The 214,949-nt window shown below is 44.1% G+C and overlaps 3 protein-coding genes across 8 annotated transcripts; 1 reads left to right on the top strand and 2 right to left on the bottom strand.

Annotated features, from left to right (window-relative positions):
- Nucleotides 1-5,175: 5,175 nt before the first annotated feature.
- Nucleotides 5,176-6,434, bottom strand: LOC103188263 (myeloid-associated differentiation marker homolog). The gene has a single exon (XM_007908193.2). It carries the CDS (start codon nucleotides 6,265-6,267, stop codon nucleotides 5,395-5,397), a length of 873 nt encoding a protein of 290 aa, XP_007906384.1. The 5' UTR covers nucleotides 6,268-6,434; the 3' UTR covers nucleotides 5,176-5,394.
- A 20,691-nt stretch (nucleotides 6,435-27,125) lies between these two features.
- Nucleotides 27,126-190,738, top strand: septin-9 (neuronal-specific septin-3). Of its 6 annotated transcripts, none has more exons than XM_007908194.2 (10): nucleotides 27,126-27,149; nucleotides 124,947-125,129; nucleotides 156,345-156,473; nucleotides 163,622-163,703; nucleotides 164,884-165,021; nucleotides 172,045-172,162; nucleotides 176,815-176,910; nucleotides 179,089-179,185; nucleotides 186,903-186,954; nucleotides 188,732-190,738. In XM_007908194.2, the coding sequence occupies exons 1-10, from the start codon at nucleotides 27,131-27,133 to the stop codon at nucleotides 188,880-188,882; spliced, it is 1,065 nt and encodes a 354-aa protein (XP_007906385.2). In that variant the 5' UTR covers nucleotides 27,126-27,130; the 3' UTR covers nucleotides 188,883-190,738. The 6 variants fall into 6 exon arrangements, with proteins under 6 accessions (XP_007906385.2, XP_007906386.1, XP_007906387.1 ...); XM_007908195.2 differs by lacking the exon at nucleotides 27,126-27,149 and adding an exon at nucleotides 74,095-74,212; XM_007908196.2 differs by lacking the exon at nucleotides 27,126-27,149 and adding an exon at nucleotides 79,118-79,385.
- Nucleotides 190,739-195,428: 4,690 nt separating this feature from the next.
- Nucleotides 195,429-211,550, bottom strand: LOC103188266 (putative protein MSS51 homolog, mitochondrial). The gene is given in 8 exon segments (XM_007908201.2): nucleotides 195,429-195,846; nucleotides 196,226-196,319; nucleotides 204,621-204,740; nucleotides 204,743-205,183; nucleotides 205,999-206,123; nucleotides 207,463-207,618; nucleotides 208,519-208,721; nucleotides 211,260-211,550. Coding segments are annotated over 7 exon segments (1,311 nt in total). The 5' UTR covers nucleotides 208,701-208,721; nucleotides 211,260-211,550; the 3' UTR covers nucleotides 195,429-195,653.
- Between the last annotated feature and the right edge of the window lie 3,399 nt (nucleotides 211,551-214,949).

The following is a 214,949-nucleotide window of genomic DNA, read 5'->3' as shown; positions in this document are numbered from 1 at the left end:
CCTCCTACCCTCACCCTCACTGCCCTCTACCTCCCCTGATCCCAACCCCCAGTTCGGGTCCAAATCCTTGTCTGTCCAGTACCTTGCGAAGTCCTCCCAACGTGAAAGGCGCTACACAAATGTAAGTTGTTGTAAGTTGTAAGTTGTGGTGATGTTGAGGGGACGAGAGGCAGAGTGCAGTGTGCTGGATCACAACTGCATGTTGAATTGTCATGTTTCATGTAATCAAAGGTAAATAGAAAGATTTAGGAAAACACTTTGGTTTGCAGACAGACAGCATCTTGTTTTAAAAGGGTGAACCGTGTGACTCAGTGGCTGAAGTTGGGTTTAAGTAGAGTCTAAAAAGTACTTTAAATTCCCAAAGACTAAACTCCCAGCCGCTCTACAACAAGTCAAAACTTCAGCGTCTTCAGAGTTGCTTTATTTCCACTTCTCTTCCTCTTTCCTTCTCCATTTCTCTCTCCTCCCCACCCCTCCTACAGAATGTAAAGTATCCGTGTGGTATTGAAGGAGAGTGTGGAGCAGCACTGTACCATTGGTGGGAAGGCTTTCAGCCTCTCTGCCCCCACCCTCTGGAACTCCATCCCACAGTCCCTCTGCCTCGCCCCCTCCCTCGCCTCCTTCAAGACCCATCGCAAGACTCTCCTCTTTGTCCATGCCTTGGGTCACCCTCCGACCCCTACCTTCCTCACCCTCCACCCGTCCTGATCCCAACCACCAGCTTGGGTGCAGATCCCTGACTGTTCAGCACCTTGGGATGTCCTCCTGACGTGAAAGGCTCTGTACAGGGAAGGTAGTTCAGCAGGGACGTGATTTCACACGTTATCAACATTGTACGGCAGCTGTTAAAGTCATACTACCATTTACATATGAAGGTTTTCTTTATACTTTTTTCCCACTGAAATTCTATTCTGGCAATTTGTACAGGATTTATTCATAAAATCACACAAGATCAAGTTGGATGAAGAAACCTTTCAGCTACTTAATCGCATCCTTCCAGGATCCCAACCCTACCGTCCATCCATCACAGCTTCGAGCTGTTTCTTAATTATAACGAGACGTCTCAAAGACGTGATAAGGCGTAATTATCAAATGCAAGGATTATTGTAACACTGTGAGGGTAACTTGCGAGAAGGAAATGTAACTAACTCCAGTAATGTTGAGAAGTATTTTATTTGAATTAAATACATGTATGTGTCTTGCGAAGATGTGAATTTGCTGTTTTATTCCTGTACACACACGCTGGCCAAAAAACTGCATCTCAATCCAACTAGAGCAAGACAAAGCAGAGTCTGGCTATTGACTTCAAGAATGTCTTCATGTCCTCAGTCTATGTTTAAGAATTACATTTTTAACAATAATTTGGAATAATAATATGATCCTTAACAATAACTAAACAACTCCCCCACCAAAAAAAAACAATTCGCCCCAACCCAAATAAAAAGAAACTGTGGAAAACAATCAATTGGCATTTATTCAGGATGTGTTTACTGATCTGTCTTCACTGAGCTGCAGTGCATTGGACAGATAATTTGGTGCCATGTGTTATTGTAAGCAGAACTGGCCATTGGGTAAAGCAAGTCCTCAGGAACCTCAGACATTCACCTCAACCTTGAAGAGCATCCAGGTCCCGGGTGACGGACCTCACCAAGGACATTTATCTGAACATTTATCGAGTCACCAGCATGGAAAGTGCATGGACTGTGACACTAGCTCACCCCCAGGTTCATATCACCCTCTTTTAACTCTACTGCAAATCTCAAAAAAAGACTGTACAAGTCAGAAATGTTTTGGTGTCTTATTCCCGGTGGACTGCTTCATTCACATTACTTGTTTTGTACTATTTTGGAGATTGGTGGATCATTATACAGCCTGACTCATCATTGGTGGGACTGTGAAAATATTCCATGTTGAACACTCGGATTTTAACCCTTTAAGGAAACCCTGTCACGTGCTTGAAATAAAACGTTACAAACACTTTCCACTGGAAGGAAGGTGATCGGTTTTCGAGACCAAAATCACTCACTTTGTCATGATTCCACTGTTTGAGTCATTTGTTAAAAGTAAATATGTTTTGCCCTTGAGTGCTCTAGAGCTCTTGATCTCAAATAAGGGTTACAGGCAACAGGCCCTCACGGAAGAGGACAAGGTATGGCTCTTCAGTCTTGAAAGTAGACGACTCACCCAAGGCACCATTGCGCAGACTGGAGCCTCGTCGACAAAATCCTGGGAGTCGATTGCCTGTCTTGGGCCAGACAGAAATAGCATGTGTAGAAAATAAATCAAAATCTGTCTTAGAATACCACGAGGTGCCATTGCTTTTTTCAAAGAAAATTGTAAATGAAAGTGCTCCTTCTGGCTTCAAACACAACTGGTTTGGGTTTGTGCAACTCTGTGCAAGTTCTGTGCAGCCAGTTTACGATCGACCCATTTTGTGTTTCTCTAACTGCTGTTTATTGGAGATGATTTCGCTTTAACCTGTGCCGTTTCTGTCTGAAAAAAAGCAAACTGTGCGAGTGAAACATTGTTGTTTGTGTAGCATTTGCTTTCAGTGGCTGAGAGACAGAATAGCCCATTGAAATGGCCGCGCGAGGCTGAGTTGACCAATTTTTGTACATAAGGAGGAAGATATAACGTAATCAAATCTGAATTGCCTTCACGACAATGTCAATCGCAGTACCTGTAAATAGTACAGAAGATGTATAATTTTAGCGGAATGCATTGATAATGGATTAAAAGGAGAATGTCTTAGCTTTATACTTAGTAAATGTTGTTCACAGTGGTAATTAATATATTACTGATGTACTAATAGTTCTGAGGTTCTTAAGTATTATCGGATTTAAGTTATAGTTTTGATTTCATGAAATGTAACAGGAGAGTAAGGGTTTGCTTATATACAGTAAAACCATGATGTAGTTACTCTTTTCAATAATAAAAGAAATGTGTAAACCCATGTCTTTCTGACTTCTTGTTTACCTGTAAGAAATTGTCAGCAATTTGCATTTTTTTTATATTGTAGGTTTTTTGTATGAAAAAAATGCACATTTTCTCTATTTCAGGAACCATATAGTAGCAAATGCCAGACTCCTTCAATGGGAGTTCAGCAACGTGTAGTCCCATCATTACAACTCACATTCATAAGGCGCGTTTCACAGCAGATGGACATTTCAGAGTGCTTGACAAAGGTAAGGGTTACCGATCGCCCTTTAATACGTGTTGATTACCTTCCTGACTTTGTTGTAGTGGAACGAGAGGATTGAAGAAGGAGGAGAAAATGAAATCTTCTGGGGAGCACAGTCTAGGCTGACACTCCAGTGCAGGGCTGAGGGTAGCTCTGTGTTATAAGAGGTGCCGACCTTAATTTAAACATTAAATCAACATCCTGTCTGCCTGTTCAGGTGGTTAGAGACCCCGAGGCTCTATGATGAAAGAGAAGGGAGTTTCTACAGGTGTCCTGGCCAACAATCCCCCAGATAAAATCATCATAGGCACAGGTAGCTCATGATTGACGGTGTGTAGGATGGGCAACAGGGAAGGGTGTTGACTCAGTTGAATAAGACCATCGTAAAACATGAATAAACTGGGCTTTTTGCTGTCCTCTATTGTGTGTTGTGTATATAGTAGGTGTGGTCAGTTTGACATTGTTTAATAGAGATCAGATGGTATCTTTATAAAAAATGTTGATATGGTTCTAATTTCACTCAGACATTTGGGAGTCCATATACTGTTGCTACTACAAGAAAGTAATGGTTATTGTGGCTCCTTAATGCCATGATATGACTTCAGAGTTGTCACTGGAAAAAGTCCGATGTAAGTGTTTCATGCAGTGAACAGAAACCTGGCTCAGTCATAGGAACATAGGAACAGGAATATGCCATTCAGCAACAACAATAACTTGGATTTATATGGCGCCCTTCACGCCAGGCGGCCTCTCAGAGCGCTTCAGTCCCTGAGAGGGGCCATTCAGCCCCTCGAGCCTGTTGCACCATTCTATCAGATCATAGAATCGTAGAATTATACAGCACAGAAGGAGGCCATTCGGCCCATCGTGTCAGTGCCAGCTCTTTGAAAAGAGCTATTCAATCCTACTCCCCCGCCCGCTCCCCATAGCCCTGCAAACTTGAGGTACAGATCATAGCTAACCTGTACCTCAACTCAAATATCCCTTGATACCCTTAACTAACAAAAATCTATCCACTTCTGTCTTGAAAATGTGAATGTCTAGTATCTCTCTTGCCTCCAGGTCAGAAGATTGTGAGTTCAAGCTCCCCATCGGGTTTTGAACTCATAGTCGAGGCTTATACTTCAGTGCAGTTCGGGTGAGCGGTGCTTTACCAGAGGTCCCGCTTTTCGGGTGAGACATTAAACTGAGATCCAATCTGCCTGTTCTTCAGGTGGATGTTAAAGATTCCATGGCACTGCTTGAAAACAGAATGGAGTTTCTCCCGGTGTTATGGCCGACAATCCCTCATATACTTGGTCATTCAATTCAATTGGTTATTTGAGGGGGATTGCTGCCTGCAAATGGGCAGCCACATTTTGTCAACAAAACACACAGTCACTACACTTTACAGTGTCCTGTGAAGTGCTTTGAGACGTCGCAAAGACGTGATAAAGCGCTATATCAAATGCAAGGATTATTATTATATACACAGTCGCTACACTTTACAGTATATCCCGTGAAGCGCTTTGAAACGTCTTCCCGACATGGAAAGGTGCTATATCAAATACAAGGATTATTATAATGGAATGAAAGATTGGTTTGGGTGAAGAATGCTCTCAGCCCTTTGATCTAATGCTTTCAGAATGGAAGGGAGGGAGGGAGGAGTGGGTGGAAACACGTGTGGAGAATGAGCGCCAGGAAGGACAACTGTATTTGCACCAAATGGCCTGTTTCCATGCTGTAAATTCTATGTAAATCAATGAACACCTACCCTGGAATCCTCTCATCACAGTATCAAGCTGCTTCTTGAATGAGTCCCAGTGTCCTGACCTCAACCTTCTGGTAACCCTGTTTCAGTTGTTAATAACCCTCTGGATAACAAAATATTTTCTGGTGTCCAATCTGAAATTGACCCTTCTAATCTCAGACACCTTGTACCCTGGAGTTTATCATTTTACTGTTTGCAGGATTATTCTCAGCAGTAGGGTTAACACAAACGAGACTGACGGGTATTCAGCAAAAAAACACTGTTTTAATTTCATAGTTGTTATCCACTTCCATCACAACATTTCTTGTACGTACATTTCTTTTAAGCATCTACAGAAAACTGACTTCAAAATCAGAGTTGAATTTGCCAAATTGTGGACCTCTTAGAGTCTATCTAGATCAATCGTGTTTAACGACTCTTACAGTAACATTCCTGAAACAAAGGGAAATGCTTTCCGAGTCAGTTAAGAAGCAACAGTTACAAACACTAGCCGTGCAGAATAAAACAGATCTACAATGTAGACAGCGAGATTAACAAAGGTTAAGACAGTTGCTATCAACATATTATCCCACTCACAGTGCCCCTTCGGACATTTCGGTGGCCTGCTTGTATTATCCCTGAAGTAGAATATCGGCCACATTATCGCAGCGGTGAGGTACATCAACACAGCCAGAATGTTGTAGGCGGTTAAGAACCTTTCAAACGGAAACGGTAGCCTTGAAATAAGCTTCGCAATGGTGCCTATTATAATCAGTAAGGCAATGATGAAACATACACAGTACACTGCCATGCACCACTGACGACCTGCCATGTTGCTGTATGTCCCTTCGATGGATACAAAAATAATACAGGCAACAAAAGCCTCCAACACCTTCAGGAGCCCAGGTACTGTTGTCAGGAATCCACTGAGCTCCTCTTGCCTCACCCTTGTTAGTGAAACTTCAGCAGCGTAAGCAACAAAGCACAGGCAAGCCATTGCAGTGGCCGCTAATTTGTGGTCCTTATTTGACGGATTCTCGCTGACGAGGAAGATGGAGGGGTAGATGATGAAGCTGGTTAAGTTCATCAGAGTGGCCATCATGGCGAAAGAGGTGGTGAAATCTGCCCAGGAGATTGGAATCCTTCTGTGAACCTCCGTCAGTTCCAGGATAACGATAAGTATCGTAAGAGCGAACGAGAAACACCATGTGAACATGCACCAGCCTCCATAAGCCCCTTTGTATTCCTGCACGTTGGCTATCAGACTGAACGCCGTACAGGACAGGAAGATTTCCAGGAATCGCACGATTCCTACAGGAGTGGTCATTGATTGTAAGTCGAGGGAAATCCCAGGCATTTTACTGCAGAAATGTCGAGCTCCGTGAGATGGGAATTCTGTAACTCTCCTCAAAATTCTAAATGACCCTCTCCGTTACGGTCTCTCACAGCCAGTTGCTTTCACTCCAGTTGATGAACAGTATCCTTACAGCATGAATCACACTCTTACATGTTACTTCATATATCATTAAATTACTGATAAGGTCCTGCTTAACACATTGGGTGTTTTAGCCCATCATGGTGCTAAAGTACAGTCCTTTATTAACTTTGAGGTCGATCTTTGATCTTTCACTTCCTTATCATCTAAAAAATGGTTAATTTTTAACGTTTTGCAGAACGAGTCTTTTATGGCCTGAATTCTCGAATGTTATCAATAGGAAGGTTAGCTTCGTCCCTCTGCGGTTTGTGCTCAGTGAATATTTATTGCTGGGAGCGTCCACGCTGCTCTCTTTCTCTCTCTCTCTCTCTCTTTCTCTGTCTTTAGCCCAGAGTTTGTTACAGATATTCTTGCAGATGTGTAGCTTTGTGTATGTGAGCAGAGAAGTTAAATGGAATATTTTAATTTACCACCTACAGAGTTTAACAAATCTTTTCGATTGCAATTTGCGTGCTTGTTACTTGTTACTGTGTATTTTACAAACAATAACGACAGCAACTTGCATTTATACAGCACCCTTCACGCAGAGTAGCGTCCCGGAGCGCTTACAATATATCGCCGAATACTAAGGTGAGCCCAGCGGAGGCTCCCAGGCTGGAGCAGAGGGAGGCTGCGGGATGGTCCAAGCAGAGAAGACGGGGAGGACGATAGGAGAGAAGGACTGAGTGGGAATAACGAAGGGTGGGGAGTAGGAGCAGGGGCCTTTTGGGAGGGGGTGGCTCGGCTCGGCCAAACACACCCGCCAAGACTGAGTAGAGCGATCAGCGGGGGCATCGTCAGCTCTCAGGCTTGGCGGGGGCTAGGGGAGAAGGCACAGAGGGGAGAGAGGGGGGATGGCACTCATAGCTATGTTCGGATCAAAGTGAGCAACAATATCCCACTGCCACGAAGTGAACAACCAATTTGATCTGAGGGATTGTTGGCCGGGACATCAGGAGGGAAAAACTCTTTCCTCTTTGCCAAACGTCCAGCTGAACAACCACTGACAAGACTTTGGTTTCAATATGACTCAAGAGGCGAGAGTGATATCAACTGAATCAGATTGATAATGTATACCATCCCGATGACAGTATGAATTGCTCTTTATCCACCTTAGTTATACGAAATAAATCCCGGAATGAATGTAAAAAGACAGATGCAACTCTTAATCAATAACTGTAAATTACTCTTAAGTTTATCTTTACTGTTTTCTCAGATTACAGCAGTTACATATTTCTGCTTTACTCAGTCACATCTTTCTCATCTATTATCTTTGCTCACTGCTAGGGTTGTAATTCTCTGGTAATTTGTCATTTTAATAGCCTTGGTGTACTTTGAATTGCGTGTATTTTTGCATTACCGTCCTGTGTGCCTTTACTCATCATTATTCTGGTTCAAAATAAGTCTTATTATCTAATAAAGCTTACTTTGAACCAGAATATATCACTATATCAAATGCAATGCCGAAAAGATAAGCCTTACATTTGATATAGTGACTTATTAAGTCCTTGAGACGTCTCAGGTAATTAAGAGTTAGATCTGAAGATCAGCCGTGTTCTTATCGAACGGCAGGGCAGGCTCGAGGGGCCGAATGGTCTACTCCTGCTCCTAATTCTTATGTTCTTACGTTCTTAAAGCGCTTCACAGAATATATTGTAAAGTGAGTTGACTGTATTTTGTGGGTGAAGCATGACAGCCAATTGCGCACAGCAGCGTCCCACAAACAGTTGCGGATTGAGTGACCACGTTTTTTGGGGCAGGGATTATTATTTATAACGACAAATTGATCCCATCTCATGTGGTGTAGGTTTTTTAAACCATCTTGTATTATTCAGGGTGATTGTGTGGGAGATTGACAAGCTGATATGTTCCTCGTGACACAGCACACAGGGCTGGAGTCCTGTAGCTCAGTGGTTAGAGCACTCGCTTTGCAAGTGAGAGACCTGAGTTCAATTCCAGGCAGAGGGTGAAACCTTGGGCAAGTTTCCTTACTCCACACAGAGCCTAATAATAATCCCTCCAAAACCAAAAACAATAATAAATTGGTCATTTTCAATCTACGACTGTATATTTGTGGGCGAACGCGGCAGCCAATTGCGCACAGCAATGTCCCACAAACAGTCGTAGATTGAAAATGACCAATTTATTATTGTTTTTAGTTTTGGAGGGATTATTATTAGGCTCTGTGTGGAGTAAGGAAACTTGCCCAAGGTTTCGGCCTCTGCCTGGAATTGAACTCAGGTCTCTCACTTGCAAAGCGAGTGCTCTAACCACTGAGCTACAGGACTCCACAATAATCTTTGCATTTGATATAGCGCCTTATCATGTCTTGCAGATGTCTCAAAGCGCTTCACAGAATATATAGTAAAGTGAATTGACTGTGTATTTTGTGGGTGAAAGGCGGCAGCCAATTGCGCACAGCAGCGTCCCACAAACTGTCATGGATTGAGTGACCAATTTTGTTTTGAGGGATTATTACCCCTGAAAGCGATCCACTAATCAACTAAAAACCGGTTTCATTCTCACTCATAGGGGTAAGGACGCTTGCCTAAAGGTTTTGGACCATGTGAGAATCAAACCCGGTTCTCTCTCTTGCGAGGAGATCACTCTAACCAATACGCTGCGGGGTTCCACTGCCGGGTTAATGTATTCTATGGTGTACTGATGTGGTAGAGACACCAGATGGTGCTGTGTTGTTCTCCATCACATGGTGTACTTGGTAGTTATGTTGTGAGCGTTTCTGTATTGGAAGCCAAACCTTTTGGGGGCAGCCATGTGTCTGACACATGCTGAAACCGATCGCCGTGCCTACGAGGGGCCTACAAGTTCCTAATATGCCACCTACACATTGGAATTTCCCTGGGTCTGGAATGAAGTGACCACTCTTTCCCAACAACGACAACAAAGTTACATTATACAGTGCCTTTCACATCAGGAGGACGTCCCAAGGCGCTGGACAGTCAGTGCTCGGACCCGAGCTGGGGGTTGGGATCAGGGAGGGTGGAGGGCGGGGGGGGAAGGATCGATGGCACGGTCGAAAACGATAGTCTTGAGATGGGTTTTGAAGGCGGCAAGGGAGGGGGTGAGGGTGAGGCAGAGAGACTGTGGGATGGAGTTCCAGAGGGTGCGGACAGAGTGGCTGAAGGCTCTCCCACCAATAATGGGGCGGGCGAGGTGGGGGACGTGAAGCAAGCCGGAGCCCCTGAGCTCACCATAGAATACGTTAACACTCTGTTTACCAAGTTCCAGAGAATATTAGGCACAAGTTGGTAAGGGCCAGGATTGGGGACCCCTGGAGTGTGTATTTGTCTAGCTAGATGTTAAGAAACTTAATCAACTTAACTTTTGGTTCATTTTCTACTTACAAATACGACCTATGCAAAGTTTTTTGGTAAGCTGGGTTGATTTTCTAATAATCTCTTTAAATCCGGGAAAGGGTAAGAGGGAAGTTGCTTACTGTTAATCTGCATTGCAGTCAAACACCGAAAATAAGTGCAGATGTCCATGGAATTTTTAAGGAGCTGTGAACTATTTCATCCCTCTGCCCACACCAAATTGCGAACTGTACTTATAAAACAATTACTTTAGGTTTTTTTTAACAGACATAAAATGTAAGGTTCAGCAATCCAAACGTTAGTCGCTGCATAAGGTGCTATTGGCAGCAAAGTAATTTTCCAAATACTTGTAGTCTTTAAGCTGACTTAAATGTGAATTATTTCAGATCTTAACAAATCCACTGCAATGCACATATATGATAATGCAGTGCTGGAGGTGTGCTGCATTGTTCAGATACCTACAATACTAAATAATAATGATAATAATAATCCTTGCATTTGATATAGCGCCTTATCACATTATTGAGATGTCTCAAAACACTTCACAGGACATATTGTAAAATGAATTGACTGTGCATTTTGTGGGCGAAATACTTGAGATGTAATGCTCAAAACTTTGCTTTCTTTGAGGGAAGCTTTTTATAATTCAGAGTTCTTCAACAAAAAGAAAGCTAGAATAACTTCAAGCCCATTGGCGAATGTCATTTTCACTGTCTTTTGACTCAGGAGCCACTTAAACCATAGAAATGGTCAATAGAATAGGAGGCCTTTCTGCTCAATTTTTTTGTGCATGTCCAAGAAGCTGTCTATCCTAATCCAAATTCCCTGCCCTTTCCTTGCAGGATAACCCTTTAATACCCTTCCATGGACGTGCTTCTACAATTATATTCCAAATGCCCCCATAATTTCCATGGTTCTACTTTCTGTGGCTCTAAATCGACTTTGGTCTAAAATTGGCCCTGATTCAATAATGAATAAAAACACATCAACAACTAGTTCAGTTGGTTAGCTTTGCCTGAATATGGAAATGCTCTAACGAAGTGCTATAGACAGCAAGGTTGAATTGACTCGGTGTTTATTGAAACAATCATTAAAAGCTTATATTCTGAAGAGTGACTAGGATGGTTATTGGTCAGGACTTACTGGTTCAGAATGTATCCTATAGTATTGTGTACAAAGGGGAAGAGAAGCAGCTGTGAAACACAAGTTTACAGATGTGACAAGCTCCTTTTTATTACTGTATTTACAGCGTTTTTATAGCTTGTCCTCTGGCACTTCGCCTTGGGATGGCAGCATTGAGAATGACGAGGCCTTCTCTCTAATGGCAATGACTGGTTACTTGTTTGTAGTTTGTGGCTGAAAAGTTCAGAGCTCCCACTCTGTCTTTTGTAAAGTAGTTTGAGACATCCGCCAAGGTGCTGTGTAAATTGTTGCAATAGAAATGTCATCTTGCAATTTTTCGTACAACCGGGCTTTCAGCCCCACCCACCTCCCAGCTCCCATTCAGTTGTGTGAAGCACTTTCAGACAGCCTCTAGACATGAAAGGTGCTATTTAAATTTTATATTCTTGTTTGACTTGTATCGTAATTTTGCGGTCATTACACTTTCCCACACAAAGGGTGAGATAATTGTGACACTTGTATTGTCTTGTACAATAAAAGTTAATAGTTAATATTGATTATTATATAATTTATTAATTTTATTTCTTATAGTTACACTTTTGTTCCAAAGAAAAGTCAGAAATCATTTCATTATAAAAAGTAAGTTACCCCCTTACGGACACACTCTTATCAAACAGAATCTTATGTTTACAGTATTTTGATGCAACTGTAAAAAGCTACTACTAATAATTGAAACAGCGCCTCATCACATGGTTGAGACGTCTCAAAGCGCTTCATAGAATATATTGTAAAGTGAATTGACTGTATATTTTGTTGGTGATACCCAGCAGCCAATTGCAACAGCAGTGTCCTACACACAGTTGCACATTGAGAGATCACATTTTTTTAAGAGATTATTATATATTAATGTTATATCTTAGACATTATAAACATTATAATTCTAAACATTATATCTTCCAATTTAAGATCGTGAAGAATTGTGGAATTTTTTTACTGGAATAAAAATGGAAATTCTATGTGAGTAAGAGATACAATTAATTCAGGGAGATTGAAGATCTCATGTGATTATTTTCCTGCCCCATTTCAATAATGGTTTCACTTGACTGTGCGCAGAGGTGACAGAAGTTGGAATAAAACACAAGTTGGACTATTCAGTGCAGGATCTACACAGTTTGTAAATGTAATGTACCAGGCTAAACCTTGTCCAACATCACTCTGATGTATTACTTTGATGTATTGTGGAGTCCTGTAGCTCAGTGGTTAGAACTCTCGCCTCGCAAGCGAGAGACCTGGGTTCGATTCCCAGCATGGCAAAACCTTGGGCAAGTTTCCTTACTCCACACGCCTAATAATAATCCCTCAAGAAAAAAATACTAAATTGGTCACTTCAATCCATGGCTGTCTGTGGGACATTGCTGTGCGCAATTGGCTGCCGCGTTTCGCCCACAAATATACAGTCAATTCACTTTACAGTATATTCTGTGAAGCGCTTTGAGATGTCTAGAAGATGTGAAAAGTGCTATATCAAATGCAAGGATTATTCTATTGTATCAGCAGCAGAATAAATATTGAACTTAACAATTAACGCAGATTTATGGTTGCAGGATCCTTGGTAAACAATCTATGCTTTGTATTTCAGAACCTTCAGAGAGGCCAGCCAGCTCCTCGCTAACTTTAAAAACATTCACGTGATTCTGAACATTCTCCTTTAATCCCAATCGTAAACATACGTATCTCACTGGGCCATTGTAATGCCTGTTAGCCACACAGTTTACCAGCGTAAACCCTGGGCCTGAATTTCCACCACTTAGCTTGTGACACAGTTCTTTTTTGCCTTAGGATTTCAGAGCGAGCAGAATTGTGGAATGTTCCTAAATCCAGTCTTACTTTGGGAGATGGCATTCCGATGTTCTTCGAAAGAAACTGGCTTCTCAATTTACGGATTTGCCAAAATTCCACGGCATTTTACGTTTTAGGACAAAATGGTTTCACAGGGTACAGCTAACTGAGCATCCCCCAACCCCACGCCATGGCCTTTTAGTGGTAAGTAAAGTGGAGTTTGGGCTTGACAGGGTTGAAACTTATTTTAAATCTTTCGTCTCAGGAGACTGAATTGGATTCTACTTCAGGTTCACGGAATAAAAGAGACGTTTTGCTGTTAACCCATTTGCCTAAAAATACAACCATTATACTTTATATTCTGTGAAGTGCTTTGAGATGTCTCGATGACTCATGCGATAATAATAATAATCCTTGCATTTGATATAGCGCCTTATCACATCTTCGAGATAATAATAATAATAATAATAATCCTTGCATTTGATATAGCGCTTTTCACGTCGGGAGGACGTCCCAAAGCGCTTCACAGAACACACTGTAAAGTGAATTGACTGTATATTTGTGGGCGAACGCGGCAGCCAATTGCGCACAGCAATGTCCCACAAACAGTCGTGGATTGAAAATGACCAATTTATTATTGTTTTGGGTTTTGGAGGGATTATTATTAGGCTCTGTGTGGAGTAAGGAAACTTGCCCAAGGTTTCGCCCTCTGCCTGGAATTGAACTCAGGTCTCTCACTTGCAAAGCGAGTGCTCTAACCACTGAGCTACAGGACTCCACAATGTCTCAAAGCGCTTCACAGAATATACTGTGAAGTGAATTGACCGTATATTTGTGGGCGAACGCGGCAGCCAATTGTGCACAGCAATGTCCCACAAACAGTCGTGGATTGAAGTGACCAAATTATTATTATTTTTGAAAAGGTGAGAATGCTATATCAAACGCAAGGATTATTGTAACCCACTGCACTGAGCACAATACACAGAATGAGTCTCAAACAGAGAAGGTAAATCATTTGGGGGGGCAAAAAGGATAGCAGGTTGAGTGAATTGTGAGTGAAGTGAACAGAAAGGGGGCACTGCAGGTTTCAGTAACCTCACCCACGGTGCCTTTCCCTGTCAAAATAAAAGCATTCTGAGCAATGAGTCTGTAACCCAATGTGACTCTAATTAATCTAATGCTCCCGGTGCATGTGGTGGGAAAGATTAAGAAAACTTCGGGAAGATTAACAAAAAGCAGAACTCAATTTTGGAGTTCAATTTAACCCTCCTTGCAGCTCCTTCATCCCCGCAAGCTCCTACGTATCTGCACAGTTTGTCGTTTTGACAAAGAGAAATTGACTGGTATTTTCTTTGACAGTGTGAGTTAAGTAAAATTTACACGAGTGAGCTGAAATGGCAGCGTGCACTTTATGAAAAGACTGAGCACCTAAATGCCAACAGTTTTCCCCCCACACCCACCCACCACCGCAGCCCCAGGATACAGTTTCCCTGTGAAAGGGTAACTTGATCACACAAGGCTCAAGCTAGACAACATACCAAAGCAAAAGCCTTCAGACTGACCTCTGTAGTGTTCACTATGTAAAACAAAGTGCAGGTAATCTGTAGTGTTAGCTCTTGGTAATGACATCAAATACTGTGGCCCACCATTCTTTTCCAAGTAAAAATATTACCAGTTAGTCCATCTGTGTGAAAAGATGATTAAACGCTGTCATTGTTTTCTTTTGCATGGTGATGGGGAGATTCAGAGAATTATTTTACACACACACACACACACACTCACCGGTGCAAACTATTTGCCACGTTTGCCCATTTCAGAACACTAGCTCTTTCTTATAAATTTATATTTTGTAAAGTGCTTTGAGACACAAGCCTTGCAGGGTGGCCACTGCTGGTTCACGAGTTTAGTTCCCTGGCCTGAAGAGATGTAACTGAGATAAGGAGCTGGGTCATCTGGGGTTGGTCATCCCATGCTTGAGAGTATCCAGTCCAGACTACGTTCCACGTATGTACGCCAACCTAATACTAATAATCCTTGGATTTGATATAGCGTATTATCACATCGTTGAGACATCTCAAAGCTCTTCACAGAATATATTGTAAAGTGGACTGACTGAGTATTTTGTGGGCAAAACCTATACATCAAAGTAATCCTGTGTCTGGAATGGAGTGTGTACCCTCTGCAGGACACAGCCTGTTTACCTAATTCTGGAGAGAATGAGGCAATGGCTGGTGAGAGCAAGGCTAGGGGACCTCCAGGGTGTGCATTGGAGTAACTGCTGGAGTTCTGATGGCCAGATATGGTTCTGATTCTGTTCTTTATAAATGTCTTAAAACAGATTCACTCTGCTCTTGGCTGAAGCGCCTTTTAAAGATTAGAAAGCAGCTGAATAGTTACCAAAATAAATCAAAGATAAGATAGAGTGTCAGTTATCCTGAGGAGACACACAAGCTCCCATATTTCTCCTATAATTTATAAATAAATATATTTATTTTAACAGGAAATGTAGCAGAAAAGGCTATAGTTTGCATCCTAATAATAATCCCACCAAAAAACAAAACAATAATAAATTGGTTATTTTCAATCCACGACTGTTTGTGGGACATTGCTGTGCGCAATTGGCTGCTGCGTTTCGCCCACAAATATACAGTCAATTCACTTTACAGTATATTCTGTGAAACACTTTGAGACGTCTAGAAGACGTGAAAAACGCTATATCAAATGCAAGGATTACTATTATTATATTATTATTATAACCCTCTATTCCCTTCTCCCTCCCAAATGCATCCATTTTCCTCTTAAACATATTGATACGTTTTGCTTCAACCACAGCTTCCAGCAGTGAGTGAGTTCCACACTCTCACCATCCTCTGTGTGGAGAAGTTCTTCCTGTTAGATCGGTTACTGGCTAGTTTAGATTTATGCACTCTAGTTTTGGACTCACCAACAAGTGGAAACAGCCCATTAATGTCCACCTTATCAAATACTTTCTTAGGCTTACATACAATCCACCTGGTTCTTCACATTCCGACTGCTCAGAGGATAGGAGTGGGGTCTGTTACCTACTCATTGGGAGTGGGCTGCTCTACTCTGGAGCTATTTCAGATCTTTTAGCATAACGGTCTCCACTACTTCTGGCTACCTCACATAGTGAAATATTGCACTCGCACCTTAGCTCCTTGTGTGGTCAGTCTTTTGCAAGGAACGAAAGATGATGCCTTTCATTTCAGCTTTTGCCCTCTTATCCGGCAAAGATGTTGTCGCTGGTGGAAGAGCTTTGCCAGACTATTTGCTTCCAATCTGTGAGTGGGCGTGCTCCTCCCTCTTCACTCGTGAGGTTTTACTCTTCGGGACTTGGAATCGTAGTCTGAGGTGACACTCCAATGCAGTGTGTGTGTGGGGGGGGGGAGTTGTTGCATTGTCGGAAATGCCGTCCTTTGGATAAGATGCTAAACTGAAGTCCAGTCTGCCTGTTCAAGTGGACGTTAAAGATCCTGTGTTGCTATTTGAAAAGAGAAGTGAGTTTCTCTCTCCCAGGGCCCTGGTCAACAATCCCCCCCCAAATAAAAATTGGTCACTCACTCTATGGCTGTTCGTGGGACATTGCTGCATGCAATTGGCTGCCGCAGTTCACCCCCGAAATACAGTCACTCCACTTTACAATGTATCCTGTGTCACGCTCTCGAGACGTCTCGATGGCTTGCTAAGGCGCTGTGTCAAATGCAAGAATTATTCATTATTATTCATTCTTATTCGGGTGTCGAGGGCTTTCAGATCAGAGCCTCCCTGAGGAAAAGTAAGCACTGGAGGGTAGGTGATCCACGATTGCAAGGCAACCAATCTGCTAATGGGGCAGGACTCTAACCCATCTGTGTGGGGAGGGACAAACGGTTCGCTTTGCATGTTGTTTTACAGACACACACACACTCAGGGGCTGTGAGTTGCATTGCAGCTAAAAGCATTTGGCATATGTGGAAGCTTGAGGGCACCCGGACAGACACTTGCACTGTGTTTGCCAGAGTGGGAGAGAGCGAGTGAGAGAGAGAGAGAAGGGAAAAAAGTCTCAGAGGGAACAAAGGAGCTGCTGCTTCTCAGCTGTTTGCAAACTTCAGATTCGCACTCACCCAAGCAGTTTATGCGCCGTTTCTTCCTTTTCTTTGGAATTTGCTGCAAACGTCCCTTTTTTTTTGCCTTGGATCCCAGAAACGAGCAGGATGTCAGAGCTCTCTGTCAGTGATCACTTAGAGGGCATTTTGTCAGATTTTGAAGGTCTGTATTGTGAAGTTGAACCCTATATGATTTTGTTATATAAAAAGAAACAAGTTTAAACTTTTAATCTTGCCATGCGTTTCCCTGAGATGGTGTTTTTTTTCAAAAAACTTTAGTTTTACAATGCCAGAAATGTAACTTATCAGCAGTATTTCAAGATTGAGGGACGTGTGTGTGTGTGTGGGTGGTGGGGGCTGATAAATGTCAGTAATTCATTCTATGCTTTATGTTGAATTGCAATTGCATATTTAGGTGTTAATAACCTGGAGCCAATAAGCAAATGCTGTGATATAATGTGATTGCCATTCTCACTATTCAATCTGACTTTATTTCCAAAGAAACACATAGTACAGTATGTGTGGCACATGGTTCAGCCGTCCCAGATTGAGAGATGTGAGTGAGAGATGTCGAACAGGTAGAAAGGTGTAATTTGAAGTTAACCTAAACACTCCCTGTTACTTTAGCAGACAAACTGTTTATAAGATGTTTCTCTCAACTCTACTCTCTTTCTTCCATTCCACCCCCTTACTCACACCCACCCCCCAATTTACTACCCACCAAGCTTGGGACTTTTTCTTACTACATTTACCAAGCAGTAATGACATTAAATACAGTCAAACAGTGCTTGGACCTAACCCCCTTGTGGTTTGGCCTGAATTCTCTCATTCGCTGGTAACCCTTGGCTGGCAGCACTGTGGATTACTGTTCTCTGATGCCTTTGATCCTGGAAGTTCTGGGGGAAAATTATGGGCTTTTAAAAGGGGAAGGAGCAACCCTATAGCCATGACCACAGAGATCCAAACAAGGCAGAGAGAGAGAGAGAGAGAGAGTAGGATTACTCTCCTTTGCTTCAGATTTATTTTATTGATGGGAGGATTTTCAAGAATCTGAAAAGCAAACCCCCCCACATTGTGTAGCTGGTGGGAAGTGTGGCTAATCCTGGCTGAATCTATTGTGTTCCCTGGTGGATCACTCTGAGACAAGTGTCTTGATAGATTACTCGTTTAGACCTGATAATAATGCCTATAATAATATTGATTATTGTTTATATTTAATATTTATGTTTCAGCAAATGCTGGATAAACATAAAAAATCCAATTCTCACTAACCAATCTCACTGATTTCCCAAGCAAATAGTATTGCAAGTTATATTTAATGTCTATTATTCCGCAAAGTGCTTTTGAGACATCTCAGTCATGTGATAACGTGCTGTATCAAATGCAAGGATTATTGTTATTATTCTTGTTAATAATAAAAAAACCTTACATTTGAAACGCCTTCATTCACTTTGGGAGGATGTCTCAAAGCGCTTCACGGGATACACAGGTACTGTAAAGTGGAGTGACTTTTGCATGATGGTAAGCGAATGCCTACAAAGCGCCGTGGGCAGAAATATCTATCGCACGCCCTTTCTCAAGCAGTGTAATTCATCAGTGTTTTGATGTTTTTTTAAAGGGGAAATGTAAGATCATTTTTTGTACATCTCGCAGCTTGCTGACTCTTCAGCAAACGTGGTCCATATCTGACCTTTGACCGCTGCACAACACTGTGTGAAGCTATGCTTTACAGCAATATCAATGTCAAGCTGTGCGGGTTTAGCTGCATTTATCCCAACGCACACTCTGGTGTCCCCAACCCTTGGCTCTTGCCACCTATACTCTCCAGGATTAGGTAAGCAGGATAGATCCCTCCAGGGAGAGAGAGCGCATTCCATTCCAGCAATCTATCTCTGGGATTTCCATGTGTAGGTGGGATGCTTGGAATTCTCAGTTTGGTTTGGATCTTAAGCGCAGTGATGGGCTTCCGCATGCAAAAAAATAAAGCCGGTGCGACAAGCTGTGTAGATTTCCTGTTTGTTGACACTCATATTCAGCACAGGGATGCAATCTACCTGTATGCAATTTAAATCGACCTCCAGGCATGTTTCCCAACTTCCATTGGAGTTCAGCCTGGTTTGCCTGGGCAGTAGAGAGATTTCCTGGGGGAGGGGCAACCAAACAAACCTCAGATTTGCGCACCAGGGATGTGTCAGATATAGTCACTCACACACGTTGTACCTTTATCAGAGCCCCACATATCCTTTGTGCACATCGGGATATCGATCTATGTTCATTACACAATAAGTAAAAACTCATGAAGTCTCACAGTGTATTGGTTGGAGCACTTGCCTCGTAAACGAGAGGACCTGGGCTCGACTCTCAGGCTGGGTGAAACATTTGGCAAGTTTCCTTACTCCACACACTTTTGTTTACCTAGCAGCAAGTAGGACCCTGTTGTCAGTTGATTGCAGGATCGCTTTTCTAGGGGTAATAACCCCTTCAAAAAAAGATAATAATTTTGTCACTCAATCCACGACTGTTTGTGCAATTGGCTGGCGCTTTTTGCCCACGTAATATACAGTCAATTTACTTTTCAGTTTATACGGTGAAGCGCTTTGAGATCTCTCAACGACGTGATAAGGCGCTGTATCAAATGCAAGGATTATTATTATTAATGGCTGGTTACCAGGAAGGATGCTTGAAGCCAGAGACTCTGGGACTCAGTTTCCAGCTCAACCCTGTGATGGTCGGGCGGGTGTTCTGGAAGGATGAGATCAGAGTGGCCGAAGAGTCTTCTCCATCCATATATCTCTTATGATAACAAGACTGATAATGGCAGTGCTGACTGTCTGAGTAGCCAATTAGGACAATATACATGCACACAGACTCTGTTATGTTTAGCAGACCACACTTGAATTTCTCGTAGAAACAGGAGGAGGTTACTTCATCTCTTTGAGCTTATTTATAGATATGGCAGATTGTTTAATCCGGCCCTTTCTCCACATCGCTCAAAACCCTGACTTCTCAGCTAGAGGAACTATCTATCGATTTTGAACATCCTAATTGCTTTTACAGGACTTGAGTTTGCTTCCCTTTGCCAGCTCTTAGCAACCACAACAACAAGAATTTTAACAAATGTAATTTGTACTTCATCTGGAGGATGTGTCAAAGTGATTCACAGAGCAGGAGTATGTGCTGGGGAGGGAAAAATGTACAAGATGGTAAGATTGGTTTGAATGAAGAAGACCCTTTCGCCCATTTGATCTCATCCTTCCCAGGGCTATGGGGTAAGGGTGGGTAAATCCGACTGCATGGATTGTTCTTGTGCCGCAGCTTTCTATGGTTCTCGAATACCTATTTTGCCTATAAAATATACAGTCAATTCACATTACAGTCTATCCTGTGAAGCGCTTTGAGACGTTGCGAAGATGTGATAAGGCGCTACATCAAATACAAGGATTATTATTATATTATTATTGCCTGTCCTTTCATCACAGCATCGAACTGACCCAAAGCGTGGTCTCAAGCTGTGGTCTTACCGTGAGCTCTCCCGTGGCCTCAGGCCTTTGCCCACTGAGTTTCTGCACTGAGTTTTCATAATGAATGTCGTGCCTGCGCTCTGGCCGGGCGGACATTTTACCTAATATTCTGTTCTCTGGCGCCATTTCATATCCTCCAGAGAGTAAGGCTTTCACTCTACTGTATGGGGGGGGGGGGGGGGGGGGGGGGGGGGCTGTGTGCAGTATTGTATGGGGGCGCTGTGTGCAGTATTGTATGGGGGGTGGGCTGTGTGCAGTATTGTATGGGGGGGTGGGCTGTGTGCAGTAATGTATGGGGGTGGGCTGTGTGCAGTATTGTATGGGGGGTGGGCTGTGTGCAGTAATGTATGGGGGTGGGCTGTGTGCAGTATTGTATGGGGGGGTGGGCTGTGTGCAGTATTGTATGGGGGGGTGGGCTGTGTGCAGTATTGTATGGGGAGTGGGCTGTGTGCAGTATTGTATGGGGGGGTTGGCTGTGTGCAGTATTGTATGGGGGGGCTGTGTGCAGTATTGTATGGGTGGGTGGGCTGTGTGCAGTATTGTATGGGGGGGTTGGCTGGGGGGAGTATTGTATGGGGGGGCTGTGTGCAGTATTGTATGGGGGGGCTGTGTGCAGTATTGTCCGGGGGTGGGGGGGGCGGGCGATGGGCTGTGTGCCGTATTGTATGGGGGTTGGGGAGGGGGCTGTAGCTTCCAGATGTGGTGTGGTTTGAACTCCAGTCAGGCCTGAGAATGGTGGCTGTTATGAGAGCCACTCGTTCTTGTCAGACCATCGCTTACGTCAGTCAGGTGAACGTCTAATTAGGAGCTTCACAGGGCTTCTGAGTAACAATCAGACCTCCTGACGGGCGCAGGTGGAGGGTGGCAGACAGCGAGCAGCTCTTACTGATCTGTTTGCTTCTCATTTCTCTCCTGGGAGAGGGGGCGAGAAAAGCTATTATTCAACCTACTTCTGAGCGATGCTCCGGGAAAAATAAAAGTGGGAATGTGATATCGATTTGATGAAGAATTAACCCTTGATCCTGAATTAATCCTGAATTCGCCATGCAGAGGAAATGATGGTGTCTGTAACGACGACAACAACAACTTTCATTTACACAGCGCCTCTCACGCAGGGTAGTGTCCCAGACTGCTTAGCAGTGGCGGAGCATGACTCTGAGTCAGAAGGAGGGGGCAGTTGACCGTACGCAGGGTTGAAGAGGAAGTTCTTCAGGCTTGACCTGCAGATGGGGAAGGAGGGGACAAGGAAGAGTGTTCCGGAGTATCGGAGTGTGCAGTGGGCATTATAACTTGTCTTTACAGCGACTTTTTTATTCTTGTGTATTGTTGAGGGCGACTTGATGGCTATGTAGCACATTATAGAGATGTCTCAAAGAGCTTCGCGGATATATCTTACTGTGAAGTGGAGTGACTGTGATGTTTGTAACTCTAGGGGCATGTAAGCTGCTTTTGAAGAAAACATGGTTGAGGCTGTTTGCTAACATACTGATATTGTTGACTGGAGTTAGCTGGAGACATCAATTAACTAAAAAAGAATTACTTAGAAACAGCCTAGCTGTTCCTATTTTACTGCAAATGTAATACTGAACTAAAGCCAGATTTAAGCATCTTTACCAATGGAGTCAGTGTCAAACCTATATATATCTGATCAAACCTATAAGTGGTGAGTGGGGTGCAGGAGGGGAAGAGAATGAGAGGCACAACCTCTGTCTTGGAGGTGAGAGTGCCACCAACTGAGACATGCTCACACCTAGAATGAGGTTTATTGGTCACTTAAACTTGTGAAAACACTATCATTAGTGAGGTTTGTTTTCTTTCTCCTCTGGATGTTGCTGCCCTTTCACAGTCCACTGACTGTACATTTCCACACGTGTAAATAAATAATCCCTGGTCTCTGAACTCACCGTGCTGTTCCAAAGCAACAAAACATCAGGCAGTAAAATACACATAGTTCCTCCTTCTGGTAAAAAAAAATGCTCATTCCATCCTTCAAGAGGCAAAAGGAATGATTAAGTTTTTAAAACAATATTAATTGTGTTTAATGTATAACAATTGTGGTATAACCTGAAGTGCTTCAGAGTTTAGTATGTAGGTTTTAGTTAATAATTCTTGTATTTGATATAATACTTTATTGTGTCAGAAGGACATCTCAAAGCTCTCCAGGGGATATTACTGTAAAGTGCAGTGACTGTGTTTTGTAGGGTGCAGCCAATTTACACACAGTAATGCTCCACCAAAGCCATGAAATTAATCACCAATTTTATCTGGGGGACTGTTGTCCAGGATACCAGGAGAAACACCCTTCCGTGTAGTGCCACAGGATCTTCAAATTCCACCTCAATAAGCCAATGATTTCTCGGTTTTACATCTCATTCGAAGAATGCACCTCGGACAATCCATCACACCCCCAGCTCTGTACTGGAGTGTCAGCATAGACTGTGTAAATTTAAAGTCCTGACAAAGTCCTGAAAACTTTCTGACGCCATTTGAGCTTTTCACACTTCCAGTGAACTGAGCTAGTTTTTTAGCTGGAAAGTTGGGCTTGGCTGGAAGTCTATTCACAGTTGGCACCAATACCTTTCTTTCCATGACCAGCAAGCAAAAGATGTGCTTGTAATTTCAACCCCACCCTTTCTGCATTGGAACAATTTCTGTTGCGAGTCGTGCCAGCAGCCAGCCAGACTGTTAAGATCCTTACTTATTCACCTTCCAAATACGGCGAGGAGTTTGGAATGTTGATCATGTTCAGGACTGGAGTGGGACGCTGGCATTGAGGAGCTGGCACTACAGCTGCTTTGCTCCCAGGCAATGAAATGGAATATCAGCTTAAAAGGTAGACGTATACTGAAAAACTCTCTGTAGCCTGCAATTCTCCAAACAAACAGCGGCCAAAGATAAATGATACCACAGTAATTTTAAAAAGTGGACTCGCTACGTATATTTATGATGCTAAGTGTGTGCTATGAACTCATAATAAATAATATTCCTTGCATTTGATATAGTGCCTTATCGCATTATTGAGACATCTCAAAGCGCTTCACAGAATGCACTGTGAAATTAATTGACTGTCTATTTTGCCTAAGGTTTCGCTCTTCCCGGAATCAAACCCAGGTCCTCTGGTTTGTGAGGCGAGTGCTCCAACCACTACATTACAGACTCAACATCTTGCTCCACTTAACTTGTGATTATGTTTCCAGCGCCTTGGGACTTCCTCCCGATGTGAAAGGCGCTATACAAATGTAATTTTGTTGTTGTTGTTATTGTTGTTGATCCCACTCCATAGTAAGTGTTGCTCAGACTCCAGTGAAGTGCTTATTCATGCTTTGTTTCCTATCTGTCTTATGCTGGATTTACTGTAAGACTTGTCCATATAAAAAAGCAGATGAAAATCAGCTCTGTTTGAAGGTTTTTTTTTGTGGTGTGACCTTGTTGACCACTGAAAGTTCATTGCAACTTCCTGAGATAAATTTATTGAATTTGGAGGAAAGGGAGTGCGGCTGTATGCGTAACTTGGGAATGTGGAATTGTACGCAATGCATTCCTGATAGACATTTAAAGGGGCAGCTGGATAAAATGCCCTAGTGTGGGTTTAATGGTGCTGGCATTGGCCCAACTAACTAAAGGAAAGTTTCTTTGAGACTTAACACCCAAATAAAACTGAGATTATTTTGATGTACATGCCAAAATCACCAACAACCAATTACATTTGTATCGTGCCTTTCATGTCAGGAGGACTTCCCAAAGTGCTGGACAGTCAGGGATCTAGGCTGATAATCTGGAAATGCATTGTCAGAGGTGCCTTCCTTTCACTGTTAGATTGCACTGAAGTCTTGTCTGCGTCTGCTTATATGGACTTCAAAGATCCCATGATACCATTCAAAAAAAGAGAAGGCAGTTTCCCTGAGATAAAAATGGTCATTCACTTCATGGTTATTTTTGGGGACACTGCTATTTGCCACCTTTACCTACAAAAATGCAGTCACCACAAGTAAATTTCACAGTAAATCCATCCTCTGAAGTGCTTTGGGACATCCTCCCACAGTGAAGGTGGTGAATCAAACACATGGATTCTTAGTGTCCTGCTGACTACAATACCTTGCGTTCAGACACATTGATGGATTTTAGTTGCTCAGACAGCATTCATTATACATTAATACTGAGCTTTCTGCTAATAATAATCAGCCATCTTGGACAATTGTGGAGCTGCCCTTACGCCACACCGGAAGGTGCATTCTGCCTGAGACAGATCATGTGAGTGACACCCGCTTAAGATATTGTGACATCGTACATCGTCATCTTGGAGACATCATCCACATGATTCTTTCTGCCTGCAATATAAAGGCAACTCTACCCGAGACACAGCGAGTTTGATATTTCTCTACTGAGGCTTCTGCTGAGCTGTGCACCAAGCGCTCTGTGTTTTGATCCTCTTCAAAGTCGTGACGCTTGTAAATTTCATTCTGATATTTTATTTCCTGTTCATGGTAGTTTTTGTTTGCCATAAAATTATAGTCATAATCCCATTTGTTTGCCATAAAGTAGTAGTAATCCTTACATTTGGTATAGCGCCTTTCATGTCAAGAGGATGTCTAAAAGAGCTTCACAGGATATATCGTAATGTGCAGTAACTGTATTTTGTTGGCTATCCTTCAATATCTCAATTTATGAATGAAAATTAAAAATTTGTTAATACTCCTCTCCCTATCCCTTTTCATTTCTATTTGAAGTTTGAATGTATTTTATTCCCCCCCACAAATGTTATTATTCTTTCTATAAACTTCTTGACCAAGACAGTAGAAAAGGACATAGGTTTAGAGTTGCAAAGGGGAAATTTCAGGGCAGACACCAGGAAGTATCTCATATACCCAGAGGGTAATTGACAACTGGAACAGGGTTATTTTGCATTGTGCATTAATTTGTTTGTTTTGAATTGCTGGTAGTTACACTTGTTCATCTTGACATGTAGTTTATAATGATTGATATAGTGCCTTTCATGAGATCTCTCAAAGCGCTTCATAGAATATATTGTAAAGTTTTGTATATTTGTATATCACTGTATGTTTTGTGGGTGAAACGCGGCAGCCAATTGTACACAGCAGTATTCCACAAACAGTCATGGATTGAGTGACCAATTTTTTTTCTGGAATAGTTATTACCCCTGGAAAACGATCTGCCATTTGACTAAAAACCGGGTTCCTACTTACTGCGAGGTAAACAGGGGCCTATGGAGTAAGGAAACTTGCCCATGGTTTCACCCCGCCCGGGAATCGAACTCGGGTCTTCTTCACTTGTGAGGTGAGCGCTCTAACCACTACGCTACAGAACCCCACAAACTAACATTGAAACTAACATGAGCAACACCAAGATACAAATTCGCACACAAATCCTTTTTTTTTATATAGTGTTTTTTTTAAGTGATCTTCTTGTATTTATGTTGTATGATTACTTTGTGTCAACAGCTTTAAAGCGATCGTTTGAAATTGATGATGTGGATGAAGCTCCACCGTTCTCAACGACGTCTCCAATGAACTTGCCGTTTAGTCCAAGTCCAACCTCAGTGATGTCATCAAGGGTTTCCGACAGCCTTACCAGCATGTCCCCTCCTCCTTACCATACAAGGATCAGTAGAAATTCAAGTGTCAGTCCAGCTCCGAGCTCAGTTCAGAACAAAAAGATTGGCTCAAGCCTGTCCTTCAACCAAGGTTCGAAGCCGTTCCCCAGAGCCAATGGAAATACAGCAGCCACCGTTACTCGCGTTTCCTCGTTCCAAACCAAAATAAACCCAAACGGCTTTTCTCAGTCGTTCGGTTCTGACGTTGATAATGACAGCCTGCGTGGCTCCACATCAAGTCTTCCCTACCAACCTTCGTCGAGACTTAGCTCCCTGTCCAGCCCACCTCCTAGTCCGCTGGATTCTAACGTTAAAGCTAATCTCCTGTCATCCCCAATTCTGAAGAAGTATTCATCCCATGGCAATATGTTCCATTCAGAAGTAGATCGGTGTGTGACCCCAGGGACAGAGAGCGCAGTCAATCACGGCTCCATGCCATCCCTTGACCTGCACATAGCTGAAGATCTTGTGCCTGAGAGAAAGTCCTCTCCTAATCTGCTGAATAGGTCAGCTGCCCCTCAGAATTCTGTGGCAAGGTCTCAGTTGACACAAAATGTTATATCGGCTCAAGCTCCAAATTTACGAGTAATGCAAAGGGAGCCACGCTTGCCCTCTGAAACCTTCTCTGCTCTGCGTCTGAATTCTGTGCAAAATCGAGACCCCAGGTCTCTGCCTTGTAATTCATTTCTCACCAATATTGTTGACCCAATGCCCAAAGCTCCAGAGACTCACAGCTCAGTGACCGAGCCAGCTTTCAAGCCACCGACAAGATCACCGATAAACCAATATGTACCAGCAACCCCCAGTCCTGGCCCAGTCCCCATGGCGAGATCGATGCAGATTACATCGAGGCCTTTGGTACCCAGCAACATCCATCAGCCTGGAGAATATCTCCCCTCCGCTGTAAGCGAAGCATCCAGCCCCGAATCTGTGTATCACACATCCCAGTTTAGGCTGGTTGCTCATCCGCAGGTGGTCCAAGTCATGGCCCCTGCCCGGGCTTCTGTATCAGGTTTTCAAGTGAAAGAAATGGAGAGTTCCACTCTGTGCATGGATTCACAAATGAATGAAGACATGGGATCCCCGGTTAAGAAAATTCCTCCCTTCCCGAGATCAAGTGGTGTAAGGATAAGCTATCTCGATGTCAAACCCAAGCCGACAGAGAATCTGCACAATGGCAGAAAGGAGATTCAGTACAACTCGGAAGTGGAGATGCCACACAAGTTTCAAGGTAGGAATGCTTTGTGAAGCTGACTCACTCTATGGCTTTGAAGAGAGTTGGAGGTTAAAATTGGACGGTGAGCAGGAAAGAATGCAATGCTTTTGTTTAAAATAGCAAGCGCTTCATCAACTTATTAAACTGTATAATGGGCAATTGTAGTTTTCAAATACGTGGAAGCATTTTTTTTCTGTTAAAAAACTAAAAGCCAAAGAAGAACATAAAAGGGCCGTAACATATTGATTTTGAAAGTAGTATCTTAATGTGATTTTTTTAACTATAATGTTCAGTCATGACTTCGAAAGTAATTGACTTGCCTGTTGGTGCATTTCACATCAATCCAAATCATGCTTCTCATGATCTGATTTTTTTTCCCTCTTTTGACTCTGTCTATAAATACCATTCCATAGGAACAAAGGAATTGCTAGACGAGAAAAGACCAAGGTCTATTTAGTTTGGCTTCTACCAACCTGGTAACAGTTGCATTCTACAGTAATGGAGATGTTGATCGCGATTAATTCTATGGATCAGTCTATAGCATAGTGGAAAGCTTTGGGAATCTTAGATCTACGGTTGCCTGGTTCTTCCAAACATAACTACACTTACTATATGTCATGTATCCAATTACTCACATACTGTATCCCAAACTATTATTTTGTAAAAGAAATCTATCTAATTTGTATTTGAATGAATCAACACTTTCAGGACAGTAGTGGGAATGGTCAGTGGGACAATCTCATTCGGCACTAAATTTCTAAGTATCTTTATGTAGTTTATGTGAACAAGCACTTTCTGTTAGAAGTCTGGTTTACGTGGCTCATATTGTTTCCTCTGTTTTACAATGAATGACTGTCTCTTCTGCTGTCTTGTTTTGAGGAGGCGTGTGTGTGTTAGTGCTTTCATCTTAAAAATTTGGTGTTTGTCTATTTTGTCAAACTTGACTCGACTGTACAGTAGTTCTGCTGACCTCGTGTGATACCTCGGGACAAGTACACTTCCTAATGGGTCTCAGTCTTGAACATTTGAATTGATCTGGTATGCACAGCACAGCCTTTTAGGGGAGAGAGTTCCAGGTTTCCACGACTCTTTATGTGAAAAAGTGCCTCCTGATTTCACTCCTGAAAGGGCCTAGCTCTAATTTTAAGATTACGCCCCCTGTCCTGGATTCCTCCACCAGTTGATCAGTAAATCTGGCTGATTATAACCTCCTTAACCCTGAGATGCCAAATTGAGCCTCGCCTGACACCAGCAAACGCCACACGAACCAGGATTTGATCCAGCAAGATCATAATTCATAATCTATAGCTCCATCCACTACTACACATCACCCAGCTGCCCCATAACCGCATAGGTTCAAGCTTCCTGTATTCGGTGACTGAATCACAAAATGTTTTCAGGTCCTTTCTACCAGGTAAATGGCGTTATCTTTCTGATTACAGGCTTGTGATATTTACCTTGTACATAAAGGAATCCAATTCCCCTGAGCATGATTCCACATGAGGTGTGCATGCCTCAGCACGGGAATGCAGAGTTGATGATGATTTAAGATCAGGAGCTAATGTAGATTAGCAGTGTGTAACAGCCCATATCAGCCTTGGTCTGTTATTTCTGGGTTTGGGCCAAAGAACCCTCAGCTTTTAAATTAATTTACTACCAAAAGCAGGCTTGAATTTACTGTGGTTGTATTAAAATAGAAAGAAAACAGCTTTATTTGAAATGAATACTTCCTTAAAAGGAGTCCTGTGGTAATCTTTATTTTAATACATTCCAGTCTGTCCTTTATTAGTAGATTACACTTGCTGTTCAGTGAATCCAAAAAAAAAAGAACATTAAAGCATTTTATGGCAAAGAAGATTAACTAAGAGAAATACCTCTAACAAGGTCTGCTTTTCGTTTGCCTTTGTAGATGTGTCAGTTTGGTTCAGTTCGTCACTTCTTGATCAGAGTTTCCAAGTTTGATCCTCACACTAGGACTTGAGCTCATAATAATAATGATAATAATTTGATATAGTGCCTTATCGCGTCGTTGAGACATCTCAAAGCGCTTCACAAAATATACGGTAAAGTGAATTGACTGTGTATTTTATGGCAGTCAATTGTGCACAAAAGTGTCCCACAAACAGTTGTGGATTGAGTGACCATGAGTCCCACAATCTTGGCCTCGACCACCTTCCCCGGCGAGCCTTTCCACTTGTTAATTACCCTCTAGATAAAGACAGACTTCCTGGAGTCTGCTCCAAAATTACCCCTATAAAACTATGTCCTCTTGTTCTTCTGTCTCAGTATCTTATGGTATAGATTGTTGGTTGGGTGATAGGGTTTTGCACTACAAATACATATTCATTCAATCATAGAATTATACAGCACAGAAAGAGGCCATTCGGCCAATCGTGTATATGCCGGCTCTTTGAAAAGAGCTACCCAAATCAATCCCACTCCCCCGCTCTCTCCCCATAACCCTGCAAACTTGTCCTCCCCAAATAATTGTCTACTCCTCTCTTAAAAGTTGTAATCGAATCGGCTTCCACCAGCCTTTCAGGCAATGCATTCCAGATCTGAACAACTCACTGTGTGAAAAAGTTTCTTCTCCCCTCCCCTCTGTTTCTTTTAACAACTATTTTAAATCAATGTCCTCGGGTTACCAACCCACCCGCCAGTGGGAATAGTTTCTCCTTGTTCACCCTATTGAATCCCCTCATAATTTTGAAAACTTCTAAGTCTCCTCTTAACCTTCTCTGCTCCAAGGAGAATAATCCCGGCTTCTCCAGCCTCTCCTGATAACTGAAGCCCCTCATTCCTGGTACCATTCTGGTCAATCTCCTTTGCACCCTCTCCAATGCCTTGACATCCTTCCTAAAGTGTGGGGCCCAGAACTGAACCCAGTCTCTCGCTGAGGCCTAACCAGTGTTTATATAAAGGTTCATCAGAACTTCCTGACTTGTGTATTCTATGCCCCTATTTATAAAGCCTGGTATCCCGGATGCTTTTTTAACAGCTTTATCTCCCTGTCCGGCCACCTTCAAAGATTTACGTATATGACCCCCAGGTCTCTCTGTCCCTTCACCCCCTTTAACACTGTACCATCAGCGTATATTGTCTCTCCTCATTCTTCCTCACAAAATGCATCACTTCATGTTTCTCCACATTAAACTTCATCTGCCCCGTGTCTGCCCATGTTACCAGTCTGTCTGTGTCCTCTTGCAGTCTGTTACTATCCTCCTCACTGTTTACTACTTTTCCAGCTTAGTATCATCTGCAAACTTGGAAATTGTCCTCCCTATACCCAAGTCCAGGTCATTTATATACATCAAAAACAGCAGTGGTCCCAATACTGATCCCTGGGGGACACCACTGCACACTGCCCTCCAGTCAGAAAAACAACCGTTCACCACCACTCTCTGCTCTCTGTCTCCCAGTCAGTTCTGTATCCGCTGCCACTGTCCCTTTAATACCGTGGGCTTCGATTTTGTTTACAAGTCTCTTATCAAACACCTTTTGAAAATCCATATAAACTACATCAACTGCACTACCTTCATCCACCCACTCCGTTACTTCATCAAAAACTTTTATCAGGTTTGTTAGACATGGTTTGTCTTTAACAAATCCGTGTTGGCTGTCCTTTATTAAGTAAAAATTTAGTTCCTGGGTCTATCCTTCTGTCCCTTTTTGTAGAGGGATGTTTGTTTTCAACCCTCCAGTCCTTTGGCACCCTCCCGGTGTCCAAGGAGGATTGAAAGGTTGTGACCAAAACCTCCATTATTTCCACCCTTACTTCCCTCAGTAACTTAGGATGCATCCCATCCGAACTGGGTGACTTATCTACTTTGTACACCTTCAACCTTTTTAGTACCTCCTCTCGGTTCATTCCTATCTTGTCCAATTTCTCTCCCCTCTCCTCCAATACTGTGGCATTGGTTGCATCCTCTTTGTATGTTAAGACAGATGCAAAGTACTCATTCAGTACGTCAGCCTCTGCCTCCACAAGAAGATTTCCTCTTTGGTCCCTAATTGGACTCACCCTACCTTTGACTAACCTTGTATTCTATATATGCTTATAAAATACCTTAGGGTTCCCTTTTATGTTACCCATTATAGGGTTCAGTAGTGGAGATATGGTTTCCTCTTCTCCACACCCCCACCCCGCCAACATCAGGCCTCTCTGTTAGATGAGAGTGTTTGGTCCTGCCAGAGATAGGGTAACCTGGGAGACGCCTGGGATTAAAACTGGGACATTCCTGACTTTTTATGGCCCATTGCCACGTAATTTCTTTTTATATAGACGCTGTCATCACTCCAGACAGCATGACTTTCATCCTTGATAACAATAATCAAAGACTGAATCGGCAGAGCTGCCTCATCTTGTTAATCCCTTCAGAAGCTTTTGTTCGTCACAATGAAATGACTGTCCTCTTGATTAAGATCTTCTGAACTGCTCAGATACTAACAGCTCTGGAACACATGTTGTTTTGTTCCCTTGCCCACCCTCTGCAGTCGCTCCGCACAGTCATTTGCATTATTTGGTTGATGAGAGGCTCTGAGTAGTGAACGATCCTCGTCTGCTCGGTTGCCTGTCTCTACCCATCTCAGATGCACTCCGAGATGCGAACGTGTGAAGGGCGGCCACTCTATCCATGCAACGTGTTGTAGTTGTATCCTACGTGGAGTCTTATAGCTCAGTGGTTAGAACACGCGCCTCATAAGCGAGAGGTCCCGGGTTCGATTCCTGGGCAGGGCAAAACCTTATGCAACTTTCCTTACTCCACACGTTTACCCAGCAGTAAGTAGTAATCCGGTTGTTACTCAATTGGTGGATCGCTTTCCGGGGGTAAATTTCCCTTCCAAATTATTTTTTAAAAAATAATCATTTGGCTGCAGCATTTCGCCTACAAAATATTCACTTTACAGTGATAAGGCGCTATATCAAATGCAAGGATTATATGGGATTATTACTTGGTATCAAGACAAATCCGTAGACTTGTATTTCTTGACCTCTCTGTGTTGAGATGATTTCCATCTTCACAATAAGGGGAATCGTCAGTCTGATCTCTACTTCTGATCACTACCCTTCGTTGTATGTGCATGTATATGTGTGGCCCACATGAGTTCAATATGGTGCTTTGTTCCGGTAGTTATGGTAAAGGGTTAGTTTGTATCAGAAGACATCTTTGATGTAAAAACATGCTTTTGCAATTAGTCCCAGCAAACCGCTTTCACCACAGAGCCAATATCATGATTCTTCTTAAAACAATTTTGGGGAATTTTCCTCTTACTCTTAGGAAGATTGTGCCTGTAATGTACACATCCCAGTGAGGGGGAAATTGGAATACCTTTGGGACTTCTGTAGCATTATTCTACCTGGATGTAGCGGACAGGGGCCAGCCTCAGAGTTTATAATGGTAATAATAATCCTTGCATTTGATGTAGCGCCTTATCACGTCGGTGAGACGTCTCAAAGCATTTCACATTGTAAAGTGGATTGACTGTTTATTTGTGGGCGAAATTAAAGTTTAGACATTTCTGACGTTTAATTGATAACATAATATGCCTTTGCGGTGGTTGTCTTTAAACCGTGTCCAGAATAGATAGACACACTCACATCATAACCGCAGGCTGTGTGTTTAGTTTTGAAGGAAGGAAGTTATGTTTATATGGGTTTTATTAGTTGCAGTTGTTTATAGACTCTGTCATTCAGTTCAAGATGAAATTCAATCAAAAAAAAATCACTTCAAACTTCAAATGTGTTTGTGTTTTTATAAAAACAACCTTATTTTAACTAAGATTTCTCGTTTATAATACTCGTTCGTGTTAAAGAGGATAAGTATCAAAAACAATTGCATCACTTAAATCCAGAATTCTTCCTCAGTATTCCACTGAACGGACCACCTTTCCTGTTTCCCTTCAATACCTGAGGGACCCCAAACCTCAGCTCTCACCAACTTGTGCCTAATGCTGTCCGGAATTAGGTGAGCAGGGTACATCACTCCAGGGAGAGAGTGCGCATTCCATTCCAGACACAGGGATATTTCCAAAAGTGGCCAAGTTTTCAGTCTTCCTACACCTTTAACCTCTGGAACTTCCTTTCCTCTACCATTCCATCACACTCCCTCACTTTCCGTCTTTAATGAAAGCCCTCTTCTTTGAATGCGCCTCTGGCCACCTCCCCCTCCTCCATTCCTATCTCTCCCTTATTCAGCGCCAACCCTGTCCTAAGGCGCTCCAAGACGATATCTTTTCATGATGAATGCTGTATAAATGTAACTTGTTCAGGTTACAGTGAGATGTTCCTTTCCAACATTCTAGAGCCTCAGCTTATCTCATTGCTCATCAAGGCTTAGCTCGTTCCTCAACACTGGGAGCCACCCTTGTTGCTGTCTTCTGCCCCAGGTCCTGGGTAGGCCCCTTATGTCTCTGAGAACTGGAGCTGTGCGCAATATTCTCTGATGCAACCAGAACTCTGGAGCATCACTACAGGAGATGTAAACTCATCTGTTTTGGCAATCTTGCCCATTATTGTATATTGCTGCCTCAATATTTTGATACGGTGAGCAGCAAGTCAATTGACACTCCTTAGTCTCTTTCACCTCCTTCCCCACCCTTGGAATGTTATCCTACCCACATAGTACAAGTGACTTTTTATTTTACTCCTGAAATGCAGCACAACATTTTTAAGCAATGTGGGAATTTGTTTGCCAGCCATCGGACAAGGTACATATCCTGTCAAGATCTGTTACTGTCCTCAGCCAATGTAACTGTCTTCTACTCAGTCTGCGATTCCAGGTCACATCCTCGTTAAGCTTCCAGTTGCCCTTTTATTCCTTATCTTTTCTGCTGATGTACATCTCTCTCTGTAACCCTCTGATGGAGTCTGGTTATTATAATGTTTTGTGAGTCCATCCCTCCCCTTTCAGCTGTTAGCAGCACGTTTCTGGTTTCCTCTGTTCCTGCTTCAGAATTGACTTGTGGATGTACAGGTTAATAACAGTCATCCTTGCATTTGGTATTGTGCCTTTCATGTCAGGAGGACGTCTCAAAATGCCTCACAGGGTATTTTGGAGGCAAACGTGATAGCCAATTTGCACACACCAAAGTCCCAACAAAGAGCCATGAAGTGAATGACCAATTTTATTGGATTGTTGGCCATGAAACCGGGAGAAACTCCTTTCTCTCACTTCTGTGATAAGAGTCAGTATTTGTTTTCAGATTCCTCGAAAATGTTAAAGTGACCTTTTGGGTTCAAATTTATTTTACAGCCCGCGGACCAAATAGAATAGCATGCTAATTAAAATGTATACGCCTCCTCTACAGTGACCTTATTAAACGCTTGAATATCTCGCTGCCTTGTGAATGGCATTTTGGGGTCAGTAGAGTTAATACTCGTTCCCCAGTCATTTACGTAGATATTCTCAGCACTGAAGGCAGCCATTCAGCCCATCGTGTCTGTGCTACTGCTTCCCAAATCACCCTTTATTAACCAGCTAAAACCGCATAGCTTGTCACTGAGAGCATTGTCTGGTAACTTGGCCATTACGTATCCAGCTAATGGGTAGGGTGGTCCTAGCCGGAAGAGCAGTGGGAAAGCTTGCAAGGCAGGCTCTCAATAGCGAGCAAAGTGGTTTTAATCGAGTAGGTGCCAGCAGTTACTATCGATGCACAGTAGGGTCTCCGAGCTTTGGCTTTTTCCAACTTTCACCTAATAATACCAAGAATTAGGAATGTGGGGTATATCCCTCTGGGGAGCATTCCATTCCAGGCCCAGGAAAGTTTTCCATAAGTAAGTGACATACATACATGGAACTCTCAGGCTGGTTTGGATACTTAAAGCAATGTTGATAAGTTGCTACTGGGTCAATCCCATTTTGCGGCTTTTTTCCCCAGTACGCTGTTGTAGTAATAATCATAATACTACTACTACCACTGACCCTTGCATTTGATATAGCACCTTATCACGTCATTGAGACATCTCAAAGTGTTTCGCAGGATATATTGTAAAGTGGAGTGACTGTATTTTGTGGGCAAAATGTGGCAGCTACTTGCACACAGAAATGTCCCACAAACAGCTGTGGAGTAATGACTTATATATCAACAAATGCTTGTCTTTTTTGATGTGAAGAATTGATAACTATGTGATCTGTTGAGTGTTAAAGTCTGTTTTGACTTCTGAGAAGATGCTCTGAGGTCAAGGCAGGCGTGGGAGGCTCAGTGTCAGTGAAACTTCTTACTGTAGCTCACAAGAGCAACTTGTGTTGAGCTGCTGCAAGCTGGTTTTACAGCAATACACTGGGTAGTTATTCATTAATAATAATAATCTTTGCATTTGATATTAGCACCTTATCACATTATTGAGACTACTTAATGCCCTTCAGAGAATATATTGTAAAGTGGATTGAATATGTATTTTGTGGATGAAACGCTGCAGCCAATTGTACAGAGAGTCTCACAGTCATGGAATGAATCACCAACTTTTTTTTATTTTAAAATAAAATAAATTTGAGGGGGCAATGCAATAACCCCCAGAAAGCGATCCGCCAATCGACTAACAACCGTTTTATAAAAAATAAGCCATTTGCAGGTAAAAAATAAACTATTTCACAAATAAGTTGTACAAAAAGTTAATATGACATACATCTAAAGTGTAATTTGTACTGATTTGAGTTTTTTTGGCTTATTTGCAAGATTCTAACAATCACTTATTGATGATTTTGAAAGCCTTCAAGTAATGATGCTTTTAAACTCCCAAGTGCAATCCATGGGCCAGTGTTATATCACTCAAAAGTTCTCATTAATAATAATAATGCATGCATTTAATTTAGCACTTTTCACATCAGAAGGACACCTCAAAGCACTTTGCAGGATTTACTATAACCCTTTCAGCGCCTTGGGACGTCCTCCCGACGTGAAAGGCGCTATACAAATGTGATCTTGTTGTTGCTGTTGTAGTGACTGTGTATTTTGTAGGCAAACGCAACAACCAATTTGAATGTCCCACAAACAGCCACAGAGGGATTCACCCGTATTTTATTTGGGAGGTTATTGGCAGATCTCTGATATAATGTGAGTTATTGTAGTTGTTGTCAAACTCTCATCTGAAAGACAGCCTCTCTAAACCACACAGTGCTTCCCCGGCACTATATTGGTGAATCAGCCTATAATAATAATAATAATCCTTGCATTTGATATAGCACTTTTCACGTCTTCTTGACGTCCCAAAGCGCTTCACAGAACACACTGTAAAGTGAATTGACTGTATATTTGTGGGCGAACGCAGCAGCCAATTGCGCACAGCAATGTCCCACAAACAGTCGTAGATTGAAAATGACCAATTTATTATTGTTTTTGGTTTTGGAGGGATTATTATTAGGTGTGTGGAGTAAGGAAACTTGCCCAAGGTTTCGCCCTCTGCCTGGAATTGAACTCAGGTCTCTCACTTGCAAAGCGAGTGCTCTAACCACTGGGCTACAGGACTCCAAAGCCTAGAGACAATATGAGCTCCAAATCCCAATATGGACCTTCAACGCACTGACTGAGAAATGAGAGGTGCTTCTGCTTGAGCCAGAAATGTTCCTCCCACAGTGTAAAGTTATTCTGTGGTTTGGAAGTTCAACTGGTTTCTGAGGAAGCAACAAGTGGGCCAGCAAGTTAAACACTGTGGTCACTGCAGGGTTAATGGCTGCCTTGTGCCCTGGCTGGGGAGGGGAGCCAGGGGCGGATCGGGACAAGCCAACAATGCTTGTCTGGACCATCCCCGGAATTCCGTCCCGCAAAGTAATTGGGGCAGGGGGGAGGTGGGGGGGAGGTGGGGTCGGGGAAGTAGCCTCAGGGTAGCGGAGAACCTTGTTGCTTTGAACTCGTTTTTCCCGTGTCCGTAAGCTAAATGCCACATTTGTTCAGCCTCCTAATATTACAGCTGCTCCCCTCACTCGGCACAGTGCAGCCAGTCTTTGTCAGCGTGTCTGGGGGTTTAGCTGTAAGGTTTTTGAGGACGCACATCTCTCAGTTTAGTCTGTTTTAACGAAACAGATTGTTGTGTTTGGCTTCAGTTTATCTGCGTTGGCTGTGTATGGTGTGTAAAATCATTCATAAATCAGCAATTTGTTGCTCTCGGTGTCAAATGTACATGTAGAATTTGCATAATCCGCACTGTAGAAGCACTTGGCGGCAGCAATCGCCTTTCCAGGAACAGTTGTGTTTGGTAAGATTGCACAGTGTTTGGTGAGATTATGGACTGTGCTCGTGCACCCAGGACTTTGAAGGTCGGTGACTTACGGGTTTTGAAATCCACCATGAAGTGAATTACGTAGTTTACTGAAAATCTCACAGTACTTTGAAACTTTACTTTGTATAGTCAGTAGGACAAAAGGGCAGGATGTTGGGATTAAAACAATAATAATAATAATCCTTGCATTTGATACAGCGTTTTATCAAATCATTGAGACGTCTCAAAGCTCTTCATTAGAATATATTGAATATACTTTTGTGATATGCATAAAATATTTTATATACATATATATCTATATAATATATAAAAAATCTACCAAAATTGAATAAACTGAACAGGCTCAATGGACTGAATGAACTCCTCCTGCTCCTGTTTTCACACCTTCTTATCTGAAGTAAATGATGAGAAAATGGACCTGTTTTTATTGTGTGTGGTTTTATTATTAATTCCAAGTAATAGATATTCAGGGAAGGAGGCGAGGGGGAAACACAAAGAAGTCTTTTGTAGATAAGGTTTTGATAGTTTCTCAAAGAAGCCTTTGTTGTTTGTTTTATAGTCTGATGAAAATGATCTTGCTGTCGGCCTGACGTTCAGCTCAGTAGATACCGGTTTACTTCAAACAGCTGCTCTTACTTCATAAATCTCTGCATTTCAGAGGTTCTGGGTCGAGGAGGCCTGGAGGATTACTGTGTCAGCCTGGCTCAGTCGGTCATACACTTGCCTCTGTGTCAGAAGGTTGTGCATTGGAAGTCTAATGTTGAACCCATAGCGGAATATGAGTCCAACATGGGACTTTAACTCGGAGTCCATCAACATGGACCTCGGAGCCCCTAGAGTAGGGTTAACACACTTGCCTTGCAAACGAGAGGACCTGGGTTTAATTCTTGGATGGGGTGAGATCTTAAGCAAGTTTCCTTACTCCTTCGAATGAGCCCCTAAACTTATTCTGTTTATTTGCTATGCGCAAATTGGTTCTCACATTTGCCTGCAAAATAAACAGCCACTACACTTCATAGTAAATCTCGTGAAGCACTTTGAGACATCCTCTCGATTATTATTATAATCATTATTACTGAGCTGTACAAGAATAAAGCAGAGTTTCCATTTCTGGACATCATATGTGACCATATTTTGACATTGAAACTTAACCGTTCTGTTCCCCCTTCTCACCCCTCAATAAAGGTAGGAGAGGATTCTTTGAAACTGGAATGATCAACAGTAGACTATTTTTGTGACTTCAAAGGGATTTGTCTTTTGTAATAAACATGAGTGTATAACAGGGAAGAGCTTCAAGATAAGGCTGAGCAGCTGCCGGGGGTGAAGAAGTAATGTGCGTCTGTCATTTAGACGCAGAAATTTAAGACCACGTTTTTGTTTTCGTATAAAAAATACCCTGAAGCATCTCACAATCCCTTCGCCGTGCTCCCTCCCTCCCTTGCCTCCTTCAAGGCCCATCTCAAGACCCACTTCTTCAACCAAGCCTTTGGTCACCCTCCGAGGTGAGGGATTTTGATAGAGTTGATAGGGAGAAATTATTTTCACTGGTCAGTGAGTCAGTAACTAGATGGCATCAATTTCAGATAGTTAATAAGTGAGCAAACAGGGAGGTTAGGAGAATTTTTTTTCACGCACAGAGTTGTTAGTATATGGAATACGCAGAGACGGTCTTTGGTTTAACAAAAAAAAACTTGCACTTATATAGCGCCTTCCATGCAGGGTAGGGTCTCGGAGCGTGTAACAGTGGCAGAGCCTGACTTCGAGCCAGGCCGGGGGGTGGGAGGGGTGGGGGATGACCGTGAGCACAGTCGAAAAGGAAGGTTTTCAGGTGAGACTTGAAAAGGGGCAGAGAGGGGGCAAGGCAGAGGGATTGCGGGAGAGTGTTCCCAGAGTCCTGGGGCATATTGGCTGAATGGATTTCTGTCACTTCAGGTTAACACCTCAATTGAAAGCCAGGAGCTCTGCCAATGCAATGCTTCCCCCCAGTGCTGCACTGGAGCCCATATGAAGACCTCTCTCCTTTTCTTGCTCCATCCTAAAAGAATACAGAAAGCACATTTTAAGTGAAACTTTTAAGTTCTCCGTAGAACCATAGAAATTTACTGCACCCATGAAGGCCATTCGGCCCATCACGTACGTGCTGGTTCTTTGAACATCCAGAAGAATCTATTTAATCCCACGTTCCTGATTCCTCCCCCCCACTCCCCAGATATCTATCTGTCTTGGCTGCCCCTATCTTACATGTCCAATTTGCTTTTTGCTATCAGTGTGAAATTAAGTGTGAACTGTGAAATCGAGCACTGACTCGACATAAATTGCAAAGAGCTAAAGTGTGTTGGGTTCAGAAATCAAACACTGGGTCAGTGAAGATTGTGACACCAGATATCGATCTTGTTTAATATGGTGTTTGCTCGAGATGTGGGGTTAGTTGCAGCCTGCACTTAATAAGCCTGCACCTTATGCTTGAATAAGGTTAAACGAAGTGCAAGCTCCACCACATGAATGGCTTTCTGTCACTTCAGGTCTGATAGCTAGCCATGAGCACAAGATAAGTAAATATTGTAAAATCATACTGTAAAATCACACTCTTATTTGGACACATTTATGGTGCCTTGTTACATAGCTCAATGGGTTTCAGTTTTTTCTGTAACGTTTAGTGTCTTTGCGTAGTGTTTGCAGGTGAATGGGGCAACCAATTTGCACACAGCAATGCCCCACAAACAGCCATGCAGCGAATGACCAATTTTATTTGGGGAGTTTGATAGCCGAGACACAAGGAGAGAGAAACTCTCTTTCCAATGTCATTAGAAACTTGAGGAGGTTGAGTGTCTTTGAGAGAGATTCAAGTCCAAAGCTCACTTTATTCATTTTTTCCCAGCTTCCTCCACTTACTCACGTCCCCTGTAAGATGTTGAGTCTTGCTGACAGTGTCTTTTTTTTGGTCAGCCGGGGGTCTGACACACGTGGAAACCCATCACCGTGCTTAAGAGTATCCAAACTAAACCTAGAATTCCATACTTCCCACCTACACGTGAAAATCCCAGAGATAAGATTGTTGGAATGGAATGCGCTCCCTCTCCCTGGAGGGACACATCCTGCTGACCTATACCACATCCTATAAATGTGTTACTCTCAACCGTTGTGGGTATAATCTCCAAGACTCGTTATTTCTCTTTTGCGTTCAACGCACCCACTTTCCTGCAGTACAGTACCCAGGGTTTGGGCTTAAACATTTAAGATGAGGCAGGATTTGCAATAAAACCCAGCCCTAATTTGGAAGCTGGTTTCATTTCATTTCTCAATCCACGACTGTTTGTGGGGCATTGCTATGCGCAATTAGCTGCTGCGAGTAGCCTACAAAATATACAGTTAATTCACTTTACAGTATATTCTGTGAAGCGCCTTGAAACGTCTCGAAGGCGCTAAAATCAAATGCAAGAATTATTATTATTATTATTACAGGAGTGATGATAAAACACCTTTAAAGAAAAAGGAGATTCATAGTCTGTGGGTACAATATGTGTATTATCTGTGGTTGCTGGTGAAAGATTAGCTGATAGCTCTCAGCAGTTGACTGATTGGTTTGTTTTTTGCCCAACCCAGACACAGAATTACATAATATAATAATCGTTTCATTTGATATAGTGCCTTATCACGTCTTCAAGACATATCAAAGCGCTTCACAGAATATACTGTGAAGTGAATTGACTGTATATTTTGTGGACAAACCGTGGTGGTTAACAATCATGGATTGAGGGACCAAATTATTATTAATTATTTATTTTTTGGAAGGGTTTATTACATAGAGTGATAAGACACATTCGGCCCAATTAGTCTCCAGTTTTATACTCCACACAAGCCCTATCCCTTCCTATTCACCTCTCCTATGTCCCTCTATTCCCTTTTCACTCACGTATGAATCACGTTTACTCTTAAATACGTTGATGCTCTTTGCTTCATCCACAACTTCCTGCAGTGAGCGCCACAATCTCCCCAGCCTCTGAGTGAAGGAGTTCCTCTTGAACTCCCTGTTAGATATCCTCCTGGCTAGCTTATATTTACACCCCTTTGTTTGGACTAGCCGACAAGCCCATCAATGTCCACTTCATTGAATCCTTTCACAGCCAATTGTTGTGCTCTGCTGGATTCCATTGCTAGCAAATGGCAAAGTGATAAAGCAATGTGCAAATGAGCACTACAGCTGTGAAGCCCTGACACCAAACCTCACTCTGGCCACTGATGTGACCACTTCAAAGTCAGAGGCTGTGGGAATGTTGACCATCTATCAGCCTCCATGCACTCAATAATAATAATAATTCTTGCATTTGATGTTATCAAGCCTTTGAAACAACAACATTACATTTGTAAAGCACCTTTCACATCAGGAGGATGTCCCAAGGTGCTAGACAGACAGAGTTACAGACCCGAGCAGGGGATCGGGATCAGGGAGGGTGGAGGGTTGGTGGGGAAGGAGGGTGATTGAAAGCACGGTCGAAGAGGAGGGTCTTGAGCCAGTCTTGAAGATGGCGAGGGAGGGGCGAGGCGGAGGGACTGCGGGATGGAGTTCCAGAGGGGGGGGCAGAGTGGCAGAAAGGGCGCCCACCAATAGTGGGGCAAGCGAGGCGGGGGACGTGAAGCAGGCCGGAGCCCGCTGAGCGGAGGGAGCGAGCAGGATTTAGGAGGTCACAGAGGTAGGGAGAAGTGAGGCCATGGAGGGCTTTGAAGGTGAGGACCAGGATCTTGAACTGTATCCTCTATGTGATAGGAAGCCAGTGGAGTCGGGCGAGGATGGGGGTGATAGGGTCATGGAGTCTGGTGTGGGAGAGGTCACGGGAGGCAGAGTTCTGGATGATCTGCAGCCTATGGTGGGAGAAGTTGGGGAGGCCAACAAGCAAGGAGTTTGTATAGTCAAGTCTGGATGTTATGAATGTCTCAAAGCACTTCACAGAATATATATTATAAAGTGAATTGACTATTTTGTGGGCGAAATGCAGCAGCCAATTGCGTACAGCAGTGTCCCAGAAACAGTCATGGAATAAGTGACGAAACACAAGCTGCAGATTGAAGGTCGTCATTCAGCAGAAGTGTAACTTCTCTGAAACATCCTTTTAAAAGTTATAACAGTGTTAACTACCTGCCTGTGACATCTCTCTCTCTCTCTCTGTGTCTCCTTTTCTCTCTCTCTCTCTCTCTCTCTCGCTCTTTCCCCTCCCCTCCTCTTCTCCCTCTCTATCTCTTTCTCTCTGTGCTAGTGAAGCCACCACACCTCAGTGTCGCATATGACCCGAAGGTAAAATGTTCTGAGATGTTGCTGGTCTCCCTCCTAGTATCTGGTTATAAGAACAAAGACTGAGTTCCTTTGTATCAGTTTGAGATGAGCAGGTTTAAGCATGGCACCTGCAGCACTCCCCCAGTACTGCAGTGTCAGCCTAGACTATGTGCTCAAAGTCTCGACATGGGACTTGAACTTAAACCTACTGACTCGGACGCGAGAATGCTACCCACAGAGCCAGGCTGTCAAGCCTTTAAAAACAACAACAACAAATTGCATTTATATAGCACCTTTCACATTGGGACGTGCCAAGGCGCTGGACAGTTAAGGGTTTAGACCCGAGATGGGTGGAGGGCAAGGTGTTGGAGATGGGAGGGTGACAGAAGACATGGTCAAAGAGGAACGTCTTCAGAGAGAGAGAGAGAGAGGGCGAGGTGGAGGCACTCCAGAATGGAATTCAAGAGAGGCAGAAAAGCTGAAGGCCTGACCGCCAATGATGGGGTAGGCAGGGCGGGGGACATGGAGCAGGGCAGTGCCCGCAGCACAGAGGGAGCGGGCAGAGTCGGTGAGGTTAATTTGACTGTTGTTAACCCCAGTCATGCCATGTTTACAATTTGTCACTGTTACACAACATGGCACGTCGGAACTTATAGGCTCGCAGTTTCTGTGTTCCCTCTGCTATGAAGTCACTGTGAATGGAGTGGCCACAGCCTCAGGATACTATCGAAGCACTTCAGTGTGACCTGGCTCTCACCCAACAGCAACACGGCCACTGAGCATCCCTTTCTATCAGGATTACTGTTACAACAACAACACATCAGCAGGCGGGTAAAGCTGACCTGTCTCAGGATGGTCTAAACCCGGCTCACATTCCCTGTTCGTTGGTGAACAATTCTCTGCTCGGGGAATCCTGCCTCACAGTGATAGGAGGAGCCGACGTTGAAGGATCAGAAACACCGTCATTGTGAACCCTCAGCCCCACAAGCCTGTTATCCCCGTGGTAACGTTGCTTGTCGGCCTTCCCAACTCCTCCCTCCAAAGGCTGCAGATCATCCAGAACTCTGTAGCCCGTGTCCTCACCCGCACCAAACTCCGTGACCCCATCTCCCCCATTCTCGCCCGACTCCATTGGCTCCCTATCCTTCAGAGGATCCAGTCCAAGATCCTGGTCCTCACCTACAAAGCCCTCAATGGCCTCGCACCACCCTACCTCAGTGACCTCCTAACTCCCAACCAACCCGCCCTCAACTAAGCCTCGACCCACCCGCCCCACCATTGGGGGGAGAGCCTTCAGCCACTCTGTCCCCAACCTCTGGAATTCCATCCCCCAATCACTCCGCCTGGCCCCCCTCCTCAGCCTCCTTCAAGTCCCGCCTTAAGACCCTCCTCTTCAACCATGCCATCGGCCACCCCCCATCCCCTCCCTTCTCCCTCCCTGACCCCAGCTTGGGTCTGAAATGCTGTACACTGTCCAGCGCCTTGGGACGTCCTCCCGACGTGAAAGGCGCTATACAAATGTAATCTTGCTGTTGTTGTTGTTGACGCTTCCTGCTTAAACCCCAAAAAGACTGAAGCATCTGTCTGTCTCCTGTGTGTCAGGGCTAGGTGGTGAGGTGAGGTGCCCAGCGCCCACAGAGGCTGGCGAGCCAACTGAAGACCAACTTCGGAAGAGAGTTACAGAGGGTTTGGGAACGTGTTGACTGTGACCACCCCCACCCCCCATCCCCTCCCCCAAAACACGCACACCTCCCTCTAGTCAGGATGGTGTGGAAAAACAGTGAAGGAGGGAAAAGGCTGGAAGAAAACGTCCATTTGCATTTATAATACATAAACGTAAAGTGTGGCTGGCATATGCTACAATATTGGATTTCATCGCTCCATTGAATTTATTTTTTAACAAAGTAGCACAACAGGAACTTTCCTAATGCACAGAGTGGAGGCACTAAATGTGGTTTAAACAAACGTAAACATCAAAAAACTTTGCCCTTCAACCCCTTGCACCTCTCTCTCTCGCTCCCGCCCTCTCTCTCTCTTTCTCTCTGATCTCCTGCCCTCCTCTCAGCTAACTCAGGCTTACTGTACATCAGTGGCTGATCCTTGAGCTGTAACCTCAAGGAGGATAATATCTCGGCGTGCTATACCATGCTAATAATAATAATCCTTGCATTTGATATAGCGCCTCATCACGTCTTCGAGACGTCTCAAAGCGCTTTACAGAATATATTGTAAAGTGAATTGACTGTATTTTGTGGGCGAAACAAGATTGGACTTCGCCCCTAACCTGTGGTACTGTCTCTCTCTCTCTCTATTCCTCTCTCTCTCTTCCCCCACTCCATCTGCCCTTGAAACCTGCCTGAAAACCTACCTCTTCCACCGCACTTTTGGTCACCTCCCCCTTACACCCTCCCCCCACCCGTCCTTTGTTCCTTGTTTGCAGTCCGACCCTAGCAGTATAAAATGCTGTGCGATGGCCTATGTGAAGGTGCTGTGTAAACGCTAGTTGTTGTTGTTGTAAAACAAATGGTTGGTTTTTTTTATGCTGACTAGTCCTGAATCTGTGACTATTTTATGGATGGTTTCCATTGGCTTCTCAGTCCACTTCTGTGTAGACACATTTGTCTCTCTCTCATCTCTGGATCACACAAAATCTTTTATATATAAAGAATAATTCCACACGTCACTGCCAAGTTGGCTTATAATATGCTGTGAAAAATAATGTTCCTCACATTATGGATTTCCCTGCTGCTTAAAAGCAGATATTTAATGTTCTCATAAATGTTAATCGCTTGCAGGTGAAAACTAAATCTAATTAAAATTCCGCAGCCATCTCTAATTTACAGCCAGTGTTACGATGCAGCATTAGGCTGAAATGCTATAATGCCTCCGATCTTGAATTTTGTTTCTCTCGTTGCGTATCAAACTTTATCTGCTGACAAAACACACAGTCACTACACTTTACAGTAAAGCCTGTGAAACACTCTCCAGGTGTGAATAGCGCTGTATCAAATGCAGGGATTATTATTATCTTAACCTATTTTGTTGCCCTGCACAAATGTGAAAATCATTATCAGAGAGTAAATTCTGATCTTTCTTGTTTTCTTGTGTAACCTATCATTTTTTTTCTCTGCCACCTCTCCCTCATGCTGCAGTACTGTCTCTCACTTATCTCTGGCACTCCCCAATATCTCCAGTTTTCTAACTGATAGCTTTCTGTCTGCCACGTTTATAATTTTATCTTGTTCTTTTATTTGAATTTGTTTTTACAGTGAAATGCTTATCTTAGCCCGATTTCCATTCAGACTTTTCACCTGCACAGAGAGTGTTGTTTACACTTCTGCCTGTGCAAACGTGTTAGCTGGTCCTTTACTCCGACTTCCAGGGTCGGTGTAGTTTGCTTCTGATGGAGGATCTACAATGTTTTTTTGGGCACTTGACCCACACAGCAACCCATCACTGTGCCTTAAGAGTATTCAAACCAGACAGACCTCCGCATGTGCATGCCACCTACACATGGAAATTTCCCTCATGGCTGTTTGTGGGACATTGCTGTGTGCAAAATTGGCTTCCGCATTCGAGTTGACAGTGAATTGACAATGACTTATGTAAAAAGTAATGCATACACATGTGGAGTATAAACATGGACACGGACTGGTTTGGCTGAATGGATTATTTCAGTGCTGTGACACTCTGTGTAATACTATATAATAATAGTGCTTACATACGATACAACGCATTTCACATCTGGAGGACGTCTCAAAGGGCTTCACAGGACTTTACTGTAAAGTGTACCTTGTAGGTGAACGGCTGATGTACAGTATGTAAGGGGCAGGCTGACACACCTGGGAGAAGCAGTGAGCGGGAGAGAGTTAAACTGATGAGAGAACAACCTGAAGCCAACATTATTTCACCCAGCAGCAACCAGCCTAGGAATTGCAATGCATTTTTTCTCCAAAACCTGGTGCTTGGGCACAAACGAGCTGCTGCCGTGCTCTCTACAGATGCTGAGCTTCAGGGCATTTCATTTCAGACTCACTTCCATCTGCCAGGGAATGAAACCAGCGCTTCGTTAGGTGTTTTAGTGCATTTGGGGGAGGGAGCGCAACCAACAGCTGCTCTCTATATCAACAGAGGCAATCGGGAGAAATTATTTCCACTGGTCGGTGAGTCAGGGACTCGAGGGCATTGAATGAAGATAATAATAAGCCTAGTATTTGATATCGCGCCTTATCACGTCATTGAGACATCTCAAAGCACTTCACAGAATTTATTGTAAATGTGTTTAATGTAATCAGGTAGTCACTGGGTATTTGTAAGTAAAAGAGAATTAACAAAGGGGGAGATAAGGAGGATTTTTTTACACACAAGTTGTTAGGATGTGGAATGTACTGCTCAGAGCAGTACATTCCACATCCTAACAACTTCTGTGTCAATCCATATTGAACTAGATAGATATCTGAAGAGAAGTCATTTTAAGGGCTATGGGGGGCGGAGGCAGATAACTGGCACTGAACGGATCGCTTCTTCAAAGAGCAGCACAGACACAAGGAGCTAATTGGCTGGGAGCGTTGTATTGTCAGATGCCTTGTTTTTGATCTTCCAACAATTCTCTAGATTCTGCAACGGTTCCCATTGATTGGAAAATCACAAACGTAACACCACTATTTAAGAAGGGTGGGAGAGAGAAGATGGGGACTTGTAGACCAGTTAGTCTGACATCGGTGATAGGGAAAATTCTAGAACCTTAATTAGGGATGTCGTAGTGGGATACTTAAAAAATCATAACATAATTAGGCAGAGTCAGCATGGCTTTACGAAAGGGAAATCATGCTTAACAAACCTTTTAAAGTTTTTTGAGGATGTAACCAGCAGGTTAGATAGGGGGAAACCAGTATATGTAGTATATTTAGATTTTCATAAGGCATCCGACAAGGTGCCACATAAAAGGCTGCTACACAAGATTAGGGCCCATGGAATGAAAGGCAATATATTAGCATGGATCGAAGAGTGGCTAACAGGAAGAAAACAATAAGGATAAACTCAGTAGGGATAAATGCAAGATGTAACTAGTGGAGTGCCACCAGGATCAGTGCTTGGGCCTCAACTATTTACAGTCTATATCAATGATCTAGACGAGGACATGGAACTTAAAATATCTAAATTCGCGGATGACACTAAGCTAGGTAGGAGAGTAAGCTCTGAGGATGAGTTCACAAAAAGATTGCAAAGGGATATAGATAGGCTAGATGAGTGGGCAAGAAGATGGCAGATGGAATATAATGTGGGGAGTGTGAAGTTATTCACCCAGGTAGTAAAAACAGAAAAGCAGATTATTTTCTGGAGGGGGAGAGACTAGATAGGGTTAGTATTCTGAGGGATTTGGGTGTCCTTGTACACCAGTCACAAAAAGTTAGTATGCAGGTACAGCAAACAACTAGGAAGGCTAATGGCATGTTGGTGTTTATTGCAAAAGGGTTAGAATACAAGAATAGGGAAGTCTTGCTGCAACTGTATAAGGCCTTGGTGAGACCGCACCTAGAATATTGTGTGCAGTTTTGGTCTCCTTATTAAAGACAGGACATACTCACCTTAAAGGAGGTGCAGTGTAGATTCACCAGGTTAATTCCTGGGATGAGGGAGTTGACCTATGAGGAGAGGTTGAGTAAACTAGGCCTATATTTGCTAGAATTTAGAAGAATTAGGGGTGATCTTATAGAAACATATAAGATTCTTATGGGGCTTGACAGGGTGGACAGTGTGAGACTGTTTCCCCTGGTTGGAGAATCTAAAATAGGGGTCACAGCCTTAAGATTAAGGGTCAGCCTTTTCAAACAGAGTTGAGGAAACACTTCTTCACTCAGAGGGTAGTGAATTTATGGAATTCTCTACCCCAGAAGGCTGTAGATGATCAGTCCTTGAACATGTTCAAGACTGAGATTGATAGGTTTCTAAAGGATAGAGGGATATGGGGATAAGGCGGGCAGATGGAGTTAAGTTGGAAGATCAGCCATGATCTTATTAAATGGTGGGACAGGCTTGAGGGGCTCCTAATTCCTATGTTCCTATGTTAGAGATGCTGTCCTTCGGGTGAGATATTAAACCGAGATCCTGACTGTTTTTCCAACAATCACCCAGATAAAACCCATGGCTATTAGTGGGATATTGCTGTGTGAAAATTGGCTGCAATGTTTGTAAATGCCTTGAAGCCCTTTGAGATGTCTCAATGATGTGATAATCAAATGCCAGGTTAATTATTATTATCATCGATCACAACAATGTGTTTTAAAAAGAAGGTAAAGGAAATTACTGGAGTGACTTGCATGTGTGCAATGTGTGTATATCACTGTGCAAAATGTGCAATTTTAAAACCAATTATATTTTAACCAGACACTGAGGAATCTACTGCTGGCTTCCCACAGAATACGAGCTTGTTAGCAAACAGCAGAGCCCAAGTATATCTCTGATCGTTCTTCAAACGGACCAGCTATTTACATTGGGTGACTATCAAATCCACTTGCATCATAATCCAATGACTGTTTTGGCTCAGCTTCCACATATCCCACACATACCACACTCTCCATATCCTCTGAAGACTTGTTTGAAGTGCCTTAGGTGCAAAATGTGTATAATTAGCAACCTTCCCACGCATACCACACTTGCTCAGGAGATGTGCCGCGGCCAGCAGTTAATGAGAAGCAGTATGTGCAGTTAACTTCAGACTCTTAAGATCAGTTGCAATGACAGCTAATGTGTTCCACATAGTTTAATTCATCTGAATCTGCCATTACCATAAATTAGACACTTATATCACAATCAACGCAATGCTGTATTTGTTTCTTTGGAACATTTTGGGAGTGAAACACGCCCACTTTTTGTATTCTGTAATAACTGAGTGGCTCTGACTTTTATTTAGCCATCATTGTGGCCAGTGCTATGTACACCTGGAGCTTCAAATCACAGATAGTAGCTCTCATCCATCCCCTGCCGCTGGCTCATTGACTCTGAATCACTTCCCACTGGGTTCAGCACCAGGTGTCTTTCTTTTTAATAAAGTTGATGCCTACATAGTCCTGGAGTCCTGTAGCTCAGTGGTTAGAGCACTCACTTTGCAAGTGAGAGACCTGAGTTCAATTCCAGGCAGAGGGCGAAACCTTGGGCAAGTTTCCTTACTCCACACAGAGCCTAATAATAATCCCTCCAAAACCAAAAACAATAATAAATTGGTCATTTTCAATCTACGACTGTTTGTGGGACATTGCTGTGCGCAATTGGCTGCTGCGTTTGCCCACAAATATACAGTCAATTCACTTTACAGTGTGTTCTGTGAAGCGCTTTGGGACGTCCTCCCGACGTGAAAAACGCTATATCAAATGCAAGGATTATTATTATTATTATTATTGCATAAGACTTCACTGTAAAATATGCATTTTTTAAAATGTATGTCTCGACCAAATCTAAATCCCCCGATAAAATGGGTAATTCACTTCATGGCTATTTGCATAACATGGCTCTGCGAAAATTGGCTGCCACGGTTGCCTACAAATACGTAGTCACTACACTTTACAGTGTAGCACTTTGCAATGTCCCCTTGACATGATAAAGTGCTATAATGTATTAAATGTAGTTATTATTGTAATAAATCCATATTTGAGAATCTTCAGTCGGACATTAGGATTGCCAGCTAGAAATTACAGTTCAGTATAAATAATTTTCAGGACATTATTATAATAATAATATAATAATATTGCTTTCATTTGATACAGTGCCTTATCAAATCCAGAAGGTCTCTAAGCTTTTCTGTAAAGTTTAGTAACTGCTGTGTAGACAAATATGGTAGGCAGATTTTACACACAGTAACGTCCCATAAGCAGCTGAACGAGCAATCCTTTTTTATATAGTGAGATTGTTAATCAGGACACGGGACAAACCCCCTTCTTTATACCGATGGTTTCCAATCATGATGGTTGACGTCCACCTGAACAGCCAGATGAGACCGTGGTTTTAATGTCTGGCAGGGGCAGATGTTTTCGGATGTTCCAACACTGCTGAATAGCGTCTTGGCAATGCGTCTGTGAGCTCGCACAGGCGGACACTTGGACAAAGCCCTATTGGGGACCTGCGGAAATGGACACAGGCATCTGTCAGCACCTTCAGCAAGGACGGGTGGACAGAAAATAACAGTAGGGAAAATAGACACAATATGTCAGGATTTTATTTTAATTTTACACTCAACTCAATATTGAAGATAAGAAAGCAGAAACCTGGCGTCCAAAGCTTTCAGGTCACAGTGTAAGGTGTTTTACAACAACAAAACTTGCATTTATATACAGTAGCGCCCTTCACATAGGATAGCATCTTGGATTACTGTACAGTGACGGGGTCAGATGCTGAGCAAGAGAGGCGGGTGAGAGGAGAGAAGGGGAAGGTAACCATGGATCAAAGGAGTAGGTTTTAAGACAGGATTTAAAGACAAATAGAGAGGGGGGTGCAAGAGGGAAGGAAAGAACAAGGGAGTTTCAGAGATTAATGGCATTGACGCTGAAGGCGCAGTCACCGATAGGGTAGAGAGGGTGGGGGACATGCAGAAGGACAAAGTTAAGGAGGTGAGCAGAGGACTGGGCTCATAATAATCCTTGCTTTTAGTGTTGCACCTTATCATGTCGTCGACACGACTCAAAGCGCTTCACAGGATACACTGTAAAGTGTTTATTTTGTAGGTGAAGGAGAAGTTCAGAGAGATGGGGAAGTGCTGAGGAGGTGAAGGGATTTAAAAGTGAGACTTTGAAATCAATACCTGGGAGATGGTGGAGCCTGGGGAGGGCTGGAGTGATGTGATGGGTGTGTGAAGTTTTAGCACTTTGAAAATGTAAGAGTACTGTGGTGGCACAGATGGTGAATGAAAGTCTTGTAATTACAGGCAAATTCCAATTATAAACTCCTGACTTTACGTGTCTTAAGTTTACTTGTTGTCTTCTAGTCTGTGTTTAAAACTACTGTAATGTTGCTGCAATTTAACTCTTGTCTTTCTTACTTTCATTTCTCTTATCTTTTTGTCTCTTCCTTCCCTTCTCTCTGTTTCCCCCACCCGGCCTTTTCTGTCTAATCCAGCGAGCGTTCTCTGTTTGCCTCTTGTAAGTTTCTGCCTTTCCTTAAACAGCCAGAGAAGAAAAGCAAAATGTGGATCTCATCTATCCTGGTGGGGGAAGGAAGGTGAGGGGAGAGGTGGACAGGGCTGGGTAGAGAATATATGTCAGTGTTTGACTGTCTTTTGAGCTATTTCAAACCCCTTGAAGGGTTCAAAATGGCAATAGTCCTCAGTTTACAGCCAGTAACCAGTTTTGCTGCAGTCTTGCACATATCTTCAAGCAATGTTATCCTCAAGAGATTTCTTTGTGTTCTCTGAAGGCTTTAATTAAAATGCCTCGGGCTCTGTGTGCATTTCATTAGCAGCTTTTACCAACGGCTGCCTGAGAGATCAGATCGCACGGCAGCAACTGTGAGCGCAAGGGTTCACTGGCAGCTTCCTGGCCTTTGAGTGCTCGTGTCCTGCTTGCGAGCAAAATATCCCTGCAAAAAAATCACCGCCCCACAAAATATGACTCCCTTTCCTGAAGAAGGAACATTCTATGGCTAATTTACTAGGGACAGCAATCTTGAGGTCAGACGCGTAATAACTTTCAATCGGTAACCTTGTCAAGAGGGAGCAACTCGTAACACAATCATTCACCACCACAACAACAAGAACAAATGACATTTATACAGCGTCTTTCACGTCGGGAGGACATCCCGTCCCAAGACACTGGACAGTCAAGGATTTGCACCTGAGCTGGGGGTTGGGATCAGGAGGGGTGGAGGGCAGGCAGGATGGGGGTAGGAGGGTGATCGAGAGCTCGGTTGAAGAGGAGGCTCTTGAGACGGGCCTTGAAGGAGATAAGCGAGGGGAAAAGGTGAAGGGACTGTGGGATGAAGTTCCAAAGGGTGGGGGCAGAGAGGCTGAAGGCCTGACCACTGATGGTGGAGTGGGCCGAGAGGGGGACAAGGAGCGAGCCAGAGCCCGCTGAGTGGAGAGGAGTTCATGTGGCATAGCAGCATTTCAATTGCAAATAGGTTGCAATATTCTTTTCGCACGACTCGAAAAGAGAAGGGAGTTTCTCCCAGTGTCCAGGCCAGGAAATCCCTGACGTGGGTGAAGTGGGGCCGGAACCCACAACCTTCTGATTCAGAGGAAAGATCCGACTGAGCCAGACTGACCCATGGTTAAAAAACAATCCATTTTATTGATGGTTTCGCTGATTCTCACTAGTGTAGTGATGATTTCTGTGCTTTGCGCCTCTGTATATTGTGGAGACTCTGGCCAAATGCACAAGGAGAATCTTTTTGAATCTTCGCATCTTTTAGATCTTCTCCTTCGACCATGCTTATGGGCGTCAGACTTTGCTGCTGTTAAGGCTCTGAGATGCTGCACCACATAAAGGCGCTATATAAATGCAGGTTGTTATTGCTGTTGCTGAGGTTTTTTTGCACCATGATCAATATCCTATGTACAGCTCCAGTGATGGAGGTAACACCAATGCAAATTAAATGGTTCATATTCCTTCCTTTGCTGCCTCCATAAACACCAAAATTCTGTCTTTTCTTTTTCTTTTTTTTATCGCCGTCTCTCTGGCCCACACCCACAGCTCTTTATTCGTCATCTCATCCATCACAAAAAATTCCGTGTTGAATGTGTTTTTGCCAAATAAGCACAGACGGTTGGAAATTTTCCTTGGACAGATATCAGTTGTACTTTGGGCACAAAGTGATCATTAATTCTGCTTGATTATTGTTCAGCATGCATTGCCAATCCACCTGGCCAGTCTTCATGTGTGCGTTAACACCATCCAGACAAAACCCTTTTTGGGGCCTAGCTTTGTGGAGCCCAATTTTATACGGATCATTTTTTGTTTGTTTTTGAGATTTAATTTTCCACTTGAACAGCGCTAGGCTGCTTTTAGATTTTTTTTGGGGGTGGAGGGGTCAGCCAGGTGTCTGACACATGTGGAAACCCATCACCATGCTTAAGAGAATGCAAACGAAACTGAGAATCCCAACTACACATGGAAATCCCAGCGATAGATTGTTGGGATGGAATGCGTTCTCTCTCCCTGGAGGGACACAGCCTGCTTACCTAATTCTGGAAAGTATTAGGTGCAGGTTTGCAGAAACCAAGGTGTGGGGATCCCATTGGAGTACTGCTGGAGTCTAACCAGTTAAAACATGCCATTGATATTGCTGGCCGGCAAGCTTTGCTGCTGCTTGTCCAGCTAGGACCACCCTACCCGTTAGGGCTTTGGCTGGCATACTTAACAGTGATATGATTCCCTTCCCCTAGTGACTGGTCTGCCCTTCCAAGTTCTGCTGATAAGCCGTGTTGTGCTGTCATTAACAGTGTCCTGCAGCGTTTAGGTAAAAGTAAATCTTGAGGTGCCGTGAATTTTGTCTGGGAAGATATTCCACAGGGAACGTATCTCACAGGTGACATTGTTACAAACAGAGTGTGTGTGTGTGTGTGCACAGCATCTTAACATGCCGACGAGACATCTCAAAGCATTCCATGTAAAATATAGTGACTGTATTTTGTAAGCAAACAAGGCACCCAATTTGCACAGACCAATGTACCACAAACAGACACACAATACAAAATTACATTTGTAAAGCGTCTTTCATGTCAGAAGGACGTTCCAACCAGCTTTTTGTTTAAAAGCTTGAATAAGGCCAAGGGATCTTTAATATCCACCTGAACAGTCAGATTTATCCTGTCATCCAAAGGACAATTAGCACAATTGGACTAATACTTACAGAATTTACAAAAATAATCAAAACAAATCTGAATTGTTATCAGTCAGCCAGAGGGATTATCTTTGTAGCAGCTGCGTATCTCAGAAACAATGTGTGAATTTCTGATGTCGAACATGAGAGATAAGAGACAGGATCAGGAGTGAACCAATTAGCACTTGGAACCCTCTTCATCATTTTAATGGATGAAATAATAATAATAATAACAATAAACAATCATTGCAATTGATATAGCGGCTTTCACATAGAGAGGACATCTCATAGAGCAGTCGTCTCTAACCGGTTGGTTGCTGTTCGCTATGATCTTGCACATGCTCAATAACAACAAGAGGCAGGAGCGACATTTACCGCAGTTTAAACATTAAAGTTTATACTTTTATTTTGAGATGCATGAAATACTAACGTGCATCTGGCTTCGTTTACAATTGGACTCAATAACGATGCAGTTCTACTGCTCCTTCTTGACTTTTTGAGGGTGCGAGAGTGTGCCACCTAGTGGTAATAGATCGATTGGAGACCCCTATCGTAGAGCATCACAGGAAGTGTAGTGACTGCGTATTTTGTCGGCAATCGAGGAATTTAATACCATTTGCTGCCCTTTCATCACATCCCTTGATACCCTTAGAACAGCTCAGAATTAAACAATGTTAGGAACCTTGCGTGTCAGCTCCAGACTGGTTAATGGTCAGTATTGATAAATAATTCTTCCAATTGATACGATTGATGTCAAAATGTACTTTACAGGTAATTGCTGTGAAGTGCAGTGACAATTTATAGGCAAATACAGCAGCCAAGTATCAAACCACAGAGTCCCATTAACAGCTATGAAGTGAATGACCATTTGGGAAATTGTTGGCCAGGAGTCCGACCAAGAGAAACTCCCTTCTCTTTTCGATTAGTGCCATGGGATCATTAATGTGCAGTCGGGACCTCGGTTTAATATAACCTCAAAAGGACGTCACCTCTGACAATGTGCGCCTCCCCCTGGTACTGCACTGGAATGTCAGCCTAGACTGAAAGCGCGGGGCTCGACTTGAGGGGGCTTAAACCCACAACCCTGTAAACTAGAGACCAGAGTTACTCTCGTGAGCAGTAAAACAAGACATAACCACCAGCCTAGAGCCATAACAATGTCCCAGAAGTCATTGAGAACAAATGATTTTGCACGGATTCCTTGGAGCTTTTCGGAGATTGAGTTACTTTGCTTGGAAACGCTTTGTGTGTGTGTGTGTGTGTGTGTGTGTGAGCACGTCAGGCAATGAGAGCTTCGTTGAATGTAACCAGGTATTTCAGGCATTTCATAGAACAACATGCTGTGACATGTACAAAGTTTATTTTTGAATTCGATCAGTTTAAAAGGAATAGTTCTTAAATTGAGTTAAGTTGAACTTGTAACTTGAACTTTATTTTTCTACCCAGCATTGACCCTCTTCCCACTCTCCCCTCCCCACCCACACACGCTCCTCCCCCCCCCCAAACCACCACCTTCCCACTCTAGCTCCTCGCGTTCACGCTGGCTTTGGTTGGGAAAGTGGGATATACTTTAGTTTAAGGAATTATCCGTGAGTATCATGATTGTCACATGGCCAAGGGACCAAGGCAGGAAACATTCCTCAGGAAAGGAGCTTTAGCGAAGGACCAGCAGTGCAGCTTTGTGATTGACCATTTGAAAATGTGGTTCGAAAGGTTTTCAAGACGTTATACAATAATTAATGATAAAGTAATAATAATCTGTACATTTCATACAGCACCTTTCACATTGGGAAGACATCTCAAACCTTCTTGCAGGATATCCTTTAAAGTGTAGTGACTTTTTGTAGGCAAATGCAGTAGCCAATTTGCACACAATAAAACAACAACAAATTACATTTCTTTAGAGCCTTTCACATTGAGGGGACATCCCAAGGCGCTGGACAGTCAGGGATTTGGACCCGAGCACGGGGTTTGGATCAGGAGGGATGGAGGGCAGAAAAGGTAGCGGTAGGAGGGAGGCCGAAGAGTGGTCGAAGAGGAAGGTCTTGAGACGTGCCTTGAAGGAGGCAAGGGAGGGAAAAAGGTGAAAGGATTGTGGAATGGAGTTCCAAAGGACGGCGATAGAGAGGCTGAAGGCCTGACCGCCGATGGTGGGGCGGGCTGGGCGGGGGATGTGGAGCAGACTGGAGCCTACTGAGCAGAGAGCTCGGACAGGTTGATATGGGGTTAGCAGATCACAGAGATAGGCAGGAGCAAGGCCGTGGAGGTCTTTAAAGGCGAGGATGAGGATTTTGAACCCTATCCTCTGGGGGGCTGGGGAGCCAGCGGAGGGTGGGGTAATAGGGTCACGGAGCCTGGTGCGGGGAGGACCCGAGCTGCAGAGTTCTGGATGATCTGCAGCTTGTGGAGGGAAGAGCTGGGAATGCCAACAAGCAGGGAGTTAAGCAGTGATTAAACAGTCGATTAAACAGCGAAGCTTTATGTGGGGATTTGGAATGGTATTGTTTAGAATCGTTCAGCATTCATCCCTTTCTGCCTCTGGCTGGGACCGGCTGTGAGCCCATCAGTCAGTCACCCAGACCGGCCGTGTCTCAGTGCTGTGACGGAGCCCTGGTTTATTGCTCTGCAGCCCATCCTGCCAGTCTCCATGTCTAACATAATCTCGTTGCCTTCGCTTCAGCCCATCCACCCTCTGCATTTTGGTCATTTTTATATTGTCTCCTGTAACACTGTGTGAGCCCGGCTCAGATCATTGTTGACATTCGTACCTCTGGCCCAGAAGGTTTAGAGTTTAAGCTTGAGTTTGTGGTCCTGTTTTCAGATAATGCAGTGCAATATTGTTAAGTATGAATGTGATTATTATTAATAATATTTTGAGTAATAATAAGGTCACTTAATCCGTGACTGTTTGTGGGACGCTGCTGTGCACAATTGGCTGCGTTTTACCCACCAAACATAGTCAATTCACTTTGCAGTATATTCTGTGAAGCACTTTGAGACGTCTAGAAGATGTGATAAGGTTAGACATCAAGTGCAAGGATTATCATTATATAATATTGGGGGGGGGGGAGAAAACATTAAATGGCAGTACTGGTCAGATGGACTATTTGAAAGAAGAATTGGGGTTTCCTGGTATCCTGATCGACCATCCCTCAGATGAACGTGTCATTCATCGTGTGTGCTTCCCCGGCACTGGATTGGAGTGTCAGCCACACTGAATTTGTTGTGGAGTTTGAACCCCCAACCTTCTGACTCGGAGGTAAAAGTGTTCTCAACCTCGCTGGCCTGACACCCAAATACCGAGGATCTGTTTCAAAACATTTTGGCTGAAGTCGCTAAAGCTGTGTAACGTTACCTTTCATTTGTCTGACCGTACGTGTCTTCAACTAACCTTGAGGCAGCAAAGAAGCTCTCATATCATAACATTACTGAGAGTCTGGGGAGTTAGCGACTGTACATACAGTGTAGAGCCATTTCCTTTGTATGATGGAAAAGGCTTTAATTGCGTCAGCATGTAGGTGACAGACATCTGATTCAGTTGGTAGCATTCTAGCCTTTGGAACTCAACGGTGTGTGTTCAACCCACCGTCCCCCCACCCACCCCCATCCCCAACCATGTCAGAATTTTGAGCTCATAGTCTAGGCTTGCGCTTCATTGCAGTGCTGGGGGCACGTTGCATTATTGGAGGTGCCGTCCTTCCGGTGGATGTTAAAGATCCCATAAAGCTGCTCGAAAAGAGAAGAGAGTCTCTACCAGTGTCCTGACCAACAATCCTCCAAATAAAAGTGGTCAGCCATGAAGTGGATGTTTGCAGGCCACCGATGTGTGCAAATTGACAGCTGCATTTGCCCAAAAATGAACTTTGAGAGAAACTTTGTGAAGCGGTTTGAGACTTTATAGACTCCTATATGAAATGCAAAGATTATTTATTACAATTTGCTGCTGATAATAGATATTAATATTGTAGAAAAGTAATCCAAAGCAGTGGCATCATTTTAGGATTAATTTATACTAAAATGCTGAAGGAATCATTATTGGTGGGATCACAGAAATCTATTGGTTCCCTAGTTAATAATAATTATAATAATAATAGTAATTGTTGCATTTGATATAGCGCCGGATCACATCTTCGAGATGTCACAAAGCGCTTCACAGAATATACTGTATATTTTGTGGGCGAATGATTCTTATAATAAATGCAAAGACAAGACCTGAAAGATGCTAGAATGAGGGTCGTGCAACTCTATTATAGATACTCCGAATATTACTAGTAATAATCTTTGCATTTGATATCGTGCCTTTCATGTCTGAAGAACATCTCAAAGCGCTTCACAGGATGCATTTTGAGATGTCCTCCAGACATGAAAGTGTTGCAACTGTGTGTTTTGAAGGCCAACACCTACAGCTTAGTTCATGCACCATAGAAATGGACAAAAATTGGGATGAATGGTACAAAGCCATTCATCCCAAATTTTGTGTCAACAACAGCTTGAATTTATGAAGCTCTCTTTATGCAGGTGTGTCAGGGTTTGCTCCTGCAAGAAGTCATGTCATAATCCAGATTCCTTCTCTAGAATTCCCTCTCAATAGCCTTCCTTTGCATTTTATTAGTCCAATTCTCTTTTAAATACCCCCAATTTTCCTATAAAATATAGAGTCACTATATTACTGGTTAGGGCTTTGAGACATCCTCCTGACATGAAAGGCACTGCATCAAATGCAATAATTTTTATTTATTTTTAATGCAATTCAAGATAGTTTTTTCAGCAATTTAGTATCACATAGTGTATTTGTTTGGAGTGTACTGCACTCAGTGATGTGAGCGACCCAACTGACCACAGCTCAATCTTTTTATAAATAGCAATTTGACGTCAATGAGAACTTCATTTGATTTAACAAGGACACCAGTATAAATAGCTTTCAGCCAGAACTAAACCTAATTGCTTTAATGAAGCTCAGGCTCCTCAAAAGCTTTTGTTAATTAAATCGAAAAGAACAATTCTAGAAAATAATTCAAAGGTTTCTTTATACTTTCTGTTTTTGTTTTATTCTGTATTTTGGGGGAAAAAATCACTTTTAGAGACGTTAATGTAGTTTTATTGATTGATTGAAGTTGGTGGAATAATGTAAAGGTTTATTTCTTGGCCATTCAATAATGAGAATATATTGTGCCATACAATACAATTTATATTTATATACCATTTTTCATGACCAGAAGATGTCCCGAAGCACTTGACAATGTGCTGTGAATGAATGCAAGTTAGATATGGGGTCGCAGCGGGCTGAGGAGGAGTAGGATGATTGAAAGTGTTTCAAATACCTCTTCACAGAATATACTGTAAAGTGAATTAAATGTGTATTTTGTGGGCGAAATGTGGCAGCCAATTGCGCACAGCAGAGTCCAGCAAACATTCGTGAATTGATTGACACAATTTTTTTNGAGAGTTGTTACCCCCGGAAAGCGATCCGTCGATCGACTAACAATCGGGTTCCTACTTACTGTTAGGTAAACAGAGGAGTGCGGAGTAAGGAAACTTGCCTCAGGTTTCGTCCCGCCCAGGAATCGAATCCGGGTCATCTCACTCGCATGTTTTGAGAGCAACTCTATCCCATTGTGAAGGATGCAATACAAATTGAAGTTGTTGCTGTTGTTGTTGGTGGTGGTGGTGAGATACAATAAGAGAGGTGCAATAAATTCAAATACATTGTGGAATTAGTGTTTTTCGTTACCAGTTAACAAATGTGGTTACTGATAATAGGATTATTCCTCCTGGCCAGCCACAGAGGATTACAAATAATAAACCAATTCTGTGTAAAACAGTAGATACAAATTATTAACGCATCAAAACAGTTATTAAAATAGCCAGAATTCAGTCTGGAAATGATAGGCTACAGATGATTGAAGTGTAGTCAGGCACTATTAAAGGGATCAGGATAAAATCAGCTGGTGTACAGCTTGAGAGGAACCTTTTACTTCCAGTAAACTTCCAAAGAAAGATAAACAGCTACTTGCCCAATAGAGATATTACATGTTCGCCATCAAAACACACAGTATCTATACCTAACAGCTTACCCCATGAAGCACTTTGAGACTTACCCCTGATGTGAAAGATGCCATATTAAGTGTATTATTACTATTATTTTTATGAAAATAAGGGAGTATGGCGAAAGAACGGTGCATTGGGATTGAAAGGTCTGCTAAGATCTGTCAAATGGTGGAACAGACTTGATGGGCTGAATGGCCTACTCCTGCACCTGTTTTCCTCTGTTCCTGAATAACAATAATGCCCCTGTGACATTGGTAGGCGGGTTCTCCAACTTACACTGAATGTTCCCCGAGACAAATTGGAGTCCCAATGTCACAGTCGTTCGATTATGAAATGCACAGTCACTACATTTTACTGTTAAGCACTTTGAGTCGCTGTTCTGACCTGGAAGGCGCTAAGTCAGATTCAGCGATTGTTTTTTTTACATGAGTGCTGTTCGATTCCATAAAAGTGATCCAAGGCAGTTTGGGATGTAGGTAGGACATAGGAACAGCAAATGTGACGGGATGCAGGACACAGAGACTTAAAGAGTGTTTTGGGGGAAGAACTGAGCAGGGCTTTGTACATCCAGTAACCTCCACACAAGGAGCAGCAAGGAAGCGAGATTGTACATACTGCTGAAATGCAGAGATGAAAGGTTGAACTTTGGGTTACCTCACACGCTCAGTTCACATTCTTCAGCTCAAACGTAATATAATATCAGATAATACGCCCATCAAGTTCTTAGGGCATCTGCAAGCCAACGCTTTCAGGCGGAAATGAATGAAAACGAAGGTGAAGAGAGCTGAGAAAACCAGCTCCCAGTGTTGGCAGGCGGTGAGGGGCCACTAACAGACAGTGACTGAAACACGTTGCCTGAAGGTGCTGAGAATCAGGTATCCAAAGCCTGCAGCGGAGAAGCTGAGCAGACGGGCTGAACACCAGGTGGTGAATGGCAGATCATGGATGGACTCGGCACATCCCACACTGGCTACACTCAGCAACCTCCCTAGTTACAGTCACTGCAAGAGTGAAGACAGGGAGGCAGATGTTGAAAGCTTGTTAATTTGGGAAACATGATTTGGTTCCTTCCCCCTCCCGCCCCTCTCCCCCCATGCAATATAGCAGCTGTACATTCCTGCAGTGTGGATCTCTCCTATTTCTGATATAACCATAACATCAACACCAAGTCCTGGAGGGTCTAAAAACAAACTGCAAACTCTGCGGACACAATCATAATAATAATAATTATTATTATTTGCAATTGATATAGCGCCTTATCACGTCATTGAGACGTCTCAAAGCGCTTCACAGAATGTACATGTAAAGTGGATTAACTGTGTATTTTGTGGCAGCTGATTGTACTCAGCAGTGCCCCACAAACAGTCGTGGATTGAGTGACCGTATTCTTTTTGATTCCCCCCGGAAAGCGATCCACCAATCGATTAACAAATGGATTCCTATTTATTGCAAGGAAAACAGGCCTGTGGAGTAAGGAAAGTTGGCTAAGGTTTCGCCTTGCCCGGGAATCGAACCTGGGTCACTTGCAAGGCGAGCGCGCTAACCACTAAACTACGGACATCCACTCGATCACTGATGTGTGGGTGTGTGGGGGGGGGGGGGGGGGGGGGTTGAGTTCATGTGACTGCTGCACTTGGCATGGCTTTCCTTGATGAGCATTCTTTTCTTTTGCAGAAAACGAGAGAGAGATTAGTTCCTCGCAATAGATGATTGCTCTCAGGTTTGAAAGTAACAGTTTTTGCTTTGAAGTGTAATGCCAGCCTGTTCCTGCTCCCCTCGGCCTGAACCTGCCTTGTCACGATGTGTTCCTTTCGCTGCAATCGTTTTCGTGGGTATCGGGTTTTGGGGGGTTAGATGTTGGTTAGATTGTGGAGTCCTGCAGTGTGCTGTTGTTGCTGCGTTGTTTTAAAATCTCTGCCTTTGTTTAAAAATTGATTAAAAGCAGCTGATGTGATCGCCGACACCGCACCCCCACCCCAACCCCCCAAAAGGTGCAATCTCAGCCTCCCCACAGCTGGTGCATTTATTGATAATGTTATTGCTGAATCCGTGCGCAATTGGCCTCTGCGTTTTGCCCACTAAATTCCCTTTACAGTCAATTCCCTTTACAGTGTATTCTGTGAAGCGCTTTGAGACGTCTCGACAATGTGTTAAAATGATATATCAAATGCAAGGATTATTATTACTATATGTAGGGCTTGTGTGATAGCCTTGTCTGTCATATAATAATAATAATAATAATAATCCTTGCATTTGATATAGCGCTTTTCATGTCGGGAGGACGTCCCAAAGCGCTTCACAGAATAGACTGTAAAGTGAATTGACTGTATATTTGTGGGCGAACGCGGCAGCCAATTCCCTTAGATGGCGCTGTTTAAAGCCGCCCTGTGGCCAGAGTAACAGAAAACTTTTTGACATTAGAAGGCAGCTATTAATGTGTGAATGTGATAACATCTAACGGAAGATTTTTATTTCAAAGAAAGAGCTAAAAACATCTTTGTATGTGGTCCTTGCAGCCTTGTGGTTTGAGGAGAAGTGGTGATAGGCTAAACCGTTTGAACTGTCTTCAATCTTTCAGTGTAGCTCATTTCGGCACGACAATCTGTTATACTGCCTGTTATGAGTTCATTCCCGTAAATTAGGACAGAGGCAAAGAGCTAAACATTGATTATACATGGTAATGTAATAATAATATTCTTTGTATTTGATACAGTGCCTTGTAAAGTCGTTGAGACATCTGAAAACCCTTCATAGGATATACCGTAAGGTGGAGTTTAGTACTTTGTGGGTGAACATGGCGGCCAATTTGCACCCAGAAATGTCCCACAAACAGCCATGGAGTGAACGGCCAATTATATTTGGGGGATTATTGGCCAGGACACCAGGAGAGACAAACTCCCTTCTATATTTTTAATTAGGTTTTCAGGAGGTTTCTGCTGTTTGAAATTTAGGTTTTAGAAGTTTTGTTTCTGCAATTGCTATAAATCACTGACAATTTTCCAGCACATCATCAACCTCAAATAAATCACTGGTAGAAGGCTGGCGACAGGGTACATCAAGACGTGTCTGAACAACAAGTGTTCACATGGCTGCCAAGACCTTACCGTGGCTTTGATTTTAAAGTAAACAACTTTGCAAATTATCGAGGTTAACAGCATCCAATGTGTATTCTGCCTGTTCAGGTGAACGTTAATGATTCCACAGCATTACTTGAAAAGGGAAGGGAATTCTTCCAGTGTCCTGGCCAGTAATCCCCCAGATAAAATTGGTTGTTTGTGGGACACTGCTGTTGTGCGTTTCACCCACAAAATATATAGTCGATTGACTTTACAGTATATCCGGTGAAGTGCTTTGAGACGGTTCAATGATGTGATAAGGCGCTGTATCAAATGCAAGGATTATTATTGTTATAAGGAGCCCCATTAAACTCTTGCTGATCTCGGTGGTCAATCCTCACCAAAGGCCTATAATAAGACAATTATTGCAACAGAAACACATCAGCAGCATGTTCAAATATCCATTCAGTGCAGCTTCATTTCCCAATCCATTGCCAAGCAAAATAGGTAACGAAATGGTGCCGTTAGAACACCATTTCAATCGCAAGAGAAAATAAACTGTCCTGTTTATTTACAGAGATCAGCGGGAACCTTTTAAGCATTGCTTTGTTCCGAGTGCTCCTTGCTGCAAGTTATTGCTTTCGCACACTGAGTGGATTCAGGTATAACAATGCATTGTGAGGTTGTGTCATTGCACAGCTGTTTAATCCGATCCAATCCTTGCCTGAATCCTTATTGGAAAGCTCAGTCTGGCTTGGTTTCTGAATACATTTCCCCCCCCTCCGCCCCCGGCTAACCCCGCACAGTGAGTAACAGTGGGTTGAAATAAAAAAAACAATTTCTCAAAATAAAAGTGCACAGTGTGATAAAAGAGCTATTGCCACAATAATATTAATAATAATAATGCTTACATTTGATATAGTGCCCTATTATGTTGTCGAGATGTCTCAAAGTGCTTCACAGGATACACTATAAAGCGTTTTTTGTGGGCAAAAGGCAATAACCAATTGCGCAGAGCAATGTCCCACAATTTTATTTTATTATCTTATTTTATTTTTATTTGGGGGATTGCTGGCCAAGTCAGCGGGAGAGAGAAACTTGCTTCTCTTTTCGAATAGTGCCGTGGGATGTTTAATGTCCACTTGTACAGGCAGACGATACCTCGGTTTAACACCTCATGCAAAGGATGGAACGCCTTAGAGGTCAATGGTTTCAATATATTATAATATAATTGGGGCGGGGTGACTATTTGATGGGTAGGCGATTGTGGCGTATGGTGAAAGGGTAGAGAAATGGGATAAAATAGCAGGTCAGCCATGATTTAATAAGATGGTGGAACAGGCTCCATGGGCTGACTGGCTGAGTTTGTGTGTCAGCCTGGCTCAGCTCATTGCACACTCGCCTTTGAGTAAGAAAGTTGTGTTGTTAAACCCCCACCCCACGGCGGGACTTTTAGCTCACGGTCTAGGCTGACGCACTGCTCCAATGGCGTGGGATGTTGCTGTGCGCAAAATTCTTGTTGAGAAGTTTCAGAATACCCTGCACAGTGGATTGACTGTGTATTTTGTGAACAAAATGTAATAACCTCAGACACTATCCTACCCTAATATCAACCTCTTGTGAAGGATGTTTCAGTATATTGGCTGCGGAGAATGATACTGACACCCAGAAGATTTATAAACCAGCTGTTTGTTTAATGCTTGTAATGTTGATATTCTACCTAGGGCAATGAACCCAGTGTTAGGAAAAGCTCAGCCTTGTGGAATTTCTTTTACGATCACTAATTGTTCTCGCGCTGCGCAACCTCGGTGCTAATAACCTGACACGGGCAGCGAGAGTGCTCACCGTAAAAAGAAAAGGCGTTGTGTGTAAAAATACACACACTCACGCGCACTCACATACAACCCCATCAGTGCAGAAAAAAGGACTGTCAGGTATCATTACAGAGTAATAACATGTCTGTGCAGATGTAGCCATTTCTGTTCTGGATCATGTTCATGGGTGAATCACCCCATGGAAACATCATTCCTCACATTGTGTCACTGGGCAATCGGAATTCATAATTACAGAGCAACTGTTTGCACTCCAAGTTCTGAACAGCCACAGGTGTGTTTTTTTGCACAGTCCATAGCAGCTGCTGCATATTCGAATTTAATGTTCTTGTTCGGCAATTTGTTTGTGTGCAGTTTACAGTTAGGTTATTCTCTCTCTCCCTTCCTCCCTCCACCCCTCTCTCTCTCTCTCCTCCCTCCATCCCTCTCTCCTCCCTCTCTCTTTTCTCTCCCCCTCTCTCTCCTCCCCCTCTCTCTCCTCCCCTCTCTCTCTTCCCTCTTTCTCTCCTGCCTCCCTCCTCTCTCCCACTCTTTCTCTCTCTTCTCTTTGTCAGCCAGACAAGTTTGGATTAACTATCACAACACGAATCAACAGAACTCCCTCCACACCTTTGCCAAAAGTTCCATAAAGATTTCTTGTTGACGTGCACATCTCTCATTTAATTTCTGCTGCTCCCAGTTCCCAGCTTTCTGCACCCTGGGCACACCGAATTAGAGCTGGATTCTTGTGCAAACCAGCAACCTTGTCTGTTGGGAGATGTTTGTTCACTGGATAATGGATAATTATAATAATAATAATAATAATAATAACAATCCTTGCATTTGATGTAGCGCCTTATCACGTTGTTGAGACGTCTCAAAGCGCTTCACAGGACATACTGTCAAATGGATTGAATGTGTATTTTGTGGGCGAAACGTGGCAGCCAATTGTGCACAGCAGCGTCCCACAAAAAGTTGTGGATTGTCTCTGTGGGGTTGTTGGTCAGGACACCGGGAGACACTCCCTTCTGGTTTCCAATAGTCTTATGGATCTTTCATGGCAATGAGCTCTGACATTACGTCACATTGGAGGGTTAGCCAAGCCTATTTGTGTTATAGTCCTCGACATGGGTCCCATGCCCTTGACTTACAGACTACAGTGCTACCAACTGAGCCAGGCTGATAATTAATAGACTAAGTGATGATATATTAATTGTTGCATTTGATACATAACGCCTAATCATGTTGAAATATCTCAAAGTGCTTCACAAAAGTTTTTCTATAAGTGTAACGATTACATTTGGAGATGAAAGCCGCTACAAATTTGCAAATAGCAATGTCCCACACATGAAGAGAGTGACTTTTTTTTTGTAACCGTGTTTTTTGGCCAGGAACAAATAGTGTTAAAAACTTTTCCAATTAGAACAAGAGTCGGGAGTCTTTTTTGAAGGGAGCAAGTAATATTCTGGGATTTGCAAAGGCAATGGTGTTTTTTTTTGCTTTGGGCTCATAATTCTTTCATTCATAACGCTTAATGTATTGTAGTTGCTTGTTGTAGCAGATTAATTGTATTATGTCATCTTGGCTCAGTGGGTTGCACTCTCGCCTCTAGGTCAGTAGGTTGTGCGTTCAAGCCCCATGTCAGGACTTTCAGCCCACAGTGCAGTCTGACACTCTAACTCCGCTATGTTATACGTGCAGTCCTTCAGGTGAGACATGAAACCAAAGGCTTGGCTGCTTGTTTAGGTAGCTGTTAAAGATGGCCTCGGGCAATTTGAAAGGGAGAAAGTATTAACTCTGAGCTCCCTGAGCAACAGTCTTCAGGACTAATTAGAATTCACCTTGGTCAGATCTCGCAGGTACAAATCGCCGCCACGATTGCCTACAAAACCAGTCACGGCACTTCCCGGTAATTATCTGTGAAGCATTTTGAAATGTTTTAACATGGAGTGCCCCTATAAAAACACAAGCTCTTTCTCACCATATCTGTCCACTGAAACACTGTGTTCTGCATTTAAAACCTGAGCAACTGCTTTGGTTTTAGTTAATGAGCATAGTTAAAGTTATGATTTAATTAAAAAGATAAATGTGACTTCATATCTACAGGGTGATGTTCACTAGCAGGTAAACATTCATAGAGGAAGTCACTTGTGCGTGATATGTTGTGTCGGAGTCAGGCTTGGTCAGTTGGTCACATTCTCTCCTCTGAACTTTGAGCTCACACTGTCCAGCCTGATATCAATAAGATATTTGGGGGTCCTCAAATGAGATGTTAAAGCGAGGTGCCATCTGCCTGTTCAGGTGGACTTTAAAGACCCCGAAAGAGAAGGAGTTTCTCTCAGTGTCCTGGGCAACAATCCCATAGATATAAATTTGGTTGTTCACTTCAGGGCTGTTTGTGGAACATTAGTGTGCACAAATTGGCTGTTGCGTGCTGTGTTTACCTACCAAATACACACATTTAACAGTAAAACCCTGTGAAGCCCTTGGAGATAGACATCTCAACAACGTGATTAGGCGCTATATGGAATGCAAGAATATTATCCTTATTGTGTTCCAGATTGGAATGACTTTATTTCAAGCGAAAGACTATTCAGCTTTTCTGAGCTGCTTTCATTCTAAATACAGACACTTAGCTGGAGGCGTTCTCTAAAGGGACAAAGGATGACCCGCGGACTGTACAATGTGCTCCTTCTGAGTCGTCATAACTGTTGTTCAGTGTGTGATGGCCCTCTGTCTGGCCCTTGTCGTCTGAGGTTAAGTTCCTCGTCAGATACCAGGGGTACAAGCCACTGTTTGTAACTGCTGACTTGTCTGAGGCCAGAAATGAAGCATTGAGAGCTGAATGACCTAATTTGCCAGCTTTATATTCTCTTTGTGTACCTCTGTTCCACGACTATTTTCAAGCACAGCATTCGGTCTTGAGGCAAGATGTCTCAGAGAGGACCTGATAGAGGTGTATAACATTTCAAATAGGATTGAAAATAGGCCTTTCTTCATCCAGACTAATGGTGTGATCTTATGAATCTGCATTGCTCTAGAGTACGGAGATGGTATTTTCTTTTTGGTTTGACCTGACAAAAAAAAATTCACTGATTAACGAGGATTACTAATCTTGTGGCTGACACCAGTCATTCCGAGAGTTTTATAACTGGTGAATTAGCATGCAGCTTGACTTCTGGCACAACATCAGCATCAAAAGGACATTGATGCTATTGAAGAGGGTTCAGCAGAGAATGGCGGGTGTGATTGAGTTTTTAAAATGCTAAATTTTGATGGTAATCTTGACAGATTTGCGTTACCTAAAGGCAGAAGAGAAGTAGAGCAAACATTCCAATCTGTAAATTACGGTATCAACTACTCCTACGCTGACAAAATACTGAACTCGCGTAACCTTCAGCGCTCTTGCCTCGCAAGCGAGAGGACCTGGGTTCAATTCCTGGGCGCGACGAAAACTTGGGTAACTTTCCTTACTCCACACCCTTCTGTTTACCTAACACAATCAGTACCATGTTTTCGCCCACTTTACAGAATATTCTGTGAAGCTCTTTGAGATGCCTCAACGACACGATGAGGCACCATATCAAATGCAAGGATTACTATTATTATCATTATAACCTCCAGTGGTCATTGATATCATGTCTGCCTGTTCAGGTGGAGATTAGAGATCTTGGGTTGAATATTATGTGAAAATTATAATTCGCTATATGAATATTATAATATAATAATAATCCTTGCATTTGATATAGCGCTTTTCATGCCTTCTAGACGTCTCAAACACTTCACAGAATATACTGTAAAGTGAATTGACTGTATTTTTTTTGTAGGCGAAACACGGCAGCCAATTGCACACAGCAACGTCCCACAAAGAGTCATGGATTGAAATGATCAATTTATTATTGTTTTGTTTTGGAGGGATTATTATTAGGCTCTGTGTGGAGTAAGGAAACTTGCCCAAGGTTTCGCCCTCTGCCTGGAATTGAACTCAGGTCTCTCGCTTGCAAAGCGAGTGCTCTAACCACTGAGCTACAGGACTCCACCGAAAAAAGAAGAGATTCTTCCCGGTGTCGTGACTGACCATTCCCCCAGATAAAATTCACAGTAATAATCCTGCGAAGCGCCTTGAGACATCTCGATGTTGAGATGTCGCAACGTACTTCACAGGATATACTGTAAAGTGGATTGACTGTATTTTGTGCGTGAAACGTTCTACTGTTCTACTGTCTTGGTGCATCCAAAATTATTGTTCTGGGTTTACTTTCTCAATCCAATTTAAAATCTCGTAAACCTCACTAAGGTCCCCTCTGGGATGCTCCTTTCGAGACTGAAGAGCCCTAGCCTATTACCATAGAAATTTAAAGCAAGGCAAGGATTATGGAAAGGCCATTTTGCCCATCGTGTCTGTAGCTTGTCTAACGGTGCCTCATAGCTCATTCCTCTAACATTGGGGATCATCCTCATTGCTCTCATCTGCACTGCCTCCAGCGGCAGACTGTTTCTCCGAAGATGGGCTGGAACCCATAACCTTCTAACTTGGAGGTGAGAGCAAGGCTGACTGACTAATGCCTGACTCGTTAATACATTATTCTGAACATGCAATGGGAATCACTGCCCTTCTGTAAAGAGCGTAAAACCTTATTGTAACTTATAATAATCACAATCCTTACATTTTTTCACATCTTCGAGACGTCTCAAAGCGCTTCAGAGAATATACTGTAAAGTGAATTAACTGTATGTTTTGTGGGTGAAACGTGGCAGTCAATTGCGCGCAGTGGAGTCCCACAAACAGTCGTGGATTGAGTGATCAATTTATTATTATTATTATTTTTTCTGAAGGAATTATTACTCCCAGAAAAGCGATCCACCAATCGACTAACAACTGGGTTCCTACTTACTGCTAGGTAAACAGAGGCGGGTGGAGTAAGGAAACTTGCCCAACATTTTGCACTACCAGGAATCGAACCCAGGTCTCTCATTTGCCAGGCGAGTGCTGTAACCACTGAGTCACAAGTCTGGACACCCAGTACCCAAGGGATGAATGAGCTCCATATGTGACTGAACACGTCAGAGAGTACATGTTTACACACCCAGGAGGATGAACTTGTCAATTCTTGGAAGCTTTTCTCATGAAATGGGATTGGAAAACTAGCACAGGGAGAGAGAGAGAGAGAGAGAGAGAGAGGATGTGGTGAGAGACATAAGGGTGAAAAGTGAGCTGCTTTCACATGAAGAGCCAGGAAAAGGTGGCAGGCAGGTAAAGCTTAAGTTTGTTTCACTTAATACACGTAGATAGTGTCTTACAACAATAATACTAATAATAATAATTCTTGCATTTGACAAAGCGCTTATTGCATTGTCGAGACGTCTCAAAGTTCTTCACAGGGTATACTGTAAAGTGGTGTGCCTGTATATTTTGTGGGCAAAATACTGATATCTGGGGCAATAACTATAAAAAGGTAATTAGTACAAGTAGGTGTGTGCAATGTTGGCAGTGCCAAAATAATTGTGTTTATTACTGTAATAGTACATACAGCAGTGAATGGTTTCCGAAAATAAGCTTTGTTAAATCACGATGGTATAAATATGATTTTGTGTAATTAATTATTGACAGTTAAATAGGGTTCTAGGAAGGTTGGGGGTGTTGTGGAAGGAGGAGAACAGATGGGCTGAATCAGATCCTCTCTCGTGATCATAGAATCATAGAATTATACAGCACAGAAGGAAGCCATTCAGCCCATCATGCCCATGCTGGCTCTTAGCAATCTAAATCCATCACACTCCCCCGCACTCTTTCCCCAAAGCTCTGCAAATCTGTGATTGTGATCTGTGATCAGCGCCTTGGGACGTCCTCCTGACGTGAAAGGCGCTCTATAAATGGAATCTTGTTGTTGTTATCTTGTTGTATTGTGACTCTTTTTTGACGATGAGTATTGCGTGCTGAGCTTTGGGATCACCTGCTGATTAAAGGATTTTCCACAGTCGATGCTGCAGTCTTCGAATCTCTAAAACTGCGTAACAGCTGTGGCTCTGAGGCGATGGGAACGATGTGATTCCCTTATAGCTCTGAGCAGTTTCTGATCCGAGTTGGAAGAGCTGCCAAGTAGAGGTCAGACCACGACACGAGAGAGAGAGAGAGAGAGAGCAAGGGAAGTTTGTAGGCAATGTAGGATGCACCTCACAATGGGTGGCTGAGATCAACAGAAGCTGAGGTACCGACCAGACTGATTGACTGACCACCTACTGAACCACAGGACATGTGTGGAACCCACCAGAGGAAACCTGCGCTCCAGTGGATTTTCTTTCATATATGAATCATTTCCTGTGATAAATATTCACAATAGCAAATTTTGTCAGGAGAAAGTTGCATACTTGTAAGAGTTTTTTTTCTGCTTAATCAGTGCAGAATTAATACAGTGCTGTGAAATAAAGATTTTGATTCTGAATCCAACTCCTCCACCATTCCCTTGGTGTCATTTTCACTTGTCTTTTTTTTACCGTTTGTGATAAAGTGCTAGGTAAACCTGTGTAATCTTGCGGTGGGTGGAACCCAGGCTGGAGTTTTATTGTAAATTTAGTGTGGTTCAAACTTGTTCATGTTCTTTTGTTGCAATGCTTCTATTCTAGTGCAGTCCTGAGTGAGGTAGGGGAAGGAGTTTGTGGAGAGAGTGCTGCAATTTCAGAAGTACTGCCCTTCGGATGAGATGTTAGACCGAGTTCCTGCACCTGGCCATTCAGTTGGATGTTACAGATTTAAAAATTAAAGACACTATTTGAAAAGAGAAGTGGCTTTCTCTCTCCCGGTTTCCTGGCACACAATCCCCCAGATAAAACTGGGTATTCACTTTGTGGCTGTTTCTGGGACATTGCTGAGGTCAAATTGGCTGCTGCGTTCGCCTAAATGCACAGTCACTCCACTGTACAATTAAAATCCTGTGAAGTGCATTCAGACATGTTAAGGCGCTGTAATCAAATGCGAGGATTGTTATTATGCTTTCTCAGTGCTGGCTGGAGCTGCAGCAGTTTTATGACGTGTATTCTTCAGGTGGTGAGGTAAGTGGTGGGCACCAGGTGGTTTAAGCCAAGCCCATTGTTTGAAGTGAAGGAGTGATAAAACCTGATTTGTTGCCCAGTGTTTGTTTTGTTTTAGTATAGAATTCACATCGTGAACTTCACTGGAGGGAAGCGGGCTAAAAGCGAGCATACAAGAGAGTAGGCAGCAGATGATAGGAAAGCTGAACACTACCAGGTGTCAGCCTGGCTCAATTGGTAGCGCTCTCGCCTCTGAACCAGAAGGCTGTGGGTTTAAAGCCCTAGATTGGGACTTTGAACTCAAAATCTAGGCTGACACTCACTCGAGCTCAGTGCTGACAGAGTGCTCTGTTGTTGAGAGGTACAGTACTGCCTTTCGGACGGGACGAGGTCCTGTCCTGCCTGAGCGTTAAAGATCTCCTTATCTCTGTTCAAAAAGCGGAGTTTCTCCCACTGTGCCGGCCAATAATCCCCCCAAGTCATTCACTTCCTTGCTATTTGTGGGACCTTGCTGTGCACAAATTATGTGCCATGTTCACCTACAAAATGTACTTTATAGTAAATCCTGCGAACCATTATTATTACTAATAAGGATTTGCCAATGCAGTTGGTTGCCTTGTTGTGTTGTGGAAATTGATTTGTAGCATTAAACTGTAAATTACTAAACAGCCCATTGATTGTTGCTAACAGTGCTTTAATGGCGAGAGTCTGGAAATAAACTCCAGACCCCAGAATTAATGAGGCAGGATATGACTTGTCTCCATAGCCAGAGCAGTAACTAACCAATGACAAACTGCGTTAATGATACTCTTTTGTTTGAAATGGAGTGATCTGGCATTAATTAGGTTCATTTCTTGTGGTTACCGACTGATACAGTTGTGAGCAAAAGCAGCGGACGGTGAAATTGAATCCTCAATAAAATAATAAAATGCTGTATCTGACAATCTCTCTCCCTTGCTGTGAAACATCTCAGTGGATGTTTGTCAGATTACTTTAATTTTTATTGCTGCTGAAAGAGCCACAACAACAACAACAAATTGCATTTATACAGCGCCTTTCATGTCAGGAGGACAACCTAAGGCCCTGACCACCAACCAGCCAGTGCTGTCTTGATTTGGTTGCAGCAGCTATCATAATAATCATTGCATTTGGTACAGCGCCAATTTGCACACAACAATAATGTGCCACAAACAGCCATCCCCTCCACCTCACCCTCTCCCTTGCCTCTTTCAAGGCCCGTTTCACCTTCGGTCACCTTCCCTCCTCCACCCCCCCACCCTTGTCCAGCTCCTTGGGACGTCCTCCCGGCGTGAAACACACTCTATAAACACAATTTGTTGCTTTGCTAAAATAGATTAAAACTTACAGAAAGCGATGAAAAGATGCATCTGTGTGCGCGCGTGTGTGTGTGTGCGTGCTTCTAATCCTGAAACGTTGCCAGAAGAAGAAAGCTTCAGTGATTTTAAAAATAAATGAGCCTTTGATTTGGTTGAGAAGCAGCTCACGTCTTTCACTTCTGGAAACTTCTCTCCATTTTTTTCAGCAATTTAGCTTTTTTATCAGAAACACATTGATTTCAATGACACGGCAGTGATAAAGGCTGTGTCAGCAGCTGTGGGGGAGATTCAGCCTCCTGTTTCCTGGAAGCTCGTGGGAATTAGATGAACAAATCACTGTGTGACCACTCTCTGGGAGTGGTTTACTCTAGTTCCCAGTATTCCTGTCACTGGTTTCTCTGTCTCTGGGTTGCAGTTTCTGCATTACATCAGCTTTTCCACAGTGAGCGAGAGAGAAAGAGAGAGAGAGACAGCACGGTTCAAGAAATCCAGGCAAGGCACATGGTAAGACAAACGAGGACAAGTAAGGATCGTGTTAGCGTCACTTTAGTCTGAAAATTGATCATTGCTGTACTGTTTACAGTAACCGTTAGCAGCTTACCAGCACCTCATAATTGCTACGACTGCACTGTCATCAATAGCTGTTGCCAGTGACTTGATTAATATTGCTTATGGTTAGTTCATGTGTCAGCCTAGCTCAGTCAACAGCACTCTCACCTCTGAGTCAGAGGTTGTGGGTTTGCAAACACAACAAATGTCTAGGCTGACATGTTGGTGCATTGCCGGGGGGCGCTGCATCGTGATAGGTGTCGTCCTTTTGGATTAGATGTTAAAGCAAGGCGTTGTCTGTCTCGTCTGGTAGATGTTCAAGATCCTCACGGCACTATTCAAAAAGAGTGGAGTTTGTAAATGAGACCGAAAGGATCGATCTTTAAAAGAACAATCCTTTAAAAGAGCAATATAGACAAATTGGGCCAAACAGCCTTCTTCTGAAATAAAAAGAGAAGACTCGGCCAATAATCCCATAAATATTGGGGATGGTCACATGAAGCATATCTAGATCTTCACTAATGTTAGAAGCCAAAAGAATTTCAGGCCCATCATTCATTTTCAGCGTTGTGAAATTTTCGACTGTAAAATGTAAAATGATAAAATCAAACTAGTATCTGAGCACTGAGGGGGTGGGGGGGAAATACACAATACGTTGGGTTTGTTGCCCATATACGGAAAGAACACAGTTTGTCCCCATCGAATTTAGAAATCTCTAGAACGTTTGCGGTTGCCATGGAAACCGAATGAAAAGTTTGCAGGCCAAAACAACAGGAAGGTATTTCCCTGCTTTCGGCCTAGCTTGGTGTTTGCTGTATTTGTAACTGTTCCAGCAGACATCTGCTTTCGCTTTTACAGCTCCTCCACACACCCCCCCACCCCCCGCTTGGGTCCTAATCCCCGACTGTCCGGTGCGTTGGGACGTCCTCCTGATATGAAAGACGCTTTACAAATGTAATTTTGTTTTGTACAACTCGTACCTGATCTCGCACTGGATTTGAAACTGAAATTTCTGCAGGCAACGTCATTTTGAAGCCTTTGCATTTCACTGTAAAACCCCTCACCATATCCTTTTTTTATGGTTTCTGACTCTGAGGCTCCAAACCCTATGGTCATTATGACAATACTGTCATTTGTTTTCAATTTAGAAAACGTGTATAATAACAGATCTCTAAATGTCCTCATTGTGAGGTTACTATTTAAAGTTACTCTTAACTTGTAATTTAACATTGTTTTCCATTCGCAAGCCCTGTAATTGCCTGTATCCAGATCTGATCAATGATATATAATAATAATACGAATAATACTCCCATTTGATATAGTTCCTTATCACGTCATTGAGGCGTCTCAAAACGCTTCACAGAATATATTGGAAAGTGAATTGCCTGTATTTTGTGGGCAAAATGTGGTAACCAATTGCACACAGCAGTGTCCTGCAAACAGTCGTGGTTTGAGTGAGCAACTGTTTATTTTCTTGTTTTTTTGGAATGATTATTACCTCCGGAAAGCGATCCGGCAATCGACTAACAACCAGGGTCCTACTTACTGCCCGTAAACAGAGGCATGTGGAGTAGGAAAACTTCCCTCAGGTTTCACCGCGCGCAAGAATTGAATCCAGGTCCTCTCGCTTGCTCTAACCAATACGCTACAGGACAAAAATGTTTCAGTAGTTCTTCTCTGTTTGCGATTGTTTGTTGAGCATTAGACGTTTATACAGTATTTTTTGGGAGCACTGCATTGGTGGAGCTGCAGTCCTTCAGATAAAACGTTAAACCAAAGTCCAGTCTCTCTGTCCTGGCCAACAATCCCCCATTGAACACTCACTGCATGGCTTGTTTGTGGAACATTGCTGTGAGTAAATTTCCTGCTTTTCCCACCTAGAAGATACACAGGCACTACACTTTGCAGTGAATTGCTGTGAGGCACTTCGAGGTGTCTCGAGGGCGTGATTTGGCATTAGATAAAATGCAAGCTTTGTTTTTCCTCCTTACACAGAAGATATTACTGATTGCGGAAGTGTATCGTGGGTCTGAAATAAGGAGTGGGCAAATACACTTGCATTTTTTTTCTCGAATGAAAGAACCTTTTATGATGATCATTATGAAATGGAGCCATTTAGCCCATTGTGTGTGTGCTCCCCCATGGGAACAATTTGCTGTAATCCCACCCCCCTGCTGTTTCCTCGCAACTTAATATTTTCCTCAAGTATTTATCCAATTCCCTTTTGAACGCTGTTATGGACTTGGCAATGTTCCATTTACTGTGTGTTTTTTTTAAACCTCCTTCTGGAAGAAGTTATGTAAGCAAGTCATTAAACAGTAACTAACCATTCAACACTCAGCCGCAGTCCCAGTCCTCTTGAGCTGTCCTCCATCACTTTGCTATCTCTCTTCGTGACTTCTGAAACCTCCTGGTAATGCTGTCTCTATAACCATCCATGCCTTTGGTCAATTGCTTGAAATATCTTGTTTGCCTGTCCTCGCTTTTGTGCCATTTTGAGAATTCCTTTTGCACGAAGGGCAAGTCAATATAAACGCCAGTCAATGTAATGAAAGCTATTCATCTGAAGTGCTCTGGGATGCCACCCAATGTGAAATGCAAGGTGGTGTTGTTGTTTCTGCAGTCCAGTAACTGTTGCTTTGTCAGGGCACAAAATATTGTTTGTACGTCCTGCCAATCTCCATCCCCCCGCCACCCCCATCACTCCACTCCACCCCTAACCCCGCGCCTCAAGTTTCCCTCTTCCTGACCAGTCGTAATGATCCCACTACCAAACCAGCTGTGGCTAAGAGGATTGCACATTTCCAGTCTCTAGCTCAGCAGCTTGTCAGATAATATAATAATATCACAATAATAATCCTTGCATTTGATATAGCGCCTTATCACGTCTTCGGGATGTCTCAAAGCGCTTCATAGAATATATTGTATTTTGTGGGCACAACACGGCAACCAATTGCACACAGCGGTGTCCCCACGAACAGTTGTAGATCGATGTGACCAATTTTTTGGGGACCTTGTTAGGGATTTGTAAACACATCGGGACCTTGAACTCACAGTTGAAGCTGACGCTCCAGTACAATGTTGGGGGGTGTGCCTCGCTGTCGGAGATGCCATTCTTGGATTACTGTGAACAGCTGTTGGGAGAAATGATCTGAAAATCCCTTTTGCCTTAAATTGCTTTTTGGTAGTCGTTAATTAGCCCCCAAGTGAAAAATAACTTCTTGATGTATGTCCTCCAAGGCCAGTCTCAAAACGCACTGCTTTGACCGATCTTTTGGTCATCTTTGCCCCCCCCCCGCACCCCCCACCCAAACCCCACCTCACTCAGCTCCCACCCGCAGTGTAGGTGTCCCGCCAGCAGTGTCAATCTCCTCCCAATGTGAAAGGTGCTGTAAATTTTATTGTGCTTTCCCCTCAATGAGACAATAACAACAACTTGCATTTATGTTGCGACCTTCACGTGGGTTAGCGTCCGGGAGCCCTCGGGTCATAGATTCATAGAATGTTACGGCACAGAAGGAGGCCATTCGGCCCATCGAGTCTGTGCCGGCTCTTTGAGCAGACAGAGCAAGTCACTTTCACTAGCAGAGTCCCAGTGCACTCGAGCTACTCAGCCAGCCTTCCTGGTAACCTATTCCAGTGATTAATTAGCCTCTAAGTAAAGATAAACTTCCTGTTGTCTGTCCATGAAATTCCCTTTGCAACTCGTAAATCTGTGTCCTCTTGTTCTGCTGTCTCAGTGCATCCTCGAGTATTGATCTGGGTTTCCTATTTTCAATCTTATTTTAAATGTTATACATCTCTATGAGGTTCCTCTCTGAGACCTGATGCTTTGTGGTGTCTTCCTTGCCTGTGGCATTAATTATTAACAGGAAATGTTCAGAGTTTATATTAAAACAAGATGCGAGATAGTGGGACGATTTTTATTTGTGCTGCGCTGCGGGAAAACATCCAAACCAGACAGACCTTCCGAACTTCTGTAAAGTGGGCACTCAGTTACATGTCCCCATAACTTCAGCCGTTGTGGGGGGAGGGGAAGGTGGGGGAAGAAAGTGAGTGGGTGGGGTGGGAGAGGAGTCCCATTCTTTTTGTATGAATAAAGATGGGCAGGAGTCTTATAGATTGTGAAAGGCTCTCCACTGAGAGAGAACGATGGGGAGGGAGAGAGAAAGAAAAGACCCCCAAAAAAGAAAAAGCCAGATTATAACCCTCAGGCGTTGGTTGATTCACACCATTTCCTGCCGAGTTCTCACGATGGAGCTGGAGGAGGGAAATGAGTGATGCCGAAACAATCCACTTTTAATTTCCTATCAGGAGCTTTAATTATGTCGTTCTATTTTGTTTTTCTTTTCGATCGGAAAGTCGCCCGCCCACTCCGTTTACTGCAGGTCTAAAGATAATTATAATAACAATAATATTAGTAATTCTTGCGTTGGATACAGCGCCTTTTAACTTCGTTGAGACGTCTCAAAGCGCTTCACAGAATACATTGTAAAGTGAATTGGCTGCGTATTTTGTGTTCAAAACGCGGCAGCCAATTGCACACAACAGCGTCCCACAAACAATCATGGATTGAGTGAACCATTTTTTAAATAATTGGGGGGATTATTACCCCCGGGAAAGCGATTCGCCAATCGACTAACCACCAGGTTCCCACTTACTGTTAGGTAAACAGAGGTGTGGGGATTAAGAAAACTACTGTATTGTAAAGTAAATTGACTGTATTTTGTGGGCGAAAGCTCCAATCGCTGGGCGCCTGCTTCTCCTCGTCTGTGCTCCCTGCGCTGGTTTTGTCACTGAGAGAGAGAGAGCGGCGTTGATTCAGCAGTCTGCAGGCTTGGCTGCCCGCCTCAGTAGGAGGCTGTCATTAATGAGCTTTTGACATGGGGGTTAAACGCTATTGTTGAAGTCCCCACACACTCTCCCACTTCCTCTTCGAGAGCAAACAGTGTGGTTGGTAGCCAGGCGCTTCCTGTTGTAAGCTTTCCTGAGTTTGCACTTTGCTGGGAGACGTTCTGGGGTTTTTGTGTGTGTGTGTGACGGCGCGCGTGTGTGTGCAGTCTACACACCCCCACCTCCCCCTCCTTGGATTTTAAAGTCTGCAGGACAGCCTGGGATCTGGAGGAAGGTAAGCCATGCCCGTGTTCGGCTGCTTAAACGCAGAGAACAGCTGGTTCCCCCCCCCCCACCCCCTGTTTTGCTGTTGATAAGGGGCACGTGCTGCTTCACTGAGGGGAGGGTGGCATCAAACCCGCTCACTGGCTGGGAACCCAGCCTCGCTCGCTGCCTTCTCTGCTTCAGTCTCTTAAAACTTCACTCAGTGCAGGAGGAGGCTTTTCGGATTGAGAGCTTTGTATGATAAGACTGTACTGCATTAGCCGTCTTCCTCTTTTAACAGTGGCTCCTCCAGCTCCTTTAAAGCTAGCTCGCCATCCATTGCTCAGTGTCTGCGTCAGTTTGGGAATCAATGACACCCAGCGGGTAACTGATGGGTTGGAATCATTGCTTTTTCTGGATTTAAAAAACACTTTAGCAACTGCAAAAAAAAAGTGTCCCAATTATTTTAAAATGACTGTCCATTAAAGCTTAGTGTCCTGACATTAAATATAATAATAATCATTGCATTTGATGCAGAACACTTATCACGTCATCAAAGCGTCTCAAGGCGCTTCACAGGATTTGCTTTGAGTGTACTTAATAATCCTTGCGTGGGATATAGCTCTTTCATGTCAGGAGGGCGTCTCAAAGCGCTTCACAGGATTTACCGTCCAGTGCAGTGTTTGTAGGAGAAATCTTTGCTCTGTTGATGTGTCCAAATAGATTGCTTGTCAATTTGTCCGTGTGTTCATTTTTTTTCGACCATCATTATTGCTGAGGTAATTGCTGACGTCCGGTTGTGTTACTCATTGTAAAATGTGCGGAGAAGGAATTTGGTAAACACTGTGTTAGATATACAGTAACGTGAGGAATTCGGGGGATACAGTGCACAGGAACAGTCAGGCACGAATTCTATTTAACTTTACATGCCAGACCCTTCAGTGAGCGGGACAATAATGGGAACCCTCATCAAAGTCAACAAAGGTGATCCCTGTCATCCTGAAAGGAATTGTGTCCTACCAATACCTCAATATCCCTTCACCTCAGGCAAGTGGGGTTCACCTCCATTCCTCTGGTTGGTGAGCTAATCATAGCTTTAAATCAGTCTTTCCCCTTTAGGACGATTGTGAAATAGGGAGATACTTCATTGGTTATAGTCTCCATTAAGTTGAGGTGTGTATGTGTGTGAGTGTATAATAATAATAATCCTTGCACTTGATATAGCGCCTTATCACGTCTTCGAGACGTCTCAAAGCGCTTCACAGAATTGTAGTGACTGTATATTTTGTGGGCATATGTACGTGAGTGAGTGACTCCGAGATGCCATCCGGCGTGTAGGGTGCTATATAAATGCACGTTGTTGTTGTTGAGCGTGTGTGTGTGTGTTTCTGGTGGAATTTAGATCAGGTCTGTGAGCAGGCAAAGGCACAGCTGGCAGGAATGGAATGGTTATTACTGAACGGTTACGTTACGGCCATGGGCTGCCCATAAGCTATTCATATGGCCAGGTCACACTGCCATCCCTGTCTGGATTTAGCCATGTGGCATTCATGTTAATAATAAAAAAATCCTTGCATTTGAAATGGCGCCTTATCACGTCTTCGAGACGTCTCAAAGCGCTTCACAGAATATACTGTAAAGTAAATTGACTGTATATTTTGTGGGTGAAACGCGGCAACAATTGCGCACAGCAGCGTCCCACAAACAGTTGTAGATTGAAGTGACCAATTTATTATTATTATTTTTTTGAAGGAATTATTACCTCCAGAAAAGCGATCCACCAATCGACTAACAACCGCGTTCCTATTTACTGCTAGGTAAACAGATGCGTAGGGAGTAAGGAAATTTGCCCAACATTTCGCCCTGCCGAGAATTGAACCCAAGTCTCTCGCTTGTGAGGCGAGTGCTCTAAACATTAAGCTTTGGTTTGGTGTGTAGTCTATTGCTTGGAATGGGCACTCACACAGCCAGTTTGACTATTGGTAACTGCAGTTTTCGGCAGAACTCGAAGGACAGATACCCAGAAGTGTCTTGTCAGTAAGTTTCCAGTTGACTTGAGCTACAGGTGTCATAAGGATCTGGATTTGATTCCCGGGCGTGGCAAAACCTTAGGCAAGTTTCTTTCCTCACGCCTCAGTTTATCTAGCACTAAGTAGGAACCCAGTTGTCAGTCGATTGGCGGATCACTTTCCGGGGGTAATAATCCCTCTTAAATAAATGAATAAGTAAATTGACCTTGTCAATCACAGTCAATCCGCTTTACAATCTTTTCTAAGAAGGACTTTGAGACGTCTTAACGGCATGATAAGGCCAAATGCAAATGCAAGGTTTATTATATTATTATTATAAGAGTACTGGAGTTTGGCAAGCCACAGTGCCTGGGAATCCTCTATCTCCCTCAGCAACCGTGTTTACACAGCCCGCCAGTGGGAAAGGCTGCCCGCACAGCTGTACTGCATTGGGCAGGAAGCTAAAGGTTAAAAAATCGACCTGACCCGAGTTCTTTAGAGGCCGATTGCTTGCCAAAGGACGCAGCGTGAAGTGCTAAAGGCAGGATGTTAATATGGCTGATCTACCAATCTAGGAAAATGTTACTGTTTTAGTTGGCACTGGCCTCACCTTTCTGTCACCGAGACCCAGCTTGTTGCTTCCTAGAAATCGTGTTGTTTTAAATCTTTTAGAAGGTGCTGCATACAAATTCGCTGAGAACCGCAGGACTGAGGAACAATTTGGGGCGGGGGGGAGAATATAAGAATTAAATATAATATAAATATAATATAAGAAAAACATAAATTTATATAAAAAACATATTTTTGCTCAATGTTCCCAACTGAGGAAATGCTCTGCTGAAAAAAAAACTCCCTAAGATTTACAGTTTTGCCCTTAAGATTCCTAGAGGGAATACTCTTTTTTTAATTTAAAAAAGAATACAAGCATCCTGTAAGATTTATCTCAATGATGTAATTTTGAATATTTTCTTCAAGGGAACAAGAGTGTATGTAATGTGCGCATGTTTAGCAATCCAGGGCTCAGCTTAGCACATAGTGTGTGTGTGTATATATATATCTATATAAAAGATAATAACCCTCACATTAGATCCAGCATCTCTCACATCATGAGTATGTCTCAGAGTGCTTCACAGGAATTTACTGTAAGTGAAGTGACTGGCATCATTGTGCACTTCCTGGTTTGGATATTGTTTGTGCTGTTTGGGTAAACAGGAAACTGGTCACGGACACACGGATACACTGATAAATGGTGCGGAATGCTAACCTGACACATCAGGACACTGTTGCAGTAGCTGCTATAAATAAGCAATGACATCACTGGGGATTGACCGTGCTGGAGCAATGCTTGTAAGTGTAATACATTAAGTAAATCTGACTATGTGACATTGCACTTGACCCATTATGCAATTGAACCTTTGAGGAATCTTTAATAACGAATAAGCCCTTCTCTTTGAGAATTGCACCTAACTGTGTCCCACCAGATAACAGTGGTCATTTATTTGCTTCCTGGCTGTTTGTGGGACATTGCTGTGTGTAAATTGTCTAGCATGTTTGGCTATGGTCACTACACTTTACAATACGCCTTGTGAAGAACTTTGAGTGCCTCCAGATGTGTAAGAATTATTATTATTGCATAAGCTGAGAAGACCCAACTCTACCAACATAATAGTTCAAGGCCAACCAATTAATTTGAACACAGTCGCATATCAGCGTTTAATTTCAGGACAGGGCCTTAGAATGTGGCTACAGTTGGATGTTCAGAATGCGCTTGCTCCCTATCAGATTTTGTGGTTTTTGTTTGTGCTGGCAACAATTAAACAATTTTCGGAGAAAGTACAGGAACCACAAAAGAGATCTGTGATCGCTCTGTTGGGAACAGCATGCCTCTAAAACATTCCTTCTCTGTGGCTGGAGTTAAAGCCTCGATAGATTGCCAGGTATCTTAACAGATCAGACCCCGTTTGGCAGCTGGTAGCATCAAGTCTAGTGGAGAGTTTGGACCGATGGATATCGACTGCCTCACCAGGCAATGAGTTATTTTGACACATGAGGTGAGGCCATCAGTGATCTCTGGTGTCAATGAGCTGATTACAGGGAGAATGCATCTATTGCATTTGAATCTGAAATTTGAACTCGTATCTGCCAAACTGTTAGGGAACTCTACAAGAAACTTTCAATCAGGCCATGCTTTCCGATCACAGCCCCACTTGAACTGCATTAAAGGTGTGTTAGTGATGGGAGGATAGGGGATTGGGTATGTATGCGTTCAGGAAGGAAGAAATCAAATGGACTGAATGAAAATTCTTTTACGTCTGAACTTCTTTAATGATCTTGTGAATGTGACGGTGCTGGAGAAACCTTTGATCTGCTTCTAACACAAGGATTTTACACCCGCTCAGGACAGAGTGAAACACATGTTCACAAGATCACAGGACCGGTTCAGATAAAGAAGGCCTTTCAACCCATCTGATATCATCCCTTCAGAACACCCAACCTCTGTTCCTCATGTATATAGATAGACTGCTTCAAATGTTGTAAGATGACATTCATTCTTTTGATTTCTGGCCAACAATCCCCTAAAGTGGATCACAAATTGGCTGCCAAGTTGCCGACAAAATACACAGTGACTGCAAACTTCACAGTGAACTCTTGAGAAGTACTTTGAAATGTATGAATGACATGATAAGGCGATATATCAAATGTAAGGACTATTAAACTGCATTTAAGGGTGACCAAGATTAAGTTGAGACACTTGTGTGTTCAGTTGAAGCTCTAGGAGAAATGTCTCTACACAGACGGTGGTGAGAATGTGCAGCTCAATGCTGGAAGTGGCGGTTGAAGCAAAACATATCAATGTATTTAAGAGGAAACTTGATGCATATATGAGGGCAAAGGGAATTCTAAGAATGGGGAACAGGAATGGTGGTGGTTGTGTGAAGTATGAACGCCTTGATGGACCATATGTCCTGTTTCTGTGCTGAGCCACTCTACATAACACTGTAAGATTAAAAAAAATCTTGGATTTATATAGTGCCCTCCACGCCGGACGGCGCCTCAGAGCGCTTCACAGTAACGGATCCTGGGGCCGAGCCGGGGGGAGGGGGAGGGGCCAGGGGAGGGAGAGGAGCCAGGGGGAGGTGGGGGGGGGAAGGTGACCAAAGGTGCGATCGAAAAGAAAGATCTTCAGCCGAGACCTGACAATAGGAAGAGAGGGAGCAAGACGAAGGGAGTGAGGAAGGCAGTTCCAGAGCCTCGGGGCATAGTGGCTAAAGGCACGGCCGCTAAGGGTGGAGCGGAGGACTCGGGGGATGAGGAGAAGGCCAGTTCTTTATGTTAGTTCTTTATGTTTAGTTACAGAAACCCTCCAAATATTTGAAAAGGTCGAGGACTTCCTGTGTTTTGGGGACAGAATTTATAAAGTGTAAAGGGATTTGCCATCCACGTAACAGTGACCTGGTGATTCTTCACACGTGACCTCGAGGGGAGGATGTACTAATTTTCTCTCCTAACTCGAGCTACATCCCATAGCTGGATCAAGGAGCCATTCTCCCGATAACCTCTGCAACTCTCTCCTTCAACGTTCCCTCCGTCCGGCCCCTCACTTCCTTCTCACCACCCCCACCCCCCCTATCTATCTTCAAATTTCGTATAAAATTCTACCTCTTGGACCTAAATTCTAATAATAAAATAATATTTGCATTTGTTACAGCGCCTTATCACGTCATTGAGACCTCTCAAAGCCCTTCACAGGATTTATACTGTAACGTGGATTGACTGTGTATTTTGTGGGCGAAAGGTGACAGCCAGTTGCGCACAACAATGTCCTATAAACAGTCACGGAGTGATGGAGCAATTTTTTATCTGGGAGATTGTTGGCCAGGAAACCAGGAGAGAGAAATTCTTTTCTCTTTTTGAATAATGCCATGGGATCTTTAACATCCACTTGAACAGGCTCGCACCCAAAACCCTCCGACTCAGAGGGGAGAATGCTACCACTGCACCGAGCTGATACAATGTTCGATGGCGGAATAAGGAGAGATACTGTTCACCTTGAATGGTTGAAGGAGCATGCACTGGAATAAAATAAATAAATTTGCATTCACTGGGGGGAGTGCTGGTCCTGTAGCTCAGTGGTTAGAGCACTCGCTTTGTAAGCGAGAGACCTGAGTTCAATCCCAGGCAGAGGGCGAAACCTTGGGCAAGTTTCCATACTCCACACAGAGCCTAATAATAATCCCTCCAAAACCAAAAACAATAATAAATTGGTCATTTTCAATCTACGACTGTTTGTGGGACATTGCTGTGCGCAATTGGCTGCCGCGTTCGCCCACAAATATACAGTCAATTCACTTTACAGTGTGTTCTGTGAAGCGCTTTGGGACGTCCTCCCGACGTGAAAAGCGCTATATCAAATGCAAGGATTATTATTATTATTATTACTGTTCAAGTGGAAAATTGTGTTCACTGCCTTAGAATGAAGAATGTGATATGATCTTTAATACAATGCAACAGGAAGTTGAAAAACAGGAAGTGATTTCTAGTGCCAACGTTGCACTGAAATTTGTGGACAATTTATTTCAAGACTTGTACTGTACTGAGCTATTTGAGGGTAAAGGGGGGGGAGAGGAAGGGGAGGAAATAATAATAAGATAATCCTGGCATTTGATAGAGCGCTTTATCACGTTGTCAACATGTCTCAAAGGGCTTCACAGATCACAGTGGATTGACTGTGTATTTTGTGGGCGAAATGCGTCAGTTAGTTGCGCACAGCGGTGTCCATCAAACAGTCATGGATGGAGTGACCAATTGTTTTTTGTGGGGAGGGATTATTACCCCTGGGAACTGATTTGCCAGTTGACTAACAACTTACTGCAAGTTCGTACTTACTGCTAGGTAAACAGGCGTGTAGTGTAAGGAAACTTGCTTAAGGTTTTGTCCTGCTCGGGAATCGAACCCGGGTCCTTTTGCTTGCGAGGCTAGTGCTCTAACCAATACACTGCAGGACTCCAGGAATTGGTCTTTGTAAATGTATAAATATTTATTGCATATAAATGCAAGGAGTATTATTATTATTTGCAGAAAACACAGTGTGCAGTGTGGTAATGTGTGATAGTTTTATTTTTGCAAAAGTGCAAAAAAAGTTTGAATGGAAGTTGATTGCAGATTGATGATGGTGCTCACTTCAGAGCTCCATCTATTAGACTAGAATTGTGGGGAAAGTCAAGAACATTGGGAACTGCCTGTTGTGTGTAGGAGTTTCATCTTTCAGCTGGGGCGCCTATGGGGGTAGATTGCGTCCAGGGAAATAGCTGATGGGAGCGAGCCATCAGTCTCCGTCAGTGAACGTGCACTGGGATGCGAATGCAGGAGTGCAGGAGGCTACATTCCTTCCTGTTCAGTCCTTCGGGTTCACGTTGAGTGAGATGGAGAGTGGGGGGCGGGGAGGTGAAGAAAAGCTATGAGCTGCACAGTCAACAGATGGTCTGAAGTGTGTGGTAAAGCTGTCATTGCACTGAAGCAAGCACATAGCAGAGAGAGTAAGAACAAACCTTCTTGTGCTTCTTACAGTTATACAAACTCGGGCATTCCGTTGCACCTTGGATTTTACGTAGAGAAAATATACAAAACTCTTTGGATTTATTTTGTTAGTTAATGCTGATGATTTGTAGCTTCTCCTCTGCCACGTTTCGCCCACAAAATATACGGTCAATTCATTTTACAGTATATTGTGGAAGTGCTTTGAGGCGTCTCAATGATGTGATAATGCACTGTACTAAATGCAAGGATTATTATTATTGTGTGTGGCCATTATGCTTCACCTTTAAGGTAACTAGAGTATAAGAGTATAGTGGGGGTGGGGTGGAGGGTGTGTGGAGGAGAGAGAGGACCGAAAATGCGGTCAAAGAGTTAGGTCTTGAGATGCAAGCTTTTTTCACCTCCTGCAAGACAGGAGGTGAAAGAGGAGGTGAAAAAAAGTTTATTAATCTATACAAAATATGTTAACTGTAATGTGTAATAAGAATTATCCTGACCAGCCATCCGGCTATATAAATGTAAGTTGTTGTTTTCTAATCGTTGCCCATAGCTCATTCCTCAAACACTGGGGATCATTCTCATTGTTTTCTTTTGCAACAGCAACAAATTACATTTGTAAAGTGCCTTTCACGTCGGGAGGATGTCCCAACGTGCTGGACGCTGGGGGTTGGGATCAGAAGGGGTGGAGAACAAGTAGGGTGGGGGTCTCGAGGATCTGGGCACTCCCTTTGCATCATGGTGACCACAACTGTACCCAGGTGAGGCCTGACCAGAGCCCTGCACAGCCTGACAATCACGTCGGGGGATCTGAACTCGACTCATTTGGCAATGTAGCCCAGCGTCCTGTTTGCCTTGTATGTACCTGCGGTAAAACTTCCTCCCAGTGCGCACTTCTGCTTTGCCCCAAAACCTTGTTCGTACACCCAGTCAATGTATAACTTATGCTTGATTTATTGCACTTACTCAGCCATTGAAACAAAGCAATGGCAGAATAACACAGTAACAGTTGTAATTTACGCAGCGTTCTGCGTGGAATAACATGGTCTATTGTTAGGTTATCTTTGACTGTTGCTTTTTTCTGTTGATTGTAAATAATGCTTTCAAAATGTTGTGAATTTTGTTACAATTGCTGTGGCACTGCTGTTTCTGGTCTCATACTGACCTCCACCATTGAAGCCACATCTATATGTGGGAAACGGCTCTCCACTCCAAATCATTGCTGGTGAAATCAACAACATCGACAACTTGAACTTCTATAGCCCCCTTCACCCAGGTAGGACCTCGGTGTGTTTTAACTCTTTGTTTAATAGTATGTGGCACAGATGCTCTTTCTCCTGGTACAGAAAGTGTCTCAGGACCATTGTTATCAAATAGGCAAAAGAAAAGTGAAATCAAAGTTCATTCAGAGAGTTGTTAGGATGTTGAATGCCCCGTCAAGTAAGGTTTCAGAGGCTGAGGCCATTGTGGGATTCAAGAGAGCGATACACATGTATGAAGAATAGAGTCTTAAAGGCGTGTTAGGATAACCAGGCAGTGAGATTTAATAAACGCCTGATCTGATAGCTGGAACAGACTCGATGGGCTGAATGGCGTCCTTCTGCGCTGTAAAGTTGATTCTAGATGCAACGACTTGCTGCACAAATCAGGAGCCCACCCCACCCCAGCAATATTTAGTCCAAAATTAAATATACAGCAGTGGGGAAAATAAATCAACAACAACAACAACTTGCAGTTATATAGGACTCTTTACACAGAGTGGCATCTCAGAACACTTAATCAACAACAACAACAAGATTCCATTTATAGAGCGCCTTTCACATCGGGAGGACGTCCCAAGGCGCTGTACAGTTGGGTCAGAACCCGAGCATTGGGGGAAATGGTCAGGGTGAGGGGAGGGAAGGGAGGGAGCGAGGAGGGGGTAGAGAGTCGAGAGCGGAGCTGAAGGCTGAAGGTCAAAGAGAAAGGTCTTGAGACCGGCCTTGAAGGAGGAAAGGGAGGAAGCGGCGAAGGCACTGGGGGATAGAGTTCCAGAGCCTCGGGGCTGAGAGGCTGAAGGCCCGGCCACCGATGGTAGGGCGGTTGGGGCGGGGGACGTGGAGCAGACCGGAGACAGAGGTATGGAGGGTACGGAAGGTACGTAGGGGGATAGTGGGTCGGAGAGGTAGGAGGGAGCGAGGCCGTGAATGGCCTTGTAGGTGAGGATGAGGATCTTGAATACTTATACTTATTCCAAGTTGTGCCATTCACCCCATCGAGCCTGTTCCATCTGGGACGTAAGACAGGTTTTCCCGATGCAGTGCAGCATGATGCACGAGGCATGTAACCACTGCCGGAAGCCTTGCCGAAACCCGTTTAAAGAACAGAGCGCCGGTCTGCAGCTGCCTCTCAGCACTGCAAGGGTTAATCGGGTGGTCATTCTCATACTGTACTGAGATCAGCCACTGATGATGGCATCTGTCTTTGATTTCTGGGGACAGCCTCGCCGGAGCAAACCTGTTTTGACCTCCTCCCCTCCTCCCTCGCTCCCTCTCTCCCCCACTGCCTTCAACCCCAGCACCAAACAGCCTCTCTTTGTGCGCGGGTCCCTGCAGATGCCAGGCATTGTGTAGCTGCCTTTATTTTGTGTTTTATCACAGCCAACACTGCGCTGAGCAATGTGTTTTTGTAGCAGTGTTTTCCCTGGCTTGCCAACGGGGAAACAAAGCCCTCAGAAAAGAGAAAAGGCACGGCGGTAAAACGTGGGGACATGTGAAGGGGGTGGAAGGTCAACAGGAAAGGAAGCTGTAAGGTATGGGCGGAGGAGAGCTCCTCGAGGGTCTATAACCAGCAGATGCACATAAACCCTTTCAACAGCTGTTCATTCAGAAAGACTTCCTTACTTTACAAAAGCTGGTAAGTTGGGTAAGTCTTTTCAATGAAGGCCAGGCAGATACATTTGATAGAGTGCCTTTTCCGTCAGGAGGATGACTCAAAGTGCTTCCCAGGGTTTACTGTAAAGTGTAATGACCTTGTGTGCTGTCAGCAAACTCGGCAGCTAATTTGGTGTGCCTCAAAGTCCCATAAACAGCCACAAAGTCAGTAATCAATTTTATCGGGGAAGATTGTTGACCAGGACACAGGGAGAGAGAAACTCCCTTCTCTTTTTTTGAAAAGAGAAGGGAGTTTAGTGCCATGGCATGTTTTTAACATCCACCTGAATAGGCAGACGATATCTGGGCTTCACATCTCACCTGAAGGACAGCACCTCTGACAATGCAGCACATCTCCTGGTATTATCAGCCGAGACTTTAAAGTCCTGACGTTGGGGCTTAAACCCACAATGGTCTGACTCGGAGGCAAGATTGCTACTGACTGAGCCAGGCCGACATCATTGCATAATGGGGACTGGCACCTTGTTTGACAGAATGCGACAGTTTTGAGTCTTGAGGTGAGTTTTGCAGAACATAATCTTCAAGGATTTCAACATTATTTTTTGCCGTGGCCACAGAATCTCGTGAGAAAGTCCCGAGGGCAAAACAATCCATCCAGTGTTTGTTCTGCGGGATTCATGAACAAGATGCTGCACCAATAGCTTGGTTAAGCACTCCGAGACACTACCCTGCAAGCTGTTATTGTTGTTGTTAGAGAAGAGGAAATCATTGAAGGCAAAAAAACCTCCTTTTTTTATTAACAAAACATAATACTGTCACTGACGCAGGTCACTGGAGTTTATCCAGGAAGGGACTTCCTCCCAGTGTCTTGGCCTACAATTCCTTTTCTTTACTGGTGAAAAAATGTACCATGTGGCTGTTTACAGATACATAACTGTGAGCAAATTGATTGCTGTGTTCACCTCCGAAATACACAGTCGCTGCACCTTACTGTAAAATCCTGTGAAGCTTTTTGAAGGAGTGATAAAGCGCTGTATCAAACACAAGGAGCATTTTGTCATAATTACACAAGAATTGAGCAGACACGCACTGAGCTCTGTTAAATAACAGTACACCTGCTGTTAAATAAAATGTGCTACTTGTTGAAGCCGTTATAGTCTAGGTCTGTGAAAGGATCCGCCCAAATCTGTCTTTGGAGAAAATGCTAAATAGCTGCGAGGAAACAATTAACACACCAGTAAGGGAGAAGTCTTCTTCTCATGGGTTACATTGGTCATTCGGCTGCTACGGTAGGAAGTGATGACTGACCATTGACAACAGGCTGAACATCTGAATTAATAAGCAGAGGTAATGTTTAGCAGTGGGCAAAACAGCTGGTCAGAGATTTCTGTTGGCTTTGATGCTTGTATTTTGGTCTAAAGTGCATGTTACTATTTCAAAGGGTGTCAGCCTGGCTCAATGGTAGCACTCTTGCCTCTGAGTCAGAACGATGTCGGTCCAAGCCTCACATCGGTACTTGGAGTCACTTAATCTAAACTGACACTTCAATGGGGAGGTGTTACATTGTCGGAGGTGCCGTCCTTCACAATGAAATGTTAATCCGAGGTCCCGTCTCTGTCAGCCTGTTCAAGTGGACATTAAAGATCCCATGGCACAATTCGAAAAGAGAATGGAGTTTCTCTCTCCTGGTGTCCTGGCCAACAATAAAATTGGTCACTCATTCCATTCCACGGCTGTTTGTGGGGCATTGCTGTGCGCAAATCGGTTGCTGTGCTTCACTCACAAAATACATAGTCTATTCACTTTACAGTATAACCTGTGAAGCGCTTTGAGACGCCTTAACAACATGATAAGGCGCTATATCAAATGTAAGGATTACATCCGAAGGGGGAAAAAAGTACTGAAGTCCGTATCAGCATAGAGCAGGACAAGCTGGTTCTCTACACACTGTATTAAACACGTTGCACTGTTGGAGCAAACCATTTATGAACAAAATGTTGTGCTGTAAACTCTAAAAGCTTTGACAATGCCCCAGTATCCCCCAGTCCTGCCAAGTCATGTTGAGTGGGAAAAGCAATGAAAAGCATGTGGAGTCCTGCAGCTCAGTGGTTAGAGCACTCGCCTCGCAAATGAATCTCACCTGGGTTCAATTCCCGGCAGGGCGAAACCTTGGGTAGGTTTCCTTACTCTACACGCCTGATAATAATCCCTCAAGAAAAAAAACAATAATAAAAAAATTGGTCTCTTCAAACCACAACTGTTTGTGGGATACTCCTGGGCCAATTGGCTGCCACGTTTCACCCACAAATATACAGTCAATACACTTTACAGTATATTCTGTGAAGTGCTTTGAGATGTCTAGAAGATGTGATAAGGCGCTATATATCAAATGCAGGGACTATTATTATTGTTTAAAATCATTGCGGTGTCATCTATCAACTCCTGTACTCCGCAGTGCACAGTATTCAGCAGTGGGGATCAGAATTAAAAGGATTGACTCTCATTCCAATGTGGATGTATATTAGTGTTAATGGAAACGAGAGTGGTTCTCTTTGTGCAAATCTCGCATGTTCAGCAAAAGGCGATAGGGAACGATTAACATGTTTGTAAAGGGGGAAATCTTCCCATGCGTTATATTAGACATTCACCTGCGACGGGAAGAAGCGATGACAGCAAGCTGAACATCTGAATTAATAAGCGGAGATAATGTTTAGCAGCGGGCAAAGCAGCCGGTCACAGATTTCTGTTGCCGTGGAGGAAATGTTCAGTGGATATAACTGAACAGTCACAAAGCACATCATTATAAGGTTTGATCATTCACAAACATCTCCCCAGCAGGCACTCTCATACGACCGCGAGCACTGTACAGCTTCTTTATAACCACACTGTTAGAGCCTAGACACTAGGGTGCACATGGAATCATATCCCATGGAACCCTATCCCCTATCCTATGGAATGTGATTTTAGAAGTGGGTTAATTATTGGATGAAAAAACCTCCAGGTCAAGGCAACAACAGAAGGTTGAAAATCAATTAAAGCCACAGCATTCAAGAGACGCCAGCATTCTCTCTCTCTCTCTGATTTATTTACCAGAGCTACAGGGGAGTACAGTACTGGTTAACACTCATTCCAGCCATTTTATCAGTGGCAAAGGCAGCTTCAGGAATGTGTGGTTTGTATACTCCGGTCACTTGGCTCCAGCTCTTTCATTGGCCAAGACCCATGAACAAAGCGCGGAGGTCAGCTGTGTGCATAAATTACAGTATCGCCTTCCCAGAAATGATCCGCATCATGCCCAAAAGCTGCATTTTTGACTCGGCACTCAGAGTGGAGACGTTATTTCAGCTGCTTACTCAGAAAAAGAACAGTTGATACTGGCATGATACGCTGCAGTGCCAAACCGTCTGGTGAAATCCGAACAGCTCCTCTGACATTATTGTAATGAGGCTATGCTAACAGTCTGGACTTGCTTTGTTATGGTGTTTTGTATTACCTGACGCAGTCGGTAGCACTCTCATCTCTGAGTCAGAGGATTGTGGGTTCAAACCCCAAACGGGGACTTTGAGATCACAGTCTAGGCTGCCATTCTAAGACAGTGTTGGAGGAGGAGGGAAGAGAGACCCGGATTGTCAGAGGTACCGTCCTTCAGTTGAGATAGTCATCTGAGGTCCCGACTGCCTGCCCAGTGGATGTTGAAGATCCTGTGATGCTGTTCAGAGTTTCTGCCAGCGTCCTGGCCAACAATGGCTGTGCGCAAAATTATAATCAAGCGGGGACTAGGGCTGCCGAACAAATAGCTATACTTATAGTTGTGCCGAATTAAAATCATAAGAATGACTATATAATAGTAATCCTTGCATTTGCTATAGCGCCTCATCACATCATTGAGACGTCTCAAAGCTCTTCACAGAATATATTGTAAAGTGAAGTGTATTTTGTGGGCAAAACTCGGCAGCCAGTTGCGCACAGCAGTTTCCCACAAACAGTCGTATGTTCAGCTAATTATATGGACCTTCTCTGTCTTTTGGGCACTGTAACATTTGCTGCAGCTCTCTGGGGAGAGAGAGAGTAAACGCCATCTTTGTCAAATAAAATCTCCACACATGTGTGCGCTCTGATTTAGATAACTTCAGCCTAGTGATTGGTTTTGGGGTGTGTCAGACACCTGGCTCAACACAATAACACAGAACAATTCATGATTGCAGCCTGAGTGCTGCAAGTTTAGTGAGTGAAAGTAAATATTCTTTCACACACTCTATCCGCAGCAACCGCCTCCAAAAGGCAAACACCCTTTTTCCCCCCCCTCATCCATACCCTCTCCAACTCTCCCTGTTCCTCAAACTCCACAGTCATTTCTCCCGCACGACCCTAAATCCTCTCTATACCACTCTCCTCATCACCGCCCGCCACCAGCAAACCCATCTGCATTTCCCTCCAAAATGTCCATTCCTTTTCCAATAAAGCCCTTATTATCCATGACCTCATCCTGGATGAGCACATCGATATTCTTGGGCTCACAGAAACCTGGTTTCCCCAGTGACCTCATCCCCTCGTTGAAGCCTCCGCTCCTGGCTACCCTTTTCACCACATCCCCCTCCCCAACCAACGTGGTGTCAGGGTGGCCCTCATCTCCCAAGCTTCCCTTGATCTATCCCCCTATTTTTCTGTCTGTTTCTCCTCATTTGAGCACCTCACCCTCTACCATCCCTCCTCTCTCTCCCTCAAAATCCTCCTAGTCTACCATCCCCTCAAACTTCTTGGCTCCTTCCTCACTGATATCTCCTCTCTCCTCTCATCCTTGTCCCTCTGCACTGAAAACCTGCTCATAATGGGTGATTTCAACCTCCACCTAAACTCCTCTTACACCATCTCCTCAGATTTCACTGCCCTCCTCTCCTCCCTAAACCTCACACTCCACATCAACTCGTTATCACATGCGGCCTTGACATTTCCGACCTGTTTATTATGGACAAGGCCATCTCAGACCACTTCCTCGTCTCCCTCCTCTCCCACATCCCCCTCCCCTCTTCCAAGCCCTCCACTGTTTTTTTCTGCCCCTGGAAAAAGCTTCCCCCCGAGTCCCTTACAAATGCCCTCTCTTCCTCAGACCTCCTCTCCCTCTGGACCTCCACCTGCAGCGATCCTGATGCAGCCATCAAGCTGCTGAATGACCGACTCTCCACAATCTTCAATTCCCTGGCTCCCTGAAATCTAGAGTTGTTTCCAAACCCACCTGCTCCCCCTGGTACAACAGTTATCTGCGCTCACGCAAAACACAAACCAGGACCCTCAAGCGCAGATGGCAGAAATCCAGCCTCACGATTCACTGCCAGCTGTGGCTTGAGCACCTCCACACCCACCACCTCTCCCTTTCACAGGCCAAAACTGACTTTTACTCCAAAATCATCCTGGAGGCAAAGAACAATCCAAAGATGCTGTTTTCCACTGTCCATCACCTCCTCCGTGCACCCCCTCAAACCCCCTCGATCCTCACGTCAAGCGCCAAAAGCGAAGATGTCCTGGACTTCTTTACCTCAAAAATTGAAAACATCCGCTTGGCTGCATTGTCCTCCCCCACCATGTCCCTCCCACCCCACCCAGACCATCCACACCGCCTTCCCCTCAGCCACGGCTCCTGCCAGTCCCCCCTCCTTACACATCTTTGCCCCCATTTCTCCCCCCTCCTCTCAAGCACAATCACCCGGATGAAGTTCACTACCTGCTGCCTTGACCCCCTCCCCACCAGCTGCCGGTCACTCAATTCCCCCTCCTCTCCCCCTGTTGGCCGACACGGTCAACCGGTCTCTCTCCTCAGACTCTGTTCCACTTCCCCTGAAAACCGCTGTCATCATACCTGTGCTCAAAAAACCCACCCTCGATCCCTCTAATCTCTCACACTACTGTCCCATTTCCAACCTGCCCTTCCTTACTAAAGTCCTGGAACACGTTGTTGCAGGTCAACTTCGGTCACACCTCTCCCTCCACTTCCTCTTCGACCCCCTGCAGTCTGGTTTTCGCCCTGACTGCCCACAACACAGAGGCAGCGCTTGTCAAAGTCACAAACTACATTCTCTCTATCTGTGACCAGGGCTCCCTCTGCCTCCTCGTGGATCTCTCGTTCGAGTTTGAGTCCTACTAAACCAACCGCTGTTATTTCATCTCAGCAAATGCTTTGTCCTCCTGCCCCTGCCCGGTCACCTGCTGGGTACCCCAAGGCACCATCGTTGGCCCTCTTCTTTTCCTCATCTATATGCTCCCTCTGGGCGATGTCATCCATAGACATGGGGTAAACGTCCACACGTATGCGGATGACACACAAATCTACTTTGCCTCCTCCAGCACCAACTCCATTCTGCTGATGTTCTATCAGCTTGTCTGGCAGATATCAAGGCCTGGATGAGTGTAAACTTCCTGCAGCTGAGTATGGACAAGACAGAAGCCATACTCCTTGGCTCCCGTCAACGTCTTCACTCCTGCGGATCTAAACTCCTCAACCTCCCTGGGCTCTCCCTCAGACTCACTGAACCCCAGCACTCTCTGGCACCTCCTATCTCTCCGATCTCCTCACTCCCCAATCCACTACCCGGCGCCTCCGCATGACTGGCACCTGCTTCTTGCTCGTCCTTCGCACCCTCCGTCCCACCATTGGAGGTCGAGCTTTCAGCCACTATCGCCTGAAACTCTGGAACACTCTCCCTCAATCCCTCCGCCTTGCCCCCTCTCGCCCCTCTTTGAAGTCCCACCTGAAAACTTTCCTCTTCGACCATGTTTACAGACACCTCTCATCTCCCCCCGGCTTGGAGTCAGGCTTTGCCATTGTTAAGCGCCCTGAGACGCCACCCTGCGTGGAGGGCATTATATTAAGTGCAAGTTGTTGTTGTATTCTTAAACCACGCCTATGACCCCCTCCCACCTTGCTCAGGGTACGACCCCGTCTTTGTGAAGAGCTCCGAGTCATTTGGTACCTGAGTGGCACTATATAAATGCAATCTGTTGTATATATTTGATTAACAGGTGATAACATGATCTCTCAGCAGTGAGCTTCAGGAGATGTGCACATGTTCCTGTGCACATCCTGTACTCATGCTTCTTTGTTCAACTCTGCTGGAAAATGGCAGAAATTTAAATCCTGTATGCAATCATCTAATTAGTGTAAGCCCATAGTAACTGATCCCAAATGAATCAATTCTCCAACTGGTTCTAAAGATACTCTTCTTACCTATATTTGCCACATGCTTAAACAATTCACCGATCAGTATCGCTACCCATCAGTGTCTTTTGTGGATTAGGTTAGGGTAGAAGACTTGGTTATATAATGGAAATCATATTTAGTGAATAGTAAGGTGTTGACTATGTCAATTTCAGTGATTTGGGCTATCTCGTTTTATCACCCTAGCTCAGTCGGTAGCATTCTCGCCTCTGGAGCAGAAGCTTGCAGTTTCAAGTCCTACATCGGGCCCTTTCAGCTCACTATCCAGGCTGACATCCCAAAACAGGCATTGGGGAGTGTTGCATTGTCGGAGATGCTATTCTTCAGATAATAAATAATCCTCTCATTTGACATAGCGCCTTATCATGTTGTTGAGACATCGCAAAGAGCTTCACACTGTAAAGAGAATTGACTATATTTTGTGGGCAAAATGCGGCAGCCAATTGCGCACTGCAGTGTCCCACAAACAATCATGGATTGGGTGTCCAAATTATTATTATTTTTTTTGAACGGTTTACCCTCGGAAAGCAATCCGCCAATTGACTAACAACCGGGTTCCTACTTACTGCTATGACGGAATGACAGGAGGCTCTGGGAAGTGGAATCCTGGAATTTGAGATGACTGATTTACCACGGCCACTGTTTGAAGGAACACAGCACGTTTTCCCCAACTACCCAGTGATGGAATGTGCAGGCATGTGCATTCTTCACTCTGGGTGTAAGCAGATAAGTGTAATTAACGAGAGTCAGTCAGTCCATGGGTGTGTAGGTTTGCTTTTGATACTTATATTCTGTCCTAAGAATGCGGCACTTTGCCAAGAATGATTCAGGCAATCTGTGATGGCTCTATTTTAATTAAAATACTATTTTAAATTGTACTGTTTATTTTAAGTAGACGTCCTGAGCTTTTGTTCCATGCAGCATTGCCCCGAAGCTGCTTTTTCCTTAAAAAACAAAAAACGACCATTTTTCTTGGTGCATTATCGCAATTCAGAAAATCCTAGATTTTTCCCCCAAATAATCTACAGCCTTATCCCTTAAATGGTGTCCCTCTAATGAAACATTGTGAATGAACTCTGTGGTCAGGCTGGGAGGTGAAAGCAGTGTGCTTTGTATCAGAGGCTGTGTTATGTCAGTGGTCAGAAGACTGCTCTACTCTCAAATATACCACAGCGCATCAGGTGAGAAAGCTCCAATGGTTTATGCCAACTCCATGCTTGTTGGTCTTCCCAACCCTTCCCTCCACAAGCTGCAAAGTATTCAGAACTCTGAAGCTGTGTCCTCTCCCGTACCAAGCTCTGTGAATCTATCATCCCCACCCTGCCCGGCTCCCCTGGCTCCCCATCCCCCAGAGGATAGAGTTCAAAATTCTCATCCTTGCTTTCAAAGCATCCCCCCCTTGCTCCTCCCTTTCTCTGTGACTTGCTAACTCCATAACGACCTGTCTGCTCCATGTTCCTCACTCTGCCCACCCCACCGTCGGTGGTTGGGTCTTCAGCCTTTCTGCCCCACCCTCTGGAACTCCATCCCACAGTGCCTTCGCCTTGCCTCCTCCACTGCCTACTTCAGGGCCCGTCTCAAGACCTTTCTCTACATCCACTCCTTCGTCCAGCTTCCTACCCCCACCTTCATTACCATCCACGACTCCCGATCCCAACCCCCAGCTCGAGTCCAAATCCTTGACTGTCCAGTGCCTTGGGACGTCCTCCCGACATGAAAGGCGCTATACAAATGTAATTTGTTGTTGTTGTCGGTGCAGTAACTTTTGTCTTTGTTACTGGTCATCTATTAGTGTGTCCCAGATCTCCACTCATGCGTTCTGTTTGCTTAATTAGTGCAATGGTTGTGCAATTAGTGCAATGGTAGTTCTTGCAAAGGACATCCAAAGGACGACACCTCTGACAATACAGTGCTCCTTTAGCACTGGATAACAATGTACAATAATATTAAATATTGGAGCGTATCTCAGACTGTGAGTTTAAAATCCCAATGTGAGGCTTGAATTCTCGCCTTTGCATCGGAGGTTCTGAGAGTTACCAACTACGCAAGGCTGTCGCAAAAANTGTCACTTTGTTATTATCTCCCGGAAGCGAGTTGAGACCAGTGTTGATGGGAGTTGTCAGCACTGTACACACTCTTACCTTTTCCCCAAATGTAAGCTACGTGGCTGAGTACCAGAGAATAATCTCCACAACCTCCCCCCACCCAACTCGCCCTTGAAAATTAAAGGGTTTTACATTTACTGATAGTCATCAAAACCAGCTAAATGGAAACCAAAAGGGGGGAAAAGAGAACAGGATAGGAACAAATGCACTAAAATGTTTACATGATGATTTTAATGAATCTAAATATTTATTATTATTCGCCCATAAAATGTACAGTAAATTCACTATGCATTGTACTCTGTGAAGCGCTTTTAGACGTCTCAACGATGTGATATGGCGCTGTATCAAATGCAAGGATTATTGTATTAAACTAAGGATTATTATAATATGTATTTGCCTACAAGCTATACAAACTCTTTTTCAAATAGAATCTTTACAGTAAATCCTCTGAAATGGTTTAAGACATCCACCTGATGTGAAAGGCAGTGTATCAAATGCAGGGATTAAAGATTATTAGTTAATATAATCCAAGGAGGGAACGAGAAGGCTGGTATATTTCTTGCAGCTCTAGGATCCAGAGTAGTGGCTGGCATTCTACATCAGTGAGTCAGAAATATGTGTGTGAATAAATCTGAACAACAATAAATAATAGCCTTGCCTTGTCCTCCTGCCTCCCCTTGCACATCGCTCTAATTAACCGTTTTCTCTTCCCTTCGTATTTCTATAAATAACTATTTTGGAATAACTTTTTGTCTCTGCCGGTCTTACCCCCTCCAGGGGAATAGGGGGTGAGTAGACAGAATGCCCAATCCCAATGGGAGACAGTTATAATAATAATCCTTCCATTTGTTATAGCTCCTTATCACCTCGGAAAAACGTCTCAAAGTATTTGACAGGATTTACAGTGACTGTGTATTTGTAGGCAAACGCAGCTGGACAATTGTGCACAGTAACAGTTATGAAATAAATAGAAACATATAAGGGCGAGGGGAATACGAATGGTGGCGTGGATTATAAACAGCAGGAAGGACTGGTTAGTCTGAATGGCTTATGTCCGTGCTGTCCAGTCTAGGTAAATTATGTAAAAAAACAGGGGAATGTCTTACAGAGCTAAGAGACAACCTGAGGCTTATTGAGATGTGTTTGATCCTGGGGCACAGACACTCAATCAATTTGTAATCAGCCTCCCTGAGATGGAAATTTAGCCCCTGTCTATCACATTCCCATCTAATCCCAAATTATTCCCAAACAGTTACTGGCTGCCTCTTCTCACATGATTTATAAGTACTTTGCCCCAATTTTTTTTTGTTGTTTGAACCTTCCTGTGAGGGAAATAATATATTTAAAGGGACCTGTGAATGCTCTGTCTTTTGGTTTAGAACCTCCCAATGTTGATCTCTTGATGCCACTGGAGGCAGACAGAAAAGGTAATGCAAACTGTGAAACTAGTCCAGATTAATAGACTGATGTTCTCACTGTCTTTTGGCTGTAAAGTTAAAGAATAATAGACCTTGCATTTTGTATTTTAATATTCAGCCAAAGCTTCCATCGTTGTCATAATATATTCTCGTCCCCTGGAATCCCTTTGAGTTATCTTTTTCTGTTTATATAACTTTCTGCTCCTAATATTCATTCGTTTCCAACCATTTCACACCCATCGAGACTCTGAACAGAATATCTCAGGATTCCTCTTGGTTAAGTTTTACCCCCTGATTCAGACCTGTGTTGACAGAGGACAAGGCTATTGACTAATAACCACTGTGGGCGGAGACACAAATGTGCTGTCTTTGAGAACCATTGAATTAAGTCAGGTTCCCTGGGATTCTGCACTAGCTTTGGCTGGATACTGATTGCTACTTGGTCAAATGCACCGTTCCTGAAATGCATTTAGGGTTCCTGGGGCGATGAAACCGAGATACAGGTAACAAACAACAACTTGCATTTATATGTTGCCCTTCACGCAGGGTATCTGATATTCCCGATCCCAGTGTCTCAATCCTGCTCCTTGGCAGATGTACAAACAGCTGCCTGAGCCAGGTCTCAGCTTCAAGTAAGGCTGAGCTACAAGTACGAATTTGTTTTTATCAGCTTGTAATTGAATGAACTTAAAACGCTTTAGGAAGGCAAGTGATATTGGATACACCTACACTGTACTTAATATTGTTTGGTTTCTGCTATAGATTGATTGTCACCAGTAGGAAAAGCTTCAGCTCAGTTGAAATCATTTGTACCCCATTACTTGCCCCCTCCCTCTTTTCTCTCCCCCCACCCCCCCAACTCCCTTTGTATAGCCAAAATGCAAAATACTGCAGATGCTAGAAATCTGAAAACAAAAACAGAAGTCGCTGGGAACACCCAGCAGGTCAGGCAGCATCTATCGAGAAAGGAAAGTGAGTCAACGTTTCAGGTCCACAACCCTTCGTCAGAGCAGATGACCCTTCGCTTTGTATAGCCCCTGACCAGCAATTGGTCATTCACTTCAGTGTGTCAGCCTGGCTTAATCAGGAGCACATTCTTTAACTGAGTCAAGAGGTTGTGGGTTCAAGACCTGCTTTGGGATTTTGAGTTCACAGTCTAGGCTGATATTGCAGTGCTGGTAGAGTGCTATATTGACAGAGGTGCCATCTTTTTAATGAGACTGTAAACCGAGATCTCATCTGTCTATTCAGGTGGACGTTAAAGATCCCATGGCACAAATTGAAAAGCGAAGGGAGTTTTTCCTGGTATCCTGGCCAGCAATCCCCCAAACAAAGTTGGTTATACTTTAGAGTGAATCCATTAAAGAGCTGTGAGACGCCCTCCTGATGTGAAAGGTATTATATAAAATGCAAGGATCATTTATCTTCTTATTAAAGGCAGTTCAGCTTTGCAAATGCATTTTTTGACATGTACTTTTGAAATATATTGGGCATACAACATACCGAAACTCTCCCCACGCTGGTCTGTTTCTAGTTACTAGATTGTGGGGGCGACAGATCATTAGGTAATGGAACAGGAGATATTGAGTGTCTGTTTAAATGCACTTTGCAATTTTCCCAAAAGTTCCCATCTGTTGACCTACCTGGCAGATGTACAAACAGCTGCCTGAGCCAGGGCTCAGCTTCAAGTAAGGCTGAGCTACAAGTACGAATTTGTTTTTATCAGCTTGTAATTGAATGCGCTTAAAACGCTTTAGGAAGGCAAGTGACATTGGATACACCTGCATGTATTTACTATTGTTCGGTTTCTGCTGTAGAATTTCCCGCCCATCCACTGGGGGCAGGGAATCCTCCCACTCAGCTCCTATTACCACTGCAACCCAGAGCCCAACGGGTAGGGTGGTCCTAACTGAACAAGCAGCAGGAAAGCTTGCCAGACAGCGATATCAATGGCAAGCTATGCGGTTTTAGCCGGTTAGGCTTCCAACAGTTACCCCAACGCACACTCTGGGAACCCCAAGTCTTGGCTGGTGGAACAGCCTCGATGGGCTGAATGGCCTCCTCTGTCCCAGTTTTCCTATGATGCTGTAATATAATTACAGTATATGATTCCAAGGATGGAAATAACAGAAATGTTACTTTACGAGGTTATTTTGATTAGGTTAGTGTACTGTAGTAGCTATTATTTTCAATCAGTTTTCTGGCTGTGCAAGCAACTTACATTTGAGGAACACACATTGTATCTAAAATAGTTACAGGCGATACTACAACAACAAAAGAATTCAGCTGACATGATTTCTCCCACAATATGCTATGTGATATCTAGTCTTATACTTGTCTTATCAGTTTAAGTGGACATTAAAGATCCCATGGCGCTATTCAAAAAGAGTAGTGATGTTCTCCTGCTGTCTTGGCCAACAATCCTCCAGATAAAATCGGTCATTCACTTCATGGCTGCTTGTGGGAAATTGCTGAGTGCAAAATTGGCTGCTGCATTCCCCCACAAAACAGTCACTACAATTTACATTATATGCTGTGAAGCCTTTTGAGACGTCCTCCCGACGGGAACTTGACCTGCTTACTGCACAACCCACCACCAGTTGTCTCCAGCCTCCTGCTTCCTCGTGTCCTTCGTTCCACTCTTCGTGGCTGCTCTTTCAGTCACTACACCCCGAAACTCAGGAACACTCTCCCTCAATCCCTCTGCCTTGCACACTCCTTCCCCATCTTCAGGTCATGCCTGAAGACCCTCCTCTTCGACCGTGCTTACGGTTACCTCTCTCCTCCTCCACCTCTCCCCCCTGCCCTCAGCTCAGCGTCATGCCCCGCCACTGTCAAGTGCTCTGGGACTCTAACCTGCATGAGGTGAGGGTCGCTATATAATAATAAATGCAAGTTGTTGTTGCGAAGGGCACTCGATTAATGAAAAGATGATGATCACACTGCCCAATCCCCCAGATGCATCTCGCGACGGTTTCAGCCTGAGTAGCCGCCTCTTCTCTGACTGCATTCAAAGACACCTCAGCAATCGAAACCTGAGGCTACTCGGAGCTAATTTAATTGAATCAGATCTGCACTGTATTTCACTGAGATCAGGTTGTTGAGTCATTCAAATAGCAAACTGGGAACAATATCGAGCAACGACACAGGCATGTATTCAGCAGACCTTGTGGTAGAGTGGATACAATACCGAGCTTAATTGCACTGTATTCAGCCTATGTTAGTGGGGATGGGAAAGCATTTAAATGGTCATCATTTAGAAGTAATAAATGCAGTCTCTGTATTCCTAAACACTGCAATTATTGTGTGTCAGCCTGGCTCAGTTGTCAGCATGCTTGCCTTGGAGTCGGGAAGCCATGGGTTCCAGCCTCCGTTGGGATTTTGAGTTCAGTCTAGACCAGTGCAGTGCTGGAGGGGCTGCATTGTCAGAGCTACCGTTCTTCAGGTGAATTGTTAAACCGAGGTCTTGTCTGCTTGTGCAGGTGGATGTTAAAGATCCCATGACATTACTTGTATGAGAAGAGAAGGGAGTTTCTCCTGCTGTCCTCCAGATAACAACCCTCCAGATAAAATTGGTTGCTCGCTCATTCCGTGGCTATCAGTGGGACATGTTGTGCACAAAATTGGTTGCATTGTTCACCCACAAAATACACAGTCACTACTTTACAGCAGTGGTGGCCAACCTATTTGGGTGGGCTAACAAAATAAACCTTCTTGATAAGACGCCATATCAAATGCAAGGATTATTATTATTATTGTTATTATTATTATGTCTTCATGTGTATGTTGATTAGAAAGCACAAATACTTGGATATTTGAGTGCTTTGGTTGTGGTCCAGTTCAGACATTTAGCTTGACTGCTACTAATTACCCCCTCAAACTGCGAGCCCTTGCTGTTTTCTAATGGTATGTGTGTCAGAAAGTAACAAATCCATAATTATGCTACAGACACCAATAATTAAAAGCATTTTAGTAATCTTGCTGTTAAAAGTTCAGCCCCTTTGGTAGGGAAGCTGAAAGCAATTTTCAGGATGAATCCCACTAGCTTGGAATCCCTGTGTTTTCAATTAACCTACTTTGCTTAACGTTGGACGCACAGTACTGCTTCTGTGAGACTTGTATACACAACTTTTAATTTATCTCCTCCATTTCCCTCCAGCACCAAAAAGTCTGTCATGTTATCCCAAGGGGGCACAGGCTTCAATTCAGAACTCAGATGATTAGAGCTGAGGTCAGGAGGCATTTCTTCACCCTGAGGGTTGTGAAGATTTGGAACTCTCTGTTCCAGAAAACTGTAGAGGTGGAATTAATAGAGATGTTTAAAAGCAAGATACAGAGGCTTGGGTAGCAGAGGCATTAAGAGGTATAGGGAAAGAGCAGGACATTGGCTGATCTGCCAATAATAATAATAGTGATAATAATCCTTGAATTTGATATAGATCCTTATCAATTTGTTGAGACGTCTCAAAGGGCGTCACAGTGGATTGACTGTGTATTTTTGTGGGCAAAACCCGCAGCCAGTTGCACACAGCAATGTCCCACAAACAGCCGTGTAGTGAGTGATCATTTTTTAATTTATTTTTATTCTGGGGGATTGTTAGCCAGGATACCGGGAGAGAAACTCTTTTTGAATAGTGTTACGGGATCTTTAACATCCACCTGAACAGGCAGATGGGACCTCAGTTTAACATCTCAACTGAAGGACTCCACCTTTGAAAACACAACCCCCCCACCCACTCCGCACTGTTAAGTGAATTGACTGTATTTTATGGGCAAAGAAGATGTTTGCCTGCAAAATAGTCATTAAACTTTATAGTGAATCATGTGAAGCACTTTGAGATGTCCTCCCAATGAGAAAGCATTATATCAAATGCAATGATTGTTATTTGTTAGTAACAATAGAACCTAAAACCTGTAGAACTGTTCGATGAGCTACATAGCCTCTTCCTGTACCTCATTCCATATGTTCCAATTATGGTGCTTTTGATTCTGTCATCTGTTTTTCACCTGTAGATATGAAATCAATAACTTTGGAAAAAGCTTTTAATAAAAGCTCTGTAATTCATATCCTTCCATTGGAAGCAATTGCAACTGAGCACCTTGGGAACTCCATGTGTGTCAACTGTTCCATTAGCACTGACTTTAGTATCTCAATGGTTGATAAATGCACACCAGAGACTTCTTCAGAATCATGAGATACAATCTCATAGGTATCAGCCTGACTCACTTGGTAGCACTCTCGTCAATGAGTCAAAAATCTGTGGGTTCAAGCCCAATGTCGAGTCTTTAAACTCATCTAATTGTGCAGTTTTGGGGGGAGGTAAGTGGGGTCTCCTTGGACCTGAACTGGCTCCAAAGTAACATGCCTGGCAATCGAATGTCGAAATTGAGCCACCTCTCTGTGGCGGTCCAATTCCTGAGCCAGGTGGGTCTGCAGTATTCCATGGCAAGGCTGATGAAAGCAAAGCCAGGCTGGCTTGCCGGCAAGACATGCAAGGGCAGACCAGTAACTGGGGGCAGGGAGTCATAGAATCATAGAATTATACAGCACAGATGGAGGCCATTCAGCCCATCATATCTGTGCCGCTCTTTGAAAAGAGCTTCCAAATCAATTCCAACCTCCCCCGCTCTCTCCCCATAGTCCTGCAAACTTGTCCTCCCGAAATAATTATCTACTTCTCTCTTAAAAGTTATCATCGAATCGGCTTCCACCAGCCTTTCAGGCAATGCATTCCAGATCCCAACAACTCGCTGTGAAAACATTTCTCCTCTGTTTCGTTTAACAACTATTTTAAATCGGTGCCCTCGGGTTACCGACCCACCCGCCGGTGGGAATAGTGTCTCCTTGTTCACCCTATCAAATCCCCTCATCATTTTGAAAACTTCTATTAAGTCTCCTCTTAACTTTCTCTGTTCCAAGGAGAATAATCCCAGCTTCTCCGGCCTCTCCTGATAACTGAAGTCCCTCATTCCTGGTACCATTCTGGTCAATATCCTTTGCACCCTCTCCAATGCCTTGACATCCTTCCTAAAGTGTGGAGCCCAGAACTGAACCCAGTCTCTCGCTGAGGCCTAACCAGTGTTTATATAAAGGTTCATCAGAACTTCCTGACTTGTGTATTCTATGCCCCTATTTATAAAGCCTAGTGACCCGTATGCTTTTTTAACAGCTTTATCTGCCTGTCCGCCCACCTTCAAAGATTTACTTATATGAACCCCAGGTCTCTCTGTTCCTTCACCCCCTCAAGTCCAGGTCATTTATAGAGATCAAAAACCTGTGGTCCCAATATCGACCCCTGGGGGACACCACTGCACACTTCCCTCCAGTCAGAAAAACAACCGTTCACCACCACTCTCTGCTCTCTGTCTCCCAGTCAGTTCTGTATCCACTGCCACTGTCCGTTTAATACCGTGGGCTTCGATTTTGCTTACAAGTCTCTTATGTGGCACTTTATCAAACGCCTTTTGAAAATCCATAGAAACTACATCAACTGCACTACCTTCATCCACCCTCTCGTTACTTCATCAAAAAACTCTGTCAGGTTTGTTAGACATGATTTGCCTTTAACAAATCCGTGTTGGCTGCACTTTATTATCCCATATTTTTCTAAGTGAAGATTTATTTTGTCCCGGATTATAGTCTCTAGAAGTTTCCCCACTACTGGCATTAGGCTGAATGGCCGGTAGTTCCCGGGTTTATCCTTGGGCCTTTTTTGTACAGGGAGTAACATTTGCAATGCTCCAGTCCTCTGGCACCGCCCCAGTGTCCAAGGAGGATTGAAAGATTGTGGCCAGAGCCTCCATTATTTCCATCCTTACTTCCCTCAGTAACCTAGGATGCATCCCATCTGGACCGCATGACCTATTTACCTTGAGCACTGTCAACCTTTTTAGTACCTCCTCCCCGTTTATTCTTATCCAATTTCTCTCCCCTCTCCTCCGATACTGTGGCATTGGCTGCATCCTCTTTTGTGAACACAGATGCAATGTACTCATTCAGTACGTCAGCCATGCCCTCTGCCTCCACAAGAAGATTTCCTCTTTGGTCCCTAATTGGACCCACCCTACTTTTGACTAACCTTTTATTCTTTATATGCTCATAAAATACCTTAGGGTTCCCTTTCATGTTACCTGCTAATCTTTTCTCATACAATCTCTTTGACCCTCTTATTTCCTTTTTCAGTTCTCCTCTGTACTTTCTATATTCTATTTGATTATCTTCTGTGTTTTGGACCTGACAGTTATCATAAGCTTCCTTTTTCTGTTTTATTTTAATCCCAGTTTCTTTATTCATCCAGGGAGGTTTGGATGCCCTACCTTTCCCCTTTGTGGGAATGTATTTGTTCTGTCCCTGAACTATCTCCTCCCTAAAGGCTTTCGATTGCTCGTTAGCTGTTTTACCTGTCAATCTTTCTTTCCAATCCACCTTGGCTAGGTCCCTTTATAACTCACTGAAATTAGCCTCTTCCAGTTGAGTATCTTCACCTTTGATTGTTCTTTTTCCCTTTCTATAAGTACTCTAAACCTATTGATGTTGTGATCACTGTTGTCCAGATGTTCTCCAACTGAAACCTGCTCCACTTGCCCCACTTCATTCCCCAGAACTAGATCCAGCTCTGCTTCTTTCCGCATTCTGGAAGCATACTGATCCAGAAAGTTATCTTGCACACATTTTTGGACCCTTTCCAAGGCCGTAACCGTGTCTTTAATCAACATTGCCACCCTCCTTTTTTCCCTTCCCTATCCCTCCTGAATACATTGTAGCCAGGAATATTCAGCTCCCATTCCTGCCCTTGTTCGAGCCAGATCTCCGTTATTGCCACTACATCATAACCCCATGTGGCAGCTTGAGCTGCAGGTCACCAATATTATTTGTTACACTTTGTGCGTTTAAGCAAATGCACTCCAAGACCAACTGAGGCCGCTCTGCATTTCTCCACCATTAAACCCTCCTTTTTCTGAACTACTCCTTATTTCATTGCTATTTGTCTCTCCCAGCCCTCTCTGTAACCAGTCCTCTCTGATGTTACATCCTCATTCCTTCCCCACTTAGAAATTAGTTTAAACCCTTCCCGACAGCACTAGTTAACCTCCCTGCAAGGACATTGGTCCCAGCCCTGTTCAGGTGTAACCCATCCAGCTTGTGCTGGTCCCGCATGCCCCAGGGCTCCCAGTGATCCAGGAACCTGAAGCCCTCCTTTCTGCACCATTTCTCCAGCTATGCATTAATGTGTTTGATCTGCTGTTTTGATACTCACTTGTACGAGGCACTGTGAGTAATCCGGAGATCATCACCTTTGAGGTCCTACTCGTTAGCTTTTTCTCAAGCTTCTGATACTCTTCCTGTAGGATCTCAGCAATTTAAAAAAATGTTGGGTGTGGGGAGGGAAGAGTTGCATTGTTGAAGGTGTCTCCTTCATTTGAGATGTTAAACCATGGTCCCATCTACCTGTTCAGGTGCATGTTAAAGATCCCGCGACATTGTTCAAAAATATTAGGGAGTCTCTCCTGTTTTCCTGGCCAACAACCATAAACCCCCCCAAATAAAATTAATCTTTCACTTGCCAGGAAATTGTAACTTAATTGCAGGTTCTCCTGGAGAAATATCTGGAGATTAATTTGGAACCAGATGTTTTAAATCCCACCCCCATCACCACCGAGAATAGGGCAGGGCAATGTGATTTAATAAACATCTTGCTCTGAGAATCAGTCAGACTCGATGGGCCAAATGGCCTCCATCTGCCCTGTAAGATTCTAGCTTCTAGCCACAGCTGTGGGCTAGTCTGGGGTAGGCCTCTGAGATGGTGTATTTTTCAAATAGTGAACGATATTGTCGACCGTGATCAATACATTCTGTTTAGTCAAGAAGAATTGCAGTGCTGACAGCGTGGGCAACTCCCAATACAATACTGCCCTCAGCGGTACTGAGCATCTGATGGTGGTTTGAAATTAATTAGTCAGCTCTTTGCCTTTTTTGGTGTACACAGACTTTGTTTCGTTCTGTTAATATAAGCACCAGATATACGTGAATGTTATCGTATATTGAATGTTGCAGTCTTATTGAAATGAGATCGCTGATTGCAAGCGACATCTGAACTGTTTGATCCAGGGCAGACTTTGTGTCTTGACGACCAATCCACCCCATCATCGGCAGGCGAGATTCTCAGCCATTCTACCCACCCGTGCTCTGGAACTCCATCCCAGAGTCTCTCCGACTCTCCCCTCCCTCTTTCCCTCCCCACATTCAAAGCACTTCTTGAAATTTGCATTTTTGATCCTCGCACTTTTGGTCAATTTACCCCCCACCTTCCCGTCAACTTCTTCTGCTCCAATCCACAACTTAAGTGACCAGACTGTAGTGTGAAGTGCTTTGAGACATCATCCTGACCCGACAGGCACCGTGTAAATGTAAATTATGTTGTGTAAGATTATGATAAACTTTGGTCGTAACTCTTCCCTTCACATGCTGCAGATCATCCAAAACTCTGGCTGATTTGTGGAGTGCTGTAGCTCAGTGGTTAGAGCACTCGCTTTGCAAGTGAGAGACCTGGGTTCAATTCCAGGCAGAGGGCGAAACCTTGGGCAAGTTTCCTTACTCCACACAGAGCCTAATAATAATCCCTCCAAAAAACCAAAAACAATAATAAATTGGTCATTTTCAATCTACGACTGTTTGTGGGACATTGCTGTGCGCAATTGGCTGCCGCGTTCGCCCACAAATATACAGTCAATTCACTTTACAGTGTGTTCTGTGAAGCGCTTTGGGACATCTTCCCGACGTGAAAAACGCTATATCAAATGCAAGGATTATTATTATTATATTATAGCTTGTGTGCTCTCGCGCACCAGGCTCTGTGACTCCCATTACTCCTATCAACTCCACTAGCTCCCCATCCCTCAGAGGATCGAATTCAAGATCCTCATCCTCACTTACAAGGCCATCTATGGCCATGCCCTCTCCTACCTCTCTGACCTGCTGACTCCCTACCAACCTGCCCACTCCCTCCGTTCAGCGGGCTCCGGTCTGCTCCATGTCTCCAGCCTCCATCGGTGGCCGGGCTTTCAGCCTCCCTGCCCCACGCTCTGGAACTCGCTTCCTCCCTCGCCTCCTTCAAGGCCAATCTCAAGACCCTTCTCTTCGATCGTGCCTTTGGTCGCCCTCCCACCTCTCTGCCTTTCCTCACCCCTACCCCACCCCTCCCCCATGCTCGGGTCCGGACCCCTGACCGTCCAGCACCTTGGGACTTCCTCCCGACATGAAAGGCGCCCTCTAAATGTAATTTGTTGTTGTTGTTGTTGTTGTCGTGACAGTGACGGTCTGCAGTGCGTCTAATACTTTGTCCCTTTTGCTCTTGTGACTGGTTTCCCGGGGACACTACCCTGTGTTGAAGGGCGCTATGTAAATGCAAGTTGTTGTTGTTTGCTGATGCTCCTCTCCCAAGTGATCATCTGTTTTCACCCAAAAACAAATGTACGTCTGTATTTAAACAGCTGACGTCTTTCCTCCTAACCTCCTTCCCCACCCATGCAGACTGGTTAGGACTTGCAGCGAATAGGTGATTTCTTGGATATGTTTGCTACTGTAACTTTTTGATTTCAACACACAAGAAAACAGAGCAGGTATGTCTCCAGCCATTTATACTGATCCTATTGCCTAATAACCCAGCACCTTGAATGTATTAAACGTTGCCTTATCCCCTACCAATAGCTGATGCACGTTTAAACACCTAGCTAGAAGTGATTTGAACTTCCACATTCAATTGAAACTAGGTATTTAAAACAAAGGGTAAGAGAGGCAAGTGAGTGACTTTATGGTCAAAATCTTTATTAATAATAATAATCTTTGCATTTGATATAGCCCCTTATCACCTTACTGAGAATTCTCAAAGCGCTTCACGGAATATATTATATATATATATAATTATATTTATCAGAAAATATCTAATCTTGGAATTCAGTTGATTGTATAAACTTCTCGACTTTCTCTTAAAGCACAGTGCAGGCTGACACTCCAGTGGGGAGCGCTGCATTTTCAGAGGATCCGTCCTTACAGTGAGACGTTAAACCGATGTGCCGATGTGCCGATTCATGTTGGACATTAAAAAATCCTGTGGCACAATTCGAAAAGAGAAGTGGGTGGGGGTTGGGTTCTCATGGTGGCCTGCCCATCATTCCCCCAAATAAAACACCAATAACGTTCATATGTAGAGCGCCTTTCATATAAAATAACGTGTCGGAACCCTTTACAGTGAAGGGGACAGAAACCAAGCAGTGGGAGGGGGAGAAGTGACCATAGATGCGATCAAAGAGGTAGATTTTAAGGCGAAACATGATGAAAGATTGGGGCAGGGGTGGGGGTGGTTGAGAGAGGGAGTTAGGCATAGAACTGTTCATTGATGTAAACTCTGATCGTAAACAGTGGGTGAGAGAAAGAAAGATTTGGGAACTCAAACTGAGTCGGTATTGTAGGAAGGTCAGGGCCACATGTTTCCAAAATGCAATTCAGTATACTATTCGCACGCACGTGATGCCACGAAAAGAGGGATGATTTCCTACGGTTATTTGTTTGCAAAGTGACCTTCACAAGTGACTCGTTACTTTGAAGCTATCGTTTACTGGGCAAAGTGTTGTGATCCAGTGCATGAAATCAACAGGAAAAGACACTGTGGAGGAAGTGTGTCATCATTGGTACTAGCCTCTTGTGGTTACGCAAACACGCCCCAAAGCTTCAAACTGTTCTGAGATCCTGCTGTCTGTACCTACCAAAGGCTTTAGCTGGTATCAAAAGAGAGAGCAACTTGCACACCTTACGGTAAATCCAAGGGCTCTGTGAGTACTGCAGCTGCTGTAGTTTTTACTGTAGTAGATTGTCACCAATGAACGATAGTCTGTTCTAGCTCAGCGCCTGTAGGGAAGTCGATTACACACGTGGTTGTTCACTTTTTATATTCCCTGTGCTGGCAGGGTGTGTGCGGTTGTGATGCTACCTGTGTCAGTGCGGGTGCGTGTGTCTGTGTCAGTGCGTGTGTGTGCATACGTGCGTCTGTCTCGGTGCAGGTGTGTGGGTGGCTGCCTGTGCCGGAAGGGTGTGTGTGTGTGGCTGCCTGTGTCAGTGCAAGAGTATGGGTGTGTCCGTGTCAGTGCAGGTGTGTGTATGTGTGTGCATGTGTCTATATCAGTGCGGATGTGTGTGTGCGTCCGTGTCAGTGCGGAGGGGAACGGGGTGTGTGTGGTTGTGTATGTGTCTATGTCAGTGTGGGTGTGTGTGCTATACAAATGTAATTTGTTGTTGTGTGGCTGCCAATCATAGAATTATACAGCACCGAAGCAGGCCATTCGGCCCATCATGTCTGTGCCGCTCTTTGAAAAGAGCCTCTAAATCAACCCCACTCCCGCGCTCTCCTCATAGCCCCGATCAACCCCTCTCCCCCGCTCTCTCCCCATAGCCCTGATCAACCCCACTCCCCCGCTCTCTCCCCATAGCCCTGATCAACCCCACTCCCCCGCTCTCTCCCCATAGCCCTGATCAACCCCACTCCCCCGCGCTCTCCCCATAGCCCTGATCAACCCCACTCCCCCGCTCTCTCCCCATAGCCCTGATCAACCCCACTCTCCCGCACTCTCCCCATAGCCCTGCTCAACCCCACTCCCCCGCTCTCTCCCCATAGCCCTGATCAACCCCACTCCCCGCTCTCTCCCCATAGCCCTGATCAACCCCACTCCCCCGCTCTCTCTCCCCATAGCCCTGCCAACTTGTCCTCCCCAAATAATTATCTACTTCTCTCTTAAAAGCTGTTATTGAATCGGCTTCCACCGGCCTTTCAGGCAATGCATTCCAGATCCCAACAACTCACTGTGTGAACACATTTCTCCACCCCTCCCCTCTGTTTCTTTTAACAATTATTTTAAATCGGTGTCCTCGGGTTAGTGACCCACCGCCAGTGGGAATAGTGTCTCCTTGTTCACCCTATCAAATCCCCTCATCATTTTGAAAACTTATATTAAGTTCCTCTTAACCTTCTCTGCTCCAAGGAGAATAATAATCCTTGCATTTATAATAATCCTTGCATTTGACATAGCGCTTTTCACGTCTTCTTGACGTCCCAAAGCGCTTCACAGAATATGCTGTAAAGTGAATTAACTGTATATTTGTGGGTGAAACGCAGCAGCCAATTGCGCACAGCAATGTCCCACAAACAGTCGTGGATTGAAAATGACCAATTTATTATTGTTTTGTTTTGTAGGGATTATTATTAGGCTCTGTGTGGAGTAAGGAAACTTGCCCAAGGTTTTGCCTTCTGCCTGGACTTGAACTCAGGTCTCTCACTTGCAAAGCGAGTGCTCTAACCACTGAGCTACAGGACTCCATAGCTTCTCCGGCCTCTCCTGATAACTGAAGCCCCTCATTCCTGGTACCATTCTGGTCAATCTCCTTTGCACCCTCTCCAATGCCTTGACATCCTTCCTAAAGTGTGGAGCCCAGAACTGAACCCAGTCTCTCGCTGAGGCCTAACCAGTGTTTATATAAAGGTTCATCAGAACTTTCTGACTTGTGTATTCTATGCCCCTATTTATAAAGCCTGGTGTCCCGGATACTTTTTAACAGCTTTATCTCCCTGTCCGGCCACCTTCAAAGATTTACTATATGACCCCCAGGTCTCTCTGTCCCTTCACCCCCTTTAAGATTGTACCATCAGCGTATATTGTCTCTCCTCATTCTTCCTCCCAAAGTGCATCACTTTGCATTTCTCCACATTAAACTTCATCTGCCCCGTGTCTGCCCATGTTACCCGTCTGTCTGTGTCCTCTTGCAGTCTGTTACTATCCTCCTCACTGGTTACTACTTTTCCAGCTTAGTATCATCAACAAACTTGGAAATTGTCCTCCCTATACCCAAGTCCAGGTCATTTATAAGAGATCAAACATAAACATAATAGTTGTCCCAATATCGACCCCTGGGGGACACCACTGCACACTTCCCTCCAGTCAGAAAAACAACCGTTCACCACCACTCTCTGCTCTCTGTCTCCCAGTCAGTTCTGTATCCGCTGCCACTGTCCCTTTAATACCGTGGGCTTCGATTTTGCTTACAAGTCTCTTATGTGGCACTTTATCAAACGCCTTTTGAAAATCCATAGAAACTACATCAACTGCACTACCTTCATCCACCCTCTCGTTACTTCATCAAAAAATTCTTATTAGGTTTGTTAAACACGATTTGCCTTTAACAAATCCGTGTTGGCTGTCCTTAGGTTTGTTAAACACGATTTGCCTTTAACAAATCCGTGTTGGCTGTCCTTTATTAACCCATATTTTTCTAAGTGAAAATTTATTTTGTCCCGGATTATAGTCTCTAGAAGTTTCCCCACTACTGGCATTGGGCTGACTGGCCGGTAGTTCCCGGGTTTATCCTTCTGCCCCTTTTTGTACAGGGAGTAACATTTGTAACCCTCCAATCCTCTGGCACCACCCTGGTGTCCAAGGAGGATTGAAAGATTGTGGCCAGAGCCTCCGTTATTTCCATCTTTACTTCCCTCAGGAACTTAGGATGCATCCCGTCCGTACCGGGGTGACCTGTCTACCTTGAGCACCATCAACCTTTTTAATACCTCCTCTCTGTTTATTCTTATCCTATCCAACTTCTTATTCTTATCCTATCCATGTACCCCAACTAAAATTGGTCTAAACCTAATGATGTGTGATCACTGTTGGTGATGGTGGGGATGGGGGAGTAGGGAGTGTGGTGGCTGCCAGCACGCTTTGCATATGGAGGGTGATTTTGGAGGGTGAGCAGATGACTGGATTAACGATGAAAGGTTAATGAGAAAAGTTTACGTTTTTAACCAGAAATTGGCCTTAAATTTCTTTTGGCCATGTATTAATGTGGATTGGAGATCTCAAAGCCTCACTATGTGACATGATGCATGGTGTGTAACCAGAAACCAAGTCCTTTTTTTTTCACCTCCTTTCAAACTAAAATGTGTTGCGAGTTAATGGCAACTGGTGAAAAGCATCAAAATGTACATTTATTTCTGGCCTGCCGGCTGGGGTGGGGGTGGGGGGTGTTCAGTTGGGCCTCCAGCATCAGAGAAGACTTTACAGCTTAGGTACAGCTATGAAAAAAAATGACAGAAACCACTTCCTCCATTTTCTGAGACTTTCTGCATGCTCCACACATTTCCCTTTTCAGTGAATGTTTGCACAATTGCAGCCTTATCCCGATCACGAAGGGAATTCCTGCCTATTGTTACAAAGTCAAAGCTGGGCGATGTCTTGTGCAAATTGTGTCCTAATCTATTTAACGTGATCATGTTTGTTTTGTGGCTTTTTGCAATGAAGCGAATAATTGAAACGAGAGGAGGGGGAAGCAGAACCAAACGTAGTGTTTTGCTTTTTATCATAGTTCCTCTCGCAGCAAAAGGAAACCAGCAAAAAAAACAGCTGGTTCCCAGTCAGACAAGACTGCAGTGTCTTCCTACACCCACACACAGTTGCTGGACACAGAGAATCTGCCCTCAGAGCTGCTAGCAGAGAGCTACAGTGCCCTGCCCTCTGTTACGTTTCAGGGCCAAAGTGTTCTAGGTTTTGGTAGGTTTAGGTTCAAGTCCCCCGTTGGGACCTTGCACTTTCACAGTCTAGGTTGACACCCCAGTGCGGTGCAGGAAATGTGCTGCTTTTTATACACAGTTGCTGTCCTTCGGATGTTAAACCGAGGTCCCATCTGCCTGTTCAGGTGGACGTTCCAGATTTGTGGCACTATTCAAATGGAGAAGGGAGTTTATTTCAGTGCCCCTCGGTCCACAATCCTCCAGTTATAATTGGTCTTTCACTTCACAACTGTTTGTTGGGTGTTGTTCTGTGCAAATTGGCTGCCATATTTACCTACATAAACTCATTGACTCCTTGTGTTGGCTGGAACTGTCGGGATGTAGCTTGTGCTGAGCAGCATTTGGTAAAAACTGTACTTTTGACATTATGACAATTTTCAGTTAATGAGGCACAGCAAGACTTGGCTCATGACTGATTGATTCACGACTGTTTGTGTGCAATTGGCTGCCACTTTTGCCACAAGAGATAGTCAATTCACTTCACAGTATATCCTGTGAAGCTCTTTGAGATGTCTCAACGATGTCATAAGATGCTATATCAAATGCAAGGATTATTATTATTTATTATTATTAATTGATTTGATGCACCCCTTTACTCCTGTAGCAGGTTCGCCTAAAACCAGTCACTACACTTTACAATAAATCCTTTGAGACATTGTGTATCTTTGATACAAAGATATATCAACAACAAATTACAGTTGTGTAGTAACTTTCACATCGGGAGGACATAGGAACATAGGAATTAAGAGCAGAAGTAGGCCATTCAGTCCCTCGAGCCTGCTCCACCATTTGATAAGATCATGTTATAGATTCTCCTACCAGGAGAAACAGTCTCACACTGTCTTCTCTGTCAAGCCCCATAAGAATCTTATAGGTTTCTATAAGATCACCCCTAATTCTTCTATATTCTAGAGAATATAGGCCAAGTTTACTCAACCTCTCCTCATAGGTCAACCCCCTCATCCCAGGAACTATCCTCGTGAATCTATGCTGCACCCCCTCTAAGGCGAGTATGTCGTTTCTTAAATAAGGAGACCAAAACTGCACACAATATTCTAGATACAGTCTCACCAAGACTGCTACTGTTGTACTCTAAACCTTTTGCAATAAACACCAACATGGCATTAGCCTTCCTAGTTCTTCCTGAAGCACTGGGATCACATGTGAGGATTCTTATTAAGTATTATAAACTGCAAGCCAAATCATTGTATAAAACTCATGATTGAGTTTTGACGAAAGGTCATTGAAGTGAAACGTTAATTCATTTTCTTCTCTCCCTGGATGCTGCCTGACCTGCTGTGTGTTCCCAGCGATTTCTGTGTTTATACCAGATTTCCAGCATCTGCAGTGCTTTGCCTTTTGTTCATAGAGTTTAAATGGTTCACTTTGGAGCTGTAAATTCACATTTGCAGAGCAGTACAACCATTTTCACAATGTTCCTTCAATCCTCCAATAGGCTCGAGACAGACCCTTAGCTGGGAATTTATATTAACACTCCATGCATTTGTTATTGCACCTTTCACGTCGTAAGGACATCGCAAAACCATCACGGAATTTACTGTAAGTGTTGTGACTGTGTAGAAAGTCGAGGCAGCTAATTGCACACAGCATTGTGCTTTGGAATGCTACCCTATGTGAAGGCCCTATATAAATTGAAGTTGTTGTTGGCAATGCCCCACAAACATATCGAATGTCAATGACCAATGGTCATAGAATCATAGAAATTTACAGTGCAGATGGGGATCATTTGTCCCATCAAGTCAGCACTGACTTTCAATCTGGAACGTTGTTGTGTGGAAATTGGTCACCGCATTCGCCTACAAATGCTGATTGGCTTCTTGTGTTGGCTGCACCTGAGGGCAGTGAAGGGAGAGATTGCTTCCCAAGTCAGGAGGTAAAATTTCTGGCAGGTTAAGTCCCTCGAGATAATATTGGTCATTCTCTCCACGGCTGTTTGTGGGCCATTGCTGTGCACAAATTGGATGCTGGGTTCATACACAAAAATACACAGTCGACTCGACTCCACATTATTTTAACATCTCATCTATCCTTTGGATGAGAAGTTAAACCGAGGTCCCATCTGTTCAGGTGGATGTTAAAGATCCCTTGGCACTATTCGAAAAGGGAAGGGAGTTTCTCTTTCCTGGTGCCCTGGCTTACAATCCCCTCAAATAAAACAAATTGGTCTCTCACTCCATGGCTGATTGTGGGACATTGCTGTGCACAACTGACATTCATGTTTCACCCACAAAATACAAATATGCTATGAAGTGCTTTGAGACATCTGAATGACGTGATAAGGCACGATATCAAATTATTACACAGATTATTATTATAACCTGCTTTGAGATGTCTTGTTTATTATTATGGCACTGAGACAGGAAATTTGTTGGTTTAGCATACAGGGTTCAGTTAGAATCCAGTTTTCAGTCACAGAAAATAATTCTTGGCTCAGGCTGTTGAAATCTGGTCAAATTTGATGGAGGCGTCTGCAACATCGATTTGTGTAGAATGTACAGCACGGAAACAGGCCATTCGGCCCGAACCAGTCTGTGTCGGTGTTTATGCTCCATGTGAGTCTCCGCCCACTCCTTACTCCCTTCCCCTCCCCCCTCATACCCTTCTGTTTCCTTCCCCTCATGTGTATATCTAGCTTCCTCTTAAATGCATCTACGTTATCTGATTCCAGCACCATTCAAAGCTTTGGTTCTGAGCCTATCTCGAGCCTCCCTTTCACAACGTTGATTTGAATGATTTACGTTCAGGACTCGATCAAATAGTTTGAGGTGAAAGCTACCAACCTAAAAAAAATATTTATTGGGAATATCGTTGCATTTTTGTAGTAAATTGCACTTTACCGATCGGCGCACTCACTCCTTCCACAATCAAAATAAATGTTCCTGACCGATCAGCTTTGATTGCATTTGAGTGCATCACATAGTGAAAGAGGTGTGTTGCTCATAGCTGGGACCGAACCAGAAACCTGGTTCATCACATGCCTGAGGATTGAGGCCTTTTATCAAATGAATTTCAGGAACATGTTGATCAGCTTCTAATTCAGTGATTTTATGTAATCCCTGTATATTTTTTCACGGTTTGTGTAAGTGGTAAACACACACGGCAACAAATGCAAACGGGATTTGTTTGTAGTTTATGTTCTCTAATAATCAGATTTTTCTGCACATATGTAGATATTTTAAAAGCACGAAGGACAGCATCGGCAACTTGCATTTATACAGCACCTGTCATGATCGTCCTTCAGCGCCTTGGGACACCCTCCCGACATGGCTGGTGCTATACAAATGTAATTTGTTGTAGGATAGCCTCTCAGACCACTTTACAGTAAAAGGGGTTGGATGCTGTGCGGGAGTTGTGTGTGTGGGGGGGGGGGGGTTAAGGTGACCACAGGTACGGTGGAAGAGGTAGGTTAATAGGTGGGATTTCAAGACCGAGAGGATGAGAGGAAGCAGTAGAGGGTGGCAGTTCCAGAGATTAAGAGACAAAGTGACCAAAGGCTTGGCCACCCACCATTCTGTGAAGCGCTTTGAGACTTCTCTCAAAGACGTGATCAGCTATTCTTCTTTGTGCTTTTAAAAGGATTATTATTAATATTAAAAGTCTTTCCTGCCTGAATGTGCCAGTTTTGGAAAATTATTGGAAGTCAACTTTGGTTCAATGATAAATGGGCAATAAAAATCTCAAATGGATAAATAATCCTTACGTTTGGTACAGGGCCTTTCACATCAGGAGGGCATCACAAAATGTGCTTTGCAGGATGTGCTGTAAAGCGGAGTGACCGTGTGTTTTTGCTTATAATAATCTTTGCATTTGATATAGCCCCTTTTCACGTCATTGAGACATCTCAAAGTGCTTCATAGAATAGATTGTAAACTGGAGTGACTGTGTACTTTGTGGGCGAAATGTCAAAGTAGAAGAAAGATTTTCATAACAATCTACTCAGCTACCAACCGGTCTCAGGTTTGTTTTTGATCTGAAAGCCTGAAAACTGTGACCTTTACAAAACCAAGTGCTCGCTTGCCAGCTGCTATTGGTGCCGGCTTTGAATGGGGCTCGCGTAGAGAGAGACGCAGAGAGAGAGAGAGGCCAGCCTTGTTTCAAGTAAACGCGGTCAAGCAATGCAGCCAAAGAAAGGGAATGAGAGATCTCGGGAAGCAGTCACAGCCCAGCCTGAAGTGGCCCTGATTACTATTCTAGTCGTGTGTGTGTGTGATGCAGCCAGTAACCAGGGGAGGCTCTGTGAGCTGGGGCAGAAAGGCATCCTCGTGCTCATCATTTGCATGACTTGGCTCAGTGCTGGGGGAGAATTATTTGCCACAGCACAAGCTGCAGATACAAACGCAAGCGAGAGGCCCCGGCACCATTCCTCCCACCAGGTATTTTTAGTCGTTCAGCTGAAAAGGACCCCTTGGATGCGGAGGGTAAGTCCCGAGCCTAGCTACGTGTAGAAAACACCCCGCTTTGCAGTGGGTCGTGCCTCACTCTGTGTGGCTGACTGCAATGGCAGTGTGACATGTCAGCTCCTATGCAATATCTGACTTGCTTACATGCTGCAGGATTTGAATGTAATCTGATAGCGTTTGCTCACACCAACCGGGATACAGTGCAAGAGCATCACAGATTAGGATAGCCAGGAAAAGTATCGGAGTAGTTTTTCACCGCTGAGCAGAGGCGTGCATTGTTTAGTGGAGAGGAGTCGGTTGTTAAATGAAGCTTTGCCTTCTGCGCCTGATTGTAGATCTTTGCCTCGCTGTGCTCGTGTGTCCCTTTGCCCCGTTTGCCTAATTCTTATACGCCGGCTTTGACGCCGCTGCCTCTGTATCGCAGCGTCTCACTTCACCTCAGCTTGCAAGCTGGGCTGAAGCAGCTCGGTGATGTGGAGTGAGGAGTCAAATGGTGCAGAGTTCTGATTAGCAAACAGATGGCTCGAGAAGGAGCATGGGGCTGGGGCTGCAGCAAAACTGAGAGACTACAAGATGGGGCGGGAAGAGTGGGGGGTGGGGGGTGTGCTGGAACCTTCCTTTCATCCCTCCTCGATTCTCTTTGTAAGGAACCACACACGCTTTGGACAATTTACCATGTCAATGAGTTCCTTCTCTTTAATATCCACTGACAGCCAGGAATTTTTTTTTAACATGGGGCAGAGAACCTTCTGTGCCTGTGTGGTTTTATTAGAATTACCGCTCCCATTGTGTCGTCACCTGCTACCATCTGTGTTGCAGTCAGCAGTGATTTGCATTTTCTGGGTCTCAGGGCCTGAGCTGTGTGTGTGCGTGTGTGTGTGTGTAGTGCTGGGTGGGGTGGGGTGGGCAGAAGAAGGTAAGAGAAGACAGCACTAGAGAGACTCTCATTAGCGTCTGAGCTCTTGAGCGAGCTCCAGTGATGGGAACTTGTCAGAGATGAGTGATGCAGCCCCGCGTTACACGTTTATGTTACAAACCAGAAGCGATCCGGGTGAACTTACTGTGACAAGCGGTGTGAAGCCTTGCAGTGCCCAGAATGCAGCCATCTCTCTCTGTCCATTGAAATTCAGATGAAGAGGTAGAGTGTTAAGAGATCAAAGCCTCACTAATCAGCGGTCAGACAGGCTCGCACCACTGCAGCAACACCAGTATCCTGTTTGTATGAAAACCGCACACAGGGAGGGTGAGGGTTTGTACCAGGTTTGGAGGCTGTTTGCGGGGCCAGGCTGTCTGTCTGCCTGTCTGGGGCAGTTACAGCCAGGAGACCGTGAGGTCGGCGTAAGACTTGATCCTCAAACAGATGTCGCTGAGTCATTGTAGAACTGAGAATAATGTAAACCAAACTGCTGCTCGCTGAAGGAGAATTGACTGGGTATTCCTGTGAGCGATGCAACCACAGAGCTAGACTGGCAGACACCACAGAACAACAACTACTTGCGTTTATAGAGCATTTATATCACACAGGGTAGCGTCCACAGAAGCGTGGATGCATACGCACACACGTGCACACGTGCAAGCGCCCTTGTGCGTGCACACAGAAGCACAACCACACGTGCATGGGAAGCACACGCATTCATGCACACGCACAGAAGCACACAAATAGAGACGCAGACCTAAATATTACACTATTTGGGGAGGGTGGGGGGGTCCAATAATTTATGAGAGTTTCATATTTATAACATCCCACTTTAAAACCTACCTTCTTGACCTTGTTTAAGGTCACTGCCCATTCTCCCTCGCTCAGAGACTCCCCCCCACTCCTCACTAATTTGATGGGCTCTGAGATGATATCCTACACGAAGGCCGCAGCTACGTAAACTGTATGTTATATAAATTTGCAGCCACTCACAACAACACATTTCATGTAACGAGGATGTCCAAAAACACTGTACAGTCAAGGGTGAGCACCCTAGCTGGGGGGTGGGATCAGGAGAGGTGGAGGGCAGGGAGGGTGACTGAATGTGCGGTTGAAGAGGAAGGCCTTGAGACAGGCCTTGAAGGGGGCAAAGGAGGGAGTGAGGCGATGGGATTGTGGGATGGAGTTCCAAAGGTTGAGGGCAGAAAGGCTGAAGGCCCGAGTGGGGCAGGCAGGGAGGGACAACATGGAGCAGACAGGAGGTCGCTGAGCATTAGCAGGTCACAGAGGTAATGAGGAGCAAAGCCATGGGGGGCTTTGAAAGCGAGGACCAGGATTTTAAACTCTATCCTCTGGATGATTGGGAGCCAGTTAAGCCGGGTGAGAATAGGGGTGATAGGGTCACAGAGCTTGGTGCGGGAGAGGACACGAGTTGCGGAGTTCTGAATAATCTGCAGTTTGTGGAGGGAAGAGTTGGGAAGACCGACAAGTAGGGTGTAATGGAGCCTGGATGCTTACAATTGGCATTGGATGAGATGGGCTTTCATTGGCAGATTAACTCTGCTACTGTGAAAAAGGGATTAGAAAATCATCACAAGAATTCACTGTTTTAGCTAATTCAATGCCAAGGGCCCAGACTGGTAAGTTTTTGTACATTTACTGCTAGCATTGGAGGGAGCGCTGGTCTCTACTCTCTGTCTCCCTGAAGCCAATGAGGTCTCTATCTATAACCATTTTGCTCCAGCATTCAGTTCAATACTGCAATGAAAATATCCGGCAAGGCATTGTTGCTGTTCACAGCTGTGATTTAGTTCTGCCGTTCTAAAAGTACCATTTGTGTACGTTCTCTGTATATTTCAACGTTATTTTGACAGTCTGGGATGGTTTATACTTCTCAGATCAAGAGGTTATCACAGATGTGCTGACACTGAATATTTATGGTAGATGCAGAGATACGTTTGTCATCCAAGAGGTGATACCACAAGAGAAGATGCTATAGCTTGCTTTAAAATAATAATTAACACTTGCATCTGATACAGTGCTTTTCACTTCGGGAGGACATCTCAAAGTGCTTTACAGGATTCACCGTGTATTTGAATGTTGAAGCCAGTTTGCACACAACGTCCAAAAACAGCTGTGAAGTGAATGACAGATTTTATCAGGCAGGAGTGGCGTGGGGGGATTGTTGACCAGGGCACCGAGAGGGAGAAATGCCCTGCCCTTTTTGAATAATCCCACAAAATCTTTACTGTCCACTCGAACAGGGAGCCGAGACCTCATTCAATGTGTGACAGGAAGACTGAAAGGTGTGTGTTCTGGAAAGATGAGATCAGATTGGCCGAAGGGTCTTCTTCGTCTGAACCAATCTTCTCATGTTTTAACAAAGGAACCGGGCAAATAGGTCCTCGCTAAAATACAAATTGGGTGTGGCATGAACCAAAAGATTCTTGCTTTAAGAGCTATATACCATGCATTGGCAACCCCCCTTCCTCTCCCCCTCCCTTCTCCCCCCAGATCAGGTCTGAAATGCTTACATTGTCCAGCGCCTTGGGACGTCCTCCCGACGTGAAAGGCACTATACAAATGTAATCTTGTTGTTATATTGTTGACACTCTAGTACTAGTTCCTCTCTCTCCTTTGCTCTGCTCTCCCCTCCTTGGTCTCTCATTCAAACTTTCTCTCACTATCACTATCTCTCTTTCTAAATGTTTCTCTGTCTTTCTCTCTTGTGCATTCTCTTGTCTGTGTCACTGTATTATCTGTCTCTCTTTCACTGTGTTCTCTCTCTCTGTTGGGTCTCTCTCTCTCTCTTGGGTGTCTGTCTCTCTATTGCATTTTCTGATTCTGTCTGTTTTGGACCACTATTAAAGTGATGAGTTAAATGAACTGTGAAGGTGAAAGTCAAGCCTGTGAGTGGCTGCCTATTTCTGTGTATTGTGTGTGTGGACTGTGTGCACTTATTGGGACACTAGGCACCAAACTGAACAAGCTTATGCTACGATACAATGGGATGTGTGGAGCTTTTAAAACCCACACACTTCTCAAGGAGGCGATTGGCTTTAACAAGTAATCCTTGTTTTGTTGCAATCTGGACGTAAAAGTTCCTAGTAATCAACTTCAGACCGTATCTCCAGATAAACATTTGGCTGGTTTTGTTGACCTGAGAGACGTCTCTGTGAGGATGTCGTTAGTTTGGGATCTGCACCAAACGGCTTCAGATGTGACTTGGGCAGAGGCTAAACAAAATCAGCACAGCCTGAGCTTTATGTGTTTGCACAGTTAACAGGCAAAACAGTACATTTTGGAGTCAATGATAGCAGATCCCAGGAGCTGATTTCAAGGCTCTAATCTAATCTCTTGAGTGCAGGCATTGGCTGTCAACAAATGTCCACAGTCTCCTCTGGTTGGTCTGTCGGCGGGTGTTGGTTTGCAGGGCCAGGATTGTGGTGACCACTCCCCATCAGTTGCTAAAACCTTGTCTATTCTTCCTCTTCCGGCAGGATCAGAGGTGAGAGAGATCATGGCGGAGACGACCAAGGAGGTTGGGCCCCTTTATCCTCCAGCCCCCAAGAAGAACATCACGGGAAGCGATCTGTTTGGATATGTGGGCATCGAAGCCGTCCTGGATCAGATGCGGCGTAAAGCCATGAAAACCGGATTCGAGTTCAACATCATGGTCGTAGGTAATTGGCACATTTCTGAAATCGCTACATGTTTCACCCTCCCTTCCTCCCCATCCCCAGGCCCCTCCACCCCACATCCCTCCCCTTCAAACACCCTCCACACTGAATCGATGTGACAATCCCACCCCTTCTTTTCTATTCCGTGCGTTCTCCGTTGTTTATTGTGAAACCTTAATGTGAAAGGAAAAGCAAGTCATTGTGCTCCTTCCAGCACAGGAAATATTAATTGGGTAAAGTGTTGGGAATCAGGCTGCGAGGTTGCTGCCCTGCACAATGTAGGCAGCAACGGTTTAAACTCGCTGTGAAATGTTGTATTTTTGGGGTTTTGAGAGATGCCATCCCCCCATCACACCAGTCCTCACCAGGCTCCACTGGTTCTCTACCACAGAACAGAATGACTTCAAGAATGACTCCTCTCACTCGTCTGCAAATCCCTTCATGCCCTGGCACCTCCCTACCTCTCTAACTTGCTTTCCCCCTTCGACCACCTGCTGCCTCCGCTCGGTTGGCTCCAGCCTGCTGCTCGTCCCTTCTCCCCTCCACCCTCTGCATTTTCAGCCACTATGTCCCAAAACTTTGGAAGTCTCTCCATCAATCCATCTGCCTTGTCCCTCCTTACCCATCTTTAGATCACGCCTGAAGACTTTCTCTTTGACGGTGTTCACTGTCACTTCCCTCCTCCCCTCAGCTCAGCGTCAGGCCACTGTTAAGCGCTCCGAGACACTACCCCACGTGAAGAGCGCTATATAAGTGAAAGTTGTTGTTATACATCCTTCATATGGAAAAGCTTCTTTACAATGAGAGAGGGAAGAGGGACGAGATTGTAGGCAGGGTCGCAGAGGTAGGTTTTCAGGCATGATTTAAGGCTGTTCGATAGGGGGTTGGGACGCGAGACGGGGAGGTCGAGGGAGGCAATTCCAGAGATTGGGGGAGGGGAGGTCACAGCTGAAGGCCTGGGGCGGTGGGGTTGTGCAGCTGCCCTGAGCTCCTCGAAGAGGAAGGTTTTCAGACGTGCTCTGAAATAGGAGGGGACAAGTCGGACGGATTGAGGGAGAGCGTTTGAAGCCGAGCAGAGGAGTGGATATCACACAGTTAGGGAGGTGCTGGAGCATGAAAGGATTTATAGGTGAGGACCACAAAACCAATCCATTGCGAGATGAAGCGTCAGTGGAACCTGACCGAGACTCAAATGAAAGGATGTGCCAAAGTGTATTGCGGGATATATTGTAAGGTGCAGTGATAAGGGTTTTGTCTGCAAATCTTTGCTTGAATAGCCAGTGAGTGCCATTGAATCTGAAGACTGGGCTGTCCTAATCTATTAATTCACAAAGAATAATGTGGATAAAAGGGACGAGCTTTGTCAGGGAGGGGAGGTGAATCTAGGAGCAGGTGTTGTTCCAAAGTAAAATGCCTTTCGGCCAGGGTACTTTTGTCCGATTTCCTTCGGACAAATGTAGGTGGGTGTGAAAGTCCACACGGCAGAAATCTGCCACTTGATACAGTCTGGCAAAATTACTCAAATTACTCACCAACTGTAGCTGCCAAACCGTATGGTAATGAATCGCACCCTGTTGGCTGTAGTTTGTTTGATCAATGTCACTTCATGGCTGTTTATGGGGGGTTGCTGTAGTAATACAGTCACTACACTTTATGGTAAATGCTATGAAGAGCTTTGAAACATCCTCCTGACATGACGGGTGCTACATCAAATGCAAGATTACTGTAGCACGTTATTGTTGTATTGTGTGGTGAGTCTTGTCTCAGCATGATAACTGTGAGTGCTGGTGTGTTTGCTTAGATTGACTGCTGCCTTCACTGGGTTATAAATAGAGTGGCAGCTGGTTAACATAGTGACAAGGGTCTGTTCCTTTCCGAATTCACGCGTTTGCTGATGTCTGGCACCTCCCGCAATCATTCAACCTCAATCCTGATGTCATCATTTCTGGGCCCGGCTGCTAGACAGTGTGCTCGTGGTGATTTGATTGTATCCTTGAAAGTGATAGGGTTGCAAAGTAAGATGAGCTGCATACTGCCTGAGAAAAAGGGAGTCCTGTAGCGCAGTGGTTAGCGCTCAGCTCGCAAGCGGGAGAACCCAGGTTCGATTCCCACGCAGGGTGAGACCTTTAGAACATTTCCTTATTCCACACTCCTCTGTTTACCGAGCAGTAAGTAGGACACAGTTGTTCGTCGATTGTCTCTACCGCGGTAACGCCCACAAAATACACAGTCACTCCACTTTACAATATATCCTGTGAAGTGTTGAGATATCTCAACGGCGTGATAAGGCGCTATATCAAATATAAGGATTATTATATAAAGGCTGGCGGAGAAAGCTAGTAATATTAATAAAAATAATAAATAACCCTTACATTTGATATCCCGCCCTTTACATCAGGAGAACGCTTTAAAGTGCTTCACAGGACTCACTGTAAATTAGCTTATAAGACAATCCTTGTATTTGATATAGTGCTTCATCAGGTCATCAAGATGTCTTCACAAGAATTATTATAAAACATAGTGACTGTATTTTGTAGGCAAACATCTAATTTGCGCAAAGGAATTCCCACAAGCAGCCATGAATGACCATCTTTTATCTGAAGGGATTGTTGGCCAGGACACCGGGGACAAACTCTCCTCTCTTTTTGAATCGTGCCATGGGATCTCTTAACATCCCATCAGAATGACGGCAGCTCAGACAGGCAATACAGGACTTTTTGCCAGAGGCATCAGTTTGCAGCTGATGGAATAACTTTGTCTGGAGCATTTTTGACTGTCCGTGGAAGAAACTATTTTGCATAGATGAATTCTCATTCCTTGACTTCACGACCCAGCTCCAGGGAGACGAAACAAATCGACTGAGATATTTTGGGCAGGAGGAAAAGAATGTGGCTGCAGTCTTGGAAGCTAATAGTTTGGAACAAGACAATTGTAACGATGGTTTGATGGTTTTATTGGTTTGCATTTTTTTCTGGTGTGTGTGCCATGTTTTACTGACTGTACCAGCTTGTCGGTTAGATAAATGTCCTCCACATTCCCTACAAATAGCTTACTTCATCTATGAGGCCTCTCATGATTGGAATGCTGTCTCACACCCTCGTCAATTTGAATTAAGATGCACAGTGTAAATGGTGTTGAGTGCCCAAGTCTGACTCCATCTGTACTGAATCTATATGCTAATTTAAACCAGTTCGTAGGCCGAAAGCATCTGTCTCAGAAAAAACACTGTTCCAGTCGGTTACCTTCGAGTTGATTTTATGTTGAGCTCAACTTGCAACAGCAACAATTTTACATTTAAACTTTATCCGGAGGACGTTAAAAGCATTTCACAGAGCAATCTGGGAGTCTGAACTGGGGGGAAGTGGTTGGTGGGGGAGGGGGTGGGGAGTGACTAAAACCATAGTAGAAGAGAAATGAGAAATGTATTAAAGTGGGGAAGGGAAGGAGAGATGGAGAGACTCCGGGATGGAATTGCAAACTCAGAGTGCGAGGGCAGAGTGGTGGCTGACAGCTTGTCCAACAACAGCAAAGTGAGGCATACCGGTCAGGGCTGGGGGGACGGGACATGAAGCAGGCAAGTGCTCGCTGAGCAGAGAGAGTGGTCTTCTAGAGATGTGTATCACGCTCTGGGATGCTACCCGCAGATGAAGGGCGCTATATAAATGCAATCCCGGAACACTACGTTAGGCTTCCCAAAGACAGCACAAGAGGACACAGGTTTAGGGTTACAAAGAGTTAATATCAGGACAGAAACCAGAACGTTTTTCTTTACTCAGAGGGGAATTAACGACTGGAACAGGGTTACCAGGAAGGGTGGGTGGTTGAGGCCAGGACATTGGATTCGTGCAAAAAAAAAAGCAGCTTGATGCTGTGATGGGAGGACGCAATGGGAATTCTGGAAGGATGAGATCAGATGGGCCGAAGGGCCTTCTTCCACTGAACCTATCTCCTGATCTCAAATGTAAGGATTATTAATTATTCATTTATTTTGCGTGAGAAACTCTTGTTATGAATCACAACTTGGGAGGAAGCAAATCCCCCCCCCCCCCACAAAAAAAAAAGAGCCCAGGGACATTTACAAGGGTTTCTGGAATAATCCATCACATCTTAAATGATAGCCGGAAATCCTGCTTAGCAAAGGAAACACTTCTAACATTGTCTGTGATAAGATCACTCAACCCTGAGGTAGACTGTTTCATGGGGCTGGGGTTGGAGTGATTGGGCTCTTAAACATTGCCCCCAGAAACCCACCAGCTTCAGGGCACCCTAACCTCTGAGGAACACTGTAAAGTTATTGTGTGGGATGCCCCTCATTCCTCTGTGTCCAGCCACAGCCTGGGGGGGGTCATAGCTTTCTCGGCTTGAGATGCATGTCTTTAATTTAAGGCTGAATACTTCGGTATAAACATGGAAGTATTTCATAGAATCATTGAATCCTAATGGCATAGAAGGAGGCCATTCGGCCCATTGTGCCTGTGCCGGCTCTTTGAAAGAGCGATCCAATTAGATGAACGATGGTTGATGCGTCATAAATACAAATTGCAAAGAGCAGCAGAAAGTCCACGTGTAAAAACAACAGGATCTGCTCTTCCCACCACCCCCCCAAATGCAGGTGGTGAACAAGTGACTGATTATAAATCAGACCATATGACCTCCACTAAATTAGTTTAAGGTGAAATAAATTCTCTCAGGCGGTGGCAGGGCTGCTGCACATGCTCTCCCAGCTGTTGAAACGTTCTGGTCACTGAAATCGTGTGGGTGATGGATCGACTGACTGTACGTTCAGCAGGGCCTTGGCAGAGAGTAATGAGAAAATGCTGTGCAGGATAAACAGCGTTTTCTGATAAAGAACCCAGTCTCTCTGTCTCACACACACTCTCTCTCCCCCTCTTTATCTCTCCTCTCTCTCACACACACACTCTCTCCCTCTTTCTCTCTCACAACTGACTCTCATCTTTGCTCACTTGATTTGCAGAGACTCATTTTCCGATTTTACACCTGAACTGTGGAGACCCGAATCTCTCCAGTTTGTTTGTGAATCCTCAGCAAATCTGTGCTGCCTGAGTGGCTGGTGTGGGGGTTAGTGGGCGGCAGAGAGGTCATTGAATTATACACTATACCCTGTACTAAGCACTATACCCTCCCCTTCTTCTCCCACCCCTCAAACAGTAAACTCCTCGCTCCCCAATCCACCACCCGGGAACTCCTGCATGTCGCTCACACCCTCCGCCCCATCATCGGAGGTCGCGCTTTCAGCCAATACGCCCTGAAACTCTGGAACTCTCCCTAAGTGCCTCCGCCTTGCACCCTCCTTTCCCTTTTCAAGTCCCACCTGAAATCTTCCTCTTCGACTGTGCTTACGGCCACATCCCCAACCCGGCTTGGAGTCAGGGTACGAGCTCTGAGACTCTACTCTGTGTGGAGGGCGCTATGTAAGTGCAAGTTGTTGTTGTTGAACAGCCTAATCCCACACAATGCCCTAAATGTCCCTATGTCGGTCTATTCCATTTCTCTCTTTTCCTGAACCCCCACTGAGGTGAAAGTTGCCATCTGGTGTCACAGTGAGAGTAAAGATATCCCACCGATTCTGGAGCCGTGTGTCTATCCCATCTCTCTCTCTCCCTGTCTGTCCCATTTCCCCCCCACCCTCGCCCACCTGTCCCATTCTCCCCCTCTCTCGTCTGTCTGTTTTCCCCCTTCCCTCCAGTACCCACTGAAGTGAAGATCACCATCTACAGTTCAGGAAAGAGTTGATATTATATCTGGCCAGTTGCGGAGGCTCAAATAGCAGTGACAGAGCCTGAATGAGATTTGAATCTGTGCTGCTTCCCGCTCTGAATTGAGTGGCACTCTGCCATAGCCTTTAAAGTGGCGAACTGCTTACTTTGTTGAAGCATGTGCTGTCCACAGACTGCACCGGATAAACCAGATCCAATTACAGACTGGAATTTCTGCTCTTAAGCTTTTGAGGGCTTTCTAGTATTCTAGTGGAGTCCTGCAGTGTATTGGTTTGAGCGCTCGCTTCATAAGCGAGAGCACCTGGGTTTGATTCCCGGGTAGGGCGAAATGTTACACAGTTTCCTTACTCCACATGCCTCTGTTTGCCTAGCAGTAAGTAGGAACCCGGTTGTTTGCTTTTCTGGGGGTAATAACCCCCTTTTTGTAAAAAAAAACGACTCGTTTGTGGGTGACTGCTGTGTGCAATTGGCTGCCACATTTCACCCACAAAATTTACAGAATATCCTGAAGCGCTTTGAGACGTCTTAAAGACGTCATAAGGTGCTGTATCAAATACAGGCATTATTATTATAATTCAGAGTTTTAATCAGCAAATTTATTGATTAAGTCCAGAGTTTGCAAACAGAACTCTGGGAAAGGAGAGTAAGGTTGTCTGCGATACAATATAATTTACATATCTGATAGTGCTGGACAACGATGAAAGGACATCTGAGCTGGGGTAGGAGTTTGGGACGTTGGGGAGGGGAAAGATAACTCAAGACGTGAAGGAAGCAGATGAAATGGAATTAATAATAATCTTTGGCTTGACATATTGGTTTTCATATCAGGAGAACAACTGAAAGCACGTCACAGGACTCACTGTTTAGTGCGTTGACCTGGTATATTGCAGGTTCCCAATGTGGTGATGCTTTTATTCTTTTCTTTGCAATAAACAGAAATTGTAAAGTGGAACATATGTTAAAAAATTAAAACGTTTTCAGCTACTTTACCCTTTGCTGATGGTATTAGTGGAGGTACATATTTGGAAAGCTTCAAAATCCTCACAGAATATAAGTACGGAGAAAAATCTACAGGTCAACGCATATTTTCTTTCAGCTGTATTGCCCAGCAATCTACGCAGGTATCAGTTATTCAGGGAGTGTATTCCTTAACTCTGAGCCATTTACGGTACAGAGGGGTAATGGACTTTTCAAGTTTGGGGTGTTTAGTGGCGTATTCTGTGAGTTTTGCTAGCCCCTGATTATAAACTCTGCATTAACATTATTTTTGCGTTCGATAGAACCCCTTTCATGTCAAGAGGGCGTCTCAAAGTGCTTCACAGGCTTTTACTGTTAAAGTGAGATCATGCGACCCCCCATTCCAATCCCTCTGTTTTATTCATTATTTTTGTGTTCCTTTGCACGAGTCAGAATCGGACACTTGTCCACGTGTGATCGGGAAACTGACGAGATGGTGACATGTCCATTATCACAATAGAGCCCTGTTTCTCTGCTTGTGCTTTGTGTATCAGGAGCGCAATGAGCTGCGGCTAGTGAGACCCTTGCATTTTACCTTGGGTTACGTTTCCTAATCTTTGTGAACAGTAGATGACCACTTCGGACCTGTTTGCAGTTTGTGCTGTGCCCTCTCTTCATCTGCACAAAGACAACATTCATTTAGACATCAATAGTGATCTTCAAACAGTGTGCAGTGACACAAGACTATCTTGTGACTTGCAGAATGGTCCCTTTTTCTCCGTGAGTCATATTTTTCTCGTAATGGCACAGTTTTTTGCCAGTGTCTCAGCCCTGCTCAGTCGATAGCACTCTTGCCTCAGAGTTACAAGGTTGTGAGTTCAAGCCCCACGTCGGGACTTGAATAATAATAATAATCCTTGCAAAACGCAAAATACTGCAGATGCTGGAAATCTGAAACAAAAACAGAAGTCGTTGGGGACACTCAGCAGATAGGGCAGTATTTACGGGGAAAGGAAAGTGAGTCAGCGTTTCGGTTCCACGAACCTTCATCAGAACTGGGGCATGTTGGGAGGGAGAGGCTTTTAAGGGCTAACAGAGTGGGGAGGCAGAGCAAGGAAGGCAAAGGAGAAAATGGGGTAGAGGACAGGGGATGATGGGTTAAAGAGGTGTTAATAATGCAAACAAAGGGGAAAATATTTTGTTGCAATTTCTTCAGGTGTCCTGACCAACAATTCCCCAGACTAAAATTGGTTCCTTGCTTCATGGCTATTTCGGGGACATTGCTGTGTGCAAATTGGCTGCTGCGTTCATCCAAAAAATCCAATCATTGCACCTTACGGTAAAGCCTGTCAAGTGCTGTGAGACATCCTCCTGATGTGATTGAATCTGACTTGTGTCTCACAAACCAAACTCCTTATGCTCTATACGTGATCTGAGACGCTACCCGCTTGAAGAGGGTTATGTATATATGCAAGACATTATTGTATAAAATGCGAGGATTATCATTATTATAATTTAAAGTGGCCTGTTAGATGTTACATGTTAATCTTCATTTTTAAGTTTAGCCGCAGAGCACAATAACTTTGATTATTTTGGCAATTACAGTATTTGCCCTCAAAGCACTTAAGATCTTTATCATTGAAATTGTGGAAACTTCACACGGAGGATAGAAGCACAGACGAGAGCCCATCTTTAGCTTGCACAGTGACTCATGTCCACTATTCGTTTGATGAGCTGCTCAGCTCAGATGGGCCAAGAGCTGTGTCGAGTACCTGTGTATCTCGCTACTGTCTCACCAACAACACTACTCGTGTACTTGTGGTTTCCTGACCTTGTCCAGCTCCCTAGTAATTCGTTCTCGCTCTCTCGTTCTCTCTCGCCCTTTCATTTTATCAAATTTGAATCTGACTTGTGTCTCACAAACCAAACTCCTATGTATTGAGAGTCCTTCCATCTGTGCTCCCCCCACACCCATTGTCTCCCCACTAAAATTGAATGAAAGGAGTTTAATGCTGATTTGCTGCATATTGTCCAGAAGGACTTTTATGGAGTTTTGAATTTTCTAGCAAAAAACCAAACGATTCTCTTAAAGGTCACCATATCCTGGCTTGTTGCAAACTACACACAAAACGTAAGAGCCTTGCAAGTCAGTCCGGGTTGCTACACCAGTGCATTGTCAGAGGTACATCTTTCATATGAGACTTAAACAAAGATCTTGTCTGTCTGTTGAGGAAACTTTAAAGATCTCATGGCACTATTTGAAAAGAAAAGTGAATTTCCTCCGTGGAAAATTGGACCTGGCGCGCAAATTGGTTGCCCCGTTCGCCCACCAAAATATACCGTCACTACACTTTATGGTATATCCTGTGAAGCACTTTGAGACGTCTCATCGATGTGAGATGGTGCTGTTTCAAATGAGAGGGTTATGATTATTATTATAATGACAGTTCCATTTGGAGCAGTAGAAAAATTGCAAGGTTGGGGCTTACATTCGAAAGGAAGCCGGAAGTTTTGCAAGGGTTGCTTGTGTTCCAAACGTTCTCCAAGATTCTCTCTTTCATCCATCTATAATTGAAGGTCGCATCCGAAATTGCTTCATTTTTGGTATTTTCTTGATGTTTTTTAACTCGTTCTGTAATTATGCATGGAATCATCGAGGATGTATTCTGTTCGTGTGTGTGGATGATGGAGTGGGATGCGGGTCTTCAGTTAGTCTCCTGCAGGCCAGTAATGTGCACAATGTACCCAGCTTTGTGCGTCACTTACAACCAAAATTTCAAAGCACCGAAGACCTCAGAGCTGATACACATCAATAATCGATTTCCTTCCGATCTCCCCTACAAGTCACAGCACCTTACAGTAAAATCTTGTGTGGTGCTTTGAGACATCCTCCTGACATGATACATCTATTTATTGTAAACCTTAGTGACTGTGTATTTTGTGGGCAGCCAATTTGTGCACAGCAACGTCCAGCAAACAACTGTGAAGTGAATGACCATTTTTTTTATCCAGTGCAATTTTGGCCAGGACACCCAGAGAAACTCCCTTCTCTTTTTGAATAGTGGCACTGGATCTTGTACATCTTCCTGAATACATCTTCAGTTTAACATCTTATCCGAAGAACAGCATGTCTGACATTGCAGCACACCCCAGCACTGCATTGGAGCGTCAGCCTAGGCTGTGAGTGTGGGGATGAACCCACAACCTTCAGACTCACAAAGGCAAGAGTGCTACCCATTTAGCCAGGCTGACACCCTATAGCAGTTGCAGCAATTAACATGTAGCCACCAGCTGAGGGCTATCGTGCAGTGGAGCACTGATGTGTTGTGTGAGGAATTGCGTTGAACCTTTACGTTGAATAAGTCATGAATTATTTGCTTTGTGAAGTAATGAATCACAGATTTGTTCATTAGATCTCAAAGGTGAACAGCTTCCCCAGATGATGCTTTCTCATCCCCGCACCCCTCTGAATTGCCAAACAAGGGTCTTGCCTTGGAGTTCCGATAGAGAAGCGTTTGATTGAGTGCTGCAGTTTAGCTGTTGTTTTATTAACACTATCAACAACAGATGTGGAATAACATAACGTCTTTATATTCTGTTGAGCTTCAAAGCATCATCAAAATGCTCGTAAATCAGAATGGCAGCTTTAACCAATGAGTTCTCTGAGGCCGCCCCACACATCCAGATATTGAGGTTGGGGTAAGCTTCTGTACTACACTGGGGCTTTGTTAAAAGGCAGCAGTTGGGAATCGCCACCTGATTTATAAGAAGCTTGTGAAAGCTGCTTTCACTGCCCGTGTGTGTTCGCTCGCTCCACAGTAAGCTAGCTGGCTCCCGCACCTCCAAAAAGGCCGACTTCCGGGTCATCAGTTCGCCACTCACGTCACATCCTGCATGTTGCCATGTGGGACAACCTCCCTTCTCTTAAGTAGCGCATTAAATAGATCATTAACGTCCACCTGAACAGGCACAGGTGGGACCTCGGTTTAACGTCTCATCTGAGACATCACGTACAATAAGTGATAGTAAATGATTCTTGGAAGAACCAGACAACTTTGTACCTAAGATTCCCAAATCTTTCCAACAACAACAAATTACATGTACATACAGAGTCTTTCACATCAGGAGGATGTAGACTAATCCATACAGAATTAATTGCTATCACCATCTTTATTATTGTAGCATGGGGCTACCAGGATAGTAGAAGGAGAACGATGGACCTGGGCTTTTTTTCTCTAGCAGTTCCTATGTTGCTATCAGAAAGTCGGCATCTCTGACAACGTAATGAACCCTCAGGACTGCACACAGGAGCATCAGCCTAGACTGTGAACTCACAGCCCTCAGACTCAGCGTCGACAGTGCTACCAACTCAGCCAGACTGACGCACACTTTTGTTTCTATGATTGCTGTGAGTGAGATGAGGATGGGGGCAAAAATGGCCTCTAGTGACTTGCCTCTCTCACCGCCTCCTGCTCCACGTGAGGGGTGTGTATTCACCAGGGACTGACACATGGGCAGTGAGGGGTGGTGGGGGGGGCAAAGGCAGGCGATAAAAATAAACAGGAATTGGAGGGGGGAAGTGTTAAAAAGCAGGAAGATCAAATAACTGGTGTAAATGTGCTGCGAAGTGCATTTGCTGTTCTCCTTTGTAACGATAGCTGTCTGAAGATGCATATGGCTCCAAATGGTCATGCGTATTGTAACGTGTTAATTGGCCAGCAGGATATAGTCAGTGGTGAGTGTGTCTCGCCAGTGCTGTTAGCTGGCTTTGCTCTTCCTTTGATGTCTTGACAAATGACTGGGGTTAACCTGGGAGTATCTTGTCCATTGACAGTAATGTTGAGATGATGGATTGGCTGCCTATTTCTCCCCTTCTGGCGTGGAGAAGTGTCAGCGGGCAGGAGGGGGAGTGAGGGAGTGCTGCCTGACCCTGGAGTTAACTTTAACACACATTCATCTGTAACATAAACAGCCAAAAGGACAAACTGTTAATGGAACAGAAGAGACGTTGTGAGCTGGGCTAGAAGCTTCTTTTTTCTCTCTGATTGCTTTGCACGTTCCGTCCAGTTGACGCTGTCTTTGTTTCACACCACGTCAACCCCATTCCGACAGTGTGGATAGAAAACGCTGCTTAACTGCTTGGCTTAAGGAATTCCTCCCGGGAATCCACATTCCTTGCATTTGGTATAGCACCTTATCATGCCGTTGAAACGTCTCAAAGCACTTCACAGAATTTATTGTAAAGTGGATTGATTGACTATGTATTTTGTGGCCGAACAACAACAACAAAATTGCATTTGTAGAGCGCCTTTCACGTCGGGAGGATGTCCCAAAGCGCTGGACAGTCAGGGGTCAGGACCTGAGCATGGGAGAGGGGTGGTGTAGGGATGAGGGAAGTCAGAGAGGTGGGAGGGCGACCAAGGCATGATCGAAGAGGAAGTTCTTGAGACGGGCCTTGAAGGAGGCGAGGGAGGAAGCGAGGCGAAGGGGCCGTGGAATGGAGTTCCAGAGTGGGGGGCAGAGAGACTGAAAGCCCGGCCACCGACGGTAGGTCGGGTGGCAGACATGGAGCAGGCCGCAGCCCGCTGAATGGAGGGAGTGGGCAGGTTGGTAAGGCGAGAGCAGATCAGAGAAGTAGGTGGGGGCAAGGCCATGGATGACCTTGAAAGTGGCCTTAAAATACGGCAGTCAATTGCGTACAGCAGTGTCGCACAAACAATCATGGATTGAGTGACCCAAATTTTTTAAAAGGGATTTTGAGCCCTGGAAAGCGATCCTCCAATCAACTAACAACTGGGTTTCTGTTTACTGCTAAGTAAACAGAGCTGTGTGGAGTAAGGAAACTTACTTAAGGTTTTGCTCAGCCTGGGAATCGAACCTGAGTTCTCTCGCTTGCGAGATGAGTGCTCTAATCACTACGTTATGGGACTCCACCTTATGAGGAAAGTAAATCAGCTGATGCCCAAACGTTGAAACGCTGGCTTGAGAAATTTCCTTTTGCTTTCCTGTGTATAGATAACCACATTTACCAAGTGTGGTCACCCTATATTGTAAGATAGAGTAAAATGTCAAAAGGTCACATTTCCTAATTTTAGCCCTCTATAAATGATCTTTGCTGTATTATGTGTGAGATGTTTGATGAGCGTCATCACAGCGTTCATGACTGTCCCTTCCCGCTGGCAGAGCAGAGGTTTCTGATACGCACTTTGCTGTTAGTCCACTGTGTAGCGAAATTCGCTTTACTGCTTCCTTTTGAAGAATCGATTGGAAAGTTAATCACTTGGGAGTCCGAAGTATAAAGAGTGTATGGTGAAAGGGCATTGGCCTTTGAAAAATCTGCTAAGATCTCAACTGGTGGAACAAGCTCAATAGCCAGAATAGCTTCCAGCTCCTGTTAGCTGTCGGGCACTGTTGGGGTGGGGGAGGGGATTGGAGAGAAAAGAGGTAGGAGGAGTTCGACAAGGATTGGGGAGACTGGCAAGGAGTGCCCGACAATTACATAGGAAAATCGTAGCAGGAGGCCATTCAGCCTGTTCCACTAGTTGAGATCTTAGCAGATTGTACTGTTCAAGTTTTCACCAGATTTTCCCCATGAAAACACAGTTATAAATCGGGATTGAGCAGCGTGAACGTGAAGCCAGTTGCTGGGAAGTACATTGTGGGGATTTCACCAAGGGGGTCAATTCACACCAATTCAGAGTAATTGTTCTAGGTGTAAACCAGCTCACACTCAGCTCAACAAGTAACACTGAGGTTTCCTCCAGTGATCAATGACTGACCTGAGGCCTTTTTATGTTAAAAGGGACAAAAGAGTCATTATAGAGTTAGTTTTGCTCCTGCCTCTTTGTTCACCTTAAAATGAGAGGCAGAGAGCTAGGTTTCAGCCATCCAACCAGGGGACAGAAGCTCCCCCAGGCTCCAGATTCAGTCCATTTATGTAGCAATTTAGTACGTCCTGAGTTTTACAAATCCAGTCTTAATACCAACAATTTATATGCATTTATATAGGGCCCCTCATGCAGTGTAGCATCGCGGAGTGCTTAACAGTAGCGGAGCCTGATGCTGAGCCGGGGATGGAGGGGTGAGGTGAACGCAGGCAGGGTCAAAGACGAAGCTTGTGATCGGAGAAGGGGCAAAGCGGAGGGTTTGAGGGAGAGAGTTCCAGTATTTCGGGGCGTAGTGGCTGAAAGCACGACCGCCGTTGGTGGAGTGGAGGGGACGAGGGACATGCAGGAGGCGGGAGCCAACCGAGTGGTGGTGTAAGTAGGTTGGAAAGGTAGGGAGGTCCCAGGGCGTGAAGGGATTTGTAAAACAAGCTTACAGTAAACTGGTTTCCAAATTCTGGATGTTCTAAAATGCTACATCAATAAAGCAAATCTATACAGGGTGGAATTTCTATCCCTGGTATGTTCTTGATAGCAAGTGTAGTGTGTAGACAACATAATGATAATAATCCTTGCATTTGATATAGCCGCTTATCATGTTGTTGAGACGTCTCAAAGCACTTCACAGGATATACTGAAAAGTGTATTTTGTGGGCGAAATAATATGATATAATATTAATCATCCTTGTATTTGATGAACCACCTTATCACATCATCAAAACATTTCAAAGCACTTCATAGGATCTTACGGTAAAGTACGTCTGCAGGCAAATGTAGCAGCCAATTTGCGCGCCACAATGTCCCATAAACAGCCATGAAGTGAAAGAATAATTTAGTTTGGGAGATTGTTGGCCAGGACTCTTTACAAATAGAGCTATGGGATCTTTAATGTCCACCTGAAAAAGCTGACATGACTTTGGTTTAACATCTCGCCTGAACGACAGCACCTCCAACAATGCTCTGCTCAGCACATGTTAATGTCAGACATCGACTGAGCTTCAATTTGGCAGGTTGGTTGGGTGCCTTGTTTATCTAATTTGAAGGTAACGACAGCTTTGTGAAACACTCTGATCGGAATGGTTATATAACTAGACGTTCCATTGCTAAAAATACCCTTCTCTTTTGTTAATCATTCGATTCACTTCCCCTTTTCAGCGTCTCAAATTTGGCAGAAAGATACTTTCACTTCTTTTCTTTGGGTTAGTCAGGTGTTAAGAGTATTCAAACTGAGAATTCCATGCATCTGACCTACACATGGAAACTCCAGAGATAGATTGTTGGAATGGAATGCGCTGTCTCCCAGGACGGACGCTTCCTGCTTATCTAATTCTGGAAAGTGTTAGGGGCAGGTTGGTAAGAGCCAAGGCTTGGGGATCCCAGCGTGTGCATTAGGGTAACTGCTGGACTCTATCTAACCAGCTAAAACCACATAGCTTGCCATTGATAGCACTGTCTGGCAAGCTTTCCCGCAGCGGGGACCACCCTATCCAATAGGGCTTTGGCTGCAGGGTTAACAGCAGCTGAGTGGGATCACTCCCTGCCCCCAGTGACTGGTCTGCCCTTCCAGGTCCTGCCGATGAGCCAGGCTCACTGTCCTGTCATCAGGAGTCCTGTAGCTCAGTGGTTAGAGCACTCGCTTTGCAAGCGAGAGACCTGAGTTCAATTCCAGGCAGAGGGCGAAACCTTGGGCAAGTTTCCTTACTCCACACGGCCTAATAATAATCCTCCAAAACAAAAACAATAATAAATTGGTCATTTTCAATCCCTGACTGTTTGTGGGACATTGCTGTGCGCAATTGGCTGCCGCGTTCACCCACAAATATACAGTCAATTCACTTTACAGTCTATTCTGTGAAGCGCTTTGGGACGTCCTCCCGACGTGAAAAGCGCTATATCAAATGCAAGGATTATTATTATTATTATTATTATCAACAGTGCCCTGGAATACTGCGGACCCTCCTGCCTCAGAAACTGAACTTGAGACTGTCATAGAGGACTGACTCAATTCTGACATACCTTTGCCAAACGGGTTGCTTACAGCCTGTCTGTATAGAGTTTGAAAAGGAGCCTTTACTTCATTGCGCTTCACTGGGTGGATGGTTGTATGATTTTCAGTTTTCTGATCCCTAAGGCTATTGGTCTGCCGATTGACTTAGGCCTTGTAGATAAATCTTGTAGCTACTTATTACAAAATGCCTCCAATTGGTTTCAGTTTTTTTTGCATGTTGTCATTATTATAGAATTAACAGTCACCCCATTTGTGTGCTGTGTTCACCTTTTTACAGCAATCTGTTCAAACTTGGATGTGTCTGTGCCCAGACCCACAGTCTCCAATTTGGTTATCGATCTAATTTATGTCATTGAATTTAGCTCCGATTTAATCCTCTCTAATACTCTCATTCTTAGCTCCAAAGTTTCCTCTTCTAAATCCCTAGATCTTATACTTAATCCTCGCCCCTGGCATTAATTATGATATTAAATCCATGAACGCAGGTGTGTTTCTCCACACACACACACACCCATATACATATTTGTGTGTGTATGTTTGTGTATATATAAATGTATATAAAAAATATGTGTATGTTTGTAATATGTGTGTATTGTACATGTATACATATGTACAATGCATACACATATATTACACAAACAGACACATATGCACGTATAAACTTGTAGGCACACACGTACATACATAGTGGATACTGGAGCGTGGAGAGTACATACTTCAGCAACTTAATGGTTTAGAGATTTGATAATGCAATCAAATCTTCCCTCAGCGATGCTTTGGGTTTCTGAAGACTTCCTGCCTAACCTTACCAGGGGGTCTCTCCTGGGAGTCTGTTAATCCCCCTGGGAGACTCCACTGACCTCTGGTCATCCACAGCCTCTGCCATCCTCCTCAATAGCTTTAGAACCAGATGGCACATCAGTGAACTGAGTTTTTGAAACAATCTGAAGTGGTGCTGCTGAATACACCAGAGTCATTCGTACCTTTGCTAACCCTAAGGCAGGCGCTATATCAAATGCATGATAATCATTTTTATAACCAGTGAAATATTGTGCCGGCCTTGGTATGGCAGGGCTGAGGAGACAGCTTGGGAAGATGGTGTAGCCACAGTGCTAGTGGAATAGTATAATTTGTATTACCAACAGCACTCCGAGGATTGTGAGGCAGGAACGTGCAGATTTGAGGAAGTCACTGCCCCACGTAAGTCAGACCAAAATTGTCCATTTGATGTACAAGATCAGTTCTGTTTCAGCTTATGATCTGATTTTGTTTCACTCGTAAGTCATTGCATTCTGTGGTTCCCAGTTGTGTTGCCTCACGTGGATTCAAGTCGCTCAGTGCAAAGCTCAGTTCAGTTTGTGACGTGAGGAGGTCATATGGTGGGTTTGGCCAGTTCATTAAACCTTGGCAGATATTTTAAGCCCATTTCCCTGCCATCTCTCCTTATCCCATATTATCTCTGCTTCCCACAGTTCTCTTAAATGTCCCACTTGATTTTGCCTCTGTACCCGCAAAGGCACTGCACATTTTCATGACCCAATGTATCTGTCCACTCCCTCTGTTCGGCGGGCACAAGCCTGCTCTAAGTCCCCCGCCCTACCTGCCCCACCATTGGCGGATGGGCCTTCAGCTTATCTGCCCCAACCCTTTGGAACACCATACCCGAATCCCTCCACCTCACCCTCTCCCTCACCTCCTTGAAGGCCCATCTCAAGACCTTCCTATTTGACCGTGCCTCCAGCCACACTCCCACCCATACCCTTCAACCCTCTTGATTCCAACCCCCAACTCGGGTACAAAACCTTAACTGTCCAGGGCCGTGGGATGTCGTTCCAATGTGAAGGGTGCTGTGAAACTGTAATTTGTTGTGAAGCATCAGAACCCGCTGCTCTACACAAGCCCTGTTCCCCAGTTCCTGTATTTTATGCGATTGTGAATTATTTCTACCGAAAATGATAACTGTTTGATTCTGTATGTAATAGAGGACAATAATTCATACAATGGAATACAGCTTCACATGTACACATGGCCTTTCATGTCGGAAAGACAAGGTCCTCAATAGTTACTCATTGGGTACCCAAGTTGGGTATGGGAGTGGTGAGGGGATGGAATGGGAGGGTAAAGATGACGGAAAGCACAGTCAAAGATATAGCACTGATGTGAAAGGCGTCATAAAAATGTAATTTATTGTTGTAGGTTTTAATACGGACTTTTAACAAAGTGTGGGATGGATGGAGGAGTTAGTCGGAGAGTCACTGGGATGGAGCTACAGGGAGTTAGGGCAGAAAGGCTGAAAGCCTGCTCTCCGATGGTAGGGCTGAGGACATGAAGCAGGCCAATGACTAATGAGCAAAGGGAGCATTGATGATAATTATTAATATCAACAATAATGATCCTTGCATTTGATTATAGAGTCCTTCACGTTGGGAGGATGTCTCAAAGCCATTCAGTGGATTTACACTACAGCGTAGTGACTGTGCATTTTGCACTGTGCAAATTCACGAGGCAAGGCAATTTGAGCGCAACAACATCCCACAAACAACCGTGATGGATGGTGTGCCCAGAGGAATAGCAATTCATAGTCCAGACAATATTGGTATACTCTCTCTCTGTCATTCTCTTAGCATTGATGCTGCAGTTTATTGGCACTGTCTGATCTCCTCAGTGAATTATTGCTGTGTGTTATATGGTCCACTCTAAGCTATCCATTATTCTACATACAGCAGAGGCAATAGCCAATATAGGTTTGAACTATTTTAGGTACATCAGTGATGTATAGTATAATAATAATCCTTGCATTTGATACAGTGCCTTATCACTTATTCAAGATGTCTCAAGCCGCTTCACAGAATATACTGTGAATTGACTGTATATTTGTGGGCAAAACACGGCAGCCAATTGCACACAGCAGCGTCCCACAAACAGCCATGGATTGAAGTGACCAATTTCTTGTTATTTTTTTGAAGGAATTATTACCCCTGGAAAAGCGATCCACCAATTGTAATACACAGTGACTAATAATCGGGTTCCTACTTACTGCTGGGTAAACAGAGGCGTGTGGAGTAAGGAAAGTTACCTAAGGTTTTGCCCTGCCTGGGAATCAAACCCAGGTCTCTCGCTTGCGAGGCGAGTGCTGCGCGACTCAATATTTGAGTGAAGAGTTTAACGAGAGACTTGTCAGCAATAAGAAAGGAGGAGGTGGTTTGGGGGGAAATAATATATTATCAAAGTGCAGTGTTAATTCATCATCCTTGTCTTGCTATATGAAAGAAATTAAACTTTCTCCTGGTAACATGTTACCCAGTCATCGTGATACTTGTTGAGTCTGAATAAAGCGTGACATGTGTTTCCATGTCACTAAGGAAGGGATCGTCATGTTTCTAGCTTGAAGTGCCAGGTGGGCTGTCCGCCCTGCCCACTCTGTTGTATTTCTAAATGATTCATGCACTGCTTACAAAAAGATAAATGGATGCTTGAAATCACAGACCCTCTTTCAATGAGATGCCTCTTAAGTGCTGAGTGTGTCACACTGTAACAGGATATATTTAGCTGTCTGCTTCCTCTTGTGTAATGTGCTGGCCAATTTGTTTTTAAGTCAGTATTTTGTGGCCTGCAGCACATCGCTTGGCAAAGCTGACAGTACCAAGGACGGTGCTGCCCCAAAGGTATCGATGGTCGTCATCGCATTGGTCGACCCCCAATCCGATCAAGAGCCCCATAAACACTACACGGGATTTTACTATAACTTTTAGTGACTAGGCAAACGCAGCAGCCGGTGCAGTGATGTCCTGCAAACAGCCATACACTATTGAATGTGGACTTGAGCGGTTCGTTCGGGGTAATGATCCCTCAAAAACAAATTTGGTCACTGTTTGTGGGACGCTGCTGAGCGCAATTGGCCGCCGTGTTTCGCCCACAAAATACACAGTCAATCCAGTATACAATATATTCTGTGAAGCGCTTTGAGTCGTCTCAGCAACGTGACAAGGCCGTATATCAAATGCAAGGATGATTATTATTATTATTTTGGATGGTGAATTATGCAAAAACACAATTTTCTGCGGACTACAGATGTTCTTCTTGGATGGCCAGTGTAAGATTATTGTTTTTTGAAGGTTTCAAAAATAAATTGACCATCTAATTTGGCTTTAACAGACTCCTTTGTGTCCACATATAGCCCCAGACATTTACCCAAGGTCTGAACACATATAAACAATTCAGATTAGAAACAGCAATGATGTGGACTGTCTAGTTTGATCCACCAGTGATTTTGCTCCAGTGATCTTTCTGATGGAGACCTTTTGACCCTGGCTGTTTCACAACTGCTTTGAATCCCTTAGTCTAAGCTGCAGGCTGCCACTTTCATGTCCGCAAACCTTTCATCGTAAAATGCCCCCAGACCCGCATTCTACTGAGCTGTAAGGAAGAAAACTGTGTCTGTCTGTTGTTGGGTGTCATTGAGTAATTCGACCTGATGAGCTTTTTTTCAAAAAAAACCTTTAAAAAAATCTAACACCATGCCTTTTACATCTAATCTGCAAGTTAGTTTTACAATAACTCGCTCGATCTTATGTTTGCTATTACGTTTTGTGAGTGCGGTTTCTGCTGTGTAGGGAACTGTTGCTTTCTACAACAGGAAATGAAAGAAGAATAAGTGTGGAGTGGGGGGGAAGCCGTGTTTTTTTGTATGTAAATGTAGCATGTTAGCACGTTCGTAGTCCAGTAATAATGTGCTAAAGACACTGTGGCTCTCTGACTGAAGTGACAAGATCACAGTGCATAACACTGGCCATTTCTGCAAGAAATGTGGAGTCCTGTAGTGTCATGGTTAGTATTCTAGTGGAGTGCTGTAGTGTATTGCTTCGAGCACTTGCCTCACAAGTGAAAGTACCTGGGTTTGAATCCTGGGCGGGGCAAAACCTTAGGCAAGTTTCCTCATTTCACACCTCCATTTACCTAGTAAATAGGAACTAGGTTGTTAGTCGTTTGGTGGATCGCTTTCCACGGGTAAGAATCCTTAAAAAAATTGGTCAATTAGTCCACGAGTGTTTGTGGGACAGTGCTGCTCGCAATTGGCTGCCACGTTTCACCCATAAAAATATACAGTCAATTCAATTTACAGTATATTCTGTGAAGCGCTTTGAGACGTCTCGAATACGTGATAAGGCGCTATATCAAATGTAAGGATTATTATTATAAGAAGAGTCCTGACGGTTTTATTAACTTCCTGTTATTCCACTCCTTGCAAGAAGACTTCCAGAACCATTGCTGATCCCATCAATAAAACTTTCCGAGGCCATCAATCTTGCACTTGTCTGAAGCTCTGCTGCCTGAAGGCATGTCCTCTGGGTATTGTTAAGACACTGACCAGGTTGTTCGGTGTGACAGAGAATGGAGCTGTAGAGGCACAGTAAAAGCAGCAAGCAGTGTACCTCGCAATGGGTATCCTGTTTTGCAGGATTCTGCTCCTGTGTGGACGTGAGAGGGGACGCAAGTGCTGCAAGTGACCTGTTTCTCAGTTGTCCGTGAAGGCAGCACAGAGTCGAAGGGCAACAGACATCAGGAAGTATTTCTTTACTCAGAGGGTTGCTAATGACTTGAACAGGTTACCAGGAAAGGTGACCGGGGCCGGGATTCATTTAAAAAAAACTCTACACTGTGATGAGAGGATGGTCGGGTTCTGGAGGGATGAGATCAGATGGGCTGAAGGGTTTGCTTTATCCCAACCTCTTGTGTGTCAGACCAGCTTGGTCAATGCTGGGCTGGTGATGCCGAGCTTCCCAGATATCTCAGCACACACAGTAAAGTATGATCCTGCCTGGCCCTGCTCGATGAGCTTTTGCCTGGGTAACAAAATAGAAATTCAAACCTAATTACATTTGATTCTTTCCCACAAAATATACAGTCAATTCACCATACAGTATATTCTGTGAAGCGCTTTGAAGTGTCTTAACGATGTGATAAGGCCCTGTATCAAATTCAAGGATTATTATTATACTAGCTGTACCCGTTGCAGCTACGCTTGCAACCAGTTACATTTAATCTGCTTTCTCTCTTTCGTCTGGCATTTTTATTTGTCCTTGAGAGGCTTGATCTTCGCTTCTTAGCCACCTTTATCCCTTAAGATTAAGAAAATGTGCTATTGAATTCGTCAACATCCCTTGTTCACATATTTGCACACACATTCTTTTGGGAGGACTCCTGTGGAAGGACTCCGGTGGGAGGACTCCTGTTGGTGTCTATGTCAATCGGTTAGACAGACACACAGATAGACATTTTATCTTTTTGTGTCGATGTATCTCTCTAGGTGTGTGACCTGTTGCTATTTTGTTATAGAATACCATGCATACTTTTGGGGGGCTTAATTAAAGCATTTTTTAATATATTTTTAAATATAGCTCATCAATGATAGGAGATCTCCCCCCAAAATATGCCCATGACACTCCCCCAATGCAAGACTTTTCTGATGAGGCATAAATCATGTCAATCGGTTATTGTGTTCTTGGGGACAGACGCACAGACATTTTGTCTTTATTAGTATAGATTATTGCTGTTTGTGAATGACCAATTTTTACTCAGGAGATGGATTGTAAGCCAGGACACTGGGAGAACAAACTCCCCTTCTCTTTTTGAATTGTGCCATGGGATCTTTACCCTGTGCAGAATGAAAGGACCTTGATTGAACATTTCATCCAAAGGATGTTCGACTCCGACACTGTGGCGCTGAACAGAAGTATCAGCCTAGACGGCAGAGGGGAGAGAATTGATTGGATTCCAGAATACTGCAGGCGAAAAATACGATACAACTGCAGCTGCGTTGCAAAGCTTCACCTGCTGACTGTAACCGTTAGCCCCGCAGTGAACCTCTCCTACCTCACCTCTGGCTAGTCTGTCCTTTCTTTGCCTCCGACAAAATATGGAAAATATGTGAATAAATTGAATGCTTTGTAATTGATTCCCGTAGGCACTTGATGAACACTGTCAGGTTAAATTAATTCCGCGCCAGAACAGGGGCAAGATGTATCTCCTTTCAACCTACCTGCATCTCAGCCTCCTCCGCCTGAACGTAATCGTTTTTCAGGGTTTTTTAAAAAAATCAAATTCCAGACAGTTTTAATCCAACTGTGACATTATTATAATTGTTGCATTTCACATAGTTCCTTACAATGTCATCAGAAAGACGTCTCAATCAAATCTCTTCGCAGGATTCAATGTAAAGTGTAGTGACTCTGTATTTTGTTGGCGAATACCGAGGCCAATTCCTCCTGATGCAAAAAGCCCTGTACCAAAATGTAAGGATTTTTATGAGTAATTTGTGCAAAACAAAGTCCCACAAACAGCCTTGAAATGAATGACAGATTACAACTGGGTAATTGTTGACCAGGACACAGGGAGAAACTCCATTCTGTTTTTGAGTAGCGCCACAGAATCTTTACGTCCACCTGAACAGGCGCAGACAGGACCTCGGGTTAACGTCTCACCTGAAGGACGGCATCTCTGACAAAGCAGTGTTTCCCCAGCGCTGTGATGTCCTAAAAGCAGGGCTGAAAGGGATAACAGACCACAGCAGCTCGAACTGGTGATGTGTTGCCAATAAATTCAGGAGCTGAGCCACTTACGGTGAAATTATATCTAAAGAAGGATCAGACTACAGTCGTGTGAACTGCCGACACTGGCTGTTGATGCTCACGCATGGACAACAGTCACTTAGGGTGGGGGAAGCGGACGCCGGAACGGGGGGTCTTACAAAGAAGCCGGACCAAGGGCAAAGAGGGTGGAGGGTGCCAGTGTGTGAAAAATTAGAAAATTAAGTAGTAACATTAAAATTTTAAAAGAAAAAGCAGCAGTAGGGAATAAAATTTTAAAATGTAATTTCTGGCAGAGTTCGTTTGAAACATCGATTTTTAACGGGCCAGAGGGAAACCGATTGCAATCTCGTAGGAAGGAGAGGAATGAAAGCTGCTGCAGTTTTGTTTCGAAGCTTGTAATTAAGTTTATAGATCGACAATAATTGAGGTTTCCTGGCAGGAGCACTCTGCCGTCAGCCATTTTATTAGGAACCCCGGTTGCAGAGAACGTGATAGCATTTACTGTGTATATTCTGCACACTTAATTCAACTTGTCCTGAACTAAATCGATAAGAGCAGCCTGTCAAATAAATTCTTCCCAAAGTTTCTCTTTGGATTGAGACAGGCATCTGGTGTCAGGATAGTTTACAATCGGCTGCAGGGTAAGGTGTAGACTGTTTTAGCGTTGTAGACCTCGCAAATGTCAAATGTTTGGGTTAGTTCTCGAGCTAAAAAGGGTGATTTATTAGGAATGAACGCAGCAGGATTTTACTATTGATCTTGACTTACTTTACACCTTTAGGAAGTGATCCTAGTGCACCTAATGAGAGAGATTCATGATCAGAATGTTCCACCATTGGTAACTGAAAGAAAAACAGTCGCAAGCCTACAAACCGGGTTTGCAATAACACTGGTATTTCTGCCGAGATTTGATTATGACAATCCTTGTCTTTGATATTGGATCTTGTCACGACATTGAAATGATTTTGAATGCTTCACAATATATACTATATAGTGACTGTATTCTTAGGCAAATGGATTAGGCAGGATCTTTGGGCGCAATAATATTCCACAAACAGCCATGAAGTGAATGACCAATTGTATCCAGAGAGTATCCAGGATACTGTTTTTCAATAGTGCTATGGGATCTTTAATGCTTACCTGAACAGGCAGCCGGGACATTAGTTAATGTCACATTCGATGGATGGTACCGATGGGAATATGGAAGGTCATCTTAGATTATTTGCACCCATACTGTAAGAGCCAGTTGCCAAAAACAATTGACATATCTGAAGTAGTTTTCAATAGCCTATATTCAAAGTGCAGTTCACTGTATCTGAGATATCAGTAAATCCAGTGTTCTAAAATAATAATATCAATTCTTGTAGTTGATAGCCCTTTAACAGCATTCACTATAAAAGTGTAGTGACTGAATTTTGTGGGTGAAATAGCTTAGGCCCAATTTTCTTCTTTGTGATTTGATGCACGTTGCATTCACAGTGTACAGTGACATGTAAACTGAGCCATTAAATGTACACACATTAACTGGTCAGACACACATTAACTGCTTGAATATTAACTGTTTGACTAATAACTCTTGAATATTAACCTGTCAGATTCCTGTGCCTGACCTGAACTAATTTCTTCACTGGCACAGAACTGCCTAGAAAAATGAAATGACCCTTAATCGGTGTTAATCCATTCTAAGGTGTAATGAGTATTTGTAACATGAATCATTTCAATATACAGCATTTCCTCTGCTTCCTTTCTAGCAGAAGTGGTTCAGAGAGAACTTTACTGAGGGGGAATCCTTCAGTCCTGTAGCTCAGTGGTTGGAGCACTCGCCTCGCAAGCGAGAGACTTGGTTCAGTTCCAGGCAGAGGGCGAAACCTTGGGCAAGTTTCCTTACTCCACACAGAGCCTAATAATAATCCCTCCAAAACCAAAACAATAATAAATTGGTCATTTTTAATCCATGACTGTTTGTGGGACGCTGCTGTGCGCAATTGGCTGCCGCGTTCGCCCACAAATATAGTCAATTCACTTTACAGTATATTCTGTGAAGCGCTTTGGGACGTCCTCCCGACGTGAAAAGCGCTATATCAAATGCAAGGATTATTATTATTATTATTATTATTATTCTGTGAAGCGCTTTGAGACGTCGAGAAGATGTGAAAAGCGCTGTATCAAATTCAAGGATTATTATTATATTAATCCCAAATCTCATTACTGTTAAATGTGACATATTTACACAGAAGTTCACTCTGGGATTATTACTAGTTGAACATGGAATGAGAATAATAATCCTTACATTTGACATAGAATCTTTCAATTTAGAAGAACGTCTCAAGGCACTTCACAAGCTGTGTGTAAAGTGTAGTGACTGTATTCTGTAGGTGAACGCAGCAGCCAATTTGCACAGAGAAATGTCCCACAAATAGCCATGAATTGAATGGCCAATTTTATTTGGGGAATTGTTGGCCAGGACAGAAACTCTTTCTCTTTCCGAGTAGTGCCACAGGATCTTTAACATCCACTTGAACATTTCAGTTTAAAGTCTCATCTGAAAGATGGAACCTCTGGCAATGCAGGGCGCCCCCAGCACTGCACTGGAGTGTCAGCCTACTCAGCAACAACAACAAGATTCCATTTATAGAGCGCCTTTCACGTCGGGAGGACGTCCCAAGGCGCTGCACAGTTGGGTCATGACCCGAGCAGGGGGGAAATGGTCAGGGTGAGGGGAGGGAAGGGAGGGAGCGAGGAGGGGGAAGAGAGTCAAGAGGGGAGCTGAAGGCTCGGTCAAAGAGGAAGGTTTTGAGACCGGCCTTGAAGGAGGAGAGGGAGGAAGCAAGTCGAAGGCACTGGGGATGGAGTTCCAGAGCCTGAGCTCAGTGAGTTCAGAGTGTCAATGTGAGACTTGAACCCACAAACTCAGAAACAACAGTGCTGCCAACTGAGCCAGACTGACGTTTGTGTGTAATGTTTGGGAATGTACAGTCAGACAGCCAAGACATGCATTGTTGAAGTATCTCAAAGCGGAATTTACCGTAAAATGAATTGACCATATTTCACTTTGTGGATGAAATGGTGCAAAATGAAGTAACTTAATGGATTTCTAACCTTTGGCCAAACACATGAGGTGTATGCTTCGCATCTGTTGTCATCTGCTTATCTACGTTTGCAAGACTGTCCACAACCCATAATTGATAATGTCCATGTACATCTCCTCAAAATACAGGCGAGCAGTTAATGTAACCACTGAGCATCAGAACAGCCCATTATTTGTGTTCACAGTCCATTATATCCTGGTTTTAAAACATGGGCTATGGTAGAACTATGACAGTTCACCCACTGAGCTCCCAAACACATCTCCACTAAAACAACAAAGCTCTTAAATACTGAGGCTTTTTAAGTTTACTTCAATTCTGGAATTGTTGAATGTTCGAGAGTAAGTTGGGTCAGATCCCAACATACAGTGTATCCTCATTACAAATGGACTTTTACAGACAATACAGATAGGGGCCCTGAGCTGGACAAACAGTGGGTGGCTTGGCAGACAGTGTTCTCATGGTAAACCATGTAATTTTAGCTGGTTGATATTCCAGCAGTAACCCAAATTACGCTCTGGGGTCCCCCAAGCTTAGTCTCTCACCAACCTGTGTCTATTGCTCTCCGGAATTAGGTAAGCAACAACAATAACCTGCATTTATATAGCTCCCTTCACGAAGCAGAGCATCTCGGAGCACTGAAAGCAGCAGGAAAATTTCTGTCTAGTTCAGATATTCAGATACTCAACTGGAAGAGGGATAATTTCAGTGAGTTAAAAAGGGACCTAGCCAAGGTGGACTGGAAAGAAAGATTGGCAGGTAAAACAGCTAACAAGGTTTTGCCCTCTGCCTGGAATTGAACCCAGGTGTCTCGTTTGCAAAGCGAGTGCTCTAACCACTGAGCTACAGGACTCCACAATGGGAAGCCTTCAAGGAGGAGATAGTTCAGGGACAGAACAAATACATTCCCACAAAGGGGAAAGGTAGGGGATCCAAACCTCCCTGGATGAATAAGGAAATTGGGATTAAAATAAAACAGAAAAAGGAGGTTTATGATAAATGTCAGGTCCAAAATTCAGAAGGTTATAGAAAATACAGAGGAGAACTGAAAAAGGAAATAAGAGGGTCAAAGACATTGTATGAGAAAAGATTAGTGGGTATAAAAGGGAACCCTAAGGTATTTTATGAACATATAAAGAATAAAAGGTTAGTCAAAGGTAGGGTGGTTCCAATTAGGGACCAAAGAGCAAATCTTCTTGCGAGGCAGATGGCATGGCTGATGGACCTTATGAGTACTTTGCATCTGTGTTCACAAAAGAAGAGGAGCAGCCAATGCCACATTATCGGAGGAGAGGGGAGAGAAATTGGGTAAGAATAAACTGAGAGGAGGTACTAAAAAGGTCGTTGGTGTTCAAGGGTAGATAAGTCACCCGGTCCGGACGGGATGGATCCTAGGTTACTGAGGGAAGTAAGGGTGGAAATAACGAAGGCTCTGGCCACAATCTTTCAATCCTCCTTGGACACCAGGGTGGTGCCAGAGGACTGGAGGGTTACAAATGTTACTCCCCGTACAAAACGTGGCAGAAGGATAAAGCAGGAACTACCGGCCAGTCAGCCCAATGCCAGTAGTGGGGAAACTTCGAGAGACTATAATCCGGGACAAAATAAATTTTTACTTAGAAAATATGGGTTAATAAAGGACAGCCAACACGGATTTGTTAAAGGCAAATCGTGTTTAACAAACCTGACAGAGTTTTTTGATGAAGTAACGAGTGGGTGGATGAAGGGAGTGCAGTTGATGTAGTTTCTATGGATTTTCAAAAGGCGTTTGATAAGAGACTTGTAAGCAAAATCGAAGCCCACGGTATTAAAGGGACAGTGTGGGGCCATATCAAATGCAAGGATTATTATTATTACAGTGGCAGCGGATACAGAACTGTCTGGGAGACAGAGAGCAGAGAGTGGTGGTGAACAGTTGTTTTTCTGACTGGAGGAAAGTGTGCGGTAATGTCCCCCAGGGATCAGTATTGGGACCACTGCTGTTTTTGATCTATATATAAATGACCTGGACTTGTGGATAGGGAGTAGAATTTCCAAGTTTGCAGATGATACTAAGCTGGAAACGTAGTAAACAGTGAGGAGGATAGTAACAGACTGCAAATGGACACAGACAGACGGGTAACATGGGCAGACACGGGGCAGATGAAGTTTAATGTGGAGAAATGTGAAGTGATGCATTTTGGAAGGAAGAATGAGGAGAGGCAATATACGCTGATGGTACAGTGTTAAAGGGGGTGAAGGGACAGAGAGACCTGGGGGTTCAGATAATTAAATCTTTGAAGGTGGCCGGACAGGGAGATACAGCTGTTTTTTAAAAAAAAAAGCAGCCGGGATACCAGGCTTTATAAATAGGGGCATAGAATACACAAGTCAGGAAGTTCTGATGAACCTTTATATAAACACTGGTTAGGCCTCAGTGAGAGACTGGGTTCAGTTCTGGGCCCCACACTTTAGGAAGGAGGTCAAGGCATTGGAGATGGTGCAAAGGAGATTGACCAGAATGGTACCAGGAATGAGGGGCTTCAGTTATCAGGAGAGGCTGGAGAAGCCGGGATTATTCTCCTTGGAACAGAGAAGGTTAAGAGGAGACTTAATAGAAGTTTTCAAAATTATGAGGGGATTTGATCGGGTGAACAAGGAGACACTATTCCCACTGGCGGGTGGGTCGGTAACCCGAGGACACCGATTTAAAATAGTTGTTAAAAGAAACAGAAGGGAGGGGAGGAGGACATTTTTTTACACAGTGAGTTGTTCGGATCTGGAATGCGTTGCCTGAAAGGCTGGTGGAAGCCGATTCAATAATAGCTTTTAAGAGAGAAGTAGACAATTTATTTGGGGAGGACAAGTTTGCAGGGCTCTGGGGAGAGAGAGCGGGGGAGTGGGATTGATTTGGATAGCTCTTTTCAAAGAGCTGGCACAGACACAATGGGCTGAATGGCCTCCTTCTGTGCTGTATAATTTTATGATTCTATGATAAGTATGGTGATGGGTTTCCTTACTTGTCGGATGGGGATGGGTTGGAGGCAACAGTACCATTGCAGTACATTGTTGTGTTGGATGCGGAGGAAATATTACCAGTAACAGCATAGTGATGACATTGAGTGACATTGAGGGTGAGTGGCCAGCCACTCAATAAATCCGTCACCATGTGCCCACTAATGTCTCCAATGAATGTTTAATAGTGGAACTGAGGACATGAATAAATTAAAATGCTCGGCTTTAATTAACCGTCTGTACTCTATTCCAGCATGAATCGCACTGGAACATTCATTATAAGAGTATTAATGTTGCATGTTCGCGTTTACAATTTTGCCCATTAAATGAGCAAGTTGCGTTCTCTCCATTATACATTAGATTAAAGCTCCCTGGGACGCTCCCCTGCATGAGGGGTGATGTATAAAATGCAAGTTGTTGTGATAGGCTTGGCAACGGGTCCCAGCTATTTGGGGTGAGTAGGATTGGGGGGGGGAGGGAGGCAGCAAGTGGTGGAGAGCTCTGTGAGGTGGCAGGGTTGGGTACGTGCTGTATTCTGCCACTTGGCTAATGTTACCTTTAACTCTTTAAACCTCTCTTCACTGTTTGGTACAAGTGGCTCATTGGGAGGATAGTTCCCACACATGCCACCTGTGAGATATCTCTCTGGATCCTCAGGTCTGGCGAGCAGGAAAGAAAGCTTTGCTCCCACTATTTACAGCGCAGAAAAGCAAGCCCAACACCTAGGGAAGAATCGTACATTTATTTGCGATGTGGCCATATCTCTGACTATCTTAAAGAAGCTTTCAGTAGATGGGCAAGTTCCAGGGCAAGTAATGGTTTAACAATGCTCATTATAATACTTCCATTTGTTATAGCACCTTATTAATTGTCAAAAGGTCTCAAAGCACATCTCAGTATTTACTGCTAAGTATAGGAAATCTGTACACTGTATTGTAGAGTGAGTGTAGTACATTTTGTGCACATTTTCCCACAAAATGTACAGTTACTCCATTTTGCAGGTCATGCTTTGAGATATCCCCTTGGCATGAATGGCGCTGTATCAAATGTAAAGACTATAATTATTATTGAGAGCCATTTACCTATGAACCAGAGACACAGCAAAGGAGGCTCAGCAAAGGAAGAATGCCGGCAAACTCTCACAATCAAATTACTTATTGATCTACAAACTTTGGTGGTTATTACTACAATACTGGAGTCCTGTAGCTCAGTGGTTAGAGCACTCGCTTTGCAAGCGAGAGACCTGAGTTCAATTCCAGGCAGAGCGAAACCTTGGGCAAGTTTCCCTACTCCACACAGAGCCTAATAATAATCCCTCCAAAACCAAAAACAATAATAAATTGGTCATTTTCAATCTACAACTGTTTGTGGGACATTGCTGTGCGCAATTGGCTGCTGCGTTCGCCCACAAATATACAGTCAATTCACTTTACAGTGTGTTCTGTGAAGCGCTTTGGGACGTCCTCCCGACGTGAAAAGCACTATATCAAATGCAAGGATTATTATTATATTACTGGGAGCAGGGATTCTTTACACTCAGCTCCTGTTAACCCTGCAAGCCAAAGCCCTAACAGTTATGGTGGTCCTAGGTGGACAAACAGCAGGAAAGCTTGCCAGACAGCAAAACAATGGCAAGCTATGTGGTTTTAGCTGGGTAGACTCCAGCAGTCACCCCAACACACATTGCCCAACCCTTAGCTCTTGCCAACCTGTGCCTAAATACTCTGGAATTATCTAAGCAAGATGCATCCCTCCAAGGGAGAGAGTGTGCATTCCAATAGAAGGGGATACTGCAGCAAAAGTCTCCATGTTTGCTCAGTTTATCACTAATGGGTATGATTTGTGACCTCTATCAAGCAGACAAGTGACATTCATCTGTTATAACTCTGCAGTGGCATTGTTTCAAGGTGAATTGACAGAGTTGTATGGATTTAACAGTTTCCTCCTTTTCCTCTGCTACAGGTCAGAGCGGCTTAGGAAAGTCAACATTAGTGAACACTTTGTTCAAATCCAGAATCAGTAGGAAATCCTCTACAACCAACCACGTGGAGAGAATCCCCAAAACAGTGGAGCTGCAGTCTGTCAGTCATGGTAAGTCTTACCTGCAATCCCATTGCCGCCTGCCTCACCACTCCCCCTTCCCAGATCACAGGCGAGACCATAATACTATCAAGTTTCCTTACTCCACACAACTCTGTTTAGTTAGCAGTAAGAACCCGGTTGTTAGTTGATTGGCAGATTGCTTTCTGGGAGTAATAATCACTTCAAATATATATGTAATTTGTTCACTCCATCCACGACTGCTTGTGGGACACTGCTGTGCACAATTGGTGCCGTGTTGCGCCCACAAAATACACAGTCACTTCACTTTACAGTAAGCTCTGTGAAGCGCTTTGAGACGACCTCCTAGAGTAAAAGGTGCTGTGTCAAATATAAGGACTGTAATTATTATTGAGAACCATTGACTTGTAAACGAGAAACAAACCATAGGAAATCAAATGAATTATTGATCTGTGAGCTTTAGTGCTTATAACTACAAGACTGGGAGCTGGGCCTCTTCCCACTCAGCTCCTGTTAACCCTGCAAAACAAAGCCCGAAAGGTAGCCGGGCAGTGTTTCCAAATGACAACATAATGAGGCGCTGTATCAAATGTAAAGACACAGGTGATAGATTTTGTATTTTTGGGCTATTGTTGTCCAGGACACCAGGAGAGAGAAACTCCCTTCTGTTGCCAATATTGCTATTGTAATTACACTTAGCCAGAAAATCCGGCTCGCTGGACCGGCTTTCCCCCACCCCCCATTAGTCCGGCTAGCCAGGGTTTAAGTGTATTGGTTTAAGGTGTCGAGCCTGGCACAGTCAGTAGCGCTCTTGCCTCTGAGTTAGAAAGTTGTGGGTTCATACCCCCACATCAGGGGCTTTGAACTCAACAGTCCAGGCTGGGGGAGCACTGCATCGGTTTAACGTCTCATCCGAAGGTGTCGTCTTTTCGTATCGCTATCGAATGCCAGGATTATTATTAGTAAAACAACTGCCAACTGGCCACAGTCTGAAATGCAAGACAATGACGATTCGCCTTTGTTTTGCATTCCGGCCCTCTGTTAAACATTACAGTAAAGCTCGCACCACATCGCTGGCAGTTTGGGTGTGCGCTGAATTCAGTTTGAAGATCACCTTCATTGTAAGGAGGTCCTGCCTAGTCAGTGAGCACCTGCATTCTGAGAAAAGCACACCTCCGTCATCGTCATCGTCCCCCCTGCACCCACCTCTCTCCACCCTCCCACCCACTACCCTCAGGAGGATCTCTGAACTGCCAAGTGGAACGTGACTGAGTTTACACAGGTTCTGCATGTGGCGGAAAGCTGTGAAAGCATAACTGACTAGAAATGAGGGAGGCTCTTCAATTGTTTTGATTCAGTGGCGCCAGCGTGTTCAGCCTTAACAGAACCTGCTGGTTTCTAAACTTCTAAACAGAATGAGCTTTCTTTCCCACTTCAGCTGTGATGGTAGCTGCACACCACCAGGTTACAGGCAGTGGTGTGAGTATCAATAGGTGTGCGTGTGTCGATGTGTGTGTGATAAGACCGTGCTATCGACAGCTCGTCAGTGCACAATCTGGCAAACATTGCTCATCCCATAATCATTTGATAGATGCTTCCAGAACTTCCTTTCAATATATATATATTTAAATGATTTTGCCTTGTGTTGACTTGTAGGCGTGTAGAATCAGCAACCAGGGTGGGGGTTGGGTGTGGGAATCCACTCTGTTAGTTGTAGAGTAGCCAGACTACAACAACAACAACAACCAATTACATTGATAAAGTGCCCTTCACAAGGGGCAGCGTCTCGGAGCACTAACAATAGCGAGACTGACACCGAACCAGGGGGCGGGAGAGAGGAGGTGACCTCACACGGTTGATGAGGAAGGTCTACAGTTGTGATCCAAAAGAGGAGAAGGAGGGGGCAAGGCTGAGGGATTAGGGAAGAGAGTTCCAAAGCTTTGAGGCGTAGTGGCTGAAAGTGTGGATGCTGATAGGGGAGCAGAGGGGACGAGAGGCAAAAAGGAAGCCAGAGTGGATGCAGCGGGTAGTGGAGTGGGGAGAAAGCAGATCAGAAAGGTAGGGAGGTTCTAAGGCATGAAGGGACTTGTAGACGAGTGAGAGGATCTGGAAATCGATCCGTTCTGTTATAGGGAGCCAGTGGAGCCTGGGGAGGACTGGTGCGATAGGGGTATGGAGTGAGAGTGAGAAAATGGGCAGTGGAGTTCTGAATCAGTTGTGGTTTGTGGGAGTTGGGGAGGTCGATGAGGAGGGTATTGGGTAGATGAGGTGGGAGGTGACGAAGGCGTGGACGAGGATTTCAATTGCCTTGGGGGGCAAGGTACAATCGGAGGCGGGCACAACTTACACAAGATGGCTTAAAGAAATGTATGTGAATTGTGTTGGCATAAATTTAAAATTGCAGCTTTGGTGAAATATGTACTCTAATAAATAACTGAGACAAATCTTAGGAAGATATCTAAGCAGGGGTCTGGGGAAAGAAGAAACTGCAATAAATTGGGTTTTTCCCCATCTACGACTTGGCTTCCAATCCAGTCATAACAATGAAACAAAAGTCTCCACAACCAAATAACAAAGCCTCAATTGCATAATACCAATTAAATGACAATTTGAAATCACGTTGTGCTGACACTGAGTCTCCAAAGCAGTGCTGGGGGAGCAGGGGGGAGGGGAGGGGGAATGTGGTGTCCTTCAGCTGAGATGTTGAACCCAGGTCCTATCTGCCTGGTCAGGTGGATATTTAAAAATCCCTTGGAACTATTTGAAAAGAAAAAAAGTGTTTCTCCCCGTTTCTTGGCCAACAATTCCCCAGATAAACAAAACACAAAACACTGCAGATGCTGGAAATCTGAAACAAAAACCGAAGTCGCTGGGAACACTCAGCAAGTCAGGCAGCATCTATGGAGAAAAAAAAGTGAGTCAACTTTGCGGGTCCACGACCCTTCATGGAATTGACGAAGGGTTGTGGACCCGAAACATTGACTCACTTTCCTTTCCATAGATCCTGCCTGACTTGCTGAGTGTTCCCAGCGACTTCTGTTTTTATCCCCCAGATCAAGTTGGTTATTCACTTTGTGGCTGTTTGTCAGGACATTGCTGTGCACAAATTGGCTGCTGCTTTTGCATATGAAATACATGGTCACTACACTTCACTGTAAATCCTGTGAAGCACATTGAGCCGCCTTGACCACCTGATGAGGAGCTATATCCAATGCAATGACTATTCTCATTATTATTAACACCTGATCACAAGTGCAATAGCAGAAGTCTAGGCAGTGAAGGGGAAGGAATTTGAATGTGTGGCCTGTACAGGGAGAGAGGAAGCGAATCTTTCATTTCTCGTAGTCCCTTCACCTCACTCCCAATTTCACAGCATTGGTGATGTGAAGCACATTAAGATGACTTGGCAATATGATTAGGCGCTATATCAACACATTCACTTGTATGTGGGAGGGCGAGCGTCTGGGATCTGCTTTACTTCACAAGCTTCCATGCTGGTGCCATTGTTTATCCAACTTCAAGGTAGATGGAGTCCTGACACCTAATACTAGTGCTTTGTGCAGGAGGAGATTTTAGTCTCACTGTATGAGGAAAGGAGGGGGTTTGGGAGGTTCCTTGTAAGAGCCAGGCATTTCCTAAACTCTTAAGCACAGATATAAAGAGGTCATTTGGCCTAATGAGTCCAACCAAGGGAGAGGGGAATAGAAGGGTTAGGGAGGGAGTAAAGGATTAGGAGAAGACTCGTGGAGTATAAACACCAGCGCTGGTTAGTTGGGCCGAGTGGCCTGTTTCCGTGCTGTACTTTCTTTGTAAATCTTTTGAGAAGCAACATATTAAACTCAGAGGCTCGAAGGTGATCGAGCAAATAGTCCAGAGTATTCATCTATCACCACATCTCCACAACCAACTCGGCCTCCCTCCCTCCCTCCCCACACACCAGGTCCAGCAGCATAGTTTGTTTTGTGCGTTACTTCTTCAGTTTGCATATCCCTCTATAAAGCACATGCATTGTGAAGTGGCTTGACTTGAATGGCATTTGAGCCTTGATTTGAACTGGGTTTTACCCACAAAATACACAGTCACTTCACTTCACAGTATATCCTGTGAAGCACTTTGAGACGTCTCAACAACTTGATAAGGTGCTATATCAAATGCAAGAATTATTCTTATCGCTCTCATGGGAGGAGATGAGATCTTCCAACACTCAACGTTCCTTGAGACATTCTGCCCTGTAACTGTTTTACATCCACATCGCCCACTCCTGCCATCATCTTTAACACCTGGATCAGTCCTCACCTTTGGCCTTTTTTCACTGAAAATAAGTTCAGATTTGTGAGAGCTCCAATAACTTTGAGCTCCAAATCCCAGAGTTATCCTGATTGCTTCAATTTCCTTTCAAGGTCAGTGTCAGAAAGCTGCAAACGGTATTTCAAATGCGGTCTGCCCAGAGTTCTGTAGGATGTCAGAGAAACATTCGGCTCTAATGTGCTCAAGCTGCAATCTCCTACCTGATTAACTACATTGTCTGGAAACTTTCAGCGAATGATCAATAATCGCACCCAAATCTTTCTCCTCTGTACCCAGAAGGCATAACTCAAGCTGTAGAGTTCTCTGGTCATCCCACACCTAGAATATTTTGTAAGTATCTGGTTGCAGGGATGTAAGGGGCTGCCGACAGCACAGAGCAACAAGTACGACTATAATAATCCTTGTATTCAATACAGCACCTAATCATGTCGTTGAGACGTCACAAAGTGCTTCACAGAATATATTGTAAAGTGAATTGACTGGATTTGTGGACGAAACACGGCAGCCAATTGCACACAGCAGTGTCCCACAAACAGTCAGGGATTGACTGACTCAGATCGTGGATTTTTAATTTTTTTTTGGAGGGATTATTACCACTGGAAAGCCAATCAACTAGCAACCGGGTTCCTACTTACTGCCTAAGTAAACAGAGGCATGTGGAGTGAGGAAACTTGCCTAAGGTTTCGCCCCACCCAGAAATGAAATCTGGGTCCTCTCGCTTGCGAGGCGAGGGCTCCAACCTCTACAATAACGGACTCCACAATCTCCAGTGTAAGAGCAATGAGCTACAAGCAACAATGAGATAAACTGCAAAGCCCTTTCAGACATTTCAGTGTCAACAAACCCTTTTTGGATGTGAGAATTATTATTGCCAGGACAAGGGTTTCTACAGAAACCCCGTCTAAACCCAGGCTGATGTCGCAATAGCTCTTTTGGGCAGTGGGGGGGAGACATCAGTTAATTTTTAAAAAATGTTCTACTGGTAAGAGAGCAGATGTGAGTCCAACAACAACAAAATTACATTTATAGAGCGCCTTTCACGTCGGGAGGACGTCCCAAGGCGTTGTCATGCACCCAAGTGCTGGCGAATCAAAGCCATACTTACTGTAAATTACAAGCAGTTATTGCTAAATATGGTTTTGATTCTATAATTGATTTCCCATTGAGATTAAATTGATCGTATGATAGTTAAGTTAACCTCCTGCCGGAATAGTTTTGAAAGATAAGCAGAAAGTGTTGAAAGGTCTTGCGTCAAACCCCTCTCTCTGGTGCTTGTGTGAGAGTCATTTTCTGCTCACGTTCCAGTTCTGTTGAATCCCAATCGCTAGGCTATCTATCATATTACCCTGTGATTCGACACGCCACTTACATTACCATTGGAACGCGATCTGCGTTTACGTAGCTGCCAGGTTTTGTATTATTTAGAAATCGCGCTGACAGGAAAGGAATCCTACTCATGATGCCAAAAACAAGGCACTGAGAGCCATAGATATTTACAGCACAGAAGAAGGCCATTCAGCCCATCGTGTCTATGCTGGTGCTTTGAAACATCATTCCATTCAATCCCAGTTACCTGCCTCATTCCCCAACTCCCACCCCCCCCCAACCATCTCTGTAAATGACTTATCTTTAGATACTATATAGGTCTCTTTTGAAAGCTTATCTGGACCTGCCTCAACCACGGCAGGACATTCCACATCCCAAAAACTCTCTGGGTAAAGAAAATTCCTCCTAATCAATCCCTTTTGTTAATTATCAATGCACTCTAGTCACTGACTCACTGATCAGTGGAAATAATTTCTCCCTATCACCTCTGTTAAAGTCAAATTGGATTTAACAGAGGCCGGTGGTGCACTGTAAGTAAATTATGTTAAAACACGCTTATTAATATTAATCTCACAATCAATAAAGTTCAAGTAATATCTGAGGGTATTATTCTCTGCCACTATCTTTGCCATCTCCCAGGTTGCTGAAATCCGTGTCCGTGTTTTCTCCAGACTACTCTAAGGCCCCGTTCCCCACGCATTCCCTCCCACGCCCTGCCTTGCAATCTTTCTCTTTTGACTGTTCTTTCAGCTATCCTTCCCTACTCTCCAACCCCCCCCACCCCCAGCTCAGACTCCCATCAGATATAAGAAGTGCTTAAAGATGTCCCTCTGGCACGAAAGGTGGTGTTGTATAAATGTAATTTTGTTGATGCACAATCTGTCTGTGGGTGAGATCACTGAGCTGGGTGGTGGTTTGCTTACACCCTGGGGTGACGTTAACAATAGTATTCACAATGAAAACCATGGCGAGTCCTGTCCTGTCTTTTCCTGGCCAACAAGCCTCCACCCAGATAAGGTGAGTCACTCCCTTCATGGTTGTTTGTTGGACATTGCGGTGAGAAAATTTGATAGCTGTGTCCACCTACAAAATACTCACTCACTGCACTTTACAGTTTACAGCCCCCAGAGGTTTGTGGCCTGAAGGGGGATAAATTCAGAACAAATCTGCGGAAACACTACTTCCCTACAGTGAGTGAGTAGAAAACTTATGGAACAGGCTCCATAGAGAGACGGTGGAAGCAAAAACATGTCATTTGTTTCAAGAACAAATTTGATTGATTTCTCCCAGAAAATAATATCTAAGGATACAGTATATAGTTTGGGACATGACATGTCAAGCAACTGCCAGGATGGTGGCAGGCAAACTAGATGGACCTTGGTCTTGTTTCGCCAGCAAATTCTTATGTTCTTACAGTGTATGCTGTGAAGCGCTTTGAGATGTGCTCCATATGAGAAAGGCGCTGTATCAATTTAAGGATTATTATTTTTTCTCTCTCTCTGTTTTCCTTGTACCGTAAACTTTGTATCTTCCATTTCTTTCAGTTATTGAAGAGAGAGGAGTGAAGATGAACCTGACTGTCATCGACACCCCAGGGTTTGGGGATCAGATAAACAACGAAAACTGGTAAAAGTTAAAGGGTTTCTTGAACATTTCTGGGAGGTTTTACTTCGGGGTAGTCATCTCTAGTGAATGAGCTCAAATAAAGGTTACTTTCAAATTGCTTCACCCATGTGCGTGCGTGTGTATGTGCGTATAGCAAGAATGTCCAGTTTGAAATCCTCGCTCCTTTGTAAAGACAGTGGGCAGGTTAAATAAACCAGGCTCCATTATTCTACCTCATTATCTTCAAGCAGAGAGAGTGACTGAGGTTGAAATAAGAGCAAGTCTGCACACAAGACTGATTCTAGAAGACTGGAGTGTGCGTGAGTGCACGTGTGAGTGGGTGTGCAATCCACTCCACCTCGCTGTACAGATCGAACTTCTTGCTGAGATAGAATCATAGACATTTACACCACAAAAGAAGGCCATTTGTCCATCGTACCTGTGCTAGTTCTTTGACAGATGGGGCGATTAATTCAGGTGCAATTAACAACGTGAGCATTGTATTGACGTGCTCAGTTCTTGTCTTATCAAATAGCTTTGGTTTGTTTGTTTGTTTTGACGTTGATGCTTTGCCACGCGAGAACCGGGATTGGTACAGTTGTCAATTTTTCACAAAGGAATGTTGTCCCAGATGGCTGTAATCTGTGGCCGCTTTGCCTGGGGTTTCGGAGGGAGTTTGCAGTATATCGGGGAGGGCTGGCCAGCATCAATGTCGGACTTCCTGACACCCAGTCTGATGATTATGTTTTACAGTATAAAACTCTGGATGTGGCCCCGGTTTGTAATATCAAAGTATATTGTAACATCTGTTTGCTAAGGTAACGTCGGGGAGGAAATCTGGCTTTGGGAGAACAGCGTTACCTGTGATAGTTTGCAGCTGTTTCATTTCTGACAATGTCCTGGCTAAAACAGAAGCAGAATTGAAAGCTCTGGGTTTATGATTTGTGAATTGGCTTTGGATGTCATCTGCAATTACTCCAGGGCTCTGTTGATTGCTCTCTGAACCTTCAGGTTTTGATTTCTGTTTACGTGCAGGTAACTTCAAAACAAGCCCTAAGGAAATAGCTGCAGGAAGAGTCACTCACTCGTAACGCACATTCCACTGTTTTCCCAGATAAAGTCCTGCAGGAATGTGAGCGAGCAGCTGTTTTGGTTTTTGGAACCTTGAAATTTCATAATCAAAGAATCTCTTGTTTTACAGTTGGGAGCCAATTGTGACATACATTAATGAACAGTATGAAAAGTACCTGAGGGAAGAAATTAATATCAATCGAAAAAAGCGAATTCCTGACACCAGAGTACACTGTTGTGTATATTTCGTGCCTCCCACCGGACACTGGTATGTACAGTTCTGTGCTGCACCCAACAGGATTGAGCCCTCTTTCTCCCCCTCTCTCTCACACACACACACACACACACACAGGTGCACTGAGATACTATAATGTGAGGCTGTGTATGAAATTGCCTTTTGCTCTTTTACAAGCAGTTGGTAGGATTTCACTGTAATGTGTAGTGACTGTGCGCTTGTAGGTGGACTGGATTATAACATCCAAAGCCATTTGTGTTCAAGCCACACAATTAATCTCAGAGGTGAAGACTCTGGGACTCCATTCCATTCATCCCATTTAAGCCATTAATATTTGTTCCATTTTTTTCCCCTTTTTTCTGCTGTGAGGAAGGATTTCCCTACAAATGACACACTCTACACTTTACAGTGAATCCTGTGAAATGGTTGGGAAGTCCTCCTGATGTGAAAGGTGTCGTATCAAGTGCAAGGATTATTTTTATACATAAAAGTAATAATTGTGATATTCTTTCGCTGTTTGCAAATTAGTTGTCACTTTCACGTACAGAGTGTACAATCACTACACGTGAGAGCAAAACTCTGTGAAGCGCTTTGCAATGCCTTCCAGTAATGAAAGGCGCTGTATCAAATTAAGGATTCTGCTGATGATGTGGAGTTCTGTAGCTCAGTGCTTAGAGCACTCGCCTCACAAGCGAGAGACCTGGGTTCGATTCCCGACAGGGTGAAACCTTGGGCAAGTTTCCTTACTCCACACCTGATAATAATTCCTCAAGAAAAAAAAATGATAATAAATTGGTTCCTTCAATCCACGACTGTTTGTGGAACGCTGCTGAGCGCAATTGGCTGCCGCGTTTCACCCACAAATATACAGTCAACTCACTTTACAGTATATTTTGTGAAGCGCTTTGAGACGTCTCAAAGACATGAAAAGCTCTATATCAATTGCAAGAATTATTATTATTATGATTATTCAGCTCAATTCTGAGTTTAGATTCCGAATCTCAGAAATTCAGATTACAGTGATGTAGGAATATAACAAAATTCCACAGTAAACAAACAAGCCTGTGTAAGAGAGCAAGGCTTGAAAAAGACCAAATTGGGCAGTGTTGCTCCTGGAGGATAATGACAAAAGGTCGTAAATGTTAAGTTAAAATCTCATATACAAAGTCCAGCAAGTTAAACACTTCCGTATTCTACAATGAAAGATCCTGCTCGGCCAATCGATCAGCTATTATTTTCTTACATTATCCAAGTGTGTGGTTAACCCACAGCAGTGAATAAAGAATATATGTGGCCCTTCCGAGGGCTTTATCTACCCTTATCTCGTGCCCTTTTTAACACGAAAACCCTTAATAGTGCTCAAGTATCCCAGCAACTTCACAAGACAATTTCAAAGGAGTTTAACCTCATTGAACCAAAATGTTATCAGTCGAGATGAGTGGCAGATAGGTTGTCAGCACTACAGCGTTCATCAGCCTCGTTTGATATTGAACTGTGAGCCAGTTCCCCCCAGGAATGTTTTTCTACAGCCTTGAGGTCAACTATCCTCTTCAAGAATTCCTCAGCAATGGAGAAAAATAAAGCTTGCAGCATGCTATATATGCTGCCTTAGTTGTTTGATAACATCTGTAATACCCTGACCTTTCAGCACCAATTTTAACTAATTATTATCAACATGTTTGCTGTCAAATCAAACGGCTTCTTACTACCTTAGAACAGGATAAAGGCCAGACACATTAATGGTATCTTTTCAGTGTTCCTCTTTTTAAAACGATCTTAAGTGCAATCATTGTCACTATATCCTATATCCAGCTGCAGAGGGTTCTTTTTAATAGTAATTTTGAAGGTTGGAGTCCTGTAGCAAGGTGGTTAGAGCACTCGCCTCGCAAGCGAGAGGACCCAGGTTCAATTCTTAGGAAGGGTAAAACCTTAAGCAAGTTTCCTTACTCCACATGCCTCTGTTTACCTAGCGGTAAGTAGGAACCCAGATATTAGATGATTGACAGATCTCTTTCCGGAGGTAATAATTCCTTAAAAAAGAATAAAATAATAATTTGGTCACTCAATCCACGAGTGTTTGTGGGACACTGCTGTGCGCAATTAGCTGCCGCATTTTATCCACGAAATCTATAGTCAATTCACTTTACTGTGTATTCTGTGAAGCGCTTTGAGACATCTCAATGACATGATCAGGCACAATATAAAATGTGAGGATTATTATTATTATTACCTCTGCATCCAAGCTCAGCTGATCTCCAGACCTATGGTGAAAGCTGAGCAGATGTTGTTATTTCTCAGAATTGGAATTTGATGGCAAATTGGGGTAAAAAGGTAAACACGATGGAGAGCATTCGGTGACATTTTATTTGCTTAGGTTCATTACAAGATCATGAGAGGTTAGAGTGATGAAGACCCTTCATCCCAGTTGATCTCATCTTTCCAGAATGTCCACCTGACCATCCTTGAACACCAACTAATCATTAATCTCGGTGTAAGTCACCTTAGACGAGCTGCTCTAAGACATACTAGTTTACAAAAGGAACGCCAAACAGTATTAAATCAGTTTATTGGGGCACTTTTAAACCACATTACAATCAAAGCTTTGGATTGATGTGACCAGATCCTTTGATGTTTGGCGATGTGATTGCAGGTCACGGTTTGCCTTAGAGTTAGCGAGTCTATAAAGACGTGTGGCTAACGTCTGGGGGAGAAACTCGTTGCTGCTCTTCTGAGTGGGGTCCAAAGAACTATTAGTATTTTGGGTTTGTCTTTCTTGTGCACTCGCTGCCAATGCAACAGGTTGTGATTGTTGTGCTTTCACTCCGCTTTAAAACCCTTTCGCTACAAGATTGTATGCTTCACACAAGCTTTTCTTGAAATGGCACAGAGAGACCAGTGTGTTTCCTGTAAACCAGTCTATAAATCTCATCAGACAGGCACCAAGATGACACAAGGTCCTCGGAGGAAAAGCCTGTAAAATAGGTGGTGAAAGACTTTCACCATATTGTGTAAATTGTACAGGATACCAGCTGGCTACACAGAGAGATGGATTGTGAAAACATATGTACAGAAAATGTTCATCCGCTCTATACAGTAATCCTTGCATTTGATGTGGTGCCTCATCATGTCAGTGTCTCAAAGCACTTCAGAGATTTCTGTCACTTTAAGTGTAGTGACTGTATTTTGTAAGCGAGCATGGCAACCAGTTTGCACCTGGCAACGTGCCACAAACAGCCCGTGAAGTGAATGACCAGTTTTATTAATAGTTTTATGTATTACCTCCAACACCCTTAACCACTTCCCCATTTTCCCTGCCGGGGAAGGCAGCGAGACAGTCACTGTATGACTCTCATTATAGAGAGACAGTCACAGTGAGGTATTGTGACTGTTCTACAAAGGTTCCACAACGACAGTGCAGTCCGAGTACCAGATGGTTATTGCGAGTCAGTGTTAAGTTGAAACATCCACACTACACAACATAACCCCCAAATCCCATCTAGTTGTCGCCAATTCAATCAATTTGTATTCTTAACATCACCCAGAACTGTTGAATATTCTGGAAACCCCGCAGAATTAAGAGGCCGGTTTTCCCACGGTTCCTTAAACAGAAACCGGCTTCCAGGTTAAGACTGGATTTAAGAACTTTCATCAGTTTTGCTCAATCTCAATTGTCTGACTGGTTAAAACTAGGTTGAATTTCAGGACTTGTGTTGGTGGTAGGAATGAGATAGGGTAGGGTTTTATTTTATTAGGGAAAGAGATTTTATTTGGCAGAGATTGTTGAGAGATTGCAGAGGAGACGTGCAAATATGAGTTCAGGGGGAGAAACTCCACCTGGGTCTAGATTTACTCTTATTTATGAAGTGTTTCAGAATTTGGCAAGTTCTTGTATACACATCATTTTCAAAGCATTTTTCTATAAGCTCTTTTAGGAATGGCAGAAAACTGAACTCAAAGTTAAAGCTGAATTTACTGAAATCTGGACGTTTGTGGGACATTGTTTGTGGGACATTGTTTGTGTGCACTAATTGACCTACAAATACACAGTCACTAAACTTTACAGTAAAAATCCTCTAAAGCGCTTTGAGAGTGCTTCCTGACATAAAACGCCCTATCCCGAATGCAGGGATGATGATGAGGATTTCCTGATCTTTTCTAGTTCCTTACTTCTGATGTTGTATTTATTATTATTGTTACAATTATATAATAATCTTTGCATTTAATATAACACTTTTCACGTCTTCTGGACGTCTCAAAGCGCTTCGCAGAATATACTGTAAAGTGAATTGACTGTATATTTGTGGGCGAAACTCGGCAGCCAATTGTGCACAGCAATGTCCCACAAACAGTCGTGGATTGAAGTGAACAATTTATTATTGTTTTTTGTTGAGAGATTATCATCAGGTGTGTAAGAGTAAGGAAACTTGCCCAGGGTTTCACCCTGACCTGCCGGGAATCAATCAACTCATATCAAGAGCTGAAGTTCCGTTTTTTAAAAAAAATCTTTCAGTCTTTCAGCGCCATTTAAAAGACAATCTGTCAATACTTCAATAGCAATTTTGTAGAAATTCTAAACCGGGCCGTGGCTGCCCACAGTGCCTTTGAATGTCAAGTCAAGCTTGAAGAGCCAGTTTCCGTGCATTAAGACAAGGTGACAAAGACCAATATTAAAAGAGGGGCTGCTTTAGACCAAATGTGCCATTCTGAGGGAATGGCTTCAAAGCATACTTTGTTTTGTTTTCTTGCTGGGGTCTGGAAGCTGCAAATTAGCCGGGAGGAGAGGAGGGTGACGATAGATAGGTAGATAGACAGACAGATGGACGGACACACGCTCTGCCATTCCTGACGTTGCTGCAGATCAGTTTCCAAAACAAGCCCCTGGAATCCAAAGTTCAGTGATTGCCAGGTTAAACAGGGAGACACCGCTGTTTCTCCCCTGGGTAGACCCAGCCTAAAACATCATCTGCTACAACAACTTGCATTTCGATTCCCAGGCAAAACCTTGGGCGAGTTTTGTTACTCCACACGCAGTAAGTAGACCTAGCAGGAGGAGGGAACTCAGTTGTTAATCGATTGGTGAATCGCTTTCCAGGGGTAATAATCCAAAAACAAATGTGGTCACTCAGTCCACGATGGGACACTGCTGTGCCCAATTGGCTGCTGTGTTTCAGCCCCAAAATATATGGGAGTGGGGGGTGGGGTTGAACCATGGCACAGTTGAAGAGTTATTATTTTCAGTGAGACTTAAAGAGAGTGAGATGGAAGGTGTGCAATACTACCCAACATTTTCAATGTGAATATATAACAATTGGCACGATGGCATATTAAACAATTATTTATTATTATTATACTATGTGTCATTAGGTTAATAAGAAAATTAAAATGTGACTATAGATAACGAGTTTTAATAACAGTTGGGAGACTTCATCTTTACACATCAGTTTTATGGTGTCCAATAATTTATCACTAATGTGCTGTGACTGTCCAGAGTCCATCTCTCTCTCTCTGAAATAGTGTTAAGTAACAAGTTGAAAAGTGTGCCATAGTATGAAATAAAAGTCTGCTTCTTAATTTGGCAGTCCTCAAATATTAATATCTCATTTTTATTATGTAACGGTTCCTTAATATTACCGAGAGCGACTGTTAGTAATGTCTCTACAGTTAATGGGTGCAGCCTGTGACCACCGTGATTTCACTCTAATAACAATCCTCGCATTTGATACAGGGCCGATCACGTAGTAACTCTGTATTTTGTAGGTGATCTCGGCAGCTGTTTTGTACACAGCAGCATCCCACAGCGTTCGCCTACAAAATACACAGTCACTACACTTCACAGTGAAATCCTGCGAAGTGCTTTCAGACGTCCAATTGATGTGTTAAGGTGGTGTGTCAAATGGAACAATTATGATGGGGGAGCAGAGGGTGGGGCAGTGAGCAGGCACGGCCATAAAGATAGAATTATATATTTGAAGGACGATAAATGGTCGGGACAGGGAGTTGGGGGGGGGAAGAAAATACAGAGCCTCATCAGTCCCTAAATGCTGAACGTTGTCAAATCAAATTAAAAGCAATTTGTTTTCCACTCTGGTGTAACCCTAAGGCCAGTGAGTGCAGCTCCCAGTCGCTGCAGCTGTGAGAGCAGAGATTTGTAGGAAACCTGCAGTCTTTTCCGTTGCTCATGTCTCCACTTTGTGTCGGCCCAGTCGCCGGTGACGCTGATTTAGTATGGCCTGTCAGCTCCTCTTCAGACACCACGTGAGAAGAAGTGAGAGGGTAAATGATCACGGGGCGAGTGCTGCCATTCAGCCTCCGATTCAGCTCCAATCTGCCGAAACACGTTAGAATCATAGAGCCATTGTGTCTGTGTCAGCTCTTTGAAAAGACCTCCCCAAATTAGTCCCACTCCCCGCGCTCTCCCCATAGCCCTGCAAACTTGTCCTTCACAAATATCCATTCAAACAGCAAAGCTGTAGTGGTAAGGCATCTGTCGTGCATCAGTCGAGAAAGAATTGTCTGAATTCAAGTCATAAACTTAATGTTTTCCATATTTCAAGACATGGAATGTGAATTAATTGCCAATTTGTTGTGTATGAAGTTATTAACAATACTAATAACCCTTACAAATGATATAGCACCTTATCACATCATTATATGAAATGCGCCTTATCACTTTAAAGTGGATTGACTGTGTATTTTGTGGGTGAAACAAATTTGCTGTTTATCATTATCCAGACCTGTTAATGGCGGGTGTCAATGTGACACCAGTTACTGAAAGGACAACAATGATGTACTACTACCGGCCTCCAATGTTTGGTTTCTCAGCTTTCAGAACCCAGAGGTCAGAGTCATCAAAGTCACCAGTGGCTGTTCATGTCGTGAAACATTGACAGGGTCAAATAGAGATCAATAATAATAATAATCCTTGCATTTGATATAGTGCCTTATCACGTCTCACAGAATATATTGTAAAGTGTATATACACAATGTAAATTATTGTATTATATCAATGCTAGTGATTGGTAACAAGACCTGATGGATTATTCTGCTCTTTTGCAGGTTACGTCCGCTGGACATTGAGTTCATGAACCGTTTAGGCAAAGTAGTCAATGTAGTCCCAATTATTGCTAAAGCCGACACACTCACCTTAGAAGAAAGACAAGACTTTAAGCAGAGGGTATGTATGCGTTTGTGTGAAATACACTGAAGCCGTACTTTGAATTGTGGCTGTTTACTGCATTTGTTTGGGGGCGGGTGGATCATTCACTCGGTGCTCAGTGCTTGGCTCAGTGGTAATGCTCTCGCCTCTGAAGGTTGTGCGTTCAAGCCCCACCTCAGGACTTGAATCGCATAGTCTCAGGTGATGCTCCAATGCAGTGCTGGGGTCGGTGTTGCATTGTCGGAGGTGCCATCCTTCCGATGAGACATTAAGCTGAGGTCCCGCTTGTCTGTTCAGGTCGACGTAAAAGATCACATGACCCTATTTGAAAGGAGAAGTGAGTTTCTCTCTCTTGGTGTCCCCCAACTAAAATTGGCCGCTCATTCTCCTTGGCTGTTTGTGGGACATTGCTGTGCACAAACTGGCTGCCATGTTTCACCCACAAAATACAGTCACTACACTTTACAGTATATTTTATTTGGTGCTTTGAGATGTCTCGACGACAAGATAAGACGCTATATCAATTTCAAAGATTATTATTATTTTATTGAGTCCCAACAGTAACAACAACTTGCATCTATATCGCACTCTTCACAAGGGCAGCTTCTCAGAGCGATTTATTGCTCATTCACACCATTTGCTCTGTGTGATGGTAGTTGTGCACTCTAATGATAGTGGCACTGGTTAATATTATTAATTCCTTGATCACAAATCGGCCCCTTGCTCACCCCGTCAAAATTGAGCCAAACACTTTGAATAAAAAGGCCTAATTTTTTTGGTGCCAAGCTCCTTCTCCTTCTGCTCCCTCCAAAACAACACAATAATAAATTGGTCATTTTCAATCTACGACTGTTTGTGGGACGCTGCTGTGCGCAATTGGCTGCTGCGTTCGCCCACAAATATACAGTCAATTCACTTTACAGTATATTCTGTGAAGCGCTTTGGGATGTTTCGAAGACGTGAAAAGCGCTATTTCAAATGCAAGGATTATTATTTATTTTTTATTTTAGTGGAAACTTTGGGCTGTTCAAACATCCAAAAGGTTGATATTATTCCGGACTTGTACTCAAGCCGAACGCAGATAGTTATCATTGCCAGATGCGGGGATTTGTTTTCCCATCTTTTTAAAGAATTCAGAAATCTGATAGATATAAAAACATTAATTGCATCAATATTTTTGAAAGATAAGCCTTTGCAAAACCTTTACAGCATTAACCCTGCTGATGGAACATTTATGTGTAGAGCAGTGTTTCTGCGGATTCCCTTTCACCATGCACACTTCATGCTGTTCAGTTAACAACAACAACTTGCATTTATAAAGCGCCGTTCACTCGGGCAGTTTCTTGGAGCACTTGATTGAATTGCCCATCACGTACACCATTAATAACTATTCAAAAATAACATTAGTAATAGTGAATGATAGAAAGACTTATTATTTGTCTCAAGGGTTCAGAGACAAATATTGATTAACACAGGAGTGGGCAGTACATTTTGCAGAATCTTTTATGTACACAGTTATCAATCAGAATAGGCTTGCTAGGCACCTTCAAACTCACTTTATATCTGAAGAGTAGGAATCTTTTCCTCTTCACAGCGTTTTATAAGTAGGGCTGTTTTTCAAATTTATTTTACAATTTATGATGGATATGGATGTTTGGTTTACATTTTTGGAGTTCTTTTTGACTTAATGTTTTTTTTGGCGATAAAAATGTCAGACGTGCCAAGGATGACGCTCCCTGTGTGCGAGCTGGAGCCCAGCCATTTTGTTTAAATCAATATGTTTTAAAAAATGTAAACACAATGTTTAACAATGAGAATGTATTTGGGGAACCAGCCAACCTGCCTGATAAACTGTGAGAATGGTCTAAATGGGGGGAAATTCTTAACTTAACCAGCCTTGATTTGGAAGCCAGGTTTCGGCACAATATTGTTTTGGATGAAGAAGGAAGGCCCTTCGGCCCAATTGATTTAATCTGGCTCCCAAGAGAGAGATCCTTTCAATCCCATTTCCCTGCCCTTTTTTTTTCAGCATGATTTACAAATTAATAATCCTTGCATTTGATATAGCGTCTTATCAAGCAATTGAGATGTCTCAAAGCGCTTCACAGACTATATTGTAAAGTAGATTGATTGTATATTTTGTGGGCGAAATTAAGACTGAATTTAAGAATTTGCCCCCAATCCTGTGCCGTCTTGGATTATATAAAAAAATGGTCTTTTAGGTTAAGACTAGTAGAATTTCGGCACTCCTCCACTATCCTCCCTCCCCCCCATACACACATACACACTCCAACATTTTTATTTGGGGAGTTATTAACGTTTGAGAAATCCAGCAATACACTGGCCATGTATCAATAAAAATGTTAACGCGTTCATCTGCGTGTTTTTGAAGGAATTGAGCGGAGTAATGTGAAAAAGTACAGATAATAGTTGAGTTATTTAATCTGGGTGCCTGTGCACAAAATACATCTATTTGCAATAACACTGTTCTTGGCAAAATTATGTTCAAATAGCAGGAAAATGTAAGTACGGTTTGTAGATGTTGATGGTTGAATCTTGCAAGTGGCTGAAACAGCTGTAAGGAATCAAGATAAAGACTATCTTAATATTAAACATGTGTGTTCACAAATCACCCCGTGCAGATTGGTTTAACAAGTTTTTTTTCCAGTAAGAACGGCCTCTGAAATGCCCATAGGAAACAGCGAGGATACTTGACTGCTCTCCTCCCTTGCTTGTTCTCTTCTGAATGTGCGGACTTTGTATTTGCAATCTAAATCTAACGCCATAAATCTCTAGCGTTTCTGCTCTTGTTAATTAGGATATTAAGCAGGCCCCCACATCCCGGGCTGTGTGTGTGTGTGTTTCTTTGCTTTCCAAAGAAACCCAAGTTAAAGCTTTTAATGTCTCAAAGACATTCTGCACATTGCGAGCAGAATGAGAATTCACAAGCTTAATAATAATTCTTTATCTATATGTCCGGGAGCATAAACAATGTGAGAAATTGTCCCAGAATTGTATAATAGATAAATTACTAGGGGAGGGGAGGGCTACCAATTTTACTATTTCTTTATGGTTCCCCTCCGTACCTTAGAGCATTTGGAAGTAGGTTTGCAATTACATTGCAGTTACATTGAATATTAATGGGATGTCCACCTGGCTCAGGTAGTAGCTCTCACCTCTGAGTTAGAAAGTTGTGGGTTCAAGCCCCACAGCGAACCCAGTTTAGGCTGCGACTCCCATTCCTGGGTTGCTGAGAGAGTGCACAGTGTGAATGTAGCTTTCAAAAAAGGAACTAGATAAATATCTAAAAAATAATAATAATAATCCTTGCATTTGATATAGCGCTTTTCACGTCGGGAGGACGTCCCAAAGCGCTTCACGGAATATACTGTAAAGTGAATTGACTGTATATTTGTGGGCGAACGCAGCAGCCAATTGCGCACAGCAATGTCCCACAAACAGTTGTGGATTGAAAATGACCAATTTATTATTGTTTTGTTTTGGAGGGATTATTATTAGGCTCTGTGTGGAGTAAGGAAACTTGCCCAAGGTTTCGCCCTCTGCCTGGAATTGAACTCAGGTCTCTCACTTGCAAAGCGAGTGCTCTAACCACTGAGCTACAGGACTCCAGGAGTGGGGTGGGGTGGGAGGCAGGTCAATGTGACTGAAACGATATTCTAGATGTTGATGTCATTTTTTAATTGCTTTGCGATGCCTCTGATCGCAACCAATCGCAACACGCTGGTCTTGGTGAATTATCGGCGTTGTTTTCAGCAAACAGGAAGTGAAATTGGAGGTGACCCAATGACCCAGAAGCCGGCCATTTTTCTCCTTTAGGGCCTGATCGAGTGTTGACTTTCCACAGCTTCATTGCTAAAGAACCTGCAGGTGATGTGTCTGCCCGCTGGATACTCTGCTTTTGGGAGTGGAGGGACATTGTATGACTTCCCTCCAGTTACCAGAAGCCATTCCGCTCTTGGAATTCTGTTGGATATTCCTGATTAGTTTTTATTTTCAACGAGTGCTACAGAAATGTTTAATTTCTGTTCATGTGGAGCTCGATCGATATCCCTATGCCTGCAGAAATCCACTGGGAATTCTCAAATCAAGCTACTCAATTTACATTGTACGTTATAAAGTCGCTACAGCTTACACACATTAATCAATTTGATTGATCATGTCGAAGGATCATGAAAAATACAGATTGAAACTCATTCCAAAGTGGAATAATCGCATGATGGTATGCACTGAACCTTGCAGCGCTCTTTTGGTCAGCGGGTGTCTGACACACCCATCGCCGTGCTTAAAAGTATCCAAACCCATCTGAGAATTCCACACATCCCACATACACATGGAAATCCCAGAGATAGATTGCTGGAATGGAATGCGCTCTCTCTCCCTGGAGGGGTGCATCCTGCTTACTTAATTCCTGAAAGTATTAGGCACAGGTTGGCGAGTGCCAAGGCTTGGGGTCCCCCCAGTGTGTGTTGGGGCAATTGCTGGAATTTAATCGGTTAAAAATGCTTAGCTTGCCATTGATAGCATAGTCAGGCAAGCTTTCTCACTTGCCAGACATTGCTTTGTAGTTTAGCTGTTCACTCCCGCTTGCAGTTTTATTTTGTGAAGTGTTAACCTCCGTGACATTGACCTATTTTTCAAATTGCTTTCAGATTCGGAAAGACCTGAAGAGCCACGGCATCAGTGTTTTCCCCCAGAAAGAGTTTGACGAAGATGCTGAGGATCAAATACTAAATGATACAGTCCGGGTGAGTGGAGCTACAGCACTGGGTGTTAATGGGAGGTTCACCTAGACAAGGTGGAGGCTTGGTTCATGGGTTCTGGGCTCACAGACCTTGTTAAGCATTTTTACGGGATACAGCCTATATTCTGTATGGGAGTAATAATAATAATGGTGAATCTTTCGTTTGATACAGCACATTATCACGTAGTCAAAATGCTCAAAAGCACTTTGGGATTTTCTGTGAAGTGTATTTTTTTAGGCAAACGCCCAAAACCTATGAACCAACAAAAACAACAAAATTACATTTGTATAGCGCCTTTCACGTCGGGAGGACATCCCAAGGCGCTGGACAGAGAATAGCATTTCAGACCCGAGCTGGGGTTGGGGGGGAAGGGAGGGGAAGGGGGGTGGTCAATGGCACAGTCGAAGAGGAGGGTCTTGAGGCGGGACTTGAAGGAGGTTAAAGAGGGGGCGAGGCGGAGTGATTGGGGGATGGAATGGCTGAAGGCTCTCCCGCCAATGGTGGGGCGGGTGGGTCGGGGGACATGGAGCAGGCCGGAACCGGCTGAGTGGAGGGAACCAAGTCAGTTTACACACAAACAAGAATGGTACAGGGATGAGGGGAATGAATTAAGTATAAGGAGAGATTGGAAAAGTTTCATTGGAGCAGAGAAGGTTGAGTGGGGACCTGCTAGATTATGATGGATTTTGACAGGGTGAATAGGAAGAAGTTATTTCCACTTGACCAACATTATGCATAATAACAATTGCTTGCCCTCCCTTGATGAGCGGACTGAAATAATAATAATCCTTGCATTTGATATAGCGCCTTATCATGTTGTTGAGACGTCTCAAAGCGCTTTACAGAATATATTTTAAAGTAGATTGATTGCTATATGGGTGAAACATGAACTGTATAACGTGGCAACCAATTGCACACAGCAGTGTCCCACCAATAGTCGTGGATTGAGCGACCAATTTTTTTTGTGGAGGGATTATTACCCCCGGAAGTGACCTGCTAATCGACTAACGACCGGGTTCCTACTTACTGCTGGGTAAACAAAGGCATGTGGAGTAAGGAAACTTGTCTTTCACCCAACCCAGGGAATTGGGAAATGTAGATGCAGAAGGGAATCATTGAACAGATCACTCTCAATAGACAAAACACTTGAAACGAGTCAGCTGTTTTTTTAAATGTAATTGAATCAGGCTTTTATTAAATGTTGACATCTCGTTCCATCTTTGTATGACCCATAATCTCGGAACCTTTGCCTGGTGGGGTTTACGCCAGTTTGTGCCAAACCCGGAGCTGATTAGTGTGTGTTTTTTCTGCAGCAATTTTATGATGTAAATCAAGCGGTTTAATTTGAGAACTCCCAGTGTGTTCTGCAGGCCTGGATTTTATTGCTTGGACTTATTTGGAAGGGAAAAGATTCTGAATGTGGTAAAGGAATGTCATAAAGACAGATTGACTATGTTTGTAAATCGTCTAAACAGTTGACGAGTATACAAATTATACAACTAAATGTCAGCTTATTTGAATATGGAAAGTGAAGATTAATGAATGTTGGCCACGTTGTAATTTTCACAATCAATAAAGTACGATTTTATTTTTTTCAAACAGTTAAAATACAGTCTGCATTTATAGAAACACATTTTATATTTTGCCTTTATAGAAACACGCCGGATAAGGCACTAGAGTGTGAGATTGCATTTAACCTTGGCTTCTTGAAGTGTGGCACATGCACAGGAAGCTGGAAGTGATATCAGTGGTGATCTGATGACCTGGAAATGGCACCGCCAGCCATTTTTGTCACAAATCTAATGTGATGCAAAAAATGCCTTGTTTATTTGGATCAGAAACACAGGGTTGTCCTGTATACTCAAAGGGATCCATCTCTGGAGGTGCACTTTATTATTGGAGGTACTTCAGATGAAACATTAAGCCGAGGTCCCGTCTACCTGTCCAGGTGGATGCGAAAGATCCTGGGGCACTACTCGAAAAGAGAAGAGTTTTTCCCCGTGTCCTGGCCGAAATCCTAAGGATTAAATTAATCATTAATGTCATGGCTGTTCATGTAGCCTCAGTTGAAGCAGCCAGAAAGGAATAGGATTTCTGGGTGGAATAAGGGGATTGTGTTAGCATTTACACTGCTCTAACTTCACATATGTTTAACGAGTTCCTGTGGTTTGCCTCCGGCAGGAAAAGATTCCTTTTGCAGTGGTGGGCACGGATCAGGAACACCAGGTGAACGGCAAGAGGATACTGGGCAGGAAAACCAAGTGGGGAATCATTGAAGGTAAGAAACGTTACACCCGGCAGCAGAAGCTGATGGGAGCTGCTCGGGGGAAAGAATCAAATCTAAACCTGAACACAATGTCAGGCTCAGTACGTCCAGTTGTTAGTGTTGGAAGCTCCCAAATTGTCCACATTGCGTTTATCTTGCAGAATGGTGAAATTCCTTCGCTCGAGGTACACCAGTGCTAAACCAGACTCACAAACCATCAAGTGACCCAATCGCAAAGCTACTGATATAAAAATTCAGTATTTTCATCATTGATATTGTTTGCTTTGCTGAATCCTGACTATAGTGGAGTTATGTATGAGGAAGCAGAGAGGCGTTAGTTGTCCATTGGATTAAGCACCACCCTACACATTAGAATGACACAACAAGCTTCACTAATTGTTTGTTACATTCTTTCCAGAGGTCGTAAGTTACAATTCCAAGCCTGCGGTAAACCCGTGGTGCGATCACGGTTGCTCACAGCTGTTTGAAGCTGCCCCCTCCTGCAGCACAGACGATGTAAAATTCATCGATAACTGTCCTTGGATGTTAATTAGTTTCACTGGTGCCACAAATTGACTTTAGTTCTAATACTATGTGCTCAAAATGACAATACTTTAACCTGTGCTCTGAGTTCAATACTCACTAATTACACACCCGAAAGAGAGACAGTTATTGTATTGTTTGGGACCTGCCCCATGGCGGATAATTGGATACCATGCTAAGTACAAGTTGGCTACAGCCCTAACTAAAAAGTACTATCACTGTGGTGTCACACTGTGCCTGTGCCAGCTCTTTCCTCCCTCTCTTTCCTCTAAGCCTCTTTCTATGTTTTCTCTCTGATTATCTCTGTCTAACACGTCTACTTAGAAACAATTAAGTGTTCCTGGCAAAACTAATCCTGCAGTGCAGGAGGTCTGTGATATGAACCTAAACCCCGTCGTTAGTAACCTACCTCACACAACTTAATTTTTTTTGCTATTATCTCGGAGCCCAATGTGAATAAGCAGGCGTGACGTCAATTGCCACGTAGATTTGAGGTATTCTGCTATATACCTGAATGACGATAAAGAACGTCTTGATGCTTAGAACATCTCATGCTGACATTGAAGTATTATTGCAGTCATTTTTGAATTGTTTCCAGCCCCCAACCCCCTTTTACAGTCATTTGTAGTACAGAGCTCTGTGCAGGTGCCAAGGAAACATCCAGGCTCCTCTCCCCCGCCCCCACCCACCCAGGTGTGAAGGTGTCGCTGTAATGCTAGCAGACAAAACTCGGGTCCAAACTACCCTGAAATCAAACTCCAGTGGAAGTGAATTATCGTTGGGACAGGAAGGAAATCAGCAACATTGCTTTTACTATTTCAAACTCCCAGAGAGATGCCCTGGGAGCACCTGTTTCTGATTTTAGTGAATTTTGTGCTCTCAGTTGCCTGCATAGCTGGCTGGTCAATGGCACCAATCTTTCAGCAGGTCTGAATAGAAGCATTTCTGTTGCTCGAGCCTTAAGTGAATGTGGCTTATGCTTCCTTTGTTCTGCTGGTGAAGAGGGCCATTTACTGTGGAGGAAATCAGTGGCACTTCACACTCACAGCCTGGTCATGGAGCAGGTGAAATAGGTGTTTTGACATGTGGCCCATCAGCAAGTCGGATGACGTGATGCACGTCGCCTCTCTTTGTGAGACTCTGCTCTGGCTGTGTCCAACACAAGCTACTAACATTCCATATTGCATTTCACGTTGTATTACTGCAAACCTAAGGAGTTTGTAGCATAGTGGTTAGCACGCTCGCCTCACAAGCAAGAGGACCCGGGTTTGATTCCCAGGTGGGACAAAATCTTAGGCAAGTTTCCTTACTCCACACGCCTCTGTTTACCAAGCAATAAGTAGGAACCCGCCTGTTAGGCAATTGGCAGATCGCTTTCCATGGGTAATGGTTGCTACCAGTGCATTCAGCAAGTGGTCTGGTCTTCTCAGGCGTTCCTTGGCACCAACAACAACAACAACAACAAGATTCCATTTATTGAGCGCCTTTCACGTCGGGAGGACGTCCCAAGGCGTTGTACAGTTGGGTCAGGACCCGAGCATTGGGGGGAAATGGTCAGGGTGAGGGGAGGGAAGGGAGGGAGCGAGGAGGGGGTAGAGAGTCGAGAGGGGAGCTGAAGGCACGGTCAAAGAGAAAGGTCTTGAGACCGGCCTTGAAGGAGGAAAGGGAGGAGGCGGCGAAGGCACTGGGGGATAGAGTTCCAGAGCCTCAGGGCTGAGAGGCTGAAGGCCCGGCCACCGATGGTAGGGCGGTTGGGGCGGGGGATGTGGAGCAGACCGGAGCCAGAGGAACGGAGGGTACGGGCAGGTAGGTAGGGGGATAGGTCAGAGAGGTAGGAGGGAGCAAGGCCGTGAATGGCCTTGTAGGTGAGGATGAGGATCTTGAAATCGATCCTCTGGGGGATGGGGAGCCAGTGGGGGCGAGCGAGGGCGAGGGTGGGAGTGATGTGGTCCCGAAGCCTGGTGCGGGACAGTACACGAGCTGCAGAGTTCTGAATGACCTGCAGTGTGGAGGGAGGGCCGGGAAGGCCGGCGAGGAGAGAGTTCCCATAGTCCAGCCTTGAGGTGATAAAGGCGTGGACCAGAGTTTCAGCCGCATGAGGGGTGAGGTAGTGCTGTAGTCTGGCGATATCCCGGAGGTGATGGAAGGCAGTGCCAGTTGTGGTGCGGATATGGGGGAGAAAGGACAGCTCAGGGTCGAAGAGAACCCCGAGGTTCCTGATGGCTTTGAGAGGTGGAGAGTGCGGAGCTGATGCTGTCAGCGCCTGAGGTGCGGAGGCGCTGACGTGAGCCAATCAGGAGGGCCTCAGTTTTGCACACGTTGAGCTGAAGAAAGTTATCTCTCGTCCAGGACTCGATGTCGGACAGATAGCTGTCAGGACATCGGTGGTCGTGGAGTTGAGGGTAGAGGAGGAAAGGTAGAGTTGGGTGTCATCCGCATACATGTGGAAGTTAACCCCACGTCTGCGGATGATGTCACCACAGGGGGAGCATATAGAGGGTGAAGAGGAGGGGACCGAGGACAGAGCCTTGAGGGACACCGCACGAGACAGTGCGGGGGGTGGAGGAAAAACCATTTGTGGAGACAAAGTGAAGACGGTGGGAGAGGTACGACCTAAACCAGATGGTCAGGATGTCATTGGTGACCTTGACCAGGGCAGTTTCTGTGCTATGGGAAGCACGTAAACCCGATTGAAGGGGTTCGAATAGTGAATGGTTGGAGAGGAAAGAGCGCAGTTGGGAGGCCACAACTCGTTCCAGGACCTTGGACAGGAAGGGGAGGTTGGAGATGGGCCGGAGATTGATAGCTGCGACACATCAAGGGAGAGTTTTTTTAAGGTGGGAGTGATGGTGGCAGTTTTTAAGGGAATGGGAACAGAGCCAGAGGAGAGGGACAGGTTGACGATGTCTGTGATATGTGGGGCAAGGAGGTGGTGCTGGGAGATCAGGAGTGGAGTGGGGATGGGGTCAAGGGAGCAGGTGGTAGGTTTCAGGGAGAGGATGAGTTTGGTGACAGAGGATGGGGAAACGGGTATGAAGGTGTGTAGGGGAGGATGGGTAGGAGTCGGAGTGTGGGAGGGAAGGGGTGGGTGGTGGGTGGATGTTGGAGGGGAAGTGACCGCAGAGCGGATTCCCTTGATCTTGGATTCAAGGAAATCCAGCATCTCCTCGCAGTGAAGGTTGGAGGAGATGACCTGCGCAGGGTGGTGGGGGGGACGGAGGAGTCGGGATGTGGTAGAAAACAGTAGCCTGGGGTTGTCCTTCGCCTCCAGGATTATCCTGGAGTAGAAGGACGACTTGGCCGAGGCTAGAGTGGAGCGGTAGATTTTGAGGAGGTCCAGCCAGATTTGTCGGTGGACCGTTAGGCCAGATTTGACGCAGGTGCGTTCAGCGGCCCGCACCTGGCTTTTCAGTGAGCAGAGGTGGGTAGTGAACCAGGGGGAGGAGCGAGAGTAGGAGACAGTACGGGAGGTGATATGGGCAAGAGTGTCGAGTGTGGAGGAGAGCGTGTTGTGGAGGAGGGTGAGAGCAGAAGAGGGGTTGGTGAGGGTTGAAGGCCAGAGGGAGAGGAGTTCAGAGGACTCCAAGGCAGCGGTTAGGGATTGAGGGGGTAACTTCTTCCAGGGGCGGTAGAAGATGGTGGTGGGTCTGGTGGAGGTGGGGAGGGGGGTGGAGGTGGTGAAGGAGATGAAGTGGTGGTCGGAGATGGCCTTATCGGTGATGGTGACATCCGAGACACTGAGGCCCCGGGTGATCACCAAGTCGAGTGGGTGGCCGTGACTGTGAGTGGGGGAGTTGATGTGGAGGGAGAGGTTGAGTGAGGAGAGCAGGGAAGAGAAATCTGAGGAGATTGAGCAGGAGGGGGTGAAGTGCAGGTTAAAGTCGCCCAGGATGATGAGGCGATCAGAGCAGAGGCAGAGAGATGTGAGAAGTGTTGAGATATCAGAGATAAAGGTGGGAGAGGTTTTAGGGGCCGTTAGAGGAGGAGGATTTTAAGTGAGAGGAAGGAGGGGTGGGAGAGGATGAGGTGCTCGAAAGAGGGGAAAGAGCCAGAGGAGTAGGGGGATAGGGCAAGTGGTGTCCTTGAGATAAGGGCAACACCACCGCCACGACGGTTGGGGCGAGGGATGTGGTGGGAGGTGTAGCCGGGTGGTCAGGCCTCCGTGAGGGGGAAGGTGTCGCCTGGGGTGAGCCAGGTTTCTGTTAGACATTGCTTGCTGTCTGAGAGTGTGGTTGCTGTGTGGACAGCAACTTCTACACTATACACAAACTCACACATCCAGTTGTTCACATGTATTTTCAGATACGGAGGGCAGCCATTATAACAATCTCACATTAAGAGTCCATCACTTTACCAAGTGAGTCACGTTAGCTTGAGAAAATCTTTCGACATCACACTCTATTGAAATATTATTGTTTAGGATATAATTATCGTGATGAGCCATGAGATACTGTCTGATATTCTCAACTTGCTCTGAATTCATATTTTGTGGATGCACTGATCTGACATGAGCCTCAGTCATATCTGCAAGATTTACAGATATTAACAAATAATAATCCTTGCATTTGACACACCGCCTTTCACATCAGGACCACGACTCAAAGCGCTTCACAGGATTTACTTTTGCAATGAAATTGATCTGCCAATCGTAAAAATATGGTCACTCAATCCACGACTGTACGTGGGACACTGCTGTGCACAATTTGCCATGTTATACAATATATTCTGTGAAGCACTTTGAGGTGTCTCAATGACGTGATAAGGTGATATATCAAATGCAAGGATTATTATAATAATATAGCACTTTTATCAGATTAGTATTATGATAATCCTTGCATTTCACACAGTGCCAAATGTCGAACCATGTCAAAGTGCTTCACAGGAAATTAAAGTGTAGCGACTCTGTATTTTGTAGGCCAGTGCGGGAGCCAACTTGCACACAGCACCGTCCCACAAACAGCCGCAAAGTGAATGACCAATTTTATTTGGGGGGACCGATGACCAAGAATCAACCTTTCCTTTTTGAATAGCGCCAACAGGTTCTTTAACTTACTTTGGGGGGGGATTGTATATCCAAGACCTGGGGAGAACACATAGAACAAGTGAGTCAGTAGTTTCCTCAGTCAGTGGCCTGGCGCAGGCCTGAGCTACGTGGACTGGAGGTTGGAGAGTTAAATTAGCTAATCTTACAACAGCGCAGTCACTTGGCTTCAGTGCCTCTGGGCTAACGATGGGGTAGGATTCCCTCCCGATAGCTAACCAGCGACCCCCGCTGGCAAATGCGTGTACGTGTGCCTTGACTGACACTTTTCTCCCCCGCTTCCTCCAGCCTTCTGTTGACCACTTTATTCTTTTCTTCTGCCTCATTTCTCAGCTCCACCTCAGCTCCACCTCAGCTCCACCTTGCTAGTTTCGTTCTTACCTTTCCCATTTTCTCCACTTTGTATCCGCTATCGACTTCCCCTCCTGCCCTCGCAGCATTCCTCAGTGCTCTGTCCTTGGTCCCCTACTCCTTTATATTTACTTACTCCCACTCGGTGATATCATCCGCATGCATGGTGTTAACTTCCACATGTATGCGGATGACACGCAACTCTTACCTCTCTGCCTCTACCTTCTCTTGACTCCAGGACCACTGCTGTCCTGACTGAATGTCTGTCAGACATCAGGTCCTGGATGTGAGTCTGGAAATCTCAGCTGGTTTGGATATATTTAAACCTGGTGATTGGTTTCCACATGTTTCAGACACCCAGCTGACCAAAAAAATGAGAGCCAATTTTCTCCAGTTGAAGCCCTCCTGCTTGACTCCCGTCAGCACCTCCACACCTCAGACGCTGACAGTATCACACTTCATGGATGCACACTACACCTCCCTCGGCCAGTCCAGAATTGTGGTGTCTAGTGTGATCCTCAACTGTCCTTTAAAGCCCATCTATACCATGACCTATTTATCCTTCCCCCACCTCTACAACATTGTCCACTCCACCACGGTCTCTCTCCTCAGGCTGCTGAGACCCTCATACATGCTTTCAACACATCCAGGCTTGACTCTGCTTACTCCCTGCTTGTCAGGCATCCCAACTTGTCCTTCTACAAGCTGCAAATTATTCAGCTCATTTCCTCTCCCACACCAAACTCCGTGACCCTGTCACTCCCATCTTCGCCCGGCTTTGCTGGCTCCCCATCCCCCAGAGAATTAAGGTTAAGGTCCTCGCTTTTAAAGCCTTCTATGGCCTTGCTCCTCCCTACCTCTGCGACCAACTAAAACATTACCAACCTGTGCTCTCCACTCAGCGGGCACTGGCCTTGCCCATTCCCTATCGGCAGCCGTGTATTGATCCCTTCTGCCCCCACCCTCTGGAATCCCACAGCTCCCACTCCCGATCCCTTGCCTCCTTCAAGGCCCATCTCAAGACCTTTCTCTTTGACCGCGCCTTCTGTCATCCTCCTACCTGTCTTTCCCTCACCCCTATTGACTCCCAACTCCCAGCTCGGATGCAAATCCTTGACTGTCTAATGCCTTGGGGCGTCCTCTCGGTGTGAAAGTCATTCTATAAATGCAATTGGAGGGGGTTGTTGTTGAGCATCATTTTTTTGAGGCTCACACCTGAAGAGCGTGCACTGTAATAAAGAACAGTTTGGGAAGTAAACAAATTGGATAGATTTCTGTTTGGAAATAATATCTCGGGATAGATACAATATGTAGTTTGTGACATGACATGTGGATGGTGGAAGGCGAACTGGATGGTCTTCTTTCGCCTAGGAAATTATTATGCTCTTAAGTTGTTTAACATGGAGTCCTGTAGTTAGAGCACTCGCTTTGCAAGTGAGAGACCTGAGTTCAATTCCAGGCAGAGGGCGAAACCTTGGGCAAGTTTCCTTACTCCACACAGAGCCTAATGATAATCCCTCCAAAACCAAAAACAATAATAAATTGGTCATTTTCAATCTACGACTGTTTGTGGGACATTGCTGTGCGCAATTGGCTGCCGCGTTCACCCACAAATATACAGTCAATTCACTTTACAGTATATTCTGTGAAGCGCTTTGGGATGTCTAGGAGACGTGAAAAGCGCTATATCAAATGCAAGGATTATTATTATTATTATTTAACATTGTAAAGAAACCTGACTATTTAGTTTCACTTTTATCAGCTAGAACCTGACTGTTATGTTTTCTTCCACAGTTGAAAACAGTGCGCACTGTGAGTTTGCTAATCTGAGAGACCTGCTGATCAGGTAAGAGAAACCTAGAAGGGAGTTGAGGGGGATTGTGTGGAGTAGAAACACAGATAAGTTGGGCTGAATGGCCGTACTATGTCACTCTGTAACTCTGTGCCTTCTGGAAATTGACAGTACGGGAATTCTGCATTGAACGATCATGTTCTTTGTTTAAAACAACTGCCATATATAACAATATATATATATACAGTCCAGCATCAAAGCAGCCCTGGCCGTTGTGGTTAAGATGTGTCCAGTCATGACCAGTGTACAGTAAAATCCGCAGAGCTCTGATCTGTATAAATGGGACAATCGCCTAAATCATACATCTGCCCGAGTCCCATTCAAAAGTGTATATTCTGTGAAAGTTTGACATAGCTCATACTTTGCATAAATCAGATTAAATGTATGGCCCCAACTGATGTGACTCATGTGAGGTTTACTGTCGAAACATTCCATGAAAAGGCTCCCTCAATCCTGGGGTGGCCTCATTCACCTCTGGAACGGGACAGCATTCCTAAACTGCACCAACAGACCTACAGAAACCCAGTAATGAAAACCTCACCTGTTTGAAAGATTTGCATTCCATCAATTGCTGCTCCTCTTGCTTCTCTTCTTAATTGAAACTTTAGGCACTAATATCAGGTAGAGATTGTGTAATAAAAGCAGCGATTGAATTCTCAGTACAACCAGCAGGCTGTGACACGCAAGAGTGTCTCACAAGGCTCCTATTGTTTCCAGCGTCATCTGAACCCTGAGATTAAATTGCAAGCTGTTTGCTCGCTCGCTCGCTCTGCCCAGCCACAACGCAATCCCTCAGTCAGGAATTCTGTTCCTTCTTGTCTTTATTAAGAGTCAGTTTGTGAATCCACATGATTCCGAAGATTTCAGTGTTTGACATAACCTCACAAGTTATTCAGCGTAATTTATAGGATTAAAACGCCAGGTCTCTGTGAATTCTTCCTTCAATTCGGTGGAGAGGATTAGCAAATAATTCAGCCGTTCACTTCAGTCTCTCCCAGTAGTTAGTTGTTGGATGTACGTGCCATACGCATCCCCCTCTCGTCACCCCACCCCTCCTCTGCCTCCCTCCCTCTCCACCCCACTCTTTCTTTCCCTCCGTTTCCCTCCCTTCCTCCATTGCTTTCCATCCCCCCCTCTTTTCCCTCCATTATTCCATCTTCCCCCCCCCCATTTTCTTCTGTTTGTATCTTTCTCTTCCCTCCCCTCTTTTTCCACCTCTCCTCCTCTCCCTCCCTTTTTTGTTGGTTGTGGCAGTCTGGTTAAAGCAAAATTCCCATGAAGTGCATTGGGACAATCCTTCTGATGTGAAGTTTCTATATCAACAACTTGTGTATATATCGTATGTATATACACATGTATGTATATACAGTATCGCCCTCAACACAGGATACCATGTTGAAGTGTTGGGACAGTGATGCAGTTGGAAGATGACCATAGGGCGGTCAAAGAGGTACATCTTAAGGTGACTCCAAGATGATATTGCCATCGATTTAACCAGGCTGACGCTTAGATAAATAGAATCACATGGGTCATTATGAAGTTTGGGATTGTCAGGATAGATCAATTCAGTTCTCTGGAAGAACATACTTCACAATACATAACGTTAAAAAAAGCTGCAACTGGATACTCAGGCCCTTGGGAAGTCCTCCCGATGTGAAAGACGCTATACAAAAGTAATTTTGTATTGTATTTATCAAGTCACTTACTTACTGCATGAGTTGCTTTTCGCAAGCCATTTCACTTTTACTTTTCCCCACTCTTACTATATAAGGTCCCACCTCCAGGATCTGAAAGACGTCACACACAAGATCCATTATGAGGCTTACCGAGTGAGGAGATTAAATGAAAATAACGAAGTTGCCAAAGGTTTGTCACAAGTGAACTTTCTAACCAACAAAAACGACACAGAGAGCAATCTCTGAGACGCAGCCCGATCACCCCAGAGTAAAACCCTTTGCTTCCGCCATCTCTCTCTCTCTCTCTCTCTTCTACATTGTACAGTTTTTGTACTTGAATAGAACTGGAGACAAATTTTGTTTTCTGTATTAAAGAAAGCCTCTGGCTTTAACGAGAAGTTCTATGTAGATCTTTAAACTCACATGTATTGTTATTCAGGTATGAGGTTGCATTGTCACCATGGTTTGTGCATTCCAATATCTCATTGGGGGTGGAGGGGAAATGCGGGATACAAGTTTCAGCTACTGTATTTAGTTAGAGATAGACCATGTGTCCTGTGTTTAGCTACGGTATTGCACAGTGGATTTTTAGTAGCCTGTGATGGGTAGTGTAATAGTGGTCTTTGTCAGGCCAGTGTTTTATACTGCACTAAAACTCAACAAAAAAAACAAAATCCAGAGAGACTGCTTTTTTTTGTTTTTTTCGCCTGAAAAAAAGATTCTCTGCTGAGTGTGGAAATCTGTTCTCTTTGTAAAATGCTCACTTTACCATCTATTCAGGTACCCCCCCTCTCGCTTAACGTTATCAAGTATAAAAATGCAAGTTGAGCCAATTCTAATGCGAATCACCTTTCAATTGTTTTCATTGATGGAGTCACATAATGGAGGTGTGATGTACACATTAGTGGGCTATCAGCCCAATTTGCATTTTAGACCTGCTTAGATATTCTGTGAATACAAGGCAATCCTGTTATAACACGGCTTCGTATCCTGTGGGCTCATGCGAACTGGGAGGTAAACCTGGTTCCTGCGCTTAAAAAAAATCTAGGTCGTCAGATCACCACTGACGTCACTTCCTGCACATACATTGTACGCATTTGTAGGAAGTGACATCAGCAGTCCTGGTCAATCTCAATATTAGACTTTGTTTATAACACGGACACTCAGACACTGTCTGACCCAATTGAGAGCCTGGGAACCCGGTTATCTTGTATTCATTCCGAAAGGCAGTTTGAAAAACCAATTCACACCAGCTGTTAGTTTTAATTTGCCTTTTTTTAAAAATAAAGGTCAATCTTTTCCATTGGCAATTGCATGGCTGATTTCACCAGGTTACTTTGAACTAAAAGATTATTGCTAACAAGTCACGGAAGCAAGTTCAGCTAAGCCATTTCCAGAGAGTTGTGTGAAAAGTGAACTGTTGGTTATTTGTTCTACAACTAGCTTTAAAGAAAAATCGACATTTCAAATCGATTATCCACATTTACTGTGTTAAGATCTTACAGTGAAGCACGATTCAAAGAGAGCTGAAATCTGTATCATTTCCACTTGCCGTGTAACAATGGGGAACAGCAATTGGTTTACGCTGAAATAACAGATTAGAGTGAACTGCTGAACACTAACTTACTCCTTATAAGACTAGTGGAATGAAGGTACCTATTAATGGTAATCAATCACTCTTCCCATTCCCTCCTCACGATAATCAGTCACTTCTCTCCCTCCCCCACAAAGTAATCAATCACTACCCATGATGATCAATCAATCACACACACACAGCAATCAATCGATCTTCTCTGCCCTCCAATCAACAAACTCAGCAAAAAAAGTCTCAAGTATTTTTGTTTGAATGCTCTCATTCCAGTTCACCTACAGGAGAGCGTGATCCACCCCCAGCTGGTAATATTTACTGTAAACATTACTACTGTAAAGGTCCTTTGCTGACACAGTGTGACCTCTGTTTCACTCCATCAGTACTGGTAGACTAAATGGCTTAGTATGTCCACTGTAAAACGGTTATGACTGGTTAGGAAAGAAAATGCACTGGGCCAACAAGAGAGGAGGCACATCAAACCAAATCATTTCTAAAAATTCTAAATTAAAAAGAAAACATCTCGAGAAAAGCATCATTAATTTCAGAGACGGCACGTTCTATATTGAGACCGATGATTTGACCCTCCTGTCAATGCAGCCTCATAGACCTTTCCTGAATCTCTCCTTTTATCTCAAGATCCTTCAGCTCATTTAGTGCATTACATTCATTGTTTCATTCAATTGGCACGCTCCACCAAGAGACATCTACTTAGGAGATCCTGAAATGTGTCAAGAAGAACCTAAGTTTTATTATAAATATGATTTAGAGAGAAAAAAATGTTTTACCTGTAAGGCATGTCTTCAAATAAATCATGCTCGTTTGCAATACTGGAACCACACTGTGCAGTTCAAACACATTTCAACTGAGACAGCGAGATCACATTAGTGATCACGTGGACATCGATTCTGAAGTCCGCTCCACGGTGAATGTAGCTGAAAGGTAGTGTGTGGTGCACACTCAGTTGCTCAGCACCAGTATCACTGTTCTCACATCCAATGGAGGAATCCATAGCTGCCTTTTTAAAAACAGCCTCAAGCCTTGGATCAATGCCGCTGCAAACCCGAGTTAAACCCTTTTACTTTTCTTATTTAAACTTACAATGTAAATTTAATTTTTTTTAATAAAGCACATCGTAGTGTGACATCTCTTACTTACCGAAACTGGTACTGTACGTAGAACTCATTGCAGTCAAGTCGCTCGGTCTTCAGTGAGTCCCACAAAAACAGCCTTAATTACACATTCAAAAATGGCTAAAATGCACCTTATAAAAAGTGAAAGAAATGCAAAAAAAAATTAAGTGTTTTTTAAAAAAATTAAAAATTGCATTCAAATCAAAATGGGAAACAGTGGAGGAGTTTGGAAGGAGCCGCACTGCCTTTTAATCATTGAATTATAAATCTGCCAAAGGGTTTTAAAATAGTTTATGGGTTTTTTTGATATAAATTTTCCAAGTTACCATTAAGAAGTCCTTAGATCAGCTGGTCTCAAGTCGAAGGCGACTGAGACAATGCAGCTCGATCACTCATTTCAACTTTGTTTGTATTCTTTTTCAATGTTTGTTTTATTTCTTTTTTTAAAAAAAAGTGAAACTTTGTATAGTTCTTATACAAAGTTAGTATAGTACAGCCTTCCGCTTCTCCGTGAGTCAAAAGGAAAAAATGTAAACATTTTGAAAAATATTAACAAAAAAAATGTTGGTTTTCAAAAAAAAGGGTACAGAGCATGTTTGTTTGTCTAATCATGTATTACTTGCCAACTCCAGTTAAGGAAGGTGACAGAAAATGAACCCACATTTCCTTCAGGATTGATACTCCCCAAGTGTGATATACAGAAACAGAGATAGGGTCATTTTAAGAAATGCACAGAGGATAGATTTACTGTAACTCCGACCTTTCGCTGTGACGCTGCTTCTTGTGTAATGTTTATAGATACATGCTTTCTTACCTTGCCTGCGTAGAAATAAGCTTTGTTTAAATACTCCTGTATGTATCAAAGAATATTGGTGGTTAAATTCCATTTACACATACAATAATCTTTTTACTTACACTTCATATTTATCAAAATTTAAGCTCTGTGTCTCTCACCTTTATGGAAAAAAATTAAAAAGATTTTTTATATGTTCATTTTACGATCAAAATAAAATTCCGTCTGCTAGTTAAAAGCCTGGTCATTTCTTCATACACAAATGCAAAGTGTAAAAGACTGATCGATCTGGCGGTATGTATACTGTGTGAAGGTTTGAGTGAAACAACCTGCGCCTGATGTACTTTCTCTGTTTTAAATTGCTCAAATTACTTATAATAATAATTGTTGCATTTGATACAACACCTTATTGCATCGTCGAAATATCCCAAAGTGCTTCACAGAATTTACTATAAACAACAACTTGGATTTATATAGCGCTCTTTACGCCGGACAATGTAGTGACTGTGCATTTTTATCGGCGATCTGGGCTAAATCCGAACTCTGCTTGTTTTATAAGAATCCTTGTATTTGATAGTGTCTTATCACATCATTGAGATGTCTCAAAATGCTTCACAGAATATACTGTATTCTAAAGTGGATTGACTGTATATTTGTGGGCGAAACGCAGGAGTCAATTGCGCACAGCATTGTCCCACAAAGTGAATCCACAAAGTCGTGGATTGAGTGACCAAATTATAATTACTTTTTTGGATGGATTATTAACCCCGGAAAGCGATCCGCCAATTGACTTAACAACCAGGTTCATACTTATTGCTAGGTAAACCGAGGCATATGGGAGTAAGGAAACTTGCCTAAGGTTTTTGCCCCTGTCAGGAATCAAACCCAGGTGAGTTTGCTAACAACTATGCTACGAGACTTGAGGTTTGTGAAAATTTGAGGGCCCGAAATTCTACCAAACCTGTGAGATATTCTTGTTTTTATAACATTGGGTTGGATGAGGAAGGCCCTTCAGCCTATTTGACCTCATCCTTCAAGACCCACCCCCCACTGTTATATGCTTTTCATGTCCCGAGGTGCTGGACAGTCCAGGGTTTGTATCCGAGCTGTGGACTGGAGTCGAGAGGGATGGGTGGGCAAGTGGGGTGGTCGTGGGAAAATGCACACGTAGTAATGGGGGGGGGGGGGTAGTCCAAACCTTCTTGATGTAGGTTCATTCATGGGAAAGGATTTCAAACAGAAACTTTTACAACTTTACTGCTGAATACTTGTATAGTATTTAAGCAAACAATATGAATCAAGAGGCAAATCTGCTATAAATATTGTGACGGCTGATTGGTTTATAAAGAAATGAAAATAGGAGTCCTGTAGCTCAATGGTTAGAGCACGCGGCTCGCAAGTGAGACATCTGGGTTCAATTCCAGTCAGGGCGAAACCTTGGGCAAGTTTCCTAACTCCACACGCCTAATAATAATCCCTCCAAGAAAACAAAACAATAATAAATTGGTCATTTTCAATCCACGACTTTTTGTGGGACACTGCTGTGCGCAATTGGCTGCCGCGTTTTGCCCACAAATATACGGTCAATTCACTTTATAGTCTATTCTGTGAAGCGCTTTGAGATGTCGAGAAGATGTGTAAAGTGCTGTATCAAATGCAAGGATTTATTAAAAAACTCTGCAGAAAGTTACTGTGAAATACACGGCAGGTTCAACACTCACGGGCCAGGTTTCAGGTTTAGATTTCAATCTTCAAAGGAATGAACGGATCAGGTATCAGCCTGGCTCAGGCTGTGGTGCTCTCGCCTTTGAGTCAGAAGGTTGTATATTCCAAGCCCCACGTCAGGACTTTGAACTCTTGTCTAAGCTGAGTTCCAATGCAGTGGTGGGGGAACCCTGTATTATTAGAAGCATTGCCCCATCTGCCTGTTCAAATGGATGTTAAATATCTCATGGCACTGCTCGAAAAGGGCGTTTCCCCCAGGGTTCTGGATGGCAACCCCCCTGGATAAATTTGGTCATTTACTTCTTGGCTATTTGTGAGATTTTGCTATGTGCAAATTGGCTGCCATGTTTGCCTAAAAAACAGTCACTACACTTTACAGTAAAACTCAACAACAACTTGCGTTTATATAGTGCCCCTCGTACTGGGTAGAATCCCAGAGCGCTTTGAGATGTCTCGATAACGTGATAAGGCGCTATGTCAAATGCCAAAATGATTATTATTGCTACTTTACAGTAAAACTTCTGTGAAGCCTTTTGAGACCCTCCTCCCAAAGCAAAACACGCTACATCAAATGCACAAATCATTACGGGTCAGCTCCACTCTCTCTATTCAAGTTTAAAAAAATGTGGTACCTATTCACCTACATGGTTGCACAGATCGGAGTCTAGAACACAGACCTCCCTACTAGCTGCCCATGTTTTGAGTCTCCTGTTTTAGTCTGGTTGCATTTAAGTCGAGGCATTGATTAGAGATTAGGAACGGGGAAACAATCAAACAAGTCAATGGTGAAATGCCCTCCATCTCCAGCCACACCAGTAATAATTCTCACATTTGATGAGTTCCTCCCTAAAACACCTCCGTCCTCCTCTCAAGTATTTGGTTTGAAGATCCTCTGAGTCTGGAAGTATCTCCTCTCACATGAGGTTGTGAAGACGTGGAACACTCTGCCCCAGAAAGCTGTAGTTGCGGAATTAATTGGGATATTTTAAAGAGAGAGAGACAGAGGGCTGCAGAAGGATTAAGGAGGATGATGAAAGGGCATTGAAAGATTGAGATTGAAAGATCACATAATTGACAGCATCAAACTATAATTCAAACGAATCCCAGTGTCCTGGCCTTAACCATTCTTCCTGGCAACCTGTTCCACTTGTATTTCTTTACCCAGGGGAAAGGTAACATCACATCTGTCCTGAAATTGCCCATTTGCAACTCTAATCCTCTTGTTCTACTGTCTTGGTGCTTTGGCAAGCATTGATCTGAGTTTTTCCTGATAGGTGGGGTTCATAAAACGTTTCCTTGCTGTGAGTCACATCTGAAAAACCATATGCATATATTACAGGCAACTCAGAAAAATCCCCGTGGCATGACTCACAAAGAGAAGGAGTTTCTCTCTCCTGGTGTCCTGGCTGTAAATCCCCTGATAAAATCAGTCACTCACTTTATGACTGTTTGTGGGACATTGCTGTGTACAAATGAGCTGCCGAGTTCATCTACAAATCACACTCACACACTTCATAGTAATTCTTGTGAAGCGCTTTGGGGACACAGTGTGCTATATCAAATGCAACGATTATTTATTGTTAACTTTGCAGACCAGAAAGAACAGAAAGCTCCCCCTTCCCTCCACCAGGATCATGATGGGGGTAGAAATTCAGTCCGAATTACAAAGCTGGCGTCTTCATCAAATTAACTGAGTCGTTTTCCAAGAGCCGGGAAGTGGTGTTCCGTTCGTGTTCCAGCCGGGGATGGGGAGTCCAGGCTGTTAACCCGCTGTCCTCCTACCCCAGCTCTGGCACAGCCTCGATTGCTCCCTGGAGCATCACATAGCTGCTGTTACTGCTGACCAGCTGCTTGCTGGGGTTAGACTGCACCTGCTCCAGCTTCAGGGAGGCAAAGGGGCTCCAGCCAGAGCTGACAATCCGCACCTCCAGCTCCTCCAGGATCCGCAGGGAATAGGTCAGCTCCTGCTCACTGCACAGGAGACACAACACAGTCGCCTTTCTCACCAGAGAACAACATTCAGGGAACTCAGGACTGTCTGTACAGCACAATCGTGAGTCACAGGCTCTCCTCCCAGTTTGCAATTCACTCCACACGGGCTGGGCTGTCTGGTCTCAGCAACCCAACCCCCCACCCAACCCAACACCACCAGCCGATTGTGCGAGGAGACATCATCTCAACATGAACCGCGCTGTATAGTTGTTATACCTCCTCTCACTCTACCTCCCCCCATCCCATTTCTCCCTCTCTCTCTCCCCACCCCCCCTCACTGCCCGTGGTTTGCGCTCTTCAGTACACTGATCACAGACAAATGGCAGAGACCCCCAGCGCCCCAGAGCAGAACATTTACCTGTACATGGTAAATAGCACTGGGATGCCGTAATCTCGCAGCAAGAGCAGCGTGGGCAGCCATCCCTCCGTCAGACCCTGGGAGGCATGGAAACCTGGCACAGAGACAGCACAGTTAGACCCACACGTCACCAGCTACCAGCACAGGTCACAATCCATTTCCCGCAAATGTCTGGCACCTCAGTGATTAGAAAACTCGGATCACACGCAAGAGGACCTGGTTCGATTCCCGGGCAGGGCGAAACGCTAGGCAAGTTTCCTTACTCCACAAGCCGTTGTTTATCTAGAAGTAAGTAGGAATCAGGTTGTTAGTTGACTGTCGGATCGCTTTGTGGGGATAATAATCTCTCCCTCAAAAAAAATTTGGACACTCAATCCACGACTCTTTGTGGAACACTGCTGGGGGCAATTGGCTGCTGGGTTTCGCTCACAAAATCTACAGTCAATTCACTTTACAGTATACTCTGTTATAAGCTGATGATTTTACACTAGGTGCACTTGGTGATCACACTAGGTGTATCCCAGCAGAAAGTGTGCAGCGACGGCCACCAACACCCCCATTCCGGGCGGAAGGTTTCCATCGGAGAGAGACTTTGTTGCAAAGAAAGAACCAGCATGAGCTGGTCAGGAGTTTTCAGTGAAACCACTAGTGACACCTGGTGAGGGGTTTGCACAACAGCAGTAGCAGGGAATCAGGCAGCCGCTGGAAAGGAGAAGAGTGTCGTGTGGAGCGGAGAGAGATGACAGCTATTTTATTCAGGGACAGAGAGAGAAAACCTCCTCCTAGACTGTCTGCAGAAGCGACTCAGAGACACAGACAGGAAAGAGGAAGACACTGAAGCAAAAGTACAAGGAGTTCAGATCGATGTACACAAAGCAGTCGCCATTCTCTCCCAGAGGAAGGATTGGATCACCTTTGAATCCGAACTACACGTCCCTGGTTGTATGTATGATATATCACTTTGGTTGTATGAAAACATTAACTTCATTCTGAGGAACGGTGGTCAATCTCTTGTATTACATCGTGAGGAACTCATAAACTTACACTGTGAAGCACTAATATCATGTCTAAACAACATAAGGCGATATATCAAATATTATTAAAATACAATGTTTTAATTGTGAAGCAGCAATGAAAGCTCAGTGGACTTCGCTCGCTGCACTGTGCATACCATTGGTTATGAATCTTTGCATTCCATTCTCTAACACAATGGCTGTATTCCATTGCTATTTCCTCACTCAAGCCCATCTCTCACACACAAGCGCAAACACAAACTTGTCCAGCTGGGACCACCCCACCCTTTGGCTTGCAGGGTTAACAGGAGTTGAGTGGGAAGAAGCACTCGCTTTGCAAGCAAGAGACCTGGGTTCGATTCTCAGCAGGGTGAAACCTTGGGCAAGTTTCCTTACTCCACACGCCTGATAATAATCCCTCAAGAGAAAAAAAAATAATAATTTGGTCACTCAATCCATGACTGTTTGTGGGACGCTGCTATGCGCAATTGGCTGCCGCGTTTCGTCCATAAATATTCAATTCACTTTACAGTGTATTCTGTGAAACGCTTTGAGATGTCTAGAAGACGTGATAAGGCAGCATATCAAATGCAAGGATTATTATTATTAAGAATCCCTGTCCTCAGTCTGTCCCTCCAAGTCCTGCCGACAAGATATCAGTGCCCTGGAGTACTGCACACCCGCCTGGTTCAGGAACCGGACTAGAGAACAACAGAGAGTCTGACTGAACTCGAAATTCCATTACCAAACATGTCACTTATTTGGGGGGTCAGCCAGTTGTCTTATACATAAAGATGCCCATCACCATGCTTAAGAGTATATCCAAACTGAGAATTCCAAGCATCCCACCTACACACATGGAAATTCCAGAGATAGAATTAGAAAGGAGAGATGTCGGAATGGAATCCGCAGCTCCAACTGGTGGAACCGTCGACAATAGGAAACATGTCACCTTGGAGCCAGTCAGTTTCAAGGAGACCCTGCTGACCTCATGGTGAATGGCAGAATGGCAAGGTTGGTGAGACTCAGAGCCAAAGCTATAATCCATCCGAGAAATCTAAATACAACGGATTCATCAAAGCAACAACTGCGAGACTGAAACTCTGACAGGAAACCTAAGCCACAATACTGCAAATTCTCTGCTTTGTCCTCTTAGGTCAGGGAGAGCTGACCGACTCCCACAACACTACCTGTTTTTTTTTGGTGGGGGGCAGCTGGACATCTGACACACACAAACCTATCAGCATGTTTTAAGACTAAAATCATCGAACCTACACATGGAAATTATCGAGATATTTATTGGAACGGAATATGCACTCTGTCCTGGAGGGACACATCCTGGTTACTGTAGAGTCCTGTAGCTCGGTGGTACAAGTCTTCGCCTCGCAAGCGAGAGGTCTGGGATCATGTGCCTGAAACACCACTTTAAGATCCACTGAAATCAATGAGATCTCTCTGCAGATCTCGGTCTCACTAGGGTCAGATAGAAACTACATTTGCACACTGCACACCACCTGTTAGTCCCGGGCACAGATGCCCAGAAACTCTAAACTGGCAGCGCTTCAAAGTTAGCTCATCACACTGCATCCATCAGACACAGAGAGCACGATAGAAACAGGCTTACTCAAATAATAGCAAGCTGAGAATTATATAGAACATTTACAGCACGGAAACACGCCCTTCAGTTTAAATCATCCATGCTCCATACGAGCCCACTAGTACAGCCTCCATTGCCTTTTCCCGCATGTTCTCAGTGGCTAAAATAAAAGGACATTCAGCCTTTCACCATCCTCTGGCCCACTAATTAAAGACAACAGGTCATAACTGGAGTATGTGCAACACATCATCAGCCAGATAATCAGCCTTAGTGACCTGGACTTGCTACCAGCCACATGAGCTGAGCTGTTAATCTAACCCAACAATTACCCAACACACGGGCAGACTGCCAGGAAACACAAGCCACCACAACATTGGGAGCAGAAATCCTGCATTTGTGGGTTCACTTTCACAGAGAGATTTTTATTTATTAAAAAAAGGGAATTTTAGGATCAATCACCACTGGGGAGGCTCCTGCAGACTGGAAACTTATGGTTTGCATATTCAACAACAAACAATTTTCATTTAGATAGCTCCGTCTGCGTTGGGAGGATGTTCACAGAAATCTGACCTGTGGGGAGGTGGGAGAAAGAAAATGTCACCAGAAGCACGGTTGAAAAGAAAAGTTGGGCTTAAGGTGGTGGGGGATAGGTGGGATGGACTTCCAGAGAGCAGGGGCAGAATGGCTGAAAGCTTGCCCGCTGATGGTGGGGTGGATTACGATTCCTGTAGCCTAATGGTTAGCGGGAGGACCCAGGCTCAACTCCGGGGGTGGGGGCAAAACCTTAGGCAAGTTTCTTTACTCCACACGCCCCGGCTTACCTAACAATAAGTTGTTAGTTGTTAGTCGATTGGGGCTAAATCCTTCAAAATTGTTTTAAAAAATTGGTCATTCAGTCCACGACTGTTTGTGGGACACCGCTGTGCCCGATTGGCTGCCTCGTTTCACCCACAAAATATACGCTCGATCCACTTTATAGCATATTCTGTGAAGTGCTTTGAGACGTCTCAACAATGTGATAAAACAACAACAAAATGACATTTATAGAGCTCCTTTCACGTTATAATAATAATAATAATCCTTGCATTTGATATAGCGCTTTTCACGTCGGGAGGACGTCCCAAAGCGCTGAACAGTCAGGTGTCGGGGCCCGACCATGGGGGAGGGGTGGGGTAGGGTTGAGGGAAGGCAGAGAGGTGGGAGGGTGACCAACTCTAAGAGAAGGGTCTTGAGATCGTCCTTGAAGAAGGCAGGGGAAGAAGCGAGGCGAAGGGACTGTAGGTTGGAGTTCCAGAGTGTGGGGTCAGAGAGGCTGAAAGCCCGGCTACCGATGTTAGGGCGGATCGGGCGGGAGACATGGAGCAGGCTGGAGCCCACTGAACGGAAAGAGTGGACCAGTTGGTAGGGAGTCAGCAGGTCAGAGAAGTAGGAGGAGGCAAGGCCATGGATGACCTTGAAAGTGAGGACAAGGATCTTTAACTCAATCCTCTGGGGATGGGGAGCCAGTAGAGTCGGTCGAGGGTGGGAGTGATGGGGTCACAGAGCCTGGTGTGTGAGAGGACACAAGCTGCAGGACAGAGCCTTGAAGTTGAGGTGGGAGGAGAGGCGGTGGAGGAGGATTGAATGGTCCACGGAGCCAAAAGAAGCGGAGAGGTTGAGGAGGACGAGGAGGCAGAGGGAGCACTGGTCACACATGGTCAGGATGTCGTTTGTGACCTTGACCAGAGCAGTTTCCGTGTTGTGGGCAGCACAGAAACCCGATTGGAGGGGCTCATGGAGGGAGTGGGAGGAGAGGAAAGAGCGAGGCTGGGAGGCAACAGCTCTCTCAAGGAACTTGGATAGGAAAGGGAGGTTTGAGATGGGCCGGTAGCAAGATAGCTGTGAAGGGTCAAGGGAAGGTTTCTTCAAGGTGGGGGTGATAATGGCTGTTTTGAGGGGGGAAGGAACAGTGCCAGATGACAGTGAGAGGCTGATGATGTCGGCGAGTAGTGGGGCAAGGGGGTGGAGCTTCATGGAGGATATGGTGATGAAGACAGAGGAGGGATTGATAGGTTCAAAGGTGTGGAAGGAGGGATGGGCAGTGGCAGCTGAGCAGATTCCCTTGATTTTGGACTCGAGGAAGTCCAGCATTTTCTCGCAATGGGAGTCGGAGGAAAGTATCTGCGAGGCGTAGCGAGGAGGGTGGAGGAGCCGTTGGTAGTGGAGAACAGGAGCCTGGGGTTGCCTTTCGCCTCCAGAATTAACCTGGAATAGAAGGACGATTTGGCCAAGGCAAGAGCGGAGCGGTAGGTTTCGATGAGGTCCAGCCAGATGTGCCGGTGGACCGTTAGGGCAGATTTGAGCCAAGTGTGTTCGGCAGCCGCACCTGGCCCTTAAGCGAGCAGAGGTGGCTGGTTAACCAGGGTGAGAATTGGGAATAGGAGGCAGTTCGGGAGGTGAGGGGGGCAAGGGCGTTGAGTATGGTGGAGAGGGTACTGTGGAGAAGAGTAAGTGCAGCGAGTGGGTTGGTGCGAGAGGTGGGCCAGAGGGGGAGGAGTTCAGAGGACTCCAGGGCAGCGGAGAGGGATTGCGGGGAGATCTTCTTCCACGGGCGGTAGAAGATGGTGGTAGGTTTGGAGGCAGTGGGTAGAGGGATATAGGAGTTGACACCCTGAATATGAGGGTCACCCCACCACCACAGCGGTTGGGGAGTGGGGCATGGTGGTAGGTGTAGCCGGGTGTGGCTTCAGTGAAGGGGAAGGTGTCACCTGGGGTAAAAGTGCATATATCAAATGCAAGGATTATTATTATTATTATTGTTATTAAGTAAAGCTGTCAGAGCCACAACTGGTAGCTGGCAGTCTGAGCCCAAGAAATAATAATAATAATAATCCTTGCATTTGATATAGCGCTTTTCACGTCGGGAGGACGTCCCAAAGCGCTTCACAGAACACACTGTAAAGTGAATTGACTGTATATTTGTGGGCGAACGCGGCAGCCAATTGCGCACAGCAATGTCCCACAAACAGTCGTGGATTGAAAATGACCAATTTATTATTGTTTTGGGTTTTGGAGGGATTATTATTAGGCTCTGTGTGGAGTAAGGAAACTTGCCCAAGGTTTCGCCCTCTGCCTCGGATTGAACTCAGGTCTCTCACTTGCAAAGCGAGTGCTCTAACCACTGAACTACAGGACTCCAAATGGAAAATAATGGGAATCATTCATGAGAAGCAAAGATCCAAAAATAACTAAAATAAACCTCAGTCAGTGGGGATTCTGAAAAGGAAAACCGTGTCAGACAAATCTCAGACTCGTTTTCTGTGAGAGGTGACGCCATACCAACTCGACACAGAGAAGCCATGTGACTCGAGTTTGATATATGGGTAAGACAACTGTCCTTGGCATCTACGTCCAGAGGGATGGATATACCTCTGCAGCCCCTGTGGTGGGGCAGACAGGGCGTGGACATGAAGCAACGAGTTAGGGGAGAGCTCCGCTCACTCCTCACCTGCCTCCTGCTCTCTCCAATGGTTGGTTAATCCTGTGAAGGCATTACAAGGATACATGTGGGCAAGCAACAGGGCGTCTCACAATAGGAGCCACACTATATGTTCTGAAAGTAGACATGTACGGCAGGTTTTACAGGGTTCTCTCTGCTTTGCTCTGACCTTCAATAAATTACTGCCCAAAAGATTGATGTCTTTATTGCTCTCTTTTTATAGAGCCCAGAGATCCATTTGAAGGAACTGCCAGGAAGAATTATTAATGATATCCAGCTACATCTGTTGCAGGCATTCTCAAATCAGCTGCTCTCTCGCTGACTAGCAATTACTTGTGGCTTATGCTCTGGGTTAGAAGAGCCTTGTAAAATGGCAGCATTATAAGAACGAGCTATAACTGTTGCAGCTACGCTTGCAACCAAAGGATCCAATATGGAATGTAGATTGACACACAGACAACAACAAGATTACATTTGTATATAGCCCCTTTCACGTTGGGAGGACGTCCCAAGGCGCTGAAACACATATAGACATTTCATCTTTATCTATACTCATCTGGGAGAACTCCGTGGAAGGACTTCTTATGGGAGGACTTAGCGTTTTAAAAATGTAATTTTGTTGTTGTTGCCGTGGCTTAGCTTCGTCCGTGTTCTTTATTTTGGTGGAGCGTGCATCAACCATGGTTGTACAGTCCACCTTGCTAAGCCAGTCCGGAACCTTGGTGTCTTGTTTGACCCTCAACTATACTTTCTACCCCACTTCCATGCCATCTCTGCCTTCCCCCACAACATCGCCCGGTTCTGCCACTGTCTCACACCGCAGGCTGCCAAAACCCTCATGCACACATTCATAACATCCAGGCTTGAATACGCAAACTGCCTTCTTGTCGGCCTCCCCAACTCCTCCCTCCATAGGCTGCTGACCATCCGGAACTCTGCAGCCGTGTTCATGCAAAACGGAAAATAACTCATGAACAATAGGGGATACCCAAAAACATGTCACTCCCAGGTGCAAGACCTTTCTGATGAGGTATAAGTCATGTCTCTACGCCAACCAGTTATTGAAATCCTTCTTGAAGCACAGACGGACATTGTTTTATGTGTGTGTGTGTGTATATATATATATGATCCTTGCAGTGACTGTATTTGTGAGCGAACATGACAGCTAATTTGCGCACAGCAATGCCCCGCAAACAGCCATGGAGTGAATGACTGATTTAATTGGAGGCATTGTTGGCCAAAACACAGGGAGAGAGAAACCTTCTTCTCTTTTTGAATAGCGCCACATGATCTTCAACGTCCACCTGAAGAAGAAGAAGATGGGAGCTCGGTTTAACGTCACATCCGAAGAGGAGTGCTAGCTTAGACTATGCCAAACGTGACTCAACTGTAGAATTTTAATGATTCTAATAATAATAATATAATAATCTTTGCATTTGATACAGCGCATTATCACATCTTCGAGACGTCTCAAAGTGCATCACAGAATATATTGTAAAGTGAATTGACTGTATATTTTGTGGGCAAATGATGCAGCCTCTCAGGTTCTCAAACGGGCAAATGCTCTCATACAAGTCGGAATTTCAGGTCATACATTTATCATTGGCCTGTAACTGGAGATCGAGCTCCGTGTTCCAGCAAATCTTTTCTCAGTTCCTGCCTCTTGAAGTAAAGTTACCGACCCATTGAGCAACATGGGGATATGCAGGTACCTCGCTCATGTCCTCAACTGATGCGATTCCTGCTCGTTGCTTTAAGAAAAAAGCTTTAGGAAGGATGTCAGGGACTTGGAGAAGGGTGCAAAGGAGATTTACCAGAATGATACCAAGGATGAGGTATTTCAGTTATGTGGACAGACTAAAAGAGGTTGGGATTGTTCTCGTTAAAGCAGAGAAGAGGTAATTTAATAGAGGTTTTTAATTTGTTTTTGGTAGAGTAAATAAGGAGAAACTGTTTTCACTGCCTGGTGCGTCCGTAACCAGAGGACAGGTTGAAGACAATTGACAAAAGAACAAGAGGGGAGACGAGGAGAATTGCAGGGAGTTTTATGCAGCGAGTTGTTACGATCTGGAATGCACTGCCTGAAAGGGTGGTGAAAGCTGTGCCCAATTGGGACATGTTCAATAATAATGTTCAAAAGGGAATCGAATACTTGAAAAGGAAAAAGTTGCAAGTCTATGGGGAAAGAGCAGAGGGAGTGGGACGAATTGGAAAGCTTTTTCAAAGAGGCACGATGGGCTGAATGGCCTCCTTCTGTGCTGTAAGACTCATTATCATCATCATTGTTATAATTACCATAATTATTACCTGGATGAAATCCTATGACAAGGTCGGGTCGAGCAGCCCGTTCCATCTCCACCATGGTTTCCCAGTAAACGTGGTAAAGCCCTTTCCATCCGCTCAAGTGCACGTGACCCTGGCCGGCGGAGATTGTAAAGGGGCTTTGATCGCCGGCCCCTCCACCACTTCGGGCCCGATCAGGACCACCTCAAGGCCCTGGTTGTCTGGAAATGCTCGTGCCAACTCATCGTAGTCTGTTCTCCTGGCGTCCAGGGTCTCGGTGTGAGAGGCCCCGACCACGTGGACGGTGACGGGAGCCTGGGACGGGGCAATGCCAAAACCGCAGAGAGCGAAGCCAATAGTGATGGGCCGCGTGTGGAAGTCGCTGGTCACCCGTCTGATAGACGCCACAAGCTCCTCATCCTCCGGACGTGGCTTCCCTGCGTTTGCCCACAGGATGTGCATGTACCTGCAGCTCAGAACGGCGCCCAGCTTGGCATCAAGGTCCTCCTGCATCAAGAACCATTCATCCCAGCCTTTCACCTCAGCCATGGACCTGGTCCATTTCCCGCTATGGAAAGGGATATCACCTGGAGAGTGAATGACAGGAACATTAGAAAGAAAATATTTTCCAGGCACGGAGGAGTTAGAGTGTGGAATGATCCGCTGGGAGCTGCGGCTGAGGCAGAATCCAGATTAGCTTTCAAAAGGGAACCACAGTAAACCTCACAAATATCAGTTGGGACCATACATTTAATATGACTTCTGCAAAGTACAAGTTATGTGAAACGTATAAACAATAGGAAATTCATAGGGCAGAGGTACGATTTAGGCAATTATACCATTTATACAGATCTAACTTATGTGAGTTTTGCTGTAGACAGATATGCAAAAAGGAATAAACTAACCAGCGGTGCGGATGGGTGGGAGATGGGGGAGGCAGGGAGTACTGAGAGGATTGCTCTTCAAAAGAGCCGGCACAGACACAATGGGTTGAATGGCCTCCGTCTGTGCTGTATACTTACGGTGGTTGTAACACATCATTGAAGGTGGTCAGCATTAAAAAAATCATAATTAGGAGACCGTTGAGTTTAATAGCAATCGTAACGCTTGTACTCTCGTGTCTGGGTCAGCAGGTTGTGAGCTCAAGCCTCATGTGGGACTTTCAGCTCACAAGTTCATGCTGACCCTCCAGTGCAGTGCTGGGGGAAGCTGTATTTGTTAGGGTCCATTTACCTGAAAGATACCTGACAGTGACAGTCATCTTACACGTCAAATTCAAAGTTTCCTTCAGCACAGAGAATTACAAATATAGACAAAACACACTTACATTATGGAGCGGCCACTGGAGTCTGCACTCAGAATAAAAACGTTACTCACGCGGAACGGTATCTGCTTTTGATACCTGTGAAGACGAGCCATTCAACCAAGCGGTCTATTGCAGCCAACTTTAATTTCTTGCACAGCCTCTTGTGCACTGACCAGTTTGCTCTCTGACATTCCTGCCCACAGTAGTAGACATTCTGGCACCTACAAACCCAAGATGGTAAAACAAGGCGTTTGGCCATTTTCCTTTGTTGTTGTGTTGTGCACAAATTAGCTTTCACATTCATATAACCAAATAAACAAAAAAAATTGCATTTATATGGTGTCCATCGGGCAGGGTAGGACCTACTTAAATCTTGGGAGATTTATACCAGTTTTCAGAGCAAAGTGTTCTTTCAATACCGTTGCTCCACCTCATCAACAACCTGCATTTATACAGTGCCTTTCACCCCAGTAGCATCTCACAAACCCCTTCAAGCCTCGATCCACCCGTCTACTTCCCTCTTGAAACTCACAATGGACTCTGCCTCTCCAAACCTGACAGAACCTTCCATGTCGCAAAAACTCAGATGAAAAAAAATTCTCCTAAACTCTCCTTTCGCTCTGCTTATGACTATGTTATAACTATGGCTCCTATTTACTGATCTATCAGTGGACATTAGCCTACAAATACACAGTCACTACACTTTACAGTAAACCTTACTAAACCAGTCCAGACCATGGGGTCTTGTTTGACCCTCAACTATCTTTTTTACCCCACATCTGTGCCATGACCCGCTCTGCCTTTCCCCATCTCCGCAACAACACCTGGCTCTGCCACTGTCTCACCCTGCAGGCTGCTGAAACCCTCATACGCTTTCATTACATCGAGGCTTGATTACGCAAACTCCTTACTTATCAGCCTCCCCAATTCCTCCCTCCATAGGCTGCAGGTCATATAGAACTCTGCAGCTCGTGACCTCTCCCGCACCGGGCTCCGTGACCCTATCACCCCCATCCTCGCCCGACTCCACTGGCTTCCCATCACTCAGAGGATACAGTTCAAGATCCTGGTCCTCACTTCAAAGCCCTCCATGGTCTTGCTCCCCCCTACCTCTGCGACCTCCTAACCCTCTATCATTCTGCTCGCTCCCTCCACTCAGTGGGCTCCGGCCTGCTTCACGTCCCCCGCCTTGCCCACCCCACTATTGGTGGATGGGCCTTCTGCCACTCTGCCCCCACCCTCTGGAACTCCATCTCGCAGTCCCTCCATCTCGCCCCCTCCCTTGCCTCCTTCAAGATCCATCTCAAGACCCTCCTCTTCGACCGTGCTTCAATCTCCCAGCTTCTCCCCTTGCCCTCCATCCTCCCCGACCCCCAGCTCGGGTCCGTAACTCTCTGTCCAGCGCCTTGGGACGTCCTGCCGACATGAAAGGCGCGCTATACAAATGTAATTTTGTTGTTGTTGTAAACCCTGTGAAGCGCTCGGAATTGTTTCAATGATGTGATAAGGCGCCGTATCAAAGGATTAACATACATTTCCGTCAGGTTGCTGTTGACCTACCTTTTACAACGCCGGAGAGCTCTAGGGTCAACCAGCGCTTCGGGCAGCTTTTTGCATTCTGCACAGAATTTGAACGTGTCTTCCATCCTCTGAAACATGTCGTGGTAAGTGCGGATTCCAAAATCTGCCGCAACTTTCTGTCCTTGCAGAGCTTCTCTGCACAAAACAGAAGTTCAAAACGTGGGGGTGAGGCTGGAATGCAAACCCAACCCCACAAAACACAGCCTCAACAATAAGATCATCTCATTTCATCCAAAAAACAATTATGAAAGGGCTTTGCAAGAGCTTTCCAATTAGTCCCACTCCCCCACTCTTTTTCCAAACCAATTTTTTTCTTTAAGTAAATATCACATTCCCTTTTAAAAATTATTATTGAATCTGCTTCCACCACCCTTTCAGGCAGTGCATTCCAGATCGTAACAACTCGCTGCGTAAAAACATTTCTCCTCGTCTCTCCTGTGGTTCTCTTGCCAATTATCTGAATCTGTCCCCTCTGGTTACCGACCCACCCACCAGTGAAAACACGCCTCTGTCAAAACCTCTCATAATTTTGAATACCTCTATTAAATATCCCCTTAATCTTCTCTGTCCTAAGGAGAACAATCCCAACCTCTCTCTATCTTGAGAGAGACAGAGACAAAGACAGAGGAGAGAGACACACAAAGAGAGTTTCCTCTGCATGAACAAGTTCCTCCTAAACTCTCTTTAGATTGGATCTACCACTTGCTATCTAAGATTTATACCCACTAATTTCGGAGTCACCAACAAGTGGAAACAATCCATCAACATCCACCTGATCAAATCCTTTCATAATCTTAAACAGGTCTCCTCTCAATCATCCCAACTCGAAAGAGAGAAGCTCTAACCTGTCCAATCTTTCCTAATAGTTGTACCTGCTCATTCTGATAACATCCTTGTAAACCTACACGGTATTCTCACACTGTAATAGCTGAGCTGACCATAGAACAGTGAGAACAGCCAGCGAGACAGGGTTACAGTGGTTTTATTTCACCTTACGTGTGGAATGAATGACACAAAGACTTATCCTTTGTTTACCTGTAATCGTCATAGTTTTTCATGTTTAGCTTCTGAAGGATAACTTTAGAGAGTCCTGGGACATTGCTGTCCATAGCAAAGAAGCCAAGTGCATCAGTGTAGACACTATCTGTGCCAGGACTTTCACCTTTCAGGTTAGGAGGCTTGGCTTTGGTGTGGGTCTTGGCTTTGGCTTGTGCCATGCTAGTGTCCTTCCTCCTAATCTAGAGGAAATGGTACACTGGTTAGACATGTATTGTGACCACTAATTTCAGGGACCCGCCCTCAGATAAATTTACATTCAATAATTGCTCACACAGCTTGATTAAACGTTGTGGGGTGCAGTCCACCATATATATAAAATTTGGTCATTCAATCCACAACTGTTTGTGGGACACTGCTGTGTAATTAGCTGCCGAGTTTCACCCAAAAAACATACAGTCAATCCACTTTACAGTACAGTATATTCTGTGAAGTGCTTTGAGGCATCTCAATGTAATAAGCTGCTATATCAAATGCAAGAATTCTTATTATAAAACAAGCAGAGTTTCAGTTAATCAAATTCGCCTACAAAATGCACAGTCACTACACTTTACAATATATTCTGTGAAGCGCTTTGAGACATCTCAACAACATGATAAGGCACTATATCAAATCAATTATTATTATAAAACCAGCAGATTATACAGACTGGTGATACTTTGTTACCCTGAAAATTATTAAGACTTTATTTTAATGCATTTCTTTTTCCAGTCTCTCTGCAGTATGTGACACCTATGTGCAATGGCAGCCCAGCCGACAGTATTCAACGCTGTAGTAGTGATATCCAGACAATTGGTGTGAGCCCAGAAATATTCCTTGGAATATGTGTCTGCCGTGTTTAATGAAGGCAGGTGGAGAATGCTCAGCCTCTGCAAATCTTTATCTATAGGGTCAGTGAGTCACTGCTACACCCTTCTCTCTTTCCTGTCCTCACAATAAGAAACATATTCTCTTGCTGGACTGCTGATAATTTAATCTGCAACTAACTACCATACTAATCTGAACTGTTGATTTAATGTCTTGTCCCTGCGTTAGTTGCATAATTACCAAAGCTTCAGCCCTGCACAGCTGTGTAAATAGGCGCTCACAGACCAGTCGCCACTGACAGGTTTGCATTCTCCATTGAACATGAGATCACATTAGCGCAGCGAGTGCTTAGCCGCTAGATATCTCTGGTGCGCGGAGCTGAGTCTGGTTACAGCTCGACTCTGAGGATATACAAACATCTGTTCAGTCTGCATGGAATCACTCCCCCCACCCCCTCCGCCCACCTGCACCCCAACACCACACGACTCAACGTTAGTGCAATATTTTAAACGGCTCTGTTTAACCGAATGTTGCGCTCCTGATGTAGTTCTTCCATTTTAAATTATTCAAGTTACTTACAGTAATAATAATCGTTGCATTTGATACAAGCATCTTATCAAGTTGTCGAAAGGTCCCAAAGTGTTTCATGGGATTTTACTGTAAAGTGTAGTGACTGTGCATTTTTGTAGGTGAACTAGACTAAATCAAATGCTGCTTGTTTTATAAGAATCCTTGCATTTGATAGTGTCTTGTCATGTTGTTAAAATGCCTCAAAGCATTTCACAGCATATAGTGTATTGTAAAGTGGATTGAATTTATATTTTGTGAGCGAAACCAGCTAGCCAATTGCGCACAGCAGTGTGCCACAAACAGCCGTGACCAAATTATATATTTTTTGTAGGGATGTTGAAGATTTACAGTAACTACTTGTATTCATATGGCGCTCTTTATGTGGCGTAGCGTCTCGGAGCGCTTAACAGCAAATAACAGGACAAATTCCTCTAATGCACATGTACCAATTAGAATGGCTTTAATGCTTTTGTTTGGGCATTTCTCCTGCGAGGTTCCTCCAGTTGAAATCCAGCACAAGATCAGGGGAGAGTCTGGATATGGATTTGGCTGCACTTTATTCCAATTTGGAGGGTTTGCACAGGAGATTGGAAGATTTCAAACTAAAAGATTGGATCAAAAGACAAAAGGGTGGGTTGGGAACCAGCCAAGCCCAGTGGGGAACTATCCTGAATATTTTGCAGTCGGTCAGTCTCATTGGAAAGGGAGGGTTTGTGGATAGTTTGGGTTCCCTGAGACAAGTAGTGCTGAGGCTAACATAAACTTTGTGCCTGACAGAATCCATTGCTTTATTTAAATTGTCGCCTTTCAAACCCACCTTCAACACAAGTCCGAGTTACACATTCAAACGGGTTTCGCCAGAATTAATTGTTAATTAATTGGAAGAACATCGGGAACAAGTCAACTTTCTTTCAAAAAATAAATAAATTTTATTTTTTTAAAAAAAGCGTTTGAAAGTTTTACATGTTAAAAAGATGTTTTTTTTTTAAAAATTGAACTAAATTAAGTTTCTTTAAACTTAAAAAAAAAGATAAAATTCACATTAATTCGAGGAGAATTTGATGAAATAAAATCGCATTTGGTTAAAAGGAACTAAACGCGATTCTTATATTTTTTGCAACCTTTTGAATAAAAAACTCCACAATTAAACACAAATTTTAATCCTCTATTACTTTATATATATCTCAACACATCAACAATTAAATTAATCCCCTTTTTGTACAAATATATATATATATAAATTCTGTATACACATATATATATATATGTATAAGTCAATTGCTTGTAACAAATTAAAAGTAAATGTAAGAATTTCTTGATGAAATTCTGCAAGCAGCACTCACCGTTTCGAGTTTCTGATGCAGGTTTAACTCCGACTTTGCAGTCAGTCAATATACTGACTTCCTCTCCCTCTCCCTTTCTCTTGAGTGCTCATTCCTAAAAATACACTGGGGAAAAAGGGACACCGAATGCCTGGCCAAAATGATAAACCATCGGGGTGGACACACGTCTCCCTCTGGGATCTTTTTTTAAAAGGAAAAAACAATTGGTCGTATGGCATCTGAGAGCAGCTCACACTGACCATCAATCACATTGTGCTTAATGCTGGAGCCCTGCTCATTGTCCCCAGTTAATACCAGTCCGACAATTCCAGCTGTTAGTAATAATAATAATCCTTGCATTTGATACAGGGCCTTATCACGGTATCACGCTTTTTGTGGGCGAAACACAGCAGCCAATTGCACACAGCAGTGTCCCACAAACACCAGGGATCCAGTGACAAATCATTATTCATAATTTTTTTTGAGAAAAAAAACAACTAAAAGTCTCCAAAGGGAAACAATAAATTAGTTTAAAAAAACAGGAGGAATAAAATTCTGTTTATTTGACATTTCACCCAGGACATACTGTAATATTTATTTATAAAATTTATAAAGCCTCTTCATGTTTTGACCAAAGAATGCACATTGATTGATCATGTTTTACCACCATCAGTGAAGAGTGGCTCCAGCCACGATGGAGCACTTGAAAACGTCAGTGCACATTTAGCAAGTTCTTGAATTTGTTTCTTTTAAGAACTACAGAATAAATGGCTTCAAAATCTGAGTACAAGAACTTGCCAAATTCTGGGTGCTCTGCGTCTGAGTAAAAACGAGCGAGTCTAGATCCGGGTGGAGTTTCACCCCATTCGTGTTGTGCGCTCCATTTTGTGAGAAAACACTGAACTTGAGCAGAGACAGAGCGTGAACCTACTGCGTGATCATTGCATTGCAACAGATTATAATAATAATCCTTGCATTTGATATAGCGCCTTATCACTTTGTTGAGACGTCACAAAGCGCTTCACGGGATATACTATAAAGCGAATTGACTGTATATTTTGTGGGCGAAACGATTATTTTAGCAAATGATTCCAAGAGCCAACCATCACCTCTTCAAATGAATACTGTCAACATGTATGTGACTAAACCCAGGATAACATACAGGCACACTCCAGGCAGTGTTAAAATGTATTATTAGACATGATGCATTTCCAGCATTTATATCTCTGGGATCTGGAACGGAGTCCAGCTGGATGATGGGTTAGAAGTTTCAGATGACTTTTGCGGGGTCTTGTGTGACATTAGCTTGGAAAGCACAACCTCATTCCCAGTTAGTCACGGATTCACAACACAAACCTGCCCTGCAGTAAGGCTCAAAATTGTCAATCTCACTCAAGGGCAAAGTCACTGATGACATTCTGACCATCTGTGATCAGGGCTCCCTCTGCCTCTTTGTCCTCCTTGACCTCTCTGCCAACTTCAACACTGTCGATCACTCCATCCTCATACACCGCCTCTCTTCTTTACATAATCTTCGCGGACCTGCCCTTGCCTGGATCAAATCCTATCTCTCTCATCGTCTCCACTTTGTTGCCTCTAACAGTTTCTCCTCCAGTCCCCGCACTGTCACGTCTGGCGTCCCCAGGGCTCTGTCCTTGGCCCTCTCCTCTTTAATATCTACATGCTCCCCCTTGGTGACATCATCCGCAGACATGGGGTCAACTTCCATACGTACGCGGATGACACCCAACTCTATCTTTCTGCCTCCACCCTCAACTCCAAGACCACTGCTGTCCTGACAGACTGTCTGTCCAACATCAAGTCCTGGATGAGGGCAAATTTCCTACAGTTGAATGTGAACAAGACTGAGGCCCTCCTGATTGTCTCGTGCCAGCACCACCTCAGGCTCTGGCACCATCAACCTCCATGGTTGCACACTTCAACTCACCAGCCAGTCAGGAACCGAGGTGTCTTGTTCGACTCTCAACTGTCTTCTTCCCCACATCCAAGCCATGACCCGCTCTGCCTTCCCTCACCTCCGTAACATTGTCCAACTCTGCCACTACCTCACCCCTCAGGCCGCTGAACCTCTTGTTCATGCCTTCATCACTTCCAGGCTCGATTATAACGCCCTACTTATAGTCTTTCAGGCGCTGACAGCATCAGCATCCAAGGCTGCACTCTAAACCTCTCAAAGCCGGTCAGGAACCTCGGGGTTCTGTTCGACCCTGAGCTGTCCTTTCTCCCATATCCACAATTGGCACCGCCTTCCATCACCTCCGGAATGTCGCCAGACTACGGCACTACTTCACCCCTCACGCGGCTGAAACTCTGGTCCACGCCTTTATCACCTCAAGGCTGGACTATGGGAACTCTCTCCTCGCCGGCCTTCCCGGCCCTCCCTCCATACTGCAGGTCATTCAGAACTCTGCAGCTCGTGTACTGTCCCGCACCAGGCGCCGCGCCCACATCGCTCCCACCCTCGCCCTCGCTCCCCTCCACTGGCTCCCCATCCCCCAGAGGATCGATTTCAAGATCCTCACCCTCACCTACAAGGCCATTCACGGCCTCGCTCCCCCCTACCTCTCCGACCTACTATCCCCCTAAGCACCTGCCCGTACCCTCCGTTCCTCTGGCTCCGGTCTGCTCCCCATCTGCTCCCCAAAACAAATCTGTGCAAACACTATTTCAGTGAGCGAGTAGTAAATCTATGGAAGATTGGGAAACGGTGGAAGCAGAATGAGTTAATTCTTTCAAAAAGCAAATTGATTTACTTTAGGAAAGAATATCTTGGGACATGACTTATCCACGCGATAGTGTGAGGCGAACTGGATGGACCTTGGTCTTCTTTCATTAGGTTAGCAATTCTTAGGTTCTTATGTTCTTAAGAGTAAACCAAATTGGTAAAGAAAAATTATGCTGCATGTATCAACATCCTTATTCTGTCTAGCTGTACGGGGAAGACAGTAATACTCAGGAAAAGCATGTACACTGCTCCAACACTACCCCAACAGGAACCTACCGTGCACTGATCCCTCAAATGGCCTTGGAATGGATGGAACGAGGCGACTCCAGACAGCATTGCCAGCAATAGACAGCATCATCTCAAGGAACCATGCTGTCCTGCACAATAACCTGCTAGAAATGTCCTTTTTTCAGAACCAAGTTATGAGCCACATAGGCTAATTAACACTGCCTGGCATAACAATCACTGATAATAATAATTCTTTCATTTGATATAGCGCCTCATCACGTCTTCAAGGCTTCTCAAAGCAGTTCACAGAATATACTGTAAAGTGAATTGACTGTATGTATATTCTGTGGGCAAAACCGGTACACAGAGTATAAGCTTCTTGCTCTACACAGCACATAGAAAGTTTCAGAAGGTCTGTAGGGCGAGGACTGGTGTGTTTTATATACAAGAGTTTACATTTATACAACGCCTTTCATGTCGGGAGAACATCTCAAAGTGCTTAACAATGCTGGAAGAGCACCTGAGCTGAGGGTGGGGATGGAAACGCAGTGAAAGAGCTATGTTTTCAGTGCAGCAAGAGGTAAATTTTGAGAGTTGATGTTGAGAGTTGACTGCTTTAGGCTGCCTAACATTCCTAAAGACATACTACCAATCGGTAATTGTCTCTTGTGCTCTCCCTTCCACCATCGGCGGCTCTGCTTTTAGCCACTACACCCCGAAACTCTGGAACACTCTCC

Source organism: Callorhinchus milii, unplaced genomic scaffold (assembly GCF_018977255.1).
Source record: "Callorhinchus milii isolate IMCB2004 unplaced genomic scaffold, IMCB_Cmil_1.0 Scaffold16, whole genome shotgun sequence".
Classification (NCBI taxonomy): domain Eukaryota; kingdom Metazoa; phylum Chordata; class Chondrichthyes; order Chimaeriformes; family Callorhinchidae; genus Callorhinchus; species Callorhinchus milii.
This window is presented reverse-complemented; position numbering and strand designations above follow the sequence as displayed.

Coding starts and splice junctions, on each gene's coding strand:
- septin-9 (XM_007908194.2), top strand. Junction 172,163..176,814: donor GACAAGACTTTAAGCAGAGG/GTATGTATGCGT, acceptor AATTGCTTTCAG/ATTCGGAAAGACCTGAAGAG. Junction 176,911..179,088: donor TACTAAATGATACAGTCCGG/GTGAGTGGAGCT, acceptor TGCCTCCGGCAG/GAAAAGATTCCTTTTGCAGT.
- LOC103188263 (XM_007908193.2), bottom strand. CDS start 6,267: ATGCCTGGGATTTCCCTCGACTTACAATCAATGACCACTCCTGTAGGA.